Source organism: Mytilus californianus, unplaced genomic scaffold (genome assembly GCF_021869535.1).
Source record: "Mytilus californianus isolate M0D057914Y unplaced genomic scaffold, xbMytCali1.0.p SCAF_5, whole genome shotgun sequence".
Classification (NCBI taxonomy): domain Eukaryota; kingdom Metazoa; phylum Mollusca; class Bivalvia; order Mytilida; family Mytilidae; genus Mytilus; species Mytilus californianus.
Window position 1 is genome coordinate 33474994 of NW_026262701.1, and position 276420 is coordinate 33751413.

The 276420-nt window shown below is 31.8% G+C and overlaps 5 protein-coding genes and 2 long non-coding RNA genes across 11 annotated transcripts; 2 read left to right on the plus strand and 5 right to left on the minus strand.

The window, feature by feature from the left end:
- Window positions 1–3630: 3630 nt before the first annotated feature.
- Window positions 3631–20879, minus strand: LOC127700972 (uncharacterized). Its single transcript, XR_007981786.1, has 2 exons — window positions 20329–20879; window positions 3631–4139 (listed from the first exon to the last, which is right to left on the minus strand). It is a non-coding gene; the product is annotated as an uncharacterized LOC127700972 (long non-coding RNA).
- LOC127700955 (MOG interacting and ectopic P-granules protein 1-like) lies at window positions 3631–23340 on the minus strand. Its single transcript, XM_052204703.1, has 2 exons — window positions 23234–23340; window positions 3631–11089 (listed from the first exon to the last, which is right to left on the minus strand). The coding sequence occupies exon 2, from the start codon at window positions 11073–11075 to the stop codon at window positions 6633–6635; it is 4443 nt and encodes a 1480-aa protein (XP_052060663.1). The 5' UTR covers window positions 11076–11089; window positions 23234–23340; the 3' UTR covers window positions 3631–6632.
- A 3689-nt stretch (window positions 23341–27029) lies between these two features.
- On the plus strand, window positions 27030–33789 carry LOC127700967 (uncharacterized protein KIAA1143 homolog). Its single transcript, XM_052204723.1, has 3 exons — window positions 27030–27191; window positions 30918–31062; window positions 32701–33789. The coding sequence occupies exons 1-3, from the start codon at window positions 27087–27089 to the stop codon at window positions 32892–32894; spliced, it is 444 nt and encodes a 147-aa protein (XP_052060683.1). The 5' UTR covers window positions 27030–27086; the 3' UTR covers window positions 32895–33789.
- A 5527-nt stretch (window positions 33790–39316) lies between these two features.
- On the minus strand, window positions 39317–106451 carry LOC127700951 (hydrocephalus-inducing protein homolog). 4 transcript variants are annotated; one of them, XM_052204690.1, is made up of 81 exons: window positions 106382–106451; window positions 105288–105433; window positions 104737–104862; window positions 103780–103899; window positions 103358–103492; window positions 102810–103009; window positions 102340–102464; window positions 101601–101802; window positions 100999–101125; window positions 100085–100584; window positions 99577–99644; window positions 97200–97539; window positions 96754–96937; window positions 96265–96381; window positions 95702–95958; window positions 94978–95112; window positions 94658–94802; window positions 94194–94306; window positions 93705–93855; window positions 92822–92959; window positions 92166–92294; window positions 91381–91719; window positions 90627–90977; window positions 89682–90029; window positions 89028–89342; window positions 88502–88689; window positions 87279–87552; window positions 86678–86869; window positions 86214–86360; window positions 85112–85351; window positions 84606–84708; window positions 84278–84364; window positions 83145–83276; window positions 82343–82501; window positions 81814–82056; window positions 79633–79727; window positions 76902–77226; window positions 76536–76677; window positions 76141–76221; window positions 75095–75322; window positions 74544–74669; window positions 73832–73989; window positions 73210–73292; window positions 72867–73028; window positions 72292–72443; window positions 71265–71531; window positions 69849–69893; window positions 68541–68723; window positions 67829–67948; window positions 66522–66854; window positions 65948–66152; window positions 65423–65525; window positions 65049–65157; window positions 64271–64522; window positions 63537–63707; window positions 62707–62796; window positions 57579–57711; window positions 57231–57410; window positions 56492–56761; window positions 55986–56207; window positions 53574–53931; window positions 52892–53166; window positions 52588–52661; window positions 51428–51631; window positions 50862–51128; window positions 50204–50428; window positions 49719–49860; window positions 49061–49226; window positions 48398–48545; window positions 47940–48147; window positions 47022–47243; window positions 46304–46672; window positions 45403–45669; window positions 44921–45090; window positions 44172–44307; window positions 43640–43945; window positions 42811–42974; window positions 42299–42440; window positions 41162–41389; window positions 40620–40847; window positions 39317–40207 (listed from the first exon to the last, which is right to left on the minus strand). In XM_052204690.1, the coding sequence occupies exons 2-81, from the start codon at window positions 105426–105428 to the stop codon at window positions 39719–39721; spliced, it is 15594 nt and encodes a 5197-aa protein (XP_052060650.1). In that variant the 5' UTR covers window positions 105429–105433; window positions 106382–106451; the 3' UTR covers window positions 39317–39718. The 4 variants fall into 4 exon arrangements, with proteins under 4 accessions (XP_052060650.1, XP_052060648.1, XP_052060649.1 ...); XM_052204688.1 differs by having other exon boundaries at window positions 79633–79793; XM_052204689.1 differs by lacking the exon at window positions 69849–69893 and having other exon boundaries at window positions 79633–79793.
- A 317-nt stretch (window positions 106452–106768) lies between these two features.
- On the plus strand, window positions 106769–124562 carry LOC127700966 (PRELI domain containing protein 3B-like). The gene is made up of 6 exons (XM_052204722.1): window positions 106769–106889; window positions 109716–109884; window positions 113936–114022; window positions 120027–120097; window positions 120413–120515; window positions 122085–124562. The coding sequence occupies exons 1-6, from the start codon at window positions 106858–106860 to the stop codon at window positions 122226–122228; spliced, it is 606 nt and encodes a 201-aa protein (XP_052060682.1). The 5' UTR covers window positions 106769–106857; the 3' UTR covers window positions 122229–124562.
- Window positions 124563–138363: 13801 nt separating this feature from the next.
- LOC127700956 (retinoblastoma-like protein 1) lies at window positions 138364–217787 on the minus strand. Of its 2 annotated transcripts, XM_052204704.1 has the most exons (25): window positions 217590–217787; window positions 216395–216528; window positions 213164–213364; window positions 211291–211355; window positions 190350–190475; window positions 189540–189700; window positions 188240–188304; window positions 173730–173777; window positions 173111–173291; window positions 164050–164216; window positions 152211–152292; window positions 151145–151282; window positions 150379–150461; window positions 149223–149343; window positions 148588–148683; window positions 148127–148232; window positions 147018–147202; window positions 146358–146501; window positions 145929–146111; window positions 145324–145395; window positions 144723–144837; window positions 143916–144070; window positions 143417–143476; window positions 142822–142989; window positions 138364–141945 (listed from the first exon to the last, which is right to left on the minus strand). In XM_052204704.1, exons 1-25 carry the CDS (start codon window positions 217725–217727, stop codon window positions 141736–141738), a joined length of 3204 nt encoding a protein of 1067 aa, XP_052060664.1. In that variant the 5' UTR covers window positions 217728–217787; the 3' UTR covers window positions 138364–141735. The 2 variants fall into 2 exon arrangements, with proteins under 2 accessions (XP_052060664.1, XP_052060665.1); XM_052204705.1 differs by lacking the exon at window positions 173730–173777.
- LOC127700971 (uncharacterized) lies at window positions 192710–198969 on the minus strand. The gene is made up of 2 exons (XR_007981785.1): window positions 198825–198969; window positions 192710–193046 (listed from the first exon to the last, which is right to left on the minus strand). It is a non-coding gene; the product is annotated as an uncharacterized LOC127700971 (long non-coding RNA).
- Window positions 217788–276420: the final 58633 nt, after the last annotated feature.

Here is a 276420-nt window from a genome sequence, read left to right on the forward strand (position 1 = left end):
CAGATGGATGATGCCCGCTTGCATATAACTTTATAAAGGAACATAACTCAAGAACAGTAAAAGTGACGCTACCCAAATTTGTACTTGATCTGAGTTTTGTGGTAATAAGTATTGTGTATAAGTTTCAAAACATTTGGTGGAGGCAAACTAAAGTTAGAGAATGGAAACAAAAAATTCAGCAATTTTTCCATTTATAAAGGGCCATAACTCTAGAACGGTTAAAGTAACACCACCAAAATTCAAACTTGATCTGTGTTTTGTGGTAATAAGCATTGTGTATAAGTTTCATTACATTTGGTAGAGGCAAACTAAAGTTAGAGAAAGGAAACCAACTTTGGGATCTACAGACGTACAGACGGACAAGGGTAAAACTTAATGCCCCTTTCCCTACGGCGGGGGGCAAAAAAAAGTACTATTTGTCAACCTGTCTGGCAAGAAAAATCATAAACATATTAAAAAGTAGTTTCAGCTACTGTGAACCAAGTGAAAGTTCAGCAAACAAAAAATGTATATAAATTGAAAATAATCATATTGATTGTCCCTGAAAAAGGTATTCAATTGTGTTTGCATTCTAAAGCCCAACTACCCTTACAATATTTTTTTTTACAAATAGTGCCTAATCACTTTTAGACCCACCCATCAAAAATACAAGTGACTTTGAGGCCAGAGATAACAATTTCTGGAACAGTCGAAGTAAAAGAAAGAACATTTTTTCCCCAAAAAGCTTCTGAGTTGACAGTAGTGACAAATTTCTTCTGAAATCGACAAATTTTAAACGCTGCTTGAAATACAGTTCAACCCTATTTGTTGTTGTGATAAATCATTTAATTAAGGGAATATAAAATTTATATAATAACTTCTCTAACAGAATTTTGTTTTCTTAAACTGACCTAATATTGTCTATAAGCAATCACAAAAACTCATTTAATATACATTTGCATTTCTTAATGTGTACTACAATTACAGTTACTCAAATCCTGACAAAATACATTCTCAACCTTAGGCAAATATGATTTAAAGTATGCCACAACATCACAACTAATGTTCTGAAACATGTATGATTTACAAACAATGTAAAATTTGAGATTCCAAGATTGATTTATATAGTCAGATAGCTCCTTATGCAATTGTTGAAAAATTTAAATGCAAAGAAAATGTCTACATGAATTAACTTTATACTTTTTTTCAATTAAATTTTCTTCCAAATGTAATACATGTAATGACATTGTGATGTAGTAAAACACTTTCAGTTCAATTTTAATTCAAATTTACCGTTCATAACTTCATTAACTTTATTGAAATAAAAAGAAGATAAAAAAAGTAAATTGCAAGTCCGTAACAAAGTTTTCATTTCATTCTTAGCAGCTGATTCTTAGTCATATAAAAATATCAGCACATGTCCAAGGAAAAAATAACACTGAAGTAAAGTTCCTCCAAAGACCTAGTGATCAAAAGCATCATACACATTTGATTAATAATGATCACATGAAAATGCAGCAGGATATTTAAGCACAAGTATTAACAACAGCATTTTCTTAAAAACATTATCATATAATCTAAGAACAAAGTAGTCTCCATTACAACTTCCCATTCCTCACGGGAGATACAATTTCTTATTCTAAATTTTTATTTCAAAAAGAAAAATTTCCTTTCCATTATTCTTCAGTCATTTGTACAGTGAATTACTCTCATTATCTGTGCTATACCAATTTTCATGGATTTCATGATAAATCAACAAGAGTGCACATGCTGAAATGTCTCGCCTTCTTTACTAACTAACTGTTGATATTATGTTGATAGTCCTAAATAGAAAGCTTTACTATAACTATTACATAAACTTAACATGATCAAAGAAAATGAGGTCAAGGCCATATAAACCAAACGAGAAATACATGTACACCTTCCAATGATTCAATACACTAAATACAGTTGACCTATTGCTTATAGTTTCTAAGAAACAGACATAACCAAGAAAACTAAACATTGACCAATGAACCACGAAAATGAGGTCAAGGTCAGATGAACCATACCAGGCAGACATGTACAGTTAACAATCCTTCTATACAACAAATATAGTTGACCTATTGCTTATAGTTTTAAGAAAAACAGACCAAAACACATAAACTTAACACTGAGCAATGAACCTTGAAAATAAGGTCAAGGTCAAACAAAACCTGCGAGACTGACATTTACTTCATAAAATATTTCCATACACCAAATATAGTTGACCTATTGCATATAGTATTAGAAAAAAAGACCAAAACTCAAAAACTTAACTATAATCACTTAACCCTGAAAATCAGGTCAAGGTCAAATGAGACCTGCCAGTTGGACATATACACCTTACAATCCTTCCATACACCAAATATACTAGACCTATTGCTTATATTATCTGAGGTATGGACTTGACCACTAACACTCAACCTTGTTCACTGATCCATGAAATGAGGTCGAGGTCAAGTGAAAATTGTCTGACTAGGCATGAGGACCTTGCAAGGTATGCACATACCAAATATAGTTATCCTATTACTCATAATAAGAGAGAAATTAACATCACAAAAAATCTTAACTTTTTTTTCAAGTAGTCACTGAACCATGAAAATGAGGTCAAGAACAATGGACATGCAACAGACAGAAACTTCGTAACATAAGGCATCTATATACAAAGTATGAAGCATCCAGGTCTTCCACCTTCTAAAATATAACACTTTTAAGAAGTTAGCTAACACCGCCGGTGGATCACTATCCCTATGTCAAGCTTTCGGCAACAAAAGTCGCAGGCTCAACAAAAACTAGGATTTCTAAAACTCATCAAATACACTTGGTTTTTAAATTTGAAAGGATTTTTTTATTAGACAAAATAAAATGCTTCGCTGGGCGCAGCTTGATACGACCGCAGAGGTCGAACCCTGAACAGTTGGGGCAAGTGTGGACACAACATTCAAGCTGGATACAGCACTGAATTTGGATTGTGATTAAATACATGGTTAGAGTCAGCATATCAAGGAACCCCACATATCCAATTTTTGTTGAAATCAAACAAAGTTTAATTTTGGACCCCAATTTGAACCAACTTGAAAACTGGGCCCAAAATCAAAAATCTAAATACATGTTTAGATTCAGCATATCAAAGAACCCCATATATTCAATTTTTGTTAAAATCAAACAAAGTTTAATTTTGAATCCTTTGGACCTTAATGTAGACCCATTTGAAAACTGGACCCAAAATTAAAAATCTAAATACACGGTTAGATTCGGCATAACAAATAAATAAATGTGGTCAAAGATTTTACAAATCTAATGCGCCATACTGTGCAATTAAAGATTACTTCTTGAAATTTTTCAATATTTGAAATTTGAAAAAAAATAATATTTGAAGAATAATTCTTTTTAATTTCTGAAATCTGAAATGAGAAAAAATTGACCCCCACAATTTCTTTTTACCCCCCCCCCCCCTTTTTACCCCAAAAAAAAATCTTTCCCTCAAGATATTGTCATAATCTCAATTCAATTTCCAATGGAGTTTGCAACCATAATTACCCATTGAAATTTACCATAGTGCTAACTTAATCTATTTTATAATAGAATTTAAAAATATAGTGTCAAATCTTTCAAATCGATTTTTTTGTAAAAAAAAAAGATGCAACATTTGCAGATATTTTTACTGGTCTTCCTTTATAAATATGCATTTCTTTAAACATAATTTAAAAGCAGTGTAAGGGAAGTAACCAAAACGTTGTATTTGGATTACCTCCCTTACACTGTTTTAAATTATCTTAATTGTTCATTAACCATTACTTTATACATAATTCAAAAGCAGTGTAAGGGAGATAATTTCAATGATGTATTTGATTTATCTCCCTTACGCTGCTTTAAATTATGTTTTGTACTAAAGTATTTGTCCATTAACCAGGACAACCTTGTTTTTCCCCCTTTTTTGCCCCTAATTCCTAAACGGTTTGAGCCATAACCCCCCAAAGCAAATCCCAACCATCCCTTTGTGGTATGGAAACTTGTAGTATAATTTCAGAGAGATCCATACACCGTTCCACAGTTATTGTCTGGAAACTAGAAAATGCTTATTTTTGGCCCCTCATTCCTTAACTGTTGGTACCATAACCCCCAAATTCAATCCCCACCTTCCTTTTGTGGTATTGAACTTTTTGGTAAAATTTCAAAGAGATCCATTCACTTAAACTAAAGTTAGAGTGCGAAAACCAATGTGTCTTCGGATGACAACGCCGGACGACGACGACGCCAACGTCATACCAATATACGACCGCAAAAATTTTTTGCGGTCGTATAAAAATTCAATTACATGAACAGGATGATAAGAAACCTTAAAAGTTGTGTTTGAAAATTTGAATAAAATACCAACAGTATATCAGAACTTTTATTGTTCCATTCCAAGTAATCAATAAACTTAATAACTTCATGTTTCTCAAAAAAAATTAAAAGTATGATTAAAAATATGTAAATCATTCCTTTTATTCTAGTCATTTTTTTTTTGACAGCAAAGGACTATTGTTATTACTTATGCATATGATTTTTAAAGAATTAAACAATATACCAGTTAACCTAATTCTATAAATAAGAAAACTTCGAAAGTAACAACTACGTAAATCCATAGGAAACGGATTAATATAAGTTAACAGCTTGTTTCCGGATCCTATTAATTATTCAATTGTATTAATATGTAAATGCCAAATTGTGTACATTATATAACTTGAATTTAATTAATAAAATATGTTTACACTAAATCCATAGTTTTCACGTCTATTTTTATGAACAATTTAACTACGATAAAAATTTATATAAATAACTGTGGTTAAAAATGTCTATATCAAAGTATATCTTGTTTTGAATTATACATGTAGCTATCTGTCTAATGAAAATATCTGTCATGGCTGCAAGGGAAAATTTAATAAAAAATTCATGATTCTGACATATTTTTTTTTATTTTCTTCTTTGCAAAATTTTTTTCTCTCTATAGTTTATCACTATTTGGCCACCAGATTTGTGATAAAAAATTTCTCAAGATATCATCATGATCATTGAAATTTGTTTTATATATCATTTTTGAAGAAATTATTATAAAGCTACATAAGCCATGCAGCAATCATTTCAAGTATTTCAAGTATTTTTAGAATTTCAATTACTACAAAAAAGTTATTCACAATGGAAAATCTTGTTTTTGTTAACAAAAAGAACTGTTTACAGGTAAAAATGTTAATAATACCACATATATCTTTAAAATGACAAAAACCTACATGTATAATAAAAAAAATCAAAGTTGGTTGGAAAATTTTGGAACTGCAAATATGAAAAAAATAATTACTAGAACATAATAAACTTGTTACCAAATAATTTACAACGGATTCAAAATATTTTTTCAAAGATGAACTTCATTGACAAATCAGTTAATATGTAATTGCATACATGTAAATGGTACTTTTCAAGAAATTAATATGAATCCAAAAACAAATCTAAATGATTAAATCTTTTATATACATGTGGTATATACTTTCTTCTAGATTTCTTTAAAAAATAAAAACAAAAAAATAATCAATTGCTTCACCCAGCGCAGCTGGATACGACCGCAGAGGTCCAACCCTGAACAGTTGGGACAAAAATGGACACAATATTCGCGCTTGATACAGGTCTGAATTTGGATTGTAATTAAATATTTGACACATAATAGGTTTCTGACACAGAATAACTGTAGTTTAAGAACTTATATTTAATTATAATTTATATTCATTTTTTGCTTTTGTGCAATACAATATGCTGTTGCGAATTGACCCCCCCCCAAAAAAAAAAATTTTTACCCCCTTTTTTTTGCCTTTGTGCAATTCACCATGCTGTTGCAAATTTTCTTTTTAATTTCTGATATCTGAAATGAGAAAAAATTGTCCCTTCCTCACAATTTCTTTTTTACCCCCCCCCCCCCCCCCCCCCCCCAATTTTTTTTCACCTCCCCCCTCCTTTTTCCAAAAAAATTCTTTCCCTCAAAATATGGTCATAATCTCAATTCAAATTTCCAAAGGAGTTTGACAATCACCTAAAGACAATACATTTCTTTATACATAATTTAAAAGCAGTGTAAGGGAGGTAATCCAAACTTAACATTGTACTTTTTTTAATTGTCCATTAACCAGGAAACCCTTGTTTTCCCCCTTTTTTGCCCCTAATTCCTAAACGGTTTGAGCCATAACCCCCCAAAGCCAATCCTAACCATCCCTTTGACTTTGTGGTATGGAAACTTGTGGTATAATTTCAGAGAGATCCATACACCGTTCCACAAGTTATTGTCTGGAAACTAGAAAAATGCTTATTTTGGCCCCCAATTCCTTAACTGTTAGGACTATAACCCCCAAAATCAATCCCAACCTTCCTTTTGTGGAAATAAACCTTGTGTTCAAATTACATTGATTTCTATTTACATTTACTTAAGTTATTGTCCGGAAACCAAATGTCTTCGGACGAGGCTGACGATGACGACGTGAAACCAATATTTTTTGCAGTCGTATAAAAACTGAAACATGTCCAACACTTAATGATAATCTTAAAAAAATATGGCTACAATTCAAATACATACTGACTACTATTTAAATATTATGACACAGTTTACATCAACTATTATCTGAATCTTCATCAGTTTTTCTTTTCTTTGTGTCCTCCTCAGGGTCTTCACTATCCTCACATTCAGAATGAGATCGCTTTCTGGAGTTGACTGAAAGATTGTTTTCTTCACCAGTTGAATTTTCAGATTGCACTGAGTCACATTCTTCATTTTCTAAAGCATTTTTCGAAGAATTAGTATCTTCAATTAAAATATTACTATGTTCATCATTATCTGTTAGTTGTCCTTTATTTTTTTCAACAGAATCATCATCTATTTTACTTTCTGTAGTCATGTCTTTTTCATTTTCTTCCATGTTTTCATCATTTTCATCTTTTTCATTTGGATTACCTTCATGGTTTTTATTAGGTTTGTCTTCATCTTTTTCATTAAGTTTTTCACTGTCTTCATTCTCTTCATCTTTTACATTAGGTCTTTTTACATCTTTTTCATTATTTTTGCCTTTATCGTTTTCCTCTTTAACATTAGGTTTGTCTTTATCATTTTCCTCTTTTACATTAGGTTCGTCTTTTTCATTTTCCTCTTTTACATTAGGTGTGTCTTTATTGTTTTCCTCTTTTACATTAGGTTTGTCTTTATCGTTTTCCTCTTTTACCTTAGGTGTGCCCTTATCGTTTTCCTCTTTTACATTAGGTTTGTCCTCATTTTCTTTATGACTTTTGCCTTCAATTTCAGTTTTGTCATTTTCTTTGTCACTAGTGTGGTTTTCATCTTTTGTAGTTTCACATTCCTTTTTTATATTTCTTTCTTCTCCACTTTCATCTTTAGTCTCAGAATCATTTTTCTTGCTCTTACTTTCAGTTTTGTCATTCTCAGACTTGGCATCATCATCATCACTATCTAGGACAATTTCAGTTCTTTCTTCTTCTTCAATTATGACATCAGAATCATTGTCACTTTCTATAACAACTTCTTCCTTTTTACTGTCTGTTTTCCCTGACAAATCAATTATTACTTTGCCTTTCCTTGGCTTATCAAAATTCATGGCTACAGTCAAACCCTTTATTTGCTGAGTTTTAATTTCTCCTTCGATAATATTTGCTGTTGACCTAGCATTTCTAGTTCTCAGTCTTGGGTCAAGTCTCATGAACTTTCCACCAGTAGCTATGTTAATCTGAGATGGACTCAACCTTTTTAGAGCTACACTGCATGGTTTGGTATGACTTTCAAGATGCTTGATCAGACCAGCTGGTTTCAAGTTCTTAAGACCACAAATACTGCAGGTCTTGCTCGCCATTTTACATACATGCCTGGCAAGATCAGCGGATTTGTTGACGACCATTCCACATTTCTTACAGGTAGCATGTACACTTAGACAATGTAAAGTCAGTTTGGTATTGTCTGGAAACTGGCTAGAACAGAAGACACAAAAGTTATTTCTTACCATACCAGATGATCCTCCAGTTACTACAGTGGATAAATTCTTTGTAGCTGCATTTGACTGTGGTTGAGGCTTGATTACAGAACTAACTGGAGCACTCGCTTTTATATTATCTTCTCCCTTTATCAAAACACCATGTGTTGCTGCCATATGAAGTTCTAATTCTTTACGAGATTGTGACAATGTACCACAAAACATACAGCGCTTCAAAGCCATACATTCTCCTGTTGTCAAGCGATGGAATTTATGCAGATGAGAATATAAATTTTCAGGCTTCTGATGACAAATCCAGCATTGGTTGGTGGCAGATGCATTTTGTTTCACAGTGTTTAAATGCTTAGCACTGCTTTTATGTTTTGTGAAACCCTGAGATGTCCAAAAACGTTCATTACAAATATTACAAAAGAGAGGAGCTAATGGCTTACTGAAAACATGAGCTGGCATTTCTATTTTATGTGCGTAAAAGAAATGTATCCTCAGTGACATCCTGTCTTTAACGTAACCCCCACAGATCTCGCATACTTCAAATCCAGGTCTTGTATTTACATTTACATTTTGTTGCGTTCGCAGTAACTGGTTGACAGTGGGTTTATTTACAGATGCTGGTTTTAATGGTTGAGGCTGTTTCTGTACTGGCGCAGTAACAAATCTTGTACCAGAGAAATCACTTTGCAATGCATATGCAGTTGCTGCAGTAGTAGGTCCTTTAAATTGAGATGGTATAATAGGTCGATTGGGATTAACAACAGGAGGTGGTTTTGCCTGAACTTGGTTTAGTTTTGGCTGAATTATGGCTGGTTTGTGTTTTACAATTGGTATATTTCCTCTAGTGTCTGGCCTATCAATTTGAGCAATTTTTCTTGCCTGTTGAGCTTGCTGTTGTAACTGAAGTTTCTTGTTATGAACTTGAAATTTGTAAAAAATATTTTTCAAGCTAAGATTAATGTCCACATGATGAGGTGCTTGATTTATATGCTCTTTAAAGTTTTTCTCACACTTGAGTTTATGTTTCATTATAGTGTTTTTATTTGCGCCTTCAAACGTACATAGATTACAAGGCCAGAGGTTGGATTTGTGGTTAGATCTTGCAACAATGTTATGTTCTTTCTCTATGTGAGCTTTGAACATGTCATCTGCAATTTTTCCTTGGAAACTTTGGTTACAATGAGGGCAGCTTAATACAGCAGACTTGTCAGATGTATTATATGACACATGTGGATATTGTTTATGCAAAAACATAACATTCTTAGATTCAGTGGTAAATCCACATTTACATTTTAGTGTTGGTATATCATGTAGGTATTCAAGTTTATTTTTCAACTCCTCAACTACTTTCTTCATTCTTTGAAGACTCTCCTTCTCACTAGCGTTCAACAAATCTGCCTCATCTTTTTTCCTTTGAACCTGAACGATTTGCTCATAAGCTAATTCTTTTACAAGGTCACTTCCTAAATCAAAGAGCAGTTTAGAAGCTGAACTTAAATCTGCCTTTTTGCTAACATTAGCTAAACCACCCCAAAAAGCATTGTCCGGTTTTCTACTTAGCACTTCGTATTTTATCAATTCCAATTGTTCCCAGCTAGCTTGTGGAATATCAAGATCAAGGGTTTTGTCCAAAGGATTTTTGTTATAATTTGGAAGTGGAAATCCCATAGCCATTCCGGCACTTGGTTTAGATTGTATTCCTAAAACTGATGATCCAGCAGTTCCAATTATTGAAGTATTCAGAACTGTACCCATACTAGATGTCGGTATAGTTATTAAAATCTGCTGTCCACCAACATTTATGTACTTTTGTTGTGAATTTGGCATTGACTGAATACTTGATGGCACAAAATACTGAATAGACGATCCTGGTAAAACGGGAAATCTAACTTGTGATGGTCCAGGGGCTATTGGAGGCTGTAAAACTTGTTTACTATTAAATATGGTTGCCTGATGTGGCATAACCACAGGTTTTGAAACTTTAGCTACCACCTTTTCATTTTTGTCAGGACTCTCATTGACAACAACTATTTCATTAGAAGCTTTTTTGTCTTTATTAGAAATTTCCTTTAATTTTTTAGTTTCCTCTTTTTCTCCTTCATCGTTATTTTCATCTTTACTCTTGCAACCATTCGAACTTATTTCATTTTCACCTTCACTGTCCTCATTTTCTTCATTAATTGTTATAAGAATTTCAGATCCATCTATATCAGTGACCTTTTCAATAGATTTGGACTGACTTTTATCCTCCTGACTAGATTTCTCCCCTCCATTTACTTTAAGCCCATCAGATAAATTTTCTGTCTTTCTCTTATGTATATCGTTAGCTGAATTATTTGCATCCTCGTCTAGAACTCCATTTTCAGAAAAATCTTTATCTAGAGTTGTGCTTTCTTGCTCTGTATCTACCTTCTCACAATCTTTATGGTCTTCTTTCACGTCGTTCATTTTTTCATCACAGGAAGATACATGAATTTTAGAATCTTGTAATTTCGTCTGGTCTTCGTTTATTTTTTCAGCTTCTGTGTCTTTAGATTCATTTTCATCCAAGTTTGCATTTTCAAACCTTGATTCAAATTCATCCTTTTTTGTTTCAACGACTTTACCAGAACATGCAGGCATATCATCTTTTCCCTGTATTTCATCAACATGATCACAATCCACTTTATTTTCATTTTCTTCTTTTGTTTCAACATCCATTGACTGTTCACTGTCTTCATAAGGACTTATATCAGAAATATTTGATGTGGCAGTTGAATTGTCCAGTTCTTCCTCTGGTTTCTTGGAGTCTTCTACCTTCAGTTCATTCTGCTGAGTGTCTAGTGTTTCTTTGTTTAGATTTTCATCCCCATGGTCATTTTCATTTGTTTCATTTTCTGATGTCTCCATAGAGTCAATGTCATTTGAGGTGTTCTTATTATGCAGGTCAGAATTGCCATTGAATTTCTCTGCATGTTTATCGTCTGTGAAACCATTAAGATTTAAGTTGTCTTTCTGTACAGCTAAGGGATCTTTCATGATGTTTTCCCCTGTTGTGCTGCCATTCACATTTTCTGATACCTCCATCTTGGTCTCACATCCTATAAAAAATAATAATAATGTATGTATTAATTCAAACTTTCAATATCATTTTAAAATATAAGATTTAACTTAACGAATCTGTGCTTTTACTTCCTAAATTAAACTAGAGGCTCTAAAGAGCCTGTGTCGCTCACCTTGGTCTATGTGCATATTAAACAAAGGACACAGATGGATTCATGACAAAATTGTGTTTTGGTGATGGTGATGTGTTTGTAGATCTTACTTTACTGAACATTCTTGCTCCTTACTATTATCTCTATCTATAATGAACTTGGCCCAGTAGTTACAGTGGAAAATATTTTGCAAAAATTTACAAAAATTTACAAAATTTATGAAAATTGTAAAAAATTGACTATAAAGGGCAATAACTCCTTAAGGGGTCAATTGACAATTTTGGTCATGTTGACTTATTTGTAGATCTTACTTTGCTGTACATTATTGCTGTTTACAGTTTATCTCTATCTATAATAATATTCAAGATAATAACCAAAAGCTGAAAAATTTTCTTAAAATTACCAATTCAAGGGCAGCAACCCAACAACTTGTTGCCTGATTGGTCTGAAAATTTCAGGGCAGATAGATCTTGGCCTAATGAACAATTTTGTCCTCGTCAGATTTGCTCTCAATGCTTTGGTTTCAGAGATATTAGCCAATAAAATGCTTCGCTGGGCGCAGCTTGATACGACCGCAGAGGTCGAACCCTGAACAGTTGGGGCAAGTATGGACACAACATTCAAGCTTGATACAGCTCTGAATTTGGATTGTGATTAAATATTGGACACAGCATAGGTTTCTGACACAGAAAGAATGTGGTCTACGAATTTCATTTTTTTTAATTTACCTATTATGGTCCAATGCCCAAAATCAAAATACATGGTTAGATTCAGCATATCAAAGAACCCCATATATTCAATTTTTGTTGAAATCAAACAAAGTTTAATTTTGGACCCCAACTTGGACCAACTTGAAAACTGGTCCCATAATCAAAAATCTAAACACATGTTTAGATTCAGCATATCAAAGAACCCCAAAAATTCAATTTTTGTTAAAATCAAACTAAGTTTAATTTTGGACCCTTTGGACCTTAATGTAGACCAATTTAAAAAACGGGACCCAAAATTAAAAATCTAAATACACGGTTAGATTTGGCATATCAAAGAACCCCAATAATTCAATTTTTGATGAAATCAAACAAAGTTTAATTTTGGACCCTTTTGACCTCAATATGAACCAATTTGATAGCGGGCCCACAAATAAAAAATCTAAATACATGGTAAGATTCAGCATATCAAAGAACCCCATATATTCAATTTTTGTTGAAATCAAACAAAGTTTAATTTTGGACCCCAATTTGGACCAACTTGAAAACTGGGCCAAAAATATAAAATCTAAATACATGTTTAGATTCAGCATATCAAAGAACCCCATATATTCAATTTTTGTTGAAATCAAACAAAGTTTAATTTTGGACCCCAACTTGGACCAACTTGAAAACTGGGCCCATAATCAAAAATCTAAACACATGTTTAGATTCAGCATATCAAAGAACCCCAAGAATTCAATTTTTGTTAAAATCAAACTAAGTTTAATTTTGGACCCTTTTGACCTTAATGTAGACCAATTTAAAAACGGGACCCAAAATTAAAAATCTAAATACACGGTTAGATTTGGCATATCAAAGAACCCCAATAATTCAATTTTTGATGAAATCAAACAAAGTTTAATTTTGGACCCTTTTGACCTCAATATGAACCGATTTGATAGCGGGTCCACAAATAAAAAATCTAAGTACATGGTTAGATTCAGCATATCAAAGAACCCCAAGAATTCAATTTTTGATGAAATCAATCAAAGTTTAATTTTGGACCCTTTTGACCTCAATGTGGACAAAGTTGATAACGGGGCCCAAAAATCAAAAATCTAAATACATGGTAAGATTCAGCATATCAAAGAACCCCATATATTCAATTTTTGTTGAAATCAAACAAAGTTTAATTTTGGACCCAGATTTGGACCAACTTGAAAACTGGGCCCATTATCAAAAATCTAAATACATGTTTAGATTCAGCATATCAAAGAACCCTAAAAATTCAATTTTTGTTAAAATCAAACTAAGTTTAATTTTGGACCCTTTTGACCTTAATGTAGACCAATTTGAAAACGGAACCAAAAATTAAGAATCTAAATACACGGTTAGATTCGGCATATCAAAGAACCCCAATAATTCAATTTTTGATGAAATCAAACAAAGTTAAATTTTGGACCCTTTGGACCTCAATGTGGACCAATTTAAAAACGGGGCCCAAAATCCAAAAACTTAATACTTGGTTAGATTCAGCATATTAAAGAACCCCAAGAATTCAAGAATAAAACCCCATTGAAATTGATCAAGAAATAAGCAATTTATACGAAGTATCTTCTTTTGCACAATACTGTGCAATTGAATATTTCTTGCTATTGTGCAATACTGTACAATTGACAATTTCTTGCTATTGCGCAATATTGTGCTATTGGATATTTCTTGCTATTGCGCAATACTGTGCAATTGAAGATTTCTTGCTATTGCGCAATACTGTGCAATTGAAGATTTCTTGCAATTGTGCAATACTGTGCAATTGAAAATTTCTTGCTATTGCACAATACTTATTATATAATAATTTACACATCCTGTTTGGTGTGTATCTCCTACCATATCATTATTATTTGCTTTTAAATATTAATCAGAAATAACCAACTTAAAATGGAAAATTTTAAAAGAAAAAAAAAAAGGAAAAAAAGAAAAAAAAAGAAAAAAAAAAATCCCCCCCCCCCCCCCAAATTTTTTGAACCCCCTTATGATTCATCACCCCCAAACTCAATCCCAGCCTTCCCTTTGTGGTATGGTACCTTGCAGTACAATTTCAGAGAGATCCATACACTTGAACACAAGTTATTGTCTGGAAACTAGAAAAATGCTTATTTTTGGCCCCTTTTTGGCCCCCTATTCCTAAACTTTTCGGGCAATTACCCACAATCTCAATTCCAGCTTTCCCTTTGTGATATGGAACCTTGTAGTACAATTTCAGAAATATCCAAACACTTACACACAAGTTATTGTCATGAAACTAGAAAAATGCTTGTTTTTTGGCCCTTTTTTGGCCCCTAATTCCTAAAATTTTGAGGCAATTACCCCCAAAATCAATCACAGCCTTCCCTTTGTGATATGGAACCTTGTGGTACAATGTCAGAGAGATCCATACACTTACACACAAGTTATTGTCTGGAAGTTACAAAAATGCTTATTTTTGGCCCCTTTTTGGCCCCTAATTCCTTAACTGTTGGTACCATAACCCCCAAAATCAATCCCAACCTTCCTTTTATGGTATTGAACCTTATGGTAAAATTTCATGGAGATCCATTCACTTAAACTAAAGTTAGAGTGCGAAAACCAATGTGTCTTCGGACGACGCCGGACGACGACGACGACGACGCCAACATCATACCAATATACGACCAAAAAATTTTCAATTTTTGCGGTCGTATAAAAACTGCTTTTTACCCTATGTACTATTTTTTAGCCATGTCGGCCATCTTGGTTTGAGGGCGGGGTCATCAGACACATTTTTTAAACTAGATACCCTAATGATGATTGTGGACAAGTTTGGTTAAATTTGTCTTAGTAGTTTCAGAGGAGAAGATTTTTGTAAAAGATTACAAAAATTTACGAAAAATGGTTAAAAATTGACTATAAAGGGCAATAACTCCTTAAGGGGTCAACTGACCATTTTGGTCAAGTTGACTTATTTGTAGATCTTACTTTGCTGAACATTATTGCTGTGTACAGTTTATCTCTATCTATAATAATATTCAAGATAACCAAAAACGGCAAAATTTCCTTAAAATTACCAATTATGGGGCAGCAACCCAACAACGGGTTGTCCGATTCATCTGAAAATTTCAGGGCAGATAGATCTTGACCTGATAAACAATTTTACCCTTTGTCAGATTTGCTCTAAATGCTTTGGTTTCAGAGATATAAGCCAAAATCTACATTTTACCCCTATGTTCTATTTTTAGCCATGGCGGCCATCTTGGTTGGTTGGCCGAGTCACCGGACACATTTTTTAAACTAGATACTCCAATGATGATTGTGGCCAAGTTTGGTCAAATTTGGCTTAGTAGTTTCAGAGGAGAAGATTTTTGTAAAAGTTAACAGACGACACAGAGAAGTAATATAACAAATAAAATAAATACATGTGCATATAATTGTTTCATGTCAGACAAATTCACAATGGTCAGACTCAAATAGCAAGTTTGGAATCAAAAGGCAATGTAGTATACAGATGGCTATTTGAATGCTAGCATAGAAAGGTGTCATCTCCTATAGTGAAAATCTACTGAAAATTAAGAAAATAAATGGGGAATGTGTCCATGGAACACAGATGATGTCCCTGCTTGCATATATTTGAAAAGGGGTAAAACTCTAGAACGGTAAAAGTGACACCACCGAAATTCAAACTTGATCTGTTTTTTGTGGTAACAAGCATTGTGTATAAGATTCATAACATTTGGTTGAGGCAAACTTGAGTCAGAATGGCAACAAAAAAATTCAGCAATTTTTCCATTTGAAGAGGGGCAAAACTCATGAACGATAAAAGTGAAGGCAGAAGCCACCAAATTTCAAACTTGATCTGTGTTTTGTGGTAATTAGCATTATGTATAAGATTCATAACATTTGGTTGAGGAATACTTAGAGAATGGAAACGAAAAATAAAGGGGAACAACTCTAGAAATGTGAAAGTGACGCCACCCAAATTCAAACTTGATCTGTGTTTTGTGGTAATAAGCATTGTGTATAAGTTTCATAATATTTGGTTAAGGCAAACTTAAGCGTGAAAACGAAAACTAAAAATTAAGTAATTTTTCCATTTGTGAAAGGGCATACATTTTTTTGTAACTCTAGAACGGTCAAAGTGATGACACCAAAATTCAAACTGTGTTTTGTGGTAATAAGCATTGTGTATAAGTTTCATAACATTTGGTTGAGGAAAACTAAAGTTCGAGAATGGAAACCACAGATTTAGCAATATTTCCATTTATAAAGGGGCATAACTCAAGAACAGAGGCAGTGACACCACCTCATTTCGAACTTGATCTGTGTTTTGTGGTAATAAGCATTGTGTATAAGTTTCATGACATTTGGTTGAGGCAAACTAAAGTTAGAGAATGGAAACGAAAAATTCAGCAACTATTATGTTTATAAAGGGCCACAACTCATGAACGATAACAGTGACACCACCCAATTTGGATCTTAATCTGTGGTTTGTGGTAATAAGCATTGTGTATAAGTTTGGTTGAGCAAACAAAAATTAGAGAAAGGACACCAATTTTGTGGACAGGCGGACAGGACAGACAAGAGTAACACTTAATGCCCCCTCCGCCACGGCGGGGGCATAAAAATGGGGCGGGTTGGAGGATTTTATCTTAATTTTCTCTGAAACCCTTACCTAGTGATTTATTCATATACAAGGGTAAATTCATATACAAGGCCCGAGAACAGAGTTATTTTGTAGTGCATTTCTTTTAGACAATAAATTCAAATTCAAAAAATCGCACCTGCACTATCTCAAAAAGATTTTTACAGTGTAGTGTACTACTATTGATACAAATAATATCAAAATTATAGAAACTTCTACCAGCTCTAACTCAAAATATTGACAATTCTGTGTTAAGGGGGGCTAAAATTCAGTTTGACAGCCTCAGACATTCTAATTTTTGATCTTTTTTAACTGGACCAAATCACTACTTAACATAAAGATTCAGCACCCAAATTTTTTTAACATGTTATTTCATTCCCTTACTTAATATTTCATGCATAAAATATCAAGAAATAAATTGGGAAAGTGTATCAAAAAAAAAATGCAAGTTATACACTGTTCACACTAGGGACTATATTCGTAGACAACGAAAACCAAAGGACGATAACTGTGTCCTTGGACCACAAGGGTAATAATAAGCTTATATCATGCATACATAAAGAATTCTGCATACTTTTTCAAATTCTAAAAATATTTCTGATTGGCAACCACAGTTTTAATTGATTTAGAAACCTATTTTCAAATAGCAAATATGTGGAGAAAAGCTTGATCTCTTTTAGACTGCATTCATCAAATTTCTTTTGCTTTCTAAACTATGGTTTATAGTGTCCATAAAATGAAGAATATGCATTGGTGCAGGGGTTAAATTTAGCAGTGGTCCGAGGTCCGTGGCCTGCCATTTACGGGTTCAGACCTTCCCAGCAATTGAAACCAAACCAATTAAAATGGTACGAAGTGTTATTTAACACAACATATAGTGTTGGAAAAAGGGGAAGCCTTTTCTGACTGAATTTATTAAAGAAATTCAGAATAATGAGGTTAATGTAGTAAGAATATGATGGGTATTTTGTTATGCTAAGCATTTTCTGTTTTTACAAATTAAATTTTCAATATAAATTGGACCTTCTAAGAATAAAGGAGGACTAAGTATTGTTGGTCAAAGGTCCTGGACCTTCCATTGCTTAAAGTAAATTTGAAGCCCTGTGCAGAGTTGGCAGAACCCGGATTTTATGAGTATTGCCATGATCGATTTGTTTTGCTCTGTTGGGTATTAAAAAAAAATTGTCAATATATAAAAAAAAAAGTCTCACATTAAGCATGCTTTCAAATGTCGTACAGATCACCAGAAGAAACCGAAAAGTTGAACATGATGTGTAAAATGAAGATTCATTGCCAAGTGAACTTGGTCGAAAAATTGAAAATATTTCATTCAATCTGCTTGACATTTCGATTTGCAGTTACCTATTTCTTCTTTTTCACACTGCCGATTGGTCCAGACAAAGACCTCTATCTTGTTAGAGTTGACATAGCAGAATTGAATTTCGATTACTTATAAATTGAACATAAAAACTACTGACCAAAGTTTTCAAATGATCGCCGATTGATTATTTATTTCTTTTGACAGTAATGAGATAAAATTCTCCGCTGGGGCGCAGCTTGATACGACCGCAGAGGTCGAACCCTGAACAAATGGGGCAAGTATGGACACAACATTCAAGCTTGATACAGCACTGAATTTGGATTGTAATTAAATATTTGACACAGCATAGGTTTCTGACACAGAATGAAAGTGGTCTAAGAATTTAAAAAATTTTAATTTACCTTTTCAAACCATATCATTATTATTTGCTTTTATATATAAATCAGAAATAACCAATTTAAAATGGAAAATTTTAAAGAAGAAAAAGGAAATAAAAATTCCCCCCCCCTCCAATTTTTTGAACCCCCTTATGATTCATCACCCCCAAACTCAATCCCAGCCTTCCCTTTGTGGTATGTTACCTTGCAGTACCTATTTCAGAGAGATCCATACACTTGAACACAAGTTATTGTCTGGAAACTAGAAAAATGCTTGTTTTTTGGCCCCAAATTCCTAAACATTTAGGGCAATTACCCCCAAACTCAATCCCAGCTTTCCCTTTGTGATATGGAACCTTGAAGTACAATTTCATAAAGATCCATACACTTACACACAAGTTATTTTCCTGAAACTAGAAAAATGCTTGTTTTTTTTGCCCTTTTATGACCCCTAATTACTAAAATTTTGAGGGAATTACCCCCAAAATCAATCCCAGCCTTCCCTTTGAGGTATGGTACCTTGCAGTACAATTTCAGAGAGATCCATACACTTGAACACAACTTATTGTCTGGAAACTAGAAAAATGCTTATTTTTGGCCCCTTTTTCCTTAACTTTTTGGGCAATTACCCTGAAACTCAATTCCAGCTTTCCCTGTGTGATATGGAACCTTGTAGTACAATTTCATAAAGATCCATACACTTACACACAAGTTATTGTCATGAAACTAGAAAAATGCTTGTTTTTTGCCCCTAATTCCTAAAATTTGGAGGCAATTACCCCCAAAATCAATCCCAGCATTCCCTTTGTGATATGGAACCTTGTGATCAAGGATCCCGAAATTTTCCCACACAATTGCGGTCATTTTGAGATGATTGAAAAGTTGGTGCCCTTTCCAAATTGTCGATGTCAACTTGACTAGATTCATAGCATCAACAAACTTGTATTGCTGTTTCATCGCATTTACTAAGTAAATGTCTTACCATTACCATGAAGAACAGTTTAGGGAAGGCAATAGTTTAAAATTGAAATGATTTCAATGACTCAAAATGGTAAATCTCTCAGACATTGCTTACGTTTCTTTCGATTTTGACAAAAGTTAAAACCGGAAGTTTGCGATAAAGTTAAAGTACGAATAATTCCGGATTCATTTCCGGGATTTGTTTTGTTTATCAAATTGACAGGAAATCACCGGCTTTTTATGGCTTTTTTATTTTATTACCTTTAAAAGTGTTTGAATGTAACAGACAATAGTTGCACTCGTTTAATTTAGCATGAAATCAATTTGCATTTTACGATTAAACATTAAATTTGCTGAAGACAATTTCACGCATGCGTACTATATAGTAAATAAAGCACATGAAAAATACTTTTTTTCCCGTAAATTTAGGTTTAATTTTTAATTAAATAATGAATACACTTGTCAGGGAATTTCAATTTTTGTTAAGATATTATTCTGAGCTTGTGATCACTGTCAGGTGTGAATTAAAACCACAGGTAAAATGTGATTAGCGATCATTAGCCAATGTTTCCCAGAGGGAGGGCCCTCAGGATTATCAAACTACTGGAGTTGTAGTTTTATTACAGGAAAGGGATTATAAACAAAAACAAATATCACAACTTACACAAGACAGTGCAAAATGGTGTTTAAGAAATCCGATTTCAATCATTGAGTCAATGAAATGACCGAAATTACTTCTTTAAAAAAATAAAATTTGTCCTAAATCCCAATTACGCATTTATGACAAATAGTTTCATCTTAGGACATGACTGGCATATATGACCGTTTTCGGACCCTTGCTTGTGATACAATTTCAGAGAGATCCATAGACTTACACACAAGCTATTGTCATGAAACTAGAAAAATGCTTGTTTTTTGCCCCTTTTTGGCCCCTAATTCCTAAAATTGAGAGGCAATTACCCCAAGAATCCCAGCATTCCCTTTGTGATATGCAACCTTGTGGTACAATGTCAGAGAGATCCATACACTTACACACAAGTTATGTCTGGAAGTTACAAAAATGCTTATTTTTGGCCACTAATTCCTTAACTGTTGGTACCGTAACCCCCAAAATCAATCCCAACCTTCCTTTTGTGGTATTGAACCTTATGGTAAAATTTCATTGAGATCCATGCACTTAAACTAAAGTTAGAGTGTGAAAACTAATGTGTCTTTGGACAACAACGACGACGCCAACGTCATACCAATATACGACCACAAAAATTTTTTTTGCGGTCGTATAAAAACCAGAGAATTAGGAACCCGGGTCATTCCGGGTAAAAATATCCAAAAGTGGGAGATTCTATACTCCTGCGCAGGAGCTGACCGGCAAGCGGGAGATTTCCCTATTTTCGTCGTTTGTGCGGGAGACTCCCACTCAAAACAGGAAGGTTGGCAGGTATGTCTTATAGTTCCAAATGGTTTTCTTGCCATCTTTGTAAATTTATTGGAAACTTTTTCTCACTGTCAAACACCCTGGTAGTAGTAGTGTCAAATTCAATTCAGAAGTCATGAACCGTGATCGATGATCAGCAGCATCAACAAGAGGTTTCATACCCGTTTATGCAAAACATTGAGGACAGATTTGTGGGACAAGAGTTTAAAACTGAAATGGTTTTAATGACTTAATATTACAAAATCCACAGTGGCAGACCATGCAACATGCATTTTTCCATTCTGAATGTAAACTGGACGTATTAATACTTGATTGAAAACTACGATTCTCTTCGGAATTACGACACAAAATTTCTGCAGATTATCAAGTTGCAGTTAATATTCTAAAATTTACTTTTTTCTAAAACTACTTAAGTGATTCATTATGATAGATAATTGTTGTTATTTACCATGAAATTATGTTTTATTTTACAATTACGAGTATAACCTTATACTGGTTTAAAAAGGGGGATGCTGATTGCATAAATCAATAAAAGCATGTGTTTGGAATTGTTAAAACTTTTTTCTTTGTAATTGAATTCAAAATACATTTTTTTTATCTAAATTTTCATCAGCATTTGCTAAAATCTAATTAAATAATGCAATTAATTTTCTCTCTTGATCAAGTGTTCTGTCAAGTGTTTCAAACTACCTGTACAAATGATTAGTGACTGTTAGCCAGATATCCCCAAGCTCTTTAAAAAAGTAATCTGGAGGATCCTTTGGATTATAATACAATACATTGTAGGGGTTATCCAATTCCATGCAATTGATTATAGTTGGTTTCAAAAATGGCTGCTAGCGAAGTGAAAAAACAAATTTTGACTACACCTTTCAATCATAGTGCAGTTATTTATCAATGGCGGATTATAATTTAACGATGGTGGGGTCATTTGATGATGGTGGTAGATATTACTAGATAATTTGACGATGGCGGTCAGCCATCATAAAACAGACCATAGAGATACATGTACCTGGAGCACAATTATTTCTGGACTTATATGTTTCAAGGCATTAATTGTAACTGTTTAGAGGTCTTGAAATATGTCTGAAACATCAGGCAAATCTTGGTTTGGTCCTAAAGACTTTCGCATGATGTATGACAAAAGTTATCACATTTGATTGCACAAAATAAATAATATATTTACTCAGGAAGATTGTCTTTCACAACAGATTTCTTAGTGGCAATTTTACACACTGAAAATTTTAATGTGTTTTATTCGTATATTTCATAATCATAGAGGTTACTTGGAATTTTCGGGAACAAAACAACTTGTACCCATTTTTATACATCATTTAATCAGTTAAATCGTAAACTCAAGAGTAATTTTGTTTTTCATAACTGAACTTGCCCAAGTCAGTATGGAGAATGCAGCATAAATCTCTTTGATTTGTGAAGTAATGAATTCTTCAGTCTTCTCATTTGGTGATAAATGAGGACATATGAGAAATCTTCAGCTCTTGAATTTTGGATAATAGATTTTTTGACTGATTTTTTTGTTCGGTGTGTGTTGAAGAAAATATTATTTAGTTTATCTCCGAGGACTTCATCATTTTTAAGATGTTATCATAGATTACAATACATGTACATCGTATGTCATAAGCTACAAAAAACAAAAAAAATCAAAATGTTTATATTAACCTCTGTGTGTATGTGTGTGCGTTTTTTTTTTAATCAATCCCAATCAGTTTGTAAGTTTAAATTTCCCTTATGATCACTAATTGGTATATTATATTATCATATTTTCAAATCAACATATATCTATTTTTAATAAAAATTTAATATGAAAGAAAATAAATACTTCATTGCATATGATTAATATCTAAAAAATGGGTACAAGTTCACCAGGGTTATTTACATCAAAATGCAATTTCAGACCCATACTGGCCATGCATAGTCTCACAAAATCTACACTACCGAGTGTTGACATTGCTCTATGAAAATAAATCAATGTTATTTTACTATAATTTTCTTTTTATATAAATTGCTCCAAAATACACACAAAAAAATTCTCTTTCTTATGTTCTTATATAGAAATGTTTGTTATCCAGAAAGACCAAACTGGTAAAGATTGCCTAGTCAATCACTGAATCAGGTTCATGATAATGTATTTATGGATGCACCAAATCAGCTGATAAGAGCTCTCATCCTGGCATTATTTATATAAGTTCCTTTGTCTCAGTCCATTGCTTACTGAAGTTAATTATTTATTATTTGTAGAAATATATAATCAATTTGGAGTGATCCCCCTTTGTAATCATCTGGACAAGTACATGTGTGTTCACTTGGGAACCGAACAACTGTATACATCAAAATCTGATACATTCTGTGCTAAAGAAATTAGACCGTCTGTATTCTATATAAAATGCTTGTCAAGTAAAAATAAAGATACTAAATGGGTTCCAATCGTTATTGTTCATCTTCCTGTTTAGAACCCGCGCCAACCCATGAATGAATGTTGTTCGGATAATTTGTTTTCCCGGATCAAAATATTTATTTACAAATATTGAACATTAAATTCGTTGTTCGCTTGAAACGAAGTACCTGTTACTTACAATGTTTTAATGAAAATTTATTTTTTACGCATTTTAAAAGTGTAGCACTGGTATGTTCCCACCATTCACAATGGTATCGACTTGTGCTCCAATATGGCGACAACCAAGTCACGTGATGTATTGAGATCTGCCAACGTAAGCATGCGCAGTAAATAATTTATTCTTGAACCAATCAGCTATCTTATATTCTAAACGTCATTCATTATAAATCCATCGTGATATGACGTCAAATAAAGTCACGTGATGCCAAAATTAGGTCAAATGACGTCTAATAAAGTTGACGTTTTTACTGTTCTTGGACGTACCCTCATTCTAATGGGTTTTCAGTGTTCAGAAAACTATTTGAGAACAGAAAAACTACTCAGGCAATAAAATCGATGTTCGTATATTCTTAACGTCATTTTTAATTTTTTTTAGGATTGAACTCTATTAACTAGTTTATTGTAGACAAATTTCGTTATTTTCAGTATCATTACGCATTATTATGAGTTGGACCATGACTACTGAATTGCTAAGTTAGAAATTTACATGAGGTACTATACCTCAGAAGACATATTTTCGATAAGTAATAAATATGATTCTCGACACTATACCGAATTATGGGTTAAAAAAAGCATACTACTTACTTACTTATAGTTACTTATAGTTGATTTCCAGTACAGGATCCCTAAGGTTCCTCTTCACCAGACTCATAATTTAAATTTTTTCTATTACTATTTTGTGGTATTTTGTCCGTGACTTCCGGATATTTCTGCTCTATAGTCATTATAATAGAGCTCTTCGTCAGACCAATATTTCTCTAGGCGGTTTTTAAAGGCATTTATGGATGGCGCCTTAGTGATTTTATCTGGTGGTTCCAGGTTTTAGCAATTCTAAAAGAGAATGAGTGTTTTCGGATATTAAATTGGAATCTGATGTATGACTTTGTTGCTATTTGTCCTGCTACTGGTTCTATGTTGTGAATCATCTACCATTTTTAAAAATGAGCTTACTTCCTTGACACAGTCATTGATAGTTTTGAAGGTTTCAATCATATCTCCTCGTATTCTCAGTCCTATATGATAGTGTAGGTAAGCCTAGTTTTTTAAGTCTCTGGATAGCTCATGTCTTTGTGACCTGGTAGTTGTTTTGTTACCCTTCTTTGGACTTCGAATAATCATTCATTGTCAGGTCAACAATAATTAGACCAATGTTTAACCCACTGAGTATGGATAAATAAAAAAAAATGAATGTCTCCAAAATATACAATGTCATAAAGGAACACAGGAACAACAAAGTTGATTTTATACCGGGAAGGTGCTGTCTTTTATCTTACATTGCGAGATAGTGGGTTATAATTTTGATAATTTAATTTGAATTTGAACTTAGATGGTTATATATCTACATCAATTATCTTATTAACTAAGACTGCCGCTAACACAGTCCTGGTTCTTTAATTATTACCACAAATCCTGTGAGGGTTATAATGACATACAAGATGATATGCTTGATATCACCAAGGCAAATAAATGTGATAACAAGCGGCACTTGTCGATAGGGGTTTTATTCATAAATTGCATTTCATTAATTTGGGACCGGGTGGAACTTTAGTTGGTTTCCTACCCTTGTGTCCATTTTGCTATCAGAATGATATGATAGTTGGATAGATTATTTGACTAAATAGTTTTATACAACATTCTAACAATTATATATGTGAATATATGTAAGAGGTAATATGATTTCTATATAACCAGAAATAATTTTTGCAGATGGGGTTTTTCGTCTGGCAGTAACTTGTATCGATATAACAACCTTATTAAATCGTGGAGATTTACAGCTTTTCATATATTTAACCTTCGTGTGTAAAACTACGTACTTTTGTCATTTTGATTAAAAAAAAATAGGTTAATTAATCACAAGACATACTAACCATGTTAATGCCACGGTTTCTACATATTCACACTTGTCAAGACTCGGGACGATTTAGAGCCTGATATTTTTTTTTGAGATGTCACGGTATTCGGTGTCGTTTTTTGTTGTAGTGATTACGGTTTACTGTCTCATTCGTACTGGCAAGTGTAACACGTTTCTTCAGTTTTCTGTAGACTATCCATAATAAATATCTAGATGTTATTTGTTTCTAATTATGCAAGTCGTAATTAAATAATAAAATTTGACTATTGATGATATATAGGAGAAAAAGGCAACAGCGAATATACGTGGGTTATTTTCTAATGCCAGTGTACACATTAGTTTTCTTTTTAAAAGGTTTTATAAAGTCTAGTTTTTTTCTTTTTGGGCTGCTTATTTGTTATCTATATCAACCACACTTGCAATAAAATGCATTAGTATTAAAAAAAACAACATACTATAGATTCTTTATCTACGTATTCTTTAAGAACTTAAATAGTTCTCGTTTAACTTTTTTTTTTTTTATCTCATTGTTTGTATTGTATTATGAAAAAATTATTGATGTTGTAATGTTTATGCCCTTTGGGGCCCATAATTGGAAATAAAATATCTTATCTTATCTTATCTTATCTTATCTTAAAGTCTAGTGACTTTTAGACGTCAAAAGGTTAACCCTATACTTAATGCCCGATGATGGAACAAAAAAGGGCAAAAATCTCAAGATGTACGCTAAATTTAGTACTATATAATTTAAAATATCGTTTTACCGGTGAATAAATAATCAATAACTCTGCCCGAAATAGCCTGTAGTCAATTTTACAGTAATGTATACATAAATGCAGCCCGGCATACTGGATAAGTTGACATTGTACAGCTATCCTTTGTAATGAAATAATAATAAATAACAGATACAAACAAGCATGCAATAAGTTAAACAAATAATAATAAACACACATATATGAATTAATTATATTATAAGTACTTTAATTTTGCATGATAATATCCTAGCTAGCTGTATATAATAGTCTTATGTACTAATAAGAAGAATTGATAATATAATCAGTGTATGCCGATAAGCTGTGTATTAAAGAAAAAGCAAATAAATTCTTGAAATCGTATCCTTGGTGCAACTAATATAAAATAAGGAGATGTGGTATTATTTGCAATGTGACAACTATCCACCAGAGAGAGAAAGCGAGACCAAATGACGTAGATGTTAGCATGGTTAGAAAGCTTGTAAAACATAGCATAAAACATTAATGATGATAGTGTGGGATGTGGTTTAAAGAATAGAGAATAATGGACAAACAGTGCAGAATAAAGGGCAGAAAATATAAAGAATAGAGAAAAATAGGCAAAAAAAAAAGAATAGAGAATAATGGGGTGCTAAAATATAAAGAATAGAGAATGATGGACAAAATTTATAAAGGATACAGAATAATGGACGAAATTTATAAAGAATACAGAAAAATGGCTTAAAAAATTAAAGAATACAGAATTGAAGGACCCCCCCGGCCCCCCCCCAAAAAAAAATCGAGACCCTCATGATATGATCTGAATTGATTAAATTTAGAATTTCTACAAAAACACATTAATTAATAACAGACTCTGCATTTACACTGTCATTTCCCTTCCATTACAAGTAGTCTCAGCTTTAATATTTAAAACTGACTGAAATTAGCCATTTTTCTAAACTGAATCACCATGACAGATAGATCATTCCATAAATCAGCAGCTTTATATATTTTAAGGAGTTTTTAAAACAAGTTGCTGTTTGAACCCTAGGTTTATCTATGTAAGAAACATCTAAAATGATATGTACAATATTTGAATACAACTAAGTCATTGTGTCAGCTGTGCTCCAAATAAAATGGAGGAAGATCCCCTGTACACACATCAGCATATGTAACATTACCCTTCCCCTCCATTACAGTCCCTAAAGAAAACAAACACTTCAACAACGATGTCAAAGAAAAATGCAATTTCCTTTGTGAGAAATGAACCAGCTTTTATACAAAAATTTAAGGAGAAAGTAGGATATAAAGAAGACGTAGACGTCAATGCAAAGGTTAAGGAAGGACCATTAGTCGTTTACAATACAATGCATTTTGTATATGTAAAGGCAGTGAAACAAGACTCAAGAGGGGGTCAGTGTCGAGTTATTAGAGAAGGGTAGCAGTGTTACGTCATGAAATAAAAGTTATTTCATAATATAAGTCCTAAGTGAAAGAAATATTCTGTAATATTATTTCCACTGGAATAAATATAACAGTATATGTTCCTAACGGACTAAATGGTATATAATGTTTGTTCCAACTCGAAAAGATATTATGGCATTGTTTATAGCGAAGGTTCCAGGGGAACTTTCTGATAGCCGAACAAATATGCGTGTTACACTGCCAGCTCATAATCACTTTGTAAGATACATTAAATGATATATTATTGGAGGGTAGGAATGCCCTTTACTGTCAGGTGTCAAACTGTCATTTTGGGCTACCGTTAGTGTCAAATTGGTTTAAATTTTACCATGATTCGTCAAAATATCCTTATCATAATTCGTCAGAGGTCTCAAATAGTTATCGTTACCGTTATTTTTTGAAAAAATTTAACGTGATTCGTCAAAATCAGTCGTTTTTTTATCGTCTTAAAGAAATTGTACATTTTATCGTCATGCACCAAAAATTACCATTAATGTCATTTGGCAAGATTTTTTACCGTGATTCGTCATGAAGGTACCCCCGTTACGACGTTCTTATTGGAGTAATATTGAATAAATTAATATTCATCAAATATATAAAGGGATATTACATTTGAATACTTTTAAAGTTAAATTAATAAAGTTATTTTGTGTTTTAGTATGTTTGAATCAAAATTAAACATAAAATAAACATTTAATTAAGAAAATACTAATTTGAAACTACTAAAGGGAAACTATCCAAATCACATCAGTTAGAGATAGTCAGTACTTGGACATTATTCCTAGAAAAACATCATTTTACTGATTTTTGACATGTAGGAAAAAGGGAAAATGTTATTGCAATATTGTGATACTATATAAAATACAAAGCAAATTTTTAAATAAAATTTATTTTAGCAGTTTACAACTTAAGAACTACAACTATAAAAACAAGAAGATGTGGTATGATTGCCAATGAGACAACTATCCACAAGAGACCAAATGATGCAAAAATTAATAGCATGACTAGAGTAGTGGATACAGTTAGTAGGATTTTATTTTTTTAAGATCTAAAATTTCAGAACATAGCTCACTGTAATACTTATATTACCCCAATGAAACATTGACTGAGGCATTTGTTTTAACTTTATCCTATTCAGTTTGCCAAATTTACATCAACTGAATTTTGATTTCAGCAATAGTAAAGCTCTCAGAAAACTGCATACAAGAAAAGCATTTGATGTACATACAATTGTTGGTGTGGTTTCATTGGTACCCTTATTTCCCCAAAACTCCCCAAAACTCGAAATCCTGAGTTAAATTGTACTTTAATTGAGTATATAAAAATGACATATATTTCAAAGTTACATTACTAGTCTTTATTATCAATAAAAGCAGTATTACACCATATAAAAATAAGGGTTTTTGGATAATACATTTGTACATGTATCTATCAGTTCTAGGGTTCATATTCAGTTTTTGTTTTTTATCAGGAAATCGGTGTATCAGTGGTTTCATGTCCTTTTTTATGTAGACAGTATTGCATGCATTTAGAGATTTAATAGAATGAATTTGACAAGCTGATCCATAGATATTTTCTCTATTGTATTTGATATTTAAGAAAACAGAAAATTTTTGTGACATTTATATCATTCAAAACTTTCATACTGCAGTTGAAGATAGGTTTTTAATTTAAGACATAATTTTGCTTTTATTTCACTCTTTTTTGAATAATTCTTTATTCCTAGTAAACTCCTTCTTCTGTGTATAAGCCTCCTGTAAGTAGGAACACCACCATATTGAGAATATATCCTTAGTACATCATCATGAGTACATGTACTTAATTTAATTCAATATTATGTACAGCACATATATATAAAAGAAAAAACTTTTTATATTTTTACATGGCATATACATTGTATACAGGGACTTGTTTTATTTCAAAAAATTATCACATATATATAATTCAGCAACGGATATTAAAATCAATTAATATTGTTTTAAATCTGAATAAAAGTAAACCAAATGTTGTTAAAAGATAAAATAAGGTAAAATATGATAAAGTATGATAAGATATGAGGTTTTCATCCGCTATAACGAAAATAACATTATTTAAATAAACATGATAAACATTATTTACTAATATTAATTTTATTTTCAACTTTGGTTAATCTTGAAAACTAATAGTCAAAATTTTAGTGTGAATCATAAAATTTGTTTTCTATCCAGAATTCGTAAAAGTTTAATTCATAGTTAGGATAACCAGATTAACATTTTTAATGCCAAATCTCTTGGTAAGTTTTCCCTGTATGAAATTTGGGAGTACCTCCACCTTTCATATATGTGTATGCATGTAATGATGCTGCCATTTCTCGGATACTACTTAATCATACCTGTTAACTTTTCAAAATCTCCATGGGTGATTTTAAGTGCAAGAGGACCTAATGCTCCTTTTATATTGTCATAAGAGTTTTTACAGCTGTTATCCTAATGCTAGCAAGTTAAAGGTTTGCTTTGCTTGCTTGCTTTGTTTGTATAAAAGTTTGCTCAAGCATTGTAATTAAGATTGACATCTGAAAACAATATAAGTAGGCGGAGTTAAATCTGTATATAGGTAAAGGAGTAGGGGCATTAAGGCCTGGTTTTGGCCCAAGAAAATAAAATGTTTGACAACTATTTCAAATTGGCACATAATGTTTGGAAATGCATAGAGTGAATAAATATAAATGAAAAACATAAGATTATTTATATGATGACATCATAATTATGTCATAATATGTACCGTTTTCATGAAAAAGATGAAAAATGCAGAATTTGTGCAATTTTCCATCGTTATTTCCATTACGGAAACATCGTGCGCAGCCAAGAAACAACAAAATAATTTAAGAGAAGCTTTATTATAACTATTGAAATAATCTCACCAAATATAAAGTTGTTTCTTGGGTGCGCACATACTTTGCCAATCTTAAATATACTTAGAAATTAATGAAAAACAAGGAAATTCAAGAAATTTTATAAAATATACAAATTTCGTCATGGTTTGTTGCCATGGTAGCTTGTTTAATGTGAAATTTGTTTTTATTTTCTGAAAACCTTGTACCTTAGTCTAGTTAGGACAAATTTAAGAATATGAATGATAACTTAAATTTGCAGTAATATTTGGGCCAAATAAGGGGCTTATTGCCCTGCTCCTTTGATTATTTGATAATGTCCAATCAAATTTAAATATAATGTATACAAGTTAAACTCTGCCTTTTTATGTTATTTTCATATGTCAATCTTAATTACAAAGCTTGAGTAAACATTAATACAAATAAAGCAAGCAAGCAAACCAAACCTTTACTTGCTAGCATAAGGATAACAGCTGTAATTTACTACTATATATTGTTTTCGGGAATGAGTGTGTATGTGCTAAAATGCCATTTTAACTCATTTGAATGTCTGTTTTGAGGTGTACAGTTAATATAATAAAGAATTTCAATTCAGGTCAACACCTCTAATGGGGGATATCCCCCATAAATCGGGATAGTTGGTAGGTCTGCTTAATGATACAAATCTTATATCACTTAAGAATATAAACAGGAAGTAATAAAATTTTGATTTATATATGTCTTTCAGAGAGCAAAAATGCCAGATTTTGATGAAGATGATGACTCACCAGAGAAAGATGATGAGAAACCGATGGTTGTTGTTCTGAAGAAGGGAGATCTAACTGCTGATGAAGCAAACAATGAACAGAAAGCACTAGATAGCAAAGCTGATGGTAAATTACCTTGTAAATAAAAATAAATAAATCATGTGATACATTATGTTAGGATTGATTGTTTGATTGGAGATTGCTTACTGTAAATTCAGAAATTATTGCGTGCATTAATAATTGCTATTTTGTCATTTTAGACCAAAATGCGAATATTGTTTTTGCTATACTGAGAAAAATCCAGCTTCATTCATATAAAAAATCCTAAATTAAATTGCGATTACAACCCTGTTGCATTTTTCGCAATAATAAAAACATTGCAATGATTTCCAAATTTACAGTATCAAAGTGTCAGTCTTAAAATGCTATATTGTGACAAGCATTCTGTTAGGATTGTATTTTGATAAAAGATTAAACATTATGATCGATCCTTTAATTTAAAGTTGTTTTTAACAGTAATTTTTAATTGGAGTGTCATGGGTGTTTTGATATAAATGTTATCATTGGTTATAGACTAAAAAACCTAAAGAATCATTGAAGAACATAGATACCATTTAGATACACATTAGCCTGTCCATATTGTTCAATTTTAAAATTTCAAGATCTTATGAATAGCAACAAACAGTCTGAACTGAACAAACTCTGCAAATTTATACGAATAATTATTAAATACCTAGAATCTCCTGGGTAACCACTTTATGTCTCTACTTTACATTTGTACTTAAATTTTATATTATGTATGTTAATTTATTTGTATATGTCTTTATACCATTGTACTTTGGTTTATGAGAATAAAGATATATATATATGCAATTGAGTCCTGAATTGACATCCGACAGTCCGGCAAATCAGTTTTCCACACTTTTTTTCATCATGCTTGAAGATATTGATTTGGTAATTGGTATATAGTTTTATCATGACAAGTTACAGATCAAGTTAGAATTTAGTTCCGGTCTGATGATTTTGTGCAGAGTTATGGTCCTTGGACTTAGAAAATTCACTTAAATAATCAGTTTTCCACACCTTTTTTTTTTCGTCATGCTTGAAGATATTGACTTGATATTTGTTATATAATTTACACCATGACAAGTTATAGATCAAGTTAGCATTTTGTTCTATTACAATGAATTTTTAACCCGTAGGGACTATGTAATACTCTCAGAATGCTTGTTATTATTTTTTTACTGTTACAGTATATTGCGAAGATGAAATTGTCTAGATTATGCATTCAGATATTATTTTTTGTATTTATTTTAACAAATACACTGGAAAATAATTCAGGTTTAATATTTGAAAAATAATAAAAATGGAACAAATCATTATTGTCTGTAATATTTCTATAAGCACATCTGTATGCCCTTATGACAGGCATTCACTAAATTTCTAGGTCATAAAGTGTTACTTATACATTGCCATAATTCCGTCCTGAAATCAAACAAAAAAAAGCAGGACTTTTTTTTTATTATACCTTTTGATATGAAGCTGCATTTTGCTGCATGGATGTAAAATTATTACTTACAGGGCAAGTTTGTGTTTCATTCCAGTTGACAAACTTTTGGAGAAATAAATAATTATCATAACAGCTGACTTTTTGTAATAAATCTGCAGTAGGGGACATTCATGTTGTACCAACACATTTATTTTATTAATTTTTCCCCATAGAAACATTGCAACAAGATCACCTACTTTTATTGTCTTTTTCAGATGAAGCAATTGCAGATGGTAAAATAACTTTTAAAAAGCCAGAGAAAAGATCAAGTGAATCAACATCAGATCTTAATACCAGTTCAGCCAAAAAGAAGAAAGACTCAATCAAATCTTTAAAATCAAACTCTAAAAAAGTTAATGACAAAAAACTATTGTCGTTTGGTGATGAAGAAGAGGAAGATGACACTTAATATAAATCGTTATTTATGTATAACTGATGTGAAATGTTAATATGTAAGATGAAATGCACTTTTTGGAAATTTATATGCTGGTGTCAAGTATTTTTATCAAGTGTTAATTGTGAGCTTATTTTTTAAGAGGAGAGATGGGAAATCTGTTAAATGTAGCGAAATTTTGAAATTTGACATTATGATTGCATGCATCAAGATAAATTGTTAAGTGGTGTCTATAAGCTTAAAGTATGGAAGAGAAATGAGAAAATAATAAATAATATGTATTCTACAATCAGCCAACTATTGTACAAATAACAGGAACACAAATAATTTTTTTGTTTATTTGTAGTTATACAAATAAAGTCTCCTGTTACTACACTCCCATGTTGAGCAAATGGTAATGTGAATATTTCATTTTGCATAACAGTTCATTTTGGGGTCCTCTTTGCAGTCTACTTTTAAAATATGAAAATTTCTTTGAAAAATCAGAGACTTTTTGGATTTAAACAAACCTGAACCTTAAAGAGTCAGGTGTGAATTATAGGATAAAAACAATCGATTTACATTGTTGGATACATAAAATTTATTTGTACTCACTACAAAAAAAGCTTGGCGATCATTACTTACGTCCTGTTTCTAAAGCTATTACAAATGAATTTTATATTTTAGGACAATGTACAAATATCGTATATATATATATATATAGTAACGGTGAGGTGAAGTAGCACTTCTTGTGAATTATTATCTGTAAGTTAAATAAAAAACTGTCAGTCCTTGATATCCTTGTTAGATCTCTTTAATTGATTTTGAAATTTTCAATAATTATTGTGAAAATTTTGTTGTAAAAATATTACGACTTACCAACTTTTATATTTTGTAATGTTAATCATGTTAATGAAATTTTTTAAACATTTGTTTTGTTTTAGATTCATCAAAAGATATAACATAGATCAACTATATTTGGTGAATGAAATGATTGTAAGGTGTGCATGTCCACATTGCAGGTTTCATCTGACCGTGATCTTTTTTTATGGTTCATTGGACAATGTTCAGTTTTTTGTGGATTGGTCTAGTTCTCAGATACTATAAGCTATAGGGCACTATATTTGATGTATGGAATGATTGTAAGGTCTACATGCTTGTTTGGCAGTTTCATATGACCTTGACCTCATTTTTATGGTTCATTGGTCAATGTTTAGTTACCATGTTTTTTTTACTTAATCAGATACCATCAGCAATAGATCAAATTGAGAATTGAAATGGGGAATGTGTCAAAGAGACAGCAAACAGTCGAAGGCCACCAATGGGTCTTCAACACAGCTGGAAAAACCAGCACCCGGAAGCGGGCTTCAGCTGGCCCCTAAACAAAAATGTGTACTAGTTCAATGAAAATGGACGTCACTCTAAACTCCAAAACATATAAATGAACTAAAATTTAAAAAACATACAAGACTAATAAAGGCCAGAGGCTCCTGACTTGGGACAGGTGCATAAATGCGGCGGGGTTAAACATGTTTTGTGAGATCTCAACCCTCCCCCTATACCTCTAGCCAAGGTAGAATAAACACAGCAATACGCTGAGTAAAACTCAGTGAATCAATATTAATACCAAAATATTCCATCTTTAATGATCTGACAAGTTTCGTAAATATATCCCTTCTTCATACCAAGGCCGTAACTAGGCATATTATTTTAGTGAGGCATAACTGATCGCCGAGCGTAGCAAGTTGAATAGAGAGAGCCGAATGAATCGAGGCGAAAAATTTTGGTAGGGTGTCTGGGATAAATGGCGTGTTTAACGAATCAAGTCAATTGTCATCACTCAAGTCTCCGCCCTTTTTTTATCAGTACTTATAGAAAAGGAATGTATAATATGATCATTTGAAAACGGAATAAGCCTTTTTCAATGATCAAGTCCGAGTTTATTGAAAAAAACATTTTTGATTTTTACTATTATTACATTTTATATATTCATATGTTTTTGCCTGATATTTTAGTGGATTTTATCTCACTGGCATCGGGGAATTTTAAAACAAGCGGAATGGAAACGCGGCACACATCAAAAATGATTTTCTTATATCATCACTGTCTCAGGTGATGTGTTAATTATATACACTGCAGAGCCTTCTCGCTAACCAATGTACCCTACTACTACTATCCTCTCCATTTTCTCCTGTAAAATAATCATGATATTTTACACTCAAACCAACTGGTAAGTTTTGTTTAAATCTCACATTGAATTGCTATGAAAAAAGGTTTTGAAACTAATACTGCCCATGTAAAAATTTTGGTAGGGGGTCTGGGATAAATGGTGTAAAATCCTGCATTCTGGGCATTTCCAGAGAGCTTGACATCGTTGCATAGATTGAAGATAGGGAGTCTGGGATAAATGGTGTAAAATCCTGCATTCTGGGCATTTCCAGAGAGCTTGACATCGTTGCATAGATTGAAGATGTTCGGTTTGATTTCAAACAGTTTCATTGCGGCCGGAGCTAAATATCAATTTTCAGCTTTAAGCCTTTGAACACGGTATATTGGGATCTACTTTGCCATTTCACCTTCATGAATATCGGATAATCATAACTTTGTCATTTGAATTCACTGAGATATGGGGCACCCCCTATGTCATTTTATGTTATTTTAGGAATATTATTTTGATTTTTTCTTTTTGCCACATGCTACCTTTTAATGTTATGGATACGGGAAATTAGATATAACTATATCGTTTTATGTTATTCTAGGAATATTGATTTTTTAGTTTTTTCTATGGTTACGGGGAAATTGGACTAGAGTTTTTGCTGTTTACATGTAGGTTCATGATTTCAGATTATTTCTGGAAATAGTCAGTGGTAAGATATTTTAGATCGACAATCGAATAATGAGGTGGTCTGATCCCGAAATCCCGAATTGAAAGACACATCCCTCAGTAATCTAAAAATTGGATTACAGGATGTTCTTTCAAATTTTAAGAAAGAATAAAGTTGGGGAAAACAGGGTAATGAATACTCAGACAGGACTGCTCCCGTGCGGTGCTCCAGTACTTGATTTGTCAGTCTATTTATAGTTTTTGGATTAGTTCTAATGAAAATATATTCAATACTGGAACTCTTAATTAACACCTTTTGTGATCACAAATGAAATCCATTAGTTTACTAAAATTATTCCTTCCTCACCTTCAGTATCGCTTTTCACCCCCAGTTTTTGGTGGGGTTCGTGTTGCCCAGTCTTTAGTTTTATATTTTGTGTTTTGTGTACTATTGGTTTGTCTGTTGGTCTTTTTCTTTTTTAGCCATGGCGTTTATTTTCGACTTATGAGCTTGAATGTTCCTCTGGTATCTTTTGCCTCTCTTTTTCCTTTTTCTGCAAGAGCCTGTTTTTAACCAGAGATCAATGATGATTACCGGTTATTAGGTTAATCTGGGAATAATAGTATATCTAACAATATATCAATATATATGTTCCTGGGTTAATGTAATCGAGAAACATCAAGCGGTGACTGAGATGCTGAGTTATATCCAGGAAGAATGATTTAAAAGGAACGATGTCAAGTTATAGAAATTAAGGTTGAGACAGAAAATAAAACAAATGACTATATTTCGTATTTAATTACCATAAACAAAAACAAAAAAATTCACAGAAATTTTAGTGAGGCAATTGCCTCACTTGCCTCAATGGTAGTTACGGCATTGTATACTCTATTTCGGGTATGGAATGAATGCAAGATATACATTATTTGACCTTGACCTCATTTTCATGGTACATTGGTTGATGTTGATAGAAATGATAGAAAATGTCATCTTTGAAATCTTGGTAGCATTAGAGATGAATTTCATTATCTACCATAATGTCCATTTTTTAACGACAGTAGAAAATTATACCTTGAAAAATTCTATTTGACTCATGTAAATACATTAAAGTTTAGAAAATTGATGCGCAAATTAAACAAAAAGTCAGAGCTAAAAAGATTATGCAAGTTCATAAAGTGTGTAAACAAACATGTGGGTCCTTCCGGGCTAAAATATATTTTTAAAAACCACTGTATTGTATATAAATGTTTGTAAATAGATGCATATTTCTGTACATATTTTGCATTCTCTATGTACCTACCTGTATGTATATTCAATGGTTATGAGAATACAGATATTGTATTGTATTGTCAATGTTCAAGTTTTTGTATTTTGATCAGCTTCTCGTGTAATGTAAGCAATAGGGCCACTATATTTGGTAAATGGAAGGATTGTAAGGTGTACATGACTGTCTGTTATAATTTATATGACCTTGACCTCATGTTCATGGCTCATTTTCAATGTTAAGACTTTTTTCTCAGATACTAAAAGCAATAGGTCAGCTATATTTGGTGTAATGGATTATTGTGTGGTGTAAATGTTGTCTGGCAGGGTTCATCTGACTTTGACCTCATTTTTAAGGTTAATTGGTCAATGTTAAATTTTATGAATTTAGAGTTGTTTCTCGGATATTATCAGCAATAGGCTAACTATACTTGGTGTATGGTATGATTGTATGGTGCACTTGTCTGGATGGATAGGTTCATCTGACTTTGACACCATCTACATGGATCTTGGATTAGTGTATGTGATACTTTTAGTAAAACCTTATTACAGACTTTCAACTAAGGGAGCTACCATTTGATTTTTATATTTTTGTATAAATGTCCTGCATTTTTTTTAAGTTGTAATCTCTGTCCTGCCTTTTTATTTTTCACTTTATTCGTTCCTGCCTTTTTTTTTCATTATTTTATCCTGATTATTTTTACATAAATTGTCATCCTGCTTTTTTGTTTGCCAAATTGCTCATCCTGCCTTTTTTTTTACTCAAAACTTCTGTCCTGCCTTTTTTTCAAATTTCATCCCAGCCCCCAACCCCTATAAAAATCAAATGGTACCTCCCTTAAATTTAATCATGATAAGCAAAGGTAAAGCAACCGAGACATTTCAGTGTGTGCATTTTTTTACTAAACAAGAAAACCTTTTTTTAGTAAGATTTGTAAAATGATTGAATTTCAGTGTGCATATATATAACACTGTCACACATGAGATTTGCTTACAAAAGGAACTTTCATGTTTGGCTGCTTGACTACTAGGTATTTCAAGTGAATATCCTATACAGGGACTAAGAAATTACTTTAAAATCATTTCTATAATCTTTGAAAAGTTTATTTGCTATGAAATCGATAAAGTAAAATAATCAGCATCATATTTCTTTGACCTTTTTTAAATATAAAATTAAGGAACTGTTGTATCTACCAGAGAACAAAGGAATAGGATGTAAACCATTGCAGACCATTGTAGCTTTTAACACTATGCAAAACCCTTACCATTTAACAGATAGTCAGCTATAAAAGGCCCAACCATGACAAAATATGAAACAATTCAAAAGAAGAAAACCATTTTCGCACCTCAGTTAAATTAGTGACGTTATGATCGGTTTTACATCGTCATGTGGTGACCTGCTATGGATCCATATGGGGTTCATGACATCACCTCTACTATTAATGGTGATGTCATCTAATAATGTTATTGTATTTCATTGTTTATTTTTTATACAAAACTTGGCAGTAAAAGTCCTGTGTGCAATAAATTTGGTCTGGCCCCGCTATGGATTTTACTACCCCTCTATGGATTTTACAACCCCTATATGGATTTTACTACACCCTCTATGGATTTTACTACTCCTCTGGATTTTTCTACCCCTCTGGATTTTACTACCCCTCTATGGATTTTACTAACCCTCTGGATTTTACTATACCCCTCTATGGGTTTTACTATCCCTCTATGGACAACTATCAAGACAAATTATGGATTATATCAATTACCCTGTATCCATCAATTTAAGCATGTCCCAATATGGCATAACTAAGTATAAAAATAATAGAGATATATGATTGCCAATGAGACAATTATCCAGCAGAGTGATTCCAAATGACATGTTTGCTTTCTAATTGACACATACCACATGGAAACTTCAGACCAAATGCCATCTACATAATAAACTGTTGACACAGAGATATGTCTGGCCTGTCGGCATAAAATTCAGAAAAAGACAATCTGATGGACAGCAACACGATTTATTAATTCAGTCGCCGGACCATTATCTAGTAGGCAGGGCCTGAAAATAATTGTCAAACTGATTTGTACTGATAGTAATGCAACTCTATACAAAATATCATTGATCTATCACAAGTAGTTCTTATCAAACTGACTTAAGCAGAAAACTTAACACTGAAAATTGCTAACTAAATCAAAGTCACTGGCTCATGGCCTTGGGGGCAGGGCCTCAAAATAGTCGTCAAACTGATATGTACTGATCGTAATGCAACTTTATATTAAATATCAATGATCTATCACAAGTAGTTCCTATCAAACTAACTTAAGCAGAAAACTTAACAATTTTTGGAAAGGAGATAAATAAAGAAATAGTCATTATATTTCTATGATTTATTGACCATGAAATATACATATATTATAAATCTTCATTTCAATAAATAAATCAAATATCTTTTCAATGCTTTAAATATAGACAGTATCACATAAACTCAATATTAAAACAAGAACGAGAAAAAGAGCATGTGATATAATTCACTAAATAAATAAAATGCAATTACATCATTTTTTAAGGACGGAATTTTTAAGTAAAATTAATCATAAATGTAAGAACTACAATGTAAAAATAGACGGAATGTTAGAGATTTAACCTGTGGTAGTAACTCTCAGTATAAATAAGATCAATAAGTAGTAACAATCAGTATAAAAACATAAAAATCTAATTTTCAAAAAATATCACAGTTTTTGGAAAATTGTTTAGCTGAAATTATTGTTAGCACTTTATGGTGTTACACCTTTTAGGTAAAACACCCACTGGGCATTAGAAGTGCCTCCAGCTGACTTAAGACAGGTGACAATTAGTTTTCCCATAACCTGAGCCTTTGATCCACTATCATTGCCATGGAAACCTACTCCAATTCTTTGATCTCTTGGTCCACGAACAGTGTCACTTTGTTTTGTTACGTAAAACAGTTCATTATCAACTTGGTAAGTGAAAGAGGTTTGTCCATGGAAAACATTTCTAAATGGAATATTGGTAGTCTGCCCAGATTTTATAATAAAAGGTCCTTGTGGTTTAGCAGCTACACATGTTCCATACAGTGGGAAGATATATTCTCCACTTGTAGGGGAACTGATTGTCAGTATTCCTTTATGTTCTCCTAACTGAGAAGGTTCAAAGGTTACATCCACAGAAACGTCTGTTCCACCTACAGAACCAGGAACAGCAGCAACAGTTTTATCCACATGGAAGTTGTGATGATTATCCACCTGAAATAAAGAAGAAAGAATAAGGCTTAAAATTATTACTTGAATGCTTGAATTTGTACACTTATCAATTGTTTTAGTTTCAAAGATACAGTTTTTTTTTTTATCTCTTTCTCTTTTTTTTTCTTTTTTATTTTGACAAGACATGTATTGATTTAATGATCACATTTATTACTTAAAAATCTATTTTTTAGTTTTAAATGGAAATGTGTCTGTAAATCTCTATAGTAAAATTAATGAATTTCTTAAAGTTGTTAAAACATACTTTTGTTTTTTTTTCAAAAAAAGGCGATTAATATAAACCTTAGTCCATTGTTAGAAAAAATTGAAATAAAATTTTCTTTTTATACATGATCAATTTCCACTATTGACATAATTTTCTTTGATGTGCTATGAGTTTCTACTGTATACATACCTTACAGCTGTAATCTGGTTTTGTTTGTTTTGAGAAGTTAAGGAACTTAGCCATGGAAACCTGGTTATTTCCCAGGCAGCAGTGGAAGTACAAGGCTTTCTCTGGACCAGCTGGTGTGGCCTTAAGATTAACCTCATAGGTGTAAGTTCCAAGGTCATTGCTGGTAAACTCTATTTTACCAGAGGTTTCTCCAACCTTTAAGGGGAGATAACTAAAAGTGCAGACATGCTGAAAAAAAAGATGTTAAACATTTTTTATCATTAAGATTTTCTTCAGTTTGGTTATAATATCTATAGAACACTTTTCCAGCAGATATAACAAACATAAACTCTTGGTCTGGAATTAAAAAACGTTTTTATGTTTCAACAGTACTAAAAAATTGTAAAAACACAAAAATGAGGAGATAAAATTGTACGTTTAAATTATTTTTCTCATAGATGACTAAAGTATTTGTTGACTTATTAAAAATTAGAAAAAAACTTTGACAATACTAGTCTAAACACATGAATTAAATCATTTTCATTTGAAACTAATCAACTAACCTTGGATCCTTTTTGTACAACAAACTGACTTGGTATCTGTATTTCTGATGGACATGTGACACTGAAGGTAACTGGGGTATCCAGTGGGTTTTCCAGGGTAATTTTATGTTCCAATGTCTTCCTGACAGGTGTACTAAGATCTATAGTCCCCATGATGTTTGGTTTGATTGCTTTGAAGGACACGTCGTAGACAACATACTCTCCAGACTTCTCGTTAGTAAATGTGATCTACAGACATATGAAATATACTTGATTCATATTCAAGTTTTTAACATTTTATCTTATAAATAAATGTAGATTTTATCGTTTATTTGTATTCATTCATTCATGATTATTTTACAGTAAGGTATTTTACAGTATGCTTATTATATACATGTATTGTCTGAATGAACAATTTGATCAGATTTATTTTTTTATAATTTAGGACAAAGTAAAATTTGTTCATGTGTATCAATTTAAACTGGATGTATCAAATATCTCAATTTTTATCAAACATAACTTGGTAAATTAGAAGATAAAAAAATGTTAGATTAGACTGTTTTTCTCAAATTTGGCTTTAGTATTTTGTTATTAAGTTTGGTTACTGGATCAGAATGGTCATTACTGTTGAAATCAGGACACTTCAGTATAATGCAGTTGTTATTCAGGCTTCCCAGGAGATATGGGTTCATATTCTCTGCCATTGCCCTATATCCCCTTCCATTGACGGTTCAGAAGATATAAAACACTGACAGGTAATATGAGCCCATATCTCCTGTGAAGATCCTGAATAACATATAATACCCCACATCTCATTTGATTAATATTATATTTCTAATTCAAACAGATAACTGCTTGAATGACTGATAAAGTTTTACTAAAATTCCTTCAAATGAAATTCTAACATTCATTCACAACAATTCAAATCCTTTATAATTACATATACAACCTTTCTAGTATTTTGGTAAATTCAAAATTTTTCCTAACATCTTTTTGGGGTACTAATAATAAAAAGATTTAATCCTTCAGTGTATGGTTATTTGTATTCCAAGTAAGGCAACTTGTTAAGTGGCTGTAGATGTCTCTTTGTATAATTTGCCCAATTATAGAGTGTAGTGTTGATGTTATCAAATGCAGTACCAGAGAAACAATACATACCTTCATTTGTGTTGCCCCTTCCTTGTAGAAATACATGGCTAATTTAAAATCTTTAGACCCACTAGCTGGTACATCTAAATAGTGCATGTGTTCAATAGATGTGGAAGCATCTTTCTTCATATCCTCTCGCGTCACTTTGAATCTAAAAAAAAGAGGTATTTGTGAGGATTTTTTTTTCTTCATTTAAATAAGCAATACAACAGCAAAGATTATTTATAGAAAATATTAAAAAATGATACGTTGATTTTAAAATTAAAGATGATTTGAACATTTGTACATGTATACTAAATCAAACAATAATGTCTGACTTACTCAATTCTATTGTGCTCTTTGACCTCTCCATACTAACCATGTGATATTTCTATTACTAATAGTAATGGTAGTTGGAGTCATTAAACAAACTAATCATATCCTTGTCACTAAAATCGTGTTATATTCATAGTTAAGTTCCAGGTCCTTATCAACAAATGGTCTTTTAGAAAAACAATTTTTTTTAGCATGGTAAAAATTACCTCTGAGGTTGTTTTAGCCAGTTGTTAACTGGAAGAAGTTCTGTGTACCAGACTTTACAAGGTACCTCTACTGGTTTATGTATGATTGGTTTAGGAGCTTCAGCAGTACCAGTTAAGGTCCAGAATAAACCACTTCCATCTGGTGTTGGGAAAAATATGGATCCCTGCGAAAAAAGGAAATGATATTAAGATATATGTTACATAATAAAGGTCTTCAAATTCTTGTTGTCAAAACAAGGTTTTTCCCGATATTTGCATTTTATGATATGAACGAAAATATTTGGTTCTTTCAAGTTAAAGATATAGGAAGTTACTCTCAGTCACTTCAATTTTCATGTGAACAAGTTTGATTTTAATACTTGAAAAACTTATTCAAAAGTTCACAGTTCGGTTATCCTCAACATTTGGTAAACATTAAATGCAATGATAAATTTCACTTTGATAACAATTATGAAGTCTTTCAGTATGTTGTTTTAAGTTACCAGGTTTCTATATTTGATAAAAATGAACTTTAAAAGATTTTTTTATTAAGTCAGTTGTATTTGTGCCGTTACAGATTATCTAAAATTAATGCACATTCAGCAGTTTTCTAAGAAAAACATGAAATTGCAAAATCAAAATACCAAATACAGACACACTTGCTTCTTATCTCAAATAAAAACACTGAGTTAAACATTTCAAGATTTAGTTTTTCCCTGCAAGTTTAGTAACTAATTACAGGGATACTTAGACTAACCCTGTAATCCCTGTGTAATAATATTAGGGTTGTTTAAAAAAAAATATTAAATTTATTTCAGGTAACAAGTCTTATTTCTTCATTGGTACTTACTGTGTCTTTGATGCCATCGTGTGTCATTTTTACAGGTTTGTATGAGATTGGATAATTTTCTGCCTTCTGGGCATCCACCTTAAAACTTGTAGGTCCACTCCATTGGTCCCCTGTTATAATGGGACGTAGAAGCCAAGACTGGTTTGTGGTATTTCTCAGAGTTATTGTCTTGGTATCTTCCTCTCTAACTGGAACCATGAAAGGATGTAATGACTGACTTTCTCTGGGGTTGATGGCTGTACAGCTTCCTGTCAAGGTCAAGGTCACTGGTTTGTGAATACCACCTTCAATGAAGCACTGCAAATTCTGAAATGATAAAGAACATTTAAGTATAAGTGAATTACTAATAATTGTGCTTTTGATATTTGAATATCTTGTTAACTGCATCAATAAATCTAATAATTTCATTAAAAATGACATGCAATTATTAATAAAAAGATTAAACATCATTATGAGCTCACAGAAAAATTTTAAACAAAGTGAAAGAAGTTCTGAATTACTGTAATATAACAATGAACAAACTAATTCTTACATCATATCTGATGTCCTTTTTCTCTTGCTTTGGTTCAAAGGTCACCTCAAAAGTGACTTCCATACCAGGTGTGATGTAGCCTTCTACAGGATAGATATTAAAGTCTGGCCTAAATCTCTTTATATCCCAGGTAAATCTATAAAGAATAATAATTGTAATTAATAAAAAAAATCAACATTATGAAATAGGACAGATACTCAATAATTTCCCAAGTCAAAAATACATATTGGGTACTATATTTTAATCGCATGTTAACTTTATAATTAATTTGTCACACATTATGCCTGACATTCATACTAAGGAAATATTTTGAGGTAGCATCTTGATGTGAACCAATTTTTAGTTGCTTTTTGCAGTCGAATTATTTATGTTAAAACACATGTCAATATTTAATTGATTATCATCTATTTATAGTTTAAAAAAGTGAAAGGGGAAAGTATTGACATATTTTCATGCAAATTGTGAGATTTATTTGCCTCTTAAGCAGACTTGTTTTCAGCGAGGATTTTCCTTTTTTTTTTGGGAAAATGTCTGGTTTTAATTTTCATTCAAATATTAATCAGTAATTCCTATTTCCTGAATCCTGAACAATCTATTCCGTCAACTTATCTTTCATGAAAATTGTCATCTAAAAAAAATACAATATTGACTAAATTGGAATCGATAGTAATTTCTTTTTATTCCTCTGTTGATAACCCTTAGTAGATTTCCCAATGACAGTAACTTGTATATGAAGAATCTATACATACTTAGCATTCATGTCTCCAGTGTTTGTCATTACAATCTTCTTTGAAGTGGAGCTATTTTTAAACACACTACCAAATGGTATAGCAGTGGTATCCAAGTTAATCTCCATACCCAATACACATCCTTTGATGGCAAATAATGGCTGAGAATGTCCAGCACATTCCATGTAAACCTTAAAAATACAAGTATATCAAATTAAAGAATGAATTTAAAAAAAATGTTCTAAAAAGGTTTAAAGTATGACAGAAAATTACTGAGAGGGCCGTTATCTTTCTTTATTGTGGATATCTGTATTATAAGATTAAATTTTTTATTGTAATAGAGATAATGTGATATTTTGTAAAGAACTCAAGGTCTGGTAGAATGTAATATCAAATGGATAAAATATCAACTAAATTTCTTGTATCATTTTTATAATTTTTAAAACATGGAAACCATTTTCATTTTATGTCATAAGTATCATCTATTTCAATGCTTTTCATACCTCTTCTGTGAACTGTGGAATTCTGTGTTTATTGTTAAGTTTAACTATGACAGAACATTGTCCACCTTTGCCTTCCAGCGTTATATTCTCAGTGGGTGTGATAGACAAAGCATTGGTCTGTTGTAAAGCCAGTGTTGTGGGTGTCAGAGCCAGTTTAAATGTTATTGGTGCTGGACTGTTATTGACAACAGGTACTACTGGAGGTTTCTTTAATTTGCCTCCAACAACCAGTGATCCCAAGTTTATAATTGATGCAGGAACTTCGACCTGAAATCAGAGAACTTTTAAATTCAATATACTGTATCTTTGCTGATTTCTTGGACGGAAATTCTTCAATATATTTTTTGATTGAAAAAACTACTTTACCGGTACACAAACAAGATAATGAATACACAAATTGACACTTGTCATATATTCATTACATTTCTGATTATCTTTAGAACACACTCAATACCAAAACTATAACTTAAGGTGGTACCTAACACTACAGGGAGATAACTCTGTAAAAATCAACTTAACGTTTTAATCACGTTGTATTGTTAAGGAAATATTAAGCTTCTCAATTATCAAAATTAGTGTTTGTCAAACTGCTATATAATCAGTGAAATTTTTCTGATAAAGTGTTTGGTTCAAATTATTTGAAATTTTTATATTTTTGTCAAAGGGTCAAAGTAAACATTTTGTCAAAATTTTAGGAATATTAAACGAGCCAAATTAATATTAGTTAAGGTGTTGGGTACCACCTTAAAAAAATTTTTCATGAAAAAATCATTCACAAATGCTGTGACATTTTTTATCGGAGGAAAATGGATGTATTTCAGCTTTCATTGAGAATTTTTATGCTAAGCTATCATTGGTTATTGTAAATTAGCAATATTTCTCTGATCCAAAACATACAAACCTTCATTTCAGTTCCAGTTCCAATAATCATAACACTGTTTCTAGATAGTCCATTAATTTCAAATATAATCTGTTCTTTATACACTCTTGCCTCCCTTGGATAGAATGTAAATAATACATCTATTGATTGCCCTGATGGAATTACACAAGGCTTGAAGTTATGATGTAAATGATCGGTTGGCACATATAAACAATTTACACTAATGTCTTTTCTATCCTTATTGGTCAGTTTCAGCACCTTATTACGATCTGGCATTCCTGCCTTATAGATGAAACAATTTCCAAAGTTGTAGGATTGGAAAGAGAAATGTAGTCCAGGAGTTACTCCCAGTCCTTCTAATCCAATACTGTATGTTGGCCCATTCTTAATCTAAAAGTACAGAAATAAATAAATATGAGATGCAATAATTTTATGTAGAAATTTATCTTAAATGCTACTATTTTTTTTTAAATGATTCAGTTTCATTTTAATTTTAACAATTGAATTAAGATTTTGCATGTGTTTCAATACACACAGCAAATAACTGACATAATCTCAATCAATTAAAACTTTCATATTTTCATTTAATTTTCTTTTACTTCAAACAAATTATAACTTGTTAAAAGATCAGTGAAATTCTTTTTGAACTATTCCTAAATGTTATAATACAATTCAGAATTTGATATTGTTTGTTAAATTGTAAAATTTTCTTATCTTTGATTTATGCAAAATTTGTTACCTTAAGAACAAGTTCACAATCCTTAAGTGTTGTACGACTAGGTGGACAGAAGACAAGTCTGCAGACTGCCTTCTCCCCATGGAGAACTCCACCACGGTTAGGAGTGATGGAAACCATATCTTTCTTCTGAGAACTCATGTTCATCTCCCATTCATAGTCAAAGTTAAACTTTCCAGAGTTAATGATAGTAAGGTTTCTTATCTGTTGTTCATTTACCTCAACCTATAAAAAGCACAGATGTAAACTTAAAGAGTTGATTCAGTTATCATTCTGTTCTTATTGAAGAATAAATTAACAACCCTAAGTTGTAGAAAAATGCAGTTTGATATCATTGTTGAAGTTCAACTCATAACTTACAATTGGACATGCTTGATGTCCTTAAAGAGGTGTAAAGCTGTAAAATTGGTGTTTTACTTGTTTTTCGGACAGGGAGATCCAAAGTGCAATAAATAAGATTTTTTACAAACTAGAACAGTAAACAATATGGAATAAGAAAAGTGTCATGTATTCTGTTGATCTTTTCTCTGTGATTTTGCCTTATGAACTCCACATCAATTTATTTCCTATAAATTTATATAGACAAACATTGATCCTAACTTGACACTATAAACATGGTGCTTTGGTTGAAGAAAAGATTAAATGAATAACATATTCTTCATTTAAGCTCTACAATAATTCTTACTCATAAATCACATTGATTTTGATCACGGAAGGAATTTTGGTTATTCTAACATTACAGGATATATTTCCTTTTACCATAATTTTTTTCTGTTTTATGTGCATATTTAAGATGCCATAGATCAAAAGTGATTGTAATTCTAATGCAATAGGTCAATGGTTCAAAATTGAGATTGAATCGTAGTTTAGTCCAGAAATGTTAAATATCTGTATTGGATGCCGATCTCTGATAATGCTTACCTCTCCAAAACGAATTATATTCATGCCATTACATATAAGTTCTTCTACTCGTCCTTGAGAATCCTCACACAGTAAAGTAGAATTCATAGAATAACCTTCTGCCTTCACATTCAGAGTAACTGGTGTAACCTTTCTCTTAACTTTACATACAATGTTGAAATTTACTTCCTTGTCAGAATTTGGAGCAAAATACAACTGTATTGGTGCCCTGAAATTATCAAAAAAAAAATGCATTTTAGAAATTTTTTAAAACAGATTATCTTTTTATTGACTTTTAATTTCAAACAATGTCGATCAATAGTGGCGTAGAATTATCTAAAAATGTAAGGAATGTTTGCCTTCTATTGGAATTTTGTTTGAACTGAATTATCACCAGAGTTATCTCCCATTACATTTTTTTAGTTGATGTAGAAAAGATTTAGAAAAGAGGTAAAAATATCATGTAACACTTAAAATACCTTGATTTAGGTGGAATAATTCCAGTCATTGGTTCCACCTGAATGTGGGCGGAGAAACCAGCTGAGTGACAGGAATCTGGTTCCATAACATAGGAGAAAGCCTCATCTTCATTGTTGATGATGTAAACACTTTCCGTTGCTGCATGTCCTATAAAATAACATATCAGTGTAATATCATACTTAATGAAAAAAGATGATAAGAAATCTTTCAGGCATTAGAATACTGTAAATTCTGAAATTTTTGCAATGTTTTTATTATTGTGAAACTTGTGACATGATAGTTTACGTAATAAAAAAAGATACCCTGCATTTTAGATTTCATTTCTTGTATGCAGCATTTCCTGAAATCACAAAACCTAATATCATGTTTTTGTCCCTTGGGAAACAATCACAATAATAAATGTGTGCAATAATTTCTGAATTTACAGATAGGAATTATGGTTCTGTTTTCACTGCCTTTGAATATTTGTATTTTGTTAAAACTTTCAAACTAAAATAAAAATGATACGTGCCTCAGTACTTTATGCTTTATAATAAATATTTCATTTGTAATATTCCTAAGACTGCTTATAATATTCAAATTTTATTATTTAACAGTTCTAAATACTGAAAATAATTTCTCATTGCCAATGGAAACATCAATCTATAACAACTAAATCTTACCTATCAGCAATGCCTTGAAGTTCATGTGAGACCTGTCCATAGCTATATCTGGTTCTCTAGCTTTACCAACCAACAAAAATGGTACAGAGATATTCTGGTCAGGAATAACAAATCTCCAGAATGACTCAACTGTGTCCAGTTCCATTGATGTAAACTCAAATGTTACCTGCAGCAGACATAAATCAGGTCCAAGATCAGTCATGGTACATTTACAAAACATATCAGGGTAGTTTTGTGGATTTTGTGGTAATGACAAATTCTGCATATAAGCCAATAGGAAATTTGCATTTTCTTTAACACTTTTTAAATTTGTGGTAACATCTATTTTTACCCACAAAATTAAAAAAAAAAACAGTACCTTATGAATAATAATGAATCCCCAGTAATCTGCAAAATTACACATTAAGCTTATTATTGTTTTAAACTAAAAACATCTAGTAAATTGAATCGACTGGCCATAAAAAGTTCATAACCAGCTATTTTTTTTTCTAAGTTTATTTTGCAGGGTCTGTATTAAAAATTTTCATATGTGTAGACTTTTGTGCATTTATAAAAATAATACAATTCATCAATTAAAATGTATTTGTATCTAGAATAAAATATGAGAGGAGAAATAATGTTTCTTCTTTCATCCATTTAAACATTCTATAAAACTTACTGGGAATCTCTTTCCACTTTTGATAAGACCTTCTGTGGTCACACACTTGAATGGAGATATCTTTGTTGTGTCATCATTTCTATCTTCACAGATCCATTCAAAACTGTACCCCTTGTTCGTAGGGTTAACGACACCAAATGTTCTATAAACAAAACATTCAATCAAGTGGATTAACATAAAACTAAATTATATATAATACTGAAATATCATACAAATCTATCTTTTCAAAATATATATGTATAACATTCTATTATATGATGTAAGTTCGGAATCTCATTACCGGTACTTTACAATATTGGTATTTAAAGCACCCAATGAATTTCAAGAAAGTAGCATCTGTCATGTACATAAACAATGCTTTCATGTAATTCAAAAATAATCTATTTTAATCTGTGCAAATGAATTTTCTTAAAATCTTTCATTGAATATTTTGTATGAAAGATACATGTATTATGAACTTTCAGTTAAATACAATATACACTTACAAAGTTTTCTTTACACTGATACCAACACAACTGAACTCAATGACACGAGTGTTGGGATCAAGAGTTGTTCCCCTGGTTGAATCTCCTGGTCCAGGTAATTCAGGGTCCCTTCTGGCTCCAGTAATGTAATCTGAATCTTGAAGTTCAAAATGACAATATGGCATCAGACTCTTTCCCTTCAAACCAACAACAGGTCCTTGCGAATCTTTCTCCAAGTTTGGTATACTGAAATGTAAATATGCATGTATAACAATGTTAATCATATTTCAGCTCTCTTTACATGAATAGGCATAATGGTGTCTATTGTTCTAAGCAGATGATCAATAGGCAAACTGCATCCAATTGATTTCATCTATATGGTGCAAGTACAAGCTTCATTTTGGTTATTTGCAGAAATAGCTAAATAGACTCAACTTGGTCTTTATTGTAAAGTGTGTCAATAGCTCCCTTTTATAGCTAATTTGTTTATTTAGTTTAACTATTTGATTGTATATAAAGTGCAATGATTAAAGTTTGCTTGGTTTTTTAACAGCTAGACCATGAAGTCAATGTGCCAATAAATAAACCTTTCCCTTCTTTGCCATTTGAAGCTAAACAACATATAAAAAACGGAAAAATCAAAATTGCAAAAAATATAAATTGTTGTCATTCAACTCACGTGCAGATTAGTCTTCCTTCATATGTATTGACATCAAGGGGAGAGAACTTGACTGTAAATCTCTGTTTCTTTCCAGCAGCTATGGTACCAAACTCAGGTTCAACACTAAATGGGATATAACTAGCATCTACAGCATCAATACGAGATTCTGGTCGTTCTCCTTCAGACATGAATGTGACAGCTCTTGTTAATGATGGAGCCATATTTTCCATTAACACTTGCCAATTGTAGTCCATCTTTATACTGCCTTTGTTACTTAGATTAAATCTGAAATAAAAATGGAAAATTTATGACATGAGTTTTCAAGCAAATATTTGATATTTCCTAAACCACAATTTTTATTCACAGGAAATAATTCATAATAGTTCAGGTGCTGTTTTTTGTAAACTATAGACATTAACTTTTGATAATTTGTGAAAAAATGAAATATTACAGACATATAATATTCATTTAAAGCATTGTTTAATGATTCAGTTACAAAAAAAAACCTTGAATTAGTGTTCCAAAAATAAAATGACAGTTAATATTTTCCATATATTTTCATATTCAAATAACATTTTACTCACTCAAAAACTCTTGTCTGGAACATAAGAGTATCCTTGAAGTGAACACTCTCAGTCTTGCATCCAAATTTACTGAAATCAGCATTGGCAGAAACAAGGAGTTCCACATTTCTACTAGTATCAGGGAAATCTGTAAATGTGGGCTCAGGTTCTGTTTCTACAACCTTCTTCTTAGCACCTCTTGAGCTCAAAGGAGCCTTTGATCCACTAAAAAAAAAGATAAATACTTTAGGTGTGTAGTAGTTCACTCTAAAATAGTAAGAAAATTAGAGGGTAATAAATAGAATGAACTTGCAGATCCATTTTATATTTCATTTGGAAAAGTTTTGACCTTACTTTATGTTTTATAATTTTATTCCAGGATTGTTGATCTCCAAAACATCTAATGGTTATTCCAGAAACATGTGGTGTATACACTGAAATTGGTATTATAAACTAATTAATGCTGCGTTCACACGTAATTCGAATTCGATTCGCAATAACTAATTCGAATTAGTTTAATTCGCATTCGAATCGTTTTACGTCCAAACGTTAATTCTAATTCGAATTGCAATACGCGTCAAATTTGCTTTACTGTCCGAACGACGTTAACTTTTAATTCGTATCAACAAAAACGGATTTCTACTGCGAATTGGTTAATGCGAATTAGCCAATTCGAATCAATTCGAATTAAAAAGGAAGAGTGCGATTAGCGAATTCGATTCGCATTCGATTCGAATTCAATTCGAATTATATGTACGTGTGAACTAAGCATTAAATGATTGAATTATTGTTGGTGCTTAATTCCACTTTCAGCACACTTGGCTTTATCATGGGGGCCAGTTTATATTGGTGAAAGGAGCAAGATTAATTTAAATGTAAATAATTTAAATGTAAAGCATACATAACTTTGAAAACATAAGTTATGATCATCAATGAATTTTTAAATCACTCATACTGAAAATAATGAACTTTTGATATTGTTATATTAGCTTAAGGATTTTACAAGTCAATGACGATATTTCAAACAACATTTTGAATAAAGAAAAGGCAATACCTTTACAAACAGCTTCCATCATATTTCTGATGTGGTTTTACATCTATCAAATGCTCTTCTCAAAAGTGATAATATATAAACCATGTTTGCTATAAATTTTAAGTATGTACTCTTATTTATATCCTACCTTTCTGAGGGTTGTGGTGATGATGGGATATCAACCCATTTGACAGTTTTAATTCTATCATCCCAGGCTGCAATCTGTGAAAACAACATTCAGTCAATTATTTATACATGTTTTGTTTGTTTTTATTTCCATAATTATCATTATCATTGATATGCCAAAATTTAGGTGGATATTACCATGAATAATCAAATAAAACTTCATAAAATCAAAGTAAAATAAAAAGAATATTAAAACATTGATTTTATCTATCAACAATATTTTTAGTAATTATGACTAAATCATCATTAAACTTTGCGTTTCTTACCTGATCAATTGGTTTATCATATTTGATCTTTGTGACTTTACAGTTGATAGCCTGTTCTGTCAGTGTTTTGGCAGCATCTGACTTGAATGAAACAGTCACATCCTTACTACTATTTGGATGTAGATGTGCCAGTGTAGGGGAGAACTTCAAATTGGCATTTTCTGGCCACTGGAAACGATAGGCATCAGTCTTGGAGTTGTTGGTCATTGAGAATGACAACGTAGATGATTCATTCACGTAAATATCACCAAAGTTGATCAAATTTGGTTTGGCAGCTGTAAAAAATTACATAATGTTCTTTAAGTATTGTATCTTTTACAAATACTGTAATTCAGATATCAATGCAGTTTTAACGGATGCATAAAATGTTAGAGGATAAACACCATTGTTACTTATTGAACAGGTTTGAAAATTATATTACATTTAATCTGAGATTCATTAATCCCATTTGTCTTCAGTCATTTTAAAAGATAATAACTTAATAAATTTTAAAAAAAATAAATTAATAAATTTTAAAAGATAATAACTTAATAAATTTTAAAAGATAATAACTTAATAAATCCTTTAATTTTCCAAGATGAAGCAATACTATCTTGATTTAAATTTTACTCTGTCAGCAAATATATTTTGCGCAATGAGTCTGTATATTCTATCTAAATAAGTTTTAAAAACAAACATTTACCTGCAATATCATCATCCGGCAATGCACCATCCTCTCCAACAACTTCTTGCTCAAAAGGCTGGCTAACACTATGAATATTGTCCAGAGTTATCTCATCTTCATAACCTTCGCCAACCATTTGAATAATTGAGTCCTCATACTGATTATCAATCACAGTGAGTTTGATATGAGCTTGTGACCTCTGAACTGCAGAAGGTTTGAAGATGACATTGAAGTTAGCCACCTCACCTACACCTACAGATACAGAGGCTGTATGAGGTCTTTTTGTGTCCTCATAGTCATTTTCCATGACAGCATTGGTATCAGTGCCAGGTCTTATTTTGAACACATTATCAGGATCCATCAAATCTAAATCAACCTGAGAAACAAGAACACAACACGGTTCATTTTTATTAAATATGTTCATGGTTAAAGGGTCATTATTCAGCATGTTTCATGCACACATCCATCTCCCATTGTGTAAACTAATTTTGTTTATTGTGAGGTTAGCAGTCTAATGACACCAGTGGCGTAGCTACCATTGACGCAACAACGTACTTGCGTGCACAAACGAAATGGCAAAAAAAATCATTATTAAAAAATCATAACAGTCAAAAAAAGAAAGAGTGCGATTGACTGTTACTATAAATATATATAGAAACCAAGAACTACCGGTCGTCAACATAATTGGGCGAATCCCGCTGTTGTCGGTATCCAGGATTATTGGCGCGTCACACTGTATATACAATTTTTAGACCATCTACTAAACGAACTACGAGATCGTCTTGTCAATTCGGAAGAACGTTTTCTTGCCCAGATGCTTCTTCCAAACAATCTGAAAAGTTTGAATCGGGACCATCAAATTCGCATATTTCGCGCCTACGAGTCCGATCTTCAACCAAAAGATCAGTTCCTTCTTGAAATTAAAAGGTAGGTTACGAGATGGGATATTTATCCATCTAAGAAACCAGACCAACTCTGTGCAACATTGGAGATGACGCCAAAAGAACTTTACCCAAATATATTCTGTATTCTGCAAATACTTCTCACCATGCCACCCCAAGGTTGTATATTAGATATGTTAGTTATACGTCCTTGGCCACCCTCAACCGCTACTGCTGAATGCTCTTTCAGCGATCTGAAACGCGTAAAAACGTATCTGAGATCGACCATGGGACAATAAAGACTTTCTTAACTTGAACTGCTGCACGTTCATTCTGATTTTGACATGGACGCTAAAGAAGTTGTTGAAACGTTTAACAATGCTAGGCAAAGGAAAATGTTACTCTCCTAAAGGACTTCGGTTGATAACTTCAGTCTTGTATACGAATGTCACATTCCTATATCACAAAATTAAAAATTGATTGTTTGAATTGCTTTGTTTTCGTATGTTAACTTATATATGTCATGAGATGATCCAGTTCTCTAGCCCTTTCTTTCTCTGAAGCATAATAAATTGGGGAGCATTGCAAAGTTTATAGATTTTTTAGTCAGTTTTAGGTCTTTGATTTGATATATAGCAAAACACTCAACTGTGCATACTTCACTTACTTCAAAATTAACCATCTAATATCGAAAAAATATTCATTTTCTGCAAAAAAGGGTCAACATTTTTTTTTGCCTCTCTCCGCTCGGCGATTTTATTTTTGCCTCGCTAGGCTAAGCATCTTCTGAGTGCACATCATTAGAAGTGTAGCTACGCCACTGGACACTCTTGGTAGACCTAATATTTAATCTATATTTTTACATACAGCAATATACAAAACATTAGTGAAGAAAATTTGAATAACTTCCTCTTGCATCTATGAAAAACATGTAGAAACTGAAGACAATGATAGTCTAAAATAAAATTTCATGAAAATGAAAAATATTGCAAACAATATATCATTTTGAAAACAAGAATGTGTCCATAGTACATGGATGCCCCACTGACACTATCATTTTCTATGTTCAGTGGACCGTGAAATTGGGGTGAAAACTCTAATTTGGCATTAAAATAAGAAAGATCATATCATAGGGAACATGTGTACTAAGTTTCAAGCTGATTGGACTTCAACTTCATCAAAAACTACCTTGACCAAAAACTTTAACCTGAAGCGGGACAGACGGACGAACGGATGGACAAACAAACAAATGAATGCACAGACCAGAAAACATAATGCCCCTTCTACTATCGTAGGTGGGGCATAAAAATCTTTCCTTATAATTGTAACAATAATAAGACAAATTAGGACAATACATGAAAAAGATAACAGAAATTACTTAATATACTGAACTGTACCTCAGACCAAACCAACCACCAACACATGACTCCTCTAAGAAAATAGACAAACAAAAAGAAACAAACAACAAATATGATCCAGATAACCTGACTTGGAACTGTGGACGGGTAAAACTAGTTTTATGCACACATATAAATATATCATTACTTACTTTACTTGGTAGTGTACCATCGTTGATCAATGTAAAAGGCAGTGTCTGTGTTCTTCCTATCAAATTCTTCTTAAACAGTAATATAGTCTGACCCATCTTGTTCCTCATTGTGGGTTTCTGTACAGTGATCCGTGGGAGGTTTCCATCACCAGCTACTTCAAACATCAATGATTTTCCTTTGGTCTGACCATCTAAAGCAGCCTCAAATTGTGCGGTGAAATTCTATATAAAACAAAATTCATTTGTTTACAAGAAATGTAAAATTATATTTATGTTCCTATACACGATCATGCGTATTAAACAATATCACCTCTGTTTAATCCTATAAAGTGACAATATAAAATTATCAAACACCAAACTTTTAAAACCTATAATAACATATCACTATGTGTCTAGATCTGTGGAAAATAAAAAAAATAATTGAAAAAAAAAGTTAAAGAGAAGCCTATGAACAGTAGTTCTAAAGTGTGATCTCAAGATTTTGGTCAGCTCTGACTAATTCTTACCTGCATAGAGGGTGGTGTGAAGGTCACAGTTGCATAAACATGGCTGTGGTGTGAGATCTGTGCCCTGGAAGGCTCTACTTCAAATATATCTTGATTCTGTCCAGCTCTTTTGACATTGGTTGGTTTGACGGAGAATACAACATCACACATTACTTTGTTTGTGTTACAGATCTTAAACCTAGCCTTGGCTTTACGTCCTATGATTACATTGTTAAATATAAATTTGTTCTCATCCTCAGCATAAACTCCACCATCAGTGTAGAGATCTCCCTATGATAAAAGTGAATAAGAAAATTTAACTTCTCTTCCATGTTTATTGGCATCAATCTTGTCACAACAGAAAAAGTAGATCAAACCTTCATGGGTAAATTTATAGGACTTGCTATTAAAATAAAAGTAGCATTCACATCTTGCCTGGACCCTCAGCCATTTAAAACTTCTCATATAGTTTCATGTGTCTATCTAAGTTAGCACATGTTGTTGGGCTGCTGTCTCATTGATGTTTACCTCACATCTTCATATATTCATATTTACTAAGCTGTCCCCTCAAAGGACATAATTCTTATTATTCTCATTCTTGCCATTTCTAATTGAGGGCTTGCTTTCATTTAAATTAAGTCTTCCCATATACAATTAAAATTGGAGAGAATTAGATAAATATGAACACAACTATTACAGAGGTTTTCTTCTTAATTTTAAGAATAAACCCTATCAAATAAAAAAATCAATACATTTTTACCTGATTACTATGCTGCCAAATGCTGAGATTTTTGACAATTCTATGTTCTTCAAAGATAGAACCAATAAACCTCTGTTCTATGATACTGATTGAAGGAATACACACTTCAGCTAACAGTCTATAGGGTATACCACCTGGATGGTCATTTGGATCTCTGTCAACTACATCAATACATATTTCCTAAAAGAAAAATGTCATACCATTGTTGTAACAAAATATTTCAAATTTATCATTGTAACATATCAAAATAAATTTAAATTTACATAAAAATGTTATTCTAGCAGACTGTTCAAATTATCTTTAAAAATACAATCCCCATGAAGACCACGGAAAAAGGAAACAACTCACCTCATCTCCTCTTCCCTCTTGTTCTGTGATACAATCTACATTGATAGTTATAGAGCCACCTACAATGACAGTTCCACTGGTAGGGGAGACAATAAACATTCCAAACTGTTGCCTAGCAGCTCCACCTTCGGCTCTGTATGAAAATAACAGATTTTAAAGATATTAAAGCTGTCATTAATTCTTTTGTATATAAATATGAGGGAATTTTTATGATTGTCATTGTGAATTCATCATTTTTATAGATACAATTTCAATTGAAAATATATTTCGCCTGCCAAGAATAAATTTCAATACTTTTCAGGTTTTGAGGTGATTTCCTGCTTGTATGTCTCCTAGATTTTGTACCTATTTTGTAGCACCTGTTATTATCAATCAATAGAATATACTAGACCTGAATTTGGAAAAAATGGAAAAATGGTTATTCATTCATGACACAAAATCCCTACATGCACATGACAAAACACATAGCAAAGGAACATCACTTTTATTGCTGTTCTTCATCTCAAAGTAACAGAAATATGTAATGATTTTTAGCAGCATGCATTTGTGGAGACAAACCAGTCACCTACAATGGTACTTATTGTCAATTATGCATGGTCATAAAAATGACTTCTTTAAAATGCATCAGACTGTAATCCTAATTATTTTATTTGGTATTGTGCTCTATAAGTGCTCTGTGGGTTTGTAGGAAATACAGATTCTTGTGTTAAGTGTTCTTTAAATATCAATCTAAATTGTTACAATCAAGTGTATATCATGTTAAATTATTGAAAGAGTAAGAAAAATGTACTGATTATTAGTAGTGTGCACAAAAATGTGCAAATATTTCATTTCAAGTGCTGGTATTAATTCTTTGACAAAATCATTACACAGTTTTTTTTTAATTACAAATAACTAATATCAGATACCATTATATACAATGGACAAAAAATTTACTCAATAAGCAATGCTGAAGATATAAATAGCACAAAACCATATCTAGAATATTGCATGCTAGAAATTGATTAGAAAAAGAAAAGCATTAATAGTGATAAAGTAATGAGTTATTCTTGTTAAAATACAACCAAGAAGGTAAAACAATTTTCACTGTATTTCTTGATACAAGAGTTCTATTTACACAGGTTTTAGTTTGCCTAGGATTTAGTTTAGACAGGTTTTAAAGTATTTCAAAACTTAGTCCAGTTTAATAAAATCTAGTCAAATTTTTAAGAAACAAATTATAAAGTCTTGAATTCATTTATGAATGATGTTACCAGTTTTTAAGCAATATACATATGACTTTTGGAAATAAAAGTTTGAAAACTACACAAAAGACTTCCCATTTTTTAAAACACATCCAGGGAAAGATAACAAGAATAACTCCTGAACTGAATGCATATACCTGCCACGTTTAGTATTAGGTGGAACAGAAGACATTTGAGCTCGTGAAACTCCTGCAGTCAGCATAATTTGACTAGCATTGTAGTCGCTAGAGAGAAATATAGGTTAAAGTGATATATGGTTATAGAAATCACTGCAATCAAACAAACCACATGCCAATCTTAAAAGTCATCTTAAAATTAACTTTCTTAATAATAATTTTCAAAAGCTTTTATTTTCTTACAAAGACAAGTTTTGAACAAGTTTGATTTCTTTTTAAAACAAACATTTTCTCAAAATTAATCTCAACACTCCTTTTATCTTTGTACCCCCTTCCCCATTTTAGAAGCATTATTTGGAAAAATCTGAGCCAAATTGATATATGTGTTTGCTTTCTAATAAGATTGACATGTCTGTACTAAGTACTATAGTTAGTATATGTTAGCTACTGAATGAAAATTAGTCCACTCAAACAAGTAAATGTAGATCATTGCTTCCAGTAAGATTTTTTTTAAAAGGTAAGTAGGTTCAAATGTTCGTAATAGGACCTATTTGCTAGACAGCTTTGATTACAGTTTACTAGATTTAAATCAAAATAAAGTTAAGGAACCAAGTAAGAAGTGTCAAATCTTTGGTTAAACTATTCTCAGCAAAATGATACAAATATGGTAAAAAAAGACAGTATTTACAAACAAATCTCTTATTTCCATGCACACTAATTAGTTCAAATTTGGTAAGAATTTCAAAATCATACTTTTCGAACACACTAGTGACATAATTTCCAAATAATTAAGGGATGAAAATCAAAACATAATCAAACCCTGCTTCTGATTATTAGTAATAGTACTTCTTCACAATTGAAAGTTATTGGTTAAGAACATTCTGATACGCTGAAAATCAAAACCAGGCAATAAAATATATTATCTCCCCCATACATGTGTAATACAGTCAAACCTGCTATAAAGGTCACCTCTTTTAAGTGAAAACCTGTCTAGTCACGTCACCCTCTTCTTTTCCCGTCACAGTAATACTTATGCATTTTGAACCTTAATTTAACTGTCACCTGTCTTGTAAGGTCAGATTTGCCTGGTCCCGATTGTGACCTTTATATACATTTTTGACTGTATTATGTTAATTAATCTGGCACAAGAATACTAAGGTTGTTGTTGCTGCGGTTTTTATTATATTTGATATATTCATGTAGGACATGACTGTTTGACTTTTTCCTTTTTACACCAAAAGACTTACACAACGACTGTTGCAATTATACATGCATTTAGGTATTGGGGATTTGGCTGTTTTGTTTGGATCAAAATACTGAGGACATTAACATTTTATTATACTTGCATTAGAATACTGATGACTCGTTTGTTTCATTTATGCATGCAAAGAATACTATGGACATTATAATTTCAGTCATGATAGTTGCATTAAAATACTGAGGACTCATATTTGCATTAGACTATTGAGATAATTATGAATGCATTAGAATACTGGCAATCATTAATGTCAAATGTGTGATAGGAAAAACGTCACTTGACTTATTAGTAGAGCAATTTATATTTCAGATTACTCTACAGTATCAAGGAATTACAAAAATGAGGACTTGTCTGTTTTTTATACTTGAATTAGACCTCCAACAACTTAACTGTTTTAATCATACATGTATCAGAATACTGAGAACTTGGATGTTTCAATTACATTTGTATTAGAATACTGAGGACTTGACTGTTTCAATAACATTTGTATTAGAATACTGAGAACTTGGCTGTTTCAATCATATTTGTATTAGAATACTGAGTACTTGACTGTTTCAATTATATTTGTATTAGAATGCTGAGTACTTGACTGTTACAATTATATTTGTATTAGAATACTGAGGACTTGACTGTTACAATTATGTTTTTATTAGAATACTGAGTACTTGACTGTTTCAATTATATTTATATTACAATACTGAGAACTTGGCTGTTTCAATCATATTTGTATTAGAATACTGAGTACTTGACTGTTTCAATTATATTTGTATTAGAATACTGAGGACTTGACCGTTTCAATTATATTTGTATTAGAATACTAAGTACTTGACTGTTTCAATTATATTTATATTAGAATGCTGAGTACTTGACTGTTACAATTATGTTTGTATTAGAATACTGAGGACTTGACTGTTACAATTATATTTGTATTAGAATACTGAGTACTTGACTGTTTCAATTATGTTTTTATTAGAATACTGAGTACTTGACTGTTTCAATTATATTTTTATTAGAATACTGAGGACTTACTTGACTGTTTCAATTATATTTGTATTAGAATACTGAGTACTTACTTGACTGTTTCAATTATTGTTGTTTTAAAATACTGAGTACTTACTTGACTGTTTCAATTATATTTGTTTTAGAATGCTGAGTACTTGACTGTTACAATTATATTTGTATTAGAATACTGAGGACTTGACTGTTACAATTATATTTGTATTAGAATACTGAGTACTTGACTGTTTCAATTATGTTTGTATTAGAATACTGAGTACTTGACTGTTTCATTTATGTTTTTATTAGAATACTGAGTACTTGACTGTTTCAATTATATTTGTATTAGAATACTGAGTACTTACTTGACTGTTTCAATTATATTTGTATTAGAATACTGAGTACTTACTTGACTGTTTCAATTATTGTTGTTTTAGAATACTGAGTACTTGACTGTTTCAATTATATTTGTATTAGAATACTGTAGACTTGATTGTTTATTTATGCACACTCATTTTGTGCCTCATAAGTCATACATGGAATCAATGTTGTCTGAGTATAAAATTAAAATGTAAATAACATTTATGAATGTCATTAGAAAATTAATTGATTAATTAATTGGAAGCTAAATTTGCAAATATTTTTAACATGAATTAATATTATTATAGTGATATGTGCAAAGTGGGAAAACATTATTATTTCTTTCTTTTGATTTTTTTTTTTTTTTATTGATACAAGACAATTTGTGCCTTTTAAACTATCCAAATTCTCATTACTTATAACCAGGTAAATTTCTTTTGGTAATGAACTGATTTTATACATTTAAAAAAAAATATCTTAAGCAAATTTCTGTCATACTGGTAACACACAATATGGATTTTATTCATGCAAATCTGAAACAACTGTAGCTATCATACACAGAAAACAATATAATTTTGGTATATATTAGTTAATGAAATCGCATGCAAACTGCAATTATATATAAAGTGGACAGGTGCAAGTATATATTACATATTACATTTCAATTTTTCCACTTGAAAATTTCATAATGTTGAATAAAAAATCATTAACCGAAAAAGTCAAAATTATTTCACAAATATTGAATTAAATCTTTATAATTATACAATTCAAAACATCATTTATGAACTGAGAATTGTTTATACTTGTAATAGGAATTAATAATAAACATTATATATTTAATATCCAAACACTGTTAGTAATATATTGATTAAGGCATAAAAAGGCATGCAGTACTGTTCAGCAGGTTTTTAACAAATGTAAAAACGGTAAATTTGATACACATAAAACATAAAATAAATCTTTATATTGATAAAGAATTTGAAATTTTTGTTAAATCTGGTTAAAATGATCAAATATCTATTGTAAAAATATCTACCGGTATGTGCCATATTTCATATTTGCAAAAAATCCTGCTTTACAGTGTACTATATTTAGCATCCACACATCAGATTGTTAGAGAAACAGGAGTGACAGGGTGGGCTCAACTAACTAACCTGACAGAGTCTGTTTTCTTAGGCTTAGCTACAGATCTTCCTGAACTTGATCCATCCCGAGATTTGCTTCGTTTGCTGTCCTTCACAGGGCTGTGTAAGATGTACACAAATTTGTTTATGTTTGTGACAAGGGTATCAAAGAAAAAGTTGATAAACATGCATTTTCTCTTACAACAGTGCCAATAAAATAAAATTTTAAGATCAACAAAAACTGAAAAGTCACATGCATGGGGATAAACATGCAATTTTCTATGCTCTATTTAAAAAGTGATCAATTCAAACACAAAAAGAAAATGAAGCTAAGGAAGCTGCAAGTAACTGCATTGGACCCCCAGATCTAAAGCAATTGAATATAACTAACATTAAATTGATTCTGACAGAATTTATACCTATAGTTTTTATCTTCTTTTCTTTGCTTTATCTCAAGCTCTGTCATTTGGCTAAGAAGTAGTATTCTTTCACATTAAAATAAGTATTGTATTATTTTTTCAAGGAAGTAGGTAGATACTTAGAAATGAGGTATTATTTATGTGAGTTAAGTTCGGTCTGTATATTTAAAAGATATAGGATTTTTTTTCAAATCTTAAAAGTACAAATTCGAGATTATAGACATAAAGAATAGTTAGTACTTGTGTACATGTTACCAAAACCTAATAGGAATAACCCAATCACAATTCTAAAAATAATAATATACCATGTGACAGTTATAGTCTGATTGATCTGTTTCCCTGTTCTACATTGGTGGGACCAGTGAAGGTGAAAACAGAAGCAGAAGCTGTGATCCCTGTATATATTGGAGTGCACTATACAATGTAATTTCTTGTACTTACGGACGATTTCCACGGCCACCTGCTTGTTTGTCTTCCTTTTGCATCTTAGATATGATGAATTTGAAATCAAACTCTCCACGATTGTGAATTTCAAATCTACTCTGGCCTTCCTTCTTATTATTGATGAGTAATGCGCCAAAGTTAATATCATTAGCTGGCTGTATCTCATACCTTAAATAAATTTGGTAAAATTTGTATCAATGTTTATTGTAACGTACATTGTTTCTCATTTCTATTCCTGTTGTAAAATAAGGCATGACAGGGTACACACTCATTGAAATATTTCTGTTGTACCAATAAACAAACATTAAAAACAAAACTGCAGTAACATGTCTCATTTTTCAAATCTAATCTCTAAACAACTAAACAAATTTTTAGACTCTTCTGAACATACTTTAACTTTAGAATAGAAAAACAAGGGCATATGGGGTATCCACAAAATCAGTATATGCACAGCAAAAAACACACAAAAAGCAAAGGAACAGTGCTTTAATTGCTGTTGAACATTTTATGATATTATCACATCATAGTCCACAGCTCTGGAATTTAAATATTAGAAAAATGAACTATATAACTGAAAGTTACAAATACAAGATTTGATTTGCAAGGAGTTACAGTGTTTCATCAATCACAATTATTATGGAAGACCCCTTCACCTTGAATGTTAGAGAATGAATGTTAAAGTTATTCAAATGTTGATGACTGATCCTTTCAGTTTACATGCTTTGACTTACTTAGGGAACAACACTTTAGCAGATACTTTGATTGGTATAACACCAATAATTTCTCCCTCGTCACCAACTTTCAAGTCAATAACCTGGCAGCTAAGTATTGGTTGATCTTTGATGACTAGTTCCTTGTCAGATTTGAATATTATAGTAGGTTGTGTTGGTCTATCAGCAGAGACCAGAGTACCCTTTTCTGGAGTAATGGTAAACAGAGAAGCAGCATTAGGATTGGCTGGGTCACAGTCCTTCTTGATGAAACTAAAAATATAAAAGCATACAATAAAGTTAATGAAATATCATATATATCAAATAACTAACCTAAAATTGTCTTCTTTTTGGTTTTTGGTAGGCCCAGAATATGATAAAGCAATACAATTTTTTTTTTGTCAATTTCACTATGTAAACATTAAGACATATATAGTATACTACATAATATGATTTCTATGTGATAAAGGTAGTTTGTAATAATTTGGGATTATGTTACTAATTTTCAGTGGCAAATTTTCATATATTCCGGATGAGAACAAATTCAATAATAAATCAATTAGGTAGGTGCTGCTAAATCTGTCAATTGGGATGAAGTGAAGATTTGGATTGCCATGGTAAAAAGTGGGTATGTTCTACAGAGCAGAAATTTTGCCATCCAATAAGTCACCTATGGACAAGTCAAAAAGTTACTGCAATAGTTGTTTTTTTTTAGGGGAAAAAAGCAAGAAAAGTTCAGGTGTCTTTATTTCTATACTGCTGTCAACCCTTTTGTATATACGTTGTTACTACTACTTACTTATATCCAACATCATATTTCCCTCTGTTTTTCAAGGCACAAGTACACTTCTTTTCTTCACCAACATGTATAATGCCAAGGTCAAGGCCACCTCCATCTGATCCATGGTCTATAAGAATTCAAAATCAATAATCATATAATCAGGCATTAGATATATATCCTTAACAGAATAAGTGCTCAAAATAAGATTAACTAGGTTTGTTTGTTTACAATATTACCTATGATTTTGTTAGTTTTTTGTGTTTGTGCTTTTTGTGTTGGATTATATTTTGATTTGTGTGAATCCTTGTTTAAGGTGAAAGAATGTCTATTCTGGACAAAAACCTATTCAGATTTTAAATTTCATCGTAATTAAAAAATTCTAAAGTTCGTACCTCCCTTGTTGTTAAAACTCATATCGACACTGATATCATAAGGTTCGTAATGTACAGTCAGATTTTCTGTGGACAATGGATGAACACCTTCTTGATCATGTATCTATAAAAAAAAAAATATTCATAAATCTAAAGTCAATGGCCTGTAACAGATATTTGAAGTGTTCTATGCTTCAATATAACTAAAACTGACTGCAAAGTGAAACTTAAATTGCACAGTTGTAAGTGTCTATTTACAGCAAATTGATCAACTTACTTATACACCGTTCAAGTTAAACCCAACAGCATCAATGTCTCAAAATGAGTATATATATTCTCTTCAATCATTGTTTCGATTTCCACCTCCCCATCTTCATAGAACCTGTTTAATAATTATTGATCAAGACCAAAATATACAGGTAGCTCACCAGTACCAAATCTTGGTTCAGTTTTCAACCTAATATACCTGGCATTACAGCAGCATTGTTTCTTTATCTCTTATACAAATAACTACAGTTATACTATACATTATGGTTTATTTCTTACCTCTAATCTGATTTTCTTCTGTTGTGTTGTATTTAGAGGTTTCATGGCTCTGAAGTAAGCATGGAGTGGGTATTCCTGTAATGGGTCTATAACACCATGATCAGCTGACAATGTAAAATCATCACCTAATTGTTCAATACCCGTCACCTTCCATACCACTGGTAACTGTGTGTTGTTCCTCATGTGAATTGTTCTTATCTCTTTTCTATAAGAAAATATAAATTTTAGTGTAAGAGATTACAACCAGATGCAAAGGTTTTAAGAAATATACTTGACATTTTCTGTTTTCCATTAAAGTATGAAATCCATCATGAATTTCTATACCTTGACATTGCAGATAAGCCATTTGATTACAACAGAATACCTCAACAATTTCTTCTTAGCAAATGTTAATGAATTTTACTGATTTTTCAGTGTGCACAACACAGGTTTTAGGATGATCTTTCTAAGGTATTGGAAGCTAATTAAATTAGAACATTTGGATCAAAAGCAAAATGACTTTTAAAAATGGAACAGTTAAAACAGTCTAAAGGTCAACATAATGAAAACGTAATTGCTAAGACATCCAACTCACCTATACAATCTAACAGATTCAAATCTGAAGTCCTTGGTATTCAAATCAAGTTCAGGATTAAATGAATCACATGCTATCTTAAAAACAACTGGTTCTGGATTCTCTCTGATACAACAGACAATAGAATCATCAATCCTGCCTACTTTACATGGGTAGGCCCAAATTGTTAACTTCTGGCTCTCTCCAGATTTAAGACACATATTTGGTGGTTCTAGAATGAATGTTTCACTCTTACTGTCTTTGAAGAAGCAGAAGCTGATATCAGCCTCCAGTGGAGATGTATTTGTTACATTTAATTCTTCCATGTATGCTGGATGTTTGCCTTCTTTGTATCTGAAATGTATATCATAAGTTTCTTGAATGCTATTAAATAGAATAATCTCTTATTATACCATAAATCATATTTTCATGACAACTTCTTTGTTTATTTTAAGTACAAGTTTGGTTTACCTTTGTTTAAACATGTATAAATGATTTCAATCTGTCCATGGCATAGATCTGACAACCAAAAAGCATCTACTTACGGGATATGAATCATTACTATCAGGTTAATTGGCTTTTTTTTTTAATTTCAAGGACTATGTACATGTTATTTGGATACCAAACTGAAATAATGTTCAGTTGGTTGATTATCCATAGTTTAAGGCATTACTGTTCTATTGTACGTTTTTGAAAATATTACAGAATCCTCAAAAGCCTCAATTTCAACTGGGTCAATATCCCTAATGTGCCTCAAAGTGAGGAACTCAAAAGTAGTTGTGTTATCAAAAATTCTCTGTGCAGTGTAGTTGGACATGTTTCAATTTTTAACAAGTGACTGAGCTTAACCGTTTGTGCTGATTTGGAGAGCAGAAGACAATAGAATGAAGGTGTAAAAACTATGGAGTTATTAAAAATGTATGCAAATAACTAAATTTTCAAATATTTTATTGTGTGATAAAAAGGGTTTTTTTACCTTGAGAAGTTGTATCAGGGGTGTCCTAAATTACGGGAAAATGATAACCCTTGTAGCCCGAAAATTTAACCACATATTTGAAAATGTCTCAGCATTGAAACGAGCCATCAGACATATCCAAGTTTACGATAAGGGCAGAGGAATTGAGGAAAAGGCTACCATTACTGCCTACCTGAAATGAATTGCGCATCTTTACCCAACTGTCAGACCAATAATTTTGGAACATCTAATGAAAAGGTCCCTTTAAATTTATTCACAGTTCTATTAAATATCTTCATAAAACTTTGTCCTGCATCTGCATGTTTGCCTTCTGTAATATTATCAATTATACTCATAGAGTACAATTACTTACCCAGTTCTTGGTCTTGAATTCAATAGGGGTCCAAATTCAAATGTTTCTGTGCCTAAGATATATTTCTTATGACAAATTTCGTTTGTCTTCTTGGTCTTCTTACGACTTGGGAAAACAATTCTAAAAAAAGAAAGTTATTCTGAAAATGGATAACACTGCCATGACTGAAAAAACTTGCATAGACAAAGAACTATGTAATGTCTTTCTGCATTGGTATATTTTAAGACTCAGAACATCTTATGGAAAAACAATTTTGTCAATGTCTTAAAAACTTACTGGTTAAGGTTCTTAGCAACATTCCCTGATAAAACATTATATATCTCAAGTTATGTAACGTGTGGTGAACATATATTTCAAACACTTGGCAATTTATTTTAGTGGTTACAAAATTTTGAGGTTTTAAGGGTTTAAAATCCTGGTATCCACCTCAATATAAGTCATTTAATGTATAGCAATAGACTATTATTCTCATAAAATTGGAGCTTCTGCCAGAATAAGTAATCATGTCAGAAAAAAATGTGAAGCAAATCTCTGTCATCTATTTTTTTTTTATAAAATGACATTATTAGCTGAATGATACAGGTAGAAATGCATCACTCAAACCTTATCGCAGCATTTACCAGTTAAATTTGAATTAAAGTCTGCCATGCACATTCAATTCTTTAGAAAACTCTCATAAAAAATTAAAAAATAGAAAGGAAGGTCAACTCACCTTGGCTCTCTACTAATGGATGGGAATGCACACACTCCTCTACAAAATAACTGGTATCTACGACGTGTGCCTACAATCTCAAAGTTCAGGGTCTGATCAAACTGACCAAGTTCTTCTGACTGGAAACGTAGACGTACCACAACTTCTCCATTAGCAGGTACAATCCAGCGGAATATTGTCAGTCTGTATGAGGAAAAGTATTTGTGTAAGTTACGAGTAACAAAATAGTCACTTGATGGTCTTTAAAAATATTTATCATTTAAAAAATACAATATTTATGATAATTTAGGGAAAAAATGTAAATCAAAGACAGCTTTTACTTTGCAGAGCTTCAAAAATTTTCTGTTTTTCTTATAAAATTTATTCCTAGAATTGAGATTTGATAGAAAATATTTAAAAGTTACATTAGTGAACAAAAGTCAAGCTGGTTGAAAGGGCAAGGTCAACTATAAAAAAATATTTAAGCAACAGATAGTCATGAAATGTTAATTTGAACACTGTTAAAAGTAGACAACTGTTAAATTATTCTGTATGTAGTTGGTATACATAAACATGTTGAAGTCTTAAAAACAAAGCTCTCCTTTGAGTGAAATCAAATTACTAATGGATATCTAAATTCAGGACACATGGCTCCTCTTTTACAGTTTTCTATAGATAATTACAAATGTTTGAGTTTTAATAAAATGTAAGAATAAAATTTGTTTTTCAAAATCTTTACTAAATCGGTTGTCTTTCTTCGTCCTGTAAAGTAGAAAGACCATGTTCTGTAACATTTAGCTTAGTTATGATAAAATCATTGCATGCTCTAATTGTTTTATTTATTGTTTAATTGAAATGAAATCAGTTTACACACACCACACATTACTAAATCAAAAAAACTTTGTGCATGAAGCAGTGAAAAATGCATCTGAAAGCAACATCCACACAAACTGTGTTTATTCTCAAAAAAAAAAAATTAAGGTGTGCATTCAATAATGTGGATAATGATTAATTATTATGATTATGTGTACAGCTTCCTGTCCCGTCAAGAGAAGACTAGATAGAACTAAATCTCAGACAATGCAAAAAATGCAATGAACACTATGAAATTTCAAATAAAAGATATTGAAATGAAATAAACCCAATGATACCTGAAAAAGTAGACTACATTCAAATTTATAGTGTGACATATCTAAATTTGCTTCCATTGTTATAGAGCTGTAAGCACAAGTAAATGAAGAAAATCTAGTCAATAGGCTAAACTGGACATGTAAGGAAATGTGATATGAGAGCCACGGCCATGTTTATGTATACCATTGTCCTACTTACTTGGGAGTTTTGGAATCTCCAACAGCCATCCCATCCCCTGACATACTGTAAGGAGAGACATGCAAGCTAACTAGAGTGTTAATATACAATTTGTTTAAACTTTGGCAGCTAAAACTTAAGTTTGGGATCTTTACATCATTATACCATGGCAATGAATGCCGTCTAAGTAATTTATAATGTTCCACATCAGGTTATTTCTAATGGTATCCAATCTACTGTTTAAGAAAAGAAAAAACTAATTCCTTAATGAAAAAAAATTATTAAATAATCTACTGTATTTGAAAGTCCAATACATTTATGGCAGAACAACTTTGCCACGTTTGGTCAAATGGATGCTATACCCTTTTCTTCTTAAGCTAAAGCTGCTAAGTTTTGTAAAGTTAGTTTGTGTCAGACTAGGTCTGCATATGTTAGTGATATCATGCATGAAAAGACATTAAACAGTTAAGATTTGACTCAATTAATGACAGTTTCAATGAAGAAGTGATTAGTCTTTGACAAGAAAATTCACATGGTGATTAATTATAGACAATATTAAAAGTTAACATTTTAAAAGATGACAAAGAAAACGTCAGAAAAAAACATTATAAAGAAAAGGTTGAAATACAAGAAAATAGGAAATAATGTCATTTGTGCAAAATATTGGAGTCTCATTTATAAGAGATAACTGATAATTAAGTTGAAATTATTGGGTCATTTTAGTTTTAAAATCTTGGATGTTATGTGGTTGAATGCAAGGTATTTCTTGACAAAAACAGATGTCTGATAAAAGCAATGATAAGCACAACATCCCTCACAAGACCACATTTTCGGAACAGTTACTCTGTGATACGGCATGTAAAAACCTTGACCTTTGACCTTAAACTCAATATGGGTCATCATATCTGTGTAGTAATTGTCTGCACTTATGACCAACACTAACCAACCTATTTTGACAGATTTTTTAAAAATGTACCTTTGATATGCTTGATCTTAGGCACTGAAAATCAACACAGGCAGTCCATATTTTTAAAAATGTTGATTATTTACTATGTGGTTTCAATGTGAGGGCATGTTGAGGAACTGTTATGAAGAAGATATGAAAACAAAGATAGAACATGAAGTAGAAATTCACACCTGTATGTACTTTTATGCAGTAGTCTAGCTACACTCAACTATTTTTCATTTACATGGTGAAATGTCATGCAGCTATTTTTACTGTGTTCATGATAGTGTGTGTACAACACATATTTTTTTACACATGCAAAAGTAATACATATTAACTGCAGCAATACAAGAGATTATTATTTTCCTGTCCCATAATGAGTAAATATACCTTGTCCAAAATCTTGTATTAAGTTATATTGAATTACATATGTTCATATTAATATAAATAACCAAAACTCTTATATTTATCAGAGGCACACAAAAACATACCTGATATTATCGCCATCTGAGACAGGAGTTACTGCCCCTGGCGGTGGAGATTGTACATTAACAGATGGACGTCTTTTCTCTGTCTTTGATGTTGATTTTCTCTCTGCACTTTTCTTCCTTTCTCCTTTGGCTGTATCTTTTCCTCCAGATTTGTCCTTAGAAGCCTTACCCTTAGTGGGTGTGGTGTGGTCCTCTTTACCTTTGTCTGGGGTCACAGATTTCTCTTCCTCAGGTTCTGTACCACTGCTTTCAGGTACACCAACATTTCTAAAAAAAAAAAAAAAAAAATTGTTGTATTATACATTTTTAATGCAAATCAATATCATAACTATTGTTTCATATGCCATAGGCAAAACAAATGTCAATCAATGATTTTTTTTTTTTAGTTTCAAACTTTGCTGTGGATCTTTTCACAAAGAACTTAAAAGAGTAAAAAACTTGTTAGTCATACATATTTCAGTATAACTTCAATTTTAATCATAATATTTTTTGTGAAAAGAGTTGCTATTTATACAGTTCATGTTTTTTTTTTATTCTCAGGTTTTCTAAGATTTATCTCACATAAAACCAACCTTGCAAATAAAAATCTGCATCATGCATTTGAGCTTTTATACAAAATTCTGCTCATTTTGAAATATTTGTTAGTGGAGAAAGTTAATAATTTTGGGAATTCTGTGTGATTGAGAGATTAAATCTTCTTAGATAATATAGTTCTGTTACAGGACTCTGAGAAATCCATGTGTGCCTAATCATTGTTTCCTATTTTTTTTTGTTCATTTAGGAATTTAGCAGCATATATTTAGTTGTCCCTAATATATTCAATCATAACTTTCAAACCACAGGGCAATTACTAAATAACAAATTGAAATTTGGTACAATGGTAATATTCAATTAAAAAACATATGTTGACCTGCACATGCTGATTTTAATTTGATTGTGTTATTGCTCTTGCATTGACATGTACCCCCTCAGTGCATTTTATTCAATTCAAAACTGTATAAAATGTCCTCTACAATAATCTACTTACGGATCATCAGCCGATGAGGCAATGAATATATATCTACCACCAAATTCACTGACAGGAGGTGCTTTTCTCTTTACTGGATATGGGATTACACTAAAATCAGCTGGTGGGGGTACAGGTGGTCCTTTTGGTCCCATACCTAGACCATCTAATACCTGAAATTTTTTTTTAGCACATTATTTAATGCAGAACATGCATCTTTTGTTATTAGAATACCATCTTGTTAATCCAGTTTCAATACCAGTGTTTATTTACAATAACACTCATAAAAAGTGAATCCTCTCTTAAACCCTTCCCTCTGAAAATCAAAGTCATGTACACTCGGATGATATTCAAGCTGAGTAAAAACTGAACATTCAGTGGTCATTCAACTTGTTATAAAACTAAATTAACTATCAACTCCAAAGAATGAGCACATATCATAAATATATCAATTTAATTAGATGAAAAGAAAACATGGGATCTAATCCTATTTATAACACATGGAAAAGTTTTGCATAAAAATACTCAATTTCATAATAAGAAATTCACAAGGCTACCAATACAATTGATAGAGGAAAAACATAAATTGTTCATACCTCCTCCATACTTGGGAATTTGCCACATCCAATAACTTTCTGGTAAATAGGTGTGGATTTGTCTGAACAGTCAACAACAATATGTGGAAGGCCTATCCCATCATCCTCTTTCTCTTCCACGACCATCTCTTGTTCTTGACCCCCTTCTTGTGCTGCAGCAGCCTAGACATATGACAAAGTAATTTTATAATGTGCTATCAAAATATATTTCAGTATTACAAGCATGAAGCCACACGAATCTTGTGACATTTTTCATTTCTGGATTAAATTCTAAATAGAATCTAGAACATATTTACTGTTTTTTCTTATTTAGTGTTTATATTATACAGATACAATTACTAACCTCTTTTGCTGCCTTCTCTTCATTTTCTTTCTGTAACTGTTTTTGTCTTTCTTTTTCTGCTTTGTCTTTATCATGCTTTTCTCCTAAAAAAGTTAAAAGAAAATTAAACTTAATAACTTGACAACAGAAGTAACAAGAATGTGTCCATAGTATACGGATGCCCCACTCGCACTATCATTTTCTATGTGCAGTGGACCGTGATACTGGTGTCAAAACTCTAATTTGGCATTAAAATTAGAAAGATCATATCATAGGGAACATGTGTACTAAATTTCAAGTTGATTGGACTTCAACTTCATCAAAAACTACCTTGACGAAAAACATTAAACTTAAGCCGGACAGACGGAAGAATGGACGAACGAACAGACGCACAGACCGAAAAACATAATGCCCCTCTACTATCATAGGTGGGGCATAAAAATATTTTTGTATTCACTTTTATATAAAAGAATTAATTCTTGCTCCACTGACTAAGATGCCAAATACTAGCGAAGTGATATCTAAAGCCAGTTTAAAACCATGATTAAAACAGAAGTTGAAAGGTCAAACTTTTAAATTAAAAGCTATCATAGAAGAAATCTACAGACTTTCGTCTTATGAAATGAAGTAAAACAAGACTTACCTTTCTTTCCCTTAGATTTGCCTGACTGTGGATGATGTTGTTGATCTTCCTCAGATTTTTCTGATGGAGTTGGAGGTCTCCTTAGTGACAAGGTTGTTCTGTCCCAGAATTCAAGCATCTCATTGATGTCCTTTTGACCATGCTCAAATGTACGGAATCTGAATGAAAAATAATAAATAACTAAATAATAGAACAGAATAATTCAGTTAAAATAATAATTTGATTTTTGATTTTTGGTGTTTTAACGCCACTTTAATTTAAGCACCGCTTTTGGACTATTTCGTGGCGCCCAGTTTTTATTGGTGGAGGAAGCTGGAGTGCCCTGAGAAAACCACCGACCATCGATAGGAAAACTGAAAATCCTGTCAATTAAGATTGGAGTCGAGTGCACCTAAAATAATAATAATTTATAATTATACCTTTAGTCTGTTGACTTTCGATTTTCTAATTAGTGTCAAGAGATTAATCATTTCGGACAACTTAAACTAGTCTTGCACTGTAAAAGTACATTCAATTTACTGTTAAACTCGCATCACTGATGATCTTTCTTCCTTTACAGTTAGACATTAACAGAAAACTCTATTTCCCCACACATCATCATTCAGAAAAGTTTTTACTATTGCTGAAATTTCTTTGAAAAAAAAATTATTTAAAGCTGTGAAAATAGTTTTGTGCTGATTATAGATTGGTAAACATTTGTTCCTTTACAAACCTCTGCATCAGAAGAATGTCAGATTCCTTTGGTAATTCTTTTGGTTGTTCTTCAGCTGAAACATCAACTTTCTCTTTGTCTCCTTTTTCTTTTCCATCTTTCTTACCATCCTTCTTTTTTCCTTTCCTACAATATTTAAAAAAAATTATACAAAGTAATTACGCTGAATAAAACAGAACATTTTTCCAAATTTCTTCAAAATATCATTGTTTTATTTATTAATTTCACTACTTTAGATTTAAATGGGTTTATCTTCTGTTTTTCCTATTTACTTATCTTGTGCTTTTGAAAATTACTTTGCTAAATTATGATAATGTGCTAATAATAGAAAACAAGAAGTTGAAAGCATTGTTGTGCTATGCACACTCCTATTTGAATTCAATGTATCTGAAATAGAATGTAGGTGTCTGACAAGATTCCAAACTGCTTACACTTTACAACACATCACTGTCAAGCTGATGACAAAATATAAAGAGTTGGGGTATAATATTGACCAAAGGCAGTAATTCTGTCTATTTTCCATCATCAACTTTGATGTACACAGTACTTACTTTCCATCATCAACATTAGAGTCACTCTTCTCTGTTTGATGTGATTCTGGCCTTTCTATTTGTGATGCCTGTTTACCAGCATGGTGGTCATCGTCTTTACCACCTTTACCTTTGGTGACACGGTCCATACTACTGTTCTTTCCAGCTGGCCCTGTAGGAGCTGCACTTTTCTTTCCATCTTGTTTACCTTCTTCTTTGGCTGGACCTTTCCTTCCTTTTTTCTTAGATCTACGGGAAAAGGTTGAAATTAATATTGAAATTATAGCTAATTTTACCTGTACTCTTACAGAATACTTGTTGCAGTTAATGCCAGTCATTTAATTTCCAACATGTTGTATAGTTTAATTCTGCTTTTGTAGAAACTAATTATTCTAAAAAATTGTTAGTTGTTGAAATTTAAATTTCTTAGTTGAAACAGCTCAATTCAGGTGAAATCAGACTAAATTTACCTTGAGTTCAGCAAGACTCTTTTAATTTTAATACTTAAGTTACGAGATTGTGTTCGATTTCATTTTACACACAAACGTCATGAAATAACGTCAGATATCTATGGAGTGATGGGATCAGTATAACATCGTCTGCATGAAAACATCAACATATGGATGATGTCACCTTACGGTAGGTTTTCATCAAGATAAAGAAGTCAAACTAAAACAGTGTGGTTGACTTTTTTAGGTGGAAATCTAATCAAATCATAACAATTGCTTAATTTTTCTGTGTAAAAATCTAGACATGTGCATAGAAAAATGTCACGTGATATGACTTTTTCAATCTCCACATTGAAACAACAACTATCCCGGAACTCTCTAATTGATAGAAATATGCATAATAGCTCAAGTAAGAACCTGAATAGGATTGACAGTCAGGATTTTTTTAATCAATTTGGAGAGAAATAACTGACAGTAATCTTAGGTATCAACAAATATTTGTCAAATGATGTTCATTTTTAATAACTTGATGTATGACAATATCCATCATTGTCTTATACAATTTATTTCAAATCAATTATCAAGTTATTTAATTTGAATTCCATTTTTTAAGCCTACTTTTCCTCATCCTGAATTCTTTTGAGTTCCTCTTCTCTTTCTCTTTCTATACGTTCTCTTTCCATTCTCTCTTCCATCTCTCTGAAAATTTCAAAGAAAATAATTAATACACCGTAATACATCCCCTACATGAATTATCAATTTATACACAAAAAAAAAAAGAAAAATGGCATTAAAAGAGCTATTTAACATGTTTAAAGTATAAACTTGATTTTAACATGTATCTAAACTTACAATAAACATCATTTTCATAATATTATCAAGAATATTTTCAACACATCTCATTTAATTCATAATGAGTAATGATATTTTTTTCTTAAAAAAGTATTTTTCTAATTACTGTTTTCATGCAAGAACATGAGAGCTATATCTATCCAATTTAAAAACAAACATACTTTCTTATCCTTTCTTTCTTAATATCCAGTCTCTTTCTGTCCACGGCAGCTTTCTCTTCTTCAGTGAGAGCATCATACTCATCTTCTGACATTTCCTCCAGACGAATACGATCCTGTTCCTCGGCAAGTCGTTTAGCTCTCTCTGTAAATATAGTAGGAAAAAGTAAACCTATTGAAAATTCAACAATGTAACACTTATTTTACAATGTGACACTTATTTTATAATCCATTAAGGAAATTGCTATTTGTTTGAAAATTACTAGACTGCAATTTTTAAATAAAAATTGATAATCTAAATCTCAGTATTTTTTTGTTACAGGAATATGTGATTACCTTAAGAAAGCTATAATTTCTACAAACAATTACCTTTTTCTTCCTGAAATTTCTTCTCTTGTTCTTTTAATTTGGCATAATCTAATTTCAGTGAAATAAAGTAAATAAATCTTCTATTGTTAAGTGATCTCAGAATAGCGTGAGCTGTGGTATACAGGTTCTGAGCAAACAAAGTCTCAAGTCCATCAAACACCACTCCACGGTGACAGTCATTGAGTTGGAGACGTTCAGATAGTATCTCTACTAACAGATCTTCTGGGAGCACACAGCTCATCAAGCCTTCTTCTCCAGCAACACTGGCACTTACACTTAATCTTCGAGCAATTGGGGCAGCAAGAGGTGGAGGGCTGCTAGGTACCTGTAACAAATTTAGATAAGACTTTCATCAAAATGAATATATTAACCTGTGAATGTAAGTGTTCCAGATTGACCAAATTTTAAAAAGCTGGCATATTCATGTTGCCTTAAAAACCACCCTTATGCCCCTTTTTTGCAAAAAAAAAAACTTTTGACAGGTTAAAAACATGTGTTGTGACCATCTTTTAATAGATTATAATCAAACACTAAGAATGAATTTTTAAAACACACCTATGTTCAACATGACATTGATAATAAAAAAAATATCATCCCATTAGCTTAGTCCCTGTAGTTCAATACACATGCGCTAAAATCAGAGAAATATCATTTGTTGGCATACCCCACACCCCCTCCCTACCCCCCAAACCTAAAATCCTGGATCCCCACCTGTATCAGGTAAAACATCTGTGGATGCATAATATCAAATTTTGATGATACAGATACCTTTAAATACATGGCCAGCTACTAGACATACAAAGTGTCTGTTTTTGGTATATATTTTGAAATCTGTTATTAAATCTGGCTTAGTGCAGAAAGTAATGAAATGATATGTATAAATACAAATATTTGCACATTATGCTTTATATTACTTCACTAATTTGTTCATGATATAATAAGGTCTTGAACTAAATTGTTCATTCAAACAAATTAGACATGTTGTTTTAAATAAGAAACTCAATTAAGATCCCTTACTCTCATCCTTTTACTTGCAAGTAAATTTTTGTCTCAGGGACTTCTCAATTTAATTTTAACTATTCTATATTATATAGATAAAAAAAGTATCAGAGGTTAGTTTTATGAGTTAATACCATATTCAATTTAAAAATAAAATATTCAAGGTGTTCAAATTTTGACTTATCTTTATTCAATTTAACAGGCAGTACAAAACTAATTGAGATTTTGAAAACTGAGGAATATATGAATTATCTCCCTTTTATAAATTAGGATATGATAAATAATAGACTTATGATTTAAATTATTGTATACAATGCAGAAGAATTTTAATTGAACTTGCTCATGCACCCTGTTCACATTATATTTCAACCAATGGTTCCCTGTGACCAAAATCAATTTACCTTAGCTAAACCGGGGAATCCTGCCAAAATAAATATATATTGGATCTGTATATTTTTTTTAATTTCATTGGGTCAATCAGGGGTCATATTATCTTTTTAATTATAAAAGCAATAATAAAACCATTATAAAACCAAAATCATGCAAACAACTAAAGTGGAAACATGCTGAAAATGAGATGCTACAATTCAAATTAAAAAGTAGATAAAAATGTATGCTATAAACCTGCTTTACAAAAAATAAATAATGCAAAAATGCAAACAAAATAGGCACAATACTAGGGTTTCAAATAAAAGTGGGGGAAAAATTAGATATTGCAAAAACTGCACACAAAAATTTCATTGATAAAAACTAAAATAATAATCTTATATCTTCTATAAAACACTTTGGAAACTATAGTCTAATAAGTATGAGATTTTTAAACATTATTTTGCTTCAGTTTTTTTCTTCTTCTTTAAATTACAAGAAAAAAGGTTAACAATAGTTTCCAAAATGTGACTCATATATGCTTCTACATTTCACACTTTGTACCTCCCCACGGCCTTTACTAGGCTTGGTACTGGGTTCTGTGGTTAAATGACTTCTACTTCCCATCTGATAATGAGGTTTAATAAACAATGGTTAAAATGATTTGACGGTAAAATGTCAAAAATAGATGTAAACTACAACTTTGGTCTGACATATTGGGAGAAGCATATCATGAAATAAAAAAAAATAATACCCTATGTTCATAAAAAGTTTATTAACACTTTAATAAATTAAAACTGACAGCATATCAGCCAGTAGAATTGTATGGTTATATTTTCTATGTTATAATATATAATATTATATGCCAGCGAAAACTCCAAGTATCATTTTGTACAAGTAGTTAATTTGATGATAAATAATTTTACTCCCCACAGTGAGGATTTTTTTTAAAATTTGAGATGTCAAACAAAAAAATATGAAGAAAATAAAAACTTTATGAACAGTGTATGTTACTAAATTTGCTTTCTGCAGTAATAGGATTGCAACAAACTTGAACCACAAAAAGGTACAGGTAAATGTTTGGTGTAGTAACATTGCAATTAAATGCATAACCTTATTAATCTTAACAATTCTTTAATCAGTTTTGCTAATAATTCTAGATGTCATACTTTTGAAATTTAAAGTCAAAAGAAATGGTATATTTATTATCTCCCCAGTATCTAAATATATGCTCAAAGGACAAAGGTATTCATTTTTGTCTTGCTATCAATAGAGTTTTGCTATTTTTCTTCACCAACCCAATTGTTTCCTATCATGGTACTAAATAAATGAGATGAATAATATTTGTTTGTTAATTTTATGTTACCTGACTTCCAGTTGCACCATCAATAGAAGAAGTGTTGATGCCAGTCTTTGCTCCAGCTAAGCTTCCCTGGTGGTGTTTATCCTTTCCTTTCACGTCTGAAACGGTACTTGTTTTACGATTGGAAATGACAGAAGTAGCCTGTGGGACTCCAATGCTACTGGCTATGGAAGGCAAGAGAAGACAACACAAGTGTTAAGTGAAGCAAGCTAACAAACTTTGTGAATGCATCTAGTGTTTCCCTTAGCAAAGGAAAGGGTACTTTAATCACTGTTTCAGAATTAAATAAATTCAACAAATTTCCAATCTTTATCAATAAAACAACTGATTTTTGTTAAAAAAATCAATTAACCTTTTGCTTTTTTGCCTTTGTGAGTATTTTGACTATAGTTGAAACCATATATATTATTCTGTACATGTTAACAAAAAGGGTGCTTGAATAAATGTAATTAGTTAAATCTTATTGTTTTGCAAAAAAGCAGAAACAAACAATCTTTCTAAGCAAGTTCGCAGAATAGCAAATTTTGAGAACAGGCAATAGAACAAGGTAAAATTGAAAATTGTAATTCTTTCGCTTCAAGTTTGGAAAACACTACGATACAATTAATCATGTGACGTAAATACAACAAAATAATACAAAATTAGTCATGTGACTATGATGAACTTATGATAATGATTCTGGTTTTGGTTAGATTGCTCTAGTTGGTAGTACAAGCTTTAATTGTCAGGAAACTTAAATTTACAGTCAATTTCTTTTTTTTTTGTATTAAAACTTAATTAAACATTCAAAAAATGAACTTAGAACTCATGCATAAAATATTCGATTAATTAATATGTAATGCCTTAACAAAATTAAAATTCAAAATAATAATAAATAAAAGAAAATTTTCTCCATTTACCTTTACGTTTCACTGAAAGTAGTTGGGTATTCAAAATCAAAACCATTAAAAATACCTTTTATAATGCTATCAGTAAAATAATAATAAAACTTATGTTTCCAATCAATGTTTAAGATACAGGTTGTTCAAATTCCCTTATTTCTACTGATTCCATATGGGAAAAAATATGAGGACCAGATGGTACAAAATTGAAATAATTTTTGAGGTACTTTTAGAAAATCAAAGGAAAAATGGGGTAGCTGATCTTTTCCCTCAATAGCAGAACGGGTTAATTTAAAGAAAATTTTTTAAAAATTTAAATCATAGAAACATTTCAGGAAACATCTATACCAACAGCAGTGAATCCAAGATGGATGCTAGAATTTTATTCCCCGTAACTACCATTTGTATGTAAGTAATTGGGGTTGATTAGTCAATTTGTTAAATATGTATTATAATTCTAATATTCAATCCTTTTAATAATTTTCCTCTTAGAGATCTCTGAAGTCAAATATCAAATCATGATATTTTAAAATAATACAATGATTTCTCGATAAAAAAATGTTTAATTATCAGACATAAATTAAGTGCACTGCATGCTATTATTCATTCATAATTATTAAGTGTTATAAAGTTTTATTCATATCTAAATGCTATGTCAGTTAAAACTGACCTGTTAATGACATCTATCATCAATTTCCAATATTTCATTTTCATAAATTACAATCTTAGTCTGTTTAACAACAAGGCCACATGCAAATACTTTTAATTAGCAATGCTCCAAACAGATAAAGAAAGCATACAAATAACTTTCACAAATTCTTTTTCTCAAATTATAATTAGTAGAATATTAAACAATTCACTCTGGTTAATATAAAGAAATTTACATGCATTTAGTAGCACAGGAGTCTTAGGGCTACGAATCTGCAAGACAGAAACTTATAAATCATTAGAAAATGTTTCAAAATTTTAGATTCCAAAAGAAACATCATGCCTTTGAGTATGAAAATGAAAAATGATAGTCATTTTATGTGATGTATATTTAAAAATAAAATGTATGCAGAATGACAGTTCTGTAATGCTCTATTTTAAGGTTTGATTTTATCTAAAATAAATATATCACTATGAAGCATCATAAAATGCACTTTATTTGCCAATAATCTGCAATTCTTCTCTCTCAGTAATGAAATAAATAAATTCAAATTCAAATTACTTGATAAAGAATTAACATTTGTTTTCCAACTATTATCACCTATCTCTATTCAGTCTTCTAACCAATTTTATTTTATTGTATATTTATACATACTTGTTCCCTGTGTGTGAGCTGTTAGTTGCTCAATGCTAAGTCCACCTGGTTTCTTTTCAGCTTCATCTCCTTCTAATAGTTTAAGCTCCTCAAGCCTCTTCCTGGCTGCCTCCTGACAAAGAGCACGAGCCCTCATACCAGATGGTGTATTTCCACTGGATATAGCATCTACAACTATCTGATCTACTGTTAAAATGGCAGCTTCATATTTCTTCGCCAGTGAAATAGCTGTACTAGTTTTTCCTACAATAAAATACAGTTAAATGTTTAAATTGAAATGGTATAGGAAAAAACTCCATCTTTGAATCTTATCTAGCAATGATTTGTGTAGCATCAGATTTTTATAGTTTTATTGTAGATATTCATTTTTAATGATTTTATGTGTTTTCGATTAGTAATCTTTTTTTTTCCTGATTTTGCAAGCACTTCTTGAAAATTACATGTGCTCTTTCAGATATATTTTGATTATACAAATAGTAATTCTATATAAGTGTATTAATATATGTAAATACTAATGACATATGCTTACCTGACATAGGAGCTCCATGTACAATGACACAAATACCCCTTCTGTTGCGAGCAGCTTTCCCCTCAGGACTCAGATCAATACCCAGATGTCTAGCAATGGCAGCTGATACAGGTGTTATTTCTAGTTCTCCTACACCTATACTGCTAGCTGAGTCTTGTGCTGAAAATTCAAGTATCAGTTAGTTTTATATACTGTGGATTCATTATTATTCATTGGATACCAATTTTCATTGATTTCGTGGGTATAGGTAAACCACGAAATTAAATGTTCAACGAATGACAAATTTCCCACAGGCTTGTATGCAGACTTCGGCAAAACCACGAAATTAAATATCCACGAACATGCAAGTTTTCCTTAATCCACGAAAATTGGTACCCACGAAAATAAATGAATCCACAGTATGCAAGTATTTCAAAATAATTTAAACTTATTCTATTTTGAATAAATCTTTTATTTTTATTTAATTGTGTATGTGTATGTTTTTTTCTTTTTATTTAGTTTGTAATGTTGCAGTAAAACACAGAAAAATAACCATTCATATAACAGTTATAAAAATTATACATACATAAATATAAATAAATATATAATTCATAACAAGTTTATTTCTACATTAGAAGAAAAACATTAGAAACAGCAACTTTTTCATTGAGGAATCTAATGTGTCAACATCATATTTCTAGCTTGATACCTACAGGTACTAAATAACAAAAGATATCGATTACACTGGAATAATTGCATCATATGCAAACAAGACTGATATAAAAATTAGGAACTGTGAGTTCTTTTGTCTAAAAAGTAATACCTTCATCACTTTCTTCTTTCCTGGCTGAATCTAAAAGATCTCCCGCTGGTTCTGATCCAAGACGTGATGTACCAGGAGCAGCCTCTGTCCTCTCATCAGAATCATCTTTATCATCACCCTCGCTACCTTCTCCTGTAAATAAACATTGATTTAACAAGACTGGTTTAGCTCTTTTATTGTATTTGTAAACTCACAGTAACGACATAAAGATTTTTAACAACAGATGTCTTTTATATTCTATTTCATTGTGTTGTTCGGTTGCTGTTTTATTGTCAAATTCCCACAAATTGATGTTTGCCCAACAACTCCTTATAGTTATAATTAAATAATACTTCAAATAAGAATTCATATTATTTTACATCTTAACAAAAATCAAGGTATCATAGAAAATCACATTTCTTTCATTCTGAGTTTGGAAAACACTACAATACAATTAATCATGTGACGTTTATACTACAAAATAATACAAAATTAGTCATGTGACTATGATGAACTTAGGTTAATGATTTTGGTTTTGGCTAAGATTGTTTTAGTTGGCAGTACAAGCTTTAAGTGTCAGGTACTTATATTTACAGTCTATTTCTTTTTTTAGTATTAAAACTTAGTTCAATATTCAAGAAATGAACTTAGAACTCAGGCATAAAATATTCAATTAATGAAATTCCAATGCCTGTAACAAAATTTAACATTAAAATAATAACAAATATAAGAAAATATTCTCCATTTACCTTTACTTGAAAGTGGTTGGGGATTAAAAATAAACCAATAGGAATATATAAAATATGGTTACAATGTACATGTACCTTTCATAATGCTATCAGTAAAATTATAATAAAACTTATATGTTTCCAATTATGTTTAAGCTACTAGTTGTGCAAAATTCCCTTATTTTCTACTGATATTCCATATGGAGAGAACACAATTATGTAAAAAGTATGAGGGCCAGATCATACAATTTTGAAATAATTGAGGTAGCTTTAAGAAAATCAGGAAGAAAAAAAAAACAAAAAAAAAACTGATCTTTCCTGCTCAACAGCAGAATGGGTAAAAATAAAAAATCTAAAAAAAAAATTAAGCCATAGAAACATGTCTTTACTATAAACTTTACATTATCAAAATTTTTAAAATATTACCATCATCCAGTTCCTTACGAGCAGCTTCAGCAGCCTCTAGAGCCTCTTTTCTGGCACGTTCTGACTCCTCAAGCTTCTTCATTTGTTCTACAAAAGCACAATTTATTTATTTACACTGACAGATTCCAAAATTTTAATCAAGAGTTAGATATCTATTCAAAAAGTATTTCACTATCTCAACATGTGTATTTGAACTTATAAACTTCAAACAAATTTTAATTCTGAAAAAAATTACAGCAATAGTTAAAGGTTATAATAAATATAAATATATATACATGTAAAATAACAACCCATTTTTTCCAAAAAAGTGCGAAATCATATAGCTTACCATCATAATAATCTAGAAGTTCATGTGGAAGCCTATCTCCTGAATTTCTTGGAGGAAGTAAGATTGTGTTGTATTCATCATAACCTTTCATTAACCTCAAAACCTGAATAAAAAAAAAATTAATTCTTTATACAGAAAACATCATTTTTGAAACAATTCATTACAATTTCCATAGCAAATGAAACAGGTTACCTTTAAATGAGATGTTTAAACAATATAACAACTCCTAAATCCTAAATCAAAATGATAACACTATTTTCAAATCACTATCAACTAAAATTAGGATGTTACTGGTCTCCTAAAAAAATGAGGTAAAGGATGTATGGTACCAGTTTCTAGTGCCAAATGTTGAACTGAAATAATTGAAACTAGCCTCTCCTTATTTCTCACATACAATCAGACATTGGTAAAGAGCTTTGACCATTTTTTTTTAAAAAGGTAGAGTTGCAGTAACAAATTATAATATTAAATGAGTACTGTTTAAAGGAAAATGACAGAATAATTACCTTTTCTTCTTCCAAATACTGTGAATCAAACTCCAAGTTATAGAATTCAATTGGATAACTACAAGGATTCTTTATTGTGATTTCTTGTTCATCTCCAACACTGTGTGGTAGAATGGGACCAAATTCTACCAGACTTTTTTCAAACTCTAACCTTGGCTCAAGTCCCTGACCTCTACACAACAATAGTATTCTCTGACTACTTTGGGCAATTCTTATCGGTATTCTTTGTTCATAGAATTTCTATAAAGAAAAAAGGAATTATATTGCCATATTAGTAAAAAAAAAAATACATGAATCATGTATAAATCTGACTTTGCAATATTTTTTTAAAGTTAAAAATTGTGAATGAAACTTCACAGTAACACTAAAACCTAACACAGAATAAATAGTCTATCCTATTACAACCCAGGATTAGTGAGTACAAACACAGAATAAATAGTCTATCCTATTACAACCCAGGATTAGTGAGTACAAACACAGAATAAATAGTCTATCCTATTACAACCCAGGATTAGTGAAAACATCATGAACAAAAGGAAATCATACAGTTACGAGCGTGTGAAAAAAGTAAAGGAAAAATATTGGGGTAACATTTTCTTTGGTGCCCACAATATCGTTTTTTTATTGTTCACATTTAAGGAATGACTGTAATATTTTTTCTGTCTATGAAGAAATAACATAAATAATATGGTGCACACTGAATAACCCGCATAGCGGGTTATTTAAAAGTGTGCACCACATTTTTTATGTTATTTCGAATAGACAGAAAAAATATTAAAGTCATTTCTTATAATTTAATTCTAAAAAGGAGTAAATCATGATAAAAACGTTGATGACGTCGCGGTCACATGACAAAATTATGTCTATCAGCTGATAGACAAAACACTTCCAGCTAATCAGAAGACGTGTTACATCCAAAATTAAATTATTATTAAATAGAAAATTTAGACACTTTCTGTTTTTAATTTTATTGGTTGTTTCTTAGGCAATAATCTTGATTCTAACATTTTGGTCCAATGAGAGCATTGCTATGAAAATGCATAGAACTGTTCATATTAGGTATCATTATAATTTAACTGTGATAAAACTTAATTTGACATACCTCTTCAGTAGGCATAAATTTAACTTGTACATTTAGCCTTTGACCTGGCATCAGTACACCAGTAGGAGGCATTATCTCAAAATGTCTGGGTTTCTGTTTCTCATTCTTCATCTTTCTCCTTAAATGCATCGGGACATGTTTGTCAGCCTGCAAAATATGACAACCTTTTTATATGATGATTGATATTATAAGTATACATTGTCACAGAATGACATAATGACTTTAAATATTTCAATTCTTAGGTTTGATATAACAAGGTACAACTGTATAAGTTGTATAAGTTTACACTAATGTATATTATTATCCTAATTTGAAGGAAAAAATCATATTTAGCATCAAATTTTTGCATGCAAATCAGATGATTCCAGATGATAAAACTGAAAAAAAAATAGCAGTTACAATGAAAATAACAGTTGCTATGAAAATTCTAACCAGTAACCAGTACAAACAATCTAGATATTAACCTTTCTGTCTTTCTCTGTTGGATTAGAGTTCCATTCACATTTGACATGTTGACTGTTGTACAGCTGTACAGTAATGACTTTACATTCCCCACAGTTAACATCTGAGAAGTCTAAAGTATCCTCAGAAATCTCCATATCTGGCATGGTAACATTGGCCTTTAGTCTGATTGGAATGATGGGGCCATTGATAATCTGAAAAAGATCATTACAAATAAAAGCAGGTTGTAAATGAAAGTAGAATTTCTCTTTAGATTGGCATGTAATTTATTGCAAGTGAAATCACTATTCAAAAGTTTAAATATAATGCAATTCACTTACATCTGCTGTTTTATTTTATTTTCCTTTTTAATTAAAGGGGTTGTATAATTTCAAACATGCAGCCAAGAATAAGGAGCAAAAGATAAATTTATATTTGTTACCTATGACAAATACATCAAAACAGCTCATTGGTATTACGGAATTATCATGTGATAGCTCTAAATGTAAAGGCCTAATAATGTCTGACTTATCCATGAACAGATTGACAAAATCCAATATTCATTGATATTTTTTTTTATCTGACAAGTGCCATGAAAACAGGTAAAGTCATCTGAATACTTACATTAATATTGACAACAGTTTCTACAGAACCCAGGGACAAGTTAGCACCACGTGGGTCAAAGTTGACATTGAATACAACTGTCTCATGGTCAGGTGCTCCTGGTAGGTTCTTTACTTTATCTAACTCTACATGGAAACCATAGTGATGAATGTCATCATGTTCGACTTGGAATGAGACTGGTGACCATCCAGTGTTAGAGGCCTTTACAATATGGTCCTTTACTGTTCCCAGAACCACATATCCAAAGTCCAAAACATACTCTGGTAGTCTAGGTCTGTAAAATAAATAAGTATACTTACAGTTTTTGACACAAAAATTTTATAAATTTCTAAATAAGTATTATGTTTTAATACTACATTCAATTTTCTTTTTTCTATATATATATATAGAGAAATTTTTTAGTATCACTCTTATTGATATAAACTTAGTAAAAGAAGTTGTAAGCAATGTTGTGCAAAGTATATCGCCCAATCATTATAAGACATTGCCAAAAAATTCTATGCTCTGTGGGTATAATACATAATATCTTAAAGTATCATCAAATAGGGAGTAACACTCTAGCAGATTTGAAAATTGTTTATCATACTACTCAACTTTATTAATGCACACACTTAATATCAAATCATTCCTTAATACAGAGGCTAAGTAATATGAAAAGAAATTCATTATCAAAGGTTGGAACGAACAAATAAATGAACAAACAAATAAACAAAAAGACAGGTAAACAAACGAAAAGATAATTGCAATATACCACCAACCCTGTCAGTATACCACCAACCCTGTCAATATACCACCAACCCTGTCAATATACCACCAACCCTGTCAATATACCACCAACCCTGTCAATATACCACCAACCCTGTCAATATACCACCAACCCTGTCAATATACCACCAACCCTGTCAGTATACCACCAACCCTGTCAATATACCACCAACCCTGTCAATATACCACCAACCCTGTCAGTATACCACCAACCCTGTCAATATACCACCAACCCTGTCAATATACCACCAACCCTGTCAATATACCACCAACCCTGTCAATATACCACCAACCCTGTCAGTATACCACCAACCCTGTCAATATACCACCAACCCTGTCAATATACCACCAACCCTGTCAATATACCACCAACCCTGTCAGTAAGGTATACAACCATAATAAAGAGCAAATAGTTTGGACTCGAGACTTAATCTAAAACCAGGACAATAAGAACTCACTTCATTTTTTTCTTTTTGGGTTTATGTTCAGTCTGTGTATCCCTAGTTTCGTTACTGTCTGGAGGTGCTGGATCATACAGATCTGGTCGTGATGTATGTTGAGAAAGCTCATGGGAGAATTCTTTGACAGTGAGGTTCTCTACTTCCATTTGTATATCTATCTCATGTGGTTGAGCAATAATGTCTCCCTGTAATATGAACCGAAAAGTGCAAGTTACATAAAATAATTAAGGCAAAATTACTATTGAAATGTGAACATATATATAGGAATATTTTTTTTAAAATACATGCATTTAAATAATTTCCTTCTTCTTTAATTTGTTTTGTTTAAAAGCTAGAAATAGAAATAATAAGGTTCCGGGTCATCAGTTATCTTCAAACATATATAATTTAATATAAGTCTGGCCTTATTAAATTGGATAATTCTTTGTACCACTACTTAATGTGGTACTTGTGAATAAGAGATTTACAGATTTAAAGTTCCCTAATAAATTAATAAAAACATGTGCTGGTTATTTCGCTTTACCTGAGCCATTATTTCTGGCTGTAATCTATTGGAAGAAGGCAGAACTGGTGTATGGGCCCTCTCTGTAAGTTTGATCTTCCCACTCTTAGTCAGGTTATCCTTGGCATTTTGTACTAATTGATCATAGTGTCCTTCCGAGTCCACAGTACGAGGTAGATCAAGTGATATCCTGGGGAATACTCCAGTACCACTAATAGTGATCACATCTGGTTCAAAGTGAGCCACTTGGATGACAAAACTTTTCTTAAAGTCCTCTGGTGCACCAGGTAAGTATTTAACAACCAAAGTCTGTTCACTCATTGGTTCAATATAACCCTAAAATAAATTCATACAAATTTCTGTCAAGCGGTTCAGGAGTAGTTGCGAATATAAAAGGATGAACAGATCAACACATTTCTCCATCACCATGTACCACCTGCATCATAAAGCTAGGGATATATTAATTTTGTTCACTTATTGGTACAGTATAACTTTAAAAAAGTTAAAATAATTTTCAAAACTATGAAATATATGGTTGCTGACTGATTGATGTTTAATGCACATCTACTTTTATTCATGTAAGAAATAATCCTAAATAAAGTTTATGCTGTAAGAGATTTTTTCAATTAATAAGTTTAATGAAAATGAAATATAATGTGTTTAAAAATAACTTACGGCATGTGGTACCATAATAGGTGATCCTGGCTTGGGTTTCTTAGCTAGAGCAGGATCCATACCAATGCCACAGAAATCAAAACCAACTTTTCCAGTGTTTATAAGTTTAATTTCTGCTGATGCCACATGATCATACATCTGTTTACCAAAGTCAATCTCTTTACAATCAAACTTGTAATCTACCAGAGAAGCCTCTCCTGTCAGCATGATTTCATAGGTTGGGCCTCCTTTAATTTCACAAATGGCCTTCACTTGACCCCAGATATTTGCATGTCCATAAAAGGTCATGGTTACTTGTTCTGTGTCACCGGGTTGTAAGTACCCATATAGGGGCAAAATGTCAAAGACCTGAAAGTTTTCAATAACATAACAATTACATGTATAAAACCACACATTTCTACATTGAACTTTAAAAAAAGTGTAAAAAGCATGCTTTTAAAGATAACTGGTGGCCTTATTATTGTTCAACAAAAGTAGTTATGAAAAAAATAACTCCTTATTACATAGAAATCAATTTGACAAAACGCTAAAAAATTAATGTATATATATTATTTCTCCTATCTTACTCACAGCATTTAATAACAGTGTAGGGCTGTAAATATATCTATTTGTATTCTTATTTATATTATTATATCTTTTCTACTGTCTTTTAAATAAAACAATTTACTGTGGAGTCATTGCTATTTGTAAGGTTATCAGAGGTAAACTGAAAATTTGGTTTTCAACAAAGCATAAGTTTCTACTGGTGTGTTAGTAGACTTAAGTAAAACCAGGAAACCAAATATATCCATGAAAAACATATTTTTTTCTTAATCCAGGAAAATCGATACCCACTTAATTAAATGAACCCACAGTAAAAGTGACATCACTCTTTTGTCATGGATTAGATATTATAATGTATTTGATTGCATTAGATTTAATAATGTATTTGATAGCATTATCTACCTCTTCAATCCCAATTTCCTCTGCTGAGTCTGTATCTTCAAGAAGCTGACTTAAAGCTCTGTTTGTCTTCAATGGATCTTCTTCATATACAATGTCCCTCAAAGATGCTAGACTTAACATTGTATCTTCAGTTTTATTTTTGTCTAGTCCTCCCTCTGGTGCCTCTTGGGATTCCAATTGTCCCTTTTCTAACTGGTCCTCATCCTCCCTGGGACTACCACCATGTTGACTACCCCTAGGACTATCTGGGGCCATTCTGTTATCGCTGATGTCATCTTGGGTTTCAGGTTCTTTAATTATTTCTTGTTCACCTTGAACTGGTTCCTCTGTTTCTTTTGGAGTTTCTTCCTCCTAAAATTATCAACAATGATCAAAACAATATGTAAGCAAGACTAATATTTACTCAATGGTGGATGTAGAAGTAGTGTTAGTACAGCTTCTGCACTATCATAAATTTAGACAAATTGAGCAAATATGGTAAATTAGAGAAATTATCATCCATCATCTCTGAATATAAAGATTGCTACACATTTCATACATTCTCTAATAAAATGCTACAGCTTAAATGTGCTTGTTGATGATGAAATTCAGGTAAAAAAGAGCATATACTCCAAATGTTCAATGAATTGGTGTTAAAAATTAACTGTTAGTTTTCCTGATTTTTTTTAATGTTTATCGATTTTTTTTTTGGGGGGGGGGGGGAGGGGGAGGGATAATTTTATCTTAATAATAAAAATAATTGTAATGAGATTACCTTTGTAGATTCCACTTCTGACTTTTCATCAACATTCAGTTGCTCTTCAGTAGGCTGTGACACCAAAACTTCAATCTTAGCCTCACCTTCACCCCCGGCTTCCTCTTCCTCTTTAATCTCTTCCAAAAATGTGGTAGGTTTAGCTGGTGCTCTGAACTCTGTTAGAGGCTGGTCTCCAATCAAAAAGGACCATTTGTAGTGGACCTCCATTGGACTGTTATTGGTAATGTTAATGTATCTAGTCACTTCTGTGTCATTCAAAATACAGCCAAAGTCTACAACACTCTTCTCAAAGTCTATATTTGGAAAGTAGACTTCACCTCTCAGTGCAATATAATCCTACAAGAAAAAGAAAACAAAGTTTAAGTAATGTCATTTAAAGTCATTTAAAGTTTTAATAGATAAGATTTAGCAATCTTAAAATTTGAAGTTGTGGCTTATGAAAGAAGTAACCTATATAAAGTCAAATCAAACTGCAGATCATTTTTAAATTGAATAATGTAAAATTAATTATCTAAGATATCACGAAACCTATCTCATAAATTTTATCATTATAAGCATTCTTTTTCCACTCCTTTATTCAGTTTTTTCTATTACAGTTGGTTTTGTCTTGTTCTAAACTTATCTTTTTGACTGAAATAAGACCCATAAACATAACTGCATTATTACACTAAAAATACTTTTCATTGAAAAATTGTTCAGATAACTTGATGGTGATATTTAAATTCAATAATTGAAACTTTCAAGCTTATTACTAATTGAAAACAGCTAAAGAATTATCTTACAATATGAGGATGTTCTTTATAAGTAACATGTAAAATTTCATCAATAGTTCTGATATGTAAATCCTCTTTATAGGCAGGGTCAAACTGTATCCTTAACATGTAATCCTTCCCAACATCCAAGTGTACTTCCTGTAAAAACAAAGCAAAAATAAAAACTCGGAACAAAAGGAAATGTGGGGTATAATATCATTGAGACAGCAACACAGCAACACAAGAAAAGAAACAACATCTAGAGGTCAATACACAATCTTAAATAATTGACAGGTCTTAAAAATAGCAATTAAATGATTCCTAAATAGTATTAGTAGCATTAAAGCTTATTTGGTTCAGGACATTGCACATGTCACATATATGATCAACTTGTAGAAAAAGTTCTTACAAGCTTGGAAACATTCAATCTATCCCCACAATTGCCAAAAAACATTTATTTCACCAAACATAAAGATATGAAAATTATTTAAAATTACCAATAGCAGAGTATTTCCACTTGACTGATTATAGTTTGACATCTATTAGATTTTTATAAATGTAATTACTGAAATAAAATTATCAATGAAAGAATTGAATAACAGTACACCAATACATATGTGTTCAGAAATTGAAGGCTGGGTAAATACAGATTGTGTAATTCAAAAGGAGTTATCACCAATACTAACCATTTCAGAAGTTTCTGACCCATCATCTTGTATAATCTGGAAGGGATATTTTAATTGAAGACCAGTTGTAAGTGGTAATGTTGATACATTCATTATCTTCAGTTCTCTGGTCTGTAGGGACAACTCATCATCTGGTTTCTATAAATAAATAAACATATGTCAAGAATGAAAGTTTGTGGATACAACAAAAAACTATTACATTAATACATCTCTTATTATCTATATATCAAATTTCTTCTGTAAGTGCTATAAAATGTGTGGCTGTTGTTTGGATAATTCCAGTGGTAAATATTCCATGCATGATAAGGGCAATAAAGTGCAAAAAAGTGACAGACCAATTCAAAGTCAGTCAACAGTACCTGTAGATCATACTGATATACAGTTCTTATGTCATACATAAAAAGAATCACAGATATCACCAAAAATATTGGACCACACACCAGGCCACACCAACCATTACAGTTCTTCTATAAAAGCATGCAAAGCAAACCTTTGATCAATTTGATTGCTATGTTTGCTTGGATGTTTGCAAACAATAGGTAGGTGGAGTTTCAGTCTGTTTTGTATATACTGGAATTTGATTAGACAATAAAAATTGACATGCAATGAAGTTAATGTTTATTGTCCAATCAAATTCCAGTATATAGTAAACAGACTCAAACAGACTACCCACCTTTTGTTTACAAATATCCAAACAAACATAGCAAGCAAGTTGATCAAAGGTTTGCTTTGCATGCTTTTATAGAAGATCTGTAATGCCTGACTCCTTATATGTATATCTCATATGTATTATTGGAATCAAATATTAGCTAAATAGTTTTTGCATCTACATTAAAACAAATATTAATATCTAACTCTGATAAATCCAAAATGGCAGTTATACCTTGTCAACCCTGAAGTAGACAGATTTTGTAGAGAATTCTAACAGAGGGCTGATGAAGTCAGCAGATAGGTCTACTCTCATGATCAGTTCCTTTCCTCCTTGTCTACCTATGATAGCATGACATAGTAGTCTCTCTTTAACATACCGGGGACTGCAAAACAATTATTTTGTCAATATCAATCAATTACAATGTCTGTGCATAAAACAAAAAAATATCTTTAAGGAAATAAGTAGTTAAATACATATAGTTTGCTATAAAATACGGTTTTCTTCATGAAATTATCCTGTAATTTTACAAATTTATACACAATCATGAATTTACAAATTGTTTGGACAATCATTGCACTTTCCCATATTAAAGTGAATAATGCATTTAGTTATAATTATGCCAATTAATCCAAACTGATACTCTATATAGCAAAAAGCTTTATTACTCATAATAATTTTCAAAATTATATATTTATTCCTTTGGCTATCATAAACACTCACCTTTCAACAAATCCTTCAATGTTCATTTCCATAGATGTTCCTGGTGGGAGATCAAATCTGTTAGGATTTATTTTAAATACTGGTCTGGGAGGTTCTTGGGGAGGAGGTACATTCTGCAAACAAACAAAAATTGTAACCACAAGTTGAATTAAACTATGATAACAACAATCTTGTATATTATAGAATTATTGTATTAATTTTGTCTAAAAATGATTATTTTGTCATAAATCTATGAATTCAAATCCGACATGTCATTCCAGTTCTGTTGTACTAATACATGTATCCTCCATTTCAAAACTAGAATTATATCTTTGCTAATAATGTTCAACCATTGACAATTATTTGTGTATTTCCTAAGAAAAACTAAGTGTAACAATATATAACAAATACAGTCTAAATAAAACTTCAACATATTTTTTAATTTTTTGTTAAGCTATTTCCAGTTTCATATAGAACTAACTTACCCTAAATTTCATGTCGAGAGGTTTGTAAGCTGCTAGATCTTTCTTGCCCTTGCCAAGAGATGGAAATCCATCTGTACTCCAAACTAATTGTTGGTGTCGTCTCCCTTTGTTTGTCAACATAATTGTCTTCTTCAATGGTCTGTTACTGTAAAACATAATCCTCAAAATCATTTTTTATTGATTTCCATCAAAAATACTAATTTTGAGTATTTTATAATCTCTATATTCAAAATAATTAAAAGTTTACCATAAATAAAGAATAAAAAAATGCTGACAAAGAAAAGCAAAATGGCAGGTTCCATATGCCAATTAGCACTTACCTAAAGTTTGGTCCTAAGTCAAATGTTGATGTCAGTTTTGGTTCTGATACAATAGTTGTTCCCTGTCCATAACCAACCAGAGGTATTTGTCGTACTTGGCTCTCAATGAAATTTATTTGTAGTTTATCTTGGAATCTAAAAAAAAAATCTTGTTAGGTCATAAATTACATATAGGGTAGTTACATTTTAATTTGATCTGTTTTGTAGAACAGTAGCAATATTTTCAGTCTTACTTTTGTTTTAAGATATAAATTCTTAGAAAACTAGTAAAACATCAAGTGATCCTGTTTTTGAATAGTTCCTATTTCGGAGAAAAAGTTTGAAAATCTTCAGAAGCCAAAAAACACTATGTTTCTTTTTATTTCATTTATATACATTTGTACTCTTAAATAATTTGGAGAAGATAAATACGTGCTCTTTTGATACAGCAAAAAACATTGAAAGCTTATTCTTACTTTTCTTGGTAATTGGTCAATTTAAGATTTAAAATGAGCTATCTAAAATTATTGCTACTTCTTGAAATTAAGAATCTCTGAGCATGCCAGGGGAAACAGTTTGAATTAGTCAAAATAACTGGAGTTCCATATGAGCAATTTCATTTTTTTTTCATAGCTCTCGACAGAATTTAAATTGAACTAACCAGTAGCATGATGTAGGTATCTAGAATATAAATGCTTTAAAAAATACATATCGTCAAGTTTGTAACATAATGTGCACTAATTACCTGACACAATCATCCAAGTTAGCAGTGACAGTAATCTCCATTCTTTTCTCTGGTCCAATTTCACCTTCTTGGGGTTCAACACGGAAAGCAGATTTTGGTCGGACCATATGTGCTGTAAACTTGGCAGGAATGAGCGATTCATTAGATAAAACAACTTTCATAGGTCTTTCTGAAAGAACAGGAACAATTCCCCAGTCTATACTCTGCGGTGAGATATGAACTACGGGTCCTTCACCAATGCAAGCTATATGTACAGGCTGTAAAGAAAACATATAATGTTATCTTTTTTTTTTCATTCAGAGCAAAGACTAACATTCTACATCAAATGTTAAAACTGCATTATAAAACACTAATTATATTTGAATGTAACAAAATCGTGACTAAATGAGAATATGGAATCCAAGAAACACGATTTGAGTTGTTACCATTATTTCCATGACTGATCATTGAACTTTTCATCAACGCTTTTCTTTAATACAAAAATGGCATTTATTTACTTAAACAGACAAAATGATATTACCATTATCAAAACTTTTTATCAGGTAAAAGATGCTGTTACTCACCAGTGGTGGATCAGGACTACCAAATATGGCAAACTGTCCTATAATATCCTGTTCATCTAACATCTGGGATTGGATTATCATGGGTACTTCAGTCAGAGAATGGGGTTCTACTATACCCTAAAATGATAAAAACTATTATTAGAAACATGTCAATGAAACTCAAACTTTAATTTGTCTTGCATAGATGTGTTTTTCTATGAGTCTTGATATCATTCATGTCTTCTTAATCATGAGTATAGCATTTTCATTTCCTTTTAAATAAAGACAAAATACAATTAATAAATGTAAACACTTTAAAGTGCACACATAACATAACTTTTGGACATAATATTACTTATACTTCATTAAAATCATAAGAAATTCATAGTAGCTCATGTTGTACAGTGATAATTATACCCTATGGGTGGTGCTCCACAATTAATGGAGGAATATACAAGAAACTGAACTGAACAGTGTGAGGTTCATTAAGTGTCATTATTCAATACAAACCTTCATTTTAGGACTGGTGTATGTAATAGGAGTATCTTCATTCACAGCTTGGGTTAAAAGTTCATATTTCGCAGGTAAATCCGTGTCATTATGAAGCTTAACAGAATGTTCATATGGATGTCTTAGGAAACATCGCCCATAGTCTAATATTGGACTCAATACTGTTATTGGTGGGACAACACACCTACAATGTAAATTATTATATCATAGTAGCATGAACTTAATCACTGTGGGTTTCTTATTCAAAGTAAGACCAAACTGTTCAATTATCAATAGTTTTATGATTGAAAATAATGTTTAAATTTAGTGTAAATTTACTAATATTCTCCATCTGATTAATAGGATAATTGTAAAAGTACAGTTGTAAAATATTCTTTAAAATACCAACATTTTATATAAAATATATATATATAAGAAAACAGATATCTCATAGAAAATGTACATACTTTGCATAAATTGGCAGTGAAAGGATTTCCTCTCCAACATTTTCAACATCAACAACTAAGTTCATTTCATATTTCTTGATTGTGTTTGAGATAAAGTTAACAGTGATTCTGACTTCACTTTGGGGCTGAAGTATTCCAGATTCTGGCAGTATTTCAAATTCCTTTGGCGGTCCAGCTCTGGCTGCAATAGGGGCGGGAGATCCCATTTGGGATCTGTTGCTATCTAAATCACTTGTCCCACAAATGCTCTCTGCTATGCCATCCCCTGGTACTCGTAATGTAAACTTCATAGGAACCAATGATGTGTTCATTAAGGTACAGGACTGTGTGTTTAAGAAACCTACAATTTATATAACAATGATTTTCTTGTATAAAGCATACTATAAATTTATAGCAAACAAAGCATTGCAGGCACTTTGTGGGTTGTTGCATAAATATAAACATGGAAATTTTCGCTCAGGTTATTTAAGCTTATTTCATGATCAAGTTAAATCTGTGAAAATATATCCGGTGTAAATAGCTTGTAGAAAGCAGAAACAATGGTGTGAAGTGAAATTATATCTGTTGCATGAATTTTACACCTGAGGAAATATCAAGCCTTGGAAATATCTACGTTTATAGTTTTTGGTTATCTTATGATAAAAGCAATTTAAAGAATAGACCAAATGAAAAATGGTAGTGTTTCAAATGAAAGTCATTATTTCACACTTTGCTTATTTGAAACATCATTTATGAGGATGCTGAGACTGGGAAACAGATTTTATGACAACAAAAGCTGATTTCTGATGAGGGTCATTAAAATTTTAAAAATTATAGACTGAGATGGAATCACAGCCTTCTCAATAAATTAAAACATGTATTACAAATATTAAGCAGGTATATTTTCATTTACACAGAATAAACTATCATCTGATTTTATTTTCAATCTTAAATTAAACTAGAGGCTCTAAAGAGCCTGTGTCGCTCACCTTGGTCTATGTGCATATTAAACAAAGGACACAGATGGATTCATGACAAAATTGTGTTTTGGTGATGGTGATATGTTTGTAGATCTTACTTTACTGAACATTCTTGCTCCTTACTATTATCTCTATCTATAATGAACTTGGCCCGGTAGTTACAGTGGAAAATACTTTGTAAAAATTTACAAAAATTTACAAATTTTATGAAAATTGTAAAAAATTGACTATAAAGGGCAATAACTCCTTAAGGGGTCAATTGACAATTTTGGTCATGTTGCCTTATTTGTAGATCTAACTTTGCTGTACATTATTGCTGTTTACAGTTTATCTCTATCTATAATAATATTCAAGATAATAACCAAAAGCTGCAAAATTTTCTTAAAAATTTACCAATTCAGGGGCAGCAACCCAACAATGTGTTGCCTGATTGGTCTGAAAATTTCAGGGCAGATAGATCATGACCTAATGAACAATTTTAACCTATCAGATTTGCTCTTAATGCTTTAGTTTCAGAGATATAAGCCAAAAACTGCATTTTACCCTATGTACTATTTTTTAGCCATGTCCACCATCTTGGTTCGCGGGCTGGGTCATCGGACACATTTTTTAAACTAGATACCCTAATGATGATTGTGGACAAGTTTAGTTAAATTTGTCTTAGTAGTTTCAGAGGAGAAGATTTTTGTAAAAAAAATTACAAAAATTTACGAAAAATGGTTAAAAATTGACTATAAAGGGCAATAACTCCTTAAGGGGTCAACTGACCATTTTGGTCATTTTGACTTATTTGTAGATCTTACTTTGTTGTACATTATTGCTGTTTACAGTTTATCTCTATCTATAATAATATTCAAGATAATAACCAAAAACGGCAAAATTTCCTTAAAATTACCAATTCAAGGGCAGCAACCCAACAACGAGTTGCCTGATTGGTCTGAAAATTTCAGGGCAGATAGATCTTGACCTAATGAACAATTTTATCCTCATCAGATTTGCTCTAAATGCTTTGGTTTCAGAGATATAAGCCACAAACTGCATTTTACCCCTATGTTCTATTTTTAGCCATGGCAGCCATCTTGGTTGGCAGGCGGGGTCATCGGACATATTTTTTAACTAGATACCCTAATGAAGATTGTGGCCAAGTTTGGTTAAATTTGGCCTAGTAGTTTCAGAGGAGAAGATTTTTGTAAAAGTTAACGGACGAAGACGACGGACGCCAAGTGATGAGAAAAGCTCACTTGGCCCTTTGGGCCAGGTGAGCTAAAAATTAGAGTAAATTAAAAGAATTCAAGAACTTTTCATAATATTGGGAAAAAATATTAAAATATTGGTTTAAAGAAGGATATGCCTACAACTATAAAACACATGTACTTTTATATTTACACATTTATTGGAAAATAAGAATAAAATTATACCATATGATATAGTTCCAAATTTGAGGCGAGGGACATCAAACTGGAATGTTGGACCTATCACTGTTCCACTGTAAATAAAAAGTAAAACATAAAACAATATAGTCCACATAAAAAATTATGACAAAATTCACCGTAAGTATATATCTTGTCAATTAGGAAAATCTGGTACTTCTTAAATATCTTAATTCTTAAAATCAGTGACCATTTATATTTCCCTGACTGAATGTAATCTTCCAATGTCTTAATTTTCAAAACTAGAATTACATGAAACTTTTTTAAAACTGAAGCCCTAGGTATGGTGTGTGTTTACATTCATCTTTAAGGACAGTGCCAAAGGCTTAAGTTTTTGTTTTTGCTCTGTATATTTTGGATAATGTCTCACATAAATCCATATCATACTTTTTCACTTAAAAATTCTTTGTCTTAAGAATATCCCGTTTTTTTTTTATAAGGCGAACAAGTATTTGTTAAATATATGGATGAATTTAAAAGTAAATATACAACATACCAAAATTTGACTTGGATTTGTTCAGGTTGTCCATCAACTTGAAAACTAAATGTTTCCTCAAAATCGCCAAGATATGGACTAGTAAAGTTAATAGCAATGGCCTGATGACCTCCTGGCATAACAATTCCTTCTGAAGGATCAAACTGGAAACATGGTCCAAATATTGTATGTTTTGGTAGAACACTATAAATAGCATCAATGTCACCATGATTGGCTAGAATAATTTCATATGTATGTTTAGAGCCAATAAAAATATTTCCCAAGTCTAACGTGTCAAAGGAGAATTTCACACTTGGTCCAATTCCCTCTCCTTTTATTCTCAGTGGTAAAAATGTCTCACGTCCAGTTACATCACAGAAAGCTGTTAGTATATAACTCTTGGATTCTCTTGGTTTGAAAATGACATTGATGTCAAATGATGTGTTTGGCCAGATATCACCCTCCACAGGTTCTATTTTTAGTTCTTGGTCATCAAACAACATAGAGTCTTTATCAATAACCTATAAGAAAAAATTTTATTCATTTGTTCTATATGTGATATGCAATATTTAGTAGGGGAAGGGGAATTCATTTGATGGTCAATTATCTTACGAATAGATACAGAGTGAGACATACAGACAAGGCACTGATCTTGATTTACTTTTTTCAATCATTATTATTCCTTGTAAAGTGACATGAATTCACTTATAAATTTAATTTTTTTATTATATCTTTTAAACAATGTTTAACTTTTTGCTTATCTTGATATAGTTGAAAATTTCTTGATTTCCTTAAAATGCTGTGAAAAATGTGTTACTATCAACTTTAAGAGGCTTTTAATTTTTATTTTATTATCAAAATTGAGTATATATCTTTTATCTTTTGTTTTTTTGTCCAATAATACACCAATAATTTTTTTAAGAACCACCAATTACCATTTTTTTATTGTGGAATGTTCGAGTGAGAATGGATACTTTGTCTTGTAATGTAGGATCTTTCATCACCTCCTCCCAGAAACTTTTCTTGTCATTATTCTCATCCCTCTGAACTGCACTTATGGCTCTGTAAAAGATATAAACAGTTCATCATTCCCTAATCCTGTTCTAAACTGTATATCATAAGTATAACATATTATAAAATTAATCTTGATATATTTCTTATTTAAATATATGTATAAGATTATCATATTTATAATATATTTAATAGTTAAGCTACGGTCTGTGTCTTCATATTTGTATATGTATTAAAGTAAAGATTTGTAAATGTCACAATCCTGATTAAAAAAATTTCAATGTGCATTGAAAGTGTCAAAAGTTGAGTAATATAATATATATCTCCTCAACTATGGCATGAGGAAAGTCCTTTTTTATGCAAAATGGAAAAAATCATTCAGATTAAAAAAAAATGGCTACACATACTCAAGATCAACAGAAATCTATTAATTCATTAACCACATGGCTATGAAAGGGTTACAAATCATAAATGGATAAGACAACCTTCGTCGTTATACACATTTATTTTGTAAATATAAACTTACAAAGCCTTTTCTTCATCTTCTTGTTCCTGTGTAGAAAATTTTGTCCACCTGAAGTGACATATTACATCTGACCTATTGTGTATGGTAACAGTTCTCTGATTGGCCATTGAAATGTAGGTGTTCTCCATTTTTATTGTGTTTTTGTCAAGTCTTACACTAGAATTCTGTGCAGCACCATAAAGACTTATATACACATTTTCTCCTGCAGAAAAATAAAAAAATAACAATTCATTACTGGATGAACAATTTACATTTTAAAATAAGTAAACTAGCATGGATCTTTTTCCTGCTGTGTATTCCAACAATTTTCTGAAATCATTTAGGAAATTTCATCTCATAGATCTCCTATTCAAAACAGAAGTATCAGATTTTCATGATTATTTAACTTGTGTCATAGTAACTTCCCTCGGTAGGGTTATGAACCAAAGTCAAGTTTCAAAACTTTTACTTTTCATGAACCTGTGATTAATGAAGACATACATTTAATTCTGGGAAAGTACTGTAAATCATGGAATATGATTATAAGCCAAGCAAAAATATACATAAAATAAGAATATGTGTACATCGGACACTAGGTCCACCCAGGAAAAATTCATGGTTAACTAGTTTAATACAAAACTTTGACCTGTTACAGAAGAAACTAACACAGAGACGCACCAACATGTCCACTACTATCATACTGTAAAAATACATACAATCCCCTTGAATAACATAAAAAGGTGTCTTCTGTAATCTTTACCTGTATCATAGCTAACAACAAGTTCAGAGTTGTGGTCCCCTGTCTTTTGTGGATTATATTCTACTGTTACTTGCATGCTCTCTTGTACAGGTAATGTTCCTATTTCTGGTGTAACTGAGAAGGGTCTGAAGTAAAAGAAACAGAATGTGCTAAATATACATAAAAAGCACAGAAAATTTGCCAATACATTTATACTGTCTTGACATCATCACTTGTACCTATGTACCAATAGTTATTGTATTTGCTGTATTACTGCTTCAGTGACTGATGAGTGAAATAAAAAATTAAAAAACCTCTTTTTTATGGAAAACCAAAAAAAAAACAGAATAACATCTTTAAAATAGAATTGTAAAAAGTATAATGTTTTTATTGAATTTTCATTTGATGAACATCTTTTATTATAAATTAAATCCATTTTAAGTCCATAATAATATCATGTTAATAATATTTTCACAATAAAGAATTCCTACTTTTCAGTAGACAGTGTAAACTTGGCCTCCATGTTTCCTATGTTTCTAACTAGGTATGTCCTAGAGTGTGCATATTTAACAGGTCCAGGTGGGAAGTGAATGTTGTCTGTGAAATCTAAGACAGCTCTGGATCCAATAGCTCTGACTGGTACCACAAACTTCTCTCGTTCTGTTATACATACTAGTTCATGGTTGTAGTCCTAAATCATATAAATAGGAATTTCATTTTGTTAACACTATTAACAGAACAAATTTGGTTTCATTTGTTTAACTTGATACTGCTGTCATGAAATGTTTGAACACAATAAAAAAAAAATTCCTCTGTGACAGTTAAGGGATTTAAAAGTGTTCAAGTATTGTATTGCTAAATAAGCAAAGGATGTACCAAAACAAAAAACTCAACAGAGTATTGAAATGATTATTTACAACCATACCAAAAATTAAAAAAAGAAAAAAATGGCAATATTTTTCAGTTGCGTCACTTATATCAATATCATCATATATATATATATATATTTTTTTTCAATCCTGGTAATATTAAAAATTACCTTTTTTTCTTCAGGTTTAAATTGAATTCTGAATGTTGTGGGTAGTCCTGGTCCTACTTTATGTCCAACATCATGTGGACTGATTACTTTGAAGTATGGGGAATCTGCTTGTGTTACCTTTACTAATCTGGGTACCTAAAATAAAAGAAACATTCTACACTTATAACTATTATTAATTATATCAAAGGTTAGTACTAACAATCTTTCCCAATTAATGAAGGTCGTCAGTGATTATTATTGTTTATATCTTCATGTTTTAGTCGTTTAAATAAATATTTTGATAGTAGATATTTGCTAGTTTAATTTGCTGTTAAATTTACTTTGGGTAATTTAGAGATTAATACCAAACATCTCCTTTAACATACATATTGTTTTTTTTACTGCAAACAAATCTTAGACCAATATCTCCATCAACTATTTACCTTGTCATTGTTTCTAAGGATCAGAGGCACTTCATATACTTGATATGGCTCAAAATTCTGGAATGTTACTTCTGATGGGTATGGCTGGAACATTGGTTCATCAATATTCACTTGTGAAAACTGAAAATACAAATAGATTTAACTGTCAAAAACTTTCTTTCCAACAACAACTGAACAATTTATCACATGCATAGAAAAATTTGTTTTGGTACTATTAAGTTTTAATAACCTAAATGAGATTTGTATGTTTAAATTTATGAAAAATGGCAATATTTTTTCACAATTGCTTTTTGATAAGTAAATGAGGCAAATATGGTTTTGCCAAGCCATATAGTTTTTTTCATAAATGTTAATCTGATGTGAAAATGAGATGTTCAAATTATGACAACTGATTTCATACTTTTCATTTAATTTGTCATGCCTTATTTTAACATTAAACTATAAACAAACAAAATAAGAAAATACTTATATACATGCAAACTTAATACTTAAAATAATGAATATTGCATATAATCAAACAACAATTTTTCAATTTACCGTTGGCTTAGAAACATTATCATCTTTCTGCAACATGGCCAATAAAAGTAAATTCATTAGCATTCAAATATACATTGATTTGTGCTTCATAAAGTATAATAAGCTGGACAGTACACTACTCCTTTATTTTCATGTGAAATTGCTTGACAATTTAAAATCTGTCAATTTTTTCAATTCACAACAAAAGTCTACGCTTTTGCACTGAGAACTACGACAGTATATCTAAGGTTTGAACCTAATAAATTCCATGAAGTAAAATACTTCTAAAATTATCAAATTTGTTACAGAAAATTTTGTTACATAGAAGCAACACTTAATTTACAAAAACAATAATTTGTTTTCCTATACTTTAGATGATGAAATTTGTGAATTTTAAACAATCTCTTCCTTTAAGGTATATTATATTTGTACGCCTGTTACCTTTTGAAGACTTGTGTCTGCCATATCAAGTAGTTCAACTTTCCTTGGTATTTTCATGGTATGAGTATTAGCCAACTTTTGCTCTGTGTCCATCTGCATGTCAAACATGAACTGACTAGGTGTCATCTACAAACAAGTTATTAATATCTAGTTAATGTAGTAAATTCTGTAGAAAAAATAATTGTAACATATTTATAGACTTTCTGAAAAAAAAATCATCATACACATAATGGTAAGTACTAACATATATACAATTACCAATTAATTTAACAAAAAAATGTTTTCAACATTAACTTGAATGTATTTTATTCATTTAGATGTTTTGTTACACAACTCTTTAAACCTTGGAATCATAAAAAAATTCATAATACATGTATTTCACAGTACTATAATAATCAAGTATAAAAGCTACTGCCAGTACTGGCTGATTTCTCTGAAAGTAAGATAAAATTCATGTTGATTACAATGATGAATTTCATGATTTTGAGATATTCTAGAATAAGGCTAACAAGTTAAAACATCCTTCGACCCAGAGACAATGATATTCATACCTTATTTTCTTCTTCATCTCCTTTAAGCAGTTTTGGATTTCTTGGAGCAATCACTTTACTTTTATAATTGGCAGCATCTGGACCAAGGGCCTCTAGGGTGTTGGTGGTCCCCACCACCTCTCCAAATGGCCCAAGGGGCATATTTACTAAAATTATAAGTTAAAACATTACAGGTTATAAAATTTGTAATCTCTCTCAACAATATAACACTTTTTGATGTAAAAGAAATATTTCAAAACAACGTGGGAAACATCAGCCCACAAAATCGCTAAATGTGATCAGCAACAGGATTTGGCGAGAATTGATTCTTCAATACTCCTCGCTGAATGAGTTACATAGGTTAACCCGAGGTCAATCAGCAAAACTCAGTTCTTACTATGATGTACTTACATAAGCATTGTGACAAAGGTTGTGTACAGGAAAGTGCACTTATACACCTTATCCCTATTTGTCCGCCTATTTACTGGATATCACAAGGTTCCCGTTAAATTTTGATGTCACATTAGAATGACTAGAATATGTAAGACACCACAAAGGAAAAGTGATTGTTGTATGACGTCAATATGTCAAGTGTCACAGATTCCCAAATAGAGATAAGTTTTTTTTCTCTGGTTGCTTTTAAATTTAATGAATGAGTTATGAGCTTGTCATTTCAGCGAGTTTTTATGAATGAGTAACAACAGTTGAGCCGAGGTCAATCGGCGTAAATGATGTCATCGAACAATGGGTTTTAACTGTGAGGTATTAACAAAAGCATTGTAACAAAGGAAATTTATGGGAAAGTGCACAATTTTCGAAAGTTATTGACTATTGTCATCGTCATTGCTTCACAAATATTTTACTTTTGGAAACTGTGAAGTACAAATCAGGCGTACAGTAAGTTCCTTGTCGATTTAAATTATGTTGACAAAATCAATGAACTAAACAGACGAACGAAATTACCGGACTTGAGGATACTGAGACTGTAGTGAGAGCAAAATTTAGATACTGATGTTATGATAAAGCATTCATGTACATTTATTCCTGTTATATTGCGTATGAATTAACGAGAATACAAAAACCAAAGGAGGATAATAGTAAATCACAGCAACTACCTGTACTTGATCAAAATATACTGTTCAAGCAATAAGATGTTGATTCAAAACTCCATTGTGGATAAATGTTGCTAGGAACAGCATTCCTATGTAGAAAAGAACCCTGAATTTAATTCGTCAGTTTTTTCATATCCGGTATCAATTTAACAAATCAGAAAATGTTTCACAAAAGTAAATATTCATATTCATACGCATTTCCTAAACTTGCTTATTTTGATATTTTAAAAATGTTAATTTTATGAAACACATAATAACAATGGATAATTTATGATACACACATTAACTTTTTTAATTTTTTGAATTCTTTTTTTCACTTTCCAATGTAATGCTTATGAGGTATGCATCATATCGTATACTTATCCGGTCTTTTTGTTTGGTTGTTAAAGGGTTCTGAATTGACAACCTTGACATCGACAGCACGTGAATACAGCATCTGTATTTATTGCATTATTTAATTCATTTATAAACCAATCAAAATGAAAATTTGGACATCTGAACACACTTTCGAGTAAGTAGATTGTGTTAATTGTAAAATAGGTCGGAGTTCCATTGATCTTTTGTCAGAATAACACTAATTGCGTAAGACCTTCAGGCCGGTTTCGGTCACGTTTCTTTAACATGTATTTTCAGTAGAAGCTATTTTAACACTCTTGAATGCTTCAGAAGGAAGCAAGTTAACTCGTACCATTGTAAACTCGTACCTCGTAAACTCGTACCAAAAAAGTTGACTCGTACCAACGTAAACTCGTACCACTGGGAAGTCGTACCAATCAGAACTCGTACCACTGCAAACTCGTACCATTAAAAATATATTAAAAAATACGAATGTTTTATGATTTTGTTTTGAATTACCAGCCCAGTAGTCAGCACTTCTGTGCTGACATGAATTATCATTGATATGGTCATATTTATGAATTAACTGTTTACAAAACTTTTGCAATTTTGAAATACTAAGGCTTTTCTAGTTCAGGAATAGAATCACCTTAGCTGTATTTGGCAAAACTTTTAGGAATTTTGGTCCTCAATGCTCTTCAACTTCGTGCTTTATTTGGCTTTTTTAACTTGTTTGGATTCGAGCGTCACTGATGAGTCTCTTGTAGACGAAACGCACGTCTGGCGTAAATACAAAATTTAATCCTGGTATCTATGATGAGTTTATTTAAAACACAATAAATAAATTCTTTCGTTAAATAAAAATTCCTTTTAGAAACAAAAGAAAAATACACAAATCTATTCAATGATACTGATTTGGAATGATTAAAAATTAAATCAAATAGTTGTCAGTAAAAGTTTAAAAAAGAGTCTACTCAAGGGAGACCGCAAAGCCAATCTGCCACGGTTTTCTCTATCCAATTAGACAAGGAAAATTAGCTACAAATTGGTCATTGTAATTTCAAATTATATACATTTTACAGATTTACGAGGTATTGAGGGAAATTAAAGAATATATTCATCATTAAACACCATTTGAATGCATTTAAATAAGTTGGTACGAGTTTACAATGGTATGAATTTACCGTGGTACGAGTTAGCAGTGGTACGAGTTTGCATTGGTATGAGTTTTTTTTTTAGTGGTACGAGTTGACATTGGTACGAGTTTACAATGGTACGAGATAACTATAATTCCTTCAGAATAAAATTTCTATCTTAATTGTCAAAGTAACCCCTATATATAAAGGTGAAGCTCACCTTTGCATTTTCTGTTCACCTTGTCCTGTTTTAGGGTACAAGTCAAATCAGCACCTATAGAAAAGTCAAATCGGCACCTATTTAAAGTCATTTCGGCATTTGGTTAGTCAATTTGGCATCAAATATATTTTTTACCTTTTTATTTGAATTTTTATTTGAGATATGGGGAGAGTAGTTTTTCACAAAACAAAATGTAGTATTGCTGAGGTTAAGGTTCATCATAACAAATGGACAAAACTGGCTGTAATTACACCTCAAAAACTGCTATGAGTACAGACTAACCTGTGCAGCTGGAAAAGTTTTAAGGCATGGCATCCACTAGATATGTAAAAGTTAAATGCATTTTGAGTTTCAGAAAGATGAAATTATTTTTGGGTTTTGATGGGCATTTTTTTCTGTTCCTGCAGTAGGTGTAAAAATAAACTAAGTTGGGTTAAATCTTTGAGATGCTCCCTCTCAGGTAACAACTGTATTGTATTGTATTGATTGTCCTTGATTGACTTCGACAATAGATATCAACACAACAACAGTTGAGTAAAGGGTGTAACTGAGTGGACAGTATCAAATGTAATTCAAGTGTTTGTTTATTTTTACACCAACAGCAGGAATGAAAAAAAATGCCCATCAAAATCCAAACAACATTTATCTTTCTGAAACACAAAATGCACTTAAATTCAGTTGTTTTTCATGATTGAGTTACACTGATGACAGGTCAATTTGTTTGAATGAGGTCTTCTTACTGAGGGTCGTAATGGGGGTACCTTCATGACGAATAACGGTAAAAATTCTTGCCAAATGACAACAGTAATTTTTGGTGCATGACGATAAAATGTACAGTTTCTTTTAGACGATAAAAAAATCAACTGATTTTGACGAATCACGTTAATTTTTTTCCAAAAATAACGGTATTGATAATTATTTGAGGCCTCTGACAAATCAGGATAAGGATATTTTGACGAATCACGGTGAAATTTTGACCAATTTGACGCTAACGGTAGCCAAAAATGACCGTGTGACGCCTGACAGTAAAGGGCATGCCTACCCTCCTTACTGCAACGTAATGACATAAGCATTGTGACATAGTGTAACCAAACACGCTAAGAGTACCGTCTGAGAAAAAATTACCCTGCCCTTTTCAAAAGCTGCAGGAAACACTACTATTGTGATATGAATAAATGTTGAGGCTCTGACGTAGAAGGTGATGATTACGACATTGTCGACCCAAGTTAAATATAAAACAATTATGCCAAACACAACTGAATGCTACATTTCTTGTCATCCGAATGGTAAATGATTAAACTAATTGATATAACAAATAAGTTTTCTTTGGTTTGTAGTGACGGTTTGTACCATGTTGACCTGCATTCATTTCAGTGGCATATATCCATTAAATAAGAAAATAATGACAGTTCAAATTATACTGTAAATAAACATCATAGATACCAGGAGTAAAATTTTTGTATCATCTTCAAAAGATTCATCAATGACACTCGAATCTAAAATGCTACAAAAGGATAAATAAGGTAACAAGTTGAAGAGCATTGAGGACCCAATGTAAATTTGAATAAAACTTATTGCAATTTAGTGTTTCTTGACCTTACAATGTTGTACTTAAAATAATATTGCTGTTTTTTTTATTAAATAGACACAGTTGGGACACAATTGTACAGGCAGCATGGAAGAAATACCCTAATCCTTTGAATCCTGCAGTAATTGGTACTGATGTTTTAGACAGAAAGGTTGATAACAAAGGGGTTTTAAAGACACATCGACTTATGACAACACAGTGGGGTCTACCAAACTGGGCTAAAAAGGTAATATTCTATTGCAAATGACATAAATGATTTGGAAAGAAAAAGATAATTAAGAATTACTCGAGTCAAATTAGGATCATCTTGATACATTTTACAGTTGGGTAAACCTTAAAAGTATATAGTCTAATTATTTAAATCGGGGTTGGCAAAGTATATCCCTGGCTAGGTAATACCCAGGGCCCCCAAATGTGTAATACTATGCAATATGATTTTTAAGCTTATTTTAACACAGAATAGTTGAGGCATATTGTCATTTTAGAGTTAACATATTATGTTATTGCTATATGTATAAACATCTTAAAAAGATAAACTTTGAGATTCATCTTCAGAGGATAAGAAATTATTTTTACGCCCCCGTCGTAGCTGTGGGGGCATTAAGTTTTACCCTTGTCCGTCTGTACGTACGTTCAGAAATTGGTTTCGGTTCTCTAACTTGAGTTTGCCTCAACCAAATGTTATGAAACTTATACACAATGCTTGTTACCACAAAACACAGATCAAGTTTGAATTTTGGTGGCGTCACTTTAACTGTTCTAGAGTTATGCCCTTTATAAAGGGAAAAATTGCTAAATTTTTAGTTTCCGTTCTCTTACTTAAGTTTGCCTCGACCAAATGTTATGAAACTTATACACAATGCTTATTTCCACAAAACACAAATCAAGGTGTAACACCACTAATTAGGCCCGGCCAGAAAGCACATACCAGAAAGTAGTACATATTTAACACAAAATAGTTCCTACGCATGAGTGTAGCTTTCAAAATATGTAGAATATTTAGGTATTGTTGGTATCAAATGAAAGCTGAATGACTGGTGATCATTGTAGAACACTTTTTGACTTATAATTTTGAATATTAAAAAAACTGCACCAAATTTTATAAAGAGGGTACTTTTTGCCTGTATGTCAGATCTGAAGTACCTGTTTTGGTACATCCGAAGTTCCGGGAACCAGTTCTTTCTTATATGCCATTAAAGGTATGTTGATTTTTCCAGTACAAGACACCATAAAGTGTTGCTTTGACATGCAATGATTGTCACTTTATTTGAACTTGAAACAAAAGAGCTGTGTCTGCTTGAAATTGAGGAATTTAACATAGAAAGCAATGGGGCCATGAATTAGTGGTGTACTTCCTATTACAGAGAATCATCAGAAATTCAATTTTTAGAAGTTGTACCTATTCCAATGAAAATAAGTCATATTTGATGTAAGTAAACATGTTTAATCATCTTTTTTTGAAGAACAATTCTGTTTATGGGAAATTTCAGCTCTTAAATTGACATAATCAGGTATTTTAGCCTTTTATGGTCACACAACATGCATGCAGTTAAGCCTTGACTCCAAATTCTTATTTTTGCATTATTTGGGATTGCAATCAATAAAACATGTATATAATGACTTGTTTATGGTAAAAAAATAGCTCTTGGTCAAATAATCCTATGATTATTCAAGTTTTATTGGTTTTCTTATGATAGCCTTTTACAATCTAGGCAATTGGTATATACTCATATAAGAATTCCAAAATCTCACTGTACATGCAATTTTGAACCAGTTTAGCAAGTTATCCAGCTGAAAAATATATAAATTGCTCTTTATAATCTATGTTGTACCACAGAAGTATGGTTTATACCAAAAATGTCCCTTTTCCAATTTGAAGAAAAAAGGGGGGACAATTTTCTCAATTATGTCTTAGGTTTGGTCTAATATATTTTTATTAAATGAACAAACTCTGGTAAATTATGACTATTGGTAAGCACATTGTTTTCCTAACAGAAATTATTAAATACAACAATGATATTGAGAATAAAATAAGTATAATGGCCATTTATAATATCCATATGCAGTTTTCTTTGAATAACCTATATGTTACTACCAGTCCAATTTGAGCTTAAAATTAGTAAAATAGTATTTGGACATAAGCTTTGTGTGTTTTTTATTGCTTGAAATAGATCATAGAATGAAATAAAGTGATGCTGAAGTCAGTATAGCAAGTTTGGTTCTGTTATAGGTGTAACACCACTAATTAGGCCCGGCCAGAAAGCACATACCAGAAAGTAGTACATATTTAACACAAAATAGTTCCTACGCATGAGTGTAGCTTTCAAAATATGTAGAATATTTAGGTATTGTTGGTATCAAATGAAAGCTGAATGACTGGTGATCATTGTAGAACACTTTTTGACTTATAATTTTGAATATTAAAAAAACTGCACCAAATTTTATAAAGAGGGTACTTTTTGCCTGTATGTCAGATCTGAAGTACCTGTTTTGGTACATCCGAAGTTCCGGGAACCAGTTCTTTCTTATATGCCATTAAAGGTATGTTGATTTTTCCAGTACAAGACACCATAAAGTGTTGCTTTGACATGCAATGATTGTCACTTTATTTGAACTTGAAACAAAAGAGCTGTGTCTGCTTGAAATTGAGTAATTTAACATAGAAAGCAATGGGGCCATGAATTAGTGGTGTACTTCCTCAAGTTCAAATTTGGGTAGCGTCACTTTTACCGTTCTTCAGTTATGTCCCTTTTTAACTATATGATATGCAAGCGGGGGCATCATCTGTGTCCACAAGTGGACACTATCCACATTTATTTTTTCTTTATCTCCAATAATTCAATAAAGGCAGAATACCAATTTTGCACATTTCGAATACCTTGTTTACTGTTTGCACTAGCCTTATATCTGAGACTAGGACAAATTGATTTGGGCTAGTAAGAATGAGAAAACAATTTGTAAAGGCAAATACAAAAAAAAAGGTTTGAATTTAACTTTGGGCTAGGTTGTAAAAAAGGGTTTGATGTCGACTGTGTTTATATTTTAGCTTTGTTTGAATTAATCCAAAGATAAGAAATGCATTTAAGTACTAGTGTATTGGATTATTTAATTGAAAAAATTATTCAGCTTCAATCAAATTGGTAAATAAACACAGTAACATTTTTTCTAAGGGAAACGTTTATACCCATGCTTTTAGAGATAAAAGGGTTTATTAAAGTAATATAAACAAATTTGTGTTATAATCTGAATAAATACTTATAAATCAGTTAGTGGTGTATATAAATATTAAAATTGTGTAAACTTTTAAGCAAGGAATGAACACTGTTGAAAAGTCCTAATTTTCATTACATATACCTATTATTAGTTGTAAATCCAAATTCATTTCTTTGTTTCATGTTAACAGTTTGACCAATTTATACAGAATGGCAATTAAAAAAATTGTAGGAGGATGATCTATATATCTTATTGAGAAAACTGTTCACATTCAAGTTTGTCTGAGAGTTGTAGGACCAATACAATCTCAAATTAATACACTGACTTTATAAAAAGGGTCTCAAACAAGTGAAGTTATAAATAAGTATTAATCTACTTATATTTTTTAATGTATTGTATTTGTTATTGATCATTAAATCCTCTTAAAGTTTTTAATGCCCAGTATTGTTTTGGTAAAACTAGGTGTTTTCCCAGTATTTCCCACTGGGCTAGGCAATGCTAGTTAACCCTGGTTTTTGTTAACCTTGATTAAAATGCATTGCTGTTCTATCAATTACAGTTTCTGGATATGCTTGCATATTATTAAAAGATTATTATTGAATTCTATTATTTAGAACATAAATATTCCAATTTTATTTTATTTAAATATTGACATGCATACAATTTTGGTATTTAAAAACAGATGGTTGGCATATCTGATGATTGTTATGTGATTGAGAAGTCAGATGTTGACTTGAAAACTAACACTATGTGTATCAAATCAAGAAATGTGAGTTTGAACAAAAAATAAATGTTTGTGTTTTCTGTTTTGTTATGCTTACATATAAAATTTTGCAGCTTTTATTAGTAAAGAATCAGTAAAACAACTGAATAGATCCAGCTGGAACAATAATGATTTTTTTTTTAAAAACTGCTCAAATCTAGTTTATAATCCCAAACGGGATAGCTTGCATTTTTTGTCAGAGTTTACATTTTTTTTTAAGTCATATGAAAAGCTGCAGGATTTTGACATCACTTTTATTTTTGCATGTCACTATTCATTTCCTTATTTGTTTCTTCATTAGATTTTAGGACAGGATGAAAATGCGTATGGATCGGAACATTCAGAAGTTGACCCCAAGGCAAAAACCATGACACTTAAGTCTAAAAATGTAAGTGAGAATCATGGAAGGTTTAAATTGAAAGATATTTCTTTATATCACCTGAACAGATACATAATCTGAAGATGTAGCTATAGAAAGACTAACTTTTAAATCAAAAGTAAAATTTGCTCTGTCAGGAAAATAGAAGATATTGGTTTTGAACATTAATGAAATTCTGTTGTTATCATCTTCAAAGGGGGGAAACCTGCACAATCATGAACAAACTTGTGATGTATACAGTTCTAAGGCCAAGAACTAACTTTTTATACGACCGCAAAAAAATTTTTGTGGTCGTATATTGATATGACGTTGGCGTCGTCGTCGTCCGGCGTCGTCGTCGTCCGAATACACATTAGTTTTCGCACTCTAACTTTAGTTTAAGTGAATGGATCTCATTGAAATTTTACCATAAGGTTCAATACCACAAAAGGAAGGTGGGGATTGATTTTGGGGGTTATGGTACTAACAGTTAAGGAATAAGGGGCCAAAAGGGGCCAAAAATAAGCATTTTTGTAACTTCCAGACATAACTTGTGTGTAAGTGTATGGATCTCTCTGACATTGTACCACAAGGTTCCATATCACAAAGGGAATGCTGGGATTGATTTTTGGGGTGATTTCCTCCAAATATTTGGAATTAGGGGCCAAAAAGGGGCAAAAAACTAGCATTTTTCTAGTTTCATGACAATAACTTGTTTGTAAGTGTATGGATCTTTATGAAATTGTACTACAAGGTTCCATATCACAAAGGGAAGGCTGGGATTGATTTTGGGGGTTTTCCCTCAAAATTTTAGTAATTAGGGGCCATAAAAGGGCAAAAAAAACATGCATTTTTTTCTAGTTTCAGGACAATAACTTGTGTGTAAGTGTATGGATCTTTATGAAATTGTACTGCAAGGTTCCATATCACAAAGGGAAAGCTGGAATTGAGTTTGGGGGTAATTGCCCTAAACGTTTAGGAATTTGGGGCCAAAAAGGGGCCAAAAAACAAGCATTTTTCTAGTTTCCAGACAATAACTTGTGTTCAAGTGTATGAATCTCTCTGAAATTGTACTGCAAGGTACCATACCACAAAGGGAAAGCTGGGATTGAGTTTGGGGGCGATGAATCATAAGGGGGTTCAAAAAATTGGGGGGGGGGGGATTTTTTTTTTCCTTTTTTTTCTTTAACATTTTCCATTTTAAATTGGTTATTTCTGATTTATATATAAAAGCAAATAATAATGATATGGTTTGAATAGGCATACATGTGAACCTCCCGACGGGAGTACAATAATCCCGTTTTCAGGGGTCTCCTCCCCCCCTCCCGTTGAAAAAATCCTGTGTATGAAATTTTTCATGAATGAAAAATTTCTGCCCAACATAACATCTCAGGCATCTGGTGTAACTGACATTACCTGAAGTTATATTTTACCTGTAAATCAATTAACATGCATAATTATATGGCTTCACTTGTCAGCTTGGGTGTCAAACATACTGGTAAGCAACGATTTTTACCTCAGGCTAACTGCCGTTGTGTAACAAAAACTGTGTATTTATTGGGTTACTTCCCTTGATTTATCCTGTTTTAAGTTACTTTCCTTTTAATAATGAAAATTTTTAAAAGAATATAAATAAAATATAAATTGAACAAATAATCATAAAAGGATGGTTATTAAATGATTTTAAATGTCTTAGGACAAATAAAAAAATAATAATTTGAAAATTATTTGAGGATTCTATACTTCCTTTTAAGGCTTAAATTGAAATTTATATAATAACTATGACCCTAACTTTACAGATAGAATGAATTTCTGAGTTTGCAAATAAAAACTATTTGCAAGAGAAAAAAAAAAAATAAAAACTATTTGCAGACAGCTAAACAAATGTTCTGGTTGCAATGATTGTTTTATAGAATATGAAGTAAAAAATTTAAAGAACATACTGGAAAAAAACAATGTTAGATTGAACATGTAGAATATAAAGATGGAGAAACTTTATAAGTACAAGGGTACTATAAACATAATAAATTGGTTGGAAAGTTGAAGAAAACACACTTTAAAAGACCATTTTTACAGCACACGGTTACATTTACAACAAAATTAATGTCGTTTAAAAACCTCCTGATCTGAGTCCTAATCTCCTGACCAAAATTTCCCAATCTCCTGATCTGAGTTTCACAGTCCATCACATGTATGAATAGGTAAATTGAAAATTTTTAAGTTCTTAGACCACTTTCATTCTGTGTCAGAAACCTATGCTGTGTCAAATATTTAATTACAATCCAAATTCAGTGCTGTATCAAGCTTGAATGTTGTGTCCATACTTGCCCCAACTGTTCAGGGTTCGACCTCTGCGGTCGTATCAAGCTGCGCCCCAGCGGAGCATTTTATTGTAATAATAAAATGTATTAAATACTTTATGCTAACCCTTAGACTGCTACGCGCGACTATTGTCGTTCCGATAAAGCAGTCCGCTACTGCTACGCGCGACTATTGTCGTTTCCGTATCTCATTTGTTTACACAGTTACCATGGAATGGGCGGAGTCAATATTCATGAGATTGCGGCAGTTTAGACTTGTATGGATTCTGATTGGTTAAAATTCGGCGTACTTTCGAGTTTCTCTTGACTTTAAATCAGGTATAAGCGATGAGACCGAAAATGAAAAATTTAGATTAAAAAAAGTAACAAAATGGCGGAAATTGTTTGGAGTGATGGCCAACACGTTCAGAAGTATTTCAATGATAACGATGTAACAGCGGCGGCCAATTTAAATGATTTGGACGAGAACAGAAGATATAATAGATGGAAATAGAAACATTCTAGCAAAACTGCGAACAGAAGACTTTTAAAGCGGGAACCACGGGGATTTCCCCAGACGATGTTCGAAATGGATGACATGAAACAGGATTTGCGATGTTTATCATTGCGCCTTTCAACTGTGAATCAATATTGATCACTGACATCGATAGATTCAAACATTATGTTTGTCAAGATTATTTATTGACGAAAGTTATATCAATGAACTTGTTGTTAAAACATATTTGTACATGGAAGTAAAAGTCGAAAGTCGGAAGGAAAATACCGGAAAATAGTTGCATAAAAAAAAACGTTGATCCGAGAAGAAACTTTTTTCTTTTGATAATCACAATGGAACTAGTTCTTAAAAGAGGTTTTTAACAATATTGGTTCAATTCTGAAGTCATGGATACCTTTGAAAAGTTTTTATATTGATGGATTCGCGTTAATAAAACATAAAAAAAAATATTTACCTTTGTTTACCTCTATTTGCACCTGTGCAGGTAATAAATGGCCAGTGACTCACACAAAAATAAAATAAATAAAAAATACAGAATATAACAATACTTTTTTATATAACTTTTATTGATGAATATTCAATATTTACAAAGATATTGCAATTGTAAGTAAACATGTTTATTTCATCAGTGATTAAAATTTTATTCAGCAATACACAAAAGAACAATAGAAATGAATGCAGCAGTCTAAGGGCTAATACTTGAATATTTTTAGGTTTTTTAGTTTCACTGTTTGTAAATTTGACATTGTACTTGCTGTTGTACATTTCATGTATTTTAGTGTTTTCCAAATAGAACCAAAGAATTTGCACGTTTCACCAAATTATCTCAATGACATGCATATATTTTTCATTACTTTTTTTTACCAGACTGTTGTCATATACTTTCAATTTTCCTTTGATCTGTATTGTTTTAAACTTGTGCATGTGCAAAATTGCATATATATTTTAAGCTTTTTTCTCTTTTTTTTTAATTCTACACAATATCAGATATATAAGTGTTTTCAATGTATAATATTTTAAAATATCTACTGAATTGAAAAAAAAACCCAAGTTATTTAAGATCTTAAATGCTCTTGTTTTAGAGAAAAATTATACACAACAAAAAACTTAACTGACTATTCCTGTTATACCAATGTGATGACACTTTCGCGGAATATAAACTTATCAACAAAGAGACAGTTTTTGTTAAAAAGCTTGAACCACATCTTATCAGACTATAAACTGTACAATTCTGTGATGTTGCAGAGCTCCAGATAAGCTGCGTATTTGCGTGATCACGCAATACAAATGATTAAAAACCCAATGCAATTGCCCATTGCAGGGTTCAATAACCCAATTAATTCAAAGGAAAACCCAATTATATGCCAAAACCATGAGTTCTTAACGCTTTTATTCGCTATCGTTTGCGTTATTTACCCTTATCTAATTACAATCGTCGCGTAAATCTATTTTTATAATATTTATAATTGGAAATTTCCTTTCGTTCTAAAAATAGAGCCCTGCATCAAGTAGCTGAAATGGGTCTCTGTTGGAATTTTCCGTTGCTCAAAAGGTACACGTGTTTATGAAAACATTTCGATCTTCTCAGCGTTTATCCAATTAGCGTTTGTCATGTTTTCATATTTTTTTCGAATTGCTCGGGACTTATCGTAACATACAATGAATTAAAACGAAAGTAAATGTGCGGTAAAAATATTGAATAGAAGCATGTTTTCAGCTTCTTTTTGATAGCTGAGGACAAGTTATGATGATAACAAGACTCATCTAGTGTTTTATAAAGTGTCCGTCGAACGCACGGGCGTGTTTGCGTACCTTAACGAGAACATTGCTAGAACGATAAACACGGGGTTTCTTCAAGAACGAAATCAGTTGGAAAAAGTGAAAGGCCAAATTAATTATGACATGATATGTAGTTGGAAAGCATCGGAAACCAAAAGTTCTAATAAGGGACAACTTAACCCAGATTTATGTTAATTAAATTACATTAAACAAAAACATTCACTCGGGTATAATTTTAGTTTATACATTATTTTTTCATTTTTAGTTGATGAGTGAATACACATATCCGTTTTTTTTACGTCAATGCAGCTTGACACTTTCTTTATTTTGGTCTAATTGTTCTGTATGCTTAAGATAGCTGTCTTATTGGCAAGTGTTATTTATTTATTTAATGTTGCAGAATTATTTGTAAATTGAAGTTGAATGTGGTGTCCGTAATTAAACCACCCTTTAAACCTGGTCAAGGTTTTGGGGTATATCTTAAATCTGGGAACTACTTATTATTTTTATTAAAAAGTAGATCTGGCAAATAGGTGAAAGGACTGGCAAAACTTTCTTACAGCACCTAAATTTCACATAAATTACATAAAAATCTTAACACTAAGCCACATGTTCACCTACCCCAAATAAACTGTAGGATATCATATGGGATCTAGAAAGGTAATTAGTTACTGTCCAACTATTGATACCAGCTGCAGTTTATATAAGTTGCGAGAAAATACAAAACTGGCAGAACGTTTAAAACGGGACACAAATCAAACGTACAATTGCTCGTCAGTGAATACACCAAACAAAACAGCTAGCACATATACAAAGAAAGAAACATATTAAAGATGGAAAAACATCTTGGGTTGATATAATGTGATTATAACATGCCTAAATATTCAATATTGTGTTGATGAAAAAACCCAATACATTAAGGAGCTTGGTGGTGAAAAACCCAATTTGATATTTGCTTGAGGGGTGAATCGGAATTGATAGTGCAATTAAAAAACTCTATCACCCAATTGCATAAAAAAATTATGGGTAAAAACCCCAATTTGTGAATTCTTATCTGGAGCTCTGATGTTGCATTACTATAAAAAATGCAGTTATATCATTTAGTAAGAACAAACAGGCTCATTTACAACTGTTCCATAAAAACATACATGGGACCTAGAGAAGGCACTTCCAAATTTAATCTACAGTTAGATGTTTTTGTACAGTGAAAGTTTAAGAGAAATTATGAAATTTTATCTACAGATGGTTACCCTATTTTTCAAGTACCTCCCCTTGGTACCATGTATGTTTTAAATGAACAGCCCTTGTTGTTAACAATATACACGGTGTAGTAAATTTCAGTATATTTTGAGATACATGTATGTCCCCATAGCTATTACATACATTTCTTTGTGAGAGATTTTGTGAAAATTTACTCACTAATTTTATATTTTTTCAGTTAACATGGTGTAATTTAGTAACCATAGATGAAAAACTAGTGTATGCACCCCATCCTGAAGACAGTTCTAAGTAAGTCGTTTTACTGAATGTAAATAACATTAAATGTGTATGAACAGAAAGATTACATAATACAAGAAAAGCAATATAATATGCATCTATTGTTTATGTAAATATACTTATAATTAAATCCAAGAGAATATTATACATCTTTTTACATCAAATTTTTGTAGTTTAGGCACTGTTGTATAAAATTGTAGTCCATTTAAAAATGCATTGCTTTATGTGCTCATAAGTATGACTACAAAATTGATCAAGTTCAATTCATTTCTAAATGCTTATTGAAAGTCCAGGATACTATCTAACATAATTATTCTTTTCTTTCAGAACCCACTTGAAACAAGAAGCAGTTGTAAATATTAAAGGAGTGCCATTATCCAGTTACTTAGAAAATATGATTACACAGAATATAAATAATAATGCCCAAAAGGTAGGTTTACAATTTAGTTGGTACTAGCTTGAACAGAAATAAACCAAGAGAGACTTATTTCAAGAAACAATAGATAGCCTTGTGCAAAGATTTTTCCTTGAATTGCAGACAAGTCATTTTGTGCAAAGATTTTTCCTTGAATTGCAGACAAGTCATTATTCTGATAATAATATCAGGGTTCTCACTAAGATGAGTCCTGAGCTCATGCAAATCTATATAGACTCGTAATTATCAAAACTGGCGAGTTCAAAGATGCATCAAGATTGTAAAATGTTGTATCAACTGATCACATATATCATCATTTTATAACCAAAATTAAAGAATAATCTAAATTTGATGTCATTTCCTTGCTCTATTTAGTCATGTGAACTGAAATAATAAATCATATAGCATAAAAATAACATATTCTCACTGTTTGACTCGCCGTGGACAAAAGTGACAAGTCCCTAGACTCTCCTTCAAAAATACTTCAGTGAGAACCCTGCAATAATATGCAATCATGTCACCAGAGAAGGTACTTTTAAATTTCACACCCACCCATTGTGGTAAATTCAAGTAGCCTTCCCTGGGTCCCCTGTTATAAAACAGTTGTACTTATATGCATATACTTTATTCATTTTCTTTATATTTTATCAAAACAGTATTTCATTTTCTGCTATTACGCCCCCGCTGTAGTGGAGGGGGTATTAAGTTTTACCCTGGACCGCCTGTACGTCCGTCCGTATGTCCCAAAATTGGTTTCCGTTCTCTTAAGTTTGAATTTTGGTGGTGTCACTTTCACCGTTCTAAAGTTATGCCCCTTTCCAAATGGAAAAATTGCTGAAATATTAGTTTTTGTTCTCTAACTTTAGTTTGCCTCAACCAAACGTTATGAAACTTATGCACAATGCTAATTACCACAATACACAGATCAAGTTTGAATTTTGTTGGCGTCGCTTATACCGTTCTATAGTTATGCCCTTTACAAATGGAAAATTGCTGAAATATTTGTTTCTTTAATTTTAGTTTGCCTCAACCAAATGTTATGAAACTTATGCACAATGCTAATTACCACAAAACACAGATAAAGATTGATTTTTGGTGGTGTCACTTTTACCGTTCTAGAGTTATGCCCCTTTTCAAATGGATAAATTGCTGAATTTTTCGTTTCTGTTCTCTAATTTAAGTTTACGTCAACTTAATTTTATGAAACTTATAAACAATGCTTATTACCACAAAACTCAGATCAAGTTCAAATTTGGGTAGTGTCACATTTACAGTTCTTGAGTTATGGCCCTTACGTTATATGCAAGCGGGGGCATCATCTGTGTCCCATGGACACATTCCTTATTTATTTCATACTTTAAAAATCTACTTAGAGAGCTTCAGGATATTTAATTGTTTATTTTCATTTAAGTTACTTTCTACAATGAAATTGGTCATTGCAGGAAATAATTTAATTGATGAAATTGATGTTATTTACATGGTGTGGAAAATACAGACTGTGATTTAAGTAAATTGAGTACATATTCCTAAGTCCTATTTGTAAGTTCAAACTGTAGACTCATGCATACTGTTTGATTATTTCAGGGCAGAGAAGGTTTAGAGTGGGTCGTTAGGAAGATTAAAGTAGAGGCAGAAACACTCCAGACAGAGGCAGCCACTTTTACTAAAGACACATTTCACACAATACACAAAGTGGAATCTTTGTTCAATAGAGATGGATCTTTATAACGATAAAAGAACTTAGGTCTTTTTATAAAAAGCCAAATATCTGTGATATTCCATTTTCCATCATCACCTTAACGAAATCTCTGCTGGAAACCTGTTCAGGACCAAGCTGATGCAGATATGACATATGTATTGTAAACCATTCATGTGACAGTCATGTGACATATTTATAAACCACCTTATATTGTGTGAATATTGTGAGAAGAAGTTTGTTTGACAACACATTTATTTTTTATCTTAATTGATATTGGTCTGATTCTATGTCTTCTTTGAAAACTATCAGATAATTAAATTGTCAAATAGATTTTTCATGTTTTTTCTACAAAAAAATTAGTGCTTATTTTAGTACTAATTTGGAAGTTTTTGTAAAAATGTTAGACAAAATTACTTATAGACACAATTTTTGATTGCTAGTTAAGAATTTCTGACAATTTCTTTGGAAATTGCTTCTGAATTTTTTAAAACATCTGGGCTTCTCTTGAAAAAGTGTTTCGAAACTGTTGAAGAAAACTTGAATCAACAGTAATGTTGATTTCATTTTTTGCAATCTTGAATGATCGTGTAATTATTTTTTTTGATGGACTGAGATTCCATCTAAAGTAGAAATCCATTAACCATCATAATAGACATAAGATTAATTACTTATCTGTTTTCCATTGCTTAATTATTAGATTGTGTGTAGATGTTATTGTTGGTTCATTATTTTGGATGGGATACCAATTTTAACCTGAATTTAAATGTACGACGAAATACAAATTTCATATAGGCTTGTATGTTGATTTTGACAAAATCAAATATCCTCCATGGAAATTGTATTTTTCCTCAAATCATGAAAATTGGTAGCCAAGAATATAATAAACCACAGTAGTTGTGATTTTGATTGACAGAAGTTAAATGAATGTTGTTGGACATGATATACTTTCCAAGAAACATTACTTTTGTATATTGTGTGAGAGTAAAATACTAAGATCTTCCAGTGACATTGCCAAACCAGAAGTTGTTTGCATGGTTATTGTGTGTGATGATTGTTTTCAACCATATCATTGTGATATTTTTTCAGGTTGTGTTGTATTCAGATCATGACAGAATGTAATATTATTTGTGTTCAGTATACAAACCATTCCTACTTGACATTAAAATAAACGGCATATTCTATATTGTAATTTCCATTCTCAGGATATTGTTAGATAAATGTTTATTTTTGTTTGTAAACTTTATTTCTTTACAATCCTTTTATGTATATGATAGTTTGAAATTGATTTTAATAGGAATAGGACATTTTTGGATGTAATACACTGATTTCAGGCATTAAATATATTTGAAGTATATTTTAAACTAAGTGAACTAAGCATTCATATCACATATCTTGCTATTCAAGAACGAATGTTGATTTATGCTCATGTAAATCATTTATATTTATGACTTTTTGTTATTTATTTCATTGATCAAAAACAATTCTTACTTTTATATATTATATTTTTATATACCACCAACATACATGTATATTTGTAAAAGTAACTTATGAAGCTTTTCACAATCATGTTAAAGTGTAAGCTGAGTAGAATATCCTAATCACACTAGGTTTTGTAAACTAATGACATACTCATTTTCAAAATAATCATAGGGTAATTGTTTTGTGCTTTTTTTTAGGCTAAATAAACCTTTTTCATTTCACAATTAGCCCTGGTATAGTTTGAAATAAAATAAAAATGAATTCTACATTTAAAAGAAAAGAATTTTCTTTATTAATAAACTTTTTTAACTAGAAACTAGAAAAATTTATTTGGGCAAAGTAAATGTTAGATAAGAGAATCAAGAAAACCTGATACACATATTGATAGATTTTATTCTGTAAATTCAGAAATTATTGTTGTGATTTCAATAATGCAAAAAAAAAATTACAAAATGTGTATCACATTGATAAAAACTTTCTTCGTAACTTGTCAGTGATAAATCCTCGTAACATTTTCACACACTCCTAAAATTAATAATGAAATATTTCTAGATTTAATTGATTTACAAAGATAAATCTACACATAAATTTCTGAATTTACAGTGTATAGTCACTTGTTTTTGAAGCTTTTCTTTAGTCTAATTAGATTTTGTACAATTCCTATTTTGTGAACTTTTAATTATGGGGAGTGCCTGTTCAAGCAGAACAAATTAGAATATAATTTTGACAATAAGTGCCTTTTATTTATTCCAGTATTTATGTGTAATAGAATTTTTATTTCCTATGATGAGTTTGATACATTTATATGCTGAATTCTTGTTAAGTTTTTTTTTCTGTTTATTATTTAATAGTGCAAATCATCAAATTAAATTTTTTAATTAAGATTGGATCTTCTGTTTTTATTTTTGTAACCAAGACATGTCACAAATTTTGTATTTGGTATACTAAAGCATCCTGTCTTTGCTGTTTAAAGTTCAATATGATGCTATCCTTCTTTTTTTGCTGCAGTTTTGTTGAATTTCAAGTTGAAGTAAAACAAATCACTTGTGGTGGTAATGGTTTTTGGTTTACTGTTAGCAATAACATGCATCTCATTTTCAAGTATCGTCCTGAACATACATGAAATATTTGCCACTGGAAATTAAGCAACCAGCAATCAATCAATCATTTTCAAGTAGACTTGGCATTCTCAATTCTTAGTCAAATAGTCAACCATATCCAAGTGTAAGTTATTGCAATGTTTATATCAGTTTTGTTTTTTTTAAACTTATTAAATTTAATGTCCATTCCTGTATTTATGCACCGAAATTTTTTTATTGTTTGGCTGTCTGCTCTCTGAAACATCACAGCTATTTCAGTCAGTGCTGCTGCTTATTATAACAAATTCAAATTACCAGTATGTTTTATGTCCATTAGGGGGAAGAGTTTAATTATATAATGAGCTACAAATTCACCATAACAACAGGTTTTTGTCGAGCCTGAGACTTTTGTCGCAGAAAGCTCGACATAGGGTTAGTGTTGCGGCGGCGTTAACTTATTACTTAAAAGCTTAATACTTCAGAAGGTAGAAAACCTGGATGCTTCATACTTTGTTTATAGATGCCTTATGTTATGAAGTTTCCATCTCTCATGTATTCTTTGTCCTTGACCTCATTTTCATGGTTCAGTGACTACTTGAAAAAAAGTTAAGATTTTTTGTAATGTTAATTTCTCTCTTATTATGAGTAATAGGATAACTAAATTTGATATGTGCATACCTTGTACAGTCCTCATGCCTGTCAGACAGTTTTCACTTGACCTCGACCTCATTTCATGGATCAGTGAACAAGGTTAAGTTTTCGTGGTTAAGTCCATATCTCAGATACTATAAGCAATAGGACTACTATATTTGGTGAATGGAATGATTGTCAGGTGTACATGTCCAACTGACAGGTGTCATCTGACCTTGACCTCATTTTCATAATTCAGTGGTTAAAGTTAGGTTTTTGTGTTTTGGTCTATTTTTCAAATACTGTAGGCAATAGGTCGGCTATATAAAAGGTGTATGAAAATATTTTATGATGTACATGTCAGTCTGGCAGGTTTTATTTGACCTTTACCTTATTTTCATGGTTAATTGCTAAATGTTAAGTTTTTATACAACCGCAAATTTTTTTTTGGGATCGTATAATGGTATGATGTAGTCGTCATCTGCTTCGTCTGTGTCGTCATCTGAAGACACACTGGTTTCCGGACAATATCTTTAGTTTAAGTGAATGGATCTCTGTGAAATTTTTTAAGAAGGTTCAATACCACAAAAGGAAGGTTGGGATTGATTTTGGGGATAATGGTCCCAACCATTTTGGAATTAGGAGCCCAAAAGGGGCCAAAAACAAGCATTTTTCTAGTTTCAAGATATTAACTTGTGTATAAGTGTTTTGATTGCTCTGAAATTGTACCACAATGTTTTATACCACAAGTAGAAGGTTTGGATTCATTTAAGGGGTTATGTGGCCAACAGTTTAGGAATTAAGGGCCAAAAAGGGGCCAAAAACAACAATTTTTATACGACCGCAAAAAAATTTTGTGGTCGTATATTGGTATGACGTTGGCGTCGTCGTCGTCGTCGTTCGTCGTCGTCGTCCGGCGTCGTCGTCCGAATACATATTGGTTTTCGCACTCTAACTTTAGTTTAAGTGAATGGATCTTTTTGAAATTTGACCATAAGGTTAAATACCACAAAAGGAAGGTTGGGATTGATTTTGGGGGTTATGGTACCAACAGTTAAGGAATTAGGGGCCAAAAAGGGGCCAAAAATGAGCATTTTCTAGTTTCCAGACAATAACTGTGGAACGGTGTATGGATCTCTCTGAAATTATACTACGAGTTTCCATACCACAAAGGGATGGTTAGGATTTGCTTTGGGGGGTTATGGCTCAAACCGATTAGGAATTAGGGGCAAAAAAGGGGGAAAAACAAGGTTGTCCTGGTTAATGGACAAATACTTTAGTACAAAACATAATTTAAAGCAGTGTAAGGGAGATAAATCAAATACATCATTGAAATTATCTCCCTTACACTGCTTTTAAATTATGTATAAAGTAATGGTTAATGAACAATAAAGATAATCTAAAACAGTGTAAGGGAGGTAATCCAAATACAACGTTTTGGTTACTTCCCTTACACTGCTTTTAAATTATGTTTAAAGAAATGCATATTTATAAAGGAAGACCAGTAAAAATATCTGCAAATGTTTTCATCTTTTTTTTTTACAAAAAAATCCATATGAAAGATTTGACACTATATTTTTATTAATTCTATTATAAAATAGATTAAGTTAGCACTATGGTAAATTTAAATGGGTAATTATGGTTGCCAACTCCATTGGAAATTTGAATTGAGATTATGACCATATCTTGAGGGAAAGAATTTTTTGGGGGGAAAAAGGGGGGGGGGGGGATAAAAAGAAATTGTGGGGGGCCAATTTTTTCTCATTTCAGATTTCAGAAATTAAAAAGAATTATTCTTCAAATATTTTTTTTTTTTTCAAATTTCAAATATTGAAAAATTTCAAGAAGTAATCTTTAATTGCACAGTATGGCGCATTAGATTTGTAAAATCTTTGATCACATTTATTTATTTGTTATGCCGAATCTAACAGTGTATTTAGATTTTTAATTTTGGGTCCAGTTTTCAAATTGGTCTACATTAATGTCCAAAGGGTCCAAAATTAAACTTTGTTTGATTTTAGCAAAAATTGAATATATGACGTTCTTTGATATGCTGAATCTAAACATGTATTTAGATTTTTGATTTTTGGCCCAGTTTTCAAGTTGGTCCAAATTGGGGTCCAAAATTAAACTTTGTTTGATTTCGACAAAAATTGAATATATGGGGTTCTTTGATATGCTGAATCTAACCATGTATTTAGATTTTTTATTTGTGGACCCCGTTATCTAATTGGTTCATATTGAGGTCAAAAGGGTCCAAAATTAAACTTTGTTTGATTTCATCTAAAATTGAATTATTGGGGTTCTTTGATATTCCAAATCTAACCGTGTATTTAGGTTTTTAATTTTGGGTCCTGTTTTTTAAATTGGTCTACATTGAGGTCCAAAGGGTCCAAAATTAAACTTAGTTTGATTTTAACAAAAACTGAATTCTTGGGGTTCTTTGATTTGCTGAATCTAAACATGTGTTTAGATTTTTGATTATGGGCCCAGTTTTCAAGTTGGTCCAAGATAGGGTCCAGTATTTAAACTTTGTTTGATTTCAACAAAAATTGAATATATGGGGTTCTTTGATATGCTGAATCTAAACATGTATTTAGATTTTTGATTATGGGCCCAGTTTTCAAGTTGGTCCAAATTGGGGTCCAAAATTAAACTTTGTTTGATTTCAACAAAAATTGAATATATGAGGTTCTTTTATATGCCGAATCTAACCATGTATTTAGATTTTTTATTTGTAGGCCCCGCTATCAAATTGGTTCATATTGAGGTCAAAAGGGTCCAAAATTAAACTTTGTTTGATTTCATCGAAAATTGAATTATTGGGGTTCTTTGATATGCCAAATCTAACCGTGTTTTTAGATTTTTAATTTGGGTCCCGTTTTTTAAATTGGTCTTCATTGAGGTCCAAAGGGTCCAAAATTAAACTTAGTTTGATTTTAACAAAAATTGAATTTTTGGGGTTCTTTGATATGCTGAATCTAAACATGTGTTTAGATTTTTGATTATGGGCCCAGTTTTCAAGTTGGTCCAAGTTGGGGTCCAAAATTAAACTTTTTTTGATTTCAAAAAAAATTGAATATATGGGGTTCTTTGATATGCTGAATCTAACCATGAATTTAGATTTTTTATTTGTGGGCCCCGCTATCAAATTGGTTCATATTGAGGTCAAAAGGGTCCAAAATTAAACTTTGTTTGATTTCATCAAAAATTGAATTATTGGGGTTCTTTGATATTCCAAATCTAACCGTGTATTTAGATTTTTAATTTTAAGTCCCGTTTTTTAAATTGGTCTACATTAAGGTCCAAAGGGTCCAAAATTAAACTTAGTTTGATTTTAGCAAAAATTGAATTCTTGGGGTTCTTTGATATGCTGAATCTAAACATGTGTTTAGATTTTTGATTATGGGCCCAGTTTTCAAGTTTGTCCAAGTTGGGGTCCAAAATTAAACTTTGTTTGATTTAACAAAAATTGAATATATGGGGTTCTTTGATATGCTGAATCTAACCATGTATTTTGATTTTGGACATTGGACCATAATAGGTAAATTAAAAAAATTCAAGTTCTTAGACCACATTCTTTCTGTGTCAGAAACCTATGCTGTGTCAAATATTTAATAACAATCCAAATTCAGAGCTGTATCAAGCTTGAATGTTGTGTCCATACTTGCCCCAACTGTTCAGGGTTTGACCTCTGCGGTCGTATCAAGCTGCGCCCCAGCGAAGCATTTTATTGTAGTTTCCGGACAATAATTTGTGTGTAAGTGTATGGATCTCTCTGACATTGTACCACAAGGTTCCATATCACAAAGGTAAGGCTGGGATTGAGTTTGGGGATAATTGCTCCAAACTTGTAGGAATTAGGGGCCAAAAAAGGGCAAAAAACAAGCATTTTTCTAGTTTCCAGACAATAACTTGTGTTTAAGTGTATGGATCTCTCTGAAATTGTACTACAAGGTTCCATACTACAAAGGGAAGGATAGGATTGAGTCTTGGGGTAATTGCTCCAAGGGGGGTTTCCCAAAATTTTTTTTTTTGGGGGGGGTTTCCAATTTGTTTAAGAAATTCATATTTTTTTTTATTAGTTTAAAGAAGAAATCTTCAATTGCGCAGTATTGGGCAATAGATTTGTAAGATCTTTGACCACATTTATTTTGTGTCAGAAACCTTTATTTTGTCAAAAATTTGATCACAATCAAAATTCAGACAGTATCAAGCTTGAAAATTGTATCCAAATTTGCCCCAACTGTTCAGGGTTGGACCACTGCGGTCGTATCAGGCTGCGCTCAGCGAAGCATTTTATTGTGTTTTGGTCTGTTTTTCTTAAAATATGAGCAATAGGTCAACTATGTTTGGTGTAAGGAATGATTGTAATGTTTATATGTGTGTCTGGCAGGTATCATCTGACCTTGATCTCATTTTCATGGTTCATTGGTCAATGATAAGTTTTCGTGGTCAAGTTTGTTTCTTAGATACTATATTTGATACGTCAACTGTATTTGATCCATGGAATGATTGTAAAGTGTACATGTCTGTCTGGCAGGGTTCATCTGACCTTGACCTCGTATTCATGGATCATTGGTCAATATTAAGTTTTCATGGTTTGGTCTGTTTCTTGTATACTATAAGCAATAGGTTAACTATATTCAATGTATGGAATGATTGTAAGGTGTACATGTATTTATGGCATGGTTTATTTAACCTTGACCTCATTTTCTTGGATCATGATAAGTTAATGTGATACTTGAAGTAAAACTTTATATATAGGGCTATCAAAATAAAATCAATGGTAGTAAAGCAGGGGAGACATTTCAGCGTGTGCATTCTTGTTTCAAACTGTTACTTGCTCTCTTTGCCTATATCATTCAGTTCATAGTTGTACAGAGAAGCTACACATTACATTAGCTTCGTTTCAGTTGAAGGACTTTAACTTTGATATAAAAAGTGCTTGATTATCATAAAAATGGCAGTTTTCTCAACCTTAACCAGCTCTCCTTGCTTTTATTGGGCCTCTATTGGGTACATAATGAGTAGTCACTTTCTCTGTTGTAGTGTGCTTGCCACAATTGGCGGGTTTCAAAAATTTGTATATGCTGCTTCTCTGCTAGGTACATTGCATTTAGGAGTCAGAATGATGTGTCAAGGTAGGTTGACATGTCTTCTTTTGAATTGTTACCTTATTGTGTCAGTCTTAGAACAAGCATAGATCATACTCATATATCTCAATAACATCTTCTCGTCCTGATATGCATGTAATAGTTACAACAGGATGTTAAACACCAATATATCATCATCGTCTGACATAATGAGTATAACAGATCACTTGAAAGGTTTGTTTCAGTTAACTAGTCATTGGACTTACAAATTTAAGGAAACTGCAATTTTCTTCAACTATTCTACTAGTAGAGACTTGCAGACATTTTGGTGATATTTGGGACATTTACTTACAGATATAGCTCTTTTTTTCTAGTTGACCTATATTAGGTCTGTGCATAAGCTGATCTGAGATTTGGGAAATTATGTAGTTTCTTTCTGTCATGAGTTTTGATTTTGTCGATGAAATTGACCCTTTGTCGTCAGTATCAACTGTCCTCAAAGATATTAAGTTGCTTTACTTTAAAAATATATTGTCAAGCAACATGTGACAGTGTGGGTAAGAATCACACTACAATAGCTAACTAGCTCTATTTCATTCAATAACCTACATGGTGTCCTTACAATAACTTACCTGGTCTTCTTCAAACATTTATTTACAAGGTTTTCTCTTAACAATTCCATACCAATACTTCTCCAAATGATAACTTATTTCAAGTCTACAGGCATGCTGGTCCATTTATCCCAGCCTTTTCCTAAATTAACAATCCACTTCTAGGTCTTTTTCAAACATTAAATTTCCAGTTCCTTCCACAATAACTCAAGAGGCTTTCTCTGAGCATTACTTACTAGATCTACTTACAATGACTTGCAAGATCTATTCATATCAATAACTTTCTGGCTCTCCTCCAAATAATAACACTAGCTTTCCTCCATACAATAACTTTCTTATTTTCATCAAAACAAAAAATTACAAGTTCTCTAAGCAATAACTTTCTAGCTCTCCTCAAAAAGATAACTAACTAGCTCTCAACTAAGCAACGAATTACAAGCACTACTCCAAACAATGAATTAATAGCTCTACTCCAAACAATGAATTTGAAATTCTCCTCATAACAATAAGTTACTAGCTCTACTCCAAACAATGAATAACAAGCTCTCCTCCAAACAATGAATTATAGCTCTCCTCCAAACAATAACTGCCTAGCCCTTCTCCAAACAATGAATAACAAGCTTTCTTCCAAACAATAACTGGCTAGCCCTTCTCCAAACAATGAATTACAAGCTCTCCTCCAAACAATGAATTATAGCTCTCCTCCAAACAATAACTGGCTAGCCTTTCTCCAAACAATGAATAACAAGCTCTCCTCCAAACAATGAATTATAGCTCTCCTCCAAACAATAACTGGCTAGCCCTTCTCCAAACAATGAATTGCAAGCTTTCTTCCAAACAATAACTGGCTAGCCCTTCTCCAAACAAAAAATTACAAGCTCTCTTCCAAGCAATTACTGGCTAGCCCATCGCCAAACAATGAATTACAAGCTCTCCTCCAAACAATAACTTACTACCTCTCACCCAACAAAAACTTGTTACCACTCCTTCAAACAATAACTTAGTACCCCTCCTTTAAACAATAACTTAATACCTCTCCTCCAAACAATAATTTAATAACTGGCCTCCAAACAATAAATTACTAAATCTCCTCAAAAAAATAACTTTCTTCCTCTCCTTCAAACAATAACTTACTACCACTCCTCCAAACAGTAACTTACTTAATCTCCTTGAACAAATTAACTTACTACCTTTCCTCCAAACAATAAATTACTAGCACTCCTCAAAACAAGAACTTACTAAATCACCTCCAAACAATATGTTACTACCTCTGCTCCAAACAATAACTTACTACATCTCCTCCAAACCTTACTACCTCTCCACCAAACAAAAACTTATTACCACTCCTTCAAACAATAACTTTGTACTTCTCCTCTAAACAATAATTTAATACCTCTCCTCCAAACAATAACTTACTAAATCACCTCCAAACAATATGTTACTACCTCTCCTCCAAACAATAACTTACTACATCTCCTCCAAACCTTACTACCTCTCCACCAAACAAAAACTTATTACCACTCCTTCAAACAATAACTTAGTACCTCTCCTCTAAACAATAATTTAATACCTCTCCTCCAAACAATAACTTAATACCTCTCCTCCAAACAATAACTTACTAAATCTTCTCCAAACAATAACTAAGGACATCTCATCCTTATTAGCTCTGCTCCAAAGGACAACTAACCTGCTTTCCTCTTCTCTCCTCTAAACATAAACTCACTAGCTCTACCCTAGGCAATTATTAACTAACTCCATCAAACAATTACTTACCTGCTCTCCTCCAAACAATAACTTTCTACCTCTCCACCAAACCTTACTACCTCCTCCAAACAAAAACTTATTACCACTCCTTCAAACAATAACTTAGAACCCCTCCTCTAAACAATAACTTAATACCTCTCCTTTAAACAATAATTTAATAAATCTCCTCCAAACATTAGTTTACAAAATCTCCTCCAAACAATAATTTACTACCTCTCCTCCAAACAATAACCTACTAAACCTCCCCCAAAAAAATAACTTACTACCTCTCCTTCAAACAGTAACTTACTAAATGTCCTCGAAAAAAATAACTTACTACCTCTCCTCCAAACAATAACTTACTAGCACTCCTCCAAACAATAACTTACTTTCTCTCCTCCAAAGGGTAACTTAATAGTACTCCTTCAAACAAAACGTTACTACCTCTCCTCCATACAACAACTTACTACATCTCCTCCAAACCTTACTACCTTTCCTCCTAACAAAAACTTATTACCACACCTTCAAACAATAACTTAGTACCTCTCCTCTAAACAATAATTTAAAACCCTCCTCCAAACAATAACTTACTAAATCTCCTCCAAAAAATGACTTACTACCTCTCCTCCAAAGGACAACTTACTTGCTTTCCTCTTCTCTCCTCTAAACATTAACTCACTAGCTCTACCATAGGCAATTATTTACTTACTCCTTCAAACAATTACTTACTTGCTCTCCTCCAAACAATAACTAACCAGTCCTCAAAACAATGAACTATAAGCTCTCCTCCAAACAATATTTTACTAGCTCTCCTTTTAGCAATGATTTACAAGCTCTCCCTAAACAATAACTTACCAGCTCTCCTCCAAACAATAACTGACTAGCCCTTCTCCAAACAATGAATAACAAGCTCTCGAAGTGGCGTAGCATGCCTACTGTTATTATCGAGGCAGGTGGTTTTGGGGGCACAGCCCCCAGAAGCTATCGAGGTTTTTACAATTTGAACAAGAATAATCTATTAAAAATTATATCTGTTGTTTGATTTATTTCATCAAAATTTTTTTAATTAATTTAACTTGACTAAGTTAAACTACCAATGTATAATTTGATTACTGGTACCTACATCATTTTCAATGATGAATACATAAATCTTCTCAAAAGCATTTACCACTTTTCCAAATCGAATTCTTTCAGTGAACTTCCCAGATTTAAAATTCTTTACGAATAAAGGAGATGGATATGTCAAGTTCAAAATTGTCCTAACTGAGTCTATATAAAGTATACAGTTATGTTTGATTTAAACCGATACTATCTAATCTACGGTCGATTCAAAGTTATAAAAAATACAAAAATAAAAAGAGAAGACAACCACTGACAAGTTTCCTGACTTCCTAGCAGTAACTGAAAGCCAGCTCAAATGCCTAATCTCCCGATATATTTCCAAGCCGCCGTACACTCTAATATAGGTGACTGTACCGATTTAACGTCAAATCAGAGGGAAAACAGGACCTTGTTCGATGGCCAGAAGACACTTGTACAGAATTTTCAATGCAGAAAAACAAACGCACCGAATAGGTTGATTCAAAATATTTTTTGTGATGATCATTTACTCGCTTGGTCGTGGATCACGAATCAACGAATAGATAATTATAAGGTCACATAACGACGGAAGGATTGTACATCAGAATTTCTTGATAAACTAGGAAATAAACTGTTAACACATTGTACATGTAAAGTGCACAACGGCACTTGTATTGGTTGTGTTTCGTCCTGGTATTTCTTGGAAGGTCTTTAAATTCTTGAATGGTTTTGAAAATTTTCCAATTGTGAAAATGACACCGGCGAAGTACTAACATTTACGTTATTCTGAAGTCTTCACGATAAATAAAAACAGTATTTGGTTGACATTTTTACATATAAACTGACATTATGTATGAACTGAATGACATATAATAAATATTTCTCTGGAATTAGTGACTCCTTTAAATATTTTAAATTCCCTGCTAGTAAAAAAATATAAATTCAAAATAGCGAGAAAGAAAAACTTGAGAACCGCAACATATAAATTATTTTCTGTGCATGTTGATTGGTGTATATTTTATTTTGATTGGTACCAAAGTCAATGAAACTCTGTGTATTTGAAGTACTACACTTAGGGGAAAATGTCAACACACAATGATGTTTTAATTTTAGACATTACCAGTGATATATAAGGGTTTGAATGGGGAGTCTTCAAATATTTATTTTTAAATCTTTCGCCCATAATTTGATTTTCCTTTCTTTTATATTTAAGCACCATTTTAAATCTCTATTCTTTGAAATTATTTTCAGGGCATTTTTCTGTTTTCTATAAAACCCACCAGAAAATATACCGCCTCCCACCCCACCCTCCACCGATGCCATCCGCCCCCAAATCTCAATACATAGTTTAATCAGAGACATATATACACATGTATATATGTCTCTGGTTTAATAGATCAGCATCAGCTACAGCATCACGAGTCTACTAATTTGCATATTATTTGCATATGTTTGCAAATTTCGAAAATGCCTGATTTTCCAGAAATCTCTTGGGGTCGAATGAGTTAAGAGCCAGGTGAGTTTAAATGAAAGATCTTTGAATCATGATCAGAAAAAAATGTTTTATATTTTGTCCTCAGCATTACAAAAATTGATGGTTGCTAGGCATTTACCACGATATGAGAGAAATGGCTACTAAAGACTACTGTGACGATATTGACCACTTACCCCCTTGTCGTAAACCTATATATATATATATATATATATGCCTGGGAAAACAGCCTTTAATAGCACTTATTTCGAATGATCTAAAGTTTCATGAACACTCAGTAAATACACACATAAAAATATCTATGATGTTTAAAGTCAGAACAGGAGACAGCGTGGCTGATGATTAACCGAAATACACACAAGTAAAATCATGTCAGTAACTTATTCTAAAAGGAATTTGACATTCAAATTGAAAGAAAGAATTACATTTCAGTTTCATAGTTTCGGAATTTGTTGCAAGGGATCAAAACATTGATGATTGCTAGGAAGTTTTCAACTATATAAGAATGCCTACTTCAGTCTTTGGTTATGATATTGACCGCTCACTTTTCAACAAGGATCTTTATAAAAAGTTAAATCACAAAAATACTGAACTCCGAGGAAAATTCAAAATGGAAAGTCCCTAATCAAATGGCAAAATCAAAAGCACAAACACATCAAATGAATGGACAACAACTGGCATATTCCTGACTTGGTACAGGCATTTTCATAAATAAAAGTTCATATTAGTCTGAACCCAAATATGTATGGTTGCTAGGTACTTTTATAGCAAGTAAGGGTCGTTGCTAAGATATTTTGACATGACCTTGACCTCTGGTATTTAACCTAGTTACCAAATAAAAGCAATAATCAGTCTGAACATTTTTTCTATTAAAGATATGGGTATATTTGTAACCATTTCTGACAAAATCTAATAAAAAAGACCCAAGGTCACCAATAACCTTTTACCTTTAGATCAATCTTAAGGTCATTGAATGCACAACATTTTTCAATTGATTTTCATCCTTTATCTGTCAACAGTGTTAAGTTTACATATATAACTTCAATGTAAATGGGTGTGGATCCAAAAGCGTGCAATTAGTTCATGCAAAAGGCCTATAATTTGCCTTTTTGAATACAATGAAAATTCCCTTATTTTAATCAGTGTTGCCACCGTCTCCCCTTTTCGTAATAATTTTTTTCTTTTTATCTTTTATCTAACTAACTAAATGTTATATTTAAATGAAAAAAAAATGTTACAATATTCATCAAAATTAAAATGTGTGCATGATGACTGCCTGAAAATGGTAATTTTTCTACCTCAAAAAGTGCAATTTTGAGTCAAAATCCAAGGGAACCAATAACCATGGCAACGTGGACATAAACAAATTTTTTGTCAATATATTTCTTATATGTTTGTCAATAGCTACCAACATACAAAATTACAAAAAAAATCTTAAGACTGCGTGTTGCAACTTGGTTGGTGGTTACAAGAATTAGTATTATTACTTTAATTTCAGCAAATGCTTGATATAAATAATGCATTCAAAATTAAAGTTCCAATTAATGAGGTCCCATTTTTGCAATAATAAAACCACCACAAAAAATCAAAATATACAGTATCTGATTAAAGAGTTCAGGTTAGGTCTTGAAGATGTAATGCAGGCTGCATTGATCTGTACAAAGGAAGGTAGCTCCCTGCGATTGTGGAGATTTTACACGAACTATTTAAAGAGGAGGGTGTAACCCAATAAAACCCATACAAATGACCATTAAGTCCACTCTTTTTTTAGGCAATAGTGATCACTATGGAATGAGGCTACTGACATTGTTTGATTGAATGCTGCTTCACAACCAGTGGAAAGTATAGATATGCATATTCTGGATAATAAGATGTTAATGAGATAGGAATATATACCCCTTCATATAGGATCTGCTTACCCTTCCGGAGCACCTGCGATCACCCCTAGTTTTGTTTTAAAGGGGTTCCTAATGTTCTTGCTTTATTTATAAGTGTTGTTCTTTGTGTTTTTTTATTTTTCAATGTTTGTGCTGTTTACACCGGTAATTGCTCGTTTCAGTGTTAGAAAATTTTACACGACTGATGGTCTAGAATTTCTTGGGGTTAGATAAGAGTCAATTACCAGTCCGCTATTGAGAGATATATAATCAATTGATATATCTTATAGGAGTAACACGATAGGTGTCATATGTGGAGCAGGATCTGCTGACAGATGGTCTAGAATTTCTTGGAGTTAGATAAAGAGTCAATTACCAATCTTCTATTGAGTGATATCTAATTAATTGATATATAGGAGTAACATGATGGCTGTCACATGTGGAGCAGGATCTGCTTACCCTTCCGGAGCACATGAGATCACCCCCAGTTTTTGGTGGGGTTCGTGTTGCTAAGTCTCTAGTTTTCTATGTTGTGTTTTGTGTACTGTTGTATACGTGTTGGTCTTTTTCTTTTTTAGCCATGGCATTGTCAGTTTATTTTCGACTTATGAGTTTGAATATCCCTTTGGTATCTTTCACCTCTCTTGTACTAGACAACATGCTTGGTCTGATTCTTAATGTACTAAACCAACAAGGTAAATATTTGCGGCAAAGACATGTAACCCTCCCTGAACCCATTATTCTAACTCTGAGCCAAATGGTCTTTGCTCTAAATCCCAAATGTATTGTACTCAACAGAGCAGCAAATACAAAAGTTCTACGGTTTGATTCTGCCCTAGGGTTGAACCAAGGACTTCCTGCATTCGAGGCAGTCTTTAGGTCACCCATTCCAATTGAAGATAAAGAGTCCAGATCAGAATTGACCTATTATTGTAGAGTCCAGATCAGAATTGACCTATTATTGTAGACACATCATTCTATACAAAGTAAGGTAATATCTCTTATGACAAAGGAGCCCAAGTAATAGCTTTCTTTACCTGGTAATAAGATTGTTTAGTGGAAAAATAAAAACCCTGATAAGTTTTCATGTTTTTTATTAGATTTGATGTGTAGACATGTATTTCAACATTTATATCTGTACAAATTAAAATAATGTACATAATATGACTGGCATGCATAACCACTGTACAATAATAAATTTGGCATCTAAAAATTTGACACAAACAGACAGGGGACAAAAATTCCCCAACACAGACATCACAAAATATATTGAAATCTACATTTATAATGTAGTCTACTATAAACATTGTATATTACAGTTCCTTACTTATATACCATATTCACTGATTAAATTTTGTTTAATTTCACAGGGTGCTTATTTTCTGTGGGTTTTTTTCTCACACCATTGATAGCAAAATAAATAGTCCTCTCAAAAACTCAAAAACTGCAGATTAACAGTAGAGTACAAATCATTATATTATATTAACATGAAAATAGATACTCTTTCAGCTTTTGCTTTTAATTTATAAAATATTTCCAGCATTTGCTTTTTGTTTATAAAATGTCATATTTTCACTTTCCATGTATACAGTTTATGAATTTAATAGACAACCTCCCAAACTTAAACCACAATGGTAAATAAATCATCAACCAATTTCAAAATCTACAAAATTAGAAATTATATAAAATTCACAATGGTGTTACCTTATTATTTCATTATTTCAGTTGCCATATTTTTCACATAACAATAAGTTTTGATATGATTTATCTATCCTACAAAAACTAACAACAAATAACATTGTTTACCATGAATTATGACTAGATTGTTACAAAGATTTAACAATGTACCCTAAATAAGACTCAGGTCAGTTTGGATGGTTTCTTCCTTCATTCATTCAAGTTATCCACTTCATGGACTCTACCGAAAGGATTCACACAGACATTGATTGGTTAACCAGACGGAGTTTAATTCATTCATTTGGTTATATTTCATATACAACTGTAATAACCCTTTTAGCTGCCATTATTTCTTCATTTTTTTTTTTTACTTTTTTCTTTTTTCTGAACTTTCAAAATATATTCAATTCATTAAACCATTTATTGTATAGCAAAGCTTAAAAAACTGTTGAAAGCATATTTTTATCACTGACAATTTGAAGCTATATTTGCACTAGTGCCATATAAATATTGCATGCTAACTTTTAGTTGCGCTCTGTGGGAAATATTATGTTGCTGTACAATAAATTCATTTCTTCCCTTACATTTCATATGAAAAATCCAGAAACGTTTCCTAAATGAGGCAACATAATTTGGTTATACTTATTTTTCATACATTTCTTTCATTCACATCCCTCCAAGCTGACCATATTTATTAAATTGCAATGCAATTTTGTCAACAAGAAATTTCTAGTTCTAAAGTAACAACATCTAGGTATTGTGAATTCAGAAACTGTTGCATGTTTTAACATGGTAGAAAATGCATTTGTATTGGAATTGCATTTATTATAACTTACATTTTAGATTCATATTTCATTGTTTGAATAATACATTTCCTTAGGTCAAATTAATTAATCTTCCATGTTTTGCCTATTTATCAACAGTAGCAATAATAATTTCATGCAATAATATCTGAATTTACAATATATGAAATGCATATGATGTTGATAAAGTTAGTTTTTTTAACATGATTGATATTGCCTCAAAATAAATCTTATCTGCTTTTTCAAACATTATACAAATTTCAATATGCAGAGAAAAATCATTTTACTAAATTCATGAGTGTTACCAATAGATGAATGTCACTATTTGTGTAGCAACAATATAAAGTCTTAAAATATACATCTGCTTAAAAAGAAAATAAGATATTAGAAAGATGTAAAACATTATTAAATCTAAAGGTGAAAAGCTCAAGTAAAAGTAAGGTTACAAAGAGGCTGTAAAAATATGACTATCTGTCATCAATAGATATTTACACATTGATTGGTATTTACAAAAAGATTGCACTATCAAAAAAATAAAATACTAAAATATTACATTCAACAAGCAAGCAGATATAAAAGTCTTTTTTTAAAATTCAGAATGTTTATATAAAAGAAAACACTGCTTAAGATTACAAATCATAATATGAAATCTAAAAAGCATAATTACTCACATTAGAAATCTACTCTCTCCTGATAAGGTATCCATTTTGTGAGAAAGTCAGTGGATTTTCAGAAACTCTTGATAAATTGAAGACAAAATATGAAATGTTTTATATCTATATAGAAAAGAAAATTGTCTTCCTATAGAAATTATTACATCAAAGAACATTTAATGCAAAACATTCTCTTAGAAAATAAAGTTACAGTGTGGTTTTTATATCTTGTTTAGAAAATAACAATATTTTATTTCCTCGGTGAAATAATGATTGTGCAATTTTCACCCTTCTACTGTCAGTTAATAAATAGATATTAACAATTACAATAAATGATTTTACTATCGTCTCAATTCAACCAACACTTTTGCAATAGCAGTACATCTGTTCCTTTGTAAGGTGAAAATGGGAATAAAATTTAGATTCAATTAAGGTCAAACTCAGAATCAATAGTTTTTATATGGTTAATAGTTGTCCAAATTATAAACTTTTTACCACTTTAGGAATTCTATCACATTTCTATTCTCAATGTATCTATTAAAATAATTGAAACTACAAGAAAAGCAATTTTGGATGTCAAACAGAATTTTAGAAAGAAATGCTTCACTTCTACTCTTACAACAGTATTTATAATTAATACTGTATCGTTTACTAACAATCACTCATTAACTTTATCAAAAATTTATGGAAGCCATATCTATCACAGTTTTTTTTAAGTTTTGTGCACCAGAAAATTTCTTTCTGTCAGCTCAAAAACCTTGAACTTGAGTAAATAAATTAGTGCTACATTGGTTTCTATGGTTACTATTTATACAACTTCAATAAATTGGAATATCTGTAAGTATATAGACAATAAATATGAGCACTATATCTTCTGTATATCACATTATCGTCAGCAGCTTAAGTCAGAACTACAGGTCAAAGCCACAAGGAAGTTCATTTAAATCTGACCTATATCAATATCAAGATTTTATACATTTGAAACTGACAATTAATTCTGACATTTAATGAAAGTAATACCTTCATTGATTATTAGTCTCATTAAATTTTCAGTGCCTATTTCAGTTAATAATTTAATTCATAGTAGGTGATCCAAGAAAAATTGAAATTCTATCCATAAGATAGACAAAAAGTCCCCCACTAAAACAGATCAAATGAATTCATTTCATAGTTCTAACATGGCAAATTTAAGTTAATGTAAACTAGACAATGATTTATGAATAGATTTTAAAAATAATTAAGTGATATTTTTTTCTGAAAGACAACAACAATGTTTTTAAATATCCATCATTATGTTAACTATTTATTCACTGAAGCTACATGCTCCCATTGGCTTCTCGCCTCTCCACACCAAGAGACTGCAGTTTCTTCAAGAACATTGGCGAGGAACCTTGTCGTCTCAGCTTAGTTGGACTTTCACTGCCTTCCTCATCACCATTTACATCAAGTGTTCCTAAACTTCTCTTGCCCAGAAACGATGGTCTCTTATCACCCATCTTTATCATGTTGTTTATTGCACGCAGATCCTATAAGAGACAGAAAATAACATCAACAATAGGTAGACTTTTTAAAAAAATCTGAGAATATTTTGAATTTATTAGAATTTAAAAATAAATAAAATCAATTATTTTACACTATTGGAAAACTCTTTTTTTCTTGTTTGTCTAATGTCCAGGGGAAATATTTCATGTATCTTCAGATCTAACAAGAAAAATTGAACAATAACACAGAAAGAGGTTCTGCAAAGTGGGTCTACCGGAATGAAGGGCTGGAAATTTGAACTGCAACTGAAAAAAGATAGTATACTGGATAGAGGCAGAAATTTATTTGGCAGAGAAATTATCTCCTCCTTTCCCACATGCTTTTTGTTGAAAAATTCTTTAAATTACAAAGAGCATGACACTCTCTCAGCAAGAGCCTAAGATTTAATATTTCCATTCTGATTTGAGATGGCTGCAAATTCATACATTCTGTACAGGAAATATATGATCCCTATAAAGCATACATAGTATTACTGCCATACAGGAGAAGTCAATTAACTATATTTCTTTACCCCAGTCACCCTTGGGGTCAAAACCTCTCATTAACAATTTTCTATTCAATTCTTTGCTTCCATATGTTGCTTAGAAAAATAAGTTTTCCCAAAACACTAAAATAATCTACTTTAAAAAATGGTCTGCTCTACTCTTATCAAGCATTTGGGACATCATTTCAACTAATAGGAAAGCTTTTTACACTCTAAAATATTATTGCTTAATCTTTGTTTTTACTTATGATTTTTTTTACTGCCTTTGAGATGCAAGATAACATAAATTCCAAAAATAAAATAATTCAGGAATTCACAAGCCAAGAAATATTTCTCCTGCAACAACAGGTATCCATGAACACTGGTTTTTACATACCTTTGCCGGGCTTCTGTTAAAACAATAGTGCATTCTGCCTGTAGCAGGAGTTGCTTTCAGATTGATCTGTTTGTGTGGAGATATGTATACTGGATATTTGGAGGATACTCGTCTTGGTGACAATGTCTGAGGTTTCATCATCGGTAAAGGAGACAAAGCTGGACAATCCTAAAATTATTATTTTATTTTATTGAATAAAAAAAAAACTTCATGCAAGAAAAAAAGAAAGAAAAACAGATAAATCCATTTGTTTGCCATTAACAAATATATTTTTGACTGAGTAAGTCACTTTTCATTCTTTTTTTAGTTTTCTTTAAAATTAGTAACCATATTTTAAACGAATATAAGATAAACTGAGTCTATATCATAATGGTGAAGGTAAAATTGAACATGTTTAGTTGAAAAAAAACAGGTGATAGTATAAAGGTGAAGTATAAAACAGAAAAGAAATAACTGAAATAATCCAAATATCAAAGGATAAATTCTTAACTGCTTCCCAAGTATTAAAATCAAATTATTTGCCATGAGGTATTCGAACTAAAATTACAAAGTATAACAATCAAATTAGCTGGAATGGGGTATTCAAATTACTAACCCTTGAAGGAACTGTAGCTGAAAATCTCTTTGCAAAACTATTCAATCTTGATACATAAATCTGCAAAAAAAATAATAGCTATACATGTAATTTGAATATTTTTCTTATCCATTACATAAACATTTTCCATACATTATACAAGCCTAAATAAACTACTTTGATATACTAAAAAAATTCATATGATTTTAATTTCAGACATTTTAAATTCAATTCTAATTTTCTGTTCTCCTGATTTTTATAATATGTAAGCTTATATTACAAACTGATGATGTGACAATCAAAGTTGTTTTCAAAAATAAAAATAAAACCATTACAATAGGAAAAATGGATACAATAACATTTTGAAGAAAAATGCCTACAAAGTTTGTATTTCAAAGATCATAAAGTTTTAAAAGAAAATCTTTACAGTAATGCTGTCCAACTTTCTATACATTGTAACTAATTTAACATCACACATGTATAGATAATCCAGCAGAAGAATCTTATTTTCTAAGTTTACCTGATTGTAAAACATAATGAGATCCCCTCTTTCTTCCTCAGCCTCAGAGCCTGACCCTCCCAAAGTCAGGTGGGTTGGCGTAGGAGGATGACTTCCAGGGTGAGGAACAGGTAATGTGCTCGTGGACCTCATTAAATCTCGGTTTTCTGATTTTTCTGCAAAAAACAAAAAACAAAACTTATTTTATCACTAAATACAACACATGTGGGTTTTTAAATACAAGTTAGTTTTATATGTAATCAATGTAAGGAAAATCTTAATTTTCAAGATAACTGTATGAATCTTGTACCAATTTATGTAGCTTGAGAAAAAGTTGCTATTCTGAGAAAAGTTAAAAGAGTAGGTGCATTGTGGAAACATCATGCTCAGCCAAGAACAACAAAATAATGTATGAGAAGCTTTATCATAACTTTTGACATAATATATGTATATATAACCAAATATTAAGTTGCGTTTCTTGTGTGCACACATACTTTTCCAATCTAATATACACTTATAAATTGATGCAAAACAAGGAAATCGAGAAATTTTACAAATTATACAATTCATTGTGGTTTGTTGCCAGGGTAGCTCTTTAAATTAGATTTGTTTTAATTTTCTGAACACCTTGTACCTTAAGTGTAGTTTGGACAAAATTAAGAATATATATGGTAACTTTTCAATTTGCACTAATATTTGGGCCAAATAAGGGACTTATTGCCCCTACTCCATTGTAGATTCATAATTATCTTTACTAGTAATAACAGAAAACTTCAAAAAGTTTCCATAGAATAATAATAATAGTGAAAGCTCTGAAATTGAACTTACCTGTAGTACCTGTATTATTTGTGGGCGATGACGAGCGACTGGCACCATTTTTACTACCATCACTTCCACCTGATGTGTGTCTACGTCGACCTGTCAACAACACACTTCTGTAAACCTGTAATGTTAATTGAGGGGACCATTGTATGGATAGTGTGAATATCATCATAGTTAACTAATATGAGAATTAATTTTTATAAATTTTTTGTCTGTGTACTATTGATGCCTTTTTTTTCTTTTTAGATCTTATAACTACGACATTATCAGAATATTGAATGATGAATGGATTAATAGATGTATCTCAATTACAAGATTAACAGTGCCAAGGAATACATCATCTCAGCCAGACATATTTTCTGAGTCAAGTATAATCAGTATTTGCTCTTACTCCTAACTGCTGCATGCTTAATGGAACACCAGCAAACAAACATTTTAATTCTTTGGTTTGTCTAGCTGTGTAGTGAACCAATGAATTAACGCAATTGAGGGGAACCTGCTATCTTCCTTTAGATCCAGACAAAAAGACATAAATTGCTGTAGATATATAACAACCGACTGAAGTTTAAATTAAATATTTAATTGTTGCTCTAATTAATTGACTTACATGACTTTGTGCCTGCGGCTGCATTCTGTAACACTTCATAATATTCTGGAATGACTGAGAATTCCCTGTAACCTGAAAAAAACAAGCAAAAAAAATGTATTGACATTTCACTAATCACCATAAATGGCCACCAAGAAGAATAGATGAAGTAAAAGCTTTATACATATATTAATCCAATGGAAAAATATTTCTCAATCATAAAAGTTCAAATGTAGAGTTACTAGTCAGATACTTCTTATACATATTAAATATCCTAGTTCTCTCCCTTTGTAAAATAGATTTGTGTGGTTACTCTTATTACAAAGGCTGGTTGGTTATAAGCAACCATTTCAGCATCATTTTATCAGAAGATTGCTATGGTTTGTCTGAATTGTTACACATTTAATGATTGCTGATAATTATTATATGACCAGGAAAATATCAACATGCAGTATCAACTAACATTAGAAAAATTTACTCTTATAATTTAACACATTTAGTTCAGGCAATCAACTTATTGGCTGTTGAATATACTGAAAATTGTCATCAGGACAACTAAAAACTTTATAAAGAGATTCAATTATATCCTGCAACTGACCAACAGCATTCCAAATTAAATAACTCACCTTTGACATCACATATATTGCACACATAAGAATTTGGTCTATGTGATGGTCAACAATGAGATCAGTGTGATTCACAAGTGTATGTTCAAAACAAGTCCATATCTTTCTCCTAAGGTCATCCTCTTCTTCAATGTGTAGCCTCTCACATAAGTCACGTAATCTCACAGATGACATATGATACAACTAAAATTAAAGACAACAAATAAATTTAAACTCTTTACAGGAATGTGAAATTCCTACCAAATTTAAGGTATAAATGGCTGCATTTAGTTTTTGACTTATTTTTTAAGCTGTCATGCTCCACAATTTATATATTTATATATTACACATCAAATAAGATCACTACATTGAACTATCCGGATATATTTAACTTGTAAAAATCTGCAATCTTAACAAATAATGTATTTCAAAATAAAGCAATCAATTTACCTTTCTAAAGAAAAGTGCCAAAGAACCAGTTTTCTTGGGTTTCTGAGACTGGTTCCCTGTCTGATTTGTAGGTGCTGCGTTCTGGTCCTGTTTATTTGCAACATTTGAGGTCCTTACAACGGTAGTATGTAAAGGTATCAGTATCTGAAAGAGCAATGAAAAAATGTGACTGAAATACAAAAATACCACCCTCATTTTCTAGGATGTTATGACTTTTACAAGGTTGTATCTATAGAACACATTTTAAAATACATTTCTTGTTACTATAACTATCATATGCTCCCATAGGGAACAAATATGGTAGATTCAATTTAGATCTATATACTGAAAACCTTCAACATGACTGTGATAAAACTTTCGATAGTTTTGGTAAAACCTCATAAAGAAGATAGAATTCCCCATGGATTTTTATCAGATTACATCAAAAAGGGGCAAAGGATTTCCTGCAAATTTCTTTATCTGAATACCAAACAACATGATGGCATGTATTCAGAGAGAGAAAAAAAATTGTAATCATTATAACCCCTACAGAAGCTCATAAGGTATCACCTGCCTCATATCAATTATTAACTGATTAAATATCTCATATTACCCTATTGATATAAATGTCACTGGAAATTTCTGTAAAAATCTGAATCATGTTCATTTAATTATCTTTACCTGTCTCCCATCTTCGGTCTGTGCCTGTTGGAATGCTATTACTGTTTGATTGTCTTGGTTTCCAGTCTGTGTTGTTGCAGAACTTGTCCCACCACCTGCTCCAAACAGCCTCCTTTTGGCACTCCCTGGTGATGGGGAACTAAACCTGTCAGCAGCTGATGGTCCTGGTGGTGACTGAGGGATTTCTGTAATTAAAAGATAAGTACTGTAACTCTATAAGAAGCTTTAATATGAAAGCTAAAAAATGTTAAAATAAACTTTCCTCCATAAGTGTTTCATCATTCCTAATGAATCATACTAAATTACTAGTTACATAGTCTTCAGTTAGGTTGTCATTATTTTCTTCAAATCTTTAAGTGCCAGTCTTTGAAAGAATCAATCAATTTAGAAGAATATCAAAACATGGCCAACAAAAACCCTCCGACCTAACAATCCTATTTTGAAGTTACCATCATCCTGTGTTAGGAATGGTTTGTCTTTCGTTTCTGCCTGTCTTGTACTTCGAGTAATCTCTAGATAACTTTTGGTTAGAATGATAGCAAATTACGGAGTAAGCTCCCCTTAACTGTTAATTTTTAGTGAAATACCAGAACAGGAAAAGGAAACGATGTTATATGTATACACCATTATACATTTTGAACATAAATTAATGTAAACTTGAGCAGGTTTTTGTTTGATATGTTTTCACCAATGCCTGATTCTTAGGCAGATTTGCACTTTAAAACAACAACATTATCATTTCTGAGACTATAAAATGATGTTACATTCAAAACTAACTGAGGTTTGGTACTCATTTTACACTTCTGAACAAAAGAATGATTATGCTGGTTGCTTAACAGTATTGATAAATATATTCTCATACATACCAAAGATTGGTAGGTTGTCATGGAAATTTTAATTTCTTTAAACAATAAGTTATCATCATAAATAATAGTATAAATGGATGCACTTAATCCTTAAACGCTTGATTAATATATGCATAAACCTTAATGGAAAAACATCATTACAATTCAACAATAGATATCTATTTTAGAAGAATTTGTTGTTGGATTGCTGTTTCATTCACATGTATATTTAAAATCTTGATTTTAGTTGAGAACAGAACAAACCTTTTCTGCCCCCATGACCTTCATCGACCAATCGTTTAACTGCAGGATGTTGCATCACTTTACTTCCTGAACTTAAATTGCTGTCTATCAAACTTGGCAAGATAACCTATATATAAAAAAAAATATTGTGTGATACATAAGTTTATAAACAATGTGTGTGTGGCTTTTTCTTTCTTTTCTTAATTGATTTTCAAAATATCAAATTGAAACTTTTCTTTCCATTTTTCCAAACTAGAAACTTTGTACTACTTTGTACATTGATAAAAATAATTAAAACACAGTATAAATATATATACCACAACTTTGAATCTAGTGTGAAAAAGTGTTCTTTACAATCGCAACTAAATCAAAATATTTTGTTAAGATAAATAAAATGCGGGCTTTTTGCCTTAATATGTGCAATTTTCAAATTGTACTATTGAAACTTTTCACTGCCCAGCTCTTATCAAGAATATACAAACCTCTTCACAAACTGGTACCCCATTGTTATCTTGGATAGCTGTCCACAGTGGTGACTCCCGTTTCCAGGCATGACTTTCCAGAATACATTCTTCTACCTATTATAAACACAATATAATTAAGATATGTAAAATACATTATATCACAGTATTTGAGAAATTTAAGGTTGTGGGCAGTTGTAAATTTTGTATTTAAATGAATATACACAAGGTTCTTTCCTAAACCATGATTTCCACATCATTTGTACCAGAAGAAATCATATATTTTTAATATATAATTTCTGTTTAACTGCTAAGTAAACAAGACAGCAATTTATAGAAAAGACTAAACTGACAAGTCTCTTAACCCTATTTACTACTCTCCAATTATTTATGTGGTGACCATCAATTTATTGTCTTCATCCTAACACTTTAGATTACTTATGTCATATTTTAACTTCTAAGTTTTCTCCAATCAATACAAATACTGCAATGTTGCAGAAATAAGCTTCAAAGGGATATCAAGTAGTCCATAATACATGGTATGAATGTCAAATGAGAATATGAATTTGTCAATTGTATACTATTGATTTACTTCATTAGTTCTTCCTTGTGAACATTTTGTGTAAAATTAAAATGAAAGTTTTTTGTCAACTCACATGATTAAGATGTTTGACTACATCTCTTGAAAGACCATCTTCAGCACGTATAATAATCTCCACAACTCGGTAAAAATAATAAGGACAAATATCAAAGATTTCTACAATCCATGGAAATTTCCTGCAAATATATTGTCATAAGAATATTAAATCATCTCAATTTTTTTTTATCGGATGCGACCTACAGACGCATTAACTGAGACAGATATGAAAAAAATTGAAAAACCAGTTAAGAACGCTACCAGATGGACCTTATTCATATCTTAAGATCTGCTGATCCAACATAAAATTAAGCTTATATGAAAATTACAGTTACCCATATTAAGAATTGGATTTAAGAATATAACAGTAATACTCTGAAATGTGTTTAATCTTCCTAACTCTTAACCCAAACAATTGGGTTTTTTTTTTTTCTTTTAAATTTTACCTTTTGTGGAACCCCAAGATTTCCTTTATAATGTGCATTATTAAATCACAGTGATGTCAACTCAAGTGTTAACATAATCATATCACAGTGATGTCAACTCAGTGTTTATATAATCATATTAAAGTATTTGAAGATAAAATCAAATCATATAATTATTATTAATAAGCCACTATTTGTTTTTAAGAAAGGAATGAAATAGAGAATAATAGGTGTAAATATGTAGACAGACAGACAGACAATGGAAATTCTATATGGTCAAGCCATATTTTTTAGGATGTATGCTAATGTATGCTTTTATAGCTTACTGTACTTCTTCAGTTTTGGGATGAAGTATGGTAACCTGTAATTGTTAACCTCCTTGTCCTTTGGCCTCTGTTGGACAGTTGTCTCATAGGCAATAATACAAAATCTCCTTATTTTTATATGAGCGATACAAAACCTCTGTTTCAGAATCTAATGCATTCTTTGTAATATTTTTTTTTAAGCGTACACCAAAACGTTGTGATTGATTTAAAACATACTAAACAATGGAAATTCAACCAATGACATGACGTTATTTTCATTTTGGTGTACGAACAAAGAGATTACCCATAGTCCTTTAGATTCTGAAATGGCGAATTACAAGGTTCAACTATGACCTAAAGTATTTGAATGAAAAGGCCCTGAAATACCTCATAGTCATTCATGGGATTTTTAATATAATACAGGAAATCATTAATAATATCTTACCTTTGTGAATTGTAGGAAAATATAACAATTTCCAAACAACAAGCAAATAAACATCTGTGAAAGGCGTCATGTTCCAATAAATTCTGTAAATATATATGCATACACTGATAAAGGAACTTTCATTACACACTTTCTACTTATATATTAATCCTTGCAGGACCTCAAAGTACTTGTGAAAACATGGTCGAATCTCGATTATAAGAATTGAACACTCCAGCCTGCCATTACCATCTTTAGTGGTTAAAGATTTACTAAAGTAACATTTTTTCACAATTATGGTGACAAGAAATAACTGGCTGCACACAAATGTGACTTTTACAGTAGAATTGTCACCTTCGTAACATGAATAAATAAATAGTCATCCAAGTAATAGACACTGTCAGACATCTTCTTTTTTTTTCATGACAATTAAGGTGGTACATAACACTACAGGGAGATAACTCTGTAAAAATTAGCTGAACATTTTAAACACGTTCTATTAAGGAAATATTAAGCTTCTCGATGATCAAAATAAGTGTTTGTCAAACTGCTATATTTCCAATGAAATTTTTCCGTTAAAGTGTGTGGTTCAAGTCTTTTGAAATTTTTCATATTTTGTCAAAGGGTCAAAGTAAATATTTTGTCAAAATTCTATGAAAATCAAACGAGCCAAATTAATTTTAGTCAAGGTGTTTGGTACCACCTTAAATCCTTTTCTATATATTGCCTCAATTTCATCTATGACTTTTGGGAAAATTGTATGCAACTGCTTATACATTGTACTTACAAATATAGCCTCTTTACTACTTAATCTGTTCTTCTCTTGAGCTACAATACTTTCTAATATTTTATAATAAAGACTCTCTCCAAGCTGTAACCGTCTCTTAGCAAAGTCTATGTGGGCACCTGGATTTTCATCTGTTGGCTACAAAAATAATAGCAGAAGTTACATGCATGTTATTGCAGCACCTCTGTCATTCAACAAAAAGTATAAATGAAGAAATACTGTGAATTCATTATTATTTGTCGGATACCAATTTCTGTGGATTTTGTTGACAAAGGTTAAATACGAATCTAAATGTTCAACGAAATAGAAATTTTTTTGGCTTGTGTGCTGACTTTTAATAAAATCATGACATTCAATATCCGTGAGAATACAATTTCTCCTGAAACCATGAAAATTGAAACCTAAGAAAATAAATGAATTCAAAGTAGTTATTAAAAACTTTGGAATTTATTCCATCAGAAACAATGCATTTATCAACACAAAAACTTATAAATAAATGGAGAATGTGTCCATGGGACACAGATGATGCCCCACTTGCATATAACGTTATAAAGGGACATAACTCAAGAACAGTAAAAATGACACCACAAAAATTCGAACTTGTGAGTTTTTTGATAATAAGCATTGTGTATATGTTTCATAACATTTGGTCGAGGCAAACTTAAGTTAGAGAACGGAAACCAATTTTGGGACGTACAGATGGACAAGGGTAACACTTAATGCTTACTCAGATGAGGCCAGGGCATTAAAACAGTATTATACGTCATCTCCCTGCAGAGGTGTGCTGCTATCAGGTCTAAGCAAGGGATGATTTTTGTTGAAGGATAAGAATGAAGAAATTAGTTTCACCCAACCTTTATTCTGGCTAGTCTGACAGGTGCCCTTGAGCAGCAGAAAATGTAGGCTTCTTTTTCCTCATTTGAAGTTTGTTTAACACTTTTTTTACATATCAAATATATATATGCCTCTATTTCCTATGTATATTCACTGTGACTCGTTGTTTATCAATTTTTAAAGATCTGATAATAAATAGTAATATATCATATTTTATAAATCTCATGATTACCTGAACATATTGGTTACAAAAGACTTCTCCCATTTCTCTCACACGTGACAAAATGCCATCTATAGGATCTTTGGGACATTCACTGCAATATAATAGATAATACAGATTAAAGTTCTCATAATTATGTGATATAATCTGCAATCTGAAATTGAAATTTCCTCTTTCAAATTACAATTTTTAATTGCGAAAAAATATGAAACATATACAATTTATTAGATAGCTCACTTTGAAAGGAATTCAGTAATGATTTAATTAGTTTAACAATTTATGATGTAGCTGCCTTTCCCTTCTTCTGATAGGTGATAAATTCATTTTCTTGGTTGTCTTGTTTGGGCATAAAAAACAACAGTAATATTCTAGTATTTCAAATTTGTTCTAATTGGGAAAAATTACAACCCAAATTTACATAAAAAAACTTAAACTGGTTTGCCAATTAATTTCCAAAAACAATTAAAATGTAAGTTATCGAGTGCAACTTAGATGCATTCCTACTTAAAGCTCTAATGAACCCGATGACTTCAATGTGGTTTTCTACATTTCTTTGTGGTTTAAAACAATTTAAAAATGTCCAATCTTTTTTTACTATTTAAATTGTTAAAGTTTTATACTGGAAAGTGGATCCAGTCAGGCTATACATTTGCATATCAGATGATCTTAGGAGTGATGGGTAAAATGCCAAGTACATAAAATCGTAAAATTCCACTTACAAGTGCATGCACATGCATTGTTCAACAATAAACAAGGAATTTAAAGGAACAATGATCAGAAATTTGAACCTTCCATTTCTATGTACATAAAATCTGATGATTAAGTAAATTAGACTGTGACCTTGATATCAGACATAAACAATGGCTTTGATATTAATCAAAATTTTTCCACTTATAAAAAACTTTTTAAAAAAAATACTTCTTCAAAAAAAGATCTTAAAAGTTAGATAAAAATATATATTTCTTTTAGACTTCATATATATATCATAGGTTTGAACGTTGTTTTCAATTTAGACATTTATATATATACTTTTTCACTTTTTGGTATTTTGGAAAATGTTGTTTGTGCTGTATTTAGACCCCTCTACAAAGAAAATTGTTTTACATGCACACGTATAAAAATTGTGGTTTTTATCCAACGCAATCATAGGTTTGAACGTTGTTTTCAATTTTGACTTGTGTATATATATATATATATATACACCTTTTGTTTACGGTATACCATCTTTGCCGCAAGTTTATTGTTTTCTTTTTGGTATTAATTTATAAATAAGATCCATTTATTACACCTGGTGATCAGTTTATTTGGCAATCGCCAATGGCAGTCGACAGGGTTTAAGAACATTTGTTGTTCGACCTGTTAGTCAAATGCGTTTTGTTAAAATATACTTTTTCACTTTTTTGGTCTTTTGGAAAATGTTGTTTGTGCTGTATTTAGACTCTTCTAACAAGAAATTTTTTGTTTTGCATGCACACGTATAAAAATTGCGGTTTTTATCCAACGCAATCATAGGTTTGAACGTTGTTTTCAATTTAGACTTGTTTATATTTTTTCGTTTGGGCTTGTATTATATTTGCCTTCGGGTTTATATGATCCGTTCATCCTATTTTGACTCCTCAAAATTCAAGAGTTTATCCTAAATTGAGGTGAATTATATGGCCTTCCAAATACCGTTTCGATTCCTAACATCACTGAAGAGACATTAATTGTCGAAATCCGGGTATGGTGTACAAAAATCTTTGCACCTTTTGTTTACGGTATACCATCTTTGCCGCAAGTTTATTGTTTTCTGTTCGGTATTAATTTATAAATAAGATCCATTTATTACACCTGGTGATCTGTTTATTTGGCAATCGCCAATGGCAGTCGACAGGGTTTAAGAACATTTGTTGTTCGACCTGTTAGTCAAATGCGTTTTGTTAAAATATACTTTTTCACTTTTTTGGTCTTTTGGAAAATGTTGTTTGTGCTGTATTTAGACTCTTCTAACAAGAAATCTGTTTTGCATGCACACGTATAAAAATTGCGGTTTTTATCCAACGCAATCATAGGTTTGAACGTTGTTTTCAATTTAGACTTGTTTATATTTTTTCGTTTGGGCTTGTATTATATTTGCCTTCTGGTTTATATGATCCGTTCATCCTATTTTTGACTCCTCAAAATTCAAGAGTCTATCCTAAATTGAGGTGAATTATATGGCCTTCCAAATACCGTTTTGATTCCTAACATCACTGAAGAGACATTAATTGTCGAAATCCAGATATGGTGTACAAAAATCTTTGCACCTTTTGTTTACGGTATACCATCTTTGCCGCAAGTTTATTGTTTTCTGTTTGGTATTAATTTATAAATAAGATCCATTTACTACACCTGGTGATCCGTTTATTTGGCAATCGCCAATGGCAGTCGACAGGGTTTAAGAACATTTGTTGTTCGACCTGTTAGTCAAATGCGTTTTGTTAAAATATACTTTTTAACTTTTTTGGTCTTTTGGAAAATGCTGTTAGTGCTGTATTTAGACTCTTCTAACAAGAAATTTGTTTTGCATGCACACATATAAAAATTGCGGTTTTTATTCAACGCAATCATAGGTTTGAACGTTGTTTTCAATTTAGACTTGTATATATATATATATATACCTATTTGCCAATATAAATATAACAAAGAAATTTAATATTGGAAAGTAACCATATCTCAATAGAATAGCATTTTGTATTGTTGTTCTTCATCTGCTGCTGTCCAAGTACAAACAATGTTATTTGTGTTGTTGGTTTGCTGTCTATATAATGTATACACAGGATCTACTTTTATCAAAAACAAAAAAACAAAACAAATGAAATTTGAAATGGGTTTCTGATAACAGGGATCTGTACATTACTATCTGTATGTTTTATTTAAGTATGATTTTGAGTCGCCAGTTTGACATTATGTTTGCATATTACTTTTCTTCATTGAATTTAAAGTGTTCTCTACATTACTATAACTGCTTGAATTATAAAATGTTATTTTAGGAGTTTAATTGTCGATTCTTGTGTCTGGGTATATTAAGTTCTAGTTGCCAATGACTGTTATTCTATATACCTGTGTTTGAAATTCAAGCAATGCATTTATTGACTGATATAAACAGAACTATGACCCCTATATTCTAAATTAAGCAATCTCATTAAGTAGCTGATTTTTTCAACCATTGTGAATATTTTCCAAATTCACACGATCTTCTAAATAAACAGGGATATGTTTCACCTGTGTATACATGCAATTTTTATAGTATAAAGCAAATGTTTCAATCTAAAGGGGCATTACCTGTTAAATTCTTGTTCACTAATTTGACTCAAATTCTCATAATTGATTTATATCATAATATCATAATAAAACATATATCCAAATTACAAGTAGTCCAAAAGAAATAATTAAGAATAAAATTGAGAATGGAAATGGGGAATGTGTCAAAGAGACAACAACCTGACCATAGAACAGACAACAGCAGAAGGTCACCAACAGGTCTTGTTATAATGTATCAGCAATTCATGGGTTTTTCAGACAAGACGCCATCTAATTTAACATCGAGATGACCTCCAAAAATTGCTAGTAGCCATATGACCCGATATGAACATAAATATAAATATAAATACACAGACAAGCACGTGACTTTTCTAGGTCTGTTTGATTTCATATCATGGATTCAAAATAAATATTTAAACCATCATTTAACAGTCAGGGGTGCTACTTAAACAAGTGATTTGATCATCACTTATTTCAGTGATTTGATAAATTCAGTTATCACCTATTTAAGTGATTTTAGTGTTTTCTTTGATCTTCAAATGCTAATTTCATTGATTTTCCATATTTTCACAATCTTTTCTATAATTTTCCTACATAAATCAATTATCCCTTTTTCTTTGTATATTAATTTCACCAGTGCGCTTGGGCAGTAAGTTAGTGCGCTAAAGCTTTTAAAAGTACCCTTGGGAATTTTTCTGTAATCAAAAATTCATTAACTATTCTTACTATCAGACAAAGATCAACAATATTAGGTAACCTGATTGGTTTTCTTTAGAGTTAGAATGATCTACTTCAAGGTTATGACCTGATCTACAAACTATTCCAGTTTTTGCATATTTTAAAAAAACTGTAAAAGTGTCAGGCTTATCAAGCAAAAGACAGTTTCTGCATGTACATAGTTGTTTTTTCAATGGAATTGTTGTCTTTTTACCAATAAAAAAATCAAGCTTGTGGGAAAAATATCAAGAAAATGTTATAAACACTTATTAAAGTGATTACATTTTAACTTCTAAAATTACTTGTTTCAGTGATTTAAAAAAGTCTGTGTGAAAATTTTTAATATTTCACAGCCAAAATCACTCGAGGAAGTGATTCTGAAATCACTTGTTTAAGTAGTACCCCTGACTGTTTAACTTTTTTGTGGGCCAAAATCAGTCAAACAAATGATTCTTCCCACAGGCTCCCTTGTTATACTTTTGTTCAATTTAAACATGTTTTAATATAATATCTGAACATGCTTAGCAGAAATGTAAGAGCTCAACTGATCTTATCAGAAATGTTAGAGCTCAACTGATCTTATCAGAAATGTAAGAGCTCAACTGATCTTATCAGAAATGTAAAAAAGAGCTCAACTGAACTGATCAGAAATGTTAGAGCTCAACTGATCTTATCAGAAATGTAAGAAAGAGCTCAACTGAACTTATCAGAAATGTTAAGAGCTCAACTGATCTTATCAGAAATTTAAGAGCTCAACTAATCTTATCAGAAATGTAAGAGCTTAACTGATCTTATCAGAAATGTTAGAGCTCAACTGATCTTATCAGAAATGCTAAGGTCAACTGATCTTATCAGAAATGTAAGAGCTCAACTGATCTTATCAGAAGTGTTAGAGCTCTAAGAAATAGTTGATGCCCCCTAGTAACCAGAAACAGCAGTCCAAGTCTAGCCTATATAACTGTATCAAGGCAAGACAATGAAGATTTTTTTTCTTTTAAGTCAAACATATATTTTTACATTAATTTAAAATTACTAAAATGAGAAATAAAAAAAATCAGGACAGTTGGCAGGCCAATCATTAGGAGGCGGTACCCAGTACTTTTACCCTCCTATGCTATTGACAAGTACCGCCTAAATGTAGGAATTTTTATATTAAGTATTCATGGAATAAATTGAAAAGTACCACCTACAAACGGGGTAAGTACCAGTCAACATGAATGATAATGAAACCCCTAAGTTGGCCAATATAGGGGCGTAATTTTTCCAAATGTCTGTTAAATTTGTCCTTGTACCCAGGAATGGCAAATAATAAGCTGAAAAATTAATTTTGGGGAAAATGCAAAAACATTTAAATATTTTGTGTACATTTCCTAGGGGACAAACCAAAGAGTAATTTTTTATAAAAATAAAGCTAAATTTACATCGGGCATTGGTTCAAATTAGGCTTTAAAACATTGAGTTGGTATGAAAATCTAGGAACATTTTTTTAGCATTACCAAATGGATTTGATGATACAAAGTTTCAATTCATAAACACAACAAAAGCGGGCGTTTCCTGCATGTTTGTGAGAAATTTCTTGTCTAAAAGACTTAAACAACCCCATTACAAAGTAGTTTCAGTTCACAGGTATGATTCGAAGGCAATATCTATTTTGGTATATATTTCATAAAGAGAATCATTTTAAAAAAATCAAACATCTTGTGAGAAAAGCTATAAATTATTCCTCTTAAAATATCCTTTAAAAATCATGGAACAAAACATTTAACCATACCCAATACAAAATGCTTTTCATCTTTTGGAAACGTTTCAACATCTTATAAATTAACTGACTCCCACTACCCAATAAATTTTGTTTGTATAAAATACAAGTAATTATCTAGCAAGTGGGAATCAATTTTAAAACTGCTCTCCACAGCAATAAAATATATAAATATAAGAAACACTGGCAATTAAAGTAAACTTTTGTATGTAAATTTCTAATAAATATTGTTATGGCTGTGCTTTAGGTAATTATTGATGTGACATGTTTACATCAAAAAGGCATATTCTAAAATGTGTGGTCCAGAGGTCCATGACCTATGTTGTTCTACAAGGGTCTTTCATAATTATAAATTGAAAGTCAGAGGGACCTCTTAAAATGTTAAGCTTGACTTAATAATAATATATAAGACAGTTTATTTCACGTCTTTTGAATCTTCCGAAAATGTTTTCCTGACCTTTGATTAGTTAAAGAAGGTCATTATGAATGTAGAGGAACACTCAAAATCTAAACAATAATTCCTGAACCTTTGATCTATGTAATTTCTATCACAGACATAAGGAAACCAAGTGATAGATTACCAAATAAAATTAGACCATGTTCATTAATATGCTTTTTGCTATCCGCCGTTTTCTCTCTACCTTCGAAAATATAGTTTAACATGTGACTATCTCTAAACGAATCAAATTAGTTAAAAAATACGAATTAATAATATTATAAAATATGCCATGGATCCAGGATTTTATAATGGGAATTTTTTTTAATTTTAAGTGGGTTGAAGGCATATATTGTTGTGTTTTCAACAAAGTGGTAGAAATGCACTGCTCATGTCTAATTTCTCCCAACATCTCCTTTATTTCAGATCTTCGGGAATTCATATTCTCCCGTGCATATACCACCCCCTTCATTTTTTAGAACATTAGAAAGAGGACAGTAGCATACTATTACAAAACCAACCACAAACATTTGATGTCAAATTACTGCAAAATCCATTTAACCAACTTTTTTAAATATGTTAATGTCATATGTACAAAAGAATTATTTCTGGTTTGGATTTTTAAACAAATTAAGTATCTTATAAATCAGACAATGCTAAACTAGCCAATGTTCACCAATTTAATCATATTACAAGTCGAGTAACCAATTTAATATATAATGTTATGTCATCCAAAGGTCACAATCATCTATTATTCTTCACAATTCAAGTCGATTTCTTTTTTAATAAATCACTACTTTTTTCCACATGCTGTTAATTTAAATATACATCTAACAAAGGACTTCTCAATTGAATAAGAACTCCTGCAACTACTGTCAAAGGCCTTTAAAAACGTACACCGCTTTTACTCAATAGTGAACTATTACAACTGTTAACACTGTACTGTCAAATCATTTATTTAATCACATTCTTATATCGATGTATATTAAAGATACATTTATTTTCTTTTATATAGAAGAAATTAGGTTTATCTTCTTTTCATCTTCGTAATATGCCTGAAATTAAATTTTCCAAGCGTCTCAAGGAAATCGGAAATTAAGTTTACTGCTTCTTTTGAGTAATAATTTGAAAAGATTTCTACACTTATCCTCAATCAGGTGGAAAAGTAGCAATTTATGTCTGAATCAAATTCTAATTTTTGCACCTGTTGCCGTTAACTACTATAACAAAATATTTCAAAAGAAAAAAAAGTATTTAAGAAGTTTCAAACAGTGAAATTGATTAACTTTTCTAGTGACAGATATTTCTTTTTTAATCTCATATTACTATAAGTAATTACAATTTGGAGATTACAAATTGTTGAAATTTTTTTATGTTTGAGAAAAACTATTTTGTTCTGTTTTATTCAATAGGACATTAGTCTGTGAAATTTCTTATTTTTTTAACAATTGTATTTATTTACATTTATGAATTTAAAGATTTTCTGAGGAAAGTTACAACCTTAAATTTTGTATTAAGCATTCCCATTCATGTTTTCACTTTTGTCGTTTGAAGGACAGGGGGTGGATTTAATTATTTTTTTTCTCCTGTCATTACTTACGAAGGCTTTTATATCTAAACACAACTCTATCAGAATTCATCCATTTAAAAGATTGCTGGGAATAAACAACACTAAATTGTCCCACCTGCTACAGTATTTGAAATATTTCATAGTTCAAATAAATTTGAACCTGCGGTCAATGTCAAATGAAATGTTTTTCTTACATGAGTTCACATACAAAACATATTAAAAATCAAAAGGTCATAACAGAGACATTACATTACACCAACCAAAGTGTTTAGTCAGAATGGTGCTGAATCAGTTTAAACTAGACCTGCAACTTAAGTTTGACCTCTGACATGTACACCTTGAAATCCTTTCATACACCAAATAAAGTTGATCTGTGCCTAAAGTATCTGAGAAACGGACTTAATCACAGAAACTTAATGTGACCAACGAACCATAAAAATGAGTTTAAGACAGATGACCCTACCAGACAGACTTGTACCCTTAAAAATCATTCTTTGTACCAGATTCAGTTGACCTATTACTTATAGAATCTGAGAACAGACCTAACTATGAAAACTTCATCAACATTCATCACTGATCCATGAAATCAGGTCAAGGTCGGGGTGAACCCTGTGATCGAGGAATCTGAAATATGCCAGACAGAAATTTCAGAACATATGGCATCTGTAAACAGACATGAAGTATACAGGTCTTCTACCTGTTGAAATATAAAGCTTTATACATTCTGCCACAATTGACACAGGCAATTTTTTTCCCTCAAGATTTAAGAAACTGTCAATTTTTCCAAAGAAAAAAATTGGGGGTCACAATTTATTTTGCTAATTCTTTGCATAGTCTGAAAACAGATTTACTAAGTATTGCACAACAGCAAGAAATCTTCAATTGAATATAAATTCAAATCATACATTTGGAAGTTATTGTCCAGAAACCAAATGTCTTTGGACAACGCTGACCACGACCTGATACTAAAACAAGAGTGCACACGCTGAAATGTCTCGCCTTCTTTACTAATCATTGATATTATGTTGATAGTCCTAAATATAAAGCTTTATTACAACTGTCACATAAACTTAACATTAACCAAGTAAACTAAACATTGACCAATGAACCATGAAAATGAGGTCAAGGTCTGATGAACCATGCTAGGCAGGCATGTACAGCTAACAATTCTTCCATACAACAAATATAGTTGACCTATTGCTTATAGTTTAAGAAAAACAGACGAAAACACAAAAACTTAACACTGAGCAATGAACCTTGAAAATGAGGTCAAGGTCAAATAAAACCTGCATGACTGACATATAGATCATAAAATATTTCCATACACCAAATATAGTTGAACTATTGCATATAGTATTAGAAAAAAAGACCAAAACTCAAAAACTTAACTTTGACCACTGAACCATGAAAATGAGGTCAAGGTAAGATGACACCTGCCAGCTAGACATGTACACCTTACAATCATTCCATACACCAAATATAGCTGACCTATTGCATGCAGTATTAGAAAAAAAGACCAAAACTCAAAAACTTAACTTTGACCACTGAACCATGAAAATGAGGTCAAGGTCAGATGACACCTGCCAGCTAGACATGTACACCTTACAATCATTCCATACACCAAATATAGTAGACCTATTGCATACAGTATAAGAAAAACAGACCAAAACACAAAAACTTAACTATAACCACTGAACCATGAAAATGAGGTCAAGGTCAGATGACACCTGCCAGTTGGACATGTACACCTTACAGTCCTTCCATACACCGAATATACTAGACCTATTGCTTATAGTATCTGAGATATGGACTTGACCACGAAAACTTAACCTTGTTCACTGATCCATGAAATGAGGTCGAGGTCAAGTGAAAACTGTCTGACGGGCATGAGGACCTTGCAAGGTACGCACATACCAAATATAGTTATCCTATTACTTATAATAAGAGAGAATTTAACATTACAAAAAATCTAAACTTTTTTTTCAAGTAGTCACTGAACCATGAAAATGAGGTCAAGGACATTGGACATGTGACTGACGGAAACTTCGTAACATGAGGCATCCATATACAAAGTATGAAGCATCCAGGTCTTCCATCTTCTAAAATATAAAGCTTTTAAGAAGTTAGCTAACGCCGCCGCCGCCGTAGCCGCCGCCGGATCGCTATCCCTATGTCGAGCTTTCTGCGACAAAAGTCGCAGGCTCGACAAAAATTATGCGGTCGTATAAAAACTGCAAAATTTCCTTGATATTACCAATTCAGGGGCAGCAACCCAACTACGGGTTGTCTAATTTGTCTGAAAATTACAGGGCAGATAGATCTTAACCTGATGAACATTTTCACCCTGTCAGATTTGCTCTTAATACTTTAGTTTCAGAGATATGAGCCAAAATCTACATTTTACCCCTACGTTCTATTTTTAGCCATGGCGGCCATCTTGGTTGGTGGGCCGAGTCATCTGACATATTTTTTAAACTAGATACCCTAATAATGAGTGTGGCCAGGTTTGTTTAAATTTGGACAAGTAATTTCAGAGGAGAAGATTTTTGTAAAGTTAACAAACGACAACAGACGCCAAGTGATGAGAAAAGCTCACTTGGCCCATTGGGCCAGGCGAGCTAAAATGTCCAGCTAAAATGTTTTGATCCTTCATACTACTATTCTAGTCCAGTAACGAAAATTGTTTTTAGTCTTTAAAAAAAATGCTGTTAATTGACAACAGCTTAAATCAGATCATGTAACAGGAGGTTAAAGATATCTAATATAGATTTATTTTTTTTAAAATGTTTTCAACATATATATATATATCATAGTATCGGTCGAATGTTTTCAAATGACTATTTTTACAAACCTTTTAAAATCAAAAAGTTAACTATGTTTATCTTATAACTTAAATATATATAAAAGTAAATAGTGTAAGATTTGAACCAAATTCCTATGTTAATTTTACTTCTCCTTCTAATCAAGGTATTTTGGGGTCTATAGTATGAAAGATGATATCAATATTCATCAGTTTCAAGGTAGAATAGAAAGTGTTGGCTGCATCAATTCATTTTAAACTTAAAAATGTTAGTAAAGTTTAAGAAAGACTTATTTTGCAATTGTACAAAAAATGGAAAATGCAAAACAATTCTATTGAATAACTTAACTTATATGCAATACTATCAGAATTGGTGTGCTTGATTAAAATTTCAGTCAAAATTTCTAGATAAGTCCCTGTTTAAAGGGTATGATGGCCTTTCATATAATAAAGATGAAATGTACTTACACAAGATTATATAAGTTACAAGACCTTTGATCTTACATTGATTTTTGAACCCTTGGGATTGTGATATTCATTTAGGTTATCAAAACAAAAATATTTGAAACAAAATCCTGATTCCCTTTGTTGTAGAAATCGAGAAAAAAATCTAGTTGAATGAGCAATTTTAGCCTGCATTCATTAGATTTACATACTAATCTATCCTGTAAGTGACACCCAACATTTCATACATTGATTTAACAATTAACTAATGGAACTGATATTGATTTTTAACATGTTACACCAAGAATTATAGAATTGCATCTTTTAACTGTGGTAATGTAGAGACTTTGACATTTTTCGCCCTTACTATTTCAAGAGTAAAAGAAAAAAAGACAGTTTTGTAATTTTCATGTTTCTTCTGTATGTAGTACACTAAGTTCTTGTATATGAAACAGGAATTTTTCTTTTGAGAACTCAAGTCTTGCAGTGCTATTGTATAAACCTTTGTAAAATCTTCCTCCCAAAGCTATAAGGATGAAGGGACAACACAAAAAGGATTTTGTCCCTTTTTTTCTCTAGGTAAGCCCTGCCTTTTAAATGTACTATGCTGCTTGCAAAGATGATACTGAATGTAATAAACATCTTTATGGTTTGAAATGCTTATACATTCTATTGACTAATGACATTTTTATACATTTATTTGTATAAGAACACATCGGACTACTTCAAAATGTGGAATCTTCAACTTCCTTATTGCATGCCAGAACGTCACCTGTTTTATTTGTTTTACTTTTGACATAAAGTGGAATTATAAGGCACAGACAGATAATTAATTTAGCTTACCTGAACATTTCTATAAGTGCATCCGAAGGACTAGTCTTTCTGCCAGACAATAACAACTGTAATTTCCCCACGCTTTGAGTGGCTGTTGACACTGGTGTTATGGATGGGTCTTTGTCTTTCAAATATCTTCTCCCCGTCAGCGGAGTTAGTGGTGCCAATGATTTAGTCTGATCAAAAAGCAAAGAATAACATGGACTTTTACTATATGGCCAGCTGTTTTTCTGTTGGCATAAACACAAGTCATGCTTACGAAAATAAACCTTTCGCATTATTGGGTGCACTAACATTGTTTTTATCCATCTGATTTTTTTAACGACTAATTGTTCAAAGTCTCAGTTTTAAGTCCTGTTTTCGAACCACAAATTAGCACGAATATCCACATAATTGTCTCAAATAATCAATCTTAAATGTTCAATCGAAACCAATTTGTTTTCATTCATTCATACATAGGGATTTAAATTTGTTTACATTTTCTTCCTGTTAATCTCATTATCAAGTCCATATGTTATCAAATTATTAATCGTGCATCCTTCATAAAAAATTATACAGATATATTTTTTAATTTTCCACTATTTATCCATTCTATTTCAGCTTCCCTACGATTTAAATCCCTTCACGATCACAGATATGAACCATTTACTTGTATTTCTTTGTTCCAGTGCACTATATATACAAAGTATTGAGGGAAACTAGAAACAAGTTACGACTTGTTATTTTTCTTTCTCTTTGTAACACCTAGGTAGCTTTCTCTAAATGTGTTACATCGTCATTAAATATAAAATCTGATTACTCAACACATTATCTGTTTTGATTAAATATTAGTAGAAATGCATTTTTAATTTATTTTTTTTGTGTATTCACTTATCATAAATAAATTAAACCATCCATACTGTATCATTTAATTTATCTTTTCCTGAATCTATTTTAATCATCATGACTTATTGTTTTTAGCAAATTTATTCTTGACTTTTTTTGGGACATATATTTATCTACCTATTTCATATTACACCCATAAGAATCAAGCAATACATCAAATCCATAAATAACATAAGGAGTAATAAAAAAAGTTAACATTATTTACAATAAACAGTCTATATCGGGCATGGACCTTTTATTTTTTATTCTAAAGTTTGTTTTATCCATAAAAAGTCCATTTGGTCATAATATAATGATTTTGTCTAATTACATAAATTAAATTATTTATAATTGAACTGCCCATTTATGTATCAGAATCCTCAAAGCTAATTAATAGCATTATATTTTTTTTTACTAACATGTAACAAGACCCTCAGCAGAGCAGCATTTCACAAAGGATAAATCTATTCTGACATGTTAACATGTTCTCGGCTGGAAAGGGTGCAATATAAGGCTTAGGGAGGAGGGTAGGTCTTCCAAAATCACGAAAAAATTGTAAATAAGTAAAACAATATGAGCAACAGTACTGCAAAAAGTATAATCGAAAAAGGCAGATGTAGTATTTACATTTAAGGGATACCATTCTTTTTGTTTAGGGGATACTTTATCATTAAATGTTAATTTTCAAGTACAAACTGAAGGAAACTCCTAAGTTTTCTATAAAAGTGTCTTCATAAAAAATTTGTAAGGGTTCCGTGGAACCCAGTGTCTCGCCTACTTTTTCTGTTAATGGCAGACTCAACAAAAATGAGGAAGTAAATCAATAAAAATATTCCTCTTGATACTATCTTTTGATTGTAAGAAGCTTCTGTCCAAGTTTGGTAAAATTCCAGGATAGTTTATGATTTAAAATAACTGTTTAAAACTTTAACTGCAGACTGAATTTAATGTTAACTGGAAGAAAACAAAATTTCCTTCTAGATACTAGCATTTGATCATAAACAAGCTTCTGTCCAAGTTTGGTACAAATCCAAAATAGTATAAGAAAGTTATTAAAATTTTAAAAACTTTAACCACAGAGTGAATATGTTGTTTCCTGGCAGAAAATCTAAGTCCATTTAAAAGTAAAATACGGAAAAAATGGATTTATTTTTTTTACAAAATTTCCTTCTAGATACTAGCTTTTGATCATAAACAAGCTTCTGTCCAAGTTTGGTACAAATCCAAAATAGTATAAGAAAGTTATTAAAATTTTAAAAACTTTAACCACAGAGTGAATGTGTTGTTTCCTGGCAGAAAATCTAAGTCCATTTAAAAGTAAAATAAGGAAAAAATGGATTTATTTTTTTACAAAATTTACTTCTAGATACTATCTTATGATCATAAACAAGCTTCTGTCCAAGTTTGGTACAAACCCAGGATAGTTTAAGAAAGTTATTAAAATTTCAAAAACTTTAACCACAGAGTGAATATTTGTGGACGCCGCCGCCTACGACGCCGACGGAATGTAGGATCGCTATGTCTCGCTTTTTCGACTAAAGTCGAAGGCTCGACAAAAATGTAGTATCTAAAAAATCAGCATATATGAATTTATATGAATTGGTTTCATTTGGAAAGGGATGGGGTGAATGGCTATTACCACTACCTTTGAACCTGTGTCTGGTTGTTGTCTCTTTGACACATTCCCCATTTCCATTCTCAATTTTAAATCTTTATTCATAAATGCAATTTTCATGGTTTGTAGAAATGTTACTTTTGTTTGTGGGATTTACAGTTTGTGTTAAAAGACTATATTTAATTAACAGGAAAATACACATTTTTTTTTTTTTCGTTATAAACATTCTGTTGATGTAAATTGAAACTATTCAAAATGAAACCTTCAAACAAATATCAATTTAGTCTCACTCAACAAAAAGAGAAAGAGTCTTTTCTATGCAATTTGTACTTTAAGGCAGTTAGCAAAAATAAAATCAAAGCGTTATAGCGCTGGAAAAAGCATTTGCCGTATATCTTATAGAAGAAGAAAATTTCAAAATCTAGAGCGCTTCTTTTAAACTGTTTCCATACGAAATAATGGGCATCGTAAACCTGTCCAGTAATGCTATATCTTAATACCACAAACTACCACGTGAAGATAAACAACTTGTTGCAGATCGGCAAACACAGTAAGGTTTACCAATACGATACTACGATTAAATTAACAAACATATTTTGATATTTAAACAAGCAAGAGAGCACCTACTAGTTCTTTTATAACAGCAAATCTAATTAGTAAAAAATATTAACCGTGTTGGTACACGTAAAACTGGTAATAAGACGGATCGAGATTAGTCGTCAGAGGGCGGTGAATATCTTGAATCACTGCGTTCGTAAATGAAGTCTGTTATGTAACCTTTAGCGGATCAAAATTTCTGTGCAAAAGGGTTAACTAATAAACTTCCAATTCAATATTGCATTTGAGGAATGCTTAATCAAATTAGCTTCATTTTCAATACAAAAGTCAAGCAAACACATACTTTTACATGATCTTGAAAGAACTGTAGAAAGAAAAACGTGTGCACTCTATTTTGACGATAAACAAAATGGCCATACAGGATGACAGTAAAAGCAAATGCTTTTAAAAACAAAACAAAACAAAAGTGATTATTTTGTTTTTGCACATTTAACATAAAATTCCAAATTGTTTTCATCATGCTTTTACCACTCTAGATTCCTTGTGGTAGGGCAGTGGACCATTTTACTAAATTTATGAAATTCACATTTAAGCACTATTAAACTTATAAGTATTATTGTTATAGTTGCATATTAGGATCATTTGTAATTTGACTTAATTTTACAGCGTAGAACCATGTGCACCATGAACATCATGTGCTTGGTTTTTTTTCAACTGATTAAATCGTTATTCATATAGAAGTATTATATACATTCGACATTTTTAAATACATTTGACCGATTTTTCATTCATTTTAAACTTTTTAAAACTATGCTTCATTGTTTCTTTGGTTTTTGAACTTACTGAATGCAGAGATTAAAACTGAATAATAAGCATGAAAAATTGAACTGTGGCATATCAATTTTAGAAATTTAACATGAATCTTTAATTCATAGTTCAATCTATTACATATATTCAATTGTTGGTGTGCAATCAATAATTTTTATTAATACTTTTATGTAGTTCACATGCACTTTAACATATTAATAATTTATATTAAATTCTGTCTAAATATGTTATTCAATATAAACGGATATCAAAACAAATTTTGCCATGCTAATGTTACACAATATTAAATTACTTTAAAACTTTACAATACATATTGGGGGAAATTCTTTTTAGTCTACTAAAGCATGTAGAACATGTAGAAAGAGAATATTTCAAACCTGTGTTCCTTTTAAAACTGAACATTCAATGTAATAAGTATAATAAGAACTAGTGCTTACTATTCTAAAGAATAGACGATTGTTTTTTTTAAAGTTACTTTAAAACTAACACACTTCAAAACTAACTCCCCCCCTTTTCCCCACAGCTGATTAATGGATAGCATAACAAGTATTAACTTAGAACTGTCACAATACAGCTACCTAACAAAAGGGTTTTTTTTTTGGAAACAATGGCCAGGGTTCCAATTCATTACCACCCTGCCACGTTTATGTGCCTGTCCAAGGAAAGGAACTTCATCAGAGGTGGTCTCATGTTATATCTTTAATAGTCTCTTTTAAGTTTATTCACATTTAATTTGTTACTTGGGGCGATTTAGAGCTTAGATTAATTGACTGGTGGTGTTTAATGCCACTTTCAGCACTGTTGGCTATGTCATGGTGGTCCGTTTTTAATGGTGGAGGAAGCCAGAGTGCACCAAACAGAACCACCAACCTTCAGTCGGAAAACTGGCAATCCTAGTCTTTCAAATTAGAGTCGAACTCACCTGCCTCGTGAGGGGTTCAAACTCACAACCTCAGTGTTGACAGGCTAGTAAAACAGTAGATGAACAACTTACAACCACTTGGCCACCTGTCTATTAGTGAAAATGTTAATTGGCATTTCGCATCTTTGGGTTACTGTCATATTAACATATACACCATATCTCCATTCATTCACATATTAGTCAATGAAAATATTGAAATGGACAATTTGACTATACTGTGACTGATATAAGTCATCCTGGTAGTAATAATATTATAGAAAACTGTCAACATTTTGTTGAAATTAAACACAAAAATTTGATTGGTTGACCAATATGCATTAAAATTGACATACTTTTTATTATACAGGTTAATAACACTGAAAATCAAACTCAGGGGATACTCATGATACATCAAACTCAGGGGATACTCATGGTACATCAAACTCAGGGGATACTCATGATACATCAAACTCAGGGGATTCTCATGATACATCAAACTCATGGTTAAATGTATATGAATTATAGCAGACATTGAGTATATGCCAACGAGACAGCAACCCAACAACACAAAAACCTAATAGACATCTGAAGGTATCCATGTATGTACGTATGCAGAGCCTCTACATTCAGTTATATTTTGTAAACCTGGGTGGATCAATATCTTCTAGTAATAACAAACGTAAAATTTCGTCAATTTCCAAAATGTAAGAATATTTGAGTTGTTATTTTTAAAGATTAGTAGAAAGTGTTATATTAGATCTTTTTGAAAGTATCTACTTTACTAAATCTCAAAATTTCTTTGACACTCACCGGTGGTCTTATAAATAAATCTATCAAACACCTGGGTCATATTCTTTATTTTCGTTTTTAATTTGACGACTTTCTATCACCTGGTCGTAACAACCTGATGTCATATTGACATGACATAACTTATGGCACACCGTCAATTTCTTCTCGGTTTATAGCGAGTTTCAGGTACAAGGCATTAATTCAACAAAGAGGTAATTACCTTGCATTTATGAGATCACTACATAAACGATACAAATGTAAGCAAAAGGAAAGGTGTTATAAATTCATGCATGATTTATTGAACATGATTATTATTTACAATTAATAACTAAATCAAACACCTCTATAAATCATAAAAGCCAAAAATAGACAATATCATATATTGCCAAAAGAATTAGTGCAATCAATTCAGATCTAAATTAGCGTTTCTAATATATAGAACAGGTGAATATATTGACTGAGGTCCTAGCCGCCAAAACTAGTAAAAGCTTGTCTAGAAGATTACAATGAAAAAAGGAGGCAAAAGTCAGGTGCTGGCATGAGGCCAGCGAGAAAAAACACAATACATATCAATTAGTCTTATCATTGTTAAACAAACCGTGATAGATCTTCATAGATCTTAAGAGGATTAATGTCAAAATCATCAGGAGAGAAATAAAGGAGGGAAAAAATTCTCTGGGATCATGGAATCATTTAGATTCACAAAAAATAAAACTTTCAACCCAAAAATGAAATATCATTTATCATATCATGCATCTTAAACTCTCTTTAAATATAAAGTTTACTTTATAACTGTTGTTTTGACAATATCCATTTAACTAAATATTGACACTGTGAAAGATTTCAGCAGAGATAAAAAGATAATACCTGCTATGTTTAACTGACTATTAAGAATCAGCTGATTATCTGGCACTTGATCAAATCTTACCAATTCGATTGTTCTCTAATTGTCGGAGGTCTCAATCAAATTCGTATGATAAAGACGTGTATTTGTTTATAAATCAACAAACACGAGTGGATAAAATACATGTCATATTTCAACTGTCAGACGCCAAATCAAACAAAAACTTCTTGATCATATATTAATGTCTTCTTGATTTCCTTTTGTGGGTTTATCTTATTTCTAAATTTATTGAGAGCTCCACTGCTTATAGTATGCTACACTTAAAGGTTCTTGAACAAAATATAATAATATTTAATAAAACTTCAACTAGCTATATATATTTCTTCATTTTCAGTCTGAGTGTTATAAAATTAGGCTTCACATTATATTCTCTAAACACTAAAAATATTTCTAACTTCATTATGTACTTAAAGGACTCTAAAATACTTGTTCATGCAACTTGAAAAAGACAAACAGAAATACAAGTAGATAAAATGTTTTTTATCCTTGCTTTTTAGAGTCACGATAAAGAGGTTATTTTAAGTCCTTTATCGTGAAGTGTATGGTGAACAATAAAATGACCTAATCAAAGGCAGCATTTTTTCTTTATTAAATAACATCATTATTTTCAAGTACATTCTGAAAAAATAATTTTGATATCCTTAATAAGAAAGTTAAACACAGAATAATGTGAATACTATTACTAATACAATTTAGCGGTATTACTAAAGGAGAACAAGTTCGGATGAAACATGTTAATTAATTTTCTCTCATATCCATTTCTATGACCTTTCCTTTGATCTTTCTTTCTTGTTTGTTCTATGTAAGCAGAGATTTGTATTTTGATATTTTATTCATAAGGATTAATATTTTTATTGAAGAGAGTAAAATCTAAAATATTTCAAGATGCTAATTTTTTCTTACATGAAACAGGATTTGTGTCCTTAAATTCAGAAATTATTGCGTGCTTTTATTATTGCAATTTTGTAAAAATGGACAAAAAAGCGAGATTAATTATTGCTATTTCAGGAAAATCTGCATACAGATATCAGAATGCAAGTTCATATTATTGCGATATTCACGCAGTCGCATTATTTGCATTAATAAAAACCTCACAATAAATTCCAAATTTACAGTATATAAAAAGCTGTGAGTACCTAATACATACATCCCTTATTTTGAACATTTATGTCTAATCATTCTAGAACAACAAATCCTAAATTATTAACAAGAGTGCACACACTGTCTCCCCTGCTTTACTGACCATTAATTTTATGTTGAAAGTCTTAAATATAAAGATTTTACCACAAGTATCACATAAACAATGAGGTTAAGTATACACCTTACAATTATTCCATACACCAAATATAGTTGACCTATTGCTTACAGTAATTGAAAAACAGACCAAAACACAAAAACTTAAAATTTACAAATGAGGTTAAGGTCAGATGATACCTGCTAGTCAAACATGTACACCTTACAATTTCTCCATACACCAAATATAATTGACCATACTGGTATTAGTTATTGAAAAACAGACCAAATTACAATAAACTGCTTCGCCGAGCGCAGCTGGATACAGCTGCAGAGGTCCAACCCTGAACAGTTGGGGCAAAAATGGACACAATATTCAAGCTTGAAACAGGTCTGAATTTGGATTGTAATTAAATATTTGACACATTATAGGTTTCTGACACAGAATACATGTAGTCAAAGAACTTGAAATTGGTTATATGATTTGAATTTATATTCAATTGAAGATGTCTTGCTGTTGTGCAATACATTGTGCTGTTGCGCAATACTTAGTAAATCTGTTTTCAGACTATATACAAAGAATTAGCAAAATAAATTGTGACCCATTAACTTTTTTGTTGGAAAATTGATAATTTCTTAAATTTTGAGGAAAAAAATTACCCCCCAAAATGAATCCAAACCTTCTACTTGTGGTATTGAACCTTGTGGTACAATTTCAGAGCAATCAAAATACTTATACCCAAGTTATTGTCCTGAAACTAGAAAAATTTGTAAGGGTTCCGCGTGCCTACTTTTGCTGTTGTCTATGTTTTCAGTGTGATAGGGGAATGCACATAATAGATTTACAGTTAATGAAATAAAACTTTTGAAATGTATGAAAAAAGTTATGCTTGTAAAAAATGAATACAGTATGCAGTCAAATCTATAGATTTATAAAAGAGTTGAAACATAAATACATATAGTTTACATTGCCGACACAGGATAGCAATCCCTATGTCTAACATACTGTGACTTTCATCGCAGGCAGAACAAAAACTAGAGCTAGGTGATCTAGTGATCAGAAAAAATCTTTTAAGGGCATAAAATACAGAAAAGTAGTCTCATAGTTTTTTTTAAATGTTGGAGATCCCATTTTCTTTTTTGGCACTAAATTAGGTAGCAAGATATCTCTAATGCAGCATCATCATGCAGCTATTCCCACCAATGACCATACATCAAAATGCTGTAAGAATTTATTGATGACAGGAAAGTAATCAGTCCTCATTTACGTAGTATTGTATACCCCCACAAAAGATTTGGTCAAGTGGTAATTATTGCCTGAACAGGTTCATGCATGATTAAAAAGTTTTCTATGGTGTAGCATAGAATTTTAACTCACCTCTTCAAAATGTTGTTCTAAATTCTGCTTAAGCTTTATACGTTCATCTAGTTCTTCTGAAACAGTTTTTGTTTTAGCTGGGGTTCCTATCTCTTCTTCAGCATCATCTCCTAGGAAAATCCTTTCATCGAAATCTCCAACACTAAGTACAAACTCTTCATACTCACTATTCACAGCTTTACTGAAATGCAAATTAAACAATCATTTTAATATAATGTAAATTTTCCGATTGCAGAAACTTCTTTGCTGCTTTCTGGAATAATAACAAAACATGTGAAAAATTTTGGTATTTTTAGTGCAAATAATGTCAACATTATCAAATGTGTACAAAAATAGTACAAATGTAAAAACTCATTTTTTTCTGGAATGTTATTTTCATTATGATTGAAATCTTGACTTAACTGAAACTCGTCTAGAAAGATGATATATGGCTTACTACCAAATACAGCACAGTGACTTATTCAGTAATTTACATTTCTTAAAATTTTTCTCCAATAAGCCAAATATCTCAAAATGACATGAAATGAAAATAACAAATGTTAGCTATTTTGGTACACTTTTGAAGATGATGTTAATGAGGAGAGAACAGTTAGCAATGAACCATCATGCCTTAACTAACCTGACTAATCTCTTGGCTAGCTTTTGATGTTCTTTGTTGATGGCCAGACTGAAATGCAGGTGAAAACTCAATGATGATTATATGAACAACATCAAAATACAGGTGTATGATGCAATGAAGTAGAGACATGAGATGGCAGTGCACAAAATACAAATACTGATACATGATATAATTTTTTTTATTTTGATGATGATAGGATCATTTTCATTCCACGACAAAATGTCCATTTATCCCTGGCATTTAAATTCAGTTTGATGGTACACACACAAAAAAGGTAAATACAACAAATAAACTGTCGACACAAAGATATGCCTCGCCTGTCCGCATAAAATTCAGAAAAAGACTATCTGACGGACAGCAACATTGCTTATTAATTCAAAGTCTCTGGACCATGATCTTGTAGGCAGGGCCTAGAAATGGTTGACAAACCGAGATGTACTGAAAGTAATGCAACTTTATACAAAATATCATTGATCTGTCACAAGTAGGTCTTATCAAACTGACTGAAGCAGAAAACTTAACATTGAAAATTGCTAATTAATTCAGAGTCACTGGACCATGACTTAGGGGACAGGGCCTCGAAATAGTGATCAAACTGATATGTACTGATAGCAATGCAACTTCATACAAAATATCAATGATCTATCACAAGTAGTTAACTTAACAATTGTTGGCGCCACCACTGCAGCTGTTGCCAGAAAAGCAATTCCTATGTCTAGCTTTCCGAGACTTTTGTGGCTGGCATACAAAAATTGTAGAATCTGGATATATATCCATGAATTCTAGTAAATGTAACAATTCTTAATTTTGGTGAATTCTCATGCTATATGGTATATTGCACAGACCACAAATTCAAAGATTGTTTTTCAAACATGCAAAAACATGGATGAAACAGCCGTATCAATTCTAATGAAGTCTAATACTTCAAGGTCAATTTTGTCAAATTGCTGTCATAAAAACATTAACCTTTGTACATTATTTTAATTTCCCTCCTCACCAACAAAGTTGCTTCAGATTACAAGATGTAATCCAGAATTAATCGTATTTCTACGGGACTTTAGTCTAATTCTTACATTCAAATTCAAATTACAAGATTAAAAAGAATTCTTATTTAATAATGACAATGTCCTTGGTTGTAGTTCCTTGCAAAAGGTAAACAAATGATAGACATCACAAACAACGTTGATTTCAAATCCGTAAGAAATTAAAACGATACTGTATCCATGTACAGCAAAATTAAAAGATAATACAAAACTTCTAAATTTAATATATATGTTAATTTAAGGGTTGAGGTTCGGCAATTTATTTAGACCAACAATACTCATTAAAGACCTTACGATACTTGGGTATTTACTTTTATACACGATTTGTTATACTAGTCTTTCGGATTTCGCATTCTTTATTTTGTAGAACATGAAAAAGTGAATTAAGCTACTGTATCCCAGCACCGCATCTCAATAACAAGTAGAACTCAGCCCACACCTAAAGTACTTTTTTTACTTGGATACAGGGTAACATTGTTCCTTAAGGTAAACTTCAATTACGAAACAAATATTATGGCACATTGAAAATAATGCAAGTAATATATCACTTCTTTCTTCATTAAACTTTCTGAAACCCGCGGGGACAAAGAGAAAATCTATATGAATTCACAGTTCATCTAAATGTTTATTTTAACAAACAACAATCACTTGATCCTAACAAAGATTCAATATGTCAAACAAAGCCTTGATATACAGCAACCACTAAATTAATTGACTAAGTTAAGGATTATTTTGATTATAATAAAATACCTTTTAGCGATATTCATGAAAAAAAAAGAGACGATTAAGCAAAAATAAATCCCCAACAGTCTAGAACATTTTTCTTTTGCTACCCTATAAACAACCTTTTATTGACTTAAGAATACCTTTCTATTAGGACAATATTACAATATTCAATAAAATATCTGATAGATACTTTTTATGACACTTTATTAAACATCCAATTCTTGTAATCATGTGGATAAATGCATAAAGCTTGTAAGTCTTCAACCTATAAAATTGATTTTACCCTTCAACATGTGAAAGTTACTGTCAATAGAAATATGAAATGCCTCAAAAATCATAAACAAATCATAAAACTTGTATGTACTATCAAACACTAACAAGCTATAACTAGATCCTTCAAATGGCACGAAATTTTTTATAACCGATAATTGATCTGCAATAACTTTCACAAATTTGTTATACAATTTTAAGTTTTACTTGAAAGTTTTAGATTTAAACGAATACATTTCATGATGACTAATCATCGATTTTGCATCAAGGATGATAATACTGCTGTGTCAGCAGTTTTTGTCAAAAAGTCAATTACATCTTTGTTTTTTCCGTGAACAGCAATTGAAAATTTGAATGGGACACTTGCCAAAACCCCCCACAAGCAACTTCTCTCAAACATAAAAATCTAAGTAAACATCATATAAGCTTAAAATATAATCTTTTTCCAATCAACAGCAGATATAAAATACATCCCGATAAAACAGTCAGAGAAATTAAACATCCTAACAATCATCAATTGAACATTATCTTCGCAATAAAAGATGGCTTTATGCCCATATTTCAGTAAAGCCATTAAAACACTATCAAAGGACATTTACAAGGAAATTAAATAACAATGCTATCTGATAAACACACTTCCATCTAGGACAAAATTCTGACCAAATAAAGTCATCATCATAGATCTGGACCATAATGAGAAACATATTTATATGAGAAATCTTTTTAGTCAATACTTTTAAAGCACCAAGTATAAAATAAGGAGATGTGGTATAATCAGGGTTGCTAATGAGACAACTGTCCACCAGAGACTAAATGAAATAGATGTTAGCCTTAAAGACTTCAACAATGAGCAAAACCCATACTTCATAGCAAACTTTAAAAGGCCCAGCCATAACAAAATGTAAACCATTAAATAAAAAAAAAATAATTCAAATGAGAAATCAAACGGCCTGATTTATGTACAAAACAGCTAACGAAAAACAAACCTGATATACAGCAACAAATGACAACCACTGAATTACAGGCTCCTGACTTGGGACAGGCACATACAGAATGTGAAAATCTAGTTCATGTTTCATTTTTTATTTTCTTTCATAATGCTGTGAAACTTGAGTCAGTATGTCATTCATGCTGTCAACTTGTCATACCTTTTTTCTGCCAGGAAGAGGATGAGATGATGTGTGGTGTCAGATGTCATGAGTAACTATAGGCCTTCTCATGTAATGAAGGTTTTACTTACTCTGCCTGCTCTGTATTAATGAAATGAAAACACATGCCCTTTCCTTCTGATATATTCAACAACTTGAGCTAACTTATAGTATGTTCAAATCACACCAATTCACGAAATTTTAAAAAGGTGTTCTGGAGGATAATACAACCTAGAATAAACAGCTGCGCCATGAGCGCATGATTCGCCGTCCCATTTTCAAAGAATAAAGTTCAACAACTTCTCAATGTCATATCAGAAATTTATAAAACACTAAAGGGAGGTTATCTTAATAGATATAAATCAGTCACCATAGTTTAATCAAAACTGCCCAAAGCACTTTAAAGATAATGTCAGAAAACTAGAAAACACCCCCTTTTTTATGAATAAAATTCCATAACTCATAAATTTAAAATTGAAAATATTTAAAAATCAAATGGGAGCAAAAGACAACAGATATAAACAATTTACCAAAGTTTCATGAGAACTCCTGAAAGCATTTTTGAGTTATTGTGCGAAAAATGGAAAATCCCCCCTTTTTTAATGAAGAAAACCCCATAACTCGGAAACGTAAAACACAAAATTTTAAAAAATCAAAAGGGAGCTCATGTCAAAAGATATAAACAATTCACCAAAGTTTCTTGCAAATTGGTGAAAGTATTTTTGAGTTATTGTTCGAAAACTGAAAAATACCCCTTTTTTTAATGAATAAAACCCCACTGGAAAATACCCCTTTTTTTAATGAATAAAACCCTATAACTCGGAAACGTAAAATCTTAAATTTATAAAAAACGAAAGGGAGCTCACGCCAATAGATATGAACAATTCACCAAAGTTTCATGCAAATTGGTTAAAGCGTTTTTGAGTTAATGTCCGACATGTTGACGATGGACATATAGAGGGACGGACAGACAACTGTATACTGTAATACGTCCAGTAAACGGGCGTGTAAAAAGGGGAGAGGGAGGTGGGCTAAGCCTAAATTTTGTTGAAATTTACATAATCTGAAAAAAAAATCAAAGAAAAGCATTCAGCATTATTTTGTTTAAATGCTTATTGTTTGCGAAAACGGAAAACTATTTTTGATATCTTGACTTTAATACCACTGATTGTTTTTAATAACTTGAAGACATTGACAAAATTGATTGCAAATATAATACTTCTTTGTATGCAGATTTCATAGTTATTCATCACATTTCTGACATTTCAGTAATAAATATCACTTAAGCAGTTTGATATTCGATCAATCATAAATATTCCCCTAATTTATTGTTATCAAAGTAAAATCTATATTCAACTTCCTTTGAATGCATTTTTCATCATTATCGCAGCTTAAATACATTAAAATTGATCACCTTTTTTATACTTTATCAATAAGTTATTTGATGGATAAATAAAAATGCTATGCAGTGTCACCCTCTGCAAAGGCACACTTATCTAAAATTGATATTGATGTATTTGTTTCTTTCAATAAAAGAAAATTAGAAATCTGAGACATATAGAACTTATTAATCAGTGTTTTTAACATCTACAGAAAATCTATTAGTAAAATTTGTATCGTAATAGACAGCAATTAGCACCTTAATTATCTCAAATAAATATACATTTATGTACCTGGAACCAAGGTACAACAAACAGGTTGAAGATATAGAACCAAAATAAAAATCCACAGGGAAATACACTAAGAACTAGTACAATACACGTGTCTGGACAAAAATAGACATGTGCAAACTTCAAACATGAAACACTAAAGCTTTGGGCCACATAAAATCTTATCAAAACTATGAGTGATATAAGACGCTCCAAAAAGGAAAGCATACCTTGGATCCCATTCTACACCTTTCATATGTGTCAAAAGTCATTTAATGAGGCAAATTTGGTAGGGATTAATAAATTTAGTCAAGTACTTTAGGAAATATGTCTGCAATCAATTGCTATACACTCACAATAATCAACCAAATCATGATGATGACCTCGAATATTTTATAGTGGTGATGTAATAGTTTAGGATGAATATAGTTGATCCATGAACTAAACTACTCAACATACCGGAGGCAAAAAATTGGACAAAAGAGTTGAAACTTTTTAAAATATTATGAAATTTTGTCAAAATAGGTAGGGTTGTTCAATTCCACTATTTCCAACTTCGACAATCTATAAGTGACGTAAAACTGCAATCTAAATGGAGCACCAAAATTTCTTTGTAAACTTCTTATTGACAGCAATAATATGATCTATTGACCTGATCAACAGATCAAACAATTACCCCACCAAATAAAAGATTAGTGCAAAAGAATGACAACAGAAATTTTGAACAAAAGATCCACCTCTCACAGAGAAATAATCTTCCACTTATCACTGCTACCCATGTTTTCTTGTTATTCTGTAACACGGTTTTATCCAAATATTTCCTTAATACCACCAACTGTAATATCTTTTAAAGTCACATCATTATCAAATACTACAAACGTTTTGTTGATTAAAGATAATTTGCAATCTATCCTTTGAAGGTAGCTAACTTTAATGACGGACTGTTCAACTTACATGACAATACATGACAATAGGGACTGATCGGTACTTTTAGATTTAAAATCTTATTGTCAGTCAAAGAATAAATTGTTACTTTTAAAGATGATACAGCATATAAAATAGACATAAGAAAAGTGTGATTTAAAGTAATATAATCCATACTTATCAAATAGATACTTATGTTCTCTGTATGGTAGGAAAAAACTGGGATATATCTTACAAAATTATGTAACCATAATAGCTTTCTTTTATATTGTACCAAGGATTGGTTTTCTCTTGTCCTAGTTCATTTCTAATTTATCATCACCTTATAACATCCCTAGTAATCCTTTCAACCTAATGAACAACTCCCCTGAAGAGAAAATCGGTCATATGCAGAGTTGCACAAGCTAGATATTTTCCTTTTTCTATGGCCTTCAGACTTACTGTAAAAGTGAAATTTTGGTGCAAGGGTTATATTCACTTATTTCACAAGCATATGAGCTGTGCGAAAATATCCCCTACATGAATAGATTGTAGACAACAATAATACTGATCAAAAGGGTGAACTTGTTGTTCAATGCCAGAATTTTACCCCACCATGCAAAGTTTATGCACTGAAATCATGAAAAAAATATATATGTTTACAGTATATAAGATTATCTTTCAATTTTGATTTAACAGATATCATCACTTGTAATTGTATATTTTGGGAATTCAGGAGTTTCAAATTTCTCAATTTCAATTCTTACTTTCACCATTTCTGTACCCTAAAGAATAATTTACATGTTTTAACAATCTTAATTGAAAATTAATTATTTCTGGCAGATTCAAATTTCTGTAAATGAGCAAAGAATGCACTATAAGTTATAGATCAAATTTTTGTTTACAACTTTTAATAGCAGGTTTCCATCTTTGTGATAGTAATCTGAGGAAAACAGAGAAAAGACAAAAAACGAAGGCTGGTTCAAAGATGATCTATGCATGTTCATGATCATTTAAATGCTGAACAAAGAATGTATACAATTTACAAACAATGCACATTTCTCAAATGAAATTGATTCCCATGGTTTAAAACACCTATCATATTTTATTCAGTTCCCATTGAAAACTGACATTACCTATCTTTATGACAATGATTTTCTTCTTGTACTTTAAACCTAATTCTCTCATTGTTGTGATACTGCGGACTCTTGACCTAACCTAGAACCCAGCAGTAAGTTGTTTTTAACAAAGACGTGTCTAAACTACATGTATATATATATAATATTTCTATCCTTTTAAATTTTATCTTAATTAGAAAGGCTATTGAAGATTCTACTTCATGGGTAAAATTAAAGATTGTAACCTTGCCAAAATCTGTCAACTGTAGAAACAAAGAAAATTTATCTTTTTCCCTCTCTTCTCAGTGAGCATGTTGACACAAGCATTACAATCCAAATAATATTACTACTTAATGAATTGTTAATAATTTTGCGTACTATTTCATAATTTTGGATAGAGTTTTGTCAATATATTATACATGGTTTATGACTTGCTATTTTTCTCACTAGGATCTATAATATTGATTATGTTTAAATGTAGACATAATTATCATTTTACAATTTTGTTTTTATTTCCATTCTATATAAGTATCAACATACATGAAAGTTTATTCATAATATATGAATAGAGAAAAATATTTATAAAAGCCCTGATTTGTAAAAATAATAAATTTACTTTAAATCATAAAGCACTGATATATTTTTAATAAGGTCAGATATTTTTTGGCAAAATTCTCAAAAGAAAATCATAAAGATTTAGAAAAAAACTCAAATCTGATAATCAAGGATGAAGAGCAAGTCTTTTTTTACATCATGTTAAAATGTACCTCTTAATAGAATAAAAAAAACATGCACAGATGGACACATTCACTTAGATTATCATTTAATGATAAGATAAACTAAGCCATGAATTCTTAAACTGGCCATATTCAGGATAAGAAAAAGTCAATAAATCATTTAAAAAAAGGATAGACTAGAACATTTTAACAAAGTTATATGTTGTTATTTTGAAAGTACAATGCAAACGTTGAAATTAAAATATCAATACTTTTAACATTCAAGTTATGCAAAATATTCAAAGTCAATACCCCATGACTGAAGGTACAGGGACAAACAATCTCCATGGAAATGAGATGTGTCAATGCTATTACAACTGCATACCAAATGTCATTGATCTACCACTAGTGGTTCCCCATAAACTGACCTAATCAGAAACTAATACATGTAAACTAAGCAAAAGTTTCAAGGTCAATCATTGTCAATGAACCATGACTGAATGTACAGGGCCAAACAATCTCTGTGGAAATGAGATGTGCCAATGGTAATACAACTGCATACCAAATATCCTTGACCTACCACTAGTGGTTGCCCATAAACTGACCTAATCACAAACTAATACATTGTTGACACTGCTGCCGACGCAGGAAACAGCATACCTGTGTTTTGCTTTTTGACTCAGTCAAGGCAAGACAAAAAACCAGTCAAGAATTTCAAATGAGACTGTTGAGCTTAGAAGACTTGTAATTTTGCTACACAATGAATACATCAAATTTTTTTGCATGGCCATTTGAGTATTTATAGCATTTCCCCCTTTCAATCAAACTTGATGCTATCAACTGTTCTCTACAGTACTGAACAACTAGGATGGGTTACAATCAAAGATGAGTGAGAAAACTTAGTATCCATAATTTTCTACACCCAGCTACCCTTCAGATGATAAACATTATATAATCAACATTTCTGTACTAGAGATACGAGACCATAGTATATATATGAGAGAACTGACTTCACGAATACACAATATAAACAGATATCTCTTTATATTTATTTTGGAAGGAGGACAAGAAACAAAAATATTTTAATGTAAACATGTTCTCAAGATAATCTAAATTTTAAAACTTCATTTAACAGATAGGTATCACAGTACTTTCTGATTTTTATGTTTACTAAAGATGAGCAAATTTATTCCCATCTGTCAATGTAAATTATGATGTAATTCATGTGAGCATGCAGTTGTTTTTCTTTTTTCTTTTCATCCTTTTAACATACTCAGGGCTGTGAAAACCAAAGAATCTGTCTCAGAAATAATGTTGTATAATTTTATTTGCTTTATTCTAAATTACAGACATATTTACGACATGACTTTAAAGGAAGGGTGTAAACTTTTCTTGCAAGGCCCAAACTGAAAACATCCATCACTTTTACACAAAAGATATATTCTGGACCATTTACTTAAAGTTCTCAACTTGATGACCTATAACTTTTCTTGTCTGCTTTGAAACCTTTTTAAAATAATTTGATTTAATGTCAACACATCCTCTGGATATCACCAACTCAACATACTTCCTCTGGATATCACCAACTCAACATACTTCCTCTGGATATCACCAACTCAACATACTTTTGTAAATTGCCTTTCAATTAATTATTTTGAGCAAGTAGCCTTATTTATAATTGCTATTCATCTTTGTTATGATTTACATTTAACTGCATACCCCAGAAAACTTGTGAAGACATTTGTTTCTGATGTAAATCTTCTCTTTAATATCAGATATGTGACTACAATATGGAACACAGGTAGATAGATTAAAACAGTATTTTTTTCATAGTATTTTAGCTTCATCTTCAGAGGATATATAAATAGTACAATTTGCAAGTTATTAAAGGGACATAACTCAGACGGTTGAAATTTAACTATTAAATAAACGTTAATGACTCCTTTGTCAACTATGCTATTGAAACATTTTCTAAAAGGTGCTGTAAATGAATTATTACTGGACAAACTATTGATAATTAGGAGCATGATATCTAGTTTGGATTTTAATGCCCATAATTATATATATATAGGGTCTCATGGCATTCATGGCAATACTGCAAGAACTTTACAAAAAACTAATTAAATTAAAAAATCTACAGTCCTAAAAAATATATTTTTGAAGTCAAATTTGTGCTTGCATGAAATCTAATTCATAATGATATCCAGGATAAGAAATATTTGGATCATACAATCTCAGATAGTCAGCAATTTTTATCTCTATGTCAAGTTCCCTTCATAAGTGGATGTACTTATGTAAACTTATTTAGTACATTGTTACAAGATGCTTAATTCTTAGATAGGCATTTGTTGGATATCATAAATATCTTGAACAAGAACTACTTTGTATAAGATAAAAAAAACTATTAAACAAAACAATTTTCCTCAGTTAGAAATTTTAACTAGGAAATTGAAGAACCAATAAAGGCTCACATGAACCTAAGTCCTCAGTGTCAAGTATCTCCTTATTTCAAAGAACACTGCACTTATTCATTCCTATAAAAATTATGACTTTAACTAGCGTGCAATTCAGTTGTGGTACTGACAAGGCAAGATTATATGTTAGTCCTACAAAATTTTTGCCGGTCCTACAAAATCTGTCAATTTTATTCTGAAATAAAATTAATAACATATATGTTTGGCTTCATCGGAAGGTTCCACCACCGATCGTTTGCCAGGGACGGCTCCGTGAACAAATTTAATAGGCCACATGTAGCTCGTTGCTTTGGTTTGTTCATAATAAAATTCAGGAACCAGTACCGGAAATTAGCCATGGGTACATCTGATGACCGATGTTAAAAACGTACTGGAAATTATCCGCATGTACATCTGATGACCGATGTAAAAGACATGCTGACATAGGCCCTGCAACGGCCATTTTTGCATCGGTTATCGAGACTGCCGCTAGCGATCAAAATACCGGTCCGAGCCTCATTTTTCCGGTCAGGACCAACCAGACTGACTATTGTCGCGAACTCTGCTCACTTTATATAAATTTTGAATAAATTTAACAGTAACATCAGAGATCTGCCATTTTCATCAAATTCTAGTCGTGTTCTACTACTGTGTAAAGTTTCATCAACATCCCTCTAATTGTTGAGGGGTTGGACTTGCGCGAGACTTTTTCTGCTATACTAATTTTATTGTAATGTGATGGACCACTAACTTTTTATAAGTATTAAAATGAACACAAATATAAATTGTCAATAAAAGTTCAAATTTCAGTAAAAATTACGCTAAATATCACCCTTATCGCATCATGTCATAAAATTGTATTTTCACAATCAAATTATGTAAGCACACAAAAGATAACTTTTTTATCTTAACAAAGCACTGGAATTGGAAGAATACTTCATTATCAGAAACCAAATATTTTCCTCAGCAACATAATATGTCATCTAGGACTAATTCAAGCAGCTCTTGTGTAATATTACTGAAGACAATTCAAACAAAAATCTATTGATTTCTACCAATATTTATTTCCCTAACCTTGAAAACAATTATCCAACCCAATAAAATCTACATATTGAACTTATGCCCTAATTGCTTCAGCAATCTTTAGCCCATTAAAATGGATAGTTTCTAATCTATATAACAATAAAAAAAAAATAAACAAATAAAAAACTTTTACATCAACCTGATGAAGAAATGATTTTCATTGCTCCATTTAATGTTGTTAATGCAGTCTACAGATCAAAGTTTTTTTTTTCTTCCTCCAACATCAAATAACTTTACTTTGTAATTGTATTAGTTAAAAAGCATTGTCGACAATTAATTTCCTGTCATATACAAAAAGTTTTTAAAACCTAATTCTAAAAGGGATGTGGGGCATATAATTGAATTTTTCACCGGTCAGTGTCTGTTTAATACAAACGACATTGATCACAAAGGAGGAAGCCATCATTACATATAAATATTGTTTGTTATAATTTATCCCTCTCTCATTGACTTTTTATACTCATTAAAAACTTCAATGCTTCTGCTTTTTACATTTTACTTCAGATTTGACTTGTCACTCTATTTCTAAAATTAAACAAGAGGCTTCCAAGACCCAGAATTTCTGACCTGGTAAAAAACATTACATTTTGATGTTTGTTTTTTTCCTTCATTGCAATCACCAGTTATGTTGGATTATTTGTAGATCCTATTTAGTAGCATATTTGAAAGTCTGGAATTTAATATTATTTTTATCTGTTTACAGTTTATACCGATCCATTAAAGTATTTGAAATAAAAAATAAATGGAGAAGGTGCCCATGGGACACAGATGATGCCCCCACTTGCATATAACATTATAAAAGGACATAACTAGAGAACGGAAATGAAAACTTCAGCAATTTATCCATTTATAAAGGGCCATAACTCTAGAACGGTAAAAGTGATACCACCCAAATTTGAACTTGATCTGTGTTTCGTGGTAATAAGCATTGTGTATAAATTTCATAAAAATTGGTTGAGGCAAACTAAGATTAGAGAACAGAAACTAATTTTGGGACATACATTCATACGGACAGACGTAGGTAACACTTAATGCCCCCCTCTGCTGCAACGGGACATAAAGATGTCATTTAATGGCAATAAATCCTCTCACCGTGTGACAATTTGGCCATATTAACTTGCTTGAAACATTAGGGTTAACTTTGGTAACATTTGGACAAGTAGTTTTAGGAGAAGAAATTTTTCAAAGTTTACAATGACAGAGCGACAGAACAAGATCAGGCTAGGTGAGCTTAAAATAGAGCATCATGAACATGCAAGCTGAGTTGTTAATATGCTAAATGTCTGCAATGCCTGTAAGTCAGTAATGGCTTAATTGGCAATTATAGAATCTAAAGGAATATGGGTTATTTCATTGTTTTGAAAGTAATGTTGCCTCATTGGTTGTATTTCCATTGTTTACAAATGTAGGACTTTTTCACCAATCAAGTTTTGGTGTACCCTTTGGAAATATTACCCAGAAGGCATTTGATTATGAAATAGCAATTTTTTTTAGTTGGCAGCCAAGGGGGTCAGTGATAAAATTAAAAAGAAAATTATCAGGCTTTCCACCTTTTATACATTATGGTAAATATTCTCAGAAAATTTCATTGGTTTGGGAAGGGAAGAGAATGCAAATGTGTACTTTAGTGTGCAGGTATGGCAAAGTTCATGTTGTCCAAAAGATAAGAAAGTTGGGTTATAATATCTGATTCCAATGTAACATTGATTACTTGTTGATCTTGGTCAGTACACATGATGAATCATTTGACAAGTGCATTCTAGGTGTGACAGGGCTTTTAGACCTAACTACATAACAAAAATATACAATAAATAAATAAATGAATGTGTTTTTGGAGAAAATTGTTCCTAGTTGGAAGTTCAGAGCAGGGCTTCCAAAATTATTTTTAGCCAGCCGGACATTTTATATATTATTCCAATTTTAATCCCTTAAGACTAAATAAACAAAAGGCAATTATGGTATTCAGTTGCTGAGTTGGCCATCCCAATGTCAATGATTGACATTAAAAAAAAACGATATCAAACTTTCTTTGATTCAAATTCGAAGTTCTGACGTAAACTGTTAAATTGGCAGTGCATCATTCGAAGTGTGCAACATCAGCGTACTTATATCTGCCTTATACTCTTTATTTGTGCAAAATAACGTTGTCAAAAACTTTACATTCGTTAAAATCTTATACCGGATGTTATCTTGACAATGGTAAAACATGGACCAGAGACGGATACGTAAATTCCGTGTACGTTTGCAAAGCATGAATGAGTGTACGTAGCTCTTTCTACGTTATTTCTTCAAGAAAATATTTGAAATAAATGTGAGATAAAGGTATCAATGAAAATTTAAGCATTTTTTGAAGAAATTAGGATGCATAATTAAATTTCACACCTGTGCACATGCGCACACGTGTACTACTTCAAACAGAGACATGTCTCTGGTTCAAACAACGTGGTTATGACGATTTTTCATTTTCAACTTTTTAATTTTTTCATCAAATCATATTTGTAAACGTATTTCTGATAATTTAAATCTTTTTGGCTAAATTAATTAGATGCAAACCGCTGAAATGTAAGAAAATAACTTTGAATAGACCGATCAATGTCCGGTTCAAAATAGTTTACCTGTCACCTGAACAGGTAAATTTCAGCTGTTCGACAACTAATTAGCCTTGATTAAAATGAGAAGGTATTAAAGTAGGGGTTGTTTTGATAGTACTTAATGATCATGTCACTTTTATGACCGGAAATGTGTGGCTGTTAAAGGCAAAAGGTTGGGTCATACTCAAAAAGATCGCGAATTATGTTAAAACGACCGTCTCTTAAGAAAGCCTTGAAAACTAAAAAGTAGATGACTGTTTCATGCTTTGCCCAGCCGAACTTTTACCGGACATTATACAAATGTCCGGAATATATGACCGTTTTGGAAGCCTTGGTTCAGAGAAGGGATGTGTGTTGGTAGAGGTAAACTCCTTACAACCCCTCATCAAGTGATCAAAATTCTCATGAATTTCTCCAATACACCAAAAAAAAAAAAAAAAAAAAAAAAAAAAAAAAAAATCCAAATACAGAAAAAACAATAATGGCATTGTAGGTTGTGATGTATATTTTCCACTAATTAAGAGAGACCTGATGTGTTAGTATTATATATTAAGAAATCTAAAACAAAGCAATCACAAACCACATCCCAGCAATCAAAAACAGTCAAATTAAATTTCTTATCAATTAGTATTGGATAAGGACTGATCTGAAATAATTTTAGTAATTTGTGGAGTTCTTTTAAATAAATTTTGACACATGAAATGCATTCTCTGAACTACAAATAAATTACTACATTTACTGAAAAAGACTACAAGAAAAAACTCCACACTACATAAATGAGTATCTCAATAAGTATATATTTGAACTTACCTATTAAATTCGAAATTACCAATTTCTAATACTGCAGACAAGGTGTCTGTTTTTCCTTTCAAAACCTACAAACATTCAAATCATTAAGTCAAGTTTTGAGGTCTTTTCTAAAATCACAATTTCCTATAAATTACCAGATTATCTGAAGTTTCTTTTAGAATGAATAAAATGCTTTACTGAGCGCATCCTAATACGATCGCAGAGGTTGAACCCTGAACAGTTAGGGCAAATTTGGACACAATATTCAAGCTTGGTACTGTCTGAATTTGGATTGTGTTCAAATTTTTGACATAATATAGGTTTCTGACACAAAATAAATGTGGTCAAAGATCTTACAAATCTATTGTGCAATACTGTGCAATTGAAGATTTCTTCTTGAAACTTTTCAAAAATTCGAAATTGAAAAATTTTGAAAAAAAATATGAATCCTTTAAAAAAATTGTAAACAAAAAATCCCCCCTCCAACTTATTGAAACCACCCTTGCAGCAATAACCCCTTTTTTGGCCCCTAATTCCTACATGTTTGGGGCAATTAACCCCAAACTCAAACCAAGCCTTCCCTTTGTAGTATGGAATCTTGTAGTATAATTTCAGAGAGGTCCATACACTTAAACACAAGTTATTGTCTCGAAACTAGAAAAATGCTTCTTTTTGGCCCCTAATTCCTACATGTTTGGGGCAATTAACCCCAAACTCAATCCCAGCCTTCCCTTTGTTATATGGAACCTTGTGGTACAATGTCTGAGAGATCCATACACTTACACACAAGTTATTGTCCTGAAACTAGAAAAATGCTTCTTTTTGGCCCCTAATTCCTACATGTTTGGGGCAATTAACCCCAAACTCAATCCCAGCCTTCCCTTTGTTATATGGAACCTTGTGGTACAATGTCTGAGAGATCCATACACTTACACACAAGTTATTGTCCTGAAACTAGAAAAATGCTTCTTTTTGGCCCCTTTTTGGCCCTTAATTCCTAAACTGTTTGCCCCATAACCCTTAAAATAAATCCCAACTTTCTACTTGTGGTATTAAACATTGTGGTACAATTTCAGAGCAATTGAAAAAGTTATTGTCCGGAAACAAATGTGTCTTCGGACGATGACGCAGACGATGACGACATCATACCATTATACGATCCCAAAAATTATTTTGCGGTCGTATAAAAACTGAAAACATTTTTTAATTACTTTACTTTTTTTTCAAGATGGCAAAGGAAATAATGAATTCATTTCCCTGGTATCAATAAAAACACATTTAATAACAAATTAAAGGGAAATAACCCACAATAAACACCAACCTTCTTCTCAAAAAGTTTTCTTATGTGTGGTTTCCACCAATGCTCTTTTATAACTTTTGCTTCTATTTCCAAACCTTCATGTTTTTCACAAAGAAGTTTTATAATACAAGGGGGGTCTACAGGAGGTTTCCAGTCTTTGGATTCATAATCTTCTGGCAATGCTGAAATATATAATATGTATAATTTGCAATAACAAGAAATTTTTAAGTAATAATCCATAAAAAATTAAAAAATTATGAAACAGTTGATTTGTCACTGCTGCTCATTTTTAAAAATCTAGGACTAACTTATAAAGCAAAGTTTAAGTTCAGGCTTTCAACAATGTTGATAGTTATCAGAAAAGAAAGGTGTGTTCATTCATACCACAAAGTCCTTACACGCACAAAAGCCAAAGCAACAGAAATAGCCATTCTATTGCTGTTCTTCATCCCAAAGAGTGACGTATCTCTTATATATATATATATAAAGCTATATTTTTTTCTATAATAACTCAATTTGGATCACTTATTAAATTTTTAATATGGATTGGATTCAAAAAAATTTGGATAGCAACCTAGGGGGAAAGAGGTCTTAAGCTACAACCCGTGGACCTCTTATCTTACGTATTATTTGGAAGAATTAGTTGGGTTGGCTTTTGTAAGAATACATTGTTTAATAATGATTTAAAGATTTCAGAATATGATTTTTTTCTCGGTGTGCTTAAACAGGCAGTACTAATTCAATTCATACAAAGGAGCAAGTTATGTTGTAAGACCACAAATTTCCATAAATCCAGAGAAAAGCAGAAAAAAATGAATGTGTTGTAATAACCTTGAAAATCTGAGTTTAAAAGATCTTTCCTTCCACCAAGTATACTGTTGGCATACACCCAGTCTATACAACACAGCAACAAATGGTAAGAATTCACCAGATCATCACTAATGGCTGGGAAGTGACCTGCAATGAGAAAAGAATTTGAATTATATTCTAATTACAGACAAACATGATGAACTGTTATACAAATACAAAATTTTATCCTGCAATCCGCCAACTATTGTACAAATAAAAGGTACACAAATAAATGTTTGCTTTATTTGTACTTGAGAGTCTCCTGTTACCCCTCTTCCATGTTGAGTAAGCGGTGATTTGGATATTTCTTTTTGCGTACCAGTTGATTTTGGGGTCCTCTTCGCGGTCTGCTTTTAAACTATGACGATTTCTTTGAAAAATTAGAGACAATGATTTAGATTTTAACAACTAAAGTTTCAAGTGTTGGGTGTAAATTTCAGGATAAAAACAATATATGTACATTGTCGGAAAATATAAAATCTATTTGTACTCGCTGCGAAACAGGAGAAAAGCTCGGCAAGCCTCGCTTTTCGTCCTGTTTCTAAAGCTCATACAAATAAATTTTATATTTTCCGACAATGTGTGTTATGTTAATATGGAGTAAAATCACCATTCTCTTATAAGAATAAATAACTATACACTTCTCAATTTGCACCACTGAATCACCATTCTCTTATGACATCATTTAACTATACACTTCTCACTTTACACCACTGAATCATCATTATCTTATTAGAACAACTAACAATACACTTATAATTTTGAACCACTGAATCACCATTCTCTTATAATCAAAGCGCGAAAGCGCTGTAAAGGCAGTTAATTACAGGTTCTGTGTATTTTTAGTCCAGTTATATCATTATCTTGGCTTTCAGTATTTAAGATTTAAAGTTCTCTAATGATATTGAACAAGTTTTATGAAGCAATGTCTGAGCATTATATGAAGGTGATTGTTCTCACTTGTTTATGAACTAGTGCATTATGTCCAGTTTGTACCTTGTTTATCTATGTTTATTGTCAAATACTGTTTAATATAGTTGGACATTTTCTTTTAGTAATAAATACCAGTTATCAACTGTATTTTATTCAACTTTGCAAATGTGGTTTGTTACTAGTAAGTATGGATGATAGTTGTTTCATTGGCAATCATACCACATCTCCTTATCTATATAATGATCTAAATTCAACGACCTCAGGTACAAATAAAATGCTCCGCTGGGGCGCAGCTTGATACGACCGCAGAGGTCGAACCCTGAACAGTTGGGGCAAGTATGGACACAACATTCAAGCTTGATACAGCACTGAATTTGGATTGTAATTAAATATTTGACACAGCATAGGTTTCTGACACAGAATGAAAGTGGTCTAAGAACTTAAAAATTTTCAATTTACCTATTCATACATGTGATGGACTGTGAAACTCAGATCAGGAGATTGGGAAATTTTGGTCAGGAGATTAGGACTCAGATCAGGAGGTTTTTAATCGACATTAATTTTGTTGTAAATGTAACCGTGTGCTGTAAAAATGGTCTTTTAAAGTGTGTTTTCTTCAACTTTCCATCCAATTTATTATGTTTATAGTACCCTTGTACTTATAAAGTTTCTCCATCTTTATATTCTACATGTTCAATCTCACATTGTATTTTTCCAGTATGTTCTTTAAATTTTTTACTTCATATTCTATAAAACAATCATTGCAACCAGAGCATTTGTTTAGCTATCTGCAAATAGTTTTTATTTTTTTTTTTTCTCTTGCAAATAGTTTTTATTTGCAAACTCAGAAAATCATTTTATCTGTAAAACAAGGGTCATAGTTATTATATAAATTTCAATTTAAGCCTTGAAAGGAAGTCTAGAATCCTCAAATAATTTTCAAATTATTATTTTTTTATTTGTCCTAAGACATTTAAAATCATTTAATAACCATCCTTTTATGATTATTTGTTCAATTTATATTTTATTTATATTCTTTTAAAAATTTTCATTATTAAAAGGAAAGTAACTTAAAACAGGATAAATCAAGGGAAGTAACCCAATAAATACACAGTTTTTGTTACACAACGGCAGTTAGCCTGAGGTAAAAATCGTTGATTACCTGTATGTTTGACACCCAAGCTGACAAGTGAAGCCATATAATTATGCATGTTAATTGATTTACAGGTAAAATATAACTTCAGGTAATGTCAGTTACACCAGATGCCTGAGATGATATGTTGGGCAGAAATTTTTCATTCATGAAAAATTTCATACACGGGATTTTTTCCTCTTCAACGGGAGGTCGGGAGGAGACCCCTGAAAACGGGATTATTGTACTCCCGTCGGGAGGTTCACATGTATGCCTATTCAAACCATATCATTATTATTTGCTTTTATATATAAATCAGAAATAACCAATTTAAAATGGAAAATGTTAAAGAAAAAAAAGGAAAAAAAAATCCCCCCCCCCCAATTTTTTGAACCCCCTTATGATTCATCACCCCCAAACTCAATCCCAGCTTTCCCTTTGTGGTATGGTACCTTGCAGTACAATTTCAGAGAGATTCATACACTTGAACACAAGTTATTGTCTGGAAACTAGAAAAATGCTTGTTTTTTGGCCCCTTTTTGGCCCCAAATTCCTAAACGTTTAGGGCAATTACCCCCAAACTCAATTCCAGCTTTCCCTTTGTGATATGGAACCTTGCAGTACAATTTCATAAAGATCCATACACTTACACACAAGTTATTGTCCTGAAACTAGAAAAATGCATGTTTTTTTTGCCCTTTTATGGCCCCTAATTACTAAAATTTTGAGGGAAAACCCCCAAAATCAATCCCAGCCTTCCCTTTGTGATATGGAACCTTGTAGTACAATTTCATAAAGATCCATACACTTACAAACAAGTTATTGTCATGAAACTAGAAAAATGCTTGTTTTTTGCCCCTTTTTGGCCCCTAATTCCTAAAATTTGGAGGAAATTACCCCAAAAATCAATCCCAGTATTCCCTTTGTGATATGGAACCTTGTAGTACAATTTCATAAAGATCCATACACTTACAAACAAGATATTGTCATGAAACTAGAAAAATGCTTGTTTTTTGCCCCTTTTTGGCCCCCAATTCCTAAAATTTGGAGGCAATTACCCCCAAAATCAATCCCAGCATTCCCTTTGTGATATGGAACCTTGTGGTACAATGTCAGAGAGATCCATACACTTACACACAAGTTATGTCTGGAAGTTACAAAAATGCTTATTTTTGGCCCCTTTTGGCCCCTAATTCCTTAACTGTTAGTACCATAACCCCCAAAATCAATCCCCACCTTCCTTTTGTGGTATTGAACCTTATGGTAAAATTTCATTGAGATCCATTCACTTAAACTAAAGTTAGAGTGCGAAAACTAATGTGTATTCGGACGACGACGCCGGACGACGATGACGACGACGACGACGACGCCAACGTCATACCAATATACGACCACAAAAATTTTTTTGCGGTCGTATAAAAACTAGAGGCTCTCAAGAGCCTGTGTCGCTCACCTGTATTTACTGATGCTTTGGAAATCATGTAAAATAAGGTTAAAATCATAATTAATAGTATTAGATATTAGATATTATAATGATATCTAAGATAATAACAAATAAAATGCTTCGCTTGATACGACCGCAGAGGTCGAACCCTGATCAGTTGGGGCAAGTATGGACACAACATTCAAGCTTGATACAGCTCTGAATTTCGATTGTTATTAAATATTTGACACAGCATAGGTTTCTGACACAGAAAGAATGTGGTCTAAGAACTTGAATTTTTTTAATTTACCTATTATGGTCCAATGTCCAAAATCAAAATACATGGTTAGATTCAGCATATCAAAGAACCCCATATATTCAATTTTTGTTAAAATCAAACAAAGTTTAATTTTGGACCCCAACTTGGACAAACTTGAAAACTGGGCCCATAATCAAAAATCTAAACATATGTTTAGATTCAGCATATCAAAGAACCCCAAGAAATCAATTTTTGCTAAAATCAAACTAAGTTTAATTTTGGACCCTTTGGACCTAAATGTAGACCAATTTAAAAAACAGGACTTAAAATTAAAAATCTAAATACACGGTTAGATTTGGAATATCAAAGAACCCCAATAATTCAATTTTTGATGAAATCAAACAAAGTTTAATTTTGGACCCTTTTGACCTCAATATGAACCAATTTGATAGCGGGGCCCACAAATAAAAAATCAAAATTCATGGTTAGATTCAGCATATCAAAGAACCCCATATATTCAATTTTTGTTGAAATCAAAAAAAGTTTAATTTTGGACCCCAACTTGGACCAACTTGAAAACTGGGCCCATAATCAAAAATCTAAACACATGTTTAGATTCAGCATATCAAAGAACCCCAAGAATTCAATTTTTGTTAAAATCAAACTAAGTTTAATTTTGGACCCTTTGGACCTCAATGAAGACCAATTTAAAAAACGGGACCCAAATTAAACATCTAATAACACGGTTAGATTTGGCATATCAAAGAACCCCAATAATTCAATTTTTGATGAAATCAAACAAAGTTTAATTTTGGACCCTTTTGACCTCAATATGAACCAATCTGATAGTGGGGCCTACAAATAAAAAATCTAAATACATGGTTAGATTCAGCATATCAAAGAACCTCATATATTCAATTTTTGTTGAAATCAAACAAAGTTTAATTTTGGACCCCAATTTGGACCAACTTGAAAACTGGGCCCATAATCAAAAATCTAAATACATGTTTAGATTCAGCATATCAAAGAACCCCATATATTCAATTTTTGTTGAAATCAAACAAAGTTTAAATACTGGACCCTATCTTGGACCAACTTGAAAACTGGGCCCATAATCAAAAATCTAAACACATGTTTAGATTCAGCATATCAAAGAACCCCAAGAATTCAATTTTTGTTAAAATCAAACTAAGTTTAATTTTGGACCCTTTGGACCTTAATGTAGACCAATTTAAAAAACAGGACCCAAAATTAAAAATCTAAATACACGGTTAGATTTGGAATATCAAAGAGCCCCAATAATTCAATTTTAGATGAAATCAAACAAAGTTTAATTTTGGACCCTTTTGACCTCAATATGAACCAATTTGATACCGGGGTCCACAAATAAAAAATCTAAATACATGGTTAGATTCAGCATATCAAAGAACCCCATATATTCAATTTTTGTTGAAATCAAACAAAGTTTAATTTTGGACCCCAATTTGGACCAACTTGAAAACTGGGCCAAAAATCAAAAATCTTAATACATGTTTAGATTCAGCATATCAAAGAACCTCATATATTCAATTTTTGCTAAAATCAAACAAAGTTTAATTTTGGACCCTTTGGACCTTAATGTAGACTATTTTGAAAACTGGACCCAAAATTAAAAATCTAAATACACTGTTAAATTCGGCATAACAAATAAATAAATGTGATCAAAGATTTTACAAATCTAATGTGCCATACTGTGCAATTAAAGATTACTTCTTGAAATTTTTCAATATTTAAATTTGAAAAAAAAATAATATTTGAAGAATAATTCTTTTTAATTTCTGAAATGAGAAAAAATTGACCCCCCACAATTTCTTTTTATCCCCCCCCCCTTTTTCCCCCAAAAAATTCTTTCCCTCAAGATATGGTCATAATCTCAATTCAAATTTCCAATGGAGTTGGCAACCATAATTACCCATTTAATTTTACCATAGTGCTAACTTAATCTATTTTATAAAAGAATTAAAAATATAGTGTCAAATCTTTCATATAGATTTTTTTGTAAAATAAAATTATGCAACATTTGCAGATATTTTTACTGGTCTTCCTTTATAAATATGCATTTCTTTAAACATAATTTAAAAGCAGTGTAAGGGAAGTAACCAAAACGTTGTATTTAGATTACCTCCCTTACACTGTTTTAAATTATCTTTATTGTTCATTAACCATTACTTTATACATAATTTAAAAGCAGTGTAAGGGAGATAATTTCAATGATGTATTTGATTTATCTCCCTTACACTGCTTAAAATTATGTTTTGTACTAAAGTATTTGTCCATTAACCAGGACAACCTTGTTTTTCCCCCTTTTTTGCCCCTAATTCCTAAACGGTTTGAGCCATAACCCCCCAAAGCAAATCCTAACCATCCCTTTGTGGTATGGAAACTTGTAGTATAATTTCAGAGAGATCCATACACTGTTCCACAGTTATTGTCTGGAAAATAGAAAATGCTTATTTTTGGCCCCTTTTTGGCCCCTAATTCCTTAACTGTTGGTACCATAACCCCCAAAATCAATCCCAACCTTCCTTTTGTGGTATTTAACCTTATGGTAAAATTTCAAAAAGATCCATTCACTTAAACTAAAGTTAGAGTGCGAAAACCAATGTGTATTCGGACGACGACGACGACGACGACGACGCCAACGTCATACCAATATACGACCACAAAAATTTTTTTGCGGTCGTATAAAAACTGCAAAATTTTTGTAAAATTAATAACTCAGGGGCAGCAACCCAACAACAGGTTGTCGGTTTCGTCTGAAAATTTCAGATAAATCTAAATCTGATGAACATTTTTGCCACCTGTCAGATTTGCTCTAAATGCTTTAGTTTCAGAGATATAAACCAAAAACTGCATTTTACCCCTATGTTCTATCTTTAACCAAGTCGGCCATGATGGTTGGAAGGCGGGGTCATCGGACAAATTTTTTAAACTAGATACCCTAATAATGATAATGGCCAAGTATGGTTAAATTTGTCTCAGTAGTTTCAGAGAAGAAGATTTTTGTAAAAGATAACAAAAATTTACAAAAAATTGTTAAAAATTGACTATCAAGGGCAATAACTCCTAAAGCGGTTGACTGACAATTTTGGTCGTGACAACTTATTTGTAGATCTTACTTTGCTGAACATTATTGCTGTTGACAGTTTATCTCTATCTATAATAATATTCAAGATAATAACCAATAAAATGCTCCGCAGGGCGCAGCTTGATACGACCGCAGAGGTCGAACCCTGAATAGTTGGGGGAAGTATGGACACAACATTCAAGCTTGATACAGCTTTGGATTTGGATTGTGATTAAATATTTGACACAGCATAGGTTTCTAACACAGATTGAATGTGGTCTAAGAACTTAAAAATTTTAAATTGGACATTCACCTATTATGGTCCAATATCCAAAATCTAAATACATGGTTAGAATCAGCATATCAAAGAACCCCAAGAATTCAATTTTTGATGAAATCAAACAAAGTTTAATTTTGGACCCTTTTGACCTCAATGTGGACAAAGTTGATAACGGGGCCCAAAAATCAAAAATCTAAATACATGGTTAGATTCAGCATATCAAAGAACCCCATATATTCAATTTTTGTTGAAATCAAACAAAGTTTAATTTTGGACCCCGATTTGGACCAACTTGAAAACTGGGCCCATAATCAAAAATCTAAATACATGTTTAGATTCAGCATATCAAAGAACCCTAAGAATTCAATTTTTGTTAAAATCAAACTAAGTTTAATTTTGGACCCTTTGGACCTTAATGTAGACCAATTTGAAAACGGAACCAAAATTTAAGAATCTAAATACACAGTTAGATTCGGCATATCAAAGAACCCCAATAATTCAATTTTTGATGAAATCAAACAAAGTTTAATTTTGGACCCTTTGGACCTCAATGTGGACCAATTTAAAAACGGGGCCCAAAATCCAAAAACTAAATACACGGTTAGATTCAGCATATTAAAGAACCCAATGAAATCAAGAATAAAACCCCATTGAAATTGGTCAAGAAATAAGTAATTTATAGGAAGTATCTTCTTTTGCACAATCCTGTGCTATTAAATATTTCTTGCTATTGCGCAATACTGTACAATTGACAATTTCTTGCTATTGCGCAATATTGTGCTATTGGATATTTCTTGCTATTGCGCAATACTTTGCAATTGAAGATTTCTTGCTATTGCGCAATACTGTGCAATTGAAGATTTCTTGCTATTGTGCAATACTGTGCAATTGAAAATTTCTTGCTATTGCACAATACTTATTATATAATAATTTACACATCCTGTTTGGTGTGTATCTCCTACCATATCATTATTATTTGATTTTAAATATAAATCAGAAATAACCAACTTAAAATGGAAAATTTTAAAAGAAACAAAAAAGGAAAAAAAGAAAAAAAAGGAAAAAAAGAAAAAAAAGGAAAAAAAAATAAATCCCCCCCCAAAATTTTTTGAACCCCCATTATGATTCATCACCCCCAAACTCAATCCCAGCCTTCCCTTTGTGGTATGGTACCTTGCAGTACAATTTCAGAGAGATCCATACACTTGAACACAAGTTATTGTCTTGAAACTAGAAAAAAATGTGTTTTTTGGCCCCAAATTCCTAAACGTTTAGGGCAATTACCCCCAAACTCAAACCCAGCTTTCCCTTTGTGATATGGAACCATGTAGTACAATTTCAGAAAGATCCATACACTTACACACAAGTTATTGTCATGAAACTAGAAAAATGCTTGTTTTTTGCCCCCTAGTTCCTAAAATTTGGAGGCAATTACCACCAAAATCAATCCCAGCATTCCTTTAGTGATATGGAACCTTGTGGTACAATGTCAGAGAGATCCATACACTAACACACAAGTTATGTCTGGAAGTTACAAAAATGCTTATTTTTGGCCCCTTTTTGGCCCCTAATTCCTTTACTGTAATTACCATAACCCCCAAAATCAATCCCAACCTTCCTTTTGTGGTATTGAACCTTGTGGTAAAATTTCATAAAGATCCATTCACTTAAACTAAAGTTAGAGTGCGAAAACCAATGTGTCTTCGGACGACGCCGGACGACGACGACGACGCCAACGTCATACCAATATACGACCACAAAAATTTTTTTGCGGTCGTATAAAAACTGCAAAATTTCCTTAAAATTACCAATTCAGGGGCAGCAACCGAACAACAGGTTGTCAGATTTGTCTGAAAATTTCAGGGCAGATAGATCTTGACCTGATAATCAGTTTTACCCTATGTCAGATTTACTCTAAATGCTTTGGTTTCAGAGATATAAGCCAAAATCTACATTTTACCCCTATGTTCTTTTTTTAGCCATGGCGGCCATCTTGGTTGGTTTGCGGGGTCATCGGACACATTTTTTAAACTAGATACTTGAATGATGATTGTGTTTAAGTTTGGGTGCATTTGGCCCAGTAGTTTCAGAGGAGAAGATTTTTGTAAAAGTTTACGGAAGACGGACGCAGGACGACGGACGCAAAGTGATGAGAAAAGCTCACTTGACCTTTCAGGTCAGGTGAGCTAAAAATGTATGTAACTAAACTATGATGGGAAACCATTGACTTCTTTCTTTTATATAAACTTTTGATTTGGTACCATAGAACTATGTAGAATAATCCTGTTGAACTTATCGTGCACAGATGACTTTGTCTATCTATCATTTTATATATGTATGATGGTATTTAACTGCTATCCTTGGATTCCACAGCTTTAAAAATAAGGTGAACACATGTTTATATGCCATGTATATGCAACACAGCTCATGGTAAAGTATGCCAACAAGAATGTTGGTATTAAATCTCAGCGCACTTTAATGTTTATGAGCAATTTGTATGACTGTTTAATATAATTAACTTGCACATAGTATATGTGTGTATCTGTGGAGTTACATATTGGATATACCCCGGTACCAAGCATATATTTTGGCATGGATGATGATAATAGATATTGTGGCATTATTATAAAATACACTTTATATGGATATGTTATATTAATTTCATTTGTAAACTATGGTAACATACAGTCAATATCAAGATATCTATTTTAATCTTAAAAGCAATGTAAATTTAACAATGGGGTACACATTGTCTTCCTATACTTCAGAAAATAAATTTGAACCTTGTTGATAATCACCGTATATATATATATATATATATAAACCGCAATTTTTATACGTGTGCATGCAAAACAAATTTCTTGGTAGAGGGGTCTAAATACAGCACAAACAACATTTTCCAAAAGACCAAAAAAGTTAAAAAGTATATTTTAACAAAACGCATTTGACTAACAGGTCGAACAACTGATGTTCTTAAACCCTTCTGACTGCCATTGGCGATTGCCAAATAAACGGATCACAAGATGTAACAAAATGGATCTTTAAAAATTAATAATCTAATACCAAACAGAAAATAAACTTGCGGAAAAGATGGTATACCGCAAACAAAAGGTGCAAAAATATATATATATATATGATTTTCTGTACCTCGCCATGGTACGCACTTTTAAGACATAGAAGAACTTTTCCTTATTAATATAAATAGACTATTCTTTATTATTGAATGTATTAGCATATTCAATGACTTCCATCCTAGGAAAAGTAGTTCATAATGATTGCTTAGTCACTGTATTGTGTGTATTGCAAGAACATCAAGTAACATAATGTTAAATGTACATTGCAACATGTCAACTATTTCCATGACAATACTTTTTCTAGAGACTATTACTCCAAGCAAAATTATTTCCAAGTATAAAGTATTTCCAAGTATAACTCCAAGAAACTTTTTCCAAGATAGATCCATAACTAGTGTTATTAATTTTAATACACCTTATCGCTATTTGTCCGCCATTACTGGACATCACAAAAGTTCCCATAAAATTTTGACGTCATAATAGGAAATATCTGACACCACAATGGAAAAGTGAGTTTTGTATGCATCAAAGGTCCAAGCGGGACAGATTTCCAAATAGCAATAAGGTGTATTGTCAACTATGAGGATACTTGGTCCTATTATATTTTGTATGTGTACTTTAGAAAGACATGAAGTTATCACTTGCTTCTAATCAATACTACAATAGTACGCTTGTACTTAATTTACTCTCACCATTCTCTTATATGAACAACTAACTATACATTGTACACTTCTCACTTTGCACCACTCTCTTCTAAGGTCAACTAACTAGACAAATATTTTCGTTTTATTACTCTATTCCATGTTCAGGCAAATAATAAAGTTATGTTTTCTGCAATCAGATTAAAAAGCTTTGGCTATGTACCATTATTTCATTCACAAAAACAACAATAAATGAATGATTTGGCACAGTTACCTACATGGGGTTAATATAAGCAATAAATGTATGTACTTTCCTTGGTTCAAGAAACAAAACATATCAACAGTACAATTTTATTATTCTGACAAATCTTTATAAAAACAGAACAATGCCCAATGTAAATCAACATCCATCCTTGTTCACCTACATAACAAAGGTATTTCCTTCTAATGACACACTTTTTACATCTTGGAAAATTTCCATCACTGAAAATTTTCTCTCATTTAATTGCACATATCAGATCATTTAAAATACCAAATCAATATGTTTATAAAGCCGCTGATGACAATATTTTAACAGTATCCACAACAGAAACCAAGTCATTGATTGTCCCCGGGAAATCAACAAGGTTTTATCAACCAAGCATACTCTTAAAGAAATCCCCACATGTCGCTATCTTCATTCATATCAAATAAGTTGTAATTTCATACCCTGATTTACTAACCTGATATGACAAATTTCGTTTACATGAATTTAACATTCAATTAAGAGTCTAGTGGGGCTGATTGATACTATTAAGATTTATATTATACCTGTATTTATACTGACAAATTTCACTTTAAATGTAGTCTGATTTATGGGGGTATGCAAAACAAACAATCTTTAAGAGAGCCCTTAGGGACTGGGTAAAATACGGTAAAATCACTTAGGATAATGTTCACATACTTATATATATATTGAAAACAATATAATTATATAATTTGTCTCAAATTTAGCTCAACAATGTTAGATCTTCAAATTTGCATTAGCAAATTTTTGTTCTTCCTTCAACAGGATTCAAACCCTTGCTTCTGTGACAACACCGCCTACACCGTGTCAAGCGCCCTAGACCACTCGACCACCTAGGCTACATTAAAATATAACTTTCGGTGTTCGATGTAATGCCTTTCCTCGTCAGCTTTATCTAGGGTTGTACCACAGTACATGATGTATAGGGGTAAGTAGATGGTGTACCTTTCAGATCAGCTATTTTGTCTGTCGTAAAGGATGATAATGTTAATTACCATGCCGCCACATCAATATATATATATATATATATTCTGATCTTGGACCTACAGACCACAAAATTCTGGATAATTGGAAAATATATATATATATTCTTGATCTTTGACCTACAGACCCAAATCAATAGCAATCTTCATTTTCTCTAAGAGACTGATGAGCTATAATAAGATTGTATCACTCGTGGTAGCCACCATTGACATGCATTTATGTCCATGTTCTATTCATATTTCACATGACCTTTATCTAATGAAACATGGTCTATCTTCTATCACTGTGATATAGGCAATGTAGAATTTGTTTTCAAGTAATTTTTCATTACCACATTTATTGATCATCATATATTCACATGCTTAATTGTATTCAGAAAATGCCAAATTTTCCTTTATTTTCAAAAATATCCAAATTATAAGCAAATGAGCAATACCTTGCTGGTGGTGCTTACAGGTACTCATAAAACTAGCATAGCAGGATGGATGAGGTGAGAAAGGCGTCATATTGGTGGGTGATTAGGATTTAAGTGAACCATCTCATGCCATTTTTCCTACCAAATATGTCTTGCAGAACCTATGCTTATGAGTATAGCTTGCTGTAGCCTGCAGACAGGGGGCCTCAGAAAATACATGGACCACAACAGTGAAGGGTTCATTGATTGATTGTTGGTGCTTATTATCAGTTTTAGCACATTTGGCTACATCATAGCAACCAATTTTTATTGATGGAGGAAGCAGAAATACCCAGAGAGTAACCTTGAAGGAAAGCAATTCTGGGTATGGCAGTTTGCAAATAGCCAATTCAGCCAAAGATCCGGAATTTTGTGATCTATTTCAATACATTTGCCTGTATTCTGAAGTAGTTTTCCAGAAGTGTAGATAGTTCTTAACACGTTACGTTTATGCTACTTGGACTTTAGGTGCTTATAGGAAGTACTGTACATGTGTGGGCTGGAGGGAAGAGGACATTCTACACTTCCAAAAGTGCCATTTTCTCCCAGATTTTTATTTTCAACTTCAAATATTTGGTTCAAACTATGCCTTAAATCTGCAGAATATAACAATAAATTGCCTTAAATTGGCGGAACATGCATGAATCATTTAATCATTATCAAACAGATAAACTCAAGTATAAACACCAATTGGGAGACAAAAATCATATATGGGGCAAAATTATGAAATCTGACTGACCCATAATTTATAAACTGAATATTAATGGTATATGTGGAATTAGTTTGGAACTATAGAATCTGGAGGGTAACACAGTCTTCAACAATAATCAAGGTGTCTATACAATATATGAAGCTCTCTTACCAGATTTGTGGCAGAAAAATCAAATTGAGATCAGATTGACCCATCAACCCCACTGATCTTCAACCTAAAACTTCATCTGTTCACTTGGCCAGGTATTGAAGTACAGGTATATTTGATGACGCAATATAGCACCCACAATCTTAAATCTCCAAAGTCATAATATGACTTTGACTTATGACATCTTATCTGGACAAAATGTGCGATTCAAGATTCATAAAGGATTCATAAAACGAAAATTTCATGCAAATTGGTTAAAGCATTTTTGAGTTTTTGTCAGACATGTTGATGACGGACAGACAGAAAAATGGGCTGGCAACGGTATACCATAATATGTCGCATAAAAAAAATTTTTCAAGCAGTCACTAAACCATGAAATCAAGGTCAATTTCTTTTTTCGACACTCTCAATTTTTTTTTCTTCGCCCATTTACATAAATAGGTATTTGTTTTTCCTTCTTGCTGACAAACAAATCCAATTTGCATCATTGTTTTTTCTGTTATCATTATTCTACATATCTATTTCATAACCTACATTGTATTTCTCAATTGAATTGTTTCATATTTTTCATGTGGGGGCCATTTATAGCTGAATATACGGTATGAGTTTTTCTCATTGTTGAAGGCAGTACGGTTGCCTATAGTTGCTTACATCCACTTTATTAAACTTTAGTGGATAGTTGTCACATTAGCAATCATACCTCATCTCCTTATTTTTATATTGTAATAAATAAACACTAAATTTGAACAAAAATCTCTTGTAATATTTTAACAATACTTTAAAATTTGACTTCTGGGAACACAGGATTAATCTTCAGTTTATCATCAATCAGTTTCTTAGATATGTCCTGTCTAGTTAAAGGGCAAAGAAATAAAATTTAAGATTTTTCTTACTTTTGACCTCTTTTGACAAGTTTTCTTTTCCCGACCATCATTAAAGGTAAAAGTTGAGAAGTTAAACTTTACTTAAAACATGTGTGCCACTAAAAACAATATGAAGTACCCTCTTCAAAACCATTTTGTTTTTATCAAAGTTGTTAAAACAATACTTTCGGTGATATGTGATGCCATTTTACCTCACATTTTCATTAAACGATACAATTAACACCTTTATTTATTAGTCCATCGTTGCTGATATTGCAATCAAATGCAATCAGCTGATTATTGATTTTCTTTCAAAATCGATACACCTGAAAAGTTCAAGGTGAAATATGAGTATTGTTTGATCAGGGAAAAATCCAAGAAACCTGAAACATAATTAACAAGATGGACGAAGTCGAAAAGTTATATTTCTTCCGCCAATCATGATTTTTTTTTATCGCCACAATTATTATTTTTTTGCGCTAAATTCCAAAATGGCAACCGCTCACTGAAACTCTGTAATACCCAATGGTAACTGGCCTATTCCCCTTTCACCTTTTCTGGTTTGCATTTGATGTATGCAATGTCATATTCTTTTAATTGAGTACAACTTTTTACTAATTAATTTATAACATATTCAAAAGACAAGAGTGCACACACTGAAATGTCTCCCCTTCTTTACTAATCATTGATATTATGTTGATAGTCCTAAATATAAAGCTTTCTTACAACTGTCACATAAACTTAACATTAACCAAGTAAACTAAACATTGACCAATGAACCATGAAAATGAGGTCAAGGTCAGATGAACCATGCTAGGCAGGCATGTACAGCTAACAATTATTCCATACAACAAATATAGTTGACCTATTGCTTATAGTTTAAGAAAAACAGACCAAAACACAAAAACTTAACACTGAGCAATGAACCTTGAAAATGAGGTCAAGGTCAAATAAAACCTGCGTGACTGACATATAGATCATAAAATATTTCCATACACCAAGTATAGTTGAACTATTGCATATAGTATTAGAAAAAAAGACAAAACCTCAAAAACTTAACTTTGACCACTGAACCATGAAAATGAGGTCAAGGTCAGATGACACCTGCCAGCTAGACATGTACACCTTACTATCATTCCATACACCAAATATAGTAGATCTATTGCATACAGTATAAGAAAAACAGACCAAAACACAAAAACTTAACTATAACCACTGAACCATGAAAATGAGATCAAGGTCAGATGACACCTGCCAGTTGGACATGTACACCTTACAGTCCTTCCATACACCGAATATACTAGACCTATTGCTTATAGTATCTGAGATATGGACTTGACCACCAAAACTTAACCTTGTTCACTGATCCATGAAATGAGGTCGAGGTCAAGTGAAAACTGTTTGACGGGCATGAGGACCTTGCAATGTACGCACATACCAAATATAGTTATCCTATTACTTATAATAAGAGAGAATTCAACATTACAAAAAATCTTAACTTTTTTTTCAAGTAGTCACTGAACCATGAAAATGAGGTCAAGGATATTGGACATGTGACTGACAGAAACTTCGCAACATGAGGCATCCATACACAAAGTATGAAGCATCCAGATCTTCCACCTTCTAAAATATAAAGCTTTAAAGAAGTTAGCTAACACCACCGCCGCCGGATCACTATCCCTATGTCGAGCTTTCTGCGACAAAAGTCACAGGCTCGACAAAAACTACATTTCATCAGTCAATATATCCTTCTGTTACCTCATGCTTCTGATTTAATAAAATGACAGGTTTATGTTAATTCATTTAATTGTGAGATAGATAAATATCATATGGCTTTGTCAATACCACATCCGTATCAACATAAAACATCAATATAATCCCAAGAGCTCTATTCAAAATAATATAATGGTTTAGGGTTGATACATTATGTGATATTGAACAAGTCATATCATATACACTTGAATATATACCTTAAGTTCACATGTTGATGTTTTAAACATGGCATCACATAAAATAGATTAGGGGTTTAATATAATAATGCCTTTATAACTATGACTAATATCGATGATGTGGCATCATACAGATTAGGGGTTCAATAAAGCTTTTGCAATCATGACTGCAGTCCCTAGCCAACCTTGCCTATTTTTCATGCTGTTGGAATGCAAAATACTAGGTCCATCCATGTTATACAATGAGTGATTTCAAATTTTCAATATTTATATCAACGATTTTCTAAATAACAAATTCCTGATCTATTACGTCACTCCAATTTGTATAAATAAAAAACTAAATATGTACAAATATCTACAATTCTATCTGGTGACATCATTATGACTCACCACTTTCAAACTAAAAATGTTGGCCAATAAAATATATCATAGTCCAGTCAAAAATATAACTGAACATAACAGCTCCTAGAAATATGCTTTTCTCCCTCTCCCTTAAGACCTTAACTAGGACTTCCAATTTGGAAAACCAAAAATATTAAAAGAATTTGGATTATACTCCTTATTAATATAGAACCGGTCTCTTTGCCAAAAGGAACATATATTATCATGTTACCTTGAACTAATTTGAAGTGTCGAATCTACTTCAATATTTACCTTATTAAAAAAATATTTCTCAGAAATCATAGATTTTGTTACCTTTATTTTTGAGTTCCATGGATGCAACACTTTTTCGGTTAAGTTGAAAAGAAAACAAGCTCTTTTTCCAATACTTATAGCTGATTTGAAAACAGAATGTTTAGAATTTTTTTTAGTTTCTAAACTTTCAAGAAATACTGTCAGGATTATTTTTGCTTTTTTATCCGATATTTTATGGGTTCACCTGCATTGTATCAGACCACTCCTTTATTGGGTTCAAATTGAATAAACTGCTTCGCTGAGCGCAGCTGGATATGCCCACAGAGGTCCAACCTGAACAGTTGGGGCAAAATTGGACACAATATTCAAGCTTGATACAGGTCTGAATTTGGATTATAATTAAATATTTGATATATTATAGTTTCTGAATAAATGTAGTCAAAGAACTTGAAATTGGTTATATGAAAGATTTCTTGCTGTTGTGCAATACACTGTGCTGTTGCCCAATGCTTAGTACAGTACGCACAGAGAGTTTGTAATCGCGAACTCTAATCACGGATTTCGGAGTGTAGCGGTGTCACACCGCGAATCACGGATTATACTCCCAATTTCCTCCAAAGATTCTCTCCCAACACCGCGTGGCTGTTAATTGGTTTATTGCCCATCGGATGTACTGAAAATTAATGACTCGTGACAACATAATCGGATTAGCCAGATTTATTATCTTTGTACATTTAATCGATCTTGATTGCACCTGTGTGCTTTAAAACACGGTATTAAAATTTCCTTTCTTTGACAGATAAAAATGTGACATTTTCATTCAAAATAAGATAATTATTCTTGGATGTATTTGCCAGTCATTTGAAATAAAACGTACACTCGTATAAAAATACGAATAAAACACTTATTTTGTATTTTTATTATAGTCCGGTCAGGTCATAATTTTTGTTTTTTCAACAAAGACGATTTTACTACAATTAGAATCTTTTATGACCTACTCAGTGAGCAATATCCGGTTCATTAATTGTTCAATATATAAATATCAACTGGCTTAAAACAAAATGATGTTTTTACGGTAATTTGTCCTATCTAAACCCAAGAGTTAATTTAACGGATCAACAAGTGAACTCTGTTACTTTCAATTTATTTTGCAATGTAAAATATTATGTTTCACTACCTCGGTAGATTACCGACTTGAAATATTTGAACTCAGAAAAGAAACTGTAAAGTGACAACAAAAAATGTGGATCGGATTTTTACGATCTACACATTTTCACAGAGGATCTCTACCAACGCCCAACAGGAACCGAACGACATGCATCCTGTTTTCATCTACCATTTATGTATATTGTTGACCATGGACGTATAAATAATGTCATGCAGGTTTATGTCCTGTGTTGACTTAGAAACGTAAAATTAAAAGGCTGGTGTTCGTTTATTCAGAAAAGGATTATATTTTAGATTCCGGTTAATCAATTGTAAAAGAACCTTCTAGAGCCTCAATCTTAAGGCATACAAATGTCAATTATTCCAAAGCAAATTTAAAACCCGAATGTATTTTCCCACGGTCATCCAGAAAGGTCACCTGAGTTTACTGTTACGTGATAATATTTCCCGCCAAATAAAAATCTCGTGGACAAAATTGATGTCACTATTTTTAGCATTCAATATTGTGAGCGAAGTCAAGTTCAAAGTTCAACCACGGACTGTTGATCACTGAGATGTGTATCGTCTTCCCACGGCAATTAATTTCTTTTAAAAAATTTAAAAATCACTGTCCTTTATACAACACACAAGTTTACATTCATTGTGCGTAAATGAATATTATGCAACGACGAGTTGATGCTGCTATAGAAGTGTTGTAGCCGAAATGTAATTATTTATCCTAAGTATAAGTAATGCCAACAAATCGTAAAGAGAAAATGCCGTAGACTTATTAAGTATAACGAATGGTGAATAGTATTTTCCCTTTTACTTGCATATACAAATTTTGAGACACGTAATTTTCTTTAAACTGCTCACTTTTATATTCAGCGTTAGTTTCCGTTTATTTTTACGCAAGTATGTCTCATTTAATAAAATAATTTACCGATGAACTTAAACAAGGTCACAATCAAGTATAGTTTTTGTTATAAAACTTTAATGCAATTGAAAGAATTAACAACAACATTCCATGTTCTGCTTTTAAATCTTTAATTTGTTTCAAGCAATTATGTAATCGTAAAATGAAAATGGCGTGGACTTATTAGCATAACGAATAGTGGATAATATTTTCTTTTTTACTTTTATACAAAACTTTGAGACATGTAATTTTCCTTTAAACTGCCCACATTTATTCAGCGTAAGCCTCCGTTTATTTTTACACAAGTATATCTCTTTTGTAAATAAAATATTAATTTACTGACCAGAAAAAAAAACGAGGTAAAAATCAAATATAGTTTTTTTTTAATAAAACTATTTTTAAATGTACATTGTAATTGAAAGAATTAACAACAACGTTTTGCTTTTAAATCTTTTATTTGTTTCAAGCAATCAGAAATATAACCTGATTATCAATAGACAGGAAATACAATTGTTTAATTACATAAGTAATCTCACATACCTTGACTGTCGCGTGCCGGTATAGATCAGAAGGATTAGGGCAATTTATTACCTGGTGTGACACCGCGTCACACCGGACTGGGAGAGATGTCGCTAATACAATAAACAAAAGGTAGCGAATTCACGCGGAAGTCGGAGGGAATACTCCCAAATTTCTCCGAGAATTTAGGGAGGGATGTCGGAGTTTCCTGGTGTCACACCAAGAAAAAACTTGGTGTTCGGAGTTTGGGAAGCCTTTCGCGAAATTTGTACTGTAAATCTGTTGTCAGACTATAAACAAATAAAATCTTATAACTCGGAAATGTAAAATTGAAAATTTATAAAAATCAAAAGGGAGCTTACAAAACTAGATATAAGCAATTTATTCATAAAAAATGCTGAAAGCATTTTTGAGTTATTGTCCGAAAACTGGAAAATCCCCTTTTCTGTAATGAATAAAACCCCATAAATCGGAAACATATAGTCTGAAATTTATAAAAATCAAAAGGGAGCTCATGTCGATAGAAATAAACAATTTACCAAAGTTTCTTGCAAATTGGTGAAATTGTTTTTGAGTTATAGTCTGAAAACTGGAAAATCCCCCCTTTTTTAATGAATAAAACCCCATAACTAGGAAACGGTAAATCCGAAATTTATAAAAAAAAAACCAAAGGGAGCTCACTTCAATAGATATGAACAATTCACAAAAGTTTCATGCAAATTGGTGAATTTTTTTTCTGAGTAATTGTCCGAAAACTGGAAAATCACCCCCTTTTTAATGAATAAAACCCCAAATCTCGGAAACGGTAAATCCGAAATTTATAAAAAATGAAAGGGAGATCAGGACAATAGATATGAACAATTCACAAAAGTTTCATGCAATTTGGTGAAATTGCTTTTGAGTGATTGTCCTAAAACTGGAAAATCCCCCCTTTTATAATGAATAAAACCCCAAAACGAGGAAATGGTAAATCTGAAATTTATAAAAAACGATCACATCAATAGATATAAACATTCACCAAAGTTTCATTCATATTGGTTAAAGCGTTTTTGAATTAATGTCCGACATGTTGACGACGGACGGACGGACAGACGGTCAATGGTATACCATAATACGTCCCGTAAACGGGCATATAAAAATGTTTGAGAAATGTTTTCCAAGGATTTAGTGTTACAAGGTTAGGCTTATCTTGCTGTTTTTGTAATTTACATTCATTGTATTTTAAATACTGTAACAAATAAAGTATAATATAAATGTTAAATCATCAAAATGGAAATAGAAATCTTTTTAACATCTCTCACCTGCTGTTCTTTCACCTTATAAATTACATTTTCCACTTCAAAACAGGTCTAACAAAATCAATATCAGATTTTTCAAATGTCTCTTTTCTCTACAACTACATGTAGTATATTTTTTGTTTTTATACCTGAACTTATTAATTATGCTTATTATTCAAAACTTACCTTTAACATGAACAAACATAGTCCAACAAAAGTTGAAAACTTCTGATGAGGAACATGGTAACCTCCTACAAACAAAATAATCTGTTATAGTGATATTTCAAAGTTTTTTTGTTTTTCTTTTTATTCTAAGGGACATAACTCAATTCAATTTTATGTTATAAACAATAATGTATTTTTTAGCTTTCTATGCAGGGCTCACACTACTTCAGAATCGTAGAGAGAAGTGACTTCTCTTTTTGAAACTGAGAAGGAGAAGTGGTGAGATTTGAAAGAGAAGTGCTCGTTTACTATAATACAAAGAGCCATATATGTATCTTATTTTTTTTTATATTGTTCAATTTGTACATGGGTATACAATTAAAGTAACAGTTCAAATTTAAAGTTATTTAATTTTATCATATCTAGTTGCGCAATCATGTTAGTCCTCTTGTCAGAAAAAAAAACAATTAAATATCTGGCAATAATAAAAAGACTTTTTTTTATATCAAAAAGGAAAAGAAAGTTGTTATATCAATTAAAATTCAATTAAAAACTACTCTGTTATCATGTTTATAAAATTAAGTATTTCTCATTAAAAAGATATTTAAATTTAACAGTTTTATTTAACACAGTTAAGCATGGACATAATATAATTATATTAGTGTAATAGTCCCAGAGTTGAGCAATTTTAATCTATAAATTGAAACAATGCATATACATGGAAATATATACATTAATCAAGTAGATCTAACCAAAAGTATGTAAATGCTTGTGGAATGCGTAATTTTTCCTTTTGGGATCAATTTTCTTCTGTCAGCTGCACCATTCATGCATCCGTAGTCATTATCACAAGAATCCGGATTTCGGTCATAGCGGGTCCGTTTCCGATGAAATACCGACTCCGATCTATAGTTGAAGAATAATTTGCCCAAAAATTTAAATGGCGGACAAAGAAAATTTACGAAAAATAAACAATGTTTGACAGGCTATTTGGAAGGGAATATGACGTTTTTAATGCAATATAAGGATAACCTATTAACTTCAGGCAAATTTCATCACGTTCTAATGAAGTTACAAGCTTATTTTGCCAAAAGTTAGAATGATTTGATGTACGCTCTCAGTAACAAGTACCAGAAGTGATAAAAAATCGTCTTAATGAAAATAACATGCAACCAACTTTAAAATCAATGCTTTAACCTCTTTTCTAAAGAAAATAAATCGTTTATGTCTTAGAATTTCTTTACTTTCAAATGAAAAATTGCTGTTTCTTCGACTTGGTAAATGTTGAATATTGCTGATGACGAAAGCGACGGAAAGCGAGTATCGTGAACAACAGGGCGACTAGATTTCTTTTTTGACGGGCGGGCAAAGCGACTAACGGGAAAGCAACTTTGTCGCCCTAGTCGCCTGCTAGCCCTGTTTCTATGTTATGTTTTGTAGACTGTTGTTAAGTCTTTTTTGTTGTTTTTTGTTGTGGAAATGTAGATTGTCTAGATTTTCGACTTTGAATATCCTTTTTATGACTTTCAAATTCTTCTGAAATCTGCAAACTGACCAATAACCAATGAGTGACATCTAACATTTAAAGAAAAATAATGCCAAAAATAAAGCTAAGCACAACCGCTTTTCATTTTTTTTTTAAATTCAAAATGTGTTGGGAAAAATGCTGGGATTGTCGGATATGTTAGTTGAAGAAAAGGAATTTGTATTGCATATCTAACAGATTTATTTGATGTGCAATAAAAATCACAAAATATTCTGTACCAAAAACATTACAGATGCATCCAACCACAAAGTATTTTCCCAGATTTGCCAAGATTGGTGGTAAGTTTGAGATTACTTTTTCTTTAGTGCTCATTTAAATTAATTAGCGTGTGAATATTTTTAAATTTACCTCTGTTTTCGACTTCTATTCTGCTTTGCAGGTTCATCCATTGGATTTCTAAAGATGTCCAAAAATATAGGTTCAAATTTCTTAAAAATGACAGTTGAAACTGCAAAATTTCTCTCCAATCTGTCTATCTTATCTCTGAACTCTTTCCTTAAATTTGCCATATCCGACCATTTTTTCATTTTATTAAAAAACTGTATCAGACTGAAAATAAAATTAAAGGTTAAAATAATTTATTACAAAATAATGTATAATTGAAATACTTAACCTTTTTCTCTCTGAATTCTTAAATCCAAATGTTTTTTTATGGGTTATCACTGCTAACACTGAAAAAGACTCCTTAACATGTTCATTTTATACAAATGTCTTCAATTATCTAAATTATCAAATCTATGTTTCCTTTTTCAAAATATTAACCTCAATTTTCTGATTCTCATCAAAATCATATTTTATCAGTGACAATTTTCTTGTTACAATGCTTTTTTCAAAACTATAAAATCATTAAAAAATTCGTAAGGGTTCCGCGGAACCCAGTGTCTCGCCTACTTTTTGCTGTTAATCACAGGCTCAGCAAAAATGAGGAAAACAATTAATAAAAATATTCCTCTCTATACTATCTTTTGATTGTAAGTAGCTTCTGTCCAAGTTTGGTAAAAATCCAGGATAGTTTATGAATCTAATAAATGTTTTAAAAACTTAAACTGCAGACTGTATGTAATGTTAACTGGAAGAAAAACTAAGTCCATTTATAAGTAAAATACGGAAAAAATGGAACAAAATTTCCTTCTAGATACTAGTTTTTAATCATAAACAAGCTTCTGTCTAAGTTTGGTACAAATCCAGGATAGTTTAAGAAAGTTGTTCAAATTTTAAAAACTTTAACCACAGAGTGAATGTAATGTTAACTGGCAGAAAAACTAAGTCCATTTATAAGTAAAATACGGAAAAAATGGATTTTTTTTTTTACAAAATTTACTTCTGGATACTAGCTTTTAATCATAAACAAGCTTCTGTCCAAGTTTGGTACAAATCCAGGATAGTTTAAGATAGTTGTTAAAATTTTAAAATCTTTAACCACAGAGTGAATGTAATGTTAACTGGCAGAAAAACTAAGTCCATTTATAAGTAAAATACGGAAAAAATGGAATTTTTTTTTACAAAATTTACTTCTGGATACTATCTTATGATCATAAACAAGCTTCTTTCCAAGTTTGGTAGAAATCCAGGATAGTTTAAGAAAGTTATTAAAATTTCAAAAACTTTAACCACAGAGTGAATGTAATGTTTCCTGGCAGAAAAACTAAGTCCATTTATAAGTAAAATACGGAAAAAATAGAATTTTTTTTTTACAAAATTTACTTTTAAATATTATCTTATGATCATAAACAAGCTTCTGTCCAAGTTTGGTAGAAATCCAGGATAGTTTAAGAAAGTTATTAAAATTTCAAAAACTTTAACCACAGAGTGAATATTTGTGGACGCCGCAGACGACGACGACGCCGACGGAATGTAGGATCGCTATGTCTCGCTTTTTCGACAAAAGTCGAAGGCCTCGACAAAAAAATTAATGCGGAAGTTGTGTTTGTCTTTAACTAATATTGAAAAACTGTGGTTAAATCACAAATTTGTTCAATGTGGATGTGCCGTTTCTGGTATTCATAGATATTACATATGAATATTACTCTTAAAGTTAAACAGTGCTATATAATAATAAAATACTATGTAATTTATTCAACAGTTAATTATTTGAAGGATTTTGAACTTATAAGAACACCTAATCCTAAACAAGAGTGCACACGCTGAAAGGTCTCGCCTGCTCTACTGACCATTATTTTTATGTTGAAAATCTCAAAGATAAAGGTTTTACTACAAGTATCACATTATACCTGCCAGACAGACAAGTACACCTAATATGGTCAGAGGACACAGTAATTGTCCTTAGATTTTCGTTGTCCACTAATATAGTCCCTCGTGTGGACAGTGTATTACTTGCAATTTTTTTTCATACACTTTCCAAATTTATTTCTTTATATTTTATGCATGAAATATTAAGTAAGGGGATGAAATTAAATGTTAACAAAATTTGGGTGCTGAATCTTTTTGTTATGTAGTGATTTGGTCTAGTATGTCTGAAGCTGTCAAACTGAATTTTAGACCCCCTTAACATAGAATTGTCAATATTTTGAGTTAGAGCTGGTAGACTTTTCTATAATTTTGATATTATTTGTCCTAATAGTAGTACACTACTGAAAAAATCTTTTTGAGATAGAGCAGGTGCAATTTTTTTAATTTGACTTTATTGTCTAAAAGAAATGCACTACGAAATAATTGTGTTCTCGGGCCATATAGTTGACAACTGCTTATAGTATTTAAATAAAAGAACAGAGTTCGAATGTCCGGGGTCCCCAGCTTTGCACATATTTTATCTGTCCCTTAGTGTCTTGAAGACTTTAGAGCAATTTCTGATATATTTTATATTTCCAAGGGGCATAACTCATTAAAAATATTTGATTGGGAATTATTTTTGACATTGTCTGTGACATTGCTGATATTAACCTTGGATATGTATTGATAAAAATCTGGCAAAAAATGTACATGGGAGAGCGCTAACAATGCAGTAGTAGGCGAGACAAAAATGACTGGTTATGTTCATACTTTATAAATTGTTAGACAAGACTTAATTTTGATCTCTTAAATGCTAAGAATAAATTAATTGATTCAAGAATTTGAAAGTAAATAAGGATACCTTTTACTTTGTAAAGAAAAAACATGGCTGTGAATTATACACAACTTTCTATTGTAAACTATGGTACTTTTGCTAAATTTGTATTTTCCACCAACTTCTTCATGCGGTATCAATTGATTTGCAAAGTTTAATCTTGTAATTCAAAAGCAGACACATTATTTGTTTTTACTTCTTGTAATAAGAAAGCTGAACATATAACACTTTACCAATAAATTTGCAAATCTTGCTTCATTAAAAAAAATGCAATTAGCCTTTTTGTAAAAGGAAACAATGATCATAATGGTCCAAAAAACTATATGTTATGTTAGGTCTTTCAATCTCTTTAAAATTGACAAGCTTAAATATCAAGCATAAAAAACAAAACCTTCAAAACTTTGTATGCAAGACAAGTTCAATAAAGGAAAAAAGCTTTCATTGAAAAATTCTTAATCCTGTCACATCTAATGACAAAAATCATTGGTTAATAATTCATTACAATAAATAACAACCTGAATTTTGAGGAACGTAATAGCCTTGTAAGAGACACACAATTTCCTTCCACGGTTCCTCTTCCCACTGTGGGAATCACACTCCTCCTACATGCCTCATATAGTGCACAAACCAACCAATGTAATTGATTTCCCTGTAATAAAGAAGGACATATATATATATATAGCTGAAGGTTGAACTTTAAAAACATTAACAAGCTTATTTTAAGGTGCTAGTTCACAAAGCAAGTCCACAGAAAGACATGTCACCTTACCCGGACACATTGGTCCAACTCTGAGACAACCAGTCTTTGCTCTTACTCCTAAATGCCGTGTGTTTAGCATCGAAATAGCAAATACCAATTATAAAGTCTTTGGTTTGACCTGGACGGAGTTCGAACCCACATCCTCCCACACTCGAGGTTAACACACTACCACTACACCACAGAGGCAGTATAATGAATCTTACCTATAAAAACAAGTTAACTTTAATGAGTTATTCTGATATGCGTGTTGTGAAAATCCATGGATGGTACCCGCGAGATACGAACCCACAATCTCAGGATATACAGGCAGCGCTCTAACCAATTGAGCCAAAGAAGATCTTCCTTAACTCAACCAGTTAAACTACCTTTATACCTCCAGGTCTACAACATGCACAATGCTCAACTTCATTACTAAAGTGAAAAACATTGACACCAGATGATCAACATGCACATATGACCATGGTAATTTCTGAGCTTATGCACATTGTTAGATGGTATATATCAAAGCATGTAATAAATTAAGCTTCAGATGGAGCATCACATACCCCTTTAAGTTCTAAGTCTTGTCTTATATGATAGTGTAACGGGAGAGCATGATTGATAATAAAAAAAGATGTGGTATTTTTACCTTCCAAATTTTGTATTAGGGTTTTAGCAGGGATTTGAACGCAGGACCCTATCACAGAAAGCCTGCTATTTACAAACTGAGCTACGGGAGTACTCCACTACCATATGTAATGGAGGGGGTTATAGATTTACTAGGTAAGGGAAGCACAGCTACAATTAGAACTGTAAAATTCTCTGTATTCACTTTACATTGTGTGAATACTCGGTTTATTTAGTTTCCTGAACCCTTTATTGGAAATATTCTATGATTTGTGGTGTAAATGAGACTATGTAGTCTAAGGGTGTATAAATATTATGTCTAAACTTGCGCTTAGAAAACATGCCTCTAAGGAATAATTTTCTAATATTTTTTGGTAGTTTTCTAATGCTTCGTCCCTTGCTTTCTTGTCCATGTTAAGATCGAGGCATAGTTCTTCAAACTGGCTCTCTACGGCATCATCGCCGTCCTCTGAAAGACCCATTTTTGGGCAAAAAAATTTACAACTCTTCCGGTCGTAGTAAATTTCATCAACAATGGCCGTCAATTTCAATCTAGGTCAAACACACGCTTATGGCGGGAAAAGGGACATGGTCAGGGGTTAAAAATCGGTCCCAACAACATTACACTAAAAATAGTTTGCAATAAGAGACATTAGTTTATTTTCAATTTAGCTTTTTCTCTTTACATTACTCTAAAAATATATTAAGAACGTAATTTAGTGCAATAATTTCAACAAAAATAAATCAAAATTGATTTCTAATAAATTATACCACGAACGCGGATGAATAAAGGTCAAACACTTTTTGAACTTTTTGTTTACACTTGTTTCAAACGCACTGAAGACTAAGACCAACGCGCACCTGTTGGTGGTTTATCATATATTGGGTCCGTTGATTGTATTAGAGAAAGTTACACCGCGTATGAGTCTGTTGAGAGTAATTTAATGGGAGGAGGGGAATTTTGGGGTGGAAACAAACTTTTGATAAACTTACATGTAATTTTTATGTATATATTGTTTAACAATTCTGTTTCTCTATGATATTTTTCAAATATACTTATTAAAAAGTAAAATAACAAAAATATCGAATTCCAAGGAAAATTCCTGAAAACGGAAAGTCCCTTATATCAAATGGCAAAATCAAAAGCTCAAACACATCAAACGAATGCAAAACAACTGTCGTATTCTGACTTGGTGCAGACGGAAACATTAAATAGTTAAAAACTTAAAATTGATCAATATTATAAGGTATCAATAAATAATGATATTATCAAAGTTTTGTAGCTTTTGTAGTGAAATACTATTTTGTAGTCAGACATATCTGTTAATCAAAAGTTTTTTTAAAAGTACTGTATTCTATTTGCCTACATGTCCCTCCCTTGGTCACTATGTGAGAAAACAGATTCGTAGTGTCTTTATTCACTAAAGTGGTCCTACAATGGATCTTGATTAAATTATAGCTAGGGGTATAACTCATGATTGGAGGTACATTACGGAAATTATTTGCAAATTTGATATCACTTACTTAGAGCTGATTTCCAGCAGAGGATACCAAAGTTTCCTCTTCACCAGATTCATAATTAAAGTTAATTATTGTACTATTATTTCCGTGACTCCCGGATAATTCTGCCTCTGTTATCTTTGAAGATAGCTCAAAGTTCATTGAATATTTATAGCAGAACAACCCGTGTTGGCTGTTTGTGCACGTCTTGTCCTTTTTGTCTCTTGAATACGTGACATGTTTGATTCAACATAATTCGTAAAACATCTCCGCTTTTTATTTGATATTGGGAGACTATAAAGTTTCAGAGATAGAAAACGATGTTGATTTGACGGAATATAAGGACAGAAAAATGAATGAAGCCCTCTTCCAAATTATAAAGAAATCATGGAGAAATTCAGCTTGACATTGAATAATGTTTTTGTCTTTAATTAGTTTTTTTGACCAAAAAAAAAAATCTTTTTGAAATTTGAATGCCCATTTTTACAAAATCAAGAGTGCACACACTGAATTCTGATTATGGTTAGTATAACTACAGTTAATTACCACATAAACTTAACATTATGAATTACCTTCGAAAATGAGATCTGAGATTACTATAACACAGTGTTACAGATCAAACCTGGCAGATGGACATGAATACCTTACAAGAATTTAAAGATCAAATATAGTTGACCTATAACTTTTAGTAGTTTAGAAACGGACCTATTTACGAAAACTCATCATCCCCCAATGAACCATAAAAATGAGGTCAAGGTCAGATGAACTCTCCCAGACACACTTGTACACCTAAAAATCATCATACACCAAATATGATTGATTTATTGTATCAGAGAAACGAATTTAATCACTGAACCACGAAAATAATGTAAACATCTTGTAAACCGAACCCGGTCTGAAGAGAATTTATTCTTGCATTGAATCTTTATACTAAGTATCGTTGTCAGAGACATATAATGCAATGTGTTATATGTATCTGTTGTCATATACTAAAAAACCATATTAGATAAATATACTAACAGAAAAGGGGGGAAAATTTATGCTTGCTTTGTGGACTTGAAAAAGTCTTTTGATAGGGTCATACACTGTGGTATTAGATACAAATTATTGGAAAATAACATATCTGGAAAATTTTATACTATTTTAAAAGATATGTACAGAAAAAATGAAATGTCAGTGAAAGTGGGTAATGTACTAACGCCTTCATTCAGCTCGCTAGTTGGGGTAAGGCAAGGGGAAGTTCTAAGCCCAAATTTATTTAAGCTTTTCATTAACGATCTGCCTCCAAGATTTGAGTCGAGACCAGATGCTGTTTATATCACTGGGCGTAGAATTGATTGTCTTATGTACGCTGATGACATTGTTATATTATCAAACACTAAACAGGGTCTTCAAAACCGACTTGATAAACTGCACACTTATTGTATTGATTGGTGTCTAGATGTAAACTTGTCCAAAACAAAAGTTTTAATTTTCAACAAGCCTGGAAAATTTTTGAAGGAATCACTTTGTTTAGATAATGAGGCTATAGAATGTGTTAACAGATATAAATATTTAGGGATAGTCTTTACTTCTAGTGGTCTATTTCAGCAGGGGAAAGAAGAGCTATTCAAAAAGTCCTTAAAGGCAAAATTTAAACTACAAAAATCCATGTCAGCTTGTAATCCAAGTATTGGTACTGCAATCCATTTCTATGATCACACAATAAAACCAATTTTATTATATTGTAGTGAAATTTGGGGTACATTTAAGATTAACTCTGCTGCTTGCAAGAAAAAAAGTGATTATCTATTTGAATTAATTTACATAAATGATTATTCGGAAAAATCACATTTCAGGTATCTAAAATATATGCTTGGTGTAAATAAAAAAGCCTCAAATTTGGCAGTGTTATCAGAGGTTGCAAGATTTCCTCTTTATTTTTCTGTCATTATATCTATGGTAAAATATGTACACAGGCTTAACAAATTGGATGATGGGTTACTTTATGATGCTTATGTTTTTAATAAAATTTTAGATGCAGGAAGCATTAATTGTTGGTATTCATCTATGAGATATGTCCTTCAATCACTTGATATACAAAATTTGAATACAAAGCTCAATAAATTAATTAAATTTGTAAAATGTAAACTTTGTAACAGTTTTAAAACATTTTGGGTGGTCAAAAGATCTGATACCTTATCACAAGGTAATAGTAAATTAGAAAATTATTTCAACCTCAAGACTGACTTCGTAAAGGAGGCCTATTTATCAATTAAAGATTTGAATATAAGAAGAGCTATATGTAAAATGAGGATAAGTGCACATGATCTTAAAATTGAGAAAGATAGATATAGTAAAAAATACATAGAGAGAAGTCAGCGTCTATGTCATCACTGCCTATCACATGGATCAAATTCTATTGAAGATGAGACCCATTTCACAGTAAGTTGTCCTTTATATAACGAACAGAGAAAATTATTATGGGATAAAGTAAACAGTTTTTGTACTAATTTTAAAGAATTACCCAAGGATAAAAAATATTTCTGGCTTTTCACAAATGAGCATTTACCAACTCTTATGTGCCTAGGCAATTATATTATTAAGTGTTTAGAAATAAGATCCAGGTGGATACAAAATATATAAAATAATATTTAATTATTATGAAATCTTTGTTATAGTTATGTAAGACACATGATGTGTTAGGCTCTGATCCTGTCCATTATATGATAGTATTATATTAGGATCTAGTTTTTCTTTTTTCCAATCATATTGTGCTTAATATTGTTGTAAATGATGCCCTTTATGGGTTCTTGATTAGATTAATAAAATTCTTATCTTAAAAAAAAAATTCTTATCTTCTTATACTAACTGAACAAAATCACGCTATAAAAAACTTAAGTCTTATTTAATCAGTTTCTTAACCATGAACATGAGGTCAAGGACAATGAAACCAGACGGAAATAGACCTTAAGGTATATGTATACAAGAGATGAATTATCCAAGTCATCTATTTCTTCTCAAATATATTCACCGGTGCCTTTTAGCGTCCATATACGGTTTCGCATTCTGCACCATTCGTCTCAGGCGAGACAAAAAAAAAGATAACAACAAATTTGAATGACCAGCTAGTCCATAACTTCCTTTTCTGGATTACAGTTACTAATAGAAGAAAGTTTTACAGATTTAAATGAACCTCACAGGTATCGTTCAAATTGAAGCTTTAATATCAACGATTATATCAAGGATTTGTATAGTAAGACAATACAAATCCTTGTTTATATAAATTCATGTTTTGTTTACTGTAAAAATCTGGAGATAAAAAAGTAATACATGAAAAACACATCCCTTCTCCTAAAACTTGTCGGAAACCTACAGAGTTTTAGCATTTTAATTTTTTCAGTTGATTGTTGTGAACAACGTATGAAATGTGCTTTACGAAGATTCTGCTTTTTATTTTGATTAGAGGAAAAATATGGCTTCCCGAAGAAATTTGGAGTTTCATTGACAAAAAAAAAATCAAGAAAGAACAGAGCAGTCAGTCAGAAAATTTGTCAGTGGTTGCCGATGTCTCGACATGTTTTTTTTAATTTCTTTTGAGAATTTAATAATGGTATCAGATATTTAATCGGCTGTTGGATTTATTAACAAATTTATATGCACTTGACAGAGAGGCTTAGGGATGCGTATCTGCATGACGTTGATGAATTGAAGAAGGTGCACGATATCGTAATTTGTTTTAAATTTTGATTAACTTTGGTTGTTTGGATGTTGACTCATTGAACTTTGAAAATATATCATTTCAATCAAGATTAGCATGATTAGTCAGTGTTCTTAGGTACATGATTGCTGCTTTGAACATGCTTCTCATATGTACGGAGAGGGTTGACAGGGGTATCTGATCCCCACTTCCCTCACCTACTAACGATTCCCTTCCCCTTCCTCCCAGACAAAAATCGGCCTAAGAAACTTTTCCAGCATATCCCTATTTCTACTACGCCTTTTCTCCGGTTTCCCTCCCTCTTCCCTGGGTGCCAGCTAGCTCCCGCTTCCGGCCTCCTCATTCCCATGTTTCATTATCCCTGTCCAGAGACAGTTTATGTATCCATGTGCTATATATCTCTGCCCTGTTCAATCCCTCTGACACGTAAACGATAATATTGATTCAGATTGAGTCTGAACTATCCGAAGATGATCATAATGTATTTCTTTCTGATTTTAGTTCCAATACAATATTCAAGGAAAGTACAATGCAGACTAAAGATTCTTCAAACGAGAAAACCCACAACTGTTTCAATGATTGAGTCAATATACTGCATAGAAAACGCGAGCGAAATAACACTGACAACTCCTTGGAGACTCTTGCTCTGAATATTAAGCATTTAGTTTGTACTTAGGATATCATATAACTGATAATATTTAGGATATCATCTAACTGATAAACAAAGTCAGTAATTCCTAATTTAATATGTTCTTTATCACCTTTTTACTTTAAATTCAAGATTATTCCTATACTGAAATCACACTAAATACCCTACTGTAGGTTGTAATTTTAATGATTTACAGAATCTTATCTTATGTGTCTTAATCTGTGAATTATCACTCATAACTTTCACAATATGTAATCATAGCTTGACTTGAGATGATTCTAAGGGACTGGTTGTTTATTCGGGTTGACTTTTCCCTCTTGCAAATTAAAAAATACATCCATATCCATGGTATCTACTGTAAGACGTCATTATAATTTTACTTTTTAAGTGGAGCAATAAATGCATCAACCTGTTCACTGCCTTGTGATTGGATTTTTGAATCAAAGGCTATGGTAGTAAATACAGACAGAAAATCCGGGTAGATGGAACTCGATAGCAACAGCAATCGTCTAAGGGATGGAAACCCCTACAGAAAAGCTACCGGTCCTCTGGGCCCAGGGGGATAAGCGTAGGGTTAATCACCCTGCCTTGGAAAAAAATATTGATTACAGAAACGACTACAAATGCAACTACTCTTTCTCGTCACAGACTAGAGGAAGAACATGTTTTTAACCGAGAACAGCAGATGACGCGAAGGCCGATGGAGCTGTTTTCAAACAAACTCACCACCAGAATAGGCACATGGAATGTAAGACCACTATAATACCAAAGTGGTAAATGTGCACAAGTAGCAAAAGAGATGGATAGATACAAGATTGAAATTCTAGGAGTAAGCGAATTTAGATGGAACACATCAGGCATGACAAATTTGAATACAGGCCACACAATTATATATTCCGGAAACACCAAACAAAATGACCCACATGAAAAGGGAGTTGGATTTCTAATAACAAAAAGATCTAAAACAGCTCTGCTGGAGTGGAATCCCATCTCACCAAGAATTATCACAGCACGTTTTAACTCACGCTTCAAAAAAAAACCACCCTGATACAAGTATACGCCCCAACCAACGGTGCAGATGACTGTGAAAAGGAAGACTTCTACCACTCATTACAAACAACTATAGAAAAAGTACCAAAAAGGGACCTATTGGTACTTATGGGTGACTTAAATGCTAACTTGGATCAGAAAGAAAGGGATGGGAGAGAGAAATCGGTCCTCATGGGATAGGAAAAATGAACGAAAATGGTGAACTATTTGCAGACCTCTGTGTTACCAACAACCTTGTCATAGGAGGAACACTTTTCAAACACAAGAATTGCCATAAGGTAACCTGGATGTCACCAGCAGGAAATGCAGAAAACCAAATCGACCACATAACTATTTCTCAGAGATGGAGGTCTTCACTGCAAGATGTAAGGGTAAAAAGAGGAGCAGATGCAGCATCAGACCATCATCTAGTTATAGGGTCAATAAAGATGAAACTTTTAGCCCCAAAAAAAACAGTTGCCAAAAGAAGAAAGTTTAACGTTGGGAAGCTTAAAATACCAAACATAAGAGAAGAATTTCAAATATCTCTTCAAAACAGATTCTCAGCTATAAGTGACCTTGATATAGAGAACAATGATATTAACAACACATGGGAGCAGACAAAAAATGTAATTCTAGAAACATGCGAGGAAACATTAGGATACATGCAGTATAAACGCAAAAACTGGATGTCAGATAATACATGGGTTAAGGTTGAAGAAAGGAGAAAAGCCAAAGAAAAAGTCTTAAATGCCACCACAAGACAACAGAAAAGACAAACACAAGACCTTTATAGAGAGAAAGACAAAGAAGTGAAGAAGAACTGTAAACATGATAAAAGAGACTATGTTGAACAACTAGCACAAGAAGCAGAAACTGCGTGTAGCAAAGGAGACATAAAATCTCTCTACAACACAACTAAACAACTAAGTGGCAGAAGATCCAACTCAAACGCTACAGTAAAAGATAAAAATGGCAATGCTATTACCAAAATTGAAGAACAATTAAAACGATGGAAAGATCATTTTGAAGAAGTGCTAAACAGACCCCCTCCAACAGACCCACCTAACATCGAAGGGAGACAGGTCCTGAATATCAAGACAGGAGATATAACTAAAACAGAGGTAAATACTGCAATAAAACAACTAAAGAATGGAAAAGCAGGAGGAATTGACAACATACCCCCTGAAGCTATAAAGGCAATGGATAACATCTGTATTGATAAACTTCACAAACTACTAAACAACATATGGAATGACGAACATATACCTGCTGACTGGCGTAAAGGAATCCTTATTAAACTACAAAAAAAAAGGCGACAAATCAATCTGCAGCAACTGGAGAGGTATTATTTTGCTTTCCATTCCTAGCAAAGTTCTATGTCACATCATCCTACAGAGGTTAAAGAAAGAAGTTGATAAGTTACTGAGAGATGAACAGGCCGGTTTCAGACAAGAGAGATCATGTATTGACCAAATTGCCACATTAAGAATCACCATTGAGCAAACCATTGAGTGGCAGACATCCCTATACCTAACATTTGTAGATTTCGAGAGGGCCTTTGATAGTATAGACCATCAAGTACTGTGGAACATCCTTAGATATTATGGAATACCTGAAAAAATCATATCCGTCATCCAACAGCTCTATGACGGTTTTGCATGTCAAGTGAGCCATGCAGAGACTCTGACAGATCCATTTCCTGTATCAACTGGTGTCAGACAAGGATGTTTACCTTCCCCTCTCCCTTTTCTGATAGTTATAGATTGGGTGAGTCGGTTATCATACAATACTCCTCTGGGTATTAAATGGACATTACAGTCATGCCTCGAAGACCTTGACTTTGCAGACGATATCTGCCAGCTTTCCCATCGCCATGAAGACTCACAAAACCAAGCAACCAACCTTGAAACAACGGCAAAACAAGTAGGACTGTACATAAATTAAAAAAGACAAAATCTATGAGGGTAAACGCAAACCAAATTAACAAAACCAAAGTGAGAGATGCTGAAATTGAAGATGTCCGAGAGTTTCCATATCTTGGAAGTGTCATCAGTACATCAGGAGGGACAGATGAAGACATCCAATCAAGAAAAAGAAAAGCTCAACAAGCCTTTGCTATCCTTAAATCAGTCGGGAGGAGCAAAGCACTCAGAACAACACCAAAATCAGGATCTTCAACTCAAATGTAAAATTTATACTTCTCTATGGGTCAGAAACTTGGAGACTAACAGCTGCATCTACAAAAACATTACAAGTTTTCATGAACAGGTGTCTAAGAAACATCATTGGAATCAAGTGGCCAAACACCATTAGCAACAAAGAATTGTGGAAAAGGACAAGACAAGAACCAATCGAAGGAACGATAACAACACGGAGATGGAAATGGATTGGACACACTTTACGTAAAAACAACACAAATGTAACTAGACAGGCGTTAGATTGGAATCCTCAGGGTCATCGTAAAAGAGGGCGACCAAAATCCACCTGGCGCAGAGATCTTACATCTGATCTACAGAAAATTGGGAAAACATGGGGTGAAGCAAAGAAACTAAGGACAGGAAAAGATGGAAAGCTACTGTGGTCGCCCCATGTCCCCCATGGGACGAAGTGGATTAAGTCAAGTAAGTCAACCTGTTCAAATTGCCAGAATGGTGTAATGTTGTCTTAGGTACTTCTTGGTTCACAGGTTTTAAGAATATCTTTGGAATTTTGATGTATCTTACCACTTTGTGTCGTATTTGGCCTTTTATGAGGACAAAAGTACCAGTACTTAGAAAATACATCTAAAAACATTCCTGCCTTCACTGTTCTTGACAACACATCAATATCTGATATCACTCTTGGTTTCATTGCAAACCTACGAACCCAACTAGTCCCATAAAAGACTGGAGGTCTATGCAAACTTTGATCTCCAGTGGTAACCATTTATAATTCCCAATCAAGGAATTTTGTCAGTTAGTTAGAAACTTTCAGTTATTTTGTGTCATAATATTTTTTTGCTTTTGAGAGATCTGCTAGAAAGGGATGATTTTGAATGGGGACTAAAGTATGTTCAGAATTATCTGTTTAATGTTATTTGAAAATAATTTGAGACTTATTCCTTTTGTACAATTCTTTTCTCGTATAACAATAACAATTAACTAAATCAGCTTTTCCCTCACTAAAGTATAAATCAGTACACGGATGTATATTGATTGATATATTTAATATATTTTCGTGGTTACAGCAGTATGAATTGATGTATGAGAATAAGTATAGATGCTTCAGGAATATTTTGAAATGGTGTACCAGAAAGGAAATAGTTGCACTGTAAAGGGATTTTTTTTTTAATTTTGGGGTTCAAAAACATGAATCTGATTTATTTTCTAACAGTATGAATGGGCAATTTCTCCACAATCTGGGTTAAAGCGACCAATGTCAATCTTTTACTTTTTAAATGACACTTCAAAATAAAATTAACAGCATTTTGGGGTCCAAGAAGGATACAAACATTTTATTGAGTTATTCACTCCAGTCTGCGGCCTTGGAGACGTGCGTCAGCAAAATATCCACATAACTTGCTTTATTTGTAGCCAAAATTATTCTTGCAAAGGAACAAGTCTGTCATGTTTGGTTTCAATTGGCTTACTGGTTCTTAGGATGGTCTTCACAATTTGCTTGAATATTTATTTTTTTTGGCTGCTGGGCCACTTATTACATAGCATCCAAGTAGTTTGAGGCATTAAAGGAACATATATATATCAAGTTTAGTATCAGTTGGTTTACTGGTTTTTTAGATCTTTGACCTGTGGCATTATATTAGACTTCATAAGAACAATAGTAATAACACTTACAAGGTACCTTCTAACCAGTATTCATGCATGGCTTGATTTCAGTTCACATATACAATTTCCCATAGATGTTCAATTTAAACTTTGATATCTGTTGACAGCTATTTTGAATGATGATTGGCTTCAAAGTAAAAGTCAGGACATTCAATGGAGCTTACCTGGCAAGTCTTCAACAGTTTGGTGACGATTTTTACGGAGTCAAGCCAATCAGATCATAGGAAATGGCAAGACAGTCATGTCTGTTAGCAATTCAACACTACAGTAACAAGCATTCTGAGAGTATTGCATGGCAATACATAGTCCCCTACCGGGTAAAAATTCATTATACTGGAGCAAAATGCTAACTTGTTCTATAACTTGTCATGGTGTAAACAAAAAGTAAATATCATGTCAATATCTTCAAGCATGACTAATAAAATGCTCCGCTGGGGCGCAGCTTGATACGACCGCAGAGGTCGAACCCTGAACAGTTGGGGCAAGTATGGACACAACATTCAAGCTTGATACAGCACTGAATTTGGATTGTAATTAAATATTTGACACAGCATAGGTTTCTGACACAGAATGAAAGTGGTCTAAGAACTTAAAAATTTTCAATTTACCTATTCATACATGTGATGGACTGTGAAACTCAGATCAGGAGATTGGGAAATTTTGGTCAGGAGATTAGGACTCAGATCAGGAGGTTTTTAATCGACATTAATTTTGTTGTAAATGTAACCGTGTGCTGTAAAAATGGTCTTTTAAAGTGTGTTTTCTTCAACTTTCCAACCAATTTATTATGTTTATAGATCCAAGTGCTGTTATCGAAATTACCAAATTCAGTGAAAATGTACAGAAACGATCCCTTTCGAACATTGAAATGTTCACTCGAATGGCAGACTATAAAAATTAGAATAGGCATGACATTTCGTTGTTAACGAATAGTTTTCGATGTTTCAACACAAATATTTACACATTTTTCATATTTTGTAATGCTATAGTCTGTTTCAAAAATGTACTTTTATACGAAAATGGTTTCATTTAAAACTGTTGTTCAAAATTCACCGTAGTAGTTACATATTGGATCGGTTTTGGTATCAATATAATCAGTACTTGATGACATATAAAGAATCATTGGAGAAAGTGGACATTATCTTCAGGCCCTTTTTAGCAGTACCGCATTTACTAAAAAAATCAGAAATTTTTTTTTCACATTTTTTGACTGGGGTTACCTCTGATAAAAAATTGTGGAAATTCAGAGAGTAATGCCAGAACGTTTTGAAGATGATTTTTGTGTGGCATATATATTTATGCATCTAACGAACTATGAATTGCATGATTCTAGAAAGTATTAAATAGCGTATAGGTTACAATACACCATTAGATTTTATGGGCGCAGCCATTTTATGAGCATAACATGGTATTCAGATTTAAGAGTATAGCTAATCCTGATTGGTTGATATGTGCGCCCGTTATTTTTTGTAATTAGAGACTTCGTGCATTCTGCATTATACCAAAGGCCAAATAAATTATTTTCCTTAGCCCTAACGGAACTGAGATGTCTTTTAAACGCTAGGATGAGACACGTATTTTTAAGTGCAAAATTGATAGGCATGGGAGATAAGTACAAATTACGCTAAGAAAAGCAACGCGAACCTATATTTTTTGGACCAAAAAATACTGTCCTAATAACTTTTCTTTAATTCTAGCAAGGTTTCGTGAAAAAAATCAGCTTTCTAAAGTCTGTATCTCGAAAAAGGCTATCATTGTCGCCTATGGGGAAATTAATTGTTTATTATAATCTATACAGCGTCGACATTTCTTTATCATAGTGCTCAAAAAGTGTCAAAAACAGTAATTTTACTTGATATTTGATGTGAAACCGTATTTTTTTGTGACAAATGAATTATTGATTAACTAGTTTTTAAACTATAGTCTGTTTCATATTTGTATAGCGTTTTACCTTAGAAACAAGGGTGTGTTCGACTTTTGACTTACTGTGGAGAGAATATGTCATTTTCTGAACTTCTGCTGATTTGTTTGTAAAAAGCACATACACGTCTAGAGTTTGGATATACAAATCGATTTTTAAACATGACAATCTCGATCCAAGTGCTGTTATCGAAATTACCAAATTCAGTGAAAATGTACAGAAACGATCCCTTTCGAACATTGAAATGTTCACTCGAATGGCAGACTATAAAAATTAGAATAGGCATGACATTTCGTTGTTAACGAATAGTTTTCGATGTTTCAACACAAATATTTACACATTTTTCATATTTTGTAATGCTATAGTCTGTTTCAAAAATGTACTTTTATACGAAAATGGTTTCATTTAAAACTGTTGTTCAAAATTCACCGTAGTAGTTACATATTGGATCGGTTTTGGTATCAATATAATCAGTACTTGATGACATATAAAGAATCATTGGAGAAAGTGGACATTATCTTCAGGCCCTTTTTAGCAGTACCGCATTTACTAAAAAAATCAGAAATTTTTTTTTCACATTTTTTGACTGGGGTTACCTCTGATAAAAAATTGTGGAAATTCAGAGAGTAATGCCAGAACGTTTTGAAGATGATTTTTGTGTGGCATATATATTTATGCATCTAACGAACTATGAATTGCATGATTCTAGAAAGTATTAAATAGCGTATAGGTTACAATACACCATTAGATTTTATGGGCGCAGCCATTTTATGAGCATAACATGGTATTCAGATTTAAGAGTATAGCTAATCCTGATTGGTTGATATGTGCGCCCGTTATTTTTTGTAATTAGAGACTTCGTGCATTCTGCATTATACCAAAGGCCAAATAAATTATTTTCCTTAGCCCTAACGGAACTGAGATGTCTTTTAAACGCTAGGATGAGACACGTATTTTTAAGTGCAAAATTGATAGGCATGGGAGATAAGTACAAATTACGCTAAGAAAAGCAACGCGAACCTATATTTTTTGGACCAAAAAATACTGTCCTAATAACTTTTCTTTAATTCTAGCAAGGTTTCGTGAAAAAAATCAGCTTTCTAAAGTCTGTATCTCGAAAAAGGCTATCATTGTCGCCTATGGGGAAATTAATTGTTTATTATAATCTATACAGCGTCGACATTTCTTTATCATAGTGCTCAAAAAGTGTCAAAAACAGTAATTTTACTTGATATTTGATGTGAAACCGTATTTTTTTGTGACAAATGAATTATTGATTAACTAGTTTTTAAACTATAGTCTGTTTCATATTTGTATAGCGTTTTACCTTAGAAACAAGGGTGTGTTCGACTTTTGACTTACTGTGGAGAGAATATGTCATTTTCTGAACTTCTGCTGATTTGTTTGTAAAAAGCACATACACGTCTAGAGTTTGGATATACAAATCGATTTTTAAACATGACAATCTCGATCCAAGTGCTGTTATCGAAATTACCAAATTCAGTGAAAATGTACAGAAACGATCCCTTTCGAACATTGAAATGTTCACTCGAATGGCAGACTATAAAAATTAGAATAGGCATGACATTTCGTTGTTAACGAATAGTTTTCGATGTTTCAACACAAATATTTACACATTTTTCATATTTTGTAATGCTATAGTCTGTTTCAAAAATGTACTTTTATACGAAAATGGTTTCATTTAAAACTGTTGTTCAAAATTCACCGTAGTAGTTACATATTGGATCGGTTTTGGTATCAATATAATCAGTACTTGATGACATATAAAGAATCATTGGAGAAAGTGGACATTATCTTCAGGCCCTTTTTAGCAGTACCGCATTTACTAAAAAAATCAGAAATTTTTTTTTCACATTTTTTGACTGGGGTTACCTCTGATAAAAAATTGTGGAAATTCAGAGAGTAATGCCAGAACGTTTTGAAGATGATTTTTGTGTGGCATATATATTTATGCATCTAACGAACTATGAATTGCATGATTCTAGAAAGTATTAAATAGCGTATAGGTTACAATACACCATTAGATTTTATGGGCGCAGCCATTTTATGAGCATAACATGGTATTCAGATTTAAGAGTATAGCTAATCCTGATTGGTTGATATGTGCGCCCGTTATTTTTTGTAATTAGAGACTTCGTGCATTCTGCATTATACCAAAGGCCAAATAAATTATTTTCCTTAGCCCTAACGGAACTGAGATGTCTTTTAAACGCTAGGATGAGACACGTATTTTTAAGTGCAAAATTGATAGGCATGGGAGATAAGTACAAATTACGCTAAGAAAAGCAACGCGAACCTATATTTTTTGGACCAAAAAATACTGTCCTAATAACTTTTCTTTAATTCTAGCAAGGTTTCGTGAAAAAAATCAGCTTTCTAAAGTCTGTATCTCGAAAAAGGCTATCATTGTCGCCTATGGGGAAATTAATTGTTTATTATAATCTATACAGCGTCGACATTTCTTTATCATAGTGCTCAAAAAGTGTCAAAAACAGTAATTTTACTTGATATTTGATGTGAAACCGTATTTTTTTGTGACAAATGAATTATTGATTAACTAGTTTTTAAACTATAGTCTGTTTCATATTTGTATAGCGTTTTACCTTAGAAACAAGGGTGTGTTCGACTTTTGACTTACTGTGGAGAGAATATGTCATTTTCTGAACTTCTGCTGATTTGTTTGTAAAAAGCACATACACGTCTAGAGTTTGGATATACAAATCGATTTTTAAACATGACAATCTCGATCCAAGTGCTGTTATCGAAATTACCAAATTCAGTGAAAATGTACAGAAACGATCCCTTTCGAACATTGAAATGTTCACTCGAATGGCAGACTATAAAAATTAGAATAGGCATGACATTTCGTTGTTAACGAATAGTTTTCGATGTTTCAACACAAATATTTACACATTTTTCATATTTTGTAATGCTATAGTCTGTTTCAAAAATGTACTTTTATACGAAAATGGTTTCATTTAAAACTGTTGTTCAAAATTCACCGTAGTAGTTACATATTGGATCGGTTTTGGTATCAATATAATCAGTACTTGATGACATATAAAGAATCATTGGAGAAAGTGGACATTATCTTCAGGCCCTTTTTAGCAGTACCGCATTTACTAAAAAAATCAGAAATTTTTTTTTCACATTTTTTGACTGGGGTTACCTCTGATAAAAAATTGTGGAAATTCAGAGAGTAATGCCAGAACGTTTTGAAGATGATTTTTGTGTGGCATATATATTTATGCATCTAACGAACTATGAATTGCATGATTCTAGAAAGTATTAAATAGCGTATAGGTTACAATACACCATTAGATTTTATGGGCGCAGCCATTTTATGAGCATAACATGGTATTCAGATTTAAGAGTATAGCTAATCCTGATTGGTTGATATGTGCGCCCGTTATTTTTTGTAATTAGAGACTTCGTGCATTCTGCATTATACCAAAGGCCAAATAAATTATTTTCCTTAGCCCTAACGGAACTGAGATGTCTTTTAAACGCTAGGATGAGACACGTATTTTTAAGTGCAAAATTGATAGGCATGGGAGATAAGTACAAATTACGCTAAGAAAAGCAACGCGAACCTATATTTTTTGGACCAAAAAATACTGTCCTAATAACTTTTCTTTAATTCTAGCAAGGTTTCGTGAAAAAAATCAGCTTTCTAAAGTCTGTATCTCGAAAAAGGCTATCATTGTCGCCTATGGGGAAATTAATTGTTTATTATAATCTATACAGCGTCGACATTTCTTTATCATAGTGCTCAAAAAGTGTCAAAAACAGTAATTTTACTTGATATTTGATGTGAAACCGTATTTTTTTGTGACAAATGAATTATTGATTAACTAGTTTTTAAACTATAGTCTGTTTCATATTTGTATAGCGTTTTACCTTAGAAACAAGGGTGTGTTCGACTTTTGACTTACTGTGGAGAGAATATGTCATTTTCTGAACTTCTGCTGATTTGTTTGTAAAAAGCACATACACGTCTAGAGTTTGGATATACAAATCGATTTTTAAACATGACAATCTCGATCCAAGTGCTGTTATCGAAATTACCAAATTCAGTGAAAATGTACAGAAACGATCCCTTTCGAACATTGAAATGTTCACTCGAATGGCAGACTATAAAAATTAGAATAGGCATGACATTTCGTTGTTAACGAATAGTTTTCGATGTTTCAACACAAATATTTACACATTTTTCATATTTTGTAATGCTATAGTCTGTTTCAAAAATGTACTTTTATACGAAAATGGTTTCATTTAAAACTGTTGTTCAAAATTCACCGTAGTAGTTACATATTGGATCGGTTTTGGTATCAATATAATCAGTACTTGATGACATATAAAGAATCATTGGAGAAAGTGGACATTATCTTCAGGCCCTTTTTAGCAGTACCGCATTTACTAAAAAAATCAGAAATTTTTTTTTCACATTTTTTGACTGGGGTTACCTCTGATAAAAAATTGTGGAAATTCAGAGAGTAATGCCAGAACGTTTTGAAGATGATTTTTGTGTGGCATATATATTTATGCATCTAACGAACTATGAATTGCATGATTCTAGAAAGTATTAAATAGCGTATAGGTTACAATACACCATTAGATTTTATGGGCGCAGCCATTTTATGAGCATAACATGGTATTCAGATTTAAGAGTATAGCTAATCCTGATTGGTTGATATGTGCGCCCGTTATTTTTTGTAATTAGAGACTTCGTGCATTCTGCATTATACCAAAGGCCAAATAAATTATTTTCCTTAGCCCTAACGGAACTGAGATGTCTTTTAAACGCTAGGATGAGACACGTATTTTTAAGTGCAAAATTGATAGGCATGGGAGATAAGTACAAATTACGCTAAGAAAAGCAACGCGAACCTATATTTTTTGGACCAAAAAATACTGTCCTAATAACTTTTCTTTAATTCTAGCAAGGTTTCGTGAAAAAAATCAGCTTTCTAAAGTCTGTATCTCGAAAAAGGCTATCATTGTCGCCTATGGGGAAATTAATTGTTTATTATAATCTATACAGCGTCGACATTTCTTTATCATAGTGCTCAAAAAGTGTCAAAAACAGTAATTTTACTTGATATTTGATGTGAAACCGTATTTTTTTGTGACAAATGAATTATTGATTAACTAGTTTTTAAACTATAGTCTGTTTCATATTTGTATAGCGTTTTACCTTAGAAACAAGGGTGTGTTCGACTTTTGACTTACTGTGGAGAGAATATGTCATTTTCTGAACTTCTGCTGATTTGTTTGTAAAAAGCACATACACGTCTAGAGTTTGGATATACAAATCGATTTTTAAACATGACAATCTCGATCCAAGTGCTGTTATCGAAATTACCAAATTCAGTGAAAATGTACAGAAACGATCCCTTTCGAACATTGAAATGTTCACTCGAATGGCAGACTATAAAAATTAGAATAGGCATGACATTTCGTTGTTAACGAATAGTTTTCGATGTTTCAACACAAATATTTACACATTTTTCATATTTTGTAATGCTATAGTCTGTTTCAAAAATGTACTTTTATACGAAAATGGTTTCATTTAAAACTGTTGTTCAAAATTCACCGTAGTAGTTACATATTGGATCGGTTTTGGTATCAATATAATCAGTACTTGATGACATATAAAGAATCATTGGAGAAAGTGGACATTATCTTCAGGCCCTTTTTAGCAGTACCGCATTTACTAAAAAAATCAGAAATTTTTTTTTCACATTTTTTGACTGGGGTTACCTCTGATAAAAAATTGTGGAAATTCAGAGAGTAATGCCAGAACGTTTTGAAGATGATTTTTGTGTGGCATATATATTTATGCATCTAACGAACTATGAATTGCATGATTCTAGAAAGTATTAAATAGCGTATAGGTTACAATACACCATTAGATTTTATGGGCGCAGCCATTTTATGAGCATAACATGGTATTCAGATTTAAGAGTATAGCTAATCCTGATTGGTTGATATGTGCGCCCGTTATTTTTTGTAATTAGAGACTTCGTGCATTCTGCATTATACCAAAGGCCAAATAAATTATTTTCCTTAGCCCTAACGGAACTGAGATGTCTTTTAAACGCTAGGATGAGACACGTATTTTTAAGTGCAAAATTGATAGGCATGGGAGATAAGTACAAATTACGCTAAGAAAAGCAACGCGAACCTATATTTTTTGGACCAAAAAATACTGTCCTAATAACTTTTCTTTAATTCTAGCAAGGTTTCGTGAAAAAAATCAGCTTTCTAAAGTCTGTATCTCGAAAAAGGCTATCATTGTCGCCTATGGGGAAATTAATTGTTTATTATAATCTATACAGCGTCGACATTTCTTTATCATAGTGCTCAAAAAGTGTCAAAAACAGTAATTTTACTTGATATTTGATGTGAAACCGTATTTTTTTGTGACAAATGAATTATTGATTAACTAGTTTTTAAACTATAGTCTGTTTCATATTTGTATAGCGTTTTACCTTAGAAACAAGGGTGTGTTCGACTTTTGACTTACTGTGGAGAGAATATGTCATTTTCTGAACTTCTGCTGATTTGTTTGTAAAAAGCACATACACGTCTAGAGTTTGGATATACAAATCGATTTTTAAACATGACAATCTCGATCCAAGTGCTGTTATCGAAATTACCAAATTCAGTGAAAATGTACAGAAACGATCCCTTTCGAACATTGAAATGTTCACTCGAATGGCAGACTATAAAAATTAGAATAGGCATGACATTTCGTTGTTAACGAATAGTTTTCGATGTTTCAACACAAATATTTACACATTTTTCATATTTTGTAATGCTATAGTCTGTTTCAAAAATGTACTTTTATACGAAAATGGTTTCATTTAAAACTGTTGTTCAAAATTCACCGTAGTAGTTACATATTGGATCGGTTTTGGTATCAATATAATCAGTACTTGATGACATATAAAGAATCATTGGAGAAAGTGGACATTATCTTCAGGCCCTTTTTAGCAGTACCGCATTTACTAAAAAAATCAGAAATTTTTTTTTCACATTTTTTGACTGGGGTTACCTCTGATAAAAAATTGTGGAAATTCAGAGAGTAATGCCAGAACGTTTTGAAGATGATTTTTGTGTGGCATATATATTTATGCATCTAACGAACTATGAATTGCATGATTCTAGAAAGTATTAAATAGCGTATAGGTTACAATACACCATTAGATTTTATGGGCGCAGCCATTTTATGAGCATAACATGGTATTCAGATTTAAGAGTATAGCTAATCCTGATTGGTTGATATGTGCGCCCGTTATTTTTTGTAATTAGAGACTTCGTGCATTCTGCATTATACCAATGGCCAAATAAATTATTTTCCTTAGCCCTAACGGAACTGAGATGTCTTTTAAACGCTAGGATGAGACACGTATTTTTAAGTGCAAAATTGATAGGCATGGGAGATAAGTACAAATTACGCTAAGAAAAGCAACGCGAACCTATATTTTTTGGACCAAAAAATACTGTCCTAATAACTTTTCTTTAATTCTAGCAAGGTTTCGTGAAAAAAATCAGCTTTCTAAAGTCTGTATCTCGAAAAAGGCTATCATTGTCGCCTATGGGGAAATTAATTGTTTATTATAATCTATACAGCGTCGACATTTCTTTATCATAGTGCTCAAAAAGTGTCAAAAACAGTAATTTTACTTGATATTTGATGTGAAACCGTATTTTTTTGTGACAAATGAATTATTGATTAACTAGTTTTTAAACTATAGTCTGTTTCATATTTGTATAGCGTTTTACCTTAGAAACAAGGGTGTGTTCGACTTTTGACTTACTGTGGAGAGAATATGTCATTTTCTGAACTTCTGCTGATTTGTTTGTAAAAAGCACATACACGTCTAGAGTTTGGATATACAAATCGATTTTTAAACATGACAATCTCGATCCAAGTGCTGTTATCGAAATTACCAAATTCAGTGAAAATGTACAGAAACGATCCCTTTCGAACATTGAAATGTTCACTCGAATGGCAGACTATAAAAATTAGAATAGGCATGACATTTCGTTGTTAACGAATAGTTTTCGATGTTTCAACACAAATATTTACACATTTTTCATATTTTGTAATGCTATAGTCTGTTTCAAAAATGTACTTTTATACGAAAATGGTTTCATTTAAAACTGTTGTTCAAAATTCACCGTAGTAGTTACATATTGGATCGGTTTTGGTATCAATATAATCAGTACTTGATGACATATAAAGAATCATTGGAGAAAGTGGACATTATCTTCAGGCCCTTTTTAGCAGTACCGCATTTACTAAAAAAATCAGAAATTTTTTTTTCACATTTTTTGACTGGGGTTACCTCTGATAAAAAATTGTGGAAATTCAGAGAGTAATGCCAGAACGTTTTGAAGATGATTTTTGTGTGGCATATATATTTATGCATCTAACGAACTATGAATTGCATGATTCTAGAAAGTATTAAATAGCGTATAGGTTACAATACACCATTAGATTTTATGGGCGCAGCCATTTTATGAGCATAACATGGTATTCAGATTTAAGAGTATAGCTAATCCTGATTGGTTGATATGTGCGCCCGTTATTTTTTGTAATTAGAGACTTCGTGCATTCTGCATTATACCAAAGGCCAAATAAATTATTTTCCTTAGCCCTAACGGAACTGAGATGTCTTTTAAACGCTAGGATGAGACACGTATTTTTAAGTGCAAAATTGATAGGCATGGGAGATAAGTACAAATTACGCTAAGAAAAGCAACGCGAACCTATATTTTTTGGACCAAAAAATACTGTCCTAATAACTTTTCTTTAATTCTAGCAAGGTTTCGTGAAAAAAATCAGCTTTCTAAAGTCTGTATCTCGAAAAAGGCTATCATTGTCGCCTATGGGGAAATTAATTGTTTATTATAATCTATACAGCGTCGACATTTCTTTATCATAGTGCTCAAAAAGTGTCAAAAACAGTAATTTTACTTGATATTTGATGTGAAACCGTATTTTTTTGTGACAAATGAATTATTGATTAACTAGTTTTTAAACTATAGTCTGTTTCATATTTGTATAGCGTTTTACCTTAGAAACAAGGGTGTGTTCGACTTTTGACTTACTGTGGAGAGAATATGTCATTTTCTGAACTTCTGCTGATTTGTTTGTAAAAAGCACATACACGTCTAGAGTTTGGATATACAAATCGATTTTTAAACATGACAATCTCGATCCAAGTGCTGTTATCGAAATTACCAAATTCAGTGAAAATGTACAGAAACGATCCCTTTCGAACATTGAAATGTTCACTCGAATGGCAGACTATAAAAATTAGAATAGGCATGACATTTCGTTGTTAACGAATAGTTTTCGATGTTTCAACACAAATATTTACACATTTTTCATATTTTGTAATGCTATAGTCTGTTTCAAAAATGTACTTTTATACGAAAATGGTTTCATTTAAAACTGTTGTTCAAAATTCACCGTAGTAGTTACATATTGGATCGGTTTTGGTATCAATATAATCAGTACTTGATGACATATAAAGAATCATTGGAGAAAGTGGACATTATCTTCAGGCCCTTTTTAGCAGTACCGCATTTACTAAAAAAATCAGAAATTTTTTTTTCACATTTTTTGACTGGGGTTACCTCTGATAAAAAATTGTGGAAATTCAGAGAGTAATGCCAGAACGTTTTGAAGATGATTTTTGTGTGGCATATATATTTATGCATCTAACGAACTATGAATTGCATGATTCTAGAAAGTATTAAATAGCGTATAGGTTACAATACACCATTAGATTTTATGGGCGCAGCCATTTTATGAGCATAACATGGTATTCAGATTTAAGAGTATAGCTAATCCTGATTGGTTGATATGTGCGCCCGTTATTTTTTGTAATTAGAGACTTCGTGCATTCTGCATTATACCAAAGGCCAAATAAATTATTTTCCTTAGCCCTAACGGAACTGAGATGTCTTTTAAACGCTAGGATGAGACACGTATTTTTAAGTGCAAAATTGATAGGCATGGGAGATAAGTACAAATTACGCTAAGAAAAGCAACGCGAACCTATATTTTTTGGACCAAAAAATACTGTCCTAATAACTTTTCTTTAATTCTAGCAAGGTTTCGTGAAAAAAATCAGCTTTCTAAAGTCTGTATCTCGAAAAAGGCTATCATTGTCGCCTATGGGGAAATTAATTGTTTATTATAATCTATACAGCGTCGACATTTCTTTATCATAGTGCTCAAAAAGTGTCAAAAACAGTAATTTTACTTGATATTTGATGTGAAACCGTATTTTTTTGTGACAAATGAATTATTGATTAACTAGTTTTTAAACTATAGTCTGTTTCATATTTGTATAGCGTTTTACCTTAGAAACAAGGGTGTGTTCGACTTTTGACTTACTGTGGAGAGAATATGTCATTTTCTGAACTTCTGCTGATTTGTTTGTAAAAAGCACATACACGTCTAGAGTTTGGATATACAAATCGATTTTTAAACATGACAATCTCGATCCAAGTGCTGTTATCGAAATTACCAAATTCAGTGAAAATGTACAGAAACGATCCCTTTCGAACATTGAAATGTTCACTCGAATGGCAGACTATAAAAATTAGAATAGGCATGACATTTCGTTGTTAACGAATAGTTTTCGATGTTTCAACACAAATATTTACACATTTTTCATATTTTGTAATGCTATAGTCTGTTTCAAAAATGTACTTTTATACGAAAATGGTTTCATTTAAAACTGTTGTTCAAAATTCACCGTAGTAGTTACATATTGGATCGGTTTTGGTATCAATATAATCAGTACTTGATGACATATAAAGAATCATTGGAGAAAGTGGACATTATCTTCAGGCCCTTTTTAGCAGTACCGCATTTACTAAAAAAATCAGAAATTTTTTTTTCACATTTTTTGACTGGGGTTACCTCTGATAAAAAATTGTGGAAATTCAGAGAGTAATGCCAGAACGTTTTGAAGATGATTTTTGTGTGGCATATATATTTATGCATCTAACGAACTATGAATTGCATGATTCTAGAAAGTATTAAATAGCGTATAGGTTACAATACACCATTAGATTTTATGGGCGCAGCCATTTTATGAGCATAACATGGTATTCAGATTTAAGAGTATAGCTAATCCTGATTGGTTGATATGTGCGCCCGTTATTTTTTGTAATTAGAGACTTCGTGCATTCTGCATTATACCAAAGGCCAAATAAATTATTTTCCTTAGCCCTAACGGAACTGAGATGTCTTTTAAACGCTAGGATGAGACACGTATTTTTAAGTGCAAAATTGATAGGCATGGGAGATAAGTACAAATTACGCTAAGAAAAGCAACGCGAACCTATATTTTTTGGACCAAAAAATACTGTCCTAATAACTTTTCTTTAATTCTAGCAAGGTTTCGTGAAAAAAATCAGCTTTCTAAAGTCTGTATCTCGAAAAAGGCTATCATTGTCGCCTATGGGGAAATTAATTGTTTATTATAATCTATACAGCGTCGACATTTCTTTATCATAGTGCTCAAAAAGTGTCAAAAACAGTAATTTTACTTGATATTTGATGTGAAACCGTATTTTTTTGTGACAAATGAATTATTGATTAACTAGTTTTTAAACTATAGTCTGTTTCATATTTGTATAGCGTTTTACCTTAGAAACAAGGGTGTGTTCGACTTTTGACTTACTGTGGAGAGAATATGTCATTTTCTGAACTTCTGCTGATTTGTTTGTAAAAAGCACATACACGTCTAGAGTTTGGATATACAAATCGATTTTTAAACATGACAATCTCGATCCAAGTGCTGTTATCGAAATTACCAAATTCAGTGAAAATGTACAGAAACGATCCCTTTCGAACATTGAAATGTTCACTCGAATGGCAGACTATAAAAATTAGAATAGGCATGACATTTCGTTGTTAACGAATAGTTTTCGATGTTTCAACACAAATATTTACACATTTTTCATATTTTGTAATGCTATAGTCTGTTTCAAAAATGTACTTTTATACGAAAATGGTTTCATTTAAAACTGTTGTTCAAAATTCACCGTAGTAGTTACATATTGGATCGGTTTTGGTATCAATATAATCAGTACTTGATGACATATAAAGAATCATTGGAGAAAGTGGACATTATCTTCAGGCCCTTTTTAGCAGTACCGCATTTACTAAAAAAATCAGAAATTTTTTTTTCACATTTTTTGACTGGGGTTACCTCTGATAAAAAATTGTGGAAATTCAGAGAGTAATGCCAGAACGTTTTGAAGATGATTTTTGTGTGGCATATATATTTATGCATCTAACGAACTATGAATTGCATGATTCTAGAAAGTATTAAATAGCGTATAGGTTACAATACACCATTAGATTTTATGGGCGCAGCCATTTTATGAGCATAACATGGTATTCAGATTTAAGAGTATAGCTAATCCTGATTGGTTGATATGTGCGCCCGTTATTTTTTGTAATTAGAGACTTCGTGCATTCTGCATTATACCAAAGGCCAAATAAATTATTTTCCTTAGCCCTAACGGAACTGAGATGTCTTTTAAACGCTAGGATGAGACACGTATTTTTAAGTGCAAAATTGATAGGCATGGGAGATAAGTACAAATTACGCTAAGAAAAGCAACGCGAACCTATATTTTTTGGACCAAAAAATACTGTCCTAATAACTTTTCTTTAATTCTAGCAAGGTTTCGTGAAAAAAATCAGCTTTCTAAAGTCTGTATCTCGAAAAAGGCTATCATTGTCGCCTATGGGGAAATTAATTGTTTATTATAATCTATACAGCGTCGACATTTCTTTATCATAGTGCTCAAAAAGTGTCAAAAACAGTAATTTTACTTGATATTTGATGTGAAACCGTATTTTTTTGTGACAAATGAATTATTGATTAACTAGTTTTTAAACTATAGTCTGTTTCATATTTGTATAGCGTTTTACCTTAGAAACAAGGGTGTGTTCGACTTTTGACTTACTGTGGAGAGAATATGTCATTTTCTGAACTTCTGCTGATTTGTTTGTAAAAAGCACATACACGTCTAGAGTTTGGATATACAAATCGATTTTTAAACATGACAATCTCGATCCAAGTGCTGTTATCGAAATTACCAAATTCAGTGAAAATGTACAGAAACGATCCCTTTCGAACATTGAAATGTTCACTCGAATGGCAGACTATAAAAATTAGAATAGGCATGACATTTCGTTGTTAACGAATAGTTTTCGATGTTTCAACACAAATATTTACACATTTTTCATATTTTGTAATGCTATAGTCTGTTTCAAAAATGTACTTTTATACGAAAATGGTTTCATTTAAAACTGTTGTTCAAAATTCACCGTAGTAGTTACATATTGGATCGGTTTTGGTATCAATATAATCAGTACTTGATGACATATAAAGAATCATTGGAGAAAGTGGACATTATCTTCAGGCCCTTTTTAGCAGTACCGCATTTACTAAAAAAATCAGAAATTTTTTTTTCACATTTTTTGACTGGGGTTACCTCTGATAAAAAATTGTGGAAATTCAGAGAGTAATGCCAGAACGTTTTGAAGATGATTTTTGTGTGGCATATATATTTATGCATCTAACGAACTATGAATTGCATGATTCTAGAAAGTATTAAATAGCGTATAGGTTACAATACACCATTAGATTTTATGGGCGCAGCCATTTTATGAGCATAACATGGTATTCAGATTTAAGAGTATAGCTAATCCTGATTGGTTGATATGTGCGCCCGTTATTTTTTGTAATTAGAGACTTCGTGCATTCTGCATTATACCAAAGGCCAAATAAATTATTTTCCTTAGCCCTAACGGAACTGAGATGTCTTTTAAACGCTAGGATGAGACACGTATTTTTAAGTGCAAAATTGATAGGCATGGGAGATAAGTACAAATTACGCTAAGAAAAGCAACGCGAACCTATATTTTTTGGACCAAAAAATACTGTCCTAATAACTTTTCTTTAATTCTAGCAAGGTTTCGTGAAAAAAATCAGCTTTCTAAAGTCTGTATCTCGAAAAAGGCTATCATTGTCGCCTATGGGGAAATTAATTGTTTATTATAATCTATACAGCGTCGACATTTCTTTATCATAGTGCTCAAAAAGTGTCAAAAACAGTAATTTTACTTGATATTTGATGTGAAACCGTATTTTTTTGTGACAAATGAATTATTGATTAACTAGTTTTTAAACTATAGTCTGTTTCATATTTGTATAGCGTTTTACCTTAGAAACAAGGGTGTGTTCGACTTTTGACTTACTGTGGAGAGAATATGTCATTTTCTGAACTTCTGCTGATTTGTTTGTAAAAAGCACATACACGTCTAGAGTTTGGATATACAAATCGATTTTTAAACATGACAATCTCGATCCAAGTGCTGTTATCGAAATTACCAAATTCAGTGAAAATGTACAGAAACGATCCCTTTCGAACATTGAAATGTTCACTCGAATGGCAGACTATAAAAATTAGAATAGGCATGACATTTCGTTGTTAACGAATAGTTTTCGATGTTTCAACACAAATATTTACACATTTTTCATATTTTGTAATGCTATAGTCTGTTTCAAAAATGTACTTTTATACGAAAATGGTTTCATTTAAAACTGTTGTTCAAAATTCACCGTAGTAGTTACATATTGGATCGGTTTTGGTATCAATATAATCAGTACTTGATGACATATAAAGAATCATTGGAGAAAGTGGACATTATCTTCAGGCCCTTTTTAGCAGTACCGCATTTACTAAAAAAATCAGAAATTTTTTTTTCACATTTTTTGACTGGGGTTACCTCTGATAAAAAATTGTGGAAATTCAGAGAGTAATGCCAGAACGTTTTGAAGATGATTTTTGTGTGGCATATATATTTATGCATCTAACGAACTATGAATTGCATGATTCTAGAAAGTATTAAATAGCGTATAGGTTACAATACACCATTAGATTTTATGGGCGCAGCCATTTTATGAGCATAACATGGTATTCAGATTTAAGAGTATAGCTAATCCTGATTGGTTGATATGTGCGCCCGTTATTTTTTGTAATTAGAGACTTCGTGCATTCTGCATTATACCAAAGGCCAAATAAATTATTTTCCTTAGCCCTAACGGAACTGAGATGTCTTTTAAACGCTAGGATGAGACACGTATTTTTAAGTGCAAAATTGATAGGCATGGGAGATAAGTACAAATTACGCTAAGAAAAGCAACGCGAACCTATATTTTTTGGACCAAAAAATACTGTCCTAATAACTTTTCTTTAATTCTAGCAAGGTTTCGTGAAAAAAATCAGCTTTCTAAAGTCTGTATCTCGAAAAAGGCTATCATTGTCGCCTATGGGGAAATTAATTGTTTATTATAATCTATACAGCGTCGACATTTCTTTATCATAGTGCTCAAAAAGTGTCAAAAACAGTAATTTTACTTGATATTTGATGTGAAACCGTATTTTTTTGTGACAAATGAATTATTGATTAACTAGTTTTTAAACTATAGTCTGTTTCATATTTGTATAGCGTTTTACCTTAGAAACAAGGGTGTGTTCGACTTTTGACTTACTGTGGAGAGAATATGTCATTTTCTGAACTTCTGCTGATTTGTTTGTAAAAAGCACATACACGTCTAGAGTTTGGATATACAAATCGATTTTTAAACATGACAATCTCGATCCAAGTGCTGTTATCGAAATTACCAAATTCAGTGAAAATGTACAGAAACGATCCCTTTCGAACATTGAAATGTTCACTCGAATGGCAGACTATAAAAATTAGAATAGGCATGACATTTCGTTGTTAACGAATAGTTTTCGATGTTTCAACACAAATATTTACACATTTTTCATATTTTGTAATGCTATAGTCTGTTTCAAAAATGTACTTTTATACGAAAATGGTTTCATTTAAAACTGTTGTTCAAAATTCACCGTAGTAGTTACATATTGGATCGGTTTTGGTATCAATATAATCAGTACTTGATGACATATAAAGAATCATTGGAGAAAGTGGACATTATCTTCAGGCCCTTTTTAGCAGTACCGCATTTACTAAAAAAATCAGAAATTTTTTTTTCACATTTTTTGACTGGGGTTACCTCTGATAAAAAATTGTGGAAATTCAGAGAGTAATGCCAGAACGTTTTGAAGATGATTTTTGTGTGGCATATATATTTATGCATCTAACGAACTATGAATTGCATGATTCTAGAAAGTATTAAATAGCGTATAGGTTACAATACACCATTAGATTTTATGGGCGCAGCCATTTTATGAGCATAACATGGTATTCAGATTTAAGAGTATAGCTAATCCTGATTGGTTGATATGTGCGCCCGTTATTTTTTGTAATTAGAGACTTCGTGCATTCTGCATTATACCAAAGGCCAAATAAATTATTTTCCTTAGCCCTAACGGAACTGAGATGTCTTTTAAACGCTAGGATGAGACACGTATTTTTAAGTGCAAAATTGATAGGCATGGGAGATAAGTACAAATTACGCTAAGAAAAGCAACGCGAACCTATATTTTTTGGACCAAAAAATACTGTCCTAATAACTTTTCTTTAATTCTAGCAAGGTTTCGTGAAAAAAATCAGCTTTCTAAAGTCTGTATCTCGAAAAAGGCTATCATTGTCGCCTATGGGGAAATTAATTGTTTATTATAATCTATACAGCGTCGACATTTCTTTATCATAGTGCTCAAAAAGTGTCAAAAACAGTAATTTTACTTGATATTTGATGTGAAACCGTATTTTTTTGTGACAAATGAATTATTGATTAACTAGTTTTTAAACTATAGTCTGTTTCATATTTGTATAGCGTTTTACCTTAGAAACAAGGGTGTGTTCGACTTTTTGACTTACTGTGGAGAGAATATGTCATTTTCTGAACTTCTGCTGATTTGTTTGTAAAAAGCACATACACGTCTAGAGTTTGGATATACAAATCGATTTTTAAACATGACAATCTCGATCCAAGTGCTGTTATCGAAATTACCAAATTCAGTGAAAATGTACAGAAACGATCCCTTTCGAACATTGAAATGTTCACTCGAATGGCAGACTATAAAAATTAGAATAGGCATGACATTTCGTTGTTAACGAATAGTTTTCGATGTTTCAACACAAATATTTACACATTTTTCATATTTTGTAATGCTATAGTCTGTTTCAAAAATGTACTTTTATACGAAAATGGTTTCATTTAAAACTGTTGTTCAAAATTCACCGTAGTAGTTACATATTGGATCGGTTTTGGTATCAATATAATCAGTACTTGATGACATATAAAGAATCATTGGAGAAAGTGGACATTATCTTCAGGCCCTTTTTAGCAGTACCGCATTTACTAAAAAAATCAGAAATTTTTTTTTCACATTTTTTGACTGGGGTTACCTCTGATAAAAAATTGTGGAAATTCAGAGAGTAATGCCAGAACGTTTTGAAGATGATTTTTGTGTGGCATATATATTTATGCATCTAACGAACTATGAATTGCATGATTCTAGAAAGTATTAAATAGCGTATAGGTTACAATACACCATTAGATTTTATGGGCGCAGCCATTTTATGAGCATAACATGGTATTCAGATTTAAGAGTATAGCTAATCCTGATTGGTTGATATGTGCGCCCGTTATTTTTTGTAATTAGAGACTTCGTGCATTCTGCATTATACCAAAGGCCAAATAAATTATTTTCCTTAGCCCTAACGGAACTGAGATGTCTTTTAAACGCTAGGATGAGACACGTATTTTTAAGTGCAAAATTGATAGGCATGGGAGATAAGTACAAATTACGCTAAGAAAAGCAACGCGAACCTATATTTTTTGGACCAAAAAATACTGTCCTAATAACTTTTCTTTAATTCTAGCAAGGTTTCGTGAAAAAAATCAGCTTTCTAAAGTCTGTATCTCGAAAAAGGCTATCATTGTCGCCTATGGGGAAATTAATTGTTTATTATAATCTATACAGCGTCGACATTTCTTTATCATAGTGCTCAAAAAGTGTCAAAAACAGTAATTTTACTTGATATTTGATGTGAAACCGTATTTTTTTGTGACAAATGAATTATTGATTAACTAGTTTTTAAACTATAGTCTGTTTCATATTTGTATAGCGTTTTACCTTAGAAACAAGGGTGTGTTCGACTTTTTGACTTACTGTGGAGAGAATATGTCATTTTCTGAACTTCTGCTGATTTGTTTGTAAAAAGCACATACACGTCTAGAGTTTGGATATACAAATCGATTTTTAAACATGACAATCTCGATCCAAGTGCTGTTATCGAAATTACCAAATTCAGTGAAAATGTACAGAAACGATCCCTTTCGAACATTGAAATGTTCACTCGAATGGCAGACTATAAAAATTAGAATAGGCATGACATTTCGTTGTTAACGAATAGTTTTCGATGTTTCAACACAAATATTTACACATTTTTCATATTTTGTAATGCTATAGTCTGTTTCAAAAATGTACTTTTATACGAAAATGGTTTCATTTAAAACTGTTGTTCAAAATTCACCGTAGTAGTTACATATTGGATCGGTTTTGGTATCAATATAATCAGTACTTGATGACATATAAAGAATCATTGGAGAAAGTGGACATTATCTTCAGGCCCTTTTTAGCAGTACCGCATTTACTAAAAAAATCAGAAATTTTTTTTTCACATTTTTTGACTGGGGTTACCTCTGATAAAAAATTGTGGAAATTCAGAGAGTAATGCCAGAACGTTTTGAAGATGATTTTTGTGTGGCATATATATTTATGCATCTAACGAACTATGAATTGCATGATTCTAGAAAGTATTAAATAGCGTATAGGTTACAATACACCATTAGATTTTATGGGCGCAGCCATTTTATGAGCATAACATGGTATTCAGATTTAAGAGTATAGCTAATCCTGATTGGTTGATATGTGCGCCCGTTATTTTTTGTAATTAGAGACTTCGTGCATTCTGCATTATACCAAAGGCCAAATAAATTATTTTCCTTAGCCCTAACGGAACTGAGATGTCTTTTAAACGCTAGGATGAGACACGTATTTTTAAGTGCAAAATTGATAGGCATGGGAGATAAGTACAAATTACGCTAAGAAAAGCAACGCGAACCTATATTTTTTGGACCAAAAAATACTGTCCTAATAACTTTTCTTTAATTCTAGCAAGGTTTCGTGAAAAAAATCAGCTTTCTAAAGTCTGTATCTCGAAAAAGGCTATCATTGTCGCCTATGGGGAAATTAATTGTTTATTATAATCTATACAGCGTCGACATTTCTTTATCATAGTGCTCAAAAAGTGTCAAAAACAGTAATTTTACTTGATATTTGATGTGAAACCGTATTTTTTTGTGACAAATGAATTATTGATTAACTAGTTTTTAAACTATAGTCTGTTTCATATTTGTATAGCGTTTTACCTTAGAAACAAGGGTGTGTTCGACTTTTGACTTACTGTGGAGAGAATATGTCATTTTCTGAACTTCTGCTGATTTGTTTGTAAAAAGCACATACACGTCTAGAGTTTGGATATACAAATCGATTTTTAAACATGACAATCTCGATCCAAGTGCTGTTATCGAAATTACCAAATTCAGTGAAAATGTACAGAAACGATCCCTTTCGAACATTGAAATGTTCACTCGAATGGCAGACTATAAAAATTAGAATAGGCATGACATTTCGTTGTTAACGAATAGTTTTCGATGTTTCAACACAAATATTTACACATTTTTCATATTTTGTAATGCTATAGTCTGTTTCAAAAATGTACTTTTATACGAAAATGGTTTCATTTAAAACTGTTGTTCAAAATTCACCGTAGTAGTTACATATTGGATCGGTTTTGGTATCAATATAATCAGTACTTGATGACATATAAAGAATCATTGGAGAAAGTGGACATTATCTTCAGGCCCTTTTTAGCAGTACCGCATTTACTAAAAAAATCAGAAATTTTTTTTTCACATTTTTTGACTGGGGTTACCTCTGATAAAAAATTGTGGAAATTCAGAGAGTAATGCCAGAACGTTTTGAAGATGATTTTTGTGTGGCATATATATTTATGCATCTAACGAACTATGAATTGCATGATTCTAGAAAGTATTAAATAGCGTATAGGTTACAATACACCATTAGATTTTATGGGCGCAGCCATTTTATGAGCATAACATGGTATTCAGATTTAAGAGTATAGCTAATCCTGATTGGTTGATATGTGCGCCCGTTATTTTTTGTAATTAGAGACTTCGTGCATTCTGCATTATACCAAAGGCCAAATAAATTATTTTCCTTAGCCCTAACGGAACTGAGATGTCTTTTAAACGCTAGGATGAGACACGTATTTTTAAGTGCAAAATTGATAGGCATGGGAGATAAGTACAAATTACGCTAAGAAAAGCAACGCGAACCTATATTTTTTGGACCAAAAAATACTGTCCTAATAACTTTTCTTTAATTCTAGCAAGGTTTCGTGAAAAAAATCAGCTTTCTAAAGTCTGTATCTCGAAAAAGGCTATCATTGTCGCCTATGGGGAAATTAATTGTTTATTATAATCTATACAGCGTCGACATTTCTTTATCATAGTGCTCAAAAAGTGTCAAAAACAGTAATTTTACTTGATATTTGATGTGAAACCGTATTTTTTTGTGACAAATGAATTATTGATTAACTAGTTTTTAAACTATAGTCTGTTTCATATTTGTATAGCGTTTTACCTTAGAAACAAGGGTGTGTTCGACTTTTTGACTTACTGTGGAGAGAATATGTCATTTTCTGAACTTCTGCTGATTTGTTTGTAAAAAGCACATACACGTCTAGAGTTTGGATATACAAATCGATTTTTAAACATGACAATCTCGATCCAAGTGCTGTTATCGAAATTACCAAATTCAGTGAAAATGTACAGAAACGATCCCTTTCGAACATTGAAATGTTCACTCGAATGGCAGACTATAAAAATTAGAATAGGCATGACATTTCGTTGTTAACGAATAGTTTTCGATGTTTCAACACAAATATTTACACATTTTTCATATTTTGTAATGCTATAGTCTGTTTCAAAAATGTACTTTTATACGAAAATGGTTTCATTTAAAACTGTTGTTCAAAATTCACCGTAGTAGTTACATATTGGATCGGTTTTGGTATCAATATAATCAGTACTTGATGACATATAAAGAATCATTGGAGAAAGTGGACATTATCTTCAGGCCCTTTTTAGCAGTACCGCATTTACTAAAAAAATCAGAAATTTTTTTTTCACATTTTTTGACTGGGGTTACCTCTGATAAAAAATTGTGGAAATTCAGAGAGTAATGCCAGAACGTTTTGAAGATGATTTTTGTGTGGCATATATATTTATGCATCTAACGAACTATGAATTGCATGATTCTAGAAAGTATTAAATAGCGTATAGGTTACAATACACCATTAGATTTTATGGGCGCAGCCATTTTATGAGCATAACATGGTATTCAGATTTAAGAGTATAGCTAATCCTGATTGGTTGATATGTGCGCCCGTTATTTTTTGTAATTAGAGACTTCGTGCATTCTGCATTATACCAAAGGCCAAATAAATTATTTTCCTTAGCCCTAACGGAACTGAGATGTCTTTTAAACGCTAGGATGAGACACGTATTTTTAAGTGCAAAATTGATAGGCATGGGAGATAAGTACAAATTACGCTAAGAAAAGCAACGCGAACCTATATTTTTTGGACCAAAAAATACTGTCCTAATAACTTTTCTTTAATTCTAGCAAGGTTTCGTGAAAAAAATCAGCTTTCTAAAGTCTGTATCTCGAAAAAGGCTATCATTGTCGCCTATGGGGAAATTAATTGTTTATTATAATCTATACAGCGTCGACATTTCTTTATCATAGTGCTCAAAAAGTGTCAAAAACAGTAATTTTACTTGATATTTGATGTGAAACCGTATTTTTTTGTGACAAATGAATTATTGATTAACTAGTTTTTAAACTATAGTCTGTTTCATATTTGTATAGCGTTTTACCTTAGAAACAAGGGTGTGTTCGACTTTTTGACTTACTGTGGAGAGAATATGTCATTTTCTGAACTTCTGCTGATTTGTTTGTAAAAAGCACATACACGTCTAGAGTTTGGATATACAAATCGATTTTTAAACATGACAATCTCGATCCAAGTGCTGTTATCGAAATTACCAAATTCAGTGAAAATGTACAGAAACGATCCCTTTCGAACATTGAAATGTTCACTCGAATGGCAGACTATAAAAATTAGAATAGGCATGACATTTCGTTGTTAACGAATAGTTTTCGATGTTTCAACACAAATATTTACACATTTTTCATATTTTGTAATGCTATAGTCTGTTTCAAAAATGTACTTTTATACGAAAATGGTTTCATTTAAAACTGTTGTTCAAAATTCACCGTAGTAGTTACATATTGGATCGGTTTTGGTATCAATATAATCAGTACTTGATGACATATAAAGAATCATTGGAGAAAGTGGACATTATCTTCAGGCCCTTTTTAGCAGTACCGCATTTACTAAAAAAATCAGAAATTTTTTTTTCACATTTTTTGACTGGGGTTACCGCTGATAAAAAATTGTGGAAATTCAGAGAGTAATGCCAGAACGTTTTGAAGATGATTTTTGTGTGGCATATATATTTATGCATCTAACGAACTATGAATTGCATGATTCTAGAAAGTATTAAATAGCGTATAGGTTACAATACACCATTAGATTTTATGGGCGCAGCCATTTTATGAGCATAACATGGTATTCAGATTTAAGAGTATAGCTAATCCTGATTGGTTGATATGTGCGCCCGTTATTTTTTGTAATTAGAGACTTCGTGCATTCTGCATTATACCAAAGGCCAAATAAATTATTTTCCTTAGCCCTAACGGAACTGAGATGTCTTTTAAACGCTAGGATGAGACACGTATTTTTAAGTGCAAAATTGATAGGCATGGGAGATAAGTACAAATTACGCTAAGAAAAGCAACGCGAACCTATATTTTTTGGACCAAAAAATACTGTCCTAATAACTTTTCTTTAATTCTAGCAAGGTTTCGTGAAAAAAATCAGCTTTCTAAAGTCTGTATCTCGAAAAAGGCTATCATTGTCGCCTATGGGGAAATTAATTGTTTATTATAATCTATACAGCGTCGACATTTCTTTATCATAGTGCTCAAAAAGTGTCAAAAACAGTAATTTTACTTGATATTTGATGTGAAACCGTATTTTTTTGTGACAAATGAATTATTGATTAACTAGTTTTTAAACTATAGTCTGTTTCATATTTGTATAGCGTTTTACCTTAGAAACAAGGGTGTGTTCGACTTTTGACTTACTGTGGAGAGAATATGTCATTTTCTGAACTTCTGCTGATTTGTTTGTAAAAAGCACATACACGTCTAGAGTTTGGATATACAAATCGATTTTTAAACATGACAATCTCGATCCAAGTGCTGTTATCGAAATTACCAAATTCAGTGAAAATGTACAGAAACGATCCCTTTCGAACATTGAAATGTTCACTCGAATGGCAGACTATAAAAATTAGAATAGGCATGACATTTCGTTGTTAACGAATAGTTTTCGATGTTTCAACACAAATATTTACACATTTTTCATATTTTGTAATGCTATAGTCTGTTTCAAAAATGTACTTTTATACGAAAATGGTTTCATTTAAAACTGTTGTTCAAAATTCACCGTAGTAGTTACATATTGGATCGGTTTTGGTATCAATATAATCAGTACTTGATGACATATAAAGAATCATTGGAGAAAGTGGACATTATCTTCAGGCCCTTTTTAGCAGTACCGCATTTACTAAAAAAATCAGAAATTTTTTTTTCACATTTTTTGACTGGGGTTACCTCTGATAAAAAATTGTGGAAATTCAGAGAGTAATGCCAGAACGTTTTGAAGATGATTTTTGTGTGGCATATATATTTATGCATCTAACGAACTATGAATTGCATGATTCTAGAAAGTATTAAATAGCGTATAGGTTACAATACACCATTAGATTTTATGGGCGCAGCCATTTTATGAGCATAACATGGTATTCAGATTTAAGAGTATAGCTAATCCTGATTGGTTGATATGTGCGCCCGTTATTTTTTGTAATTAGAGACTTCGTGCATTCTGCATTATACCAAAGGCCAAATAAATTATTTTCCTTAGCCCTAACGGAACTGAGATGTCTTTTAAACGCTAGGATGAGACACGTATTTTTAAGTGCAAAATTGATAGGCATGGGAGATAAGTACAAATTACGCTAAGAAAAGCAACGCGAACCTATATTTTTTGGACCAAAAAATACTGTCCTAATAACTTTTCTTTAATTCTAGCAAGGTTTCGTGAAAAAAATCAGCTTTCTAAAGTCTGTATCTCGAAAAAGGCTATCATTGTCGCCTATGGGGAAATTAATTGTTTATTATAATCTATACAGCGTCGACATTTCTTTATCATAGTGCTCAAAAAGTGTCAAAAACAGTAATTTTACTTGATATTTGATGTGAAACCGTATTTTTTTGTGACAAATGAATTATTGATTAACTAGTTTTTAAACTATAGTCTGTTTCATATTTGTATAGCGTTTTACCTTAGAAACAAGGGTGTGTTCGACTTTTGACTTACTGTGGAGAGAATATGTCATTTTCTGAACTTCTGCTGATTTGTTTGTAAAAAGCACATACACGTCTAGAGTTTGGATATACAAATCGATTTTTAAACATGACAATCTCGATCCAAGTGCTGTTATCGAAATTACCAAATTCAGTGAAAATGTACAGAAACGATCCCTTTCGAACATTGAAATGTTCACTCGAATGGCAGACTATAAAAATTAGAATAGGCATGACATTTCGTTGTTAACGAATAGTTTTCGATGTTTCAACACAAATATTTACACATTTTTCATATTTTGTAATGCTATAGTCTGTTTCAAAAATGTACTTTTATACGAAAATGGTTTCATTTAAAACTGTTGTTCAAAATTCACCGTAGTAGTTACATATTGGATCGGTTTTGGTATCAATATAATCAGTACTTGATGACATATAAAGAATCATTGGAGAAAGTGGACATTATCTTCAGGCCCTTTTTAGCAGTACCGCATTTACTAAAAAAATCAGAAATTTTTTTTTCACATTTTTTGACTGGGGTTACCTCTGATAAAAAATTGTGGAAATTCAGAGAGTAATGCCAGAACGTTTTGAAGATGATTTTTGTGTGGCATATATATTTATGCATCTAACGAACTATGAATTGCATGATTCTAGAAAGTATTAAATAGCGTATAGGTTACAATACACCATTAGATTTTATGGGCGCAGCCATTTTATGAGCATAACATGGTATTCAGATTTAAGAGTATAGCTAATCCTGATTGGTTGATATGTGCGCCCGTTATTTTTTGTAATTAGAGACTTCGTGCATTCTGCATTATACCAAAGGCCAAATAAATTATTTTCCTTAGCCCTAACGGAACTGAGATGTCTTTTAAACGCTAGGATGAGACACGTATTTTTAAGTGCAAAATTGATAGGCATGGGAGATAAGTACAAATTACGCTAAGAAAAGCAACGCGAACCTATATTTTTTGGACCAAAAAATACTGTCCTAATAACTTTTCTTTAATTCTAGCAAGGTTTCGTGAAAAAAATCAGCTTTCTAAAGTCTGTATCTCGAAAAAGGCTATCATTGTCGCCTATGGGGAAATTAATTGTTTATTATAATCTATACAGCGTCGACATTTCTTTATCATAGTGCTCAAAAAGTGTCAAAAACAGTAATTTTACTTGATATTTGATGTGAAACCGTATTTTTTTGTGACAAATGAATTATTGATTAACTAGTTTTTAAACTATAGTCTGTTTCATATTTGTATAGCGTTTTACCTTAGAAACAAGGGTGTGTTCGACTTTTTGACTTACTGTGGAGAGAATATGTCATTTTCTGAACTTCTGCTGATTTGTTTGTAAAAAGCACATACACGTCTAGAGTTTGGATATACAAATCGATTTTTAAACATGACAATCTCGATCCAAGTGCTGTTATCGAAATTACCAAATTCAGTGAAAATGTACAGAAACGATCCCTTTCGAACATTGAAATGTTCACTCGAATGGCAGACTATAAAAATTAGAATAGGCATGACATTTCGTTGTTAACGAATAGTTTTCGATGTTTCAACACAAATATTTACACATTTTTCATATTTTGTAATGCTATAGTCTGTTTCAAAAATGTACTTTTATACGAAAATGGTTTCATTTAAAACTGTTGTTCAAAATTCACCGTAGTAGTTACATATTGGATCGGTTTTGGTATCAATATAATCAGTACTTGATGACATATAAAGAATCATTGGAGAAAGTGGACATTATCTTCAGGCCCTTTTTAGCAGTACCGCATTTACTAAAAAAATCAGAAATTTTTTTTTCACATTTTTTGACTGGGGTTACCTCTGATAAAAAATTGTGGAAATTCAGAGAGTAATGCCAGAACGTTTTGAAGATGATTTTTGTGTGGCATATATATTTATGCATCTAACGAACTATGAATTGCATGATTCTAGAAAGTATTAAATAGCGTATAGGTTACAATACACCATTAGATTTTATGGGCGCAGCCATTTTATGAGCATAACATGGTATTCAGATTTAAGAGTATAGCTAATCCTGATTGGTTGATATGTGCGCCCGTTATTTTTTGTAATTAGAGACTTCGTGCATTCTGCATTATACCAAAGGCCAAATAAATTATTTTCCTTAGCCCTAACGGAACTGAGATGTCTTTTAAACGCTAGGATGAGACACGTATTTTTAAGTGCAAAATTGATAGGCATGGGAGATAAGTACAAATTACGCTAAGAAAAGCAACGCGAACCTATATTTTTTGGACCAAAAAATACTGTCCTAATAACTTTTCTTTAATTCTAGCAAGGTTTCGTGAAAAAAATCAGCTTTCTAAAGTCTGTATCTCGAAAAAGGCTATCATTGTCGCCTATGGGGAAATTAATTGTTTATTATAATCTATACAGCGTCGACATTTCTTTATCATAGTGCTCAAAAAGTGTCAAAAACAGTAATTTTACTTGATATTTGATGTGAAACCGTATTTTTTTGTGACAAATGAATTATTGATTAACTAGTTTTTAAACTATAGTCTGTTTCATATTTGTATAGCGTTTTACCTTAGAAACAAGGGTGTGTTCGACTTTTGACTTACTGTGGAGAGAATATGTCATTTTCTGAACTTCTGCTGATTTGTTTGTAAAAAGCACATACACGTCTAGAGTTTGGATATACAAATCGATTTTTAAACATGACAATCTCGATCCAAGTGCTGTTATCGAAATTACCAAATTCAGTGAAAATGTACAGAAACGATCCCTTTCGAACATTGAAATGTTCACTCGAATGGCAGACTATAAAAATTAGAATAGGCATGACATTTCGTTGTTAACGAATAGTTTTCGATGTTTCAACACAAATATTTACACATTTTTCATATTTTGTAATGCTATAGTCTGTTTCAAAAATGTACTTTTATACGAAAATGGTTTCATTTAAAACTGTTGTTCAAAATTCACCGTAGTAGTTACATATTGGATCGGTTTTGGTATCAATATAATCAGTACTTGATGACATATAAAGAATCATTGGAGAAAGTGGACATTATCTTCAGGCCCTTTTTAGCAGTACCGCATTTACTAAAAAAATCAGAAATTTTTTTTTCACATTTTTTGACTGGGGTTACCTCTGATAAAAAATTGTGGAAATTCAGAGAGTAATGCCAGAACGTTTTGAAGATGATTTTTGTGTGGCATATATATTTATGCATCTAACGAACTATGAATTGCATGATTCTAGAAAGTATTAAATAGCGTATAGGTTACAATACACCATTAGATTTTATGGGCGCAGCCATTTTATGAGCATAACATGGTATTCAGATTTAAGAGTATAGCTAATCCTGATTGGTTGATATGTGCGCCCGTTATTTTTTGTAATTAGAGACTTCGTGCATTCTGCATTATACCAATGGCCAAATAAATTATTTTCCTTAGCCCTAACGGAACTGAGATGTCTTTTAAACGCTAGGATGAGACACGTATTTTTAAGTGCAAAATTGATAGGCATGGGAGATAAGTACAAATTACGCTAAGAAAAGCAACGCGAACCTATATTTTTTGGACCAAAAAATACTGTCCTAATAACTTTTCTTTAATTCTAGCAAGGTTTCGTGAAAAAAATCAGCTTTCTAAAGTCTGTATCTCGAAAAAGGCTATCATTGTCGCCTATGGGGAAATTAATTGTTTATTATAATCTATACAGCGTCGACATTTCTTTATCATAGTGCTCAAAAAGTGTCAAAAACAGTAATTTTACTTGATATTTGATGTGAAACCGTATTTTTTTGTGACAAATGAATTATTGATTAACTAGTTTTTAAACTATAGTCTGTTTCATATTTGTATAGCGTTTTACCTTAGAAACAAGGGTGTGTTCGACTTTTGACTTACTGTGGAGAGAATATGTCATTTTCTGAACTTCTGCTGATTTGTTTGTAAAAAGCACATACACGTCTAGAGTTTGGATATACAAATCGATTTTTAAACATGACAATCTCGATCCAAGTGCTGTTATCGAAATTACCAAATTCAGTGAAAATGTACAGAAACGATCCCTTTCGAACATTGAAATGTTCACTCGAATGGCAGACTATAAAAATTAGAATAGGCATGACATTTCGTTGTTAACGAATAGTTTTCGATGTTTCAACACAAATATTTACACATTTTTCATATTTTGTAATGCTATAGTCTGTTTCAAAAATGTACTTTTATACGAAAATGGTTTCATTTAAAACTGTTGTTCAAAATTCACCGTAGTAGTTACATATTGGATCGGTTTTGGTATCAATATAATCAGTACTTGATGACATATAAAGAATCATTGGAGAAAGTGGACATTATCTTCAGGCCCTTTTTAGCAGTACCGCATTTACTAAAAAAATCAGAAATTTTTTTTTCACATTTTTTGACTGGGGTTACCTCTGATAAAAAATTGTGGAAATTCAGAGAGTAATGCCAGAACGTTTTGAAGATGATTTTTGTGTGGCATATATATTTATGCATCTAACGAACTATGAATTGCATGATTCTAGAAAGTATTAAATAGCGTATAGGTTACAATACACCATTAGATTTTATGGGCGCAGCCATTTTATGAGCATAACATGGTATTCAGATTTAAGAGTATAGCTAATCCTGATTGGTTGATATGTGCGCCCGTTATTTTTTGTAATTAGAGACTTCGTGCATTCTGCATTATACCAAAGGCCAAATAAATTATTTTCCTTAGCCCTAACGGAACTGAGATGTCTTTTAAACGCTAGGATGAGACACGTATTTTTAAGTGCAAAATTGATAGGCATGGGAGATAAGTACAAATTACGCTAAGAAAAGCAACGCGAACCTATATTTTTTGGACCAAAAAATACTGTCCTAATAACTTTTCTTTAATTCTAGCAAGGTTTCGTGAAAAAAATCAGCTTTCTAAAGTCTGTATCTCGAAAAAGGCTATCATTGTCGCCTATGGGGAAATTAATTGTTTATTATAATCTATACAGCGTCGACATTTCTTTATCATAGTGCTCAAAAAGTGTCAAAAACAGTAATTTTACTTGATATTTGATGTGAAACCGTATTTTTTTGTGACAAATGAATTATTGATTAACTAGTTTTTAAACTATAGTCTGTTTCATATTTGTATAGCGTTTTACCTTAGAAACAAGGGTGTGTTCGACTTTTGACTTACTGTGGAGAGAATATGTCATTTTCTGAACTTCTGCTGATTTGTTTGTAAAAAGCACATACACGTCTAGAGTTTGGATATACAAATCGATTTTTAAACATGACAATCTCGATCCAAGTGCTGTTATCGAAATTACCAAATTCAGTGAAAATGTACAGAAACGATCCCTTTCGAACATTGAAATGTTCACTCGAATGGCAGACTATAAAAATTAGAATAGGCATGACATTTCGTTGTTAACGAATAGTTTTCGATGTTTCAACACAAATATTTACACATTTTTCATATTTTGTAATGCTATAGTCTGTTTCAAAAATGTACTTTTATACGAAAATGGTTTCATTTAAAACTGTTGTTCAAAATTCACCGTAGTAGTTACATATTGGATCGGTTTTGGTATCAATATAATCAGTACTTGATGACATATAAAGAATCATTGGAGAAAGTGGACATTATCTTCAGGCCCTTTTTAGCAGTACCGCATTTACTAAAAAAATCAGAAATTTTTTTTTCACATTTTTTGACTGGGGTTACCTCTGATAAAAAATTGTGGAAATTCAGAGAGTAATGCCAGAACGTTTTGAAGATGATTTTTGTGTGGCATATATATTTATGCATCTAACGAACTATGAATTGCATGATTCTAGAAAGTATTAAATAGCGTATAGGTTACAATACACCATTAGATTTTATGGGCGCAGCCATTTTATGAGCATAACATGGTATTCAGATTTAAGAGTATAGCTAATCCTGATTGGTTGATATGTGCGCCCGTTATTTTTTGTAATTAGAGACTTCGTGCATTCTGCATTATACCAAAGGCCAAATAAATTATTTTCCTTAGCCCTAACGGAACTGAGATGTCTTTTAAACGCTAGGATGAGACACGTATTTTTAAGTGCAAAATTGATAGGCATGGGAGATAAGTACAAATTACGCTAAGAAAAGCAACGCGAACCTATATTTTTTGGACCAAAAAATACTGTCCTAATAACTTTTCTTTAATTCTAGCAAGGTTTCGTGAAAAAAATCAGCTTTCTAAAGTCTGTATCTCGAAAAAGGCTATCATTGTCGCCTATGGGGAAATTAATTGTTTATTATAATCTATACAGCGTCGACATTTCTTTATCATAGTGCTCAAAAAGTGTCAAAAACAGTAATTTTACTTGATATTTGATGTGAAACCGTATTTTTTTGTGACAAATGAATTATTGATTAACTAGTTTTTAAACTATAGTCTGTTTCATATTTGTATAGCGTTTTACCTTAGAAACAAGGGTGTGTTCGACTTTTGACTTACTGTGGAGAGAATATGTCATTTTCTGAACTTCTGCTGATTTGTTTGTAAAAAGCACATACACGTCTAGAGTTTGGATATACAAATCGATTTTTAAACATGACAATCTCGATCCAAGTGCTGTTATCGAAATTACCAAATTCAGTGAAAATGTACAGAAACGATCCCTTTCGAACATTGAAATGTTCACTCGAATGGCAGACTATAAAAATTAGAATAGGCATGACATTTCGTTGTTAACGAATAGTTTTCGATGTTTCAACACAAATATTTACACATTTTTCATATTTTGTAATGCTATAGTCTGTTTCAAAAATGTACTTTTATACGAAAATGGTTTCATTTAAAACTGTTGTTCAAAATTCACCGTAGTAGTTACATATTGGATCGGTTTTGGTATCAATATAATCAGTACTTGATGACATATAAAGAATCATTGGAGAAAGTGGACATTATCTTCAGGCCCTTTTTAGCAGTACCGCATTTACTAAAAAAATCAGAAATTTTTTTTTCACATTTTTTGACTGGGGTTACCTCTGATAAAAAATTGTGGAAATTCAGAGAGTAATGCCAGAACGTTTTGAAGATGATTTTTGTGTGGCATATATATTTATGCATCTAACGAACTATGAATTGCATGATTCTAGAAAGTATTAAATAGCGTATAGGTTACAATACACCATTAGATTTTATGGGCGCAGCCATTTTATGAGCATAACATGGTATTCAGATTTAAGAGTATAGCTAATCCTGATTGGTTGATATGTGCGCCCGTTATTTTTTGTAATTAGAGACTTCGTGCATTCTGCATTATACCAAAGGCCAAATAAATTATTTTCCTTAGCCCTAACGGAACTGAGATGTCTTTTAAACGCTAGGATGAGACACGTATTTTTAAGTGCAAAATTGATAGGCATGGGAGATAAGTACAAATTACGCTAAGAAAAGCAACGCGAACCTATATTTTTTGGACCAAAAAATACTGTCCTAATAACTTTTCTTTAATTCTAGCAAGGTTTCGTGAAAAAAATCAGCTTTCTAAAGTCTGTATCTCGAAAAAGGCTATCATTGTCGCCTATGGGGAAATTAATTGTTTATTATAATCTATACAGCGTCGACATTTCTTTATCATAGTGCTCAAAAAGTGTCAAAAACAGTAATTTTACTTGATATTTGATGTGAAACCGTATTTTTTTGTGACAAATGAATTATTGATTAACTAGTTTTTAAACTATAGTCTGTTTCATATTTGTATAGCGTTTTACCTTAGAAACAAGGGTGTGTTCGACTTTTGACTTACTGTGGAGAGAATATGTCATTTTCTGAACTTCTGCTGATTTGTTTGTAAAAAGCACATACACGTCTAGAGTTTGGATATACAAATCGATTTTTAAACATGACAATCTCGATCCAAGTGCTGTTATCGAAATTACCAAATTCAGTGAAAATGTACAGAAACGATCCCTTTCGAACATTGAAATGTTCACTCGAATGGCAGACTATAAAAATTAGAATAGGCATGACATTTCGTTGTTAACGAATAGTTTTCGATGTTTCAACACAAATATTTACACATTTTTCATATTTTGTAATGCTATAGTCTGTTTCAAAAATGTACTTTTATACGAAAATGGTTTCATTTAAAACTGTTGTTCAAAATTCACCGTAGTAGTTACATATTGGATCGGTTTTGGTATCAATATAATCAGTACTTGATGACATATAAAGAATCATTGGAGAAAGTGGACATTATCTTCAGGCCCTTTTTAGCAGTACCGCATTTACTAAAAAAATCAGAAATTTTTTTTTCACATTTTTTGACTGGGGTTACCTCTGATAAAAAATTGTGGAAATTCAGAGAGTAATGCCAGAACGTTTTGAAGATGATTTTTGTGTGGCATATATATTTATGCATCTAACGAACTATGAATTGCATGATTCTAGAAAGTATTAAATAGCGTATAGGTTACAATACACCATTAGATTTTATGGGCGCAGCCATTTTATGAGCATAACATGGTATTCAGATTTAAGAGTATAGCTAATCCTGATTGGTTGATATGTGCGCCCGTTATTTTTTGTAATTAGAGACTTCGTGCATTCTGCATTATACCAAAGGCCAAATAAATTATTTTCCTTAGCCCTAACGGAACTGAGATGTCTTTTAAACGCTAGGATGAGACACGTATTTTTAAGTGCAAAATTGATAGGCATGGGAGATAAGTACAAATTACGCTAAGAAAAGCAACGCGAACCTATATTTTTTGGACCAAAAAATACTGTCCTAATAACTTTTCTTTAATTCTAGCAAGGTTTCGTGAAAAAAATCAGCTTTCTAAAGTCTGTATCTCGAAAAAGGCTATCATTGTCGCCTATGGGGAAATTAATTGTTTATTATAATCTATACAGCGTCGACATTTCTTTATCATAGTGCTCAAAAAGTGTCAAAAACAGTAATTTTACTTGATATTTGATGTGAAACCGTATTTTTTTGTGACAAATGAATTATTGATTAACTAGTTTTTAAACTATAGTCTGTTTCATATTTGTATAGCGTTTTACCTTAGAAACAAGGGTGTGTTCGACTTTTGACTTACTGTGGAGAGAATATGTCATTTTCTGAACTTCTGCTGATTTGTTTGTAAAAAGCACATACACGTCTAGAGTTTGGATATACAAATCGATTTTTAAACATGACAATCTCGATCCAAGTGCTGTTATCGAAATTACCAAATTCAGTGAAAATGTACAGAAACGATCCCTTTCGAACATTGAAATGTTCACTCGAATGGCAGACTATAAAAATTAGAATAGGCATGACATTTCGTTGTTAACGAATAGTTTTCGATGTTTCAACACAAATATTTACACATTTTTCATATTTTGTAATGCTATAGTCTGTTTCAAAAATGTACTTTTATACGAAAATGGTTTCATTTAAAACTGTTGTTCAAAATTCACCGTAGTAGTTACATATTGGATCGGTTTTGGTATCAATATAATCAGTACTTGATGACATATAAAGAATCATTGGAGAAAGTGGACATTATCTTCAGGCCCTTTTTAGCAGTACCGCATTTACTAAAAAAATCAGAAATTTTTTTTTCACATTTTTTGACTGGGGTTACCTCTGATAAAAAATTGTGGAAATTCAGAGAGTAATGCCAGAACGTTTTGAAGATGATTTTTGTGTGGCATATATATTTATGCATCTAACGAACTATGAATTGCATGATTCTAGAAAGTATTAAATAGCGTATAGGTTACAATACACCATTAGATTTTATGGGCGCAGCCATTTTATGAGCATAACATGGTATTCAGATTTAAGAGTATAGCTAATCCTGATTGGTTGATATGTGCGCCCGTTATTTTTTGTAATTAGAGACTTCGTGCATTCTGCATTATACCAAAGGCCAAATAAATTATTTTCCTTAGCCCTAACGGAACTGAGATGTCTTTTAAACGCTAGGATGAGACACGTATTTTTAAGTGCAAAATTGATAGGCATGGGAGATAAGTACAAATTACGCTAAGAAAAGCAACGCGAACCTATATTTTTTGGACCAAAAAATACTGTCCTAATAACTTTTCTTTAATTCTAGCAAGGTTTCGTGAAAAAAATCAGCTTTCTAAAGTCTGTATCTCGAAAAAGGCTATCATTGTCGCCTATGGGGAAATTAATTGTTTATTATAATCTATACAGCGTCGACATTTCTTTATCATAGTGCTCAAAAAGTGTCAAAAACAGTAATTTTACTTGATATTTGATGTGAAACCGTATTTTTTTGTGACAAATGAATTATTGATTAACTAGTTTTTAAACTATAGTCTGTTTCATATTTGTATAGCGTTTTACCTTAGAAACAAGGGTGTGTTCGACTTTTGACTTACTGTGGAGAGAATATGTCATTTTCTGAACTTCTGCTGATTTGTTTGTAAAAAGCACATACACGTCTAGAGTTTGGATATACAAATCGATTTTTAAACATGACAATCTCGATCCAAGTGCTGTTATCGAAATTACCAAATTCAGTGAAAATGTACAGAAACGATCCCTTTCGAACATTGAAATGTTCACTCGAATGGCAGACTATAAAAATTAGAATAGGCATGACATTTCGTTGTTAACGAATAGTTTTCGATGTTTCAACACAAATATTTACACATTTTTCATATTTTGTAATGCTATAGTCTGTTTCAAAAATGTACTTTTATACGAAAATGGTTTCATTTAAAACTGTTGTTCAAAATTCACCGTAGTAGTTACATATTGGATCGGTTTTGGTATCAATATAATCAGTACTTGATGACATATAAAGAATCATTGGAGAAAGTGGACATTATCTTCAGGCCCTTTTTAGCAGTACCGCATTTACTAAAAAAATCAGAAATTTTTTTTTCACATTTTTTGACTGGGGTTACCTCTGATAAAAAATTGTGGAAATTCAGAGAGTAATGCCAGAACGTTTTGAAGATGATTTTTGTGTGGCATATATATTTATGCATCTAACGAACTATGAATTGCATGATTCTAGAAAGTATTAAATAGCGTATAGGTTACAATACACCATTAGATTTTATGGGCGCAGCCATTTTATGAGCATAACATGGTATTCAGATTTAAGAGTATAGCTAATCCTGATTGGTTGATATGTGCGCCCGTTATTTTTTGTAATTAGAGACTTCGTGCATTCTGCATTATACCAAAGGCCAAATAAATTATTTTCCTTAGCCCTAACGGAACTGAGATGTCTTTTAAACGCTAGGATGAGACACGTATTTTTAAGTGCAAAATTGATAGGCATGGGAGATAAGTACAAATTACGCTAAGAAAAGCAACGCGAACCTATATTTTTTGGACCAAAAAATACTGTCCTAATAACTTTTCTTTAATTCTAGCAAGGTTTCGTGAAAAAAATCAGCTTTCTAAAGTCTGTATCTCGAAAAAGGCTATCATTGTCGCCTATGGGGAAATTAATTGTTTATTATAATCTATACAGCGTCGACATTTCTTTATCATAGTGCTCAAAAAGTGTCAAAAACAGTAATTTTACTTGATATTTGATGTGAAACCGTATTTTTTTGTGACAAATGAATTATTGATTAACTAGTTTTTAAACTATAGTCTGTTTCATATTTGTATAGCGTTTTACCTTAGAAACAAGGGTGTGTTCGACTTTTGACTTACTGTGGAGAGAATATGTCATTTTCTGAACTTCTGCTGATTTGTTTGTAAAAAGCACATACACGTCTAGAGTTTGGATATACAAATCGATTTTTAAACATGACAATCTCGATCCAAGTGCTGTTATCGAAATTACCAAATTCAGTGAAAATGTACAGAAACGATCCCTTTCGAACATTGAAATGTTCACTCGAATGGCAGACTATAAAAATTAGAATAGGCATGACATTTCGTTGTTAACGAATAGTTTTCGATGTTTCAACACAAATATTTACACATTTTTCATATTTTGTAATGCTATAGTCTGTTTCAAAAATGTACTTTTATACGAAAATGGTTTCATTTAAAACTGTTGTTCAAAATTCACCGTAGTAGTTACATATTGGATCGGTTTTGGTATCAATATAATCAGTACTTGATGACATATAAAGAATCATTGGAGAAAGTGGACATTATCTTCAGGCCCTTTTTAGCAGTACCGCATTTACTAAAAAAATCAGAAATTTTTTTTTCACATTTTTTGACTGGGGTTACCTCTGATAAAAAATTGTGGAAATTCAGAGAGTAATGCCAGAACGTTTTGAAGATGATTTTTGTGTGGCATATATATTTATGCATCTAACGAACTATGAATTGCATGATTCTAGAAAGTATTAAATAGCGTATAGGTTACAATACACCATTAGATTTTATGGGCGCAGCCATTTTATGAGCATAACATGGTATTCAGATTTAAGAGTATAGCTAATCCTGATTGGTTGATATGTGCGCCCGTTATTTTTTGTAATTAGAGACTTCGTGCATTCTGCATTATACCAAAGGCCAAATAAATTATTTTCCTTAGCCCTAACGGAACTGAGATGTCTTTTAAACGCTAGGATGAGACACGTATTTTTAAGTGCAAAATTGATAGGCATGGGAGATAAGTACAAATTACGCTAAGAAAAGCAACGCGAACCTATATTTTTTGGACCAAAAAATACTGTCCTAATAACTTTTCTTTAATTCTAGCAAGGTTTCGTGAAAAAAATCAGCTTTCTAAAGTCTGTATCTCGAAAAAGGCTATCATTGTCGCCTATGGGGAAATTAATTGTTTATTATAATCTATACAGCGTCGACATTTCTTTATCATAGTGCTCAAAAAGTGTCAAAAACAGTAATTTTACTTGATATTTGATGTGAAACCGTATTTTTTTGTGACAAATGAATTATTGATTAACTAGTTTTTAAACTATAGTCTGTTTCATATTTGTATAGCGTTTTACCTTAGAAACAAGGGTGTGTTCGACTTTTGACTTACTGTGGAGAGAATATGTCATTTTCTGAACTTCTGCTGATTTGTTTGTAAAAAGCACATACACGTCTAGAGTTTGGATATACAAATCGATTTTTAAACATGACAATCTCGATCCAAGTGCTGTTATCGAAATTACCAAATTCAGTGAAAATGTACAGAAACGATCCCTTTCGAACATTGAAATGTTCACTCGAATGGCAGACTATAAAAATTAGAATAGGCATGACATTTCGTTGTTAACGAATAGTTTTCGATGTTTCAACACAAATATTTACACATTTTTCATATTTTGTAATGCTATAGTCTGTTTCAAAAATGTACTTTTATACGAAAATGGTTTCATTTAAAACTGTTGTTCAAAATTCACCGTAGTAGTTACATATTGGATCGGTTTTGGTATCAATATAATCAGTACTTGATGACATATAAAGAATCATTGGAGAAAGTGGACATTATCTTCAGGCCCTTTTTAGCAGTACCGCATTTACTAAAAAAATCAGAAATTTTTTTTTCACATTTTTTGACTGGGGTTACCTCTGATAAAAAATTGTGGAAATTCAGAGAGTAATGCCAGAACGTTTTGAAGATGATTTTTGTGTGGCATATATATTTATGCATCTAACGAACTATGAATTGCATGATTCTAGAAAGTATTAAATAGCGTATAGGTTACAATACACCATTAGATTTTATGGGCGCAGCCATTTTATGAGCATAACATGGTATTCAGATTTAAGAGTATAGCTAATCCTGATTGGTTGATATGTGCGCCCGTTATTTTTTGTAATTAGAGACTTCGTGCATTCTGCATTATACCAAAGGCCAAATAAATTATTTTCCTTAGCCCTAACGGAACTGAGATGTCTTTTAAACGCTAGGATGAGACACGTATTTTTAAGTGCAAAATTGATAGGCATGGGAGATAAGTACAAATTACGCTAAGAAAAGCAACGCGAACCTATATTTTTTGGACCAAAAAATACTGTCCTAATAACTTTTCTTTAATTCTAGCAAGGTTTCGTGAAAAAAATCAGCTTTCTAAAGTCTGTATCTCGAAAAAGGCTATCATTGTCGCCTATGGGGAAATTAATTGTTTATTATAATCTATAATTATGCATCAGTTGAACGGCAAACGCTTTAATGGCGTCTAAGTTCAAGACATTGGTCACGTGATAAAAGGTCAGAGTTTACCGTTTTCTTGTGAACGTGTACACCTCTTGGTTTTTTACCTCGTATCGTCTAATTGTAACTCGTACATAAATAAAACTTGTAGGGTCCAAATCTTGAGTGAATAAGCTTCATTATTATGTATACTTATTTATGAAAGGTGTTATAAAAGTATTCTAAAACAACGATGGAAGTTGAAATTTTTTTTGGAAAATTTGCGTAGGTCTACGAAAAATCCCAAATCATTTCTTAAATGGGTTTGGTAACGTATGGAGGGGTATAAAATATGAAGTAAAACCATTTTCTGCATCTTATATATTAATTATAGATCATAAATTCCCCGGATACGCAATTGTGTCAGCTTATTCGTGGCGAAGCGGAGATCAACGGGAGATAACTCCGTACACGCGTCGTAGGAAACTGCAAGTTCACAACAGTAAATTCGAGTAAAATTAATGATTGTAGTTATATTTCGACACTTTCTTGAATAACCATTCAAATGACAATATTTTATGTTCCTCTACTCTTGTAACATTAAAATAGTCATGGAATGTTTGAATATGGCATTTTTTCAAGTACCCTAAAACAGGTTTTTGAAAACTTCCAAAAAAGAAAATTATAGATAACTGACTTTTCTCTGAAACTTGGACTTATTTGTATATTCTCAAACACCCTTTTGGTAGATGGAATGATACAAGTCTTTGTTTTACTTTCTTTGTATCAATATTCTAAGAAAGGATATGAAAATAAACTCAGTGTTTGTACATGTTGGTTGTTTAGAACAGTTTGTTTAAATATATTAAAATTTCCGACTCTAAAATTAGACTTGAATTTTTATATTTAAATAAGTATCTAACATAGAAAGTTGTTAATCTGGTGCACTGAAAATGTTCCATCAGAAATGAGATTTAACAAAGTTATTTAGACTGAAGAACTTGTCACTTTTTATGCTGATCATATGGGGAAAAAAGAGTGATATTATAAATTCTAACACAGCATCAATTGTGAAACAATAGTTCTTTCCTACAGACATTTTATTTTTCAAGATGTGAGGCTTGTCGATCAATTTACATATTTAAGATTTCACTGTTAAGAGTGGAAAAATAACTTATTGACAGAGATTCTGTATGGGAATGTTTCTCTTGATATTTTTAAATACATTTATGTTACCAACTACATTGTATCTTTGTTTTTCTACTATGATCTGCAAAGAGATGGGTTCTTTATGTGTGACCTCAATGATTGTCAAGCATGATTATTGGTAGCCTTTATTCCTGATGTAACAATGGAAAATTCTGAGAAAAGCAAGAACTTTTAAGCAGATCCAGGTCTTTTATAAAGAGAGGGTGGATTATTCCTAATTTCCATATACAGAAAAAACATATTTCATTTCATGCCAAATAATTACATACAAGAGGGGTTTATCAGCCATTTGTCAGCAGAACTTGTGTTACAATAGAATTTAACTTTGCATTACATTAAATTACAATATGGAAAAAAAGAAAATGTAGACAATACATGCCCCCCTCTCTTTGAAAATTTGCTTGATCCACCCCGAGATAAGAAACTATATAAGATGTACAAGTTCCGTTGCTCGCTCTTAATCAAGAGAAAAAATCTGAACATCCAAAAAGCCAGAAAGGGATTTAAAACATTATAATCAACACAAAGAAAACTGAAAAAAAAGCTGTATTGCAATCTGATATCATGCAGTTCTCATAATTCCTATTGCATGTATTACTTCAAGTTTTGATTTTTTTCCCTTATATTTGAATTCATAAGTCCTACAAACAACTGTTGAGTCTTTTAATTAAATTATTGATTGAATAATGAATGATTAGCTAAGCTGGTCTGTAAATAAAGTCTGAAAATGCTTTGTTTAAATAAAAGAGTGTTATTATGTCATAAAATATACTGAATCAACTTCAAATTTAATCCAAATTCATATTTAACTGCTCTAAAATGCATAGTCAATTGAACTACAAAACAAAAACCTGAGACTACTATAACAATTAACATAGAGATTGGTCACTTCCCATGTTATAGTAGTCTCAGACAAAAACAAAGCTGACTTAAATACATGTACAGTATGTTCAGAAATTTTTTGAAGAATGGACAACAATCTCATAGTATCAAATCAGAATGAGAGTTCTTTTTATTGAGATAATCAATTTAATCGCATTATTTACTTTAATAAAAACCTCATGATAATATCTGAATTTACAGTCATGACTTGTCAACCTCTACACTTAAAAATTTAAGGTTCCTAGGCCTAAATGTGGTTGAAATACAGACAATTTTGGTAACTTTTACAAAAAATCTCTTTTTTATGACATACCTTACAATTTCAGAATAAGCTGCATTAAGTTATATATGTATCACATATAAGAATGCTAGTTTGTATTTTAATATCATGATTATCATGATTATTGCAATAAGTTGTTATTATTCAATTAATTAAAAAAATCATCAATTATTTTTGAATTGATAGATCTGGAACTAGTACATACATTTGTTTTTTTAAACATCTATATACTATTCATTAGGGAACTTATTCAAATATATTTTGTACAAGACAGTCATGGCAGTTCACAATTACAGTGGTCATTATAAACATAATGACACAATTTATACAACCAAATCTTATTGTTGATATATGTTAACTGAAATCATTGCAGAATTTTTCTTTCAAATGATTTAATGTTTGTTAGTCACTTACTTTAAATACTTAACCTGTACTAAAATAAAGAGATGTGGTATGATTGCCAATGAGATAACAGTATAGAAACTATCCACCAGAGTCCAAATGTCTGTTAGCAGTTAAATTATAAGTCACTTTACAGACATCAACAATGAATACATTTCATTGTTATCAGGCAGATGAGGAAAAAGAGTAATGATAGCTTTTAGCTTACTACATGTACAAGAGAATATAAGAAATATAATAATATAAATAAGGAAATAATAGAGACAAAAAAGACAGGACTTAGCCACTGGACTATATGTAAAGTGTTCCCTTACTAATCCTTAAAGGAGCTGCTGTATACTTAGAAAAAAGGTTGTTGAGGACTTGGCCACAACAATCAGCATTTTTAGACACTACATTATGGTCGATTGCAATCTGCCCTATTTGCTCCAACCTCTAATGAGTATTAAAATTAATACCTAGGGTGGGAATTAAACCCATGTATGTTCATTTACTCTTTTGTTCTCTATGTACATACATGTACATATATATGAAATATATCAAATGCAAAAAAATGATGGAATGTAAATATGGTAATTTACATCATGTACATTATACAGCCTCTTTTTTTAAGGACCTAGTAAAGGAGGTCCATGGACCTAGCTAGACCTATTTCTTAGGCAAGGTGTATTATATAACTCTTGAAAGTAGTTAAATGCAATTGTAAAATTAATTTTATCTGCTGTTAAACAATAATAACACGATAATGGTTATTTCTAAGTATTTAGTAACAACAGCGTGCAATTTAGGTAAACAAACATCAATAATCTACCACGTGTTTGTCTGCTGTGCTTGAATATTCAAAACGACCCATCGGGTTTATTTACACGAATTTTTGCTAAAGCAGACAGTTAAACATGTCTGTTTACCTAGTAAGTTCTATAAAAAATGCATTTGCTGTTATGACTTGTGTATGCATGGAAATATAATGAACATTACATTGATTATTTACCGTAAATATTGAATACACATCATTCCTGAGCTATACACACAAAACACATGGCACTGTTGTAACGATGGCTGGTAACGTATAGCCACTTTATAACAGTAAATCCCATTGGATAAGCTACCCTACACAGTACATAATATGCAAATTAATGATTGGATACGAATTTGTGTCAGCTCTCAAATCGATGGAAAAATGTAAACATTGGAATCCGCCATTTTGACATAGGAAACAAACTAATTTTGAATCTTGGATTAAAGGACATTGCGCACATTGCCAGCGTATCATGCATAACCAGTCATGTGCAAATATATCTTTTAATTAGTTTTATACACTTACTTTTCTATGTTTTAGTTAATTTAATGTTTTAATTTACTACAGAACGGAACATCGTTCTCAAAGACGCCGTAAAAAAAATTATAGGTGGCGCTGTCTGTGGGCGTAAACATTTTACATACGGGTACTTTTTTTGTCGACAAATTGACCTCTATCTGTCAGATTCAGGCGTTTGCCGTTCAACTGCATGTTAATTGATTTACAGGTAAAATATAACTTCAGGTAATGTCAGTTACACCAGATGCCTGAGATGTTATGTTGGGCAGAAATTTTTCATTCATGAAAAATTTCATACACGGGATTTTTTCAACGGGAGGGGGGGAGGAGACCCCTGAAAACGGGATTATTATACTCCTGTCGGGAGGTTCACATGTATGCCTATTCAAACCATATCATTATTATTTGCTTTTATATATAAATCAGAAATAACCAATTTAAAATGGAAAATGTTAAAGAAAAAAAAGGAAAAACCCCCCCCCCCCCCCCCCCCCAATTTTTTGAACCCCCTTATGATTCATCGCCCCCAAACTCAATCCCAGCTTTCCCTTTGTGGTATGGTACCTTGCAGTACAATTTCAGAGAGATTCATACACTTGAACACAAGTTATTGTCTGGAAACTAGAAAAATGCTTGTTTTTTGGCCCCTTTTTGGCCCCAAATTCCTAAACGTTTAGGGCAATTACCCCCAAACTCAATTCCAGCTTTTCCTTTGAGATATGGAACCTTGCAGTACAATTTCATAAAGATCCATACACTTACACACAAGTTATTGTCCTGAAACTAGAAAAATGCATGTTTTTTTTGCCCTTTTATGGCCCCTAATTACTAAAATTTTGAGGGAAAACCCCCAAAATCAATCCCAGCCTTCCCTTTGTGATATTGAACCTTGTAGTACAATTTCATAAAGATCCATACACTTACAAACAAGTTATTGTCATGAAACTAGAAAAATGCTTGTTTTTTGCCCCTTTTTGGCCCCTAATTCCTAATATTTGGAGGAAATTACCCCAAAAATCAATCCCAGTATTCCCTTTGTGATATGGAACCTTGTAGTACAATTTCATAAAGATCCATACACTTACAAACAAGTTATTGTCATGAAACTAGAAAAATGCTTGTTTTTTGCCCCTTTTTGGCCCCTAATTCCTAAAATTTGGAGACAATTACCCCCAAAATCAATCCCAGCATTCCCTTAGTGATATGGAACCTTGTGGTACAATGTCAGAGAGATCCATACACTTACACACAAGTTATGTCTGGAAGTTACAAAAATGCTTATTTTTGGCCCCTTTTGGCCCCTAATTCCTTAACTGTTAGTACCATAACCCCCAAAATCAATCCCCACCTTCCTTTTGTGGTATTGAACCTTATGGTAAAATTTCAATGAGATCCATTCACTTAAACTAAAGTTAGAGTGCGAAAACTAATGTGTATTCGGACGACGACGCCGGACGACGACGACGACGACGACGACGACGACGACGCCAACGTCATACCAATATACGACCACAAAAATTTTTTTGCGGTCGTATAAAAACAGTGTGGAAAACTGATTATATGAGGGAATTTTTCAAGTCCAAGGACCATAACTCTGCACAAAATTATTAGACCGAAACAAAAATTTGAACTTGATCTGTAACTTGTCATGATAAAACTATATACCAATTATCAATAAATATCTTATAAGCATGACGAAAAAAAACAATAGATATGATTAATAGTTCTCTAAAATTAGATATGATGTAATACAGTGTATATCTATTTTCAAATTATAATCAAATATAATTAATAGTTCCAAATATTTTTTCTTTCATTTGTCACAAACTAATATAGATTTGTAACTTATCTATAAAATGTCAACAACTTTTATCTACACAATGTAATGTATTGAAATATATACATTAATAAAAATAGATTATTAAAATATATATCTAATTAAAGGATTTCTCTTCATAATTTTTTTTTATATACATAGCATTCAGAAAATTAGTTTATACTAAATAACAAACATACCTGCCAAAAAAATCTTTAAATAATTTAACAAAGAATGTCTTTTAGAAAATGAGTTATCTCCCTTTGTACAGAAATATGGTTTAACATAGTACTCTTAACATTAGATATGGTCCATAACTCTGGTCTAAATCATCAGACCGGAACAAAATTCGAACTTGATCTATAACTTGTCATGATAAAACTATATACCAAATATCAAATCAATATCTTCAAGAACGAAGAAAAAAAGTGTGGAAAGCTTATTTCCCGGACTGACGGATGGATTGACGGACGGACAGACAGAGTGCATACCTAAAGTCCCCTTCGACTTTGTCGGTAGGGGACTAACAACCTTGTAAAACATTTCTGCCAAGGCTATTTGCATTCTGTACAAACCGTGAAATGTGAAGGTATGGAAGAAGAATGATGCCAAGAGCTCATATGGCCCTTGGTCAGGTGAGGTAATAAAATTCAAATGGAATTGACCATTTTGAAATTTCTAATAATAATGCAAGGTCAGAAATAATTATGTCATCTAGTCAGATTGTAAGCCATTAACAAGGCATCTCATTTTGCTAATGGTCATGTTTGGTTTAAATGAAGACGTTAAATTCAAGGTATGCACAAGGAAAACCCAAGGACCTGGGTGTGTTAAAAAACCAGACAAAACTTTTAAGAGGGGTCAACAGGTGACCTGTTCCACCACACTAGATATTCCATCAAAATTATCTACCTGCTATCCTTGTCAAATCAAGTTTAGACCCTGCCTAATGTTTCTTACTCTCTTTCCTGCTTATAAGACCTACACGATCAGCCAGATCTTTTAATGTGCTAGTTCACAAGGTAACATTTTGCAGGAAGACCTGTCACACTACCTATACACATCATTCTGATTTCAAGTTAACCAGTCTTTGCTCTAACTCCTAAATGCTGCCTACTTAGTGGAGAAGCAGCAAATACGAATTTTCAAGTCTGGTTTGACTATAATGCTACAATTAGACCACCAAGGCAGTGTTTCATTAAATTGAAGCATATCATGCCATGATTATTTTTCAATGATTTTTGCTGGTATCAGAATATATGAAGCTGATCATAAACTGTTGATGAGGGTAATGGTCATCAACCTTTCTACAAATCGTCATTCCAGAGTTTCAATGGGAGCAAAGTGCCAAAAATGCCATCATGTTTGCCACACAATTGAACAAGAATTGTTTGTAGAGGGTCTCCCAATCATTAATTCTGTAAAGTTTCAAAACATTTTCCTTGTAGTAGCAGTAGGAAAGTTCTTGAAAAATGGCAATTCACAACCAATGATTGTCTCTAACAGACATGTTTTTCGTCATTCAGAACCAATGATTGTCTCTAACAGACATGTTTTTCGTCATTCAGAACCAATGATTGTCTCTAACAGACATGTTTTTCATCATTCAGAACCAAAAATGGATAGTTTGATGAGGTACTTATAAATCACATTCCTGCCAAGTTTATTTTCATATTGGCCCAGTCATTTCAGAGAACAAAATGGTAATGTGATTTTCCATAGAGTTTCATTGGGAACTATGTGCCACATGATCAAGAATTTGTAGTGTGTCTCCCAACCACTAATCCTGTTAACTGTTGAAACATTTCTCCATGTAGTTTCAGAAGATGTTTTAAATTGGTCAATTATGTTTTTTTTTTCA

Excerpts from the sequence above, each read along its gene's own strand:
- LOC127700955 (XM_052204703.1), bottom strand. The coding sequence starts at position 11,075 with ATGGAGGTATCAGAAAATGTGAATGGCAGCACAACAGGGGAAAACATC.
- LOC127700967 (XM_052204723.1), top strand. The coding sequence starts at position 27,087 with ATGTCAAAGAAAAATGCAATTTCCTTTGTGAGAAATGAACCAGCTTTT. Across the intron at positions 27,192-30,917 it reads ACGTAGACGTCAATGCAAAG|AGAGCAAAAATGCCAGATTT; the intron begins GTTAAGGAAGGA and ends TATGTCTTTCAG. Across the intron at positions 31,063-32,700 it reads ACTAGATAGCAAAGCTGATG|ATGAAGCAATTGCAGATGGT; the intron begins GTAAATTACCTT and ends TGTCTTTTTCAG.
- LOC127700951 (XM_052204688.1), bottom strand. The coding sequence starts at position 105,428 with ATGCCCCTTGGGCCATTTGGAGAGGTGGTGGGGACCACCAACACCCTA. Across the intron at positions 87,553-88,501 it reads CCCAAAAAGAAAAAAATGAA|ACCTAGACTACCAGAGTATG; the intron begins GTGAGTTCTTAT and ends TTTATTTTACAG. Across the intron at positions 47,244-47,939 it reads ATATAATTCGTTTTGGAGAG|GTTGAGGTAAATGAACAACA; the intron begins GTAAGCATTATC and ends TGCTTTTTATAG.
- LOC127700966 (XM_052204722.1), top strand. The coding sequence starts at position 106,858 with ATGAAAATTTGGACATCTGAACACACTTTCGA. Across the intron at positions 120,098-120,412 it reads CATCCTGAAGACAGTTCTAA|AACCCACTTGAAACAAGAAG; the intron begins GTAAGTCGTTTT and ends CTTTTCTTTCAG. Across the intron at positions 120,516-122,084 it reads TAAATAATAATGCCCAAAAG|GGCAGAGAAGGTTTAGAGTG; the intron begins GTAGGTTTACAA and ends TGATTATTTCAG.
- LOC127700956 (XM_052204704.1), bottom strand. The coding sequence starts at position 217,727 with ATGGGTCTTTCAGAGGACGGCGATGATGCCGTAGAGAGCCAGTTTGAA. Across the intron at positions 152,293-164,049 it reads GCACTTATAGAAATGTTCAG|TGAATGTCCCAAAGATCCTA; the intron begins GTAAGCTAAATT and ends ATTATATTGCAG. Across the intron at positions 146,502-147,017 it reads AGACCGAAGATGGGAGACAG|ATACTGATACCTTTACATAC; the intron begins GTAAAGATAATT and ends TTGCTCTTTCAG.